Source organism: Ambystoma mexicanum, chromosome 1q, assembly GCF_040938575.1.
Source record: "Ambystoma mexicanum isolate Mex_15411 chromosome 1q, UKY_AmexF1_1, whole genome shotgun sequence".
NCBI classification, from domain to species: domain Eukaryota; kingdom Metazoa; phylum Chordata; class Amphibia; order Caudata; family Ambystomatidae; genus Ambystoma; species Ambystoma mexicanum.
Genome location: NC_090922.1, coordinates 1196315845 through 1196580298, shown reverse-complemented (window position 1 = coordinate 1196580298; position 264454 = coordinate 1196315845). Strand labels below are relative to the sequence as shown.

Genomic DNA, 264454 nt, shown 5'->3' with positions numbered 1-264454 from the left:
GTGGGGATGGTTACGAGGAGTGTGGAAAAGGGGTTGGATCTCTGAAAGGGCAGAAGTAGGTTTTCAGTGGCGCAATCCCCGATTGGTGAGGTGTTCTTTGAAGAGTAGGTTCTTCTAGTCGTTCCTTAAAGTATAGAATGAAATGGAGCTAGTCGTATGTAGTATAATTAATCTCTTTACTTCTGTAAAGTCACCTGTACAAAGGATACCAAGTGGACATGCAGGTGGGTCTAGAAATGGATGACCATGCCTCCTCTGCTGTATGCTTGCTCAACTTCTTGGTGCTAGTTGGTTGCAATGTTGACAAGTTCAGTTCCATCAGATGAAAATGGATTTCCAGTTTTGTTTGTTACAATATCCTCCCTATTTACTGCTCTGTTAGGATTCTAATGATGTTTATGTGATACTGCTTCCCCTGGTATCCCCGCCCAAAGTCTGTTCAGATATTTGACTAAGTACTGCTGCTGTTAAAAAAAGAATAGCATGCAAGTTCCCTAAGGGGTAGTGTGACACCTACTAAGCTTACAGAAACCTTTAAAGCTTTTGCTTAATGTGCACGCCCTTCATCAGCTCCAAGAGCGCAGAATTGAATATTAGGTTTCTTCACAACCCAGTTTTCTTTTTCAAACATGGGGATCTTACTCTTTTAAAAAAAAAAAAACTAATTTCTGCAACACATTATGCGCACACTCCAGAGTAATTACAAAAGTCTAATGCCAAGAAATATCCATTGATTGCTTCAACTATGGAATAGTGCATTCCAGTTACCACATTTAACGGTCCGTATTACTTGCAACAAAGATTCAACCATTACCATTTGGTCCTGCATTATTTAAAATGTAGATCAGAGGCAGTGTCCTTCAACAATGCCAAACTCCTTCATTTCTCAGACATATTACTTTGTTACTTTGTTGCTTGTAAGTCTTGAATATTGCAGCAAATTTTGTTAGTAATTCTTCCACCTTTTTAAGATTTTCAGCACATGGATGCTTCTTGGATAACGCTTTCAGGCAGCAGGCACACAGTGCAACAGTGTGCATTAGTGTGCTTTTTCGGTACCAGGAAATTGACTGTAATGATTTATTGGACAGTAGTGTCGCTGTACCAGACTTCCACTGGATCCACCAATAAAAGAATCAACAGCACAGAGTAATGCTATACATATGTACAGTTCACTGAAGTAAAAGGCAAATTGAACACAGTGACCCTGGTGAAACATTAATAGTTGCTGTCCGTGATGGTAGGGACTCAAATCTTATGTCACAACAAATATGTTTTGTTAAATTCTCCAAATATGTCGGTCAAATACATTTACCAATCTGTTAGGGTGGCTGGCATGGTTGTCAGAACACTTATGCCAGTCATTTTCTTCGGGCACTTGTTACAATGTTGTATTGAAAACCTGTCCGATTCAGTTGAAGGAGATATCTGTTGAAAGAGTGACAACAGTAAACTCAAACATGTGTCTGCCTTGCAATGCTGTCCACCTAAAATGGGTATTTACCCAAGTTCCACTCCTTTTTTCATAATGTATACGTCACCATGTGCTTTCAAATGGTTTTGTTAGATAAGTGTGTGGTGCTCAGCGCTGGTGTGGGTAAGCAATAATCCCCTGATGATCTCTGATGGCGAAAGCGGTCTCGGAACTGCCCTTACATTATTCCAAGTTGGCTTCAATGGCCTAGTGGAAAAATGTAAGTTGAAATACGGAGAGACGAGAATATTATGATGCAATGTTTTGTAAACTGTGGAGAACAGGACATTATGAATTATTGTAGTACTTTCCGACTGGGCCTTATAATTGCACACTGGCGAGGTTTAGTTAGAGAATACACCTTGTAAATGCATATATGCTTGCTTGCAAGATGGGATTCTATTTTAGCACTCTGAAATGTGAATATGGTCTATTGCTTTGTTAGTCGCACAAAGGTTTGTTTAAGTAACCTTGCATACCGTTAATGTTCAGTCCAGTTTATGCTGATTCCACTTCAAAACGGATAGAAGTACATTTATGTATAATGAACACACACTGCAATGATAATGTTTGTGAGGGTAAGGGAGTATTCAGGGTGCACCTTGAGCTGGCCACGCGTTTGTGAAGACACTGTGGAGAAAATTTGGAAGCGAGAGGAACCTCCTTAAATGAAGTCATACATTTTGTACTGTACAGTGTATTAGGAAACCTATATACAGTGAAGCACGGGGGGTGGGGGGAATACACAGGGTCAAGATTTTGTCTGGCATTGTCTCCTTGGATGTAGGTTCATGCGTCACTCTCTGCCATTGCTGCTATTAAACATTTATTGAAGCTTTCTCATCAAAATCATAAGTGTGACAGGCCCTGTCAGGAGAGGGGGGCCTTTCAAAACCCTTTTCCAGGGTGCCTGGTGGTGGCCCCGTCCCAGCCGTTTCTTACATGCAATGACAACTAGGCAGCCACGGAGGACGCAGTGGAGTGCCAGCAACGGGAGAGCAAGTGAAGGAGCATATTTCTTACATGCAATGACAACTAGGCAGCCACGGAGGACGCAGTGGAGTGCAGGCCACGGGCGAGCCAGTGAAGGAGCATAGGCCGCAGGAGAAGCCTGTGCCGGGGTGGTCGTGATGGGTCACCGAACAAGGCATGGAAATGTTGGCAGCACAGACGGTGCCAGGCGGAGCATTTCCATTCAGGACAGTGCCTCTGAGCAGTGGTGAGAAGGAAGGGCAGAACTGCAGGGAACGCGGTAGAGAGCAGTGGGCCAGTGCCGCCTCAGTGACTGGTACACAGCACCAGCCGATGACTGTAGTTGGAGCCCGTGTATGAAGAAGTCGGGTCCCGCTGACCCACCAGTGATTGCCTTTTTAAGAAAAAGTTTACAGATGGGCCATAACAAAAGAATCACAATGCAGCAGGACCGTGTGGGAAAAGGGGTGTGGCTTCAATCCCTTCCAAATCCTCCCCATCCCTCCTCCTGTTGCATCCCCAGTAGTCGGGTAAGTGATTAGACGGGGAGAGGTGGCTAATCATGGGAGATAGAGGGTAATTTAATAAGTAGGAGGAAAGGATTTAGTTGTGGATTAGTAGGATGAGGTCAGAATGTGGAAGGGGGATGACCAAGAGACCAGAGGAGGAGGGAGCGAAAGGAGTGTGGCGCTGGTTAGAGAGAGGCGTCTGTGAAGTGGCTGTGAATAGGTACAAGGAGTGAGTGAAGTAGTGGTAGAGTAGAGGTAGAGGAGACGAGAGGTAGTGGTGGTTGTTGTAAGTGCAGGTGAGAGTAGTGGTAGTGGTGGCAGCAGAGAGGTAGTGGGAGTGAGAAGTGGTTGTAGGGAGCGGTAGTTGTAGTGGAATGTAGTCCATGACAGTAAGAAGAGAGAGGGAGAAGTAGACCTAGAAATAGAGAAGAAAGTGGTAGTAGAAACAGAGAGGAAGTGGTAGGAGTAGAAGAGTGGTAGTAGCAAGAAGTGGTAGTGTAGTATGATTAGCTATAGCAGAGACGAGGTAGTGGAGAAGAGATGAATCGGTAGAAGAGGAGAGAGGTAGTAGCGGGTGGAGTAGTAGTTTAGCAGGTGAAGGCAGTAGTTCTAAGTGGAGAAAGAGAAAAGTAGGAGGCGGAAAGAAGGTAACTAAATGTGCAGGTAGGAAGGCAGAGTGGAACATCGGAAGGACAGTATCTTGGAGGGAAGGAAATCAGTGTAGAGACACCAGCATAGAAGGGTAAGGTGAGACTGGGCATGTGTGGTGAGAGACTAAAACCGCATGAGTGAAGGCACCATTCGCAAACTTCCCTAGGATACTGAGGGAAGGGACAGCTAGAAGATCAATAGGGAGTCAGACAGCCTGCGCCTTAGGGAATCCACCTTGAGTCCAAGAGAGAATACAGACAATAAGCGTTACCGAGCCGTAGTACGGCCACTTTGGCTAGTGTGGCGGTAGCCCAAAGGCGAAGAGAGAGCAAGGGACGGCCCTAGAGACAAAAAGCCCCTTTTGTCCTACAGTTCAGCCATTCAATCTCAACCCACAATAATTGTAAACACCCTTGAAGGGGTTGGAGTGATTTTTAGTGATGCCCATGACATAAGCCATAACCCTAGTCATTTTGTTGTCAATTGGTGTTGTGCGTCTGTGGTGCAAATTGGAGGCGGGAAAATCTTTAGTTTTTTATTGTGTTCATGGTTTTACAAGAAACCTTACACATTTATATATAGAAAAGGACATACAAATATAGAAACATATAATATTTCCATATACAATTACCCATAGTCTTCATATACATAACCACATTCATTTATAATACATACATAAAAGTGATAAAAAAAATAAGTCTGATTCAAGTCCAAAATCAAAGTGACATGTTTTCCTAGTAAAATCGTATTCCAAAAATGATCTTCACTATATAATCTAAAGAATTTTAACAAATGTATTAAAATATTTATACCTAATTTTGAGAGTCTGTGGACACATTGTTAGGAAGTGTTTTAAAGTCTCGATCGAGCCCTTGACCTTAAAGTATATCAATATTTCTTTTAGGCTCGATCCAGTCCCATTCTAGCCCCCTCTACCTCAGTGGCTAAAAGATGTAAACAAAATCTTTAAAACCTTTTCCTCCATATTGGACAAGGGAACTTTTGAATGTATAATTCAGATTCAAACAGGGGTTTCACTATTGAAAGCATATCTTGATAAAATACATATTTCTCATTTGCCTCTCTGGCTATTAAGTAGTCCTGCTCCCAAATAGCTTTTTTTTAATTTTGTGTGGCGCCATATCCATGGTCTCACTGGACCTCTCCATGCCTTGTAACAAAGTCATAATTCTTAACAGAGGTCGAGAAGCAATAAGAAATATTTATTTTTTAGCCTATAGCACCTGGTATTCCCAGCCAGTGTCCCATCCAGGTACTAACTAGGCCCAACACTGCTTAGCTTCCAAGATCAGATGAGATCGGGCGCATTCAGTGTGGTGTGGCCGTACAAATATTATTATTCATTATTATACTTAATTCAGAAAATAGAGAGTTCTCGGGACGCAACCTGACCTTCCTTCAAAAGGATATGACTTTCCTCTTCAACCGTGCTATTATTGATATTGACGAATTATAGAAACGGGACACAATTTGGCAGAACTAAAACTCTGCAGCAAATCAGCCCCTCAAGAGATTGCCAATCACCTCCAAAGGTAGTAGAAAGCACATCTGTATCATGAAAGTAGGGCGGGAATGACCTTTGCTCTGTAATAATTAAATACTAGTAAAAAGGAACATTTGCCATATTTATTATTCACCCGCTTCATTTGTGCTATATAAATTAAGCATTTCCTTTTAATATAATCAAAATGCTCATTTTTTGCCTATTGTAAATGGAGAAATCTAAATATACATATTGTTCAACCAAATCCAGTTCCAGCCCTTTGATTTTCCACATAAAAGGATTTTCCTCCTTCCATTCTCACATATAATCTTAGTTTTTTGAACATTTATAGCTGGTTCCTCTGCCTCCATAAATGGACTCAGGGAATCTAGTGAATGCTGTAGACCAATCAATGTTTAATCGAGTGTTAACAGGTCATCTGCGTATGCAAGTCATTGTTATGTTACTGTTTCCTTGTAGTGTGCACTGCCACACAAATATCCTGGCATTAAGGACAGGGCAACTGTCGAAAGCAATTGCGTAAAAGCACATCTATCCTATTTCAGAAAAAGGAAAGTCTTCAGCAGTTTACGGAATTTGATATCTTCTGTCATCCTTAGGGATGATGGAAGAGTATTCCATAAAGAGGGGTCTGATGAAAACGCCCTGCCCCTACTGTTTTTTTATAAATTTGTGTAACAAAGAGGAGGCCTGAATTTGCTGAGCGAAGGGTTCTAGCTGAAGTGTAGGGAATAATCTCTTTCTGAAGAAACAGCACACCCTGATTATGCAAGCCTCGATAGGTCAGGCGAAGTGCCTTGAATTTAATCTTGTTTTCAACAGGGAGTCAATGAAGCTGAAGTGAAATAGGAGTAACATGTTTAGGAGTAACATGTTTAGGAAGACCAGCAACTACACGGGCTGCAGAATTTTGAAGAATTTGGAGCCTCTTCATGTATTTGGGCTTAGCCTGTAAAGTGGCAATACAATAGACCAGAATTCCTGGGACTGCAGAAGCAACTTCCGGACCTCTCAAGGAGTATGGTAGAAAAGGCATCACCTTTTTTAGCACTTTAAGTTTAAAGTAGCCAGCGCTGCATCTTGCATTGACTTGCAAATCAGGTGAGAACGTACCTGAGATTTTGACACCAAGGATTTTTACTGAATATATAGGAATAGGGAAAGTACCCAAATTGGGGGGGGCCAAAATTACAGGGTCCATAGAAAGTGTGCTCTTGGTGGGCCAATAACCAGGACTTTGGTTTTTTTGCCATTGAGCTTTAGCCTTTTGTGATTCATCCATTCGCCTATGGCCGCAAGACAGGCCTTCAGACAGGCTGCCAATTCCTGCAAGTTCTGATCCACTCTAAGGATCAGTTGGGTATCATATGCATAGGAATAGAATCTGCTGCCATGCGAATGGATTAGGCTAGCAAGAGGCCGGGGATGTTTGTTTGTTTATTTATTTAGTATGGCGCACAAAACCCAGGGGTAACAGGGCGCAACAGAAAACAGGAAGGTAAGATTACATGAAAACTTAGTTACAGGATAAGGCACACATGGATAAGAAGCATAGCATTACATTGCGTGGAATGTACATATATACATATAGTTAATAAATTGCTAACATATTTACATATTTAATGCTTTGCATAGAAGCAGTCAGGTTGAACAATGGCATGGGCGTGTGAGAGGGCAAGGTTAGTCATGGGGAGCATTGGACCGTAGCCAGGTGAGGGTGTTTCGCCTGAAGTTGTAGTAGGATTGGTCTGTCCTGATGTTGAGAGGGAGGGCGTTCCAGTGTTGGGCTGCCAAGACAGGGAAGCTACTGCTGCCGGTTTTCTTTTGTCTGAATTTGGTACCTGCAGGCAGTAAGAGTTAATCAATCTGGTGGGGCGGGTGGAGGTTTTTTTTGCTATTCTGGCTGCGAGATAGGAGGCGGCTGCATTGTTTAAGCATTTAGTGAGTGATGCCGTTTTGAGAGAGATGCGGTCGCAGATTTTGAGCCATTTGTGTTCTCTCCTTTTGTTGGAGATGTGTTCCTTGGAAGGTAGGTTAAGGGCTGTTCTGAGTACGTTATTTTGTAGTGTCTGTAGTTTGTCGGTTATGTATTTGTTGGCTCCTAGGTACATGGCATTACAATAGTCAAGTCTGGAGAGTATTGGGGCATTGGCGATGATGATGATGCAGCTAGCTTGGGTGAGGAAAGCTCTGCTTGCCCCGATTAGCTTGCATGTGTAGGGGGTAGAGGATACTAGTGAGTTAACTTGTTTTTTTAGTCACATGGCTGCATCTAGGTGAAAGCCTAACGTTTTCACAGTTTTGGCCACTGTGATGGTGTTGCCATCAATGTTGAAAGCCTTATAGTTGGAGCTGAGTTTTTTTAGATTGGTGTTGGATCCGAGGAGCAGGATTCCGGTTTTCTCATCATTCAGGCATAAGCCGTGTGTGGCCATCCATGCCTGAAAGATAAGATCTATTTTGTTTACCAAGGCCGTATCTGAATCGAAGTTGCCCGAAAGGGGTATGAGGATCTGGGTGTCATCTGCATAGTTAGTATATGAGACACCCAGTCTGTCCAACTTGTCAAATAGGGGCTTGGTAAAGATGTTGTAGAGGGTGGGGGAGATGCAGGAGCCCTGGGGTACCCCGCAGATTATTTTGATGGGGTCTGCTGAGGCTAGAGTGGAGAAGACCCTCATAGTTCGATTGTCCAAAAATGATTGGATCCAGGCTATGGCCTCTTTCGAGAAGTGGGCAGCCCAGGCCAGGTGTTCGCACAGGACTGGGTGATCCACCAGGTCGAAAGCTGCCGACAGGTCGAGGAGGAGTAGCATGGCGGTGTTACCTTTGTCGTTAATCTAGTTTTAAGATCGATTAGGGCTGTCTCAGTACCGTGCTGTGGTCTGAAACCTGATTGGCGGGCACCTAGTAGGTATGCTACTCTGTCTATTATCTTTAACAGGAACGGCACTGTGGTGATGGGCCTGTAATTGGTGGGAATAGCAGGGTCTAGGGTTTGCTTCTTGAGGAGAGGCAGGACCCAGGATTCTTTGAGGTTGCTTGGTATGGTGTTGGAAGAGAAGGATGCGTTGATTAGTTTGGTTATAAAGGGAGCTAGGTCCCTGGCAGCATCCTTGATTATCTGGGGAGGGCAGTTGTCGACTTTGCAGTTGGATGGTTTAAGTGCGGCTATAACTCTTTGTTTCTGGGATAGATATTTTGGTGAACCTGAAGAGATTCAGGCCTGGTGGGTTGGTTATTTTAGCATGGTTACTGGGAGATGATTCATTAGTGGTGAGGGAGTCTTTTTCTTTTTGTGCGATTTTAGTTTGGAGAGTTTTGATTTTATTAGTTAGGGCGTTTTGGACGCTGGTGCACCATACTTTGTCCTTAATTATGTTTTCTGGTGGGGGCATGGGGGATTCTAGTTCCCTAAGTATTTCAAATAGTTCCCTGATGATGTAGCTAGATTTTTCGATTCTTTCATTGAAGAGGTTCTTTTTTGTGAGTAGGATTTCTTTTTTGTAGTTATTCACAAAATGTTTAAGTTGTGATTTGTTCTCTTCTGTAGGGGAATTGAGCCATTGAGATTCTAGTTTCCTTCTACGCATTCTAAGTTATTTCAGATGGGGGGTGAACCAGGCGTTCAGGTGGGCTTGTTGTTTGCTCTTTTGCAGTTTAAGAGGGGCAATGATGTCTAGTCCTTTCTTTATGGCATTGTTGTAGCTTTCTACTATACACTCTGGATTTAGGTTGTCGGGAAGAACATTGAGGGTTGGCAGTAGTAGTGGTAGGAGGTTGTCAGGGTTATATTTATTTTGCTCTAGTGGGCAGTGTTGGTGCCATGATTTTTTTTTTTTTGTTGACATGTGAAGTCAATGAGGTGATGGTCTGTCCAGTGTTGGGGAGAGGTTTTGGTGATGAAGGTGTCGCAGTTCAGGGTGGCGATCCAGTCCAAGGTCCTACCTTTATTGTGGGTAAGGGTAAGCACTCTTTGGATTAGGCTGTTTTCATCTAGCATGTTGGCTATAGCTTGTGCTGGTTTGTCATCGGGGTCATTTAACCCAAGGTTCAAGTCGCCTAGCAATAATATTTGGGAGGTGTCTTTTATGTTGGCTAGGAGGCTGGATAGGTCTGCCTCGAATGAGCAAATGGGGCCAGGTGGCCTATATATCAGATAAATGGTTAAGGTGCGGCAGTTGGAGATAGGCAATTTGGCTGTGAGGAGCTTGCAAGATTTGAGAGGTGCTTGAGGCAGTGATCTTAGCTCGAGGTTTGTTTTAGCTATGATGGCCAGGCCACCACCTCTGTTGTTGGGCCTGTCCATTCTGATTATTTGGTAGTTTTCTGGGATGGCTATTGAAAGTGCTGGGCCTGCTGCTTCGTGCAGCCATGATTCGGATATTGCTAGGAGGTCGAGGTTGTTTGTGGATAAGGTGTCTGCTATTTCTGTGGCATGGGCCACTAGCGATCTAGCGTTGATCAAGGCTCTGGATATGGTGGTAGTGTTGGGTGTGTCCTGGATTGTTATAGGGATAAGTTTGGGTTGGATGGAGTTATAGCAGGGTGTAGTTTGGTTAGGGCAGGTTTTAGGGTGTTGTGAGGTGGGTCTCTTGTTATGGCAGATGGGCTCACAGAGGCAGGGTAGTCTGGCTCGAAGCCTGATGTTTCTTTCTGTGGTCGGACAAGGTGCATTTTCTGCAGGGTACTTAGTTATGGTGGCAGTATAAATGGCAAGGTGTAATAAAGGTATGAGGAGGTACAGTAGGGTGGCTGTTAAGCTCTTACTGAGGCACATTGTACGATTTTGATCTGGGATCAGCAACAGTAGTGTGGTGCGACTATTGTATAGCAGGGCTATTCTGGCTGCAGCGATAGTAGAAGAGTGCAGCGACTAGCATCAGGTAAGGTCTAGAGGCTAGTATAGGCAGGGCTAGTGTAGCAGCAGCAATAGTAGTCTGGTGCAACTAGAGTAAGGCAGCATCGGGTAAGACACAGCAATTGCTATAATGCAGGGCTAAAGTAGCAGCAGCAATAATAGTTTGGTGCAAACTAGAGTAAGGCAACATCAGGTAAGACACAGCAATTGGTATAATGCAGGGCTAAAGTAGCAGCAGCAATAATAGTTTGGTACAAACTAGAGTAAGGCAACATCAGGTAAAACACAGCAATTGGTATAATGCAGGGCTAAAGTAGCAGCAGCAATAATAGTTTGGTGCAAACTAGAGTAAGGCAACATCAGGTAAAACACAGCAATTGGTATAATGCAGGGCTAAAGCAGCAGCAGCAATAATAGTCTGGTGCAGCTAGTGTAGTGCAGGGCTGTTATGGCAGCAGTGGTAGAATGTTGCAGTGGCTAGCATCTAGTGTAGGCATGATATGCATAGCAGCTAGTGTTAGCATCATGCGAGGTGCATCAATTATCAAGGGACATGGCTGCATGTCAGCAGCCTTATCAATTTTGGCCATAGAGGTTTGCATACCCTCTGTGAGTTCTCTATTGCCTCTTGGCAGGCTCCAATGACCATCCAAGCTCAGCAATTACCACTCCTTCTTCCCATCCATTTGGGGAAACCACTGTTCCCCAGATCTGCATTTGGCCTCTGTTCTTCCAAGTTTGAGCCTCTTCTGCAGTCTTTCCTTGGATGTTCAGTCTCAGGTTTATTTCCCATCTTGTTCCTGATCCTTTCACTTCAGGTTTTTCGTACCTGATCACGTGATTCTTGGTATGCGCTCTGTTTCTTGTCTTGATATCCTGGACGTAACCATCTTCATCGGGGTAATCCTTTTCAGTTGCCCATATCAATGAGGCATCTCTCCCCATAAACTGTCCTCTGGTGTTGCACATTGCTACGTGTGACATACAGTGTGCTGTAGTGACATCAATCTCTACAGCCACAAAGATCTTGGACTTTCCCATGCTGTATGGTAGAAGTGCCCAGACGAAGCATTCTCCTTCAGCTTTTCTTCTTCCCACCTCCTTCATGTGTTGGTACCAAATGTTGTTTCCTAGGTGTGCTGTGCTATCCAGGTAGTCATTTAGTTCGTTGTTATCTTCGTCTGGGCTTCTCTTTATTCTTAGTGTCTTTTTGTAGTTAGCTATAACTATATCTCTAAATGTGTCTGTGCTACTTTTTCTTTCCGGAGGGTTCTCAGGCATGCTTGTCCATAGAGCCGGCTTCATTATCTGTATCGCTGTGGTGGGAGAAAGATTTGTGTTTCTCTTCCTCTCCTCTTGTATACTCTCCTAGAGCTCCTTTAACCACCACCTGTGTACCGTCTGTCCAATGTATGGCCGCGTTGTGGGCCTGGTGCTTGTTCCTTGTGTTGGAACTGGTGTGCTTGTCGTTACAGTCTCTGTGGTTCCATTTTTCAGTTCCTCATGCAGTTTCTTCGCTCTAGCTATAAATGGGAACAAATGGTCTATCCGCATTTGTGTCTTTGGAGTGAATTCTCTTGTAGCTGTCTCTGTCTTCTTGAGGGCTTTTGTTATATCTTCCTTAGTTGGTCTTTCACTTGATTCCTCTTGGTCACTTCGACTATTTTCTGGAACTGGTTGTTCGGTAGGCAGTCTCTTGATTTCTGTTGCCATCGTTCGAGGTTCTGTAGCCATTGACACTTGCCCTTGTTTGTGTGCATTCAGTGTGTGTGCGCGCATGTAGTGAGTGGTCAGTGCTATATTTTTATTCATTCCGCGCTGACCCTTTCTCCAGCTTTTCTCTTCATTCGTTACCTCAAGTGTGTATGAATCACTGCTAATTACATTCAATTTTAGTTTGGTGACTTTACCAACAGGTTTTCTTCAGACTGGAATGACTATATAGGGTCTAGATGCATTCGTGGGATTCATGTATACCTTATCCAGTGGGTGCACTGAAATTGGGATGCTTCGTCCACCAATGAAAAATGCAGTTCTGATTGTTAACGACAGAAAGACAATTATAATTACTATGCATATACACATGATTGATCTGTAAGACAGCTGGCAGCATTTCCTTCCAGGGAAGCGGGGGCGCCCCTCTGCTTGCGGGAGGACCAAGTTACTGTTCTGGGCCCCCATTTCAAACATGAGTCAATTGTCAGTGTTTATTTCTTTTCACTTACTCCGATCTTCAAAAGTTCTGTGTTGTAAAGTGTCAGGTGCTTTGAAGAGTCCCCCCTCTTGTGGGTGACGATTGTCTCTGGTTAGGTGAAATAGTTCTCCTACTAGACTATGGAAAAAGATTAGACTAACGCCGTTGGTGAATCACATTCATTATACATATTCACAATAGGTAAGTTCCCAATGCATTCCCCGAATCTGCTTCAGTCCTAAGGACATGCTGGAATCTGTTTAAAAATAAAAAATGCCAACAAATAAAAAATAAAACAAAACGGTGAAGTTCTCTTCTCTGCTCTTCTCGATCTTCACCACGGCGGAAAGATGAAGAACTGTGTCTCTGTCTCCTGGGTCTGTCCCTCAGCGGACGGTTTCACTGGAATCTCCTTAGGTACTCCCATTGAACATTGGACAGCTCCACCTGGATCATGATGCCATGGAGGAGTGTTCCCATGTGTGCAGTGTTAGCTGGATCTCTGAGGAAGGTGATGACGTCAACCTCTGCAGGCCTTCCCACCATTTCTGGATAGTCCGTGACTAGCCAGAACAGGACATTGTGTGCCAGCCGGCTGACCTCGGGTGACAGGGACATTTGTCCTGCTTTGCTGGGTTCTGGATCACAGGCCCTTCTTTTGACGTGAACAGTCTCTGCACTTTCCTGCCGCGTGGATTGCGACACGTAGTTTAGCTTGATCCACAGTTGGTTCAAGTGTTCAGTGTTTCTTGAATCTCTGATGTACGTAAGTGTATCCGTTGTTCTCCCGACTAGTCCAGGGCATTCCTCTATGATGCGAAAGAAGAGCGTTTACGTGAGTTCATCAGTCATCACTTGTGGTGGAAGCATTTGTGTCCTTTTCACTGTGTTCGGGCAACTCGGCGAAGGCTTCCGCGATGACAGTCAGCAGTTGCCAGATTACTTCCTTGTTAGCAGGATCTTGTATAAAGTCTGTGACACTGGTTACTCTCCCTACAAGTGATGGATGTGATATTACCACTAACTGGTAGTAAGTGAGTACATCCCATGTGAGATTTCTGCTGGGAGATGCCATAAATTCTGTAAAACAAAGTCTTAGTATTGGCGGTTCCAGGATACTGTGTTAAGCGCTCAGAGAAAAGTCTTGTCTCTAGTCTACCAGAGTCTTGGTTTTTCAACAATGCTTAAGTGTGGCTTGATTCAGAAGTTTGTTTTGGCTTAGAGGCGCATTTCTCTTCTTCACCCTGCAGCTGTGATGCACAGAGTGTCCATATTATTGTTCTTTATCACCTTTTTGCTTAGAGGAAATGTCTAGTTTAAAGCCACAATCTTCAAACAGAGTTCATTTATCTTGGCTTTGCTGCTCATGCGTCCTTTTTCTTCGTCATGGATCTCGTCTGCACGTGCTGAGGTTCTTCCCCGTTTTCTGTGGTTTCTTCGCAGTGAGGTGCAGTTTGAGGGGTCTCACCAATATAGGGTTTGTCATTTAGGAAAATCCATGCTCTCCTGCCCTGCAGTTTTACAGCTGACGGAGTGCAGTCCTCCACGATGAAAGGGGCAGTGAATCTTGGCTCGTCCCACCTTCTTCTTGTGTGATTTTTTTTTTTACCAACACAACGTCACCAGGGAAGATGAGAGGTGCACATAGACCTTGAACTGTGTCTTTTTCAGCACCTCCTGTTGTGTTTTGTGCTGTGCTGCACCCTTTTCGCCTTCGCTGCAGTTGGTCTGAAACAACAGAAAGACTTGATATCATGCAGTTCAGGTAGTCCTGCATTTCGGTTCCCAAGACCTCTCTGGTTGGCTGGGCATCACATCTAGCTCTATCTCATGGGGTAAGGGCGGTCCTCATTCTCCTTCCCGTAACAATCTTGTGCGGCGTAAGATGATGGTCGGAGCCTGGTTGGTTCCGAAGAGTATACAATGCCAGTGGAAGGCAGTGCAACCATCCCCTCTTTAGAGTAAGCTTCAACTTGGCTATCCTTTCCTTTAACAAGCCGTTAAGCCTCTCACAGATACCATTACCTTCTGGATGATACGCTGACGAGAACTTGTGCTTTATACCAAGCAGCAAGCTGATCTGTTCAAATACTGTTTATATTTGTTTTGAGGAACTGGTTAAGGCGGGGTTGTCCTGTCGCTGGTCCTCAGCGCCCTTGGTTGTGTTTCTGGATTGGCTTTTCAGGGTCGCACGAGAAAGTAACAGCGGAGTACTTGGTTCCTCAACTCCGCTTTGTTAAATGAAAGTTTTGTGTTGTTACATTGACTTGTTCCGAAGCGCCCACATTTTACCAAAAAGGATGACAAATGACTCCCTTCTTGGTGTTCAGAAACTCCACATCTTGTGGTTTTATTCTTTCAGTTTTAGAATAATCTGGTGCCCTATGTGATTACACGTGTTTCGATGACTTGCTCATCTTTTTCAAATCAGGGCTATTAGTATTCCAAATAAATTGCAAATACCAAACAAACAATATGATATTCCCATTTGACATTGCATGAGAACCATTAGTACATCATGTAAGAACATTCAAATAAAGGAATTTTTAAATAAAAGATGAAAATGGCCATTTTTGAGGGGGGGGGTAAAGGTTAGGAGTGTTCCGGGTTGAAGAGAAACAATTTAGAGAGAGAAAGTAAAAATAATAAAATAAAACACAAAAATAACAATGTTAGATCTTGTTGATTTTCTCAAAATAAACAAACAATAGTCATGAAATAGTTCATAGAAATCCTGTTTTTTTGTGGTATCAGGTTCGAGGTAAATCACCTTACCTAATTGTACTGCGTCGCACTAATACTCTTTGTGTCTTTTTCGGATAATATCATGGGTTGAATCCCAGATTCATCTAAAAAACCAAAGGAATTAATATCGGAATGAATTGTTCATCATCTTCTAAATCCGCCAAGTTTAACAAACATAAATGTCACACCCAGTGTTATCTTTTATAAGTACCGTGGATTTACATAAACCGTGCTTTGCTAACTCGTGCTCCTTTTTAACCATCGCTTACATAACAGAGAGATAGAAAAGAAATGTACGTGCTCTCCTGTATGTTCTCTCAATGGCTGTAGTAGCAAAAAATCGGGAAAGTTACATTTATACGCTCATGATTCATTCGTGGTTTCTTTGCACATTATTTTCGTGTTTGACTATCTTTTAAAGATTCACTTATTTGCTTTGGTAAAGGAAAACTCCACGTGGCACCGCGTGGGCGAGATGTGACCGACCCCTTAGTTTAAAGCCCCCCTTGCAAGCTTACCTTGACTGATAAGTCTCGTACCAAAATGTCCTCCTTCTCTCAGCGTCTCCGCCGGACTACTTCTAAACAACAAAGGTGTTGCCTAGCAACTGGCTCCTGCTCAGATGCTTGTTACGGCAGCCATGTTTGGTTGGGATAAACTTATTTTGCCCACATTGCACCTATGGTTCCAATGTGGTACGATCCTTGGAATAGATTCTATTCTTGTCATGATCACTGCTTCCAAGGAGCCAGGACCAGCCCAACGTCCTTGGAAGCAGGCCCCTAACCCTAATCCTAGGCACCAGCCGGTCCCCACAGGGACCTTTTGGACCTTGTCCTGGCGCCGGTGGCACCAGGCTCATCAGAATCATCGGTCCCGGCACTGGAAGCGCCGGGCTCATCATTGGTGTGAAAGTGCTTGGGTGGACTTACCTGCGGCAGACCATGCTGCTTACTTACCAGCCTCTTAGAAGCCCTCGGTGAACAGGGACTACTTTCTTACCTGGGTGGGGCAGCTCCACTCCCTGGATACAGCACTGGAACTCTTCTGGAAGCAGGAACTCTTTTCTTACCTAGGCGGGGCCGTGGAAGAAGACGCCTCATCACTCCAAGGCTATTTAAACCACACCCGATTGATGAAACATGCTTCGTTATTCTGCATCTGCAGCAGAACGCTCACCGAGTCTGTTCCAGCCTTTCTTCTTTTGATCCTGAACCTGCAAGAATTATACTTACCATTCCTGTACCCGAACAACATCAGCACCTGCAAAAGACCAGAAACAACAGGTTAGCAAGACGAACTTTACACGCAGTGCTTACTCACCTGATCCATCGGCAGCGGCCGTGTCTCACGCTGCACCTTCGCCTGCAAAGATCAACAGCATTGTTATACTTACCGGCACGCTGTGCATTCCGGATTCTTCACGCTGCATCTTCACCTGCAAAGACAACAGCATTGTTACACTTACCGGCACGCAGCGAATTCCGGATTTCTTCATTCTGCATCGTCGCCTGTAAAGACAAAGAAAGAGATATTAAGCAGGTACTTACTCACGCCCATCACGCTCGTCGCAATCAAACGCCTGCGAATACTCCGGCGTCTCTTCAACACGAACTAATCTGCAAGGAAAGAGACAGTTAGAGCGCTTGCCATACTTACGAATTTCCAGGCGCTTCACTGCCACGCATTAAAAGACTATAAAGACAAAAGGTGTCCAGAAACTTACCGGTCGTGCAGACAACGACGGTAACCATCCTCTGAAGTCAAGAGGCCAATGTTTCACCAGTGAAGGAACTGGCAACGGCACCCTGCACTAGACGCAGATGGAGAGCCCAGCATTCACCTATCTAAGGTGAGCACGTTGACCTGGGAGGGGGGCTCTACAGACAAGCTGGGAAGAGAGAGAGAGATAGGGACATTCAACAGCCCAGACCTTTAATCCCCATATTCTTTCACCTGCAGAAACCTCACCCTTTGAGTTCGACACACAGTGCGAAGAGGTTCGACCCCAGAAGCCAATCGAGTCCTGCACATCACTTTTCGAGTCACAGACACCTTCCTGCCAAGACCCGCGCCTCCGTGGGAATCAGGTGAGCGTTACAGAACGCAAAGCCCACCACAAAACTCCTACCCAGGCGCAATGGAAACCTCAGACACTGATCAACTAGCCCAGTTGCTTGGGGAATTAAGAGCAGAAGTACATGCAGCTCGTCAGGAAACGAACTCTCTAAAAAGAGAACTGATCATTTCCAAGGAGCGAACAGAGGACCTTGCTAGGCAGTTGTTACAAACGCAGGCAGGACAGACACCTTTGCCCGTTCCAGGAGGGAGTTATCCTTCTGCATCAGCTTCAAATCCAGTGCAAATCAATCTGCCCGGTAATGTGCCCTTGGCTCCGCCCGAACGCTTTTCTGGTGATCCAAAGAAATTCGCAGTGTTCATCAACCAGTGCCGCCTGCACTTCTTATGTCGACCAGCTGCATTCCCAACAGACCAGGCCAAGGTGGCTTTCGTGCTTTCTTATCTCAGTGGCAGCGCTGCAGATTGGTCGATCCCTTTAGTCACCCAGGATGATCCGGTTTTACATGATTTTCAGGCCTTCCAGTCCAGCATGGAGAAACTGTTCGCAAGACATGCACAAGGGCAGGCCTTGGACAATGAACTTCTCTCATTACGACAGGGTAATCAAGACCTCTTGACTTATATAGCCTCTTTCAATAGACTCATAGTGGAAACACAATGGCCCGAGGACAAGAGAATAACGCTTTTCTACAGAGGCCTGCGTGGAGAGCTCAAGGATGTGCTAGCGCAAGTTGTGAATCCTCCACAAGAATGTTCTGACTATATTGACTTAGTTGTCCAATTGGACCATAGACTACAGAACAGGAAGGCAGATCGTTCCAGATTTGATACCCGAGTGTTTTCTAAACCACAGACCTCGAATAAGGGAGCTGACACTGTGGAACCCATGCAAATAGGGGGCATGAAAGGACCTTTAACCCAGAAAGAGCGAGAAAGAAGAAGGCAGCTGCAATTATGCCTCTATTGCGGAAACTCAGGACACTTTCTTCGGGACTGTCCAGTGAAACCAGCTAAGAAGACTGTAGGAGCCGCGGATACCTGTACCACAAATTCTGAGCAGGGAAACGACCTCGCCCGACAAGAGTAGAGGTCCTCTTGCCGAGCGTTAAGATCTGTCCCGTGACCTCGCATTTCGTGATACCCATGGTCCTCATTAGTCCTGAACGTCCGGATCGTTTGCATGCAATTGAAGCTTACATTGACAGCGGAGCAATCGGTAACTATGTGGACCGTGAAATGGTATCAAGGATGAATCTACCCCTTGTCCCTAAGGCAGTAAAAGACGTCATCACTACTGTGGATGGCACGTAGATAGCCTCCGGACCAGTAACGCATGCCACCCAAGAAGTGACGCTAGTGAGTCAAGATGGACACCGGGAGAGAATCGTGTTCGATGTAATCAAGGCCCCTCAGTTCCAGATCATTCTGGGAATCCCTTGGTTAGAGAAGCACAATCCTCAGATCGATTGGCGAGCAAAGACGGTTCAGTTTCCAGAGTGTTTTACCACTTGTTATCCTCGGCCTGATGTTTCACTGGCGGCGGTCTCTTCTGAGGAGGTTCCCAAATTACCTCCCGAATACCAAGAATTCCAAGACGTCTTCCGGAACGATCAAGCTAACACCCTGCCTCCTCATAGGTCTTACGACTGTCAAATAGATCTGATACCCGGAACAACTCCTCCTTGCAGCAGGATCTATGCCCTCACCGAGCCAGAGAACCTTCACCTCAGACAGTACCTGGACCAATACCTAGCTAACGGGTTTATCCGTCCTTCAAAATCTCCAGCTTCATCGGCTTTGTTCTGCGTTCCGAAAAAGGAAGGAGACCTTAGGACTTGCATAGATTACCGCGCCCTGAATCAGATCACTGTTAAAAACAGATACCCGTTACCTTTGATCCCTGAACTCCTGGACCAAGTGAAAGATGCATGTATATACACAAAGCTGGATCTCAGAGGAGCCTACCACTTGGTACGGATAAAAGAGGGCGATGAATGGAAAACGGCCTTCCGCACCAAGTACGGGCTATTCGAATATCAAGTGATGCCCTTTGGACTGTGTAATGCTCCTGCTGCTTTCCAATATTTTATGAACGATGTCCTTAGAGAACTCATAGACGTGTGTGGTGTTGTCTACATTGACGACATCCTCGTCTATTCATCATCTGAAGAAGAACATCAGAGACACGTTAAAAAGGTTCTCGAGAGATTGCGTCAACATAATCTTTTTGCTAAGCTTGAGAAATGCGTTTTCAACGTAACAGAAGTCGAGTTCCTGGGATTCATATTGTCACCTAACGGAGTCCATATGGATTCAAAGAAAGTTGATGCAATTATCAAGTGGCCATCACCAACCTCTGTAAAAGGAGTTCAAAGCATGTTAGGATTCGCTAACTTTTACAGCAGATTAATTCCTGAATTTTCTCGGATAGTCCAGCCCATCACCGCTCTGTTGAAAAAGAACAAACGTTTTGAGTGGTCTTCTGAAGCAGAACAAGCTTTTCAAGACTTAAAAGCTAAATTCATTTCTGCACCTGTTTTAAAACATCCTCGCCCAGAACTTCCTTACATCATGGAAACGGATGCTTCTAGTCTTGCTATGGGGGCAGTGTTATCACAAAGAGATCCGGTCACACACCAACTACATCCTGTTGCCTTTTGGTCCCGCAAGTTTTCGCCTCCCGAGATCAACTATTCAATTACAGACAAGGAACTTTTGGCCATCAGATCGGCCTTTAAAGCCTGGTGGCATTATCTTCTAGGAGCCAGACACACAGTCACCGTAATGACTGACCACCGCAATTTACAATATCTAAAGACAGCCAAAGCTCAGTCTTCCAGACAGCTTCGCTGGGTTCTGTTTCTAGCAGAATTTGACTTTATAATTACTTATCGACCAGGCAGTAAGAACGGAAAAGCGGATGCCCTCTCCCGGATGGGAGTAGATGAATATTTGATCAATCCAGATCCAATACCCATAATCCCAGAACAAAGGATTTTGGGTTGGTCAGCACTCAATCTTTTGAAGACATCAAGACCACGGTTAAATCACTCCTAACTCCGGCCGATTTGCAGGACTGGCAATTAAAGGGAAAAGAATTCTCAGTAGATCAAGACCTACCATATTTCCGAGGACGATTGCACTTGCCCTGTGAGAAACTACAAAAACAAGTAATCTCCTGTTATCACGATTCTCTAATGGAGGGGCACCCTGGCATTACCAAAACCATGGAAAAGATTAAAAGACATTTCTGGTGGCCATCGTGGAAAAAGGATATTAGAGACTTTGTAATCTCCTGCGGTGTGTGTGCCCAGAATAAAAGTCAAAAGCTGAAACCAGCCGGCCTATTACAGCCACTTGACATCCCTCCCTGTCCATGGCATACCCTGTCCATGGATTTTATCACGGATTTACCTCCATGCTTGGGGTATACTACCATCTTAGTAGTCGTGGATCTATTCTCCAAGATGGCTCACTTCATACCCCTGAAGGGTCTACCTTCAGCCTCAGTATTGGCCCGAGAATTCTTGGCAAACATCGTTCGCTTACACGGTTTTCCTTCGGTTTTAGTCTCCGATAGGAGAAGTCAATTCATCTCCCACTTCTGGCGCAGCTGCTGTTGTCTAGCCCAAGTTGATGTAAGACTTTCGACCAGTCACCATCCCCAAACTGACGGACAAACCGAAAGGACAAATCAGACACTAGAACAATATCTACGTTGCATGCTCCAACAAACAGAAAACCCCTCGAAGGACATTCTTTGGATCGCTGAATACGCTTACAACAATTCGACTCATTCTGGAACCGGGAAGACTCCTTTTTTCCTATTATACGGACACCATCCTAGAACCTCCAACCTGGATCCTCCCCAAGAAATTGAAGCACCTGCTGTGGATCACTTGCATTCGGAGATCACCTGTGCTTTTAAGGAAGCCACTGCCCATCTGCAAAGAGCTAAAGCTCAATTCAAAAAGGCAGCCGATCGGCACCGTAAAGAGGCCCCTCACTACGCTGTAGGAGATCAGGTCTGGTTATCCACTAAGCACCTGCCTTTAAGAGGACCCCGCACCTTCATCCCGAGATACCTTGGACCCTACCTCATATCTGCCATAATTAACCCAGTGGCTGTCAAATTGGAATTACCTACGCATATGAAAATACATCCAGTATTCCATGTCTCCTTATTAAAACCAGTACAACCAGAAACCCGATTGACTGAACTCCCAGAACCCGTTTTGGTAGACGGAGAACTCGAATTCGAAGTAAAGAACATCCTAGACTCCAAAATCTCCACATCTAAATTATACTATCTGGTTGATTGGAAAGGATACGGTCCCCTGGAAAGGTCTTGGGAACCCTCAGAACATGTCCACGCACCTTGTCTGGTCAAGAGATTCCATCTGAATCACCCCGACAAGCCAAAGCCCCCGGAGAAGACACGCTTATGAGGGGCCTTAAGGGGGGGTACTGTCATGATCACTGCTTCCAAGGAGCCAGGACCAGCCCAACGTCCTTGGAAGCAGGCCCCTAATCCTAGGCACCAGCCGGTCCCCACAGGGACCTTTTGGACCTTGTCCTGGCGCCGGTGGCACCAGGCTCATCAGAATCATCGGTCCCGGCACTGGAAGCGCCGGGCTCATCATTGGTGTCAAAGTGCTTGGGTGGACTTACCTGCGGCAGACCATGCTGCTTACTTACCAGCCTCTTAGAAGCCCTCGGTGAACAGGGACTACGTTCTTACCTGGGTGGGGCAGCTCCACTCCCTGGATACAGCACTGGAACTCTTCTGGAAGCAGGAACTCTTTTCTTACCTAGGCGGGGCCGTGGAAGAAGATGCCTCATCACTCCAAGGCTATTTAAACCACACCCGATTGATAAAACATGCTTCGCGTTATTCTGCATCTGCAGCAGAACGCTCACCGAGTCTGTTCCAGCCTTTCTTCTTTTGATCCTGAACCTGCAAGAATTATACTTACCATTCCTGTACCCGAGCAACATCAGCACCTGCAAAAGACCAGAAACAACAGGTTAGCAAGACGAACTTTACACGCAGTGCTTACTCACCTGATCCATCGGCAGCGGCCGTGTCTCACGCTGCACCTTCGCCTGCAAAGATCAACAGCATTGTTATACTTACTGGCACGCTGTGCATTCCGGATTCTTCACGCTGCATCTTCACCTGCAAAGACAACAGCATTGTTACACTTACCGGCACGCGGCGAATTCCGGATTTCTTCATTCTGCATCGTCGCCTGTAAAGACAAAGAAAGAGACATTAAGCAGGTACTTACTCACGCCCATCACGCTCGTCGCAATCAAACGCCTGTGAATACTCCGGCGTCTCTTCAACACGAACTAATCTGCAAGGAAAGAGACAGTTAGAGCGCTTGCCATACTTACGAATTTCCAGGCGCTTCACTGCCACGCATTATAAGACTATAAAGACAAAAGGTGTCCAGAAACTTACCAGTCGTGCAGACAACGACGGTAACCATCCTCTGAAGTCAAGAGGCCAATGTTTCACCAGTGAAGGAACTGGCAACGGCACCCTGCACTAGACGCAGATGGAGAGCCCAGCATTCACCTATCTAAGGTGAGCACGTTGACCTGGGAGGGGGGCTCTACAGACAAGCTGGGAAGAGAGAGAGAGAGAGAGAGAGAGAGAGAGAGATAGGGACATTCAACAACCCAGACCTTTAATCCCCATATTCTTTCACCTGCAGAAACCTCACCCTTCGAGTTCGACACACAGTGCGAAGAGGTTCGACCCCAGAAGCCAATCGAGTCCTGCACATCACTTTTCAAGTCACAGACACCTTCCTGCCAAGACCCGCGCCTCCGTGGGAATCAGGTGAGCATTACAATTCTTGACAGTAAATATTACGATGCGTTATATTAGATCTCTGATATTTAAACTGGATGACTCCCTTATAATTTAAATTTAAATTCTATGTCGATTTTGCATTCTTAAAATATCGTAAATTATTGACAACGTGTTCCCTAACATATTGGATTAGTAATATCTTGGGATATCTGCTTTAAAAGATTCCTGGTGCTAAATACGTACGTCGCGTTACCTGTGGTCCTTCCTCAATTACTAATTTGGCGGCCATGTGATGGGCAACTAAGGCGTATGGTCTTAAATAATGTGTTGTCGTTCCTAGTGCCTATTAAGTCTGATTCCGATGTCCAATTGCTGTGTTGGTTGTCAGACCTTCTGTATCAATGTGTAAGCACTTCTCTTACTACTTGTGAATCTCACCTGATACCATACATCCCTTTTCATGTCAAATCTGGATTTTGGCAATTATGTACTGTTAAATTACAAGCAAAATATACACTGAATCTATTTACATATAAACATTCCCTTTATGCTTACTTTTCATTCTAATTACTTAAATGATGGCATTTTACATTTGCACAATTTCACATTATTATTTCGTACTCATTTTAAGGCCCAAAAAATTGAGGCCTTTCCATTTTTTCCACAAATGAAAAATTTGTTGGTTGTTTTCATAACTCATTGTGAGAAAAGAGACCCTTAGTTCACAAAAAAGAGGCCATCTCATTATCTGAGTTAAGGCTTTTCTCCACAGCTCGGAATTTACAAATGCGTTTCGCTTCTTGTTGCCTAAGTTTTAATTCTTGGTCTCCGTCTCTTGGGCCTAAGGTCACTTTTATGAGACCAACAAATCTGAGCGATTTCTTATCATCCATCTGGTGCCTGTTCTGCCAATGCTGGGCTAATGGTACGTTCGTTTCTTGGCTTCCAATGGTTAAGTGTTCCCGTATTCTTATCCTGAGTTCCCTAATAGTGCTACCAATATATATATCTCCACAATGGCAAATGATAGCATATACCACATATTTCGTCTTGCAGTTAATGTAGTCTTCAATTTTTTGCGTGATTCCATGTTTGTCTTTAAAGGTTGTTGAGTTGTCCAATGCATACTTGCACATTGTGCAGGTCCCACACTTACGAAACCCTTTAGGGAGTGCTGGAAGCCATGTTGCTGTATTGTCATTTTTCACCTCTGGAAGGAGGGATGGACTCAAAAAGTTTTTAATTGTTCTCGCACGTTTGTAAATCATGGTTGGATTATCATCAATGTATTTCTTCACACTAGGGTCCAATTGGAGTAAATGCCAATTCTTCTTTAGAATTTTCCTGAGGACTGTATTATCAGCACAATAAGTAGTAATAAAGCTTATTTTCTCTTCTTTGGCCGGTTTTTTGTTGATGGTTACACTACTTTCTCTGTCTAGTTTAATCGCTTTCTCCTGTGCTTTCGCTATCGTTTTCTTGCCATATCCTCTCGCTTTGAATCTCTGTGTAAGCAATTTGCATTCGTCTTTGAAGGTTGATTGTTCAGTACAGTTTCTACGGTCTCTGATAAATTCTCCTTTTGGTATGTTTCTAATCACAGAATTGTAATGGCAGCTGGTAGCATATAATGTTGTTAGCCTCTGTGCTCTTCCTAAAGGTTTTTGTTTTAACTGAGTTATCTGAGACATAGATGTTCAAGTCTAAGAAATTGATTTCTTTTCCACTTATGTTGCCAGTAAATTCAATCTCCATTTCGTTATTGTTCGCTCTCTTCCTGAAATTTTCAAGTCCTTCTTCCTCCCCTTTCCAAATGAGTAAAACATTGTCTATGTAGCTTGTCCATAGTACCACATTCGATTCATAAGACTCATCTGTATAAATGTGTTTATCTTCGTACATTGCCATTGTCAGGTTAGCAAGTGCCGGGGCATACTTGATCCCATCGCCACACCTCTGGTTTGCCTATAGAAATTTCCATTGAATATAAAGACATTATTTTGTAATGTTAGTAGTAACATTTCTTTTAGCATGCTCACCGATTGATAATTCGATGCTGTTTCCTTCGCAAAAATATAGTCTACAGTTTCTATGGCAGTATCGTGTCTAATGGATGTGTACAGGGATCTCACATCCCACGTGGCTAATAAGTAGTCCTCCTGCCATTTTATTGTAGCTAGTTTAATTGCCGACATTGTGTCTCTTAGATAAGATTTGGTTTTGATTGAAAGGGGTCTCAAAATATCAATGTATTGTGCCATGTTCATAGTGGCCCAACCTATTCCGCTTATTATTGGTCTCCCCTCCGGGATCCTATCATATTCCTTGTGGATCTTAGGTAAAAAGTATATTGTTGGTAAGGTTGGTTGCTTAATATCCAAAAAATGGCTGTCCGTGTCTATGCCAGGTCATAATTGCATCCTTTAAATCCGATTGTATCTCCAATTTGGGATTGGATTTCAGTTTAGAATAACAAAATGGTGTTTTTAAGTGGTTCATGGCCATCTCTATGTAATCTTCCCGTTGCATTACTACTATCTTTCCACCTTTATCTGCTCCTTTGATAACCAGGTTGTTGTCTTTTTTTAAAATCATAAAGAGCTTTTCTTTCCATAGTTGTCAAATTGTCATATGTCTGTTTGTGTTCCTTATTGGTTTTGAACTTGGTATCAGTGTGATCATTGAGGTCTTTAGCAACAGCTGTATACAAAGTGTCCACTAGGGTGTCCGGCATTAGTTGTGGAGTAAATTTAGATTTGAGTTTCATTTCTTTGGCTGTGAGACCAGTTTGTCTTATTTGGAGTTTTTGAAGAGTCTCGTGAATCTGTCTCTCACCTGTTTCTTGTAGAGATCTTAATAAATGTATGTTTGTTAGGTCTTCAATTGTGAGGGTACTTATTTCTACTGGTGGTTCCTTGGTACGATGTGCTGAGATTTGTGTGTCAAAGTATTTTTTCAATTTGAGCTTCTTTACAAATTTCAATAAATCTATGTGAGCTTCAGTATCTTCAAAGTTTGTGGATGGTGCAAATATAAATCCTTTATTTAGTAGTGAGATCTCCTCCGATTTCAATTGGTTATTTGATATGTTTAATACTAAGTCATTTATATTTTCCGTTTTGCGGCTTCCCTCGCCCCTGCTCTCGTGAGGTGCCTGGAGTCCTCTAGGGTATCTGGATTTCCTGTGTCTACCACTCCCACGTTTCCCCTTCCTCCTGTAGGCGGTGGTTGTTGCGTTGTCTGTTGTGGTAGTAAAAAACGTACCTGCTTTTGATAATTGTCTGTTGCCTTTCTTATACCTTTTAATTTGGTTCAAAAAGCCTTGCCCTCCAGTTGTTTTGGTTGTGTCCTCGGATTCTTTATCTTGGTCCCCTTCTGAGTCGCCAGGTGAGGTATTTGGGGTACTTTCTTGTGATGTTGGTTTTGTGAGTTGTCTGTACTTGTCTTGAAAGGTGTATACTTTATCGTCCTCATAATCTCTGTTATCTCTGAAGAATGTTCTCATTTTCCTTAATTTTATCTCATCTTGATATTCCTTTAAGATCTCAAACATTTTTTGATAATTTTTCTCTTTCGTTACTTCCAACACTTTTGCTTCCTTAATCTCCTTCTTAATCATTTCTATTTGTTCTGTTATCCTTTTATGTTCCCTTGAGGCATGTTCTATTAAGAGTTCTAGCATGGTGTTCGAAGTTTGGTTCAGGTTTTGCTCCCATGTTTCTCTTCAACCTGGAACACTACTACCCTTTACCCCCCCCCCCTCAAAAATGGCCTTTTTCATCTTAATTTAAAAATTCCTTTATTTGAATGTTCTTACATGATGTACTAATGGTTCTCATGCAATGTCAAATGGGAATATCATATTGTTTGTTTGGTATTTGCAATTTATTTGGAATACTAATAGCCCTGATTTGAAAAAGATGAGCAAGTCACCGAAACACGTGTAATCACATAGGGCACCAGATTATTCTAAAACTGAAAGAATAAAATCACAAGATGTGGAGTTTCTTAACACCAAGAAGGGAGTCATTTGTCATCCTTTTTGGTAAAATGTGGGCGCTTGGAAACAAGTCAATGTAACACAAAACTTTTTGTTCAAATACTGTTTTAACAAGGTGAGCCCCGTTATCTGACCTCCATCTAGGGAACACTTCCCTCACCAGGAAATTAGCAGCACAGGTTGAGTCTGGGTATGTACAGGGACCTGCTTCTATCCATCTGGAGAATGGACACACCACTACAATTAAGTACCTGTACCCGTTTCACACTTGAATCATGTCGACATAATCGATATGTAAGTGCTGAAAAGGCCCATTTGGCCGGGGGATGACTCCTCTCACTACTTTTAATCTGTGCCCAGCGGAGAATTGCTGGCAGATTATGCAGTTCACCATAAAGAATGCAACATGCTCCGCTAAATTCGGTGTAAACCAGTCTTCTGCAAGCGTTGCAGCGAGATTTTCTTTTGACATGCGAAAAGGGTAATGTAATTGCTCCAATGCTATCTTTAGTAGGGCTACAGGTATTACTGGTTTACTCGTGCTGTCTTGCCGCCACAAACCGTCAGAGGGGTTTAAAGAACACCCGCGACGCCTCCACAGATTCTTCTCATCCTGAGGTGCCTGCCCTTGTAGCTCCATTTGTTGGGTCTGCCCCATATTTCTATAGGCTTCTGGTGTGGCTCTCGCTACCATCATACGCTCATGGGTGTGTGCCACTTCTACTTCCATGATCGTTTCACTCTTGGATGCCATGTGGTTGGCTTCCGTGTCTGCTGCATGGTTTCCACGTGACACGAAATCTGTTCCTTTGGTGTGGGCGGCGTATTTCACGACCGCTACGCCCACTGGGAGCTGTAGTGCCTTCATCAGCCTGTCCAATAAGGCTGCATGTTGCATTGGTGTGCCGTCTGCTCGGAGCTAGTCCCTCCTTTTCCAGCGTGCTAGTCCTGCGGGCACTGTTGACATCACATAGGCGGAGTCACTGTACACCGTTACTTCCTGGTCTGCATGATTCCCAATGGCAAGTACCAACGCCAATAGTTCTGCAGCTTGTGCTGAATAGTGAGATGGTATTCGTGCACTGACGAGTACTTGGAACTCCCCATTCGCTATGTGTTTTACCACGGCCATGCCTGTGTATCTTTGTCAGTCTTCTTGGTCGATTCTTGAACCGTCAATGAACACAATCCCTCCACTTGCCAGGGCATTTTCCTTTACCCGGGGGATTTCATCATAGAATTCCTCATAGTTTGCACAGATGTGTATAGGTTCTCCCTCAGTGACTGGCTCAGCTATGAACGTAGCGGGGTTTACTGTTTTACATCGAACTACTTTGATCGATGGGTTAGAGATAATCAACTCATAGGCAGATGCTCTCTGAGATGTCAGTGTGCTCTTTGGTTTCTCTAGAATGGCGAATAATGAGTGCTCGACGTATAACGTCATGGAGCATCCCATTACAATGGATGACACCTTCTCAAGGGCAAACGCTGCGGCAGCTAGACTTTGTTCGCATGGGAGTGGCCTCTCATAAGGGTCCAGACTCCCACTGTAGTACGCCAGGGGCTTATACCCCAACGAGGTTCTCTGAGCGAGCACTGCTGTAATTAACGCTGCCATCTGTGTGTGAAAACAGGTAGGATTCCTCTGCATAATTAGGGATCCCAAGAACTGGGGCCTTACAAATCACCCCCTTGAGTTCTGTAAACCCCCTTTCCATTGCCTCAGTCCATTCAATCTTATCCTTTGTCGCCTGGGCATTCTTTAGGGCCTGAAACAAGAGCTTGGTATAAGAGCTGTAATCGAAGACCCATGCTCTGACATAATTGCACATGCCTAGGAAGCTCTGCATTTGCTTTATCGTAATCAGCTTAGCAGTGTTCATGTTGGCTTCAGCCCTTTCTGGGTTTACCTCTTTCCCTTCATGTGAGATTAGCTGGCCTATCTACAGCACCTCTTGTTGACAGTATTGTAACTTTTCCTTGTCAACTTTATATCCTTTCTCAGCCAATATAGTCAGTAGCTGGACAGAGTCGCGCCTGCATTGCTCTTCAGTGGTGCTGCAGATCAGAATGTCGTCCACATACCGAATAACAACACCATCCACTGCAATGTTGCTTAGGTCCATTTGCAGGACTCTGTTGAAAATGGACGGGGATTCACAATACCCCTGTGGCAATCTCGTGCTCTTCAGACACATTTGTCTGAAGGTGAATGACGTCAGATCTTGTGAGTCACGGTGCAACAGCATTTTTCAAGTCAATCAACGTAAAATAATTTGCCTCAGTGGGTATGTGGCATAGGATTGTAGATGGATTAGGGACTTGAGGGAACTCGGCTTCAACAATATCGTTTAATGATCTTAAATCTTGGATTAAATGCCAAGACCCTCCTTTTGATTTATTGACGGGGTAAATCACTGTATTACAAGGTGATTCTGACGTCACTAAGGTGGCCTGCTCCATCATGGCAGAAATTGTCTTTGCGATCCCTTCATCCGCTTCTCTGGACATGGGATATTGTCGCGCTCTTGGTAAAATTGCTCCTGGTTTCAGTTTAATTTTCACTTCTCCTGCCCCCTTCAGGCAGCCTACGTCATAAGGTCCCGTAGTCCACACAAAGACAGGCACTTGGGCCATGTCACCTTCAAAGTGTTCTGGACGTACCAGTGCCAACATCATTCTCTGTGGCACTTCTCGGTTGATCATTTTGACCCAGAATATGAGACCTACTTCCACTCTCGTCTCTTCTAAGTCAGGGTGTTCTTCGAACAGATCGTCATCAGTGACGTCAGTCACTCGATACCCTTCTTCAATGGCGATAATCGCTCTCCATTGTCTGTCTTCATCATCGTATCCTTCGACTAACGCTATCTTCCCTTGAACTGCTGCGGTTAGTTTCGTCAAGGGAAATACTTGTCCCTCCTCTTCATACATAGGTATTCTTGGTCTGAATAGAATCTCATCAGGGGTTCTCATAGTTTTATCTGTTAGGTCTGGCAATCCTGCCATAAGCACACGCATGCCAAATGCGAAGACTTCTGGCTCTAACGGTACAGCTCTCATGGCAATGCGTCCGGAGTATGCTCTGATCATTTCGCACACGTTTGAATAATGCATACATGGAGTGGAGAATACTATGCCCTCCTATGTGAACGGGATAGTCATATTCAACTTTGTCATTAAGTCTCGACCCAAGATGTTTACTGGGGTCTGGCGTGAATATAATAAGGGTACATTCATCTCACAATCCCCTACAGAGACTGTGAGATTGTCCGTAAAGGGAACTCTGCTGTGAGATCCTGTAAAACTCTGAGTATCTATGGCCTGGCTGGACAAGGAAAACTTGCCTTCTCGTAGGCACGAGCGTGTTGCACCCGTGTCAACTAAGAAGGAATAGTCTTTCCCCCCTATGGCGACATTTACCCTAGGTTCCCTGTTAGGGTCTGGTGTCACTGATAGGATAGAACACATCAGGGTTCCCATCGATCTGTCCTATTTCATGTATAAGTTCAGTCCACTGTATACTTGTGGATTTCCTTCATTTCCAGGGTTGACTCCCCCTCTGGGGATTATTCCCTGAGATATTAGCGGCAGTGCCTGTTGGGATTGCCCCTGTGGCAAGTTCCCCATATTCAAGGGTTGAACCCCTTGCTGCTCACCTTGCTGCATGCCAGGTGCTTGCTGCTGCACTGTGTGATTCTGTGCACCGCCCTGTTGCGGGACGGCAGGCTGGTTCACCATGCCTGTTCCCATTCCTTGTCCATTATGCCATGCGCCTTGGCTTCTGCATGCGCATGCCACATGTCCTGTCATTCCACACAGCCAACACACTGGCGGTGGTCGGGCCATCTGTCCATTTGGCATATCTGGACTGCCCATCTGCGCATTTTGAAAGCCCCCTTGATTATTCTGAAAACCTCCTGGATTACTTTGAAACCCTCCCTGATTACTCTGCCATCCTCTTCCTCTAAATCCCCTTCTCCTCGGGTAAAATCCTGCGTTACCCTGGTTATTCTGTGATGGGTTAGTCACCTGTTGTGCACTCGGTTCAGCCAGGCTTGTCAACATGGCTCCTTCGAGAGCATACTTTGAGAGTTTCTTTTGCACCAGCTTCGCTTCCTCACCCTTACAAGTTGCCTCCTTTTTTCAATTCTTTTCTTGCAACAATCTACAGTAATGTGCAATTGTCAACTGTATTTCGGCCCATGGTTTAGCTTCTACTCCTACCAATTTCTTGAGCTGTTTTTGCACCGGTTCAGGCAACCCTTGGCACAATATATGGTAGAATACAGGGATAGATTTGGTCCAAGATTCATGCATTTCGAGCACCCATGTGTCTTGAAAATTCTGGATATAAATCAACAGATCCTCTGACTTTGATTTTTCGAGTCATTATAGCTCACATATCAGAAGTGTCTGGGTACAGCACTCGTAGCGCTTTCCACACTACTACTCTACAATTATTAAATGGCGCTCAGTCATGGGTAGTGTTAATTATGGTTATCCCAGGGTACCCTGCTCGTTTCCATACATCGTCTGCCCTTTCACCAAGTATGGCGATCAGGAGGCCCTTAATGTCCCCTATAGCTAAAGTAACACCCTCTGTCATTTTTCCTAACTCATGTATCCACTTCCCGGCTCCCGAAGTCAGCACTGGAAGCTTGTTTTTCAGGTTCTCTCGATCCATGTTTGGCCATGGAATATATTTTGGTCTTGCTCCCCCCTTTTCTAGCAGCGGGAATTGGAATGGCAGTCTTCCTTCTTTTTCCCCATAGCTCTCCTGTCTATCACTGGGGTAGCATTCCTGCATCGCTGTCTACCTGGCAATGTCCTCAATCTGTCTACATAGGCAGGTGCTGGCACCCCCCTCTGACCGCGGGGTGTTCCCTCTTGTCGGCCAGGCTGCGCAGCGGACTCCGATGCCCTAGGTGCGGACTCGTCTGACCATCGTACCCCTTGGTACCTTGGGAGCCGCATTTCGCGCCGTCTCCCTTCTTCGTGCCTCTCGTACTCCGTCTCCCCACCGGAGTCAGATGCTGATTGTTTCCAGTTCACGCAACTCCTTGCATCTTCTTCATGCTTACTAATTTCTAGCCTGTCCAGGGACAGACAGTCCCCTACTCCCACTACTTCGGATGACATCCTCGGTGTCATATAGTTGAGTGCTTTCCAAGCGCTTGTCTTCCCTTCCCCCTTGGGGAATTTGTTCCAGCCCCATTTCATCGTATATTTTATCAATCGTTTCCACGATGTTTCTGGTGTCGAAGTCATCTTCAATATTTGCCTCACTCGTGCCTGGTACTGAGTCATACGCAGGAAAGAATTCTTCGATGTCTTCCCATTCTACAACAGGATTGGGTTTTTTAACTTCCCGTTCCAAATATTCAAGATCCCGTGCCCTCTGTCTATGTTTGCGTTCTATATCATCATCAACTTCCTTGCGCTTCCTCGCTTCTTCTCTAGTCTTATCTTCTTCCCTTCTTCTTTCATTTCTACATTCCTTTGCCCTTCTAACTTCCTCATCTTCCCGTCTCTTTATTCTCTTTTCACGTACTCTTTGCTTTTATGCCAACCTTTGCTGATCTGCCTGTACTGGTCATAGGCCGCCTTCTGTTTGCGATCAAGCTGTTTCTCTTGCTCTTCACGATATAGTTGTTCTCGCCTCAGCCTATCCTTCCTTTTTATCTTTTCGTCCCTCATTTCCTTCTCCTTTTCTCTCTCCCTTCTTTGCATCTCATCAAACTTCTCTCTCGGTCTCACATCACTTCCTTTACCATCGAGTTTTTAACAATATCTGTCCTCTCATCCATTCGTCTTTTGCAAATGCTATCTCATCAGTTCTGCCTTCGCTTCCTTTCCATTTCTTTCCCTCGCTCTCCTTAACAAGAGGTGCACAACTCTGTGCTTGGTCCTTCCTTTCATCATTGCGTCTCTCCTCGCCCCTCGGGACTGCAGAAGGAAGATTAATTTCCTGCTCCTTCTCCTTGATTTCGTCATTACTGGACGTAGGCGACTCATACGCGGGGTTGCTATATCCCGTGGCTGCCTTAAGTTCTCTTAGCGGGTAGGGTCCCTCTGACTGACTTCCCTCTACTTCTGGCTCAGGCGGGGCTGGTGGCGCGGTAGGCGTCTCACCCCCCTCCGTGCACACATTCAATATCCAGTCTGCCGGTGGTTCTTCCTCCTTCGTCTGTTCGAACATCTTCCACAGTTCTAGAACAGCGAGGCGTTTCTCTAATTTTTTTACCTGTGTATGTAGCATGCAGGTAAGTCTTCATATGTTGTAAGACGGCTTTGGATAGGGACACATTCTGTGGCCACGGCATAAACATATTGTGGGTGGTACCCTTAACACACACTGTGCTATACTTTTTAAGCTTGGGTGCATGTTTGGACAACTGCTTGCATAAGTGGGCAAGTGGGGTAATCTCCTCCATTCTCAAATTTTGTTACCAACAATATGTTATGCAATTTCAACACGTCCACCAGTATGAGCGAGCACCAAATACGCAAGCTCCAATCCAATCTTTTCCGCCAAAATTCTAGATCATCAATTTACTCAAGAACATCAATCCATTGGTGATTCCCTCTTAGTTATAGAATCACGTAAAACCCAAACTTCATTTCAAACAATCAATGATACAGTTCTTTACATTTGACATATAACAGGACACGCATGACAGACATTTAACAGAGTAGACGGACAACAGCTGGAAACACATATACCTACCTTCTAATCAATACCCCGACATGGAGTTTAATCATCCCCGTAGTCTAATGTCCCCCATTATGTGGGCTCTTGAGTTCACGTTTCTTCTGACCGCTATATTAAAGCGCAGAAACAAGGCAAATCCTCTTACTTTTTTTTATCTCAGGTGTCCTTCCTGGTATCCTCGTTTTCTCTCGGATGTCCCCCCGGTAACTACTTGTTTTTCTCTCGGGTGCCCTCCTGGTAACCACTATTTTTCTCTCGGGTGTCTATCCCGGTAACCACTATTTTTCTCTATTATACTCTAGTCATTAACCCTATATATATATATATATATATTATACAGTCTTCTCTACTTCTGACTATTTTATTTTTTCTCCGCCACCCTCCGTTACCTTTCCCTTACTTGTTCTAACGCCTACAAGACATTTGCCAAAGTAATGAGTTTATTGTTTCACTCACCGCTCGCATCTTTTCCTCTCTGGAACCTCGGGATCACCGCCCCTCCTTTCCCGCCTCTTGCGGTCTTTTCGTCCGATCAGCTGCCCGTGGGAATGAGAAGGGTTATGCTTTGAAAGGCAGGTTCCTTCAGACCCACTGCAGATTTTTGAGTTAGACTATCATTGTCCACGGGAAGCTTGTCAATCTACTCAGCCGAATGGCGAAGGACTCGTGATATTGCCGAAGGCCTAGAGTTACTTCGTGCCGTCGGTCTATGGGTGTCTTAGTATTAATTCATCAATAGTTGATGGTCAGCAACTATCCTCTGCTACCAAGTGTACGGGAGGGCGGAGCGTCCTCTGACGTGCCCATAGGTCAGAGCTCACCCTCGAGTACCTGGAAGACGAGATAGCTGCACCTTGAGGAGGTTGGGGTGCAGGATTCTCTTACTCCGACACAATTCAATAAGGACAACTCAATAGTTTGGCAATAGGAAGTCCGTTTAATGACGAGTACAAAAAACGGGGAAACAAATGGTAATCACCAGTGTTGCGATCGCCTGTCTCGCTTCAACTCCCAAATTCTTCATTCAAACAGCAATTTATATGGGCAAAATTCATCCTCACTTGACGTGTAAAACTCAAACTTCGTCATGCAATTCTATTGGTTAGAAAAGGTAACTTAAGTATAGGTGCTATATCTGTATATGGTAACAGAGCATGCGGATTGGATAACTCTTATCGGGTGGGTGTCTACGCCCATCCCACTACATCACTCGTGATAGACGTCACTACAACTACGACATCTTATTGGGTCTACAAGCTATAGGACCCCAGATTATTTGGTCCTTTATGATTGGGTGGGTTACACCCCTAGGCATATATCTCCACTTTAATTAGCAGCATGCAGAATGCACACCCAGATGCGGAGTGCCCCAAGATTCACCCTGCCTCCCTTCCATCAATCAGTACCTTTAGGGCTATGTGTCAATTAGTTGGCTGAGGATGACCTCGAAACTGTAGCCTCTTATCTGGAAAAGTTGGTGTCCGGACATTTCGTCGAAAGACATTTCGTCGAAAGACATTTGGTCGACGGAATTTGGTCGAAAACCAAATGGTCGAATTTCTTTTTTATTTATATATATATATTTTGTAGGTTTTAGTTTAGGGAAAAAAGGTTTTTTTAGAAAAAAAAGGGGGTTGAAAAAAAAAAAAGTGAAAATAAAAAAGTCGACCATTTGGTTTTCGACCAAACGGTTTCGACCAAATGTCCTGTCCATCATTTTTTTTCGACCAAATGTCTGGTTACCGGAAAAGTTATGGCATGCTGGGTTCTGGGTGACATCAGACGTTGGTACCGCTTTGCCCTTGGCTGGTCACGTGTCTGTTCACCGTGAATCTGCTTAATTTTCCTTCTTTTCGTGTATTTAATTCTCCTTCGGCCTCGCCACCTGCCTGAGGCCTCTTTATCACGACCTTCACTGCTGGCTGGTATGCTCTGAAGTTTAGATTCACCGAGGTTGCTGCTCTCCTCCCTTCCTTAGGTTGACCTCGAATTCCCAGACATGAGCTGCTTCTTTGCTGAGTTTAGATTCCGCGCTTTCCTTTGGCTTTGGCTGGAATATGAATCTTGGCCTTGTTAGTCCTTTGCAACATGGGCTTAGTTCTGCTTTACAAAATGGAGTCCCACTTGTATAGTGTGCGTCATTGAGGTAGATATGTGGTTGGCGCTTGCCGCTCTATTATTCTACTAAGCATTGCAAGCAGTATTGTTTTTTTAGGTTCTTGCGTTCCAAGCCTATTTACACAAGTTAGCTGGTTGGATATTTACATTTTGTTTCACAGCAATGTTTCCTTATGTTTAAACATAGTCTCCTCCTCTGTGTCCATTACATCTATTTTCATAGCTACTCGCACTGGTGTGTTATCTTTGGTTGTTGTTTTCGTTCATCTGTGAGTCTGTCCGGGCCCTCGTGTCATTACCACGGGCCGTTCATTAAGGCTCTTTGGGTCTCTTCGTGGACAGTCTGTAGGTATTCTTCATTTTGTGTCAGCTGCTGGTACGGTTGTCTAAGAGGGTACCGTGCAGCCCATGGTTGTCTGGTTATTGGTTCTCCAACAGGTATTGCTCTTCTGATGTGCACTGGGCAGAGTCCAAGTGCAGCTCTCTTTTAGTTCATCTGCTCCTCATATGTCACATACGAGTATGTTCCTGGTAACTTGAAATGGGGGGCAGGGGTGCAGGCCATGTCTGGGACCTCCTCTACATGTGTAAGGGGCTTGGGTCCAAGGAGGAATAGGATTTAAGTTGTGAAATCACCCCAAAGAAAGCTGCTGCTCTGTGATTTCAGAAAATGACAAAAGGGGGCTTGCACATGGCTAGGGGGCCGACATTTAATGGTGAGAGAAAGTCAATGTCTCGTGCTAGAACTGGAATGTTTACCTTAATATTGGTGATCTTCTACATAAAAAAATTCCGACAATAACAAAGGCCTTGAGAGGAAGAGATCGAAGTGTACAAAATGTCAGGAGATGACAAATCCCTTACCACAGTGGACAATTCTTTAGGCTGGTTAGAGCCTTTGAGATGCGATTAGCAAAATAAACAGATTTAGCCTCTTTTATGGTTTTATGGTATTTCAGGCGATGGGCTTTAAGAGCCTCTTTGTCTACTGGAAGGTAGGCAGAACGCCAATTGCGTTGAGCTTCTGTATATGAAAGCTTCAAAGCCCGAAGGGCGGGTGTGTACCAAGGCGCTGAGCGCTTGAGGTTTCGTTCCTATATTTATAAGCGTGACCTCATCAACCACCTTCATCAGTGCCTCCTGAGGTGCAGTTAAAGGATCAAGAGTGGTGTCCAAAAAAGGGCATTCACGATGTTCTAAAACTAGATTGCAGTGCAGTCGATGAGAGATTATTCTATTGATTTTCTTAAATCACTGTGAGCCAAAAAGTAAAAGGCACTAGGAAGTGATCTGACCACACCAAAGGAAGACGGTGTGATCCGTGACAGTGTCTGCCGTGGCAAAAATGAAGTCGATGGTATGACCCTTAATATGGGTTGGACTTTGGAAACATTTAAGAAATTGTACGGCTGCTAATAATGACAACTTTTTTGCCTGAGAGTTTGTGGAGACATCTGCCTAAATATTAAAATCACCAACAATAAAGAGACGGGCATATTATAGCAGGAGGTCTGCTACTAGATCAGGAAAAGCCTTAGAGAAAAGAACATCAAGAACTGGAGGACGGTAAACTATAAGAAAATGGTAAGAAGTAGGTGAGAGGGGCATCCGCACGAATAGATGTGCCCTTTTTATACTATAAGAAATAGTAATGAGCGAGCACTGAAAGTGCTGCTAAAAATAATAGCTACCCTGCCACCCAGGTGGGCTGCAGCATGATATAGGCTGAAAGGAGAGCGTACATAAGGGCAGGCATCCATGTTTCAGTAATGCAAACGAGGTCAGGTTTGTGCGTAGAAAGTAAATCAAATAGGTCAAGTTGGTGTTTCACTAAGGAGCGAGCATTACATAACAAGCCAAATAAAACCGGTGCCAAACATGAAGGGGACTAAGAAGAAGAAGAAGAAAGGGAGACCCAGGAGGAAGGCCACACAGTACCAGCAGGTGCTAATGCACAGAGTGCAGTTTCTCTTTACATCAGCCTACAGATTTTACCAGATGGTGAAGATCCACAAAGGTTACTGCTACAAATAGCCCAGAGCCTGGCCAGGGCCTGGACAGGTACAGACGGGTTGACTTTGGCGAGACTTTGCGTAAAACCGCCGCTTGTGACTGCTGTGCTATCGTTTAGCCCTCCTGCTTGTACAGGTCATACTATTTTGCTAGTCCAGTCAGGGCTCACTGGGAAGCCGAGAAAGAAAGCGGACTGCAGAGTAGCCGTGTATGAATAAATGTAAATGAAACGAAAGTTCCCGACTCTAGCCAAGTTAAGCCACAGGGGTTGTGTTTGTGAGGCTATACACCTTCACCCGTGAATAGCGCGAACAATAAGATACAGTTCAGGGAGCCAGCAGAACTAAAATGAGCTATTAGAGATTTAAAATAGAGATAAACATGTAATTATTCAAACATATAAAATGCAGCAGCCAATCTAAAACTACTATGTTAATTTAGGTAATCACACGAAAATAAACAGATCAAATAATTTAGCAGCAGTCGATTAAAAGGGACGCCGTTATAACAGCCCTTCACTATATTGCAGTCACAGAGACCCTAAGTGAGCAGGAAAAGATTTTGCTTGTCTCAACCAAATGTATGAGTCAGAAAGGTAGAGGTTAAAGAGGGCAGGCGCTAAAAACGCATCCCTGGCATACACCTCTGTCAGTGGAAACAGGTTTAGACAGTTTACCCTTTCCATCCAGTGGAACATTCATTTTGGTGTTTATATGGACAGCTATCGAGATCTCTAGAAGGCTTAGTAGTATTTTACATTGAACACGTTTTCCCCAAAGAGTTTCCCTGCTTACCCGATCAAAAGCAGAAGAGAGGTCAACACAAGACATATACAGTGTTCTCTTCTTCCGACTCATAGATTTAATCAGTAGGGCAAGCAGGAAACCATTCAGCAGCTACAAAGACAGATACTGTCTTTGGACTCCAGTGTCATCATTCATGGCTTTCTAAAAACCCCTTCCATCACATCCATTTAAAATGTGTAACGTGTTTTCCCCTTCTAACAGGTACATTCGTGCTTTAAATCCTTTCAACGAATTTTTAATTGCAAGCTTTATTTCTCTTTTTGTGCCAATAATCCGTAGTATTCCTACCCCTGCTAAGTGCTTCAAGAGCCTCTCTCACTTGTCTTTTCCTTGCCTGAAACTCACCATCAAACATTCGGTTTTTTGTCATTTTGCCCAGTGAACCCATGAATTTGGAACCTCCCTATTTCCCTAATATTTGATTTCATAAAGAACGAGAAATGTGGTACTGATACTTACACTCCAAACTCATACAATCCCCCAGGTGACCAATCAATTAATCGATCAACCTTGGCTTCCAGATCAAACGTTTAGCTGAGTTAACAAATAGGACAATCTCAGAAGCTACCTCTAAGAATAAAACAAGTGAAAAACTCCACCCAAAACAGAACCATCACTATTTTTGGTTTTATACATTTGAAATCCAAAACAGGAATCTAACATGAATTGAGAGGTGAAAATCTAGTCTATAGTGAAGGTTGCCACATTTGAATGGCAGGTTTTTCCTAATTCGTTTCCATCAGCATACAACTAATTCACACACTAACCTCTCCGATTCATTTATGAGGTTCCTCCATTTCAGAGCATTAGAGCTCACATTTCTATTACCACTAGTTAATTTGTGCTCCTCATAACTTAGATTATTTGCACAATAACAATTCAAACCCCCACTATGACCACATTATCTCCACCACCCCCAGCAAACTATTCTTGCAATAGGTAATTAACATTTTCTATTATATCATTGTCATATGTTGCTGTGTGATTCCAAGAGATGTTGATTAGCAGGAGCTCTGTGTCAATATCACCCCTCTGCCCCTTGATTTAAGATTAGCACTACTGCCAACATTCTAGAATTGCAAGAATGGCGCAGTCTGCTACACCAACCCAGATCACTCTTAATGGCCGTAATTAGACCACCAGACGCCTCCCCCTTGGACCCTGAAAATGTATCTCATACCCATCTAAAAAGGGAGCCTCCATCAGCCAAATCTCCAGGAGATTACCCATTTGGAATTTCATCAATAAATCTGAATCTACACTTTCTTTTAGAAGGTGACTGAATTGTATTCCAAGAGGCAAAATTAACAAGTGAATCCTATGCCTGTGACCGAATTCCCGTTTCCTACGATCTCCCGCCAGACAATCTGGAAACCACATCCAGTCCGTCTCCTGGTTTCCCTTTTTTCTCACATCTCCCTCCATATAAACTGTTCTTATAATCTTTGGTCCCGAACCCATCTCCGAACAAGGCACCCTTTGCCGATTAACAATCTCCAGGGGTCAGACCCTTCTAAACAGGTCATAGCTCATTGTAAGCAAAGCTTCCACCTCAGAGAAGAACAATTCCAAAACACATTTTGATTCAATGTGGATGAAAACAATATTATTCCTACAAAGGTAAGTAAAGTCCAAGAGAACGATATCACTTGAATAAATGCTTCTCAGTGAATGATTATTAGCAAAGAAATCAAACATATGCACTCTTTTCAGGAGGATTTCTTGATTAACTCTTAGTATTAATTCCAGTCCCAAAATACCATAGACTCCTTCTTGTTTCATAGGTATATACTCTTGCGGACATCCAAATGGAGGCATTGATTTACATTCACGGGGCAAGGTTTTTCGTATAGATCTAAAGTCAGACTCCTGCTGTGAGGAGAATACTTTATGAATCACTAGGGGTTTTGATAGAATTGCTGCAATATCCAAGCCTTCTGACAAAAGGAGAGATGCATCTAAATCATCTGAGGCCAGATCCACCACCGCCGCTCGTGATACATCCCCCTCTTGATTCATCGAGAGGTTAATGATTTCCTCTTCTAGAACGTAATTTTTTGTAGGAAGGGGTCTATAGTACCCACCCCAGATTTCGATCTAGCCATTCTACCAGATGTTAGAGAATTCATCGTATTACTTTTGCCTTTGTTATTTTTATTATTTTTCTTTACTACAGCTTCTTAAGACAAAACACCTTCTTACTCTTACGTCCCGTCCCCTTTCCTCCATACTGCATGGGCGTCCCTTCCTAGGGATAGGAGACAGAACCTTTTTCACCAGAAAAACGCTTTTCCCCCTTTAAATTTAGAGGAGTGCGGGGGTGCGGTCCTGGGAGCATGCGCTACCCTGACTCTGCTCACCGGCGCCAAACCTCAGTCCGCATTGATGCGTCGACAATATTTAACATTGCCTAATAACACCAGTATTATTATTGGGGAGGATGCAGGGACGTATGGAGGAAAGGGGACTAAAGACAGAGTACGTTGGTCACTACGGTGAGTAACTTATAATTACTCTTATGTCCCGTCCCCTTTCCTCCATACTCAATTACAACTGAATGTGGCTCCAGGGTGAAGAGGAGACCCCCCTTAAGCAAATAAGTGGCATTCGGCCCATGACGAGAGTGTCAGTGGACGCCTCTGCCTCTACTTTCTCTGATCCTCCTACTCCTGTGGCTGACTCACACTCTGACACAGCCCTCTGTAGCCTGCATCTCTCTATCTGCAACATTCTGGGCATCCTTCTCCCTGTTATGAGAATCTGTCTGAAGCCTACTTCCAAGTGCAGCTCTTGGTAGAACTTCAACCTCGCTGCCCTGAAACGCAAGTGCAGTGTGGCTGAGAGGAAGTGGAGGGTTTTGGGCGACAAACTGGCCTGATGCCTGCTCCCAAGGCAATACAGACTCTGTCTTCTCCAAGAAGAGAGTCCACATACAAGCCTGCATCAATGCAGCCTCTAACAACTCGGCCAAACTCTGTAAAATCTGCAATGAGCTGGCCAGTCCTATTGCAGTCTCCACCTCTCTTGTCCCCTCCAATGCCCTCTGCATGGTGCTGGCTTCTCATTTCACTACTAAAACTCATGACATCCTGTCCTCACTTGCCTCCTCCTATCCCTCTACCTCTCTCAGGCCCCCTTTGGCCACCTCTTCCACTCGTCTTTCTTTTTCCTCCTTCTCTCCCTCAGCACCTGACAATGTTTTGAGATAAGTCCAATCTATGAAAGTTTTATCTAAACAGGTGCTCCCCTGCTCTTCCAGAACCATCATGGACCACATTGATACCCTCGCTCCAGCCTTGACCAATTTCTGCAAACACTCTTTCGCCACTAGATCTTTCCCTTCTCTCCTCAAGTACTCCCTTGTGCACCCCCTTCTGCTGATCATACCTGTCTGGCAAACTATTGCCCGATCTCTATCACTCCTTTTCTGGGCAAACTCCTGGAAAAGTTGTCCATCTTCCAGCTTACTCTTCACACTGAATCTGTTGGTTTCCTCCACGACCATCGGTTTGGCTTCACAGCAGCCAGAGACACGGAAACTGCTTTCCTGGGCACCTGTGAAGATCTGCTCTCTAATCTTGATTCTAGTTCTCCTTCTGTCCTCAACCTCCTTGACTTTTCTTCTGCTTTCGACACTGTCAATCTCTCCACCCTGATCAATGGACTTTGTGAGAACCCGGTCATTGCGGATCAGGCTCTGACGTGGCTGACCTTCCTCTTGGACTGACAGTCCCAAGTCTAACTTGGGTCCTTCCTCTCCTCCACCACTCTCTCTACATGTGATGCCCCCAGGGCTCTATCATCTCACCCTGGCTCTTCAATGTCTATCTGGCCCCTTTGGACCACCTGATCTCCACCTTCTCCAATTTTCAGTGTTATGCTAATCACACTCTCCGCTTCTTCAGGCTTCCCTCAGCCGCCTCTCCTTCCTCGCTCATTCCTGACGGTCTATTGTAAGGAACTCATCTCATACCCATCTAAAAAGGGAGCCTCCATCAGCCAAATCTCCAGGAGATTACCCATTTGGAATTTCATCAATAAATCTAAATCAACACTTTCTTTTAGAATGTGACTGGATTGTATTCCAAGAGGCAAAATTAACAAGTGAATCCTATGCCTGTTACCGAATTCCCATTTTGTACGATCTCCCGCCACGCCACCCTGATCAATGGACTTTGTGAGAACCCGGTCATCACGGATCAGGCTCTGATGTGGCTGACCTTCCTCTTGGACTGACAGTCCCACGTCTAACTTGGGTCCTTCCTCTCCTCCTCCACTCTCTCTACATGTGATGCCCCCAGGGCTCTATCCTCTCACCCTGGCTCTTCAATGTCTATCTGGCCCCTTTGGACCACCTGATCTCCACCTTCTCCAATTTTCAGTGTTATGCTAATCACACTCTCCGCTTCTTCAGGCTTCCCTCAGCCGCCTCTCCTTCCTCGCTCATTCCTGACGGTCTATTGTGGTGGCAACACTAAAGACAGACACGTGATCACAGTTCAAGGGTGTTTATTGAACAATTAATGCAGGGTGGAAAAACACCTAACCTAAATTTAAGATGGGAGCAAGCGTCGACCATAAAATGAAAAATAAGGCAGTTCTAGTGGCATCATGTCAAATGAAAGGGCCTATCCTAAAAAAAACGATTGCCGTATCCTTACATCTAATTACAGAAAGAGTGTGGGATAGGGTTTCAATAAAGAAAGAAGTATTCACAAATAATAAGCGGAGTAGCGGCAGAGTAGCAGTGTCAGGCAGTGACTGCAGGCTACTCTTTTCTTCAGTCTGTTTACTGTGTTTGTTCCTGACCACCTGACCACCATTCAAAAGCTCCCTGACACCATGGAGCGGCCGCGGAGTAGCGGCAGAGTAGCAGTCTCAGGCAGTCTATGGCAGCCATGGACGCTACTCTGCCTTCTTCGCTAACCACGACTTTATGTGATAAAGACTCTCAGCAAAGGAGTTCACGGTCCCGTACACGAGCCGAAGTGGGCCGAAAACTGCCTTCAAGCTCAGAGAAAAGTCTGTTATATCCAAAGCAGACCAAACCGACTGCTACAGCAACAACAGAGTCCTGTTCTGAGTCAAGTATCCACAATATCGACGCCTGGGAGTAGCAGAAGCTTCTGTCCGAAAACAACTTGGTCAAAAGAGGAGGCGACGGCAAAAAATACACTCCCAGTACTGGGAACCCAGCACACTGATCTGTGCACCAACGACGAAGAGTTGTGGGGAGCTGACATCTTCTCCGTATGCCAAAATCGGGACCAAACAACCTCAAACTCACCTGGGCGATCCGCGGCTCTGCTGGAGACCCCGGGCGGCGTCTCCTACGGACTAGGCCTTGTCCTGTCAGCTGCGAACGCCCCGCCGCCTGTCGGAAGACAGACAGCGTTGAGCTGGGAGGAGCCAGTCCGGGGGAGTAAGCCGCTGATCGGGAGAAGCCGCGGGTTAAGGTGCCGGCGGACCTAGTGGAGCTCCCGCGGGTGGGGCTCCCGGAACAGGAACCCATGGAGAAGGTCACAGATCAGTGTAGTTTCGCCTGTAGCGGCCGTCCGGGAGGGCCCCCTGGTGGATGATCGGTGCGAGACAACGACGGAAAGTGCACAGGGCGATCTTTTGCAGAAAGCTCCCTGCTTACACGACCAACTGGCAGGCAAACCGGCAAGGGTGGCGGTGGAAATCCATCCGCTCCCACCTAGTATGCCCACCACAGCAGGGTCAGCAGACGCAGTTACATCAAAAGCCAACGAGACCATGGGCAACACGAGCCACCCAAACTGCTGTCAGTCAACAAATTCACCGGACATACAACCTGATGAAGGACCGTGCTATAAAAAACCAAAAACCACGCTGAAAACGAAAAAACAAACTTTGACAAATACATCATCGACAAGTGCACTAACATTCCCAGGCAAGTCGTCTGGGTCTAAAGGACTTGATTCCAACAATGAGGGAAACAAAGACCAAAAAGGACAATAGGGCGAACTATAGACAGTATAAAAACAAAAAGTCAACAAGCAACTAACATCTTTTCGCTTCAAAGTGTGGCAGACTTTTTTGTGAATCACAGAAAAAGAAAGTTCGAAAACATATGTGAAATAAGTGACAGTGAGATGCTGGAAGTGATGCACAGCTCAGAAGGTTTACAACCTGGGACTCCAGCTTCGGTACCAGACCTGGGCGGACCCAGTATAGAAAATCACACAAATCTACCTTCCAGTGCTATGGAAGAGAAAGAAGAAGTTGAACCCAGTGTTTCGCCCACAGACGAACGGCAGAGGGTGGAGACTCCATCAATTACAGTGGAGATTGAGACTGGTATGGCTAGCCTGGAAACTGCAAATCCTGACAGTGAGAAGCTGGAAGTGGTGCACAGCTCAGAAGACTCACAATCTGTGACTCCAGCTTCGGTACCAGACCTGGGCGGTCTCAGTATAGAAAATCATAAAAATCTACCTCCCAGTGTTATGGAAGAGAAAGAAGAAGCTGAACCTATTGCTTCGCCCACAGACGAACGGCAGAGGGTGGAGACGCCATCAACTACAGTGGAGATTAAGTCTGGTATGGCCAGCCTGGAAACCGCAAAACCTGTCACTGATAAAATACAAAACATTGATTATAATGATGAAGCAAGACCCACACATCTTATGGAGAGTGGGGAACCAGAGGACTGGTTCCCTTCAGTCGAAGATGCAAACCAAATGGCAAATGACTTAAACTTATCTGCAACAACTACGCCAAGCAGGGACAAAGGAAGAATTTTCAGACATGACCATTCGCCCGAGAAATCACCAGAAAAAAGACCGGATATGGTGACGCTTATGTCAGCGGTGGCGGTCGCAATGGCCCCCTTTACCAAGCTTTATGAGGCCATAAATGACTCATTAAAGGACAATAGCTCTCTACTGGCAATAATGCATGCAAAGCTTGCATATTTGGAAGGGTATGTCACTGCGGTGGACCATGAAAAAAATAAGGCTTGTACACTGCGACCTTGGCCGATAGCGCCAGAAGGAACGAAAAAGACCTCTATATCGGCAAGCATCGAAAAGGGGTCTCAAACCGTGCTTAACGTCCAAAAAAAAATTCAATCCCCCCCAAAGTTGACGGCGGAGGCGGATTTGCTCATAATCGAGCAAACTTCGCCAGTCCAACTGCCAACCAAAAGGTCAAAGCCTACAAGTATACACCTGCGACACAATCTATTAAAGAAAGATGATGCCGCCAGTGGACACGGACCAAAGAAGGCTCAAAACATCGCATCCGAAAAAAAAGTCCCCAAATTAGTGAATAATTCAAAGAACTCACAAACGAAGACTACGGAAGCAGTTACCAATAAAGACTTCTCCATTTTTGCAGAACGCAAGCTGCCAATGACACCAGTTGAAACTAAGGGAAAGCAACTGGTATTCTGCCTACCAGTTCAGGAAAAGAGCTTCAAAGATAGGAGGAAGAATTATGGTGATGGAGTGTGCCCAAATGCAAATTCAAATTGCTCAACTCCAACAATCCCAGAGGCTGCTTTGACCCCAACTGGCATGAATCAAATGGAGACTTCCAAAGTCTCAAATACCTCAAAATCTACAGAAGATCTTCTGATGGAAGAAGTCCTCGAAAACTTGAATCAATCTTGTGAACCTCCTTCCCTAGAACTTATTGAGACATCAATGGAAAAAGGGATAAAAGGTGACCACAAAGCGGAATCCCGACCGGAGCAAGGATCAAAAGAAGTAGGAGGTAAACACCCATCTCTACCATTGAAGGATCGCTGTAAGAAGATTACTCACTCTGTTAACCGGAGTCCTGCTAAACAGGACGAGAATGGGTGTAAGACCCCGAGCCAAGGACCGCAAAAACCACACTCTACAAAGGCTAGTGATCTAGAAAATCGGCGGGGAGAGAAATATCCCCCATCTACATCCGGAAATGAGGCTCAGTACCAAGACAGATACAAGAACCACCTATGTCGAGAAGATCGCGCAGCGAATAGAAATGAAAAAAGACAAGAAAGAGAAGATAAAGGACTATGGGTACCACTTAAAAAGCGATCTAGAAATCCGCCTGCTTTCAAAATTGAACAAATCGGCATCTGCCATGACTATGTAATCCTGAATAGAAGAACTGTGATGGAGTTGCTACACAGCATACCGAAACTAAGACCAGTGGAATCGAGAGATGTGTAAATAGTGGAGCCGATTCATGAAGGCCGCCGAGCAACTGCCTATCTATTTATTTCCTCAAAATCTGTCAAACAGAGGCTGTGCGACTCCTTGAAACACTTCCTAAAAATGGGCTACGACATAAGTGAATTTGGTGACGAGAGAAGAGCTAAATGGGAAGACCCAACTAACCCCAGTCCAAATAACCGCTCAACGAGGAAAGGGTATAACTCCTCAAACGACAGATCCCCTGTTGCTAGGAGACAAAAACATTTCCAAGAGAACCGTAATACGGAATATCGAGAAGCATGGGCGAACGAATCGACGAGAAACTCGCCAAAGCGAAGACTTCATAAAGAAAATACCAGAAAACTAGACCCACGGGGCAAACCTTCAATGAGTAACAAAGAAAGTGATGAGGTGGAAGTGACAAAATAGAACAGAAAACCAGCTGGGCCATTACTGCCGACCAAACGAACGTGTACACAGAAGGTGCAATCGGCACAAAAAGGCAACGAAGACAAGGAAAAATCAAATCCTTTGCAAAAGATGTGGGCATGGCTCCCGAAAGCTCTAGGCCCCCAAGAAAAATAGCAATCCAATGCCATTAAGAATTCTAGCGACGACGACTTGAAAAGAGGCCCAACTACAAATCTAGCTAAACTCTGCTCATGGAATACTCGGGGGTTTATGCACCTAACAGTACGGGGTGACGTGAACTTTGCCTCTTTTGACATCATATGTTTTCAAGAGACATGGCTTACCACAAAATAGCTTTGCAACAGCCAAAAAGGGACCGAAAGGCCGACCCTCCTCGGGCTTGATAACTGCAGTTAGAATGGGCAAGGGAATGAAAATGATTAGAATCCTGACACTTTCCTTCCTGATGATTTCAGTACAAGTAAAATGGAAGTACTGGGACGCATTACATAACAGATCTGTCTCGACAACAGCAATAATCATAAACTTGTACTGGAACCCAGAAGCCATCTCAAACAAGGATTTTCTAGATATGGTCGAACAAGAAATCGATAAAGCATACATTGTACACTCCGAAGTCCATTTATATGTTTGCGGTGACTTGAATGCTGTATGTGAAAAGAAACCGGTGAGAACCAAAGCTGTAGCAAGGGGTGCAGCTTGGTCATTACTGATGAAATCTAAAGACCTGTTCAATGTGGCCGCCACATTCGGGAACTCAGTTCAGTATCCAACATGGGAAGGTTGTGGTTCTGAGGCAACAATAGATTACATCTACGCCTCATCAGCCTTACTGTCTATCATTTCATCCTTCGACATGGTTAAAAACAAGGCGAGCGACCATAATCTTCTATGTCTGTCCTTGCCAACCATTTCAACTGAAAAAATAGCCTCGGCCCCAAAGCTTGTAACAAATGCAAATGGAACTCGACTTGCATTGAGCCTAAACAATGTCATCTCTCTGACAAATAACTACTCCAAGTTAGAGCTTCAAGAGCATGTCTCTATCCTTCCCGACTACAGTGATCTCCTGAACGTCTTCAAGAAACCGAGTTTGAAGAATAGAACAACTACGAACAAATCAATCCACACTTACGACCAAATCTTGGTCGAGAAAAGACGTCAACTCAGGAAGGCCAAGAGAAGATTTGTGAAAATCAGATCTGACTCTAACAAACAACTTTGGATCAGTGAGCTAAAAGCTTACAAGTCATGGCTGCAAGACCATCGTCTCGCCATGTATCAAAAAGATTCGGAAGACATGTTGCGAAGTGTGTCAAAAACCAGAGAGCATTCTGGGCCCTGATAAACGCAACGGAACGGATCAATTCAGATGCCTTAATCAACGGCATTGCAGAGGCTAAATGGACAGAGTTTTTCGCAAACCTTTTCTTCGATCCAAAGGTTGGTACTGAAACTACACAGGTCCAAAGTACAGAACCCTGGGTGGAGCTTCACGACCTTGAAGACATAACGTACATTTTGAAAAAATTGAAAAACTCCAGGGCCCCTGGGCCCGACGGCCTGACAAATAGGCACCTAAAAGAACATCCTGAGGCATGGGCTAAATTCATATGTGCGGTCTTCCGAAGATTGACAGCGGCGAGGGTTCTACCTGAATCTTGGACCACCGCAGTTGTTGTACCTATTTACAAGAGAGGGGCGAGAGACGATCCTAAAAATTTCCAGCCTATTGCCCTGTTGAATGTGATTGGCAAGGTGTACGGTTCCTTACTTTTACAACACTTCCAAAGGTGGGCCAAAGATGCACCCTGCGAAGATCCCCTTCAATTTGGCTTCAAAAAGAATGTGGCAACAACAATTAACATTCTAACGGTTAACATCTTAAAATACAAAAGCCTTGCGGGCGGCACCCGTACCTACATGGCTTTTATCGACCTAAGACAAGCCTTTGACCAAGTTAACAGAGCGAGGCTCTGGGCAAAGTTAAGGTCCTGGAAGTGCCTGGCGTCTATTCTACATCCAATCATAGCACTACATACGGCCACAAGGATACAAGTGAGGCTTGATAACCAAGGCTTACTTTCGGAGGAGATCCCAACCAATCAGGGAGTCAAGCAAGGCTGCCCGTTGGCCCCGGCATTATTTCTGAGATTCATCGGCGACTACAAAGAATCAGAAGCAAAGGTCAGATCATTCCCTCCGCATATTGGCCAAATGAAAATCCCGAGAATTATGTATGCGGACGACATCATCATCACAGATCAAACTGCAATAGGGCTGCAGAGACAGCTTAACAACTTTGCTGATTACATCAAGGCAAATGGTCTTGAAATAAACAAGCCCAAGACCAAAATCATGTTCTTTGGGAAAGGCAGAAGTAAAAGCGACTCATATGCATGGTCTTTGGAAGGTGAACACATCGACAGTCACAGAATTCAAATATCTGGGCATTGTGGTGGATAACTCGCCAAGGGAGATTGCAATGCAAAAAGATCTGCTGCTAAAAATAAAGAACTTAATATCGCAGGCTAAAGCGATAGATAGAAAATATGGTCGCTTCTCCCTTATACCAATTGTGGACTTCTACAAGGCCAAGGTAGTTTCTACACTGGTCTACGGAGCTGAAGCAATGCCAGGGTTACCATACAACATCTGGACGAAACTTGAAAGCCAATACTGGAGAGAGGTCCTGAATCTACCAAATTCTACTCCATTGGTTTTGATCAGACGCGAAATGAGCCAACTCTCACTTGCCTCGATAGTGGAAAGGAACAGTTTGATGTTGTTTAGAAAATTACTGCTGGAAAATCGCCCTGAGCTTTTGGAAGCAATAAACATAGAGGCAGCAGGAGGGCGCCTGGCTGTCCTGAACAAATGGTACAGAGACCAAGAAGAAAAATTAGACTCTATTCAATGTTCCAAAAAGGAGTTGATGGACAACCCGATGAAAATCCAAAATAAACTAAACAAGCTTGATTGGATACTTACTTTGGAACAGGCCGCTTCGTACAAGTTAACCTCGCACCTGCCACAGACGTTCCATAAACTACACAAATTACAAGCGTATGTGAAAAGATATCCAAACCGCAAGCTGAGGAATATCTTTATAAGAGCCCGCCTCAACTTACTCCATACGAATGAAATTTTGATGATACGAGGCCTGGCTAGCACAAACGTTTGCAGATTTTGCAATGATCCGGCTATGGTGGAAACGACCAAACATCTATTGTTAAGGTGCCCAGAAGTAGAAGCTATAAGATGTCCTTACTTGAAGGAGATATTATCTGCAGCTCACACCTTCGATGTAGAGACTTGGTGGGCGAGGTTAATTGGAGGCGGACGAACTACTTGGGTCACTGCCACAGCAAGAATTTTGGACAATTCTGTCAACTATAGAAAAACGAACATAGGTAAACAATATTCAAACGGAAAGGAATGAAACGCAAAAACAAAAACTTTTAAAAACCCTCCTGGGTTAAATAAAGTATAAAAAAAAAAAAAAAAAGTCAGGATGTGATTGCCAGTGGTCTCCCTTGCCCATGTTTTGAGCACAGGACAAAGTGGATCCTCCTGAGCACAGCAAATGCTCGAGCTTTGCCAGCACGAGCCGACAGTATCAGCTATCAGGTTCTTCGATGGCAAAGTCTCTCTTCAATAAAAAGTCTCTCTCCTTCTAGGCCTGATGTATCCAACGAGCACAAAGTTCTGCTTCACGTATACCTTAGGTGATAGCTTCACCCCTGGGTCACCCTTTTCAGGGCGTATACCCCTCACAAAACCATATTCAACAAATCGATTAACAGTTCCTTTTTCAATGCATTTTGAGTGACAACTTTCCACCCCGGATCTCCCTCTTTCGGGCTTATACGCCTTTCAGACGTTCACCTCCCTCCTTCGGGCTCACTGTGGTTTCTTGTAACGCTCACCTGGTTCCCACGGGGGCGCTGGTCTAGTCTGGATTGCTGTGGCCTCTTCTAGCGTGATGCGCAGGACCCGGAACACTGATTGGACAGGACCTCCAAATCGTGCTTGCCTGGCCCGTAGGAATATCCTTCTGCAGATGAGAAAGGGGATTAACAGTCTGCAGAATAGTGTGCTAGCTCCCCCCTTTCCCCGTTCGTTCCTCTCTAACTTCCTCCAAACCCCGGTTTAAGCTCACCTTATGGTTTGGAAGGATGAACTCTCCATCCTGCTTCTGGTGCGGGGGCGCGCGTTCGTCCAGTTACTTCACAGGTTTTCAGAATGGCGCTGGCAAAATCCACTTGACTTTCCTGAGCGATGCACCGTAAGTATGAAAGTTCAAAGTTCAAGTGAGGCCCCCTTTAAGTTGTCTTTCTAACCTGTGATCTGTCCTTTATTTCAGGTGCAGAATGAAGGCGATGCGTCGAGGGGTTAAACTGCCGAGGTGAGTAGGGATGAGGGCGATCCCTCTAAATGTCCTTATCATTCCCCAGAAATGTCTCTTGTCCTTTCCCCATAGGGGCCGGGGTACGGTACCTGCCAACGGGGCGGCGCCGACCCGAAATGTGGAAGAAAAGCCGGTAAGTATTATGGCTGTTAATCAGGCTTTCCTTCTGTGTTCCTTCTGCTCACCTTTTGTTTCTTCCTCTCTCCCCTAGGTGCAGAGATGTGGCGTCCGATGCTGACAGCCGCGATGGAGCCGGGAGATGTCTCGAGGACAGGTGAGTGAAGCGTGGCGCTGCAGGGGGCAACGCAATGCTTTTAAATGGATGTCTTTCTTCAGGGATGCTGGCGAGAAGATTCCGGATGCAGGTAAGAAGTTTGAAATAGTCCTTGGTTTTCACCTTTCTCTTCTCTACCTTCCTTGCAGGTCTTCCAGGTTCGAGGCGGGCGTGGCTGGAGTCCAGGAGCAGGAGCAGACACGGTGAGCGTTAAGCTGCAGGAAGCAGAACAACGCGAAGCATGAGCTGCTGTCTGGGCGTGGCTTAAATAGCCTCCAAAGAAGTCCCAGGTATGTATCCTTCCCCAACTAGGTATGTATCCTTCCCTGGCCACGCCCAAGTGAAAAAATAGTCCCTATGAAAAAATAGTCCCTTTCAGGTCTCAGGGAGGCCTGAAGCGTGCAGCATGGTCTGCATCAGGTAAGTGCACAAAACACCTCCCTTTATGAGCCTGGCGCCTATGGCGTCAGGACTGATGTCCAACATGAGCCTGGCGCCAAAGGCGCCAGGACTGAGTCCAAAGAGCCCCTATAAGGGGCCGCTGGGCTTTTACCCGAGGGCATGATGCCTGCTTCCGGGGGTGCTGGGCCTGGCCTGGTGCTCCGGGGGTAGGCATCATGACATTTCTCTTACTTTCACTAATCTTAATGTCTTTTTAAGCAGTTCTTTGGGCTTCGCCCTTTTGTCAGCTTCCCTCAGCCAGGTTCATTCTTGCCAACTTCTACAACACATTGTTCATAGGGACTTCAGCAAACAGGACTCATTTCCCTTAGCTTCTCAATCATCTGTCGGTCAAAGACTTTCGATGGTACATAGGATTTTACAAGACCCCTGTATGACCACTTTGACCTCTTCTCGCTTCTTCCCAAGGGCTTCTGGCTATGGTAGTTTCTACCTTCGAGTAATAGCCCTGAGTTTCCTGCCTGAGCACCCACGTGGTGCCGGACTCCTCTGTTGTTGGTTGGGCAAAAATCAAGGGGATAATCCCAAAACAGCAGGCAGGATTTAGGAGAGTATACATACACAAAAACAAAATATGGACCAATAGAAAAGATGACAGGATTGTGATTCAGTTTACCAAAATCCTACCAAAATATATTATTTATTTCACATAACATAAGCAACAGATTCTTGCAGATAATTCCTTAACATACTAAAAAAGGCTCAACCTATATACAACTCTTCCCATCGTTCATCATTCATACCTAACTCGTACATAACATCTTCATACTAACACCTATTTCAAATATGGGTAGTTATTATCCCCAAACATAAACATACATTTTTGAAAATGAAAGTCCAACACTCTTGTGTGTTTTAGATGTGGTCCTCTGTTGTTAGAGGGGGTTTCTTGTCTACACGTGTTTCGGTTGTAGTTCACTAGGCAGAGACTACCTCGCCTCAATATTCTAGCCAACCTTCATCAGGACGGAAAAGCAACTGTCCAATATGTGTTGCCTCTTGATAGGATGGGTGAGCCTCTCAATCTCCACTGTATGTAAGCGGACGGTGACTTGACGGAGGGAAAAATCCCCGTTTTCGATTGCTCTGTGTGGTGATATACCCATCATCTGCGTACAAGGATATACTGATGGTTTTTTCTCATGACTCTGGCATCATCCAGATGATTTGCATCGTCTATGTTAAGGTGCCCTTATTCGCACCAATATCCACAACTGAGTTTGTCTTGCACGTTCTGTAAATCACACTCTTGACGCCAAGACGAATGCAGCAGTCCTAGTGCTCGGTATCTATGCCAAGACGAATGCGGCATCTACTCGAGACCCAAGATTGAGACAGAGAATACTGCATTCATTTTGACACCGACTTACGCTTGAGCGTGATTCACATGAAACGCAAGCATGCGCGCAAGCATACGTCAAGCATACGCTATGAACCTCACTCCTGGTTTAGTTTGAATGGAAATGGATTTGCTTATATAGACTAATCCTTGAACCTCCCTTGTTGTCCTTTACGAGGACATGGTAATATTATTGAAGCGGGCAGATAACATATTTTTTAATAAACTAAGGGGAAAATGTAACAAGATATTGATGCAATCGGATAGCATGATTGAAACTCTGATCCAAAACCCCCTCAAAACTAAAGATTCCATGAAGACAATGGATTGGATAAGGACAATCGAGACGATGAGATTAGCAAAAATATCATCTTCTTTTACTCCAACTGACAAACCCAGATCCTTCCTGCCTTCCTATCTAAGGAAATAACCTGACCCAAGAATCGGAGCAGATTTCCTAAGATTCAGATTTAAATCCTGCCAATTAGAGATAAAGTAGCATTCCCCACAGACGTCTGACAAAAATGTGATAAAGCGGAAAAACAGTCTATCCAACACCTGCTATTGACATGCTCATGAACTTGGGAATTGAGATTGCTAAGATTTCAAAGATGTGTTCATAATGTTGGGTCACTAGATACTAATATCTTCTGGGAGAGACTGGCTTCGGGAAATGAATTATTTATTACGGCTGAAGTGGTGAAGGTTTTGAAAGAACTAAGCCTCACTGGAAAGTAAGAAATGTAAAATAGGAAATCAGAAACCATTATGAGATACTCTTATCTAAACTTTACTAGTTAAGACAAAAGAAGGTTTCCAGCTTTTTTATTTTTCTGTTTGGTGGAAACATTGGAACACATTACTCTAATAATTAGATTGCTAATCTCTGCTTGTTGCTTTCATTTCTCTTTTTTTTTGTCTCTTTGAGGATGTAACGAGATATTAATTATTATTTGCATTTGTGTTATGTACAATTATAGGATGTTAGTAATGACGATTTCTCCCTTCCGGATTGTATTTGATTTTGCGGTTCTTTTTGATTTTTAATCTTTTTTTCTTCTTCCTTTGGAATTTTATTGTTCTAAGATAGTATGTGATTTGCTCTCTGTATGATTCTAATTTAAATTACCTTTTGAAAGACTTGATATTTTGTAAAAAAATGTATGTGTTAAAAGTCAAGATTTAGTTTTTTTGGCTAAGACACAATAAATAACAATAAAATAAAAAGTTACTGGTTTTCCCCCTCTTTCGTCAATTGTATCTTTAAGCTTCTCAAAAGTTCAAATTAGCCGTTGGTTATTTATCGTTTAACACAGTTCTGTTTCTTATCAGCTCTTCCCTCAACTCATCGGTTATGTTGAACTGCTTGTCTTTCTTCTCCTTTCGAGTCAAGGTTGGTACCACAGAGACCCTCGTCTCTCCTCTTCTTGTATTTCAGTGGATGAGGGCCTTGTGTACCAGAGACATCTGCTGCAACACACACTGGCTATTGTTTGCAGACTTTTTCTGTGGAGGTTTCACAGGCTTTGGTCGGAAAGGGCAAGGTTGCTTCTCTCCTTGTTTCCCTCTCGGTCGGCGCCATCTTTCTCCTCTTCTTGAACTGTCGTGCTGAGTTAGCTCTCACTTTGTGCAGTTTGCCTTGCTCATCCTGTGCTCTTGTGCTCCACGTTTAGTCCTTGTGGGGAAGGGAAAGGGCTGTCAAGTGTGTGTGATTCTGGCCAATTGCCTGACTTTGCATGACCCCTTGTATTGGGACATGTCAGGTAAACGGCTCTGGTGTTAGTCTGTTGTCTTTCGTATTCTGCAAAAGTGTTTGTGTGGGAAAAGGGGGGACAGTGTTTTGGAATATCCTACGTGGTAGAATGGAAAAAGGTGTTGAAAGAAGGGGAATACCACGTCTCACCCGTCAGTGTCCCACTCTCCAAGCACCCCCAATCCAGGTGATCCTCCCTCACTGGTCCAACCCCAGGAACTGGATCCAATAGCGATGGCCGCGTCCTGGCCACCTGGATGACAGATCCCTGGGGACTAGTTAGGGAGACACCTTCAGGTTTCTCACACTATCCACGATTCAGGATTGTTATTCCTCGAACAATCTCAGCCTCAATGCAAGTAAGACGGAGATCCAGCCCTGCTCCCACTTTCCCTCTCTCTCTGGCCGCCGTCCTTGGGCCCTCTACCCTCGCCTTCCTGTGAGGCAAAAAACCTTGGTGTCAGATTCGACTCCTCCCTCCCCTTCTCTCCTCACATCATGGACCTTGCCAAGAAGGCCCACTTCCAGCTGCACTTCCTCAGAGGTATTCTACCTTTTCCCACGTTCTTCCAGAAGCTCACTGTCTCCAGAGCTCTGGTTCTCTCCAGGCTGGTCTACTGCAACAGCCTATTTCTCAATCTGCCTGCCTCTACTCTGTGCCATCTGCAGCTAATCCAGAACAGGACTGCAAGACTTATCCTTGGCCTCAAGGACATGGACCTTATCTCTCCAGCCCTGATATATCTCCACTGGCTCCCGGTGGCTGCAAGGACCATCTGCATCGTCCACAAGCCTTTCTAGGGCATGCACTACATCAACTCTCTCTGCCTAAGTAGCTTGCTTCTCAAGTCCTAGGCCACAACTCTCTAAGGGTTCGATGCTTTCCAGACACAGAGTGGGGGGGGTATATCTCCCTCCTCTGCAGGTGCCTCTCTCTGGAATGGCCTCCCTGCCCCTCTCAAACTTGAGCCATACCACCTGAAGTTCCAGAAGCAGCTCAAGACCCTCGTTTTCTCCTCTGCCTTCTTTCTCTCGCTCCCCTGCTTAACTTCCTGTCTGCTGCACCGACGGGTGCTTGGCACCCTCGGAGTCTCACTGGGTACTGTGAGGAACCAGAGGGTGTCTCACCTGCTAGTCCCTGGGGATCTCTCTTAACTGGCCAGGGCACGGCCATCACCTTTGGATCCAGACCCTGGGGGTGGACCAGTGCGGGAGGATCACCTGAGTGAGGGTCTTCAAGGACTTTGTCTGGCCGGACTCCCCATCCCATTGGTTGCATTGGCCTAGATAGGCCAATCACAGCAACCGGGAGGCAGGAGCCATCCCTGATGACTAAGGCCCATGACAAATGCCCCAGTCTGCTCCCTGTCCGCTACCAAAACGCTACCCCTTTCCCTTGACCCCCCCCCCCAATGGTTGCCTCTGGTGTTGTCTGACGTTCCCCTGCCCCTGCCCCATGGTTGCCTGTGGTGTGGTCTGCCATTCCCCTGCCCCTGCCCCATGGTTGCCTGTGGTGTTGTCTGCCGTTCCCCTGCCCCCCATGGTTGCCTTTGGTGTTGTCAGCCGTTCCCTTGCCCCCATGGTTGCCTTTGGTGTTGTCTGCCGTTCCCTTGCCCCCATGGTTGCATGTGGTGTTGTCTGCCGTTCCCTTGCCCCCCCATGGTTGCCTGTGGTGTTGTCTGCCGTTCCCTTGCCCCCCCCATGGTTGCCTGTGGTGTTGTATGTACTTCCCTTGCCACCATTTTCTTGTATGCATGCGTTTCCTGCCTTGCTTATTCCTGTCTATCATACCGCCCATTGCCCTTCACCCTCTCCCTTTGCCCCACTTCATCATTCCACTCCAGGAGTTGTTTTGAAACACTATTGCTCTACCTTGACTGTGTTGTTGCAAATGCTTGACCTGGACTTTATGGACTTGTTTGACCCTTAATGCTTCTCCCGTCTCTACTATTCTCATGCCGGACTGCCTCTGCATAACATACTCATGGTGATCCTGTATCATGCTGTGCCCATCTTCTTCCTGAATCCTGTCTTTCATCTGCTGTTTGCCTGCAACACTATTTGTATTACAGACTCCTGCAACTGTATTGTCTTGCCCCTCTTGCTTCTCCACTTGTTTCATTGCTTAGTCTTATTCTCTCCTTTCTCCCTTCTCCCTCCTCCCCCCCTCCCTTTCTTACTCTATCAGAATTGTCCTCTGACATAGTATGATAGCTACATTGTCTCCTCCCCCTCCCTCTCGTTTCTCTTCCTCTCCCTCCCTATCCAGCACTGTCTGAAATGTCGCCAAGCCTAGTACGATAGTCGCTTGTTTTGTCCCTCTCCTTCCTTCTCCTCCCCCTCTCCTCTTGTAATCTTCCGGCTCCATCAGAAATGTCGTCAGGCCTAGTACGTTAGTTGCCTGTCTGTTCCCATTCCCTTCCCGGCCACCTCCTCCCTTCCTTTCTGTGTCTTGGCTCTTGCACTATCTGAAATGTCGGCAGGCAGAGTACGATAGTTAATTTCACATTCTTATTGTTCAAGGCCATGTAAGAATGTTCACTGTTTGTATTTTTCCCTCGTTTTCTCCCTTGCCTTGAAGCGCTTTGAAACACATTGTGTATAGGCGCTATACAAATAAACTCTCATATCATAGCCAGTGTTCCCCCTTATTTTGTTTATCCAACCCATCATATGTTTTAGGATTCTCCGAGGTCCCAACTCCCCCCCCCACCCTTTTTTTTACACAAACACTGGGCCGAGGAAAAGGGTGACTGAGAGTAACAAGATTAATTTTCACAGATCATACTGGATATGTCCCGCTCATCGGGTCAGGCAAAGTCAGGCACTTGATTCTAAGTGCACACACCTGATACCAATTAGCTCTCCTCACACAAATAAAAAATAAAAGGCAGATCCCAAAGATACACTCAGAGCAAGGTGAAACACGAGTACGAGCAGGGCTTCTGGGACGAAGGCAAAACTACTGGAGCAGAGCGACAGACCCAGGGACCAGAGCAGCAGGTCAAATACCCCAAGAGTTCCCTACTGGAGGTTGTTGCCTCCGGCAGGCCGTGAAGGACACGTGTAGCAGGCTAGATCCCACAACTGAATACTGCATTGTGTTTCAAGGATGTCAGCGACCCCCCCCGGGTGAACGGCAAAGTTGGGGAGGTGAGGCCAAGCCTGTGGCACTAACCTTGACTTGTGAATTTGGAATCGCACTCCAAGAAAAAGATGCACACAGCCGGTGAGTTGGCAAGCAACCTGAAAGACCGGTGTGTGTTAAAGTTTGAAAGAGCAACATTTTCTCACAAGTGAAGGCAGCACGCGTGTGAATGAGACGCGAGGGAAGGCAGAACTGTGAATGAACTTTGAAGTAAAATACAGCTGTAAAATCAGCGATACTAAGTAACGGAGTGTTCTGGCGAAAGGAAGTAGTCCACTCGAAAGTCTCAGTGCTTAGACCCAACTCTTTCCAAAAATCTTCCAAGCAAAAAATGTTAAACTTTGATTTGAATATGTTGTTTTGATATAAATAGAGCTTTTCGTTTATGTAACTTAATTTTGATCAACACTGATTGTAAGACCTTTTCTAAGTAAGTTCATTCTCAAACATATTTGTAATGATATGTCATTCTGTTTTTCACTCATTCAAGTTCAAAGTCAAATCATTTTATTCTCAGAAGCTGACTATCTGGTTGTCTTTTAATCATAGTTTTAGGATGAGAACCCTTAGTGTGCAAAACATTACTCCTATCAATTGTCTTTGTTGAAACAGTCAGTTCTTTTTTTTTTTCTTCAACTCATATTTGTACATCCAGAAAATAAAGGCTATCAGTACTTTTTCCAAGTTTCATTTTATTCTTTCATCATGGGATATAATTTTAGTGGTCAAAGTTCAACCACTGTTCCTGTCCAAACACCAGATATGTTATCAATATATCGCTTATATATTTTAAGATGGCAATTCCATATTGGCTCATTGAGAATATGTATTGTTTCAAAGTAGAACATAAAGGTATATACATACACTGAACAGGTGGGGAGCAGGTAGCCTAAGCCCCGCCCACCTAGTGCCTTTTTGGTTGCCGCTCTTTTTCACCACTTAGCAAGCCCCGCCCACCTGGTGCCTTGCTGGTTGCTGCTCTTTTCCCTACTTAAGGAGCCCTCCTGCCTCTTTTCCTTTGCAGCTGGGGAGCAGGTGCAAGTGGATCTAGGTCACCTGGCCTAAGCCATGCCCACCTTCTTAGCCCTGCCTCTTCCTTCGTGCTCTTAACTCTTATATCAAGGGCGTCTCACGCCCGGGTCACCAAGCGAAGGGCAGACAAAGAAAAGGGAAATTCCTGTTTGGACCAGGAGGAGCCAGGGCCCGACACCCTGCTCAGATAGCAGGTAAGCATGCACCAACATGTGTTTACACCCTCTGTCCCAACAGGCCATCCCGACCCTCTGTGGCCCTCCCGTGATGTTCCCTTGTGCCTCCCCCTTCTCGCACACAGGTGTTGCCTGTTTTGCTTGATTCTCCTACCCTGCTTCCCCTACCCCCCTCCAGCCTACTTCTGCAGGAGTCTGTCCTGATATCTGATTTCACCATCACCGTCTTGGGGCCAATGCTGGATTGGACTTTTATGGGCTTCTTTGATTCACGGTGCGCCACCCTTTCTCAACTCTCATGCTGGACTTCCTTTGCATCTTGTACTCATGGTGGCCCTGAATCATTCATCTTGTATCCTGGCTTGCAACATTGTGTTACTATTGCCTTCTGCAATTGTATTTGCTCTCCCCTCTTGCTTCTCCACTCTTTTTGACTGCTTACTCTCTGTTCTGTTCTCCTATCCCTTCTCCCTTTTCCTATCTCCTCCCCTTACTTTCTTCTATGTGCTTACTCTGTCAGAATTGTCCCTGGACCTAGTATGATAACAACCTCGTTTGCCTCCTCCCCTTACTGACCCCCCTCCCCACTCCAGAACTATCTGAAATGTTGTCAGGCCTATTACGATAGTCGCTTGTTTTGTTCCTCCCTTCACTTTCTGCACCCCTCTCCCCCACCTTTTGTTTTTCTCCGGCTCTACCAGAAAAGGTGCATCATATCATACACCAGTGCCTTACTGGGACCCCTGGAGGGGCAAGACGTTTGTAAATAATGTTGAATATGAGAACGTAGAATATGAACCTAAAAGGTTATTTTGAAGAATCAATTTTAGTGAAGTCAGTATAACAATGTTGTTCGGCAGTATTAATATATATAGACAGTTAACATCCATAGGAAAACAAATGTCAGTTTGAGGATTAAATTAATAAGTATCCAGCATTCTAGGAAAATGACTTAACCTTCAAATGAATTTGCGTCTTATGGATTCATGGTATAACTATGCAAACATTAAGGTAAAGACTCCAGTAAACCATTGGTGACTGTTATAATTGGTAGAGATGGAGGGTTCACCAGAGCCATGTACTATTGGCAAAGTATATAAATAGACATCAAAGGACAATGACATGTTTGGTAGAAGTTGATATTGATTCTTTAGAAATAGCGTCATCCAAGACTTGTTTTATTAATTGACTTATACTACGGTCGAAATCTATATATCTGATTGGTAGAAGTGTCTTAAAAAACTATTTCATAAGCATTTGAATTGATATTTGCCAGTCCCCAGCCTTTATCAGTAGGCTTGATTGTAATTTCATCATTTTGATATTGTGTTTGTAGTTGGTTCCTTTCATTTATTGTTAAATTAGAGGGTATTTTTTCATGGGCTTATTTTTTCACTTTATCATTCAATGTCGTTTTGGATTTGTGGATTGAAAACACTTGTAGTTTTACGTTTGGGGATAAAATACTTTGAAGAAGCAAATCTAATGTTGCATAAAATATCTTGAATTTCATTGTTCCAATTGGTCAAAATAGTTTAGTTTGTTCTTTGAATAAATGTGTATTATATAATGGAAGAAAGGATAAACTCTTCAAGAGTAGATGTTTGGAAGGTCATAGGTCTAATGTCTGACAGATTCATGAGTAATGTTTGTTTATCAGGGCATTATTTCCTATGGGAGGTCTTCTTTTGATTTCTTCAAGTCAGTTATTGTCGACTAATAAACCAACTTGATGTTGACCGACCTCTGATGTAACTGTATTTTCATCAAAGCTCTCTTTTTGCTGAGTATCTACTTTTTCATTTACTTTTTGAAAGATGTGAAAAGCTCTTTATTGAGCTTCGAATTCCCGACTCGACATAGCCAACAATGTGTGTTACTAGTCTGATATGTTCTAGTAATTGGTTGTGACTATTTTAGTGGGTATGCTTCTTTGAAGAATGTACCACATCAAAATGTCTTGAGAAATTGTTTTCATTTTACTGGATTTTATATTTTTTTTACAGGAATCAGATTTTTGATTAAGACTTTGCAATATGAGTTAATTGCACCGTAGTAAATATTTGAGCTTGGTTGCTTTTCAATATTTTTATCCAATTTTATGTAGTTTATTAGCCAATTTTTCTATGGTCAAAATTATTAAATATTCTGAATTATAAATTTAATGCAATGCTTTAACGAATTGTAGTTTATCCTTACACAATGTAGGTCATATGGGTATTCAAAAATATTGCTCAGAATTAGGATGAATAATGAAGCAATGTTATGTTAAATTGCTGTTCATTTACATTCAAACAAATTATGATATCATAGATATTCAAGAGGAATTGTTCTATTGAGAGTTCTATTCGGATTGCACATGGGATCTGATGGACATTATTTTTACTTGTCAATTTATTTCAAAATCTTCATCAGGGCTAAACTTGTGGAATTTGTGTAATAATTTCTTTACAACACTGATTTTGAGACAAAATGCAGCGTCTACTGCAAAAAGCAGGATGCTAAATGTATCTCCTCCTAGACTAGCGGCACCTGCAGGATGAAGTGGAATTTGGTCAGCAAGGCTATTAATCTAAAGATAAACTAATGATGGGGCCAATACACACCCCTGCCTGACCTCAATGCTCATAGAGAGCCTGAGCTGTTAGTATGCAGCTCCCAAATAGTACTCAGCTGCAGAGCCCCTATGCTCAGTATCATTAACAGTCTCCATATTTGGGGGTTCAGTGAACTGCCATCGAATGCTGTTCGAGGGCTACAAAATTAACAGAGAAGTTATTTCCTTTGTTCCCCCAATGCAAAAATGTGTTACTAACATTAAAGCCTGGTACACCATACATATTCCTTTCTGAAAGCCTGCCAGTTCATGGCTAACAAGGTCATTATCCTACATCCATGCCTCCAGCCAGGCCGCTAGCACCCATCTTTAGATCTTCCTCCTCCTAACAGTGAGATGGGCCTAGAGTGATTCTCCCTGTAAAAATGGTGACAATCTCAGCTTTTGTCTGGCAAAGGCACCTTACCCAAGGTTACCACTATATTAAATAATGTTGACCAATGTGCTTGTTTCTTGCTTAAACAGATCAGCTGTGAAAGTGTCTAGCTTGGGGGTATTTCCTGCTTTCTGGTGTTTGATCACGATTTTCACTTTTCCCAGTTTAAAGTCACCAGTACTGCCAAAAGCTAGAAAAGTAAGGCAATGAGCCAAAACTTTCTGTACTTAAATCAGAATTAAATTGTATGGGATATTCAGAAACCCACAAACAAGGCCGAGTTAATCTATGGCATCTAACAATTCTATTTTATGGGACATTTACTGCAGGACAATTGTCCGTTATAAACAGTACCTACCCATGGTTGTCGAAAAGAAGGTGGCAGCAAATTTAGGTGATGTGTATACTTTAATACACATTTGATGAATTTAGTAGGTTTATTCTAGGTCTTCAGGTTTGATGTATCTGAATCTGGTCCTATGTTCATTCATCAACCTTTTTTGTTTTGCAGCACTATTTGCTGAATTTCTTTTGCCGAAAAAGATAATTGAATTTTTTAAAAATAAAATGTAGGTGGGGTCCCCCCAATCCCCTCTCTCTACCTATTATTTATTCTCTATACAGCACACCACCCCACCCCTTATATGCCCCCCCCTCCAAAACAAAATTCAATGATCTTTTTTGGCGAAACACTTTCGTCAAAAAGTGCAGCGAAAAATAAACGAGCGATGAATGAACGTTAACTTTAATGAATTTAACTTTAAATAATTAACTTTAGAGCCATTTTCGTAGGAAGAGGACGGTTCAGGTAGATGGAGCTTGGGGGAGTGGTGGGGATTTAAGACTTGCAAACCTTTTTTCATCTATCATGGTGGCATGCAGGGAAGTCAGGGTGGCACAAGGGAGAGCTTGCTCCATAAATTGCAGGAGGTGAGTTCACCCTAACATGCTGTAAGTCTGTGTGCAAAAACTCGGATGAAGACAGTCTGAGCTGAATGGTTCATATTGTTAGGCGTGCAAATGAAATTTCTGGCTGTGAAATCTGTTTGAATTTGTCATGGCGCATGTCAGGGAGGTGCGTAACGGCAGGTGCTGGGTCCTTATTTATGGGATTCCATAAGTCATTGCAACAGAGGTATTGGCAGTAGAGAAAACAAATATTCAACATGCTAATGTCATAGACCCTTGCAAGCAGGAAGTCACAGGAACACAACAAATATTAATGGAAAAATAATGGCACATTCAAAAAGGGAAAGGGCACAACACGCAGTACTGTACACTCAAATCAAATCCTTCCAGGGTCCATATTTTAGAAAAGGCATGTGAAATGTACTCGCTAATAGCATAATTTAACATAGAAAGAGAGAGAAACCGATCAGCTGAGCAGTTACCAGAAGGGAAACCATTGCTATTTGAATACCTGTAATGAACAATTCTGGGGTAAGCAGTGAGACGCAGGAGTTTAAAGGTCTTGCCTTTCAATTACTTCATTAAGAATGTTCATTTGCTTTTGATAACCTTTAATGAAGATTCCCCCTGCTAATAGCGCAGGGAGATCTTGATTCTATTAAAGACAAGGAGGCGAGCATTAAGCTTCATCTTCTTTTATTTTCTCTCTCCAGCAGTTTCAACAAATAACCTTTGTAAACCTTTCCTTTTTTAAAATAACTTTTTTTTAAAATAAAACTTCAAGTCCCATCATTCCTGTAGTCCCTTAGTCTCTGGCCATGTGACCTAGTCCTTCCTTTTCCTCAGTCCTTCCTCTTATTTGACTTCTTCGAACTGCAATCTCTCCCAAGCTGCGTAACCAAATGGTCAACTTGTTTTGAACTTCCTGCTTTATGCCGGATCGGCCTCTCACATTTGAACTTGCAGGCTCACTCCGGACAATTGTTCTCTTTAAGGCTGTCAGCTGTTCATTTGCTCATCCCCCAGTGTCGGAAAAACAAATTGTATAAGTTAGGGCGGGGAATACACACCCTATTCTGGAAGGAATAATCATGTTACTTCTAAGCCGTGCATCACTTAATTTACTTTATCATTGCATCATTTTTGTGTATTTGGGCCGGGAATTTAATGCTCGCCTCCTTGTCTTTAATAGAATCAAGAGCTCCCTGCGCTATTAGCAGGGGGAATCTTCATTCTATGTCAAGACGGAGGCGAACATTAAGCTTGTTCAAAGCTTCTTACTACTGTTTCCGCTATCGTGTTGATTTGGTCTAAAATAAAACGTCCTAAATGTTGTATCGCTTGCCCAATCTGCTGCTTTCATGATGTCCTGCAAAGCTGCGCCTTGTTCTAATGCTTTAGAGCCCATTGCCCCTCTAACTGAATGCGCTCCAAACTTAGACATGTCAATGCCTGCCAGGCTCATGATGTCTCTGACCCATCGCGCTATAGTGGCTGTTGCTACTTCTTAGTGCGGTTTCCTGCGCGCTTTTAGTAGTTGTGTTGTCCCTACTGGTCTCAGTTCTGCTGTTCTACTCTCGTACTCCTTTATACATGTAGCTACGCACCATTTTGGGTGGTCTTGCATGTATAGGTATGTGATTGTAGACAAATCTGTTTTTGTCCTTCTGGCCAGGTTAAATGTCAGTCATTCTGGCCCGTATGTCTTTCTATTTACTTCCAATGCTTTTACGTCCGCTACTCTCCTGCATGAGACCATGCACAGGAGCATAGCTAGTTTTCCGGACAGCTGTCCTAGAGACAGCTATCTTTTATTGGGCCAATCTGCTAGTAGCTTCAATACTACGGATACGTCCCATAGTACTTTGTATCTTGGCTGTGGTGGTTTCCTAAATCTAATCCCTTTTAGAAGTCTTATCACAGCTACGTTCCCTCCTATTGGCATTCCTTCTACAGGCAGGTGTCCGGCTGAAATTGTGGACCTATATACTCCTATAGTCCTGTAAGCTTTGCCATCTTGTAGAAGTTCTGCTAGGAAGTTTAGTATTTCGACTAGAGGGTCAGAAACGATATGAATACTTCTCCTTCTGCACCATGTCGACCACCTACTCCAAGCTGCGTCGTAGCTCCTTCTAGTTGAGGGTGCCCATGACTCGGCAATGAGGCTTGCAGCTTGCGCCGAAAAATTCCCGGGAGATTCCAGCGTCTCCTGCTATCCTGCACGCCATCAGCGGCAGTGTCCCATTCACTCTCAGAGAGTGATATGACCCAACTGGGTCCATGAGCAGGCTCACTCCTTGGGGTAGTAGTCCCGGGTAGTCTGTTAGCAGCTCCATGAGTGTTGAAAACCATACTTGAGATTTCCATATCAGGGCTACTACTATCAGGCTCACCGCTTCTCTGCGCACTTTGCCAGTACCCTGCTCATCATTATGAATGGTGGAAAAGCGTAGAGAGTCTGCTCTCTCCAGTCTTGCAGGAAGGCATCCGCCCCGGCTGCTGCTGGATCTAATCTCCAGCTGAAGAATCAACGTTCTTCCAGCCGTCGCAATACTTCCCGATCCAGCATCCAATCGCAGGAGTCTGAGAGGTATCTGGAGTTCCAGTCCGCTATTACATTCAGCGACCTTGGAAGGTATTCGGCTACTACTGAAATCCCCGATTCCAGGCAGGGGTGCCAAAAATCCTTGGCTATTTCCACCAGTAATTTGGATCTCGTCCCTCCTAAATGATTGATGTACTTGACTGCCGAAATGTTGTCCATTTTCAACAGAATACAAGAGTTCACTTTTCCTTTCGTAAACGCCTTGATCGCAAAGGATCCCGCTAACAGTTCCAGACAGTTGATGTGGAGCTGGAGCTCTTCTGAGCTCCACCTCCCTCCTGTCTGGAGATCTCCGCATCGGGCTCCCCAGCCTGCTCTGCTGGCATCCGATTCTATTAGCAGGTCTGGACGGTCGCCGAATATGGCTCTCCCTTTCCATGCTTCCATGTTCGCCAGCCACCACTGCAGCTCTGTACTAGCTTCTTGGTCGATGTGTACTAACTGGTGATAATGCAGACCCTGTTGTAGGTGTAGGTGTCTTATCTTCAGCCTTTGCAGAGCTCGATAATGTAGTGGACCTGGTAATATCGCGTGTATCAAGGCTTCCAATAAGCCTACTACTCGTGCTATTGTGTGGAGTGATAGGACTGTTTTGCTGAGACATGTTCTTAATTCTCTCTTTATGTCTCTTATTTTCCTGTTTGGAAGTTCTAGGGTTGCCGTCCTGGTATCTACGATAAACCCTAGGAATTCTAACCACCTGGTTGGTTTCATCTCTGATTTCTCCTGGTTCACTAGGAATCCCAGGGATGTCAGGAGCTTCACTACCCAATCGGTCTGATAGAGGAGTGTCTCTCTGCAGCTGGCCATCAGAAGGATGTCGTCTAGATATAAAATCATACGTATCCCCTTCTCTCTGATTGCTGCTGCTACTGGTTTCATGATCTTCGTGAATGCCCATGGTGCTGATGCCAGCCCAAACGGTATCGTAGCAAATTGCCATAATTGCCCGTCCCAGTCGAATGCCAGGAAGGGGTGAAAAAATCTGTGTACTGGTATCGTCAGGTAGGCATCTTTCAAATCTATCTTCACTAGCCAGTCGTCTTGTCTGAGTGTATCTCTGAGCTGATGGGTCCCTTACATCTTGAAATGGTTGTAGACTACCCATCTGTTCATGCTCTTTATATTTATTACTGGCCTTACTTTGTCTTTTCGGTGGACCAAAAACATGTTGCTTACAAATTTTGGGCATGCTTCGAAATGGATCGCCTGCTTCTCTGCTAGCTTCTGTAGTTCTGTGTGTAATAGCCCTTTCTCTATTTGTGTCGCGGCTAGAGGACGGGGTGCTTGACATTGAACGGGAGTCTCTATAAATTCTATGTGCAAGCCTCTCGCTGTCTGCAAGACCAGGCGTCGCTGGAAAGCGTACGCCAATTCTCCCAGAATATCGCTGTCCTCCCCCCAACTGGTAGGTACATGAAAACTCTCTCCTGTGGGGAAGTTGTGTCCTCTTCCCTGTCCTCTGCCTCGTCTTCCTCTAGGGAAACGACCTCTTGGCGGGAAGAATCAGTCTGGCTGTCTGTTCTCTCAGTAGTTATTTCTATTTCCCTGTGGCCTTCTGAACGCTTGATAGCAACCGGTCGCTCGGCCTCTGGACCGACGGGTCCCGCCAAAACTCTCCCGGGGAAGATTTTCTTCATTGACTCCTGGACCTTCTCTAGGGAGGTATAGGTTCCCACGCATCTCCCCATTTCTTTGCCAAAAGTTTTGCCGTACAAGAGTCCTTGCACTGCCTCGCCTGCCTCATATGACGACAAATCTCCTAGTTTGTTGTCAATCTTGAGCAGGAGCCCTCTCCTACGTTCAGATGAAATTGCGCAATTAGCATTGCCTAAAAGACATGCGGCCCTTTGCGCCCAGTTTGCTAGGGCTCCTGGGTCCACTTCCTCTCCAGTGTCCTTCGCCTGCTTTTCTAGGTCCATAATTTTCGCTAGTGGGCCAGCTATGTGAGGACTTTTTCTTGGCAGCTTTTCCAAGAACGGTCTATACCTTTCCTGGGGTCTCTGTTAGACTTCGAGACGAAAGATAGCATCTTTGGGTCAAGTTCCAGGGCTTCTGCCACCTTGCCCGGTAAATCTGGTCTCGGACACTTTGCTCTCATCCTTTGTCTGACTTCCTTCTCTAGCACTTTTCACAACCTCTGCGTCATGTATTTCGCGACCCTCGGCAAAGTGCACCCGTTCGGGTGATCTAGGATTCCTGATGTCTTCAGGCTGGAACATATCGGAGGTTTTCTTCTCTTCTAAGTTATTAAGCTTTCTCAGCCTTTTCTTCGGTGGAGGTTGACTTTCCTCGTCCTCTTCATTATCTGCTTCCTCTTGTGAGCAGGTTGGGGATTCTGGTGGTTCCTCTTCGAGGAAACATTCCTCTATGTTGCCCATATTATCATCCCCTGGGTAGGGTGTCTCGAGGCTTGGCACCCGAGATTTTTTTTTTTTTTTTCATGAACGCTTCCCTTAGTTTACTGAAAGCATCAGTAGCCTCCAGGGCTGTTGTACCTGCCCCTTCCATCTGGCCTGCGGGGTCAGAAGAGTCTTTGCTCTTCCGGGCCTTGTTACACCCCTTTGGGCCCTTTGTTGTGACCCTAGTGGACCTGCTTTCTTCTGTGCTCTTTTCTTTCTGGCTCAAAAATAGCTCGATGGTATGGAGTCTCTCCTGTAGGGGTCTAACTCCTTGAGCCACTGCCTCTGTGAGTGAATCACCCAGCACTTTAAAACTATAGGCTAAGTCTTCATGATAGACTGCCTCCTGTTCTTCCTCACTCCACTCAAAATTGGACATGTTAGTGCTGTCAGGTGCCTTGATAATACCTTGCAGGTGTAGTGGCACGTCCACTGATCCACTCTTGTGAGGCTGCACCTTGTCTGCACCAAGTAGGAGGATGTGCAGTGTCTTTCCAGGGATTCCTCTAATATCCCTTGTGTATCATACACTTTATAATGATTTTATCTTCAAGTGTATTCACAAGAGAAACCGCGATCAGAGCTTATTCCCGCTCCGTAGCGTTGCGTTGTGTATTTGCTTCCTGATCGAAAGCTTCACACGGAGCCTTTCGTGTTAAGCTCCGACCCCCTACGGGTGGGGGCTCCTCGCGTGAGTGTTTCGCTCTTAACCTGCGCGATATGAGGGATCTCCCTCTTGACGCGTGCCGCGCTCGCTCGCTGTGTGTCCTCCCCCCACAAGGGTGGGGGCCACTGCTCCCTGCGTACGCGGCTGGGAACAGAGGTTCCCGCTCGCGTTGCGCTCCTCCTCCCCGACGGTGGGGGTTTCCTCCTGTGTAACGCGAGCCGGAAAGGGATTTCCCTCTCACGTCTGACTCCGCCCCCACACAGGTGGGGGCTTACCCGCTCCTAGGCGCGAGCGAAGCGCAGCGGGTTCCTATGAATGCTGAGGAAATCTGCGGGCCCCTGATGTGCCGGGTTTTTTTCAGTCCTCCATTTCTGCCATCTCTGAACGCATTACTCACAGCAATTCGGTACTGGATGTATTTACAATGCCGAATGCTTAAATCCTCAAAGAGGGAAATTATCTTCCATTCCTACAATCATAACCCCATGCTCCTCTCTATCTCCTTTCCCCCTGACCATCTTACTCCATCACCCAAGGCTTGCCATCTTTGGGTCCTTTTTGATAGTGAACTAGTACGCCAATAATTCATCGACTACCAACACTGCAGCCAGGATTAACCTATTTAATACAGGGAAACCCCCCACCCCATGTATTAATTGGCCAAAATCCCTGGTGGTCAGCAAATTAGACTACTGTTTGAGTCTGCTCTTTCGTCTGCCCCTCTACACTTTCTTTCCTCTTAATATAGCCCTGAACTCTGCCAACCTTTGGAGCAATGTTTTCGAAAGTGCCCTGCTCACAGCACAAACTATATTGTCACTTTATTAATCATTTTACATGCACTCATCTACTTGACCTTGGAATGAGTCAGCATTGCCAGTACCTCCATTTTTGACACAATCTACTGAGCTATCTGTTATAATGTGGACACCTTTGCTAATAATTATTAGACCCCCATGTGACACATTCTATGTAGCGATTGGACAATCTAAAGTCTATAGCCCACAGATTGTGTCTAGCATCAAACAACATGGGCACTCTGAAATCTCCAGTACCATTTATTGAGAGTGCACTGGCTTCGCTCTTCAGCATCCGTTTCACTCCCCTGGCTCAACAGTTGGCACGCTGCTTACCTCCTTCACTCGCGGCATTTGGCTGGTGAGTGCATATACCTACTGCAGCTCTTAAGCCGCAAGCACCCCCCAACAACTCCAGAACCTATTTAATGTGCTGCAAGTTTCTTTTCCTCTAAAATAAATCTCAATGACGCAGATCTTGATTAATCTGCTGGAAAATTGCCGAGTGCAAGAAGGGTTGAATGCAGAAACTAATGAGTGGGTAAACTGCCAGTCACAGGCTTCCCCTTTCTATCAAAACTTGGGAATAAAATAGGCTACCCCCTGAGAAAAAAAGACTTAAACGTGCTTGAAATAAACAGATGCTGCAAAAATACAGACACAGTCACCAAATGGGCCATATACATTTTTTTAAAGTTTGGCTGAAAAGAAATTACTGCAAACTCCTGTCTACCTCTTTCAGTATTAAATAACTATTTGTGAAAATGTTATGCAGAGGTAAGAAATACTTCTGGATCACACTATCGACCAGCACACCTCATATCAAGCCGTGCTAGCCTAAAGTGCTACGTTCGCAGTCCTTGCTATTCCTGTAATGTCGGTCTAAACCATGGCTTAGCCTTCCACAGTGCAAACAATATATTTGTCTCTGGTATTAAAAAGTCAAGTCACGAAGGAAAGGGTCACACCACTCACAAGCACAGCAGTAGTGGAAAGGGATACTTTTCATCAAACTCAAAAGGGTGTGTGGTTTGCGTAATGTAACAGATGGCCACGCCTTCTTGAGCCTGGATGTCCCGCCCTGGAAATTGTCATCTAGGGCCTAATGAGTAGCTTGAGTGGTGACCACGCCCCTCTGAACCCTTAAGGCCACTCCCCCTTTCACCTCTAATCCAAGAAGTGCCACCAAACTCGTTTTGATGTCTGATCACAGAAATCCCTGCCCTGGGTACTTTTGACCTCAGACATAGGAAGTTCCTCCCTGCCCTCTAAGGCCTCTCACTCCAGAAGCTTTCCTCACAACCTCTGACCCTGGAAGCCCCCAGCTTCCGCCCTTGTGACCTCCAACCCTGGAAGTTGTCACCCTCTATGAACCCTGACCAGAAATATTGCCCCAGATAAGTTTACCTTCTGCCATTCAAAAACTAATTTTAAAGCCTGTTGTCATTAAGTCAGGAAAGGTCACAATGCCCCATATACAATCCAACTGGGGGGTGGGGATCACCAATTTTAGAAGCAGCAAAGTTCCTCCCAAAATTGAAGATATTGTCTTTGATATGGAATGCATGCAAGAAAGCCCAATTACATTTTTGCATAACATTTAACCTGTGAAACAAAAGGGGAGTCTGAAAGTCGAGAACCAAAAGGTGGGTTGAAGGTCGTGCAGGTGTGCATGAGTTCGGTCAGACCTTTGTGGAAAAAATCCTTCAAAGGGTACACTGTCATATTTCACAATTGTAAGAGATTTGCTGGTTATTTCATTTTGAAGCAACTAATCAAAGAGTTTACAGTGGTCAAAGTCGTAACCCAAGGATCTAAACTCATGCTCCTTATGGCAGTGTCTCTGAAAATAAAATGTATTGATTCACAAAAATATTTACCCATGAAGCTGAGTAAACTGCAGAGAGCATTTGGCTTTCCTGGTTCGAAAGGATATTTCCCCCACTTTCTGAAAATCAGCATTGTATTTGATCTATACCTTCTGTTGATCAACACATACAGGGTAAATTGAATGATGACTGATGAGAAAGAATCATTTTTAAAGTGGTATGCTCTAAATAAAAACAAAGCCTTTGCGATCCATAGAGAGCTGTGCATGTATTGCTAAGAAGTTGTTCATATTTTAAGAAGGACCTGCTGTCAATCTGCATTTTTTTATGTTTAGCATGAACTCATCCATTCATTCATTAATGTAAAATCTGTTTAACAATATAGTATGTTCTGAGCTATCATGGATCAACATTTGCTGAGAGCCATGTCTATGTTTGAAGCGCTATATTTGTTTGTGCAGACTGTCGGCTATCCTTTAGCCGAGAAAACAGCCTTAACTGCGGGAGGAAGAGATAGCATGACAAATATTTTTGTTTCTACAGAGTTAGGATGTCTTGTACGAGAAGAATGTTGGCACGATATGCCTTGTTTTCTTAGTATATGTCCAGTACAGTGCATGGCTATGTTGAAATGTATGCACGTAGGTAGAAGCATACTGTTTCCCTGGAATGCTTCTACTCATGTAATGTACATCAATGCCACTATGTATAAACAGTGGAGTTTTTATTAGTTGTTTAGTGTAAATACACCTTTACAAACCTACATCATAATATCATACCAACATAATCATAACACAATTTAACAATTGAAAGAATTTAACAAACATTTTACGACTAAAAACAAAACAAGGAACCAATCTGCGTATACAATTGACCAACACATATACAATCTAAAAACAGTATGTAGTGCAGAACATGTATAACATGTTACAAGTTTGTACAACACTATGCCGACACTAAAAGAATAGCAAAATTCAAAACACAAAAATGCTTGACAACTTGGTATGTAACCAGACACAGCCTAGAATAAATTAACCAATAACGATATGAAACAATGCACAAATCACATTCACAATTTACAAAAGAAGCCAAGAAATGTGAGCACAATGGGAGTGATGACTACAATTAGTGACCGGACGTTTAGACAAGTTTGCCTATATACAACAAGTGGTCACAAATTTTGACCGCTGGAGCAGTATACAAAAATTACCATCTTAATCATTGTTGAAACTCATTTAATTTAGCTTCAATAACACGTAGGAGACACACAAGAGAAAAAATGACTGACTTGTTAGCCCCTCCACGTGAAAAGATGGATTCATCACATAAAGGTTTACCCAGCGTTTGCTTTCTTTGGGTGTGGAAATATTTGCAAACCAAAACAAGATGTTAGAGTCTCCGGTTCGTCACTCAACGTGCAACAACGGCAGAAACCATCTGAGGGTTGCATCTTTTTAGATCTCCAATTTTTTATTCGAACATTGGTGTGAAAGATATCTAATCTGAATCTCATATAGAGACTTCTAGTCTTGTTGCAGGGGAAACAAACTAAATAGGGTAAGCGTTGATGCTGACTGTGCTGAAATTGAGCGTATTCTGTATAGTATTTGTATCCAGCAATACAGTCTGCTGTGATAGCCCAGTCGTATTGAAAATACTTTTTTTTACCAATGCTGGCTGTACCAAATGATCGTTTGAGTCCATGGCTACCAAGGCTAGAAGGGACTTCATTTGAGAATCAAAGCGAGCAATCGATGCTGGATGGGATTTAGAAAGCATAACAGCAAAATCTTCATGAAGTGAATTGGATGGGGGTATAGCATTTTACCATAATTAATTAACCTTCTCCAATAAAGTTTGGAAGCTAGGGAAGAGAGACCGAGCTCATGCATTAGAATAGAATTGGACAATTTAATCGGAAGCCCTAGTACTGTTTTCCATATTTTGCCTTGTAGTTTATTTAGAATTGAACCAATGTCCAATAAGCAAGAGTCTAGGCCATATAAGACAATAGCTTCCACTTTCATAACACAAAAGTCAAATACTGGCATAAGAGAAAATGTACAATGCCTCTGTAGTATGAGTTTCAATTGATGAATGAGTTTGTAACTTTACTTGTGAGTGCATTTTGCCACATCTTAAGAGAATTAGCATCAGACAAGTTATAACCCAAATAGGTCATACCTAGAGTACGCTCAGTTACATTCTGATCAATGTACCACTTAAACCTTTGAATTTTTTCCTATTGGAGAAAACAAGGATGTGAGATTTGGAAGGATTGCTAAATAGGTTATGTTGTTTAGAAAATGCGGAGAAGAGATTGAGTTTGTTCTGCAACCCAAAAGGTGTACGATCAAACAAAATAACATCATCCGCAAATGCAAGCCAGTTCAAACGCAAATCTCCCAATTTTGCTGGTAAAATGTTAGAAGAGTTCCAGATTAAATCTACATCAGACAAATACAAATTAAATAGTATTGATGCAAGGTTACAACCTTGTTTAACTCCAATTTTGATGGGTATTGCATCAGTTAACAGCCCAGAACGATTGATTGATACAGACTCTGTAGTTTGTGTGCTCATGTAGAAGAGCAATGATGCCTACCATATGAGATGGAATACCATGGGCTATAATTTTGTTCCATAGAATGCCTCTTATGACACTGTCAAGGGCAGACAACATATCCAGCGAAGCCATATAGATGGGGCCGCTGTGAGAATGGTGAGAGGATGCTAAAAGATGGGCTAATACAGTGGCATTGAGTGTGGTTCCCATTTAATTCTGGAAACTAACCTGGTAACGCGAAAGGATGTGCTGGGTAACAATGAAGTGCTCTAGCTCATCGAGTATAAGAATAGCAAAAACCTTTGCGGAAACATCAATGAGTGCAATGGGGCGATAGTTGGAAACATCTGTGATGGGCCCTTTTTTGTGTAGAGGTATAATGATAGATGTTAGCCAGGATGCAGGAATGGCTTTAGTTAAAAAGATGTCAAATCTGTTCTTCGGGATCTTTGCCCAAAAGAGCGGAACCTCTTTTAAAACACAGGGTGGTAGTCCATCAGGCCTCGCAGCTTTAGAATATTTGAGCTTGTGAATCGCCCATTGTACTTCCTTCACTGACCAAGGGCCTATGGAAGGAATGGTTGTAACAAAAGTGTGAATGTCGAAGTGAGAGTAACCCTGTTGTATTGTATATTTGGCTTTAAAGAACTCAGTCCATGTCTCGCCCGTTATGGCAGAATAAAAACTTGACCTATATTCACCAGTGGGATTTCTCATAATGGCCCATATGTCTTTAATGTTGCATTTGCATAACAGAGAAATCATTGTTCGATTATCTGCCAGATGGCGTTCAAATTGTAACCATTGCAATTCCATTTTATATGCCGAGAGAATTTGTTTTTTGGCCAGAGCATACGGGATTGGCACTGCAGATGTGGACTTGAGACTTCTGAGGTCTCTGTTTTTGGATCGTTTGAGATATACAATTGCTTTATGATATTTATTTGGATGCAGAGACATACTGGAGGTTTGCTCAGTAATTGCTAAGGATCGCAAATGTGCTTATATCATTTGCATGTTCCATTCAACTGCCTTCTCCTGCAGCAATCCCATAGACCAAGCATCTTTCACAACCCAGAGGTCACGAATGACCATGGCAGAAAGTTGCCTGCATAAACCTGGTTTCCAACGTATAGATAACGCATATCTATGCGTCTCCACCAGTGATAGGGAGGCTTGAGAATTGTAACAATTGAAAGGAATGTCAATGTTGCAACGTAGGATCATATGATCTCCCAGTGCAGGGTTGGAAATAGTGACTGGTTCACACCTGCTTATCAACATGCGTGAAACGCCTATATAATCTATAGCTGAGCTACGTGAGCCTCTCAGCCAAGTAAAGGCCAGTTGGTTGAGGACTGTGGGCACAATATATATGTCCCAGTCCATTAAAAATTGTGCCCAGCGTGCCCCTATTTCAAGAGAAAGATCAGAATGTGTATTCTTGAGCACCGTTGACAATATTACCTTATTTGAGATGATCATCGAATTAAAATCCCCCCCCCAATGATTATCTCATAAGTGTGGAAGCCTGCTGTGCTACACTAGGATTCTAATGCAATGATACAATGACCAGACAGAATGAAAAAGTGTCCTTTTTTTTTTTTTTAAACAATTTTTATTCATTTTAACAACAATACAAACCAAACTTGCAGTACATTTTACATCATTCCGGATTTGCTTCACTCCAAGAATATATACTGCTCCCTCAACCCCTCCCCACCCACCCAAGCCTATTCTTCTACACATTCTGTTCCTTCACCTTGCAGTTGGGGTCCTTCCCCCATATTCTCTACAAAGTCCCGGTCACTCGAGCAATCGTGCGTGGGCCCAAATAGCATAGCCACTAAGTGTTTCCAAGCTGTCAAGGTTCCTGCTTCCTCCTCCCCACCAGAGTTGCTTGCTTCTTGCCCTACTGCAGTTTCAGCTTCTGCCCATTTCTGTAAGTCTTTCCACCACACTTCTACTCTCGGGCCGTGGCATGCCTTCCAGCTCATAGCAACTCTGCGCTTCGCAAGTATGTATGCCAGGTCTTTTAGTTTGCTGACATGCTTAAGTTTACTCGGTCTGGGAAACTCTCCTATCAAGCACTCCCATGCCGATTCTACCATTAACTTAACCCCCTTTATCTTCAGCCTATGTGCTACTTCCCCCCAGAATCTCTAAATTACTGGGCACGCCCAAAACATGTGCACCATCCTAGCATCCGCCTCGTCACATTTAGGGCATGATTGTCGTCTTGCATTTGCAAATTTGGCTACTCTCAGGGGCGTCATATATGCTCTGTGGGTGACATATAGCTGTATCTGCTGCAACCTTGCGTTTCTTGACACCTTCTTATGGTACCTTTGGGCTCTCTCCCACATCCCATCAGTCATAGGGGTACCCACCTCTTCTTCCCACTCCTGTCTTAATTGTGCTAGTTCTTTCCCCACTTTGGACATCACCATCTCATATGTTCTGGATATTTCATGCCCTCCTTCTGCTATGTCATATATTACATCTAAGGTGGCGTCCGGTTGACCTTCCAATATTATCTCTGACCATGTTTCTTTGATCCGCCGCACCACCCCATGGTACGTGATGTATTGTCCCATATGTAGCCCTGTTTCCTCCACCAGCGTCTCAAACGCTTTAATCCTACCCTCTTGCCATACGTCACCCATAGTTGCTATCCCAACTGGTTCCCAATGCTTCCTGATCATCTTCATTAGTTGGCTGTCTTTTCCCACGAGCGCTACAAGTGACACTTGTGGGGAACACAGGGATGAGTTCTCCATTACCTGACGACCCTTTGTCATATTTCCCATCCCAGTAACATCATTTTCGGGCGCTCTTTCATATCTGTTCTGGGCAGCCACATCATTTCTTGTAAGAAGAATGGTGCACATTCTTGTCTAAACAGCCTAGATTCCGAGGTCGAGTCTTCTGATAGCCATTTCGCTACGTATTGTAATTGACTCGCCAAGTAATAGACTTCGTAGTTTGGCAATTTTATCCCCCCTTTCTCATGTGTATTTTGTAGGTTTCAGAGGGTTATTCTATTTCTCGTCCTACTCCATAGGAAATCTCTACATATACTATGTAATCGGGCAAAGCATTGTTTTGGGATCAAGTGCAGTGTATTACTAAAGTAGTGCAATAGTCTCGGCAGGACCACTATTTTCAACATTGCCCCTCTCCCCATCATCGCCAAGGCAAGCGCCCTCTCAGAATTATGCAGGTGCTTTGCCTCCACCGTATGGTAAATATCTATCCCAAGGTACCTAAACGTGTCAATCTCCCATGGTATTTGTGATACAGGCAATTGCTCTAGCGGGATCCCCCTGTATCTGCCTAACGGAAATATGCATGATTTTTTGGGATTCACTGCTATACCGGACAATAACGCAAATTGCTCCATCACCTCTAGCACGTATTGGAGGTTTTCCTCAGGGTATCGTAAGTACAACAGTATATCATCTGCATACAGGGGGATTAAATATGGCTCTGCTTTTATGGTGATACCTATCACACTGTACTGTTGCCTTAGGTATATCGCCAGGAGCTCTAGGACTAAGATATATAGCATTGGGGACCACGGGCAACCCTGCCTAGTGCCCCTGCTAAATTGCCATCTCTCTGATATTATCGCTCCTGTTTTCACCCTGGCTAGAGGCGCGCTATATAATAATTGAACCCATCTAAGATACCCAGGCCCTATCCCATAATTGGTCAGGGCAGCAATCAACCAAGGCCATTTGACGGAGTCAAAGGCTTTTATTGCGTCCAGTGATACAATTGCCATCTCTTCCTCTTCCCCATTTGCATATTCAATGACTCGATGGAGCCGTCTATGATTATTGGTGATGTTCCTGTTTGGGACATCTGGTCAAGATGTATTAGTTTAGTGATAACTTTTCTCATCCTGTTTGCGAAAACCGCTGTGATTATTTTGCTATCCTGATTAAGCATTGACAATGGTCTGTATGATTCACATTCCTTGGCAAGCTTATTGGGTTTCGGGAGTGGTATAATTATTGCCTCTCGTAGGGTCTCCGGGAGCCTTCCCTTGTCATATGCCTCATTTGGAAATGCTAAAAGCGGGGGAGCACCTCATTTTTGTATCTTTTGAAAAATTCACTCGGGAGTCCATCAGCTCCCGGGGTCTTGCTTGTGGGTAATTGAAAAACTACCATTACTAGTTCTTCTAGGGTAATCGGGGCATCTAGCTCTTCTCGTTCTTCTGCGCTAATTTGTGGCAAGCCTATATCTTCTAACGTTTAGTTTATTTTCCTACGATTGCTTCCTTCTTTATCGCCATATAGGGTTCGATAATATTCTACGAATTCTCGATTAACGCCTTCTTGGGTGTCCACCGTACACCCGTCATCCCTTGTGATTGTTCGGATTGTGGGTCTGGGGGTTTCATTTTTATAAAGCCATGCCAGCGTTCTTCCTGGTTTATCCCCTCCAGCATGCTGTCTCTCTACATACTTCTTATAGTTCAGATTACACAATCTCTCCCAACATCCCACGCATTTTTGCTGCAATCTGAGTATCGTTTCGTTCTCTTCCTCGGTGGTGCCACCCCTTCCCAGCACTTTTTCCAGTTCATTTTCAGCTTCTTGTAGTACAATCACTATCCCTCCTTGCAATCCTTTGGACTTATCTATGGCTATCCCCCATACTACCACTTTAAAGGCTTCACATAACATTCCAGCTGTCTCAACACTGCCAGTGTTGATCTCAAAATAGCTTACTATTTCATCTCTCAGACCTTCCTAGGCAGATGGGGAGCAGGTGCAAGTGGATCTTGGTCACCTGGCCTAAGCCCGCCCACCTGGTGACTTCCTGCATGCCGCTCTTTTTCTCCACTTAGCAAGCTCCGCCCACCTGGTGCCTTCTTGCTTCCCGCTCTTTTTCACCACTTAGCAAGCCCCGCCCACCTGGTGCCTTCCTGCCTGCTTCTCTTTTTCACCACTTAGTAAGCCCCACCCACCTGGTGCCTTCCTGCTTGCCGCTCTGTTTCCCTACTTAAGGAGCCCTCCAGCTTATTTTCCTTTGCAGATGGGGAGTAGGTGCAAGTGGATCTAGGTCACCTGGCGTAAGCCCCGCCCACCTGGTGCCTTCCTGCCTGCCTCTTTTTCACCACTTAGCAAGCCCCACCCACCTGGTGCCTTCCTGCTTGCCGCTCTGTTTCCCTACTTAAGGGGCCCTCCAGCTTCTTTTCCTTTGCAGATGGGGAGTAGGTGCAAGTGGATCTAGGTCACCTGGCGTAAGCCCCGCCCACCTGGTGCCTTCCTGCCTGCCTCTCTTTTTCACCACTTAGCAAGCCCCACCCACCTGGTGCCTTCCTGCTTGCCGCTCTGTTTCCCTACTTAAGGAGCCCTCCAGCTTCTTTTCCTTTGCAGATGGGGAGTAGGTGCAAGTGGATCTAGGTCACCTGGCGTAAGCCCCGCCCAACTGGTGCCTTCCTTCACCATCATGGTCTTGTGGCCAATGCTGGATTTGACTTTTATGGACTTCATTCATTCACTGTACGTAACTCTTTCTCAACTCTCATGCTGGACTTCCTTTGCATCTTGTACTCACGGTGGCCCTGAATCATGCTGTTCCCATCTTCATCTTGTATCCTGGCTTGCAACATTATGTGTTACTACTGACTTCTGCAATTGTATTCACTCTCCACTCTTGCTTCTCCACTCTTTTTGACTGCTTACTCTCTTTTCTCTCCTCCTTTCCCTTCTCCCTTTTCCTATCTCCTCCCCTTACGTTCTTCTATGCACTTTATCAGAATTGTCCCTGGACCTAATATGATAGCAACCTCGTCTGTTTCCTCCACCCTCCCATTACTGTTTTTTTCCTCCCCACCACCCCTCCTGCACTATCTGAAATGTCGTCAGGCCTAGTATGATAGTCGCTTGTTTTGTTCCTCCCCTCCCTTTCTGCACCCCTCTTCCTCACCTTTTGTTTTTCTCCGGCTCTACCAAAAATAATGTCAGGCCTAGTACGGTAGTCGCCTGTCTGTTTCCATTTCCTTCCCACTCTCCCCCTCCCTTCCTTATCTATGTCTTAGCTCTTGCACTATCTGAAATTTCGTCAGGCCGAGTACGATAGTTAATTTCACATCCTTACTGTACATGGCCTGTAAGAATGTGGTTGTATTTTCCCTTATTCCCTCCCTTGCCTTGAAGCGCTTTGAAACACATTATGTATAGGCGCTATATACATAAACGATCATATCATATCAAACGATCATATCACAGTGTCTTTCAACGCCTCAGCACGGAGGCGCCAAGTCGGTATCCTTGCTCTTGGGGGTCGGTATTGCCATTCCAGTACTAACGGTGAGTGGTCCGATAGGACCCTCGCTTTATATTCCGTTTGTGCCATCTCTGACATCAGCTCTTGTGTGACAAACATATAATCCAGCCTAGTATGCAAATTTTGTAGGGCTGAGAAATGGGAATATTGGCTCTCTTGCATATGTCGCACTCTTCACGCATCCTCAAACCCAAGGTCCGTCAACAGTGACTGCAACGCTCTGGCCGCTGGAGTGGGTCTATCTATTTTGTTGTCTGATCTATCGATTCTTGGGTTTAGCGCGCTATTGAAGTCTCCTCCCCAGATCACCCCCCCCCCACGCACCTGCCCATTTTACTATACAGGGACCTAAAGTATGCCTCTGTGTCCTGGTTCGGGGCATATGTATTAACACTTATTTATTTGTTTTCTACCAGCCCTCTTATCATTACCATCCTCCCGTCCGCTTCCACCGTGGATTGTGGCAGCTGGAAAGGGACATGCGGTGCGACCCATGTAATCACTCCTCTAGCATACGCCGAATATGTGGTGCCTACGACAGTCCCCTTCCATTTTTTCTGTATCACTTCTAACTTTTCTCGCGTGAGGTGAGTCTCCTGTATCAAAGCTACGTCTATTTTCTGTCTACGCAAATACATCTTATTCCTCTTCAGGTAGCTATTGAGCCCTCTAAAATTCCACGTGATAATTCTGAGGTCTCCCATTATTTATTAATATGTCGCTCCCCCTCATACCGGTAAAGTCTCTGTCCAAAATATTTATTTCCGCGTGTAGACTCATATAGGCTCGGTCCCCAACTGTTAATATCACACTCAACTCCCCAACACCCTCCCCACCCCGCCCCCTCCTCCGCCCCCCTTCCCAACTTGCCTCAACTCAGTGTCTACCCCACTACTGCTCCCCAACCCTCCCAACTGTTGGCCAGCTCCATCCATGGATCTCAGGCACCCTCGCATCTAGCCCTTAACACGGCAATTCACGCGCTCAGGGCTCAGAATGGTGATTCCGCCCTAGTGGCTTTTCTCCTCACTCTATCTACTGGGGGTAGGTCATGTCCCTCTTGTGCCTCCGGCATTAGCCATCACATTAGGTGCACCTTTGGCAACTTTTAACTATGCCGTCTATATTCCAGTCCAGTGTTACTCATCATGAGGAATCAATGCAATGCTGTAAGGCTGCACCCGTTATTTTATTTTCGAGTGTCTCTCCACCAGTACTCCCCTACCCGACTACCCATAGCATTCCTTCATGTCACTTATCTTGTACATCTCGCCTCTGTTCCTCATCGCCATCCGGGCAACCCTGGGGGTCCAGCCAATTCGTCGCTTCTTGCGGGGTGTCGAATAAATGTATTTTGCCCTTATGTATTATCTTGAGTTTTGCAGGATACAGAAGCATATATTTGAATCCGGCTGTGCGTAGTCTCATTTTTATCGCTACATATCCGTAGCGTTGTCTCTGCACCTGCATGGTGTAGTCGGGGTATGCTGTTATGGTCACTGACGCTCTTTTTATCGTTCCTTCTTTCCTAAAAAACTCCAGGATCTTCTCCCGGTCCCTGTAATTCAGGATTTTCGCTATGATCGCTCTGGGCGGGGCCCCGGCCTGCGGCCTTCGCATCAGGGCTCTATGTGCGTATTCAGTTGCGATCTCTTGGGAGAGCTTGCCGGCTCCTATTTCCTGTATGATCATGTTCTCCACGTAGTCCTTTGGGTCTTGGCCTTCTTCTCCCTCCGGGAGGCCGACCACATGTATGTTATTACGTCTCGCTCTCCCTTCGGCTTCCTCTGCTCGAATCTCCAAGTTGGATACTTGCTGTTTTAGTATATGAACCTCCTTAGCATTGCTGGCGCCGGTGTCTGTACTAGTTTTCACAGCACTTTTGAGACAAGTTGTCCTCTCTTCGAGCGCTCTCATGTCCTGCCTCAATAAGTTGACCTCTATTCCCACTGCGTCTATTTTGGTCTCCAGTGCCACTTTCTGGTCCACCATCGCTGATCCCCACAAGGTTTTTAGTTCCGTGATAGCCACAAGGATCGCTTGGTCATCCCTCAGGGGGGTAACTTCTGCTGGTGCGCTCGTTAGGGCCTGTGCCGGGGTGGTCGGGGTCTGCTGTGTCTTGGCAAAAATATCCATAATTGGCTGTTTAGCCTTTGCTTTACCCCCTCTCACCGACATTATTCTGCTCGCTCTTCTTCTCTGAGTTGCTTGTACTTGGTAATGCTGAGGTTCTCACTCTCCCCACCAGCCTTTCTTGCTTGGCCTCGGGCTCTTTGGCGCACTCTCGCACCCGACAGCACAATTCACCAGGCGGGGAGTTCCTTCTCGTGAGGTGTCATCCCTATGTGCTTCGCCCAATTTTCACCAGGATATCAGGGCGTCTTATATTGGCTGGTCTGTAGTCTCACTTGCAACAGGGCCTCACCCTCAGCACGCTCTTGCTCCACAGGCCCTCCTTCCTAGCAGCGCTCGTGGCAGCGGCTCTGCCCTCTGTTGTCACTGGCCTCCCGTGCGCCGCATTGTGCTTATTTCCTCTAGGTTCTGGGTGCTCACAGTTCGTAGTCCCCCTCTGTTGGACATCTGTTTCGCTGGCCCGTTGTCTCATGTTTATATTCCTGTTTCGGCCACTTATATGCACTGTACCCTATATGTATACATAGGCTATTTCCACCTGCAGGCTCTGTGCTGGGCGATATGCTGAAATGTTTTGGCTGTGCTGCCGGTGCTCTTTCATTTGTGCGGACCCTTATTTCGTTGGGTTCCAGTACAGTGCCATGCAGCACACTACGTTTTTCGTTCTGCCAGGCTGGGTGTGCCTCATTATAGGGCTCTCCCTTTTTGCTATCATCCGTGCGTCTATTGCTGCGTTCTTGGACCGTGCCTTGCTTTTTTTATCTGGCGAGTGCCCGTGCCCGTGCCCTATGGCTCTACCCAATCTGTGATTTCAGCAGTTTCTTTTCTGAACGAGGCACCAGCAGCGTCTTCGTACACGTATACTGTGGCCGCCTGTTGGACTTTGTGTCTGCTTCTTCCGATCACTATCTGCAGCTACATCAACATCCCCTCTGGTGGGGTACGGGCTTCCCTTGCATGTTTGGAGCCCAAATGTAGTCTAAGGAGTCAATTGGGATCCTCCAATTCTTTTAACCTGCTCCGCGTTATTCCAAGACTTCTTCTGTCAGCATCCCTCCCGTTGCCTTCACGCTGCTGTTCTCGTCACTTCGTTCCTGCAACCTTCCCCCACTGTCCCGTATCATACGGACTGGTTGTATAACGCTGTGTTCTATCTTGGCTATGCTTGTGCTGGAGCCAATCCATGTCAACCACAGGGCTTCCTTGTCTCTAGGCAGCGGGTCGCCAGCAACTGGTCCTCACTCGGAACACAATGTCAATTCTGCATAATGTGCGCTTTGCCGTTGAGATATTGGCCTCTGTGCCTCCGAAGTCTTCCAGCGCTAATATATTCGTCAGAGCTATGAGAGATGCGCTCCCGTTTATTTCTTGACTGCATCCAGCGCTCTCCACCAGCTATGGTTATTCCAGTGGCATACACGTTGCGATCTTCGTAGTGCTTATTTGCGGTCCTTCGCACTGTCCTTTGTTTGGGAGCAGCCGCCATCTTGGTCAAATCTCTGCCGCCCTTTGTAGCTTTCTGTACCTTATAGCTGCCGTTCCGCACCTCGGTTCATCTCCAGGACTTGCTTACAACGTACCGCTCATGTTCCCAAAGCTGCAGGTTTATTATTTTATTTTGTACACCAATTCTGTCATATGTGCACACACGGATCTTACAGGATCAGCAGGAGTCTGGAGGAGACATGACTTATCCCATTGTTCTATATGTACTTGCTGTTGTATGTCACATACTTTTAAGGCCTCTGTGCATCCGTCTGCGTGTATGGGGATCCGCTGCCTGGCTATACAGGTATCATGTGCTTCATCGATGTAAGGCTGTCCATTTCACATTATCGCTTCCCAGCTTCTCGCGTGCAGGCGTTCTCGATATCTGATAGTCGCCTGTTGACTGCTGCTGCTCTGTCTCCGCGCTGCTCTGCTTCATGCGCTCGTGGCTGAATCCACCAGCTATTCCTTTTCGTGGCGATACTTTGTGGCACTCGTCCACCGCGTCTCTGCCAGACTTCTGGAGCGCATCAGCTGTAAACACAGCTGCTGCTGCTTACTTGCATTCCGGTCCCCATTTAATGATTGGAGTCCACCTTTGCTGGCAAGCGGCGCAGCTCCACAATATCTCGGTGCGGCTGTTCAGAGTCTCAACTCTTTGTTCTCATCTGGGCGCCATTTTGTATCCTTCACCGTATAGAGCTCGTTGACTTCTCCAGCTCATAACTCAACGCTCCGTGCTCAGTTCTCACCGGCTCTACGACCTCTGCATGCCTCTCAGTCACAGGACTGCAGCTTCAAAACAGCAGCACTCTGCAGGCTCTGAGTGTGTTTTTTCTTATCTGGATCGATGCAGGATCAGCAGGAGCATGTAGAGATCATGTCCTAGTCTGTGGCCATGTAGCCACGCCCCCTCCAATGAAAAACTGTCCTTAACTGTAACTTCTATAATCAAAGATTATCAGCAGAATTAATACACTTCAAGGTAAGTCTCAGACTATTGTGTAAAAGTATAGCTAAGCCACCAGAAGGTCGTCCAGCGAAGCCTTGTTTGGCAGAACGAGTGAATGAAGTGAAACCCTCTACGACGATATGTGACATACACTTAGTTTCATGTAATACAATGAAGGAAGGTCTGTCTGTAAAGGCCAGTGAACGATACCAAGAATACAGATTGTTAAACCCGCAGCAGTTCCTTGATAATATTGAAAAACATGAGTGTTAAGAGTTTGTTTTCATTGGAAACTGATTTAATGTAAGGTTCTAGCCAGGCCAAGCCTTTTATTGCATTGGCAAATGATGTCAGTTGAGCAAGCAATTCCACATTGAGATCTTTAAGATGCGAGCCATTTGCCCCTAGGGAAGCCGGGAGCTCTTTTGGAGTTGGTTGGAACTCAGGAAAAGCCCCAGAGTCCTCCATGGACAAAAAGGCATATAATTCCAAGCCCAGTGACGCTAATTCCGTCTGGTGATCCCATAACAATTTAGCAATAATTTGTGAATGAAGTTTGCACAACATTCGATTATAGTTGTGAGTTGCTAGCTTTACCCACTCTACATCAGCTGTAATCGGATTACGTAGAGAGGGAATTTGGTGAAAGTTTTTCATTAAATAGGAACGATTGATTTGTGCCTGTCCATTCAGAGTAGCATCACTGCTCCAACCAAGAATACGTTTCATTTCGACCGGCACATCCATTAATGTAAGAAAAATTGGTTGTGTGCCAGGAGTTGAATTCTTAGGGATTGCAGGCTGCACATCCACACAGGTATCATTGTGCAGGATGGAGCTGGGTGCTCTCTTAGGGGAAGTATTTAACAATTCAGATGGAGACGTTTCCCCTGTTCCATGAGTACCAACTGCTTGTAAAACTGACGTTGAAGATGGCAGAGTATCTTTGTTCTCGATGCTGTTGTCATAATCTGGGCAAGACTGAATGGCCGTTGAAATAGCAGGCACAAATAACTGAGGGATATTAGGTGTAAGAGCGGCCTCAGACGTCACAACATTAGAAGACCTTTTGTTTTGAGTTAGGTGAAAATAGTTGGACAGTTGCGTTTGGATAAGGGGTACATTTAAGCCCACAACCCCGTCCAACTGAACTGACAATGTCACATGATGAGCCGGAACATTTGGTAAAGATGACATTTGCAAGATTGTGGAATTGCAGTGCCTTCAGGAGGATTTTGCTCCTGTAGATCCATGCCTTTGATTTGCAGAAGGATTTCAGTTCAAGGGCAACATCGCCGAGTGAGATGTTACATAATTTCTTGATATTCGAGTTATGACCCTTGATCTTACTTATGGGCATGTTTTTAGATTTTACATGAGAGGATTCGAATTGTTATTAGAGTTCGAAATTTTGGGCCCTCAGAAGTAATCTTTTGGCTTTTCGTGAAAGGAAATGTCTGGAATCGTGGGAGTCTTCTTGCTGCAAAGGCAACTCTATAGTTTCATCTATGTCTCTAGCTGCTCCCAACTGTTGATCAAGAAGATCAGTTATTGCTGAGGGGCTGTCAGGAGACACCTGAGAGGATGACATGACTTCACCAGACGGAATTTTACAGGAATTTGCAAATGGCAAAAATTGCTGCACTATGTTCGCCTTGATCAACAATTGCTCAATTTGCATAATCCTGTTGTGCTGAAGCTTGGCAACCTAGACGAGATCAATTTGGTGGCGCTCATCAGAGCATCCCAAATGGTTGGCCCTACCTTGAACTACAGATGCATACGATCTTATGAGTCCATTTGATGTAGATATGTAATCATTAGTTTGCATGGACTGCTTTGTAGTGGTGGTAACAGGGCTCTGCATATCTTATGAAACAATGCTAGGTACAGCAACCCCTTTTGTACAAGCCGTGTGGAATAAGTGAAATGACTCCTGTGCTAACATAATACCTTCAACTTTATTGAGTTTAGCAAGAATATCTGAGATGGATACTTCTTACAGCAGTGGATTTCTGTTCAGTAGAGGAGGGAGAGAGCGAGTGAGCTCTCAGTGCTATGATGTGCTTGGTGGGTGTGTTAGAGGGCTCATTGCTAGTGTGACAGCTGAGTGGGGGGAGGGCTTAGCTTGTTAGTGAGCAGCTGACTTCCCCTGCCATGCATAATAACCTGTGTTCCGTTTAAATATCTATCTCTGTGTCTTGTGATCTTATTTTGTTTCCATAGTAGATTATTTTGTGACTTACACTGCAACACGTTTAGGGTTGGTATCGTACAAATATTTAGCAAACAAATGATTTAACATTTAGATATACCAGAAATGTTAACATATGCAGAATGTATAGTTTCTTTTTGCCATGTAACACTAGCTTCCCTATGTTTGGCCATATACAAACATATGTTGTTAAAACCTGAAACCTTAGCTTTAGCCGCACCTGATTTGTATAATGGCAACCAGAAATGCTTATCATCATCATCATCTATTCAATGGCTAATGTATCCGAAAAGAAAACACATTTTGTGAAAAATGCCTTACAAGGTGGAGATCAAAAAGTAGTAAAATATTTTTTAGATGATTATGCACAGGTAAAGGGCATTTACACAGCTTTTGAATGTAATGGCTATTTTTACCATGGCTGTCCCCAATGTTACCAACCCAATGGTTTCAACAGGATAACGGGTTCTAGCTGTTAACATTTGTGGAGATGGACCCTGTTAAAAAACATTTTCTTGAAAGTCAAGTCAATGTGCTGTACGCACATTGTGGGAACACGAGTGGCTAGGTACATTGAAAAAAGATTAACTAGATGGGTTTATTAAAGACAGAGACTTGCCAAAACCTTAACAGCCACGCAATGCTTTATACAGCAGTCTCAGAAATACCATAACGTCTGTGAGGTGGACATATACTGTAGTTTTACAAGTTTGTACCCATTTGTGAATGGCGGCATTAAGCAGTATTTTGGTTTGATAAAATGTCAGGTATACAAACCTGGAAATCTTTTTTTTCCCAGTGCTTCCCTGCAGAGTTTCTGGAAAGCAAACCTTCCCTCTGTGTAGACCCTACTCTGAAACTAAACAGGTTACACATTGTACGCATGACGATGAAGAAGGGGCAATTATGGATACCAGATGCAAGCAGCCTTACAAAAGTTGCTACCTCTCTTTTGTGATTACAAACAAATATTATCACATATCAAGCAGGTCGTCTCTGGGTACCCCGATTCATTCAGAGAGGACAATGTAAATCGTCAACATATTGATGAGTATCTTCACAAGGGTATTCACTTAAGGGGGCACCAAATTGAACATAACATGGCAAGACGGCAGCTTGTATAACGATGTTTCTATTACCTATGGGGTATGTTTGTACAGTGAACACACCTGCCAAACACAAATAATAAATGAACTTGATGGCACTATTCAAATATCTTTTGGAGACCTGTTCTGATGTATGCAGGTGTGAGTTCATTGATGATGACACTGCCTGTTTGTGCTGGAAATACACAAAAGATTACCCAACAACATTGAGCAATGTAAATATTTGTTTAGCATGTTTTTCAAGCGCTCATGAATGATTAGAAATGAAGACTTGTATTTTTTGTGTAGCCCGGAGGATCTGAATTCTTCATTGGGGGATCATTATGGGGATTTGATCAATGAGCTAGCACCCAGGCAGCACATTGTAGAATATAAATCCGCAGGGCCCAAAACATATTCCTTCAAACAACTGGAGGCAAAGTCTGCATGAAGGTAAAAGGCATTACTTCCAATGTAAATGACAGTATAACAGTTTTTTTTTAAAGTTTAAAAGGTCTGTTAAATGACTAGGCTGCAGGAATGTACAACCGCACATCAGAACTAATGTGACCGGAAAAGCCAAGCATAGTGGGTGCACGGACGTGTGGCACGTTCTTTAGGAGGAGAAAGCTGAAAGGAGCCCAATTGGTTTTTGAAAAAATAGTAAGGCAGAATCACTATTCTCACCTGGGGAAGTGCCATTAGCCAAGCAGGTGGCTGGAACAACGGGCGAGACTATACATTCTCTGCCTGCTGTTTCAGTCACCCGATCCCCTTCCCCGGGTGGAGCAATCTTTTTTTCCAAATGTGGGGAGGCAACAGGTAGCCTCTTCCTGTTGCCCCCCAAGCCAAAATCGCTTTGCCACCCCTTCCGTCCCCACCTGCAGGACCGGAGCTTTATGTTCTGGTCAGACGCACCTCACACTCCAGCTGCCGCCATAGAAATAGAAAAGGGGGGCTTTGCTTGGTCCTACCTGGGCTCGGGTTGGTGGGCCATTACCAACCATGGCCAGACCCCACAACAGGGGTTAAATCCACATTCTTATATTCACAATATCCTTACAATGACACTTAAAGTACATTCGGAGCTAGCACCCATAATTCACACGTCCACCCTGGGATGTATGAATTATGGGCGCTATGGAAATAGTAGTTGTGTAATATAGCAATTAACACACCCTAATCTTCAAAGAATATCTAGCAATGACTTCTTCAACCCTAAACCTCCCCCCTTGCTGGAGTTCCCACCTTTCCCCTGCTCCCCTACCCATCTCAGCAACTTTGCTACCCCTGAAACCATAGTGGTAATCTCATGGGTGTGTACAGCCTCTGTTGTTCGCAGCTAGGTTTGTTCTTGATGAATGCCATTCTTACATTCATACATACTACAGTCACACAGCATGTGTCTAAGCAGTTTCTGCAATATGATTGAAATCACATTTATTTCAACAGTAAAATAAATTCACAGAGTGTTAAATAGAAATGTAACTATATTCATAGTATAACTAAACCACATGCTGTGCTGTTTTAGATCCTGAAATCATTCTATCAGATGTTTCATCATTTCTCTCTTGCAATGCCATGGAATATATTTTATTAAATCACGATGATAAATAAGAGCTTCTGTATAATATAATCTCACATATTGTAAAGTCGACCACTTCAGTTATATACATTTCAGCAGAATCCCATGTGTGTGTTCAGAATTAGGGGTTCACTTTTGAAGACATTACATATATTGAAGTAAAAACGCAAAACAGACTATGGTATCATCAAGCTTTTTTGAACATTCCATGAAAGGTAACTGGAATGTTTGAATCCACTTCTGCTCTAGCAATTTCACTCATGTCTTTAGCATTCAATATTAGGAGGAATGCAGGCTTCTGTCCTTCTCCGGGGCTAATGACCACACTCAGCACCACACCTTGGGAACAAAATGAAAGCCATGTTTGCATTCATAATCACAAAATACATCGTTTTCAACTAGAACAGTTGTAAAATAGTTTGAGCATTTAAGGGAAACACTGAAAAGAGTTAATTTCTAATTTCCTAGGATCATGGATATCTAGTCAAAGAATTTCGTTCAATTGTTAAGATAATATACTTGCATTTGAATAGTGTACTTGCAACAGCCATGGGTGAGGGTGTAGAAAAGCTTGGTGTTTGGGGACGAGTTTAGGTTTGTAACCCTGATGAATACTCCTTTTACTTAATAGTCCATAGTGTTTTTAAATACAGTTATGTCCTTGCCTACTGTAGGTTTTATGCCACTGAATGTTGAGGATTTAGGAAACCAACTGGTTTTACATCACTATACCTTAAACCTAGATGCTAAGTGCCATGCAGGTATTTCGTGTGGCACCAAAAAAACAACTACTGCATCTCCCAAATGGTCAATGTGCAGCGTGAACCATCGACAGTAACGTTTGCTTCTTGGTTGGTTATCACGTCATCCCTCTATAAGGTCCTCTTCTCAAGACTTAAAACATGCCATGATTACACCATTGCTGAAGAAACCGAGAGCAGACACAGCATGACTATCCAACTAGACTCCATCATTAGAGTCCAGCTCCCACCAAAAACCATGAAAGGCAAAAACCCTTGCTAACCCCGTGATTAGGTAGGAATGAACAACATTGGAATACCAAAATCATACTCTTTCTGCAGCCAGCATGGTCTGAGAACAACACCAGTGCCACCATGGGAATGGAAGGTCCCAGCGATTTTGGTTGAACCAACTTACTCATCTCTGAACAAATCACATCTTTTATCGACAAATACCCACTTGCAACTTATGATGTGAAAAGTCAACCTCATTCAATAGGTACGCCACTACATTGAACCCTATCAGAGCACGGCCTTTGCCTGGCTGGCGTATTGCAACATCTTCAGTGGGGCCTCTCTGAAATCGATCTAGAGACACCAAGGAATATAAAATCCTACAGCTGGGCTTTAAGTTCCTACAGATGGAACTTAAAGGCGTTGGATCACCGCACCCTAACTTTGATTCCTTGCTCCAGTGGGGCTTTGCCAATATAATTATTATATGCTCTGACTACAAAGCCTTTTGTTGCAAACCTCCAAATTCCTTGTGTTGCAAAGCTTCCATCCCTGGACAGAGCCTACATTACGATCTGCAATGCAATGAAGTGCAAGATCAACAGAGGAAAAACTAAATCATGCAGGAACAAGCTGATGTATTCAGTACAAGTTCACCTGCACCTTCACAACCAACCTAGAGGTAATAGACACTGACTGGCATACGGGGAAACGCCATATAACTCTGGCTTGACACCATTCCAACCTGTTCCAGAGAACCAAACATAATAACTCAATGTACTCCTTGAAGTTAAAACCAATTTACAAAAGCAATCCTAATCATGTTATAACTCTCCCAGGGCCCCCATGTGAATGTTACTCATACATCCTTGAACCAAACCGGTTCCCTGGAAGCTTTTGTGCTTGGAACCAGATTTGTGGGTGATGTGTGCACCTCTTCTTCGTTACCACCCTTGTAACCTGCCTGTGCGTGTACTTGAGAATCCATTTTCTACGGGGCCTACCTTGGATATAGCTCTAAATCCACTTTTTACTGCTTTCAGAATAGCACTCATGCAGAAACCTTGGTAACCTCTTTGGGAGGCAAGATCACTAGAAACCACTTATCTAGGAGTTGGGATTCTTTACTCTGACAATGTCCCCACCATAAAAGATTCTTGTATTTACACCATGGTCATCTCTCTACATGCTCCTGGCCTGTATTCAGCTTATCCCCTAAGTTGTGGTGCCACATTTGGAAAGGAACAGTGCCACCACTGTCAAACTATAGTCAGTCAGTTCTACAACTATGATTTGCCACCAAGCAATCTGAATCCAAAGGCTAATTCAATATGCCCCTTTAGGAACTGTTTTTACTTCTCCACCAGCCTACTGGATAATGGATGTTATACGATTATGTCAAATCATTTATGAATCACTACGTCTCTTCTGAACAGAATTGCACTCCATTGTCTAAGACCTATTTATTAGATATCCTTCCCTACTGAGCACTCGAGAGGAACTTGGTGAGACTGTTATTTTTCACAGTTGTGTGCCTTTCTAACACAACTCGCTTTGAGTTACAGTCAACTAAGATAAATGTATAAATGGCACTATCCCAGAGTTTAAAACAATCCCAGGATATCCATGACAATCTTTGAGTACACTGTCAGGATTGGCTGGGTCATTACCATTTTAGTTGTCACTCAATTGCATTGTATACAGTTCTTACCCCCCTGTTCAACCAGCACAACCATCTCCAACTACCAGTAGCCTTCCCTGAGTCTGCTCTAATCAAACTGTGATGCATGTGTTTTACATGGGGCAAGTTAACAATCCTGACTCGACTCCTTTAGGAGCACCAGCCCGCTTCTGATCACGTGGCAACATTCACAGTGTGGCAACTCTTGCACTACCTGTTCAAATCCTGGCAAGAATATCAACACTTCTTTCCATCCCAAGGCCAGTCCCTTGCGAAAGATATTACCTTTCATGTCATTTTTGCTGGACATTGCGCATTCAACTTTCCCAATAATTGGATTAAACATGGCAATGAGATTCTCATCTCCCCATACTTCAGTTTCATTTATCTAATCAAACATCACTGGCATCCTTTTATAGACAGTCCAGACCCACCACATACACCACTTTGAGATTATGTTCCTCCAGTGCCACCATCCATGTACTGATCCTTAGAGGAACCATACTCAAGCCGTTGGTAGGAAATGGTCTATTAATCATTTATGATCAGTTCTTATCAAAACTAGGAGTCTGCAGAAAAACGTCCATAAGTGCCGGACCTCTCTCTCTCTGTAATGAGACATTTTTTCTAGATATAACAGGAAGTGACCCAATAACCTCTTTTACATACACCAATTTGCGTCTTACTCTTTTAACCATTAATGTCCACTTTCTTCTAAATAGTCTTAGCTACCTTCATATTGATAATGACTTTTTAACACTTTCGGAATGGGTCTATTCATCACCCAATATTTTCGACCTTTTTCACACGACCCCAGATAAGCTCCGAGAGCTGCAGCCCCTCAGTGGAAGGAACGGGTTACACTTTTACATGTAGTCGGCAAGGATGCCATAACATTAACTGAACATTGGAACAATCGTCTCAGAGCCCCTGGATGAGGATTGTAACACTAACATCCAGATAAAGGAACCAGCACATGAATTGCACAAGAGAGGAAAATTGGGGGTGGGGGGTGGAGAAGAGAGAGAGAGAGAGAGAGAGAGAGAGAGAAAAAAAACAACCACCACCACCTCCTGAGCCCCTGGATTAAGACTGCCAAATTATCATCCAGATAGAGGACCCTGTACTTAAGTGTTACAGGCAACAAACATGTTCTCTCAGAGCTCCACTTCCGGGGACTTTCTACAATACAGAGTGCAGTAGCACATTCTGCCTGTTCCCCTGCCTGACCCTTAGGGGAAAGGTTGGTTTTATACAAAGTGTACCATAATCAAGGCCCAGAAGAAGGCAGATCCATTTAAAAACTTGTGTAAAAGTCAGAAGAAAGGAATGGACCTAGATTATTGAGTCCATGCCCACACTAACAGTTAATCATTAGCAACGTCAAAGTCTATACCCACTAAAACACACGGGTCACACATACACTTAGTCGAAATAGGCAGCAATAGAAATCCGGAACACTGCCCATATGTGAATGGTTGCAATGTGTTCATGCTTTGTTTACTCTGTCAAAAAAGGTAGCAGGCGCTCCTCTCCAGAAAGAACATGGCATGATAACCTGTTCTGAGATGAGTTTGCAGCACACGCTTTTTGCTCACTGTACCTTTCACAGATGGGAAATATCCATTCGCATATCAGTCTTTGTCCCGCCCACATGGGCAGTCCAGCACCAAAATGCTATGGCAATTCCTCTCTGAACAAGAGTACCAACAGCAACCCCATACACGTGTTTCAGCCTTGTTGGGCCTCATCAGTGAGGTGAAGCTGCGCCTCTCTGACATATTTGTTTACTCTGTATGTGTTTTGTATTTCAGCCTAGGACGAAAGAGGTACATTTTGCCCAGTAGAATTTCCTTGACTGGATTTGCTTACTGTTCACACACAGTTGATTATGTACCAATCTATATGTTATTCTAACAATTGAATGTATAGGATAAGCTCTAAATGTTTGATGCTTCACATTTCGTCACTTTATATGTGTGTATACTTTGGAGATTTTAAGTGAGTCTTGCACAACAAAGGCAGAACAGTATAATGTGTAGAGGAAAATGACCATGATTAGAAATTGGTTGTACGTCATGGTCAACACAGAGTGAAATGAAAACTCTTGAAAAAAACGTTATGAATAAACGTTAAAATATAGGATGAAGAATTAGACACATTCCAAAAGGGTTAAAAAGTCATAATTATCACTATGAATGTTGCTAAGACAATTAAGAAGAAAGTGGAAATGAATCGCCACACATGGTTAAAAGAGCAAGACGCAAATTGGTGTATGTAAATCAGATAAGGACACTTCCTGTTATATAAGTATCTTTGTCCCAAGTCCTAATCGAAAAGGATCTCCCTTCTGTTAAATATATACATTCTTTCTAGACCAACGGACTTTGCAACCCAACAAACCCCGAACGAGCCGCACTCACCACCCACCCCTCCACCGGTCAATAACTACAGACAACAGAAACCACGATAAAAAAGGATGCCTAAAGTAAACAAACCAAAAACAAAATATTGAATAATCAACAGCCCCAACAAAAACTCCAAAAAAGGGCCCCTACCACCTAAAACACACCACAAGCTTCAAAAACTACAAAACTTTAAGAGAACAGAATATGTCATGCCACAGAACAGAGCAACGCGAGAGAAAACGCAAAGAAATGATAAAATGGAATCACACCAGGCCACAACGCCATGAAATACTATGACAGCGATGGAGCAAACACCGATGAGCACAACAGAAAAAAGAACACACTCAAAAACAAGACAAAAATCATTATACCGAACACCATATCTCGCTACAGACTACTCTACAGGACCGCAAATGACCACCGAAAATGTTAGACACACCAATAGGATAACAGAACCGCACAGGAAAAAGGCAGAAACATATGGAAGGAGAAAGATGGGAAACACTATCACCCCATACATCAACAGAACTCAAGGGGATCTACAGCACAGCAACTAGGAATAGAAGAGGATCCAGAAGAAGTCATGGACCCAATTCGAAACCTAGCCGATCTACCCAATGATGAATCAGACCCAACAGAACAAATCCCACATCCTGAGAATAGGAAACTCCTCAACAATGCCACACAGACGAATGCAAGTACAAAGCAGGACACTATTAACCGAGCAGCTTGAGACAGTGAGACTGCAACAGATGGTGAAAGCAGTGACACACTAGACAGGACACGCGCTTGATGCATTCTTCGCCAACAACAAACTGTTCTCAACTGTGCCACCAGTACGAATACTATGAAGTGACAAAACCATCCATACATCCCCTAAAGTACCCCCATTCTGGGTAAGAAATTGGAACACTGTCAAAAACATCAACTTGGAAGAACTAGAATCCTCAATCGATCACAACCTTGCAAGCAAATGAACTAGATGAAAAATCAGACCCAATTCAGAAATGGATCGCAGAAACAATTGACAGCATTACCCCAGGAAAACCACTCACCCCATCACAAAACAAAAGCAGTGCAGAGATGATTCACCCCCACCTCAACACAATGAAAAAAACAGACCAGAAACTAGAACAAGAATGGAGGAAAAACTACGACTGAGCCAAAAGAATAATTTATCAACAAAAACAAATCCGAGCATACCAAAAGGAAATCCTTAAAGCGAAAAAGAAATACTAGGATGACCGGATCACAAAAGCCACAAACGCTCAGAAAACTATCCAACATCATAAACGAGACAAGAAATCCTCCTGGATGCAATAACACACCAGTGCCTACACACAAACTATGCAATGATCTCGCAAATCCCTTTAAGAATCAAACAAACAACATAGACCAGATCATACAGAGTAGACCAATCAACCAGACCATGCACCCTCCGCATGGTATCACAGGACCACAAAACAGGATTAACCGTTTTGCACAAAGGCCAAGAGAAAAACTCCTCAAACTGGTGAAAAAAAGCAGCAAGGCAGGCGCCCCAATGAACCCCAGCTCGCCAGACATCTATAAATCAATCATTTCACAGGGTACACAGTCGGAATGATACCTAAACCTCTTCAACCTATCACTCTCAATGGGGAGAGTACCGCAGGCATTAAAATCTGCCTACATCAAACCACTAGGACACAATGGACGATGTGGAAGACCTCTCAAACTACAGACAGATATCTAACATCCCTATCCAGCAAAACTACTAGATACCTATGTCTAAGAACAAACAGCGGAATGCATAGAAAACAACCAACTACTGGACCAAGAACAAGTCGGCTTCAGACCAATGAGAATGACAGAGACAGCACTTCTCTCTATATGTGACGATCTAAAAACCAACGCAGACTCCAGCACGAACTCTGCACTGATACTACTCGACCTCTCTGCAGCATTTGGCACAGTCGACCATAAAATGCTCATAAAGAGACTAGAAGAAATAGGGATAACCGACCTGGTGTTGCTCTGGATTCAGGGCCTGATTCATGGAAGTGTTTTATAATGGAACAATCCCATAGGAAAACGTTCCATGAATCAGGCCCTTAATCTTTTTTGTCTGAAAGAACAAACAATATGGATAAAACCATTCAAATCTGCACTCGGGGACACCACCTGTTATGTTATATTAGTATTACTGCTAGAGCGCACGGTCACCCTGGGATATCTTGGCGCTAGGGGAAGGAGGCTGCAGCCGAAGCACCACTCTGCCTAGAATAAGTACGTTTTAACAGCCTTTCTAAAAGCTAGATAATTAGATGTTTTCTTAATGACTAGTGGAAGTCCATTCCATAGATCTGCAGCGGCTACAGAGAACGCCTGACCTCCAACCCGTACCCGTTTGTAGATCGGTATCACCAGCCGGTCAGCCGAGGCGGACCACAGGTTGTGGCTAGGGTGGTAACGGGCAAACTGAGCTTGGAGGCATTCCGTGCCCTGATCATGGAGGGCACAGTGAACTTGCATTGCTTTGAAGTTGACCTGCTGGGCCACCGGGAGCCAATGGAGGGTGCGAAGCACATGAGAGATATGCGCCCCATAAGGCATGCCAGTTGCCACATGTGCAGCTAGATTCTGCAATCGTTACAGCCGCTGAATCAGGCCCTTCGGTTGTGCCAGATGCGAGGAGTTGCAGTAGTCTAGCCGAGATATCACCATGGTTGCCACCACTGGAGGGTGCAGTGGGGCGGGAATTCTTTAAGATTTTTAGCTGGAAGTGGCCAACTTGACATACCACAGTGACTTGCTTATCCATAGATAGTGATTCAGAAAGGATAACCACCAGATTTTTCACCTTGCCAACCGGCACAGGGAGAGGACCCTAAGATGAAGGCCAAAATGAAGACACCCAAAGTGTAGGATCAGGAGAGCAACCCATCACTTCAGTTTTGTCTCCATTGAATTTAAGCCAATGGCAGTTCTTCCACTTTCCCACAGCTGCCAGACACTCTCATAGGCATGACGACACCTCAGCCTGATCGAGATCTAATTGGATCAGGATCTGAGTATCGTCGGCATACGAGTAGCATCTGACACCGAAGGAGCGATTCACACATACAAGGGGCCAAATATAGATGTTAAATAAAATTGGAGACAGGGAGGAGCCTTGTTGCACTCTACAACTGATGTGACAATGGACAGATAGAAAGGGGGGTGTAGAGAGGGTCTGTGGACGATCTGCCAGGAATTAAGTGAACGAGGCCAACTGGGCATGGCGGGACAGAATGGCGTGTCGACCATGCGGAAAGCCGCTGATGGATCTAACAGGATCACGGCCCCCACTCTATCTGCATCCACCAGCCTGGCCATGACATCGTGGACAGCAACCAGTGCACTCTCAGTGCCCCTATCCGGTTGAAAACCAGACTGAGCAGGATCCAAAAGATGGGAAGATTTAAGAAATGCAGAGAGTAGAGGTGACACCAGTGGCTCGAGGAGTTCAGATAAGAGAGGAAGAAGTAAAATGGGACAGAAATTAGAAAGAACAGTAGGGTCCAGAGATGGTTTCTTCAGGAGGGGGATAACCCTGGCCCCCTTAAATTCCTAAGGAACCAGCCCAGACTGGCATGAGTCATTAGTTGCCACCGTAATCTCAGAAGGAGGGCTGTGGAGATCTCCTTCATAACCCGTAGCGGGATGGCATCAGAAGGGGAGCAAGATTTAAAGATCTAATTTTTAGAATAGCCGCCAGTACTGTCTCTTCGGAGAACCTAGGAAAGGTTGACCAGCTCTTCATTACAAGGTGAACAGAATTCACAGAGTAAGTAAAATTGTTTACGGCAGGTGGGGCCGCAGTGACAGTCTTAGAGAGGTTTTGTCGAATAGTATTGATCTTCATATTATTTTATTATATTGCGACAGAGCATCACATAGCTCCTGGGTAGGATTCACGTTAGGAGTCAATTTCTCAGTAGAGGAGAGAGCCTTAACTGCTTTAAAGAGATCCCTGGGCTGACATAGTCAGGGCTCAATTTTAGTAGTATGGTATAATGTTTTAGCCGCTTTAATGGCAGCCGAGTAGGCTACTGAGCAGGCTTTATATTGTATTTTTTAGCAGGGTCGTACCACATGGATCCTAGTTATCCCTGCTCTTCTTCAACATCTATATGATGCCACTAATCAACCTCATCAAAAGACATGGCTTCACCTGCTATAACTAGGCAGACGATTCCCAAATCATTTACAAACTCAGCAATGAACAAGAGGAGAACACAATGCTAAAAGACTGTCCCAAAGAACACTGCCAGTGGATGAACACTAACAACCTCAAACTCAACCCGGACAAGGCGAAAATCATGATTGTATCCAACAACAAAGGATGCAACCAGTACATCCCATGGCCCACAGAACTGGGCACAACATCTGCACCATTCATAATTGTCAAAAACCTGGGAATTCTAATGGACGAGCTAACTTTAGAACCGCAAGTAAACGCGTTAATTAAGAAATGTTCTTCCATCTACACACAATCAGAAAGATTCTACTATTCCTCTTCTTCACGCAAATAACACTCCATCAACTCCCTCATCATGTCCACAGGACACACTACGCAAACAGTTTATACCTAGGAATGCCAGACTATTAACTGAAGAAAATGCAACGTATACAGAACTCAGCTGCCAGATATCTCCTAAAACTCTAAGTAAGGGACCACATCACTTTAGCCCTAAGGATGCTACATTGGCTCCCAGTCAAAAAACGAATCACCTTCAAAACTATATTGTTAACACACAGAGCAACCCAAAGCCTAGGAGCAGAATTCATGCAAAAGTAAATCACTATTTACAAGCCAACTAGAACACTCAGATCCAGTGATAACATCCATTTAGAACCTAAACCGTACACAAGAATAAAACTTGGTGGATCAGCATTCTCCTGCTTAGTTGTAAAACTTTGAAACTCCTTCCCCAAAAGAATAACAATTATGAAGGACGATCTAAAATTCAGAAAATCTTCTAAAAACCTGACTCATTAACTCTAAATGGGATGAAAACGATTGAACAGCATCGTCTCACCATGAAACAAACACGACGGAATAAGACTGGAGGGTATGCACGAGTTTTGTGCAGGGAGGAGAGCTGTAGGTGTACCCTTCCTAATAGAGGGTCAAACTGGAGGTGCGTGACAGAGATGGGTCCAACCTGGCTGGACCACTGTTGGAAAGCCCGAGTTAGGAGGGGGCGGGGGAGAGAAGTGGGCAGATCTGATGGACCGCAGGACATGGGTAACACATCCCAACCTCGAGGAATCTGTGAGGGTGGTAATTGCGGCACACTGAAAATATACCAGAGGGCAAGATACAGCCCTTTGAGAACCCACTTTTCTGCACACATCATGGGGCGGCAAGTGTATCTCACCGCAATACACAACAGGGAAAGGGATACTTGCAACAGTCAATCAAGACAGATATTGTAGAATAAGGCACCGCCACTAACCATCGCACTAAAAAAAATGTTAAACTCTTCCTTCTGCATACCCCTCTCAAACTCTTAACTAAACACAACTATACCTCTACAGCACAACAAACCGCACACACTTCACTACGCCACAACAAACCACACATAGCCTCACACAACAGCACATGATGGCTACCAACTGAAACACACACCTATGCTCAGTGAACGGTGTCAACCGAACTGAAGCTGTCAACAACACGTCACTGTTCTCTTGCTCCATTTTCCTAATGAGTCCTACTAGCTTACCCCATCTACCCTCTTGCTTTACAGAGCTGCTAGGACACCAAGGAACCACACAGTGCACGGTATAAGAACCTTTAACATAGCATAACTTAAGGCCTTGACAGCGATGGTGATGGGATCTTCTATATCATCTTATTGCTCTGAGTGGGATGCTGGAGGCCTCATACACTGGTATTTATGTATTGCAAGTCTTTGCTGTAATATCAAACATCTGCATCGAGGCTGCCACATTTCTTCAAACTCGCTTTGGCAACTACCATTATATTCGAGCTTTTATGTTCTGGAGAATATTAGGGAAAGGGTGGGACAGATTTGGGCATTAAGATAGCACAGATCTGCACAAATAAAAAACCAGCCTGATCTTTCAATGAATTTGATCACCCGCTCTGGCAAGTTAATGTGTTTAATGTCAGGGATAAATATATATATATATTTATTTTGTATTTATTAAATGTCTGTTTTATTACAAACCTTTTACATTTTTCTCATTCGATCACAATATCTCAGACCCACTAAACATCAACACTTACGCAATTTACAATTCTATCGCAGTCATTAAAAATATTATAAATCAACAGTTGACCCATACAGCACACTCCATTAAAACATTTCCCCTATCACAGTTCAAATTCCCACTAATCATTAAAAACGTGTATGAAATGTCATAACTGCAAGGGATAATTTATCTCCAATTAAAAACATGTCCCGCCCCTCTTGTGCAGATAAGGTTGTGACCTGCTTCGTATAAGGTTCTAAATAGCGGGGTCTTACCTCAGTTAAAGATCTAAAGGCTACCACCAAATGGTTTAATGATTCGGCAGCACCCTTTTTTCCACAATATCTACACATGGACTTTGGCTCCAAGCGCTGACCCCGATAGGATTGAACCTCTTTGGTTGGGAGGATGTTTAACCGAAATCTCAGAAACAGGTCACAGTAATGGGCCAACGGGAATTTAGATAAATAGGAGGCCAATTGATTAATCGACCACTTTTCCTGAACAAAATTTAGCAACAGCTTATGCTTTCTTCTAACATCCTGCGTGGTTATCCAGTCAAGGACCTGCAATTTGAACTTAACCCTCACCGGGTTTACTATTAACACATCACTAGTAATCTCGCAGGACTCCAAGTAAACAACACATTTCCTTTTCCAGGTGTCCAGCAACCAGTCAGATTTGTTTTTGTGGCTAGACCTCAAAAGAACGAACGATGGCAAATTGTGGGACACAATACACTTTCCTAAAAAAGAGATCGTTTTCCACACAGCAACTGACTCCATAAATGCACATATATGCATTACAATTTTTGATGTGGAATGTAATTGTGAGTGAATCGAAAGCAATTGCATAATGTATGCTGATTTAAGGAGGACTAGGCCTCAAAATTCGCTGTAGACCTATTTCAGGTCAGGAAAATAATCCATTCTGGAAATGTTGGCCTGAAGGCAGAAAGAAGAAAGGTAGCCCAGCAATTACTATGCATGCCTTCAGTGCCACTGTTAAGGGTGTTTCATATGAATGAATATCATTAGAACATTACTACAGTTTAATTGTATTCAATGTACACAGCTAAGTGGGCTATCTAATGTAGAATCAAAACTGATTTTGAGTAGCTAAGCTTTCCTGGCTTTGCAGAGCCAGCCATTGTGATAATTGAGGAAGACTGAAAATATCCCTGGTGAGGCCCGCAATATTCCACTCATTGCATTGAGACCTATTTACTAGAAAACACGTAGAGAGGTGAATTTAAGGTGTGTGGTAAACACAGTCTGGGGTTGCATGGGGACCTGTACATTCTTCTTGTTTGTGTCCATCCTGCAGTGCTACTATTAAAGATTTGACGATCTAAACTCACCGTAGCTCAAGTTCCAGACCTCTTTTCTACTACAATTCTTTAGCCTCTCCTTGACTAACAGAATTGGCCTGTACATGTACCTCTCCAACCTTAAAGATTCTATGATAGAACAACAACTGATTTGAAAAGATTCTATGATAGAACAACTGATTTGATCGTGGTTAAAAAACTGACACCGCCCCCTATCAACCACCTTCGCCCCAGTGTTTTTATTCACAAGCAAGTAGGCGAGTAAGTACTATTTAAAATCCTTCAACAGGCTAATCTCTTCTTTGAAGAATTCTGGGTAGTCATTCGCTAAGGATTCTGTCTGGGGGCTCTGACATGCCAAGAATGTATACCTCCTCACCTGGTATAAGTTAAATTTTTAGTGCACCCTAATCCCCCATCCAAACTTCTTCTACAACGGAAAGCGTGCACACATCTGCTCTGCTGTTCATGTTGGGCCAAACATGTCTGAATGCTATCACACAACTCTATTCAAATGCTCTTGGATTGATATATGGCTGCACAAGAGTCTATAGACACCCTCAAAATCCCCCTGGAGCATAAACAATGGTGTAAGGTGAGACGAAGAGAATGTCCATAGTTTTCCCACCTACAACAATTCTGCACCAGAGCTCCTCATACTATTTCCCCATTGTTGCAAAGCATTTCTTCTTCTTTCTTGGGTTGAGGTTCAACCATGCACAGCATTCCCTAACTTCCCATCCTGCACCTTTTGAGTCACACTCACCTTCCATTATGGGACATTCTTTGCTATTACCATAATGACTAATCATCCTTTGATAAAGGTGAATTCGCTGCTTCTGGGATTCTGTTTGGGATGGAACATTGATGCTGCAGTTGTGCTCTTTTGCTTGGCAGGTTTTACGTGGGGAGCCTTATTTTTGCTGGAGTGGTCTGGATGCTTTTTGGGTTGATTCTATGGGGAAGGGTACTCTTAAAGCCAGTTACGTTTGTCTTCAACCCATTGCTGTAGGTATGGGCCAGTGTTAGGAGGGGGATTATACATGAGGCATGTCGAACTAAGGGAAGAACATTTGCCCACATGGGGTTGAACCACAGTGCCACTTCAGTTTAAAGGACATGGTGAAAGGGGTGATAATGGGAACCAGTGGCATGGGGTCTTGGGTGATGGACTTGAGTGTAGCGATCGAATTAGGTTTGTATGGAATGCACCATTTCATGGCAGAGCCCGTAACTTGTTGGGTTCCTCCATGCCCTTTCGCGTGGGCCGGGAGGATAGCTCAGGGGCAACACGCTCTCCTTGGAAGCAAGACGATGCAGAACCAACCAGGTTCGATCTCATGGTCCGTGCTTAGGAACCTCTGGGTATTAAGCGTGTTATAAATGACTAATTACAATTTCCAGGCCATTCTGGTTTTCTTTCCCAGACACTTTCAACCCCAACCCTCCTGGGTTTCAGTACGATTTCTCCACGTCTTCAATACTTAAAGCCATTCGAAGAGTTTGTTTAATTACCAATCCTGGCACCTAAGCCTGAGTGGAATGCCTCCAAAACGACATCTCACATTTCCCACGCTAACCATGGAATTCCTACGCTGCAGCTCTCTGTAAGCTGTGTGAGAGGTGTTCTGATATCCCTCTCTTTGCCCTGCTTTCAAGGGTGTACGTTCTCTTTTGTTCTCTCCCACCTGCTAAGGATATGGCTCTGTTACTTCGTACAAAGCGATTGAAGAATTTAAAATAGAGAGACCATATGAATGTGTTATCGAATTTACATTGATTCATTGGAAAATTAGAGTGTTTGCATTCAAGATTCTTATTCTCATGATGTAATTGATTGCATGCATCATATGTTCCATACTCCAGAAGCACACCAGCCTGAATAATGCTAGGGCTGATTTTAGAGATGATTTAAAGAGACAAAAGCATAGGGCAAGTGTTACCATCTGCATTGAATTTAGAATTAAGTGACATATGGACCCGAAAGTCGTTAATGGACCTGGAGTACAGGTATTGGCTGGAGAAAAGCCTGCAGACAGCTTGCCCAAGTGTTTGCTGTGAATGAAAGCCTCCAGTGTGTGCGGACACATGGGACATTTGCTGTAGATTGCTCTCTGGGTTCTGTGGCATGGTCTGGTGAGGGGGCCCTCAAGTTTTGGGGTTGTCATTGCGCACATTTCGTGGCCATCACTGAGCCGTGCTCTGGCTGCCTCGGGTGCCTCACCTGTGGTTTGCTGGACAAGAGATTAATGAAATCTCAGGTACAATAATTTGCTCAGAGAGGATGATCTGCTCAGTTTATTTGGACTGAGTACTTAGTCTGATATATTTGTTTCACTATCCAGACCATTTATATGATCCTGGAAATTAAAAGCAGGAAATGAATGGCACCGTCAATCAATCACCCTCGATGCATCACAGTGGAGTGACCCAAGGGAGCGCCGTGGAGACCAATTGGACTGAGGCTGGCAGACATCGATAAACACTTCTGCACAAATAACCAAACCTAAAACAGGGACATCTTCAACCTGCCCTGACCTCATGAGGTAAATGCATGTCACTCCTAGGGCCCCATCCGTGTGGCATCTGTCTGCGGACTGACTTTTGATGGTTGGAGATGTATGCTCATGTAGTCCTGCTCTTACTTTATAAATCTTGGTCTAGTACTTTAGGACCAGGAGTAGAGACTACATTCCAACACCCGCTCCACCACAGTTGGCTAGGGCAGAAGTCATCCCTGCATTTATATTCCTGACTCATGATGCCATCCATTGCCTCTGGTGTCAGGATGCCTAAACCCTAGTTGGGTCCTCTTTATTTCATGGCCCTCAGGATAGTGACTAGTGCCCCATCCATGGAGAAAGGCCAAGGGGCAGCCATAGAGTGCATCTACTTGCGGTCAACCTTCCACAATCAAGCAGTGAAGGGAGCCTCATGTAGCCTCTACCAGACTCGCAATGCTGCGCTTTCCCATACTCTCTTTCAGGGCACTAGAGATGGCATTGGGTGGTGCATCTCACTCGTGGAATTTGTGCGAGCACCATAGGACCTCTTTTCCCTACCCCCTTCCTGGCAATTTTCTGTCAGCGCCCCGGGGGATACGGGCTGGAATGCCCAGGCTGCACATGGAACCGCTGCACGGGTCACCACCTACCCTTCAGTCAGCTGCTTTTCTGTGGTGTACCTTTCTTCATGAGTGGGGTGCCAGGGAACCCCGATTCCTTCTGCTTCTGTTCTGCACTCCAGCTGCACATGGTACATGCGATGCTCCCACCCGACAGAAGTGCCTTGGGTTGTGTGCCCGCTAGGCCAGAGACGCTTTCAGTCACAACCTTCTGCAGGCCCACAATCCCGCAAGCCTACTAAGGCAATGGGCTTCTTCACTTCTCCCACTAAAGTCGTTTTTCCAACCCTCCTAATTAGAGCCCAGCTTGGGTGAGTCCGTTATACCTGGAGACCTGGGGGTTCTCTAGGCCATTGTTCCCTCAGACGACCCCTGCCTCTATGAGGAGCTATAGCCTTCCTTCCTATGATTCCACACAGTGTGCAAACTTCACAATAAAGTACAGATTCCCTTTGGCTATTCAAATTATTTAAAATAATAATTTGTTGGGGCTTAAATGCCTTTTTATTTCCTATGTTTTTTCATTTGAAGAATGATTTCTTGGAACTCTTGTGTAACTGTCATTATCCATTCAAAACATTGACCAATGATTGCACCGATCATAGGCCCACACGGAGAACATCATGGGAGAAGTTGCACTTTAGTAACCTAATTTCTTCTCATTAGTTGCACCTTAGTCACCTCTGACTTTCACCCTAAAAACCATTTATGGGTTTTAAATTTTGCAAGTATCCTTCTCAGGGTAAAAGTCTGAAATGAAGTTGTTGATGATCACAGTGGAATGGCACGGGGGTGCTGCTTACAGGGGCACAGCGCAGCTTTGCTTTTTTGTTTCGTCTTTTAGGTGGCACTGTAAGTGCTGGTTACAACCCACAACTATTGGCATAGGAAGTGAAGATCCTGGGTGATGGGATGTGAGGAGGGACACACGGCCAGTGGTGGTTCTTTGGCTTTTTGCATACCAATTGGCTGTTCATGGCATTTTAGCCCCTGCGGCCGTTCCCACACACGACATGCCCCTCTCTGCACAAAACACACACACGTCTGCAATCTCTTTGTCCTAGCTTTCTGCTTTTAAGTTGTTGTGGAAAAATGTAGGTTGAAATGAGGAGTCAACGTGTATGTTAAGATACAATGATTACATAAATATTAATCAATACAGAAGGGAAAAGAAAATAGTGAAATGACTGTACTACTCCCAAAGTAGGCTGTACATTCTTGGACAGGCCTTGTTCAGTGACAGGAATCCATCTTGAAAATATATATGCTTGCTATCAAGATGAACATCCGTTCTGACGCGCACAAGCGAGAAAATGTTCACTTGTTTATTATCCATCGCACTAAGCTTTCTTCATATCACCTTGCAAATGCTGCTTAAGTAACAGTCTAGCATTGACCTGACTCCACGTCGAACAGAGCCTTGGTAAACGTTGTAAATTAAATTACAATGGTCACGTAGTAGCTTGTGTTTGGAAGGGTTGGAAATTACCCAGAGGAACTTGAATTGGTAGCTGGTATGTGGAGGCGCAATGAAGATAATTGAGGACACCAGAGGAACTGCTTTAAATAAAGTCGTAAATGTATAAATTCTTTGCTATGAATTTTGGAAACCTATATATGCTAAGACCCATAGGGAGAGAGGGCACTCGTTATTGTTATATTTAACTGAAGGCACTGTGTTATGTGTACGTTCCTGCGTCATCTTTTTCTATTCTGCTATTAAGGTATTAAAGTTGTACTGGTTAAACTTCACCTAAACAATGAAGTCGAGTCTGAGTTTTTCCTCGTCAAAGAGGGTGACAATAGTATTGCTAAGCAGTCTTTTCAAAGGTAAGGGTTAAGCTGCAGCTGTAAACTAGCTTGTTGCATAACATTTTTTGTTTAACCAAATGTGCTTTCAGCCATTTGATTTCTAAGCAGTATGTTTGTCCTTGGATCTGTTCCTTGCACTGAATTCCTGACATTGTCAGAGTGTCACGCGGCGCGCGCCACTCGCCTGTTCTGGGGGTCGGGATTAGGCGTGGGGTGCTCCAGTATTTGGTCAGTTGGAAAGGCTATCCGGCTTGTGACCGCACTTGGGAGCCTTGCTCCTTCGTGCATGCCCCGCGCTTAGTTCGGGACTTCTTCCGTCGCTATCCCTGGAAACCTGGTGCCCCGGGGTTGTCCGGGAGGGGGTATGGTGTCACGCGGCACGCGCCACTCGCCTGTTCTGGGGGTCGGGGTCCTCAGCTACGGCGGTCTCCTTCCTGGAGATTGTATCCGCGTTGGCGCCTTTCTCTTCGGCGTACCGCGGTCCGGGCTCCCGGCTCCCTGGGCGCGGCCATCTTGAATGTCCTGCGCATGCGCAGAACGTCAGTATCCGACGTTTCGCGCATGCGCAGTGACAGCGGCTTGCGTTCCAAGCCTCACTTTGGTCCCAGGCTATAAATAGCCATTGCAGACCCGGAAACAACGCGTCTCAACGCGGTTTGTTCCGTGTCTACGCTCCAGGAGCCCTACTTGCCTGAATTTCCGTTCTGCTCCTGTCCTGTTCCCGTTTCCACCTCGTGCTAGCCCAGTGCTCCTTATCCTTGCCTTGTTCCTTTAGCCCTGCCCTGCCTAGTTATTCGCCCCTTTTGGGTTCCAGTCTGGTACTTGGTCTTTGGGGTAAGGTAGGTCCCTGCCTGGGTTCCTCTCTAGCCCCGCACCATTCCTTGGTTAGGAAGGGGTCCGGTCCTGGGGTGTTCGTTCTCTTCCCCTACTCTTCCTTTCCTCCTTGAATGGTCTGCCTCCCCATTTCCTTTCTGCTGGTCTTGTGCCCTGACGGTATCTGTGCCATTATTACCACCGAGGAATTACCGAAGATCTGTCCCTCGAACTGCTGGTACCGAAGTGGACTTCACCTGGCCTTCTCTGTCAGTGTTTACACTGTCCTGACGTCACGCAAATACAGAGAAGTGCTACCCGTGACGTTGGGAGCTGGTTCAGCTCAATCCTGTCATTTATTGTAGGAGGGTGTTGGGTCGGTTCCCCGCGTTGCTCTTTCATCTTTGCGAAGATCCATCGACAGACTGGCAGCCTCATCTCCTCGCTCCCCAGGAAGAAAAGGTAACCAGCGATCTCGTGACGCCTTTTATAACAGATTGAGACGCCTTTCCTCCAGCTCCGACATGGCAGACATGCAAGACCTACGTGAGGAAGTACGAGCCCTGCGTCTCGAGATGACCACCCTTCGCCAGGAGAATGACACTCTTCGGCAAGCAATGGGTTGAGGATTGAATATTGCTCCACTACCTGAGAATTCTATGGCCCACACAACTCCTATGAAGTTCGATGGTGATCCACGTCGAGTGGCGGAGTTTTGTACCCATTGCCGGATTCATTTTCAGTTTCGATCTAGCCATTTCAATCAAGACAAAGCCAAGATAGGGTACATCCTTGGTAACTTGACCGGCAACGCTCTAGCTTGGGCTGCTCCCCTGGTTTCCGCCGATAGTCCCTTGTTGAGTGATTTTGCTGCTTTTGAAAAGGCCTTTCTGGATATCTTCAAACCACCCAACCTTGCTGCCGTGGCCCAGAACCAGCTGATGGAAATCAAACAGGGATCTGGTGACATCATTAACTACATTAGTCGGTTTCGGCAGCTTGCAACTGATTCCCAATGGCCCGAAATCACTCAGAAGACTTTATTCCGTCGTGGGTTACGAGACGAATACAAGGATGAATTGCTGCATATTCCTGAACCAGAAACCCTACCCGCATTGTTGGATCAGGTCCTCCGTATCGACCACCGACTGGCTGAAAGGAGAAGTGAACGTCGTCGAACGGAAAGATACCATCCGGGACTCTCAGTACACCCTTCGGGATCTACAACCCCAACTGACGCGGGTCCTGAGCCCATGCAACTGGGAGCTATTCGCGGACCATTATCTGAGGCTGAGAAGAAGAGAAGACGTCAACAAAACCTATGTCTGTATTGTGGAGGGACGGGACATTATCTAGGTACCTGTCCTCTACGTCCCTTGAAGAAATCGGAAAACTAACGGGCCCGCTGTGTGGTGAGAAGGCAGCGGTGGGCCGTTTTTCTGATTCAGACCTTCCTCCCATGCACTCGGTGCCCTTATTGGTCTTGGAAGTCGGTATTGCATGGCAAGGGAAATGCATTACGACCAGGGCTCTTCTGGACTGTGGAGCATCGGGCAATTACATTGATGCCTCGTTTGCGGTTTCCAATGGGATCCACCTGTATCGCAAGGAACATTCAGCAGTGGTTGAGGTAATCGATGGTACACCTTTGTCTTCGGGTCCTGTGTGCCAACATTCCGGTCAGTTATGGCTCTCAGTGGAAGAACATCTTGAACGGATTTCGTTGGATGTGATCAAGTCTCCCTCCTTCCCGGTAGTGCTCGGCTTGCCTTGGCTGCTTTACCACAATCCACAGGTCAATTGGACTTCCCGAACCATGGTCTTTTCTTCTGCACGTTGTTCTCAGGAATGTCGTCTTCGTGATACCCTTCCGGCAAAATCTGGTTTGGGGCTACCCACTCCTGGAAACACCTCTGTCCGCCTATGTGTTACTCAGTCCATACCTCAGGAATATGCTGAATTTCTCAAGGTATTTTCCAAACCAGAAGACATTCCATTGCCTCCTCACAGACAGTTCGACTGCTCCATTGATATTCTGCCTGATGCAGTCATTCCTCATGGCAAGGTCTATTCTTTGAGGCAATTGGAAAAGGGTGTCCTGCAGGAGTACATCGAGGATTGCCTTGATAAGGGCTACATTGTACCATCTAAATCCCCCGCGGGATTTCCGCTTTTCTTCGTCAAAAAGAAAGAGGGTACTTTGCGCCCGTGTATTGATTATCGCCGGTTGAATGAAATCACGTGCAAGGACCGATACCCCCTGCCACTCATCCGGGACATCATTGAATCCTTGAAATCTGCTCGGATCTTCACCAAGTTGGATTTAAGAGGAGCCTACCACTTAGTGCGGATTAAGGATGGTGATGAGTGGAAGACGGCCTTCAAAACACCTTTTGGGCATTACGAGTATAGGGTAATGCCGTTTGGACTTTGCAATGCCCCGGCCGTCTTCCAACGGTTCATGGATGTTGTCTTTTCAGATCTTGTAGGAGTGTCAGTATGGGTATATCTGGACGACATCTTGATTTTTTCTTCTACTCGCAGGGCTCATGTTGAACATGTTCAGGAAGTCCTCCGTAGATTATCTGCCAATCATTTGTATGCCAAAGCTGAGAAATGCCAATTTCATCTGGAAAGTGTGGAATTCCTAGGCTATGTAATCAGCAGCACAGGAGTTCGGATGGACCCCACGAAACTGCAAGCCATACGGGAATGGAAACAGCCCCATGATGTTAAGTCACTGCAACGGTTCTTGGGCTTCGCTAATTTCTACCGACGTTTCATTCCACAATTTTCTCACTTAACTGTCATGTTGACTCGTCTGACCAGCAACAAGATTCTTTTCTTTTGGGATTCTCAGGCCGAAGTGGCATTTCAGGAATTAAAAAAAGCCTTTATGTCAGCTCCTATTTTGAATCATCCGGATGACAAAGAACCATTCTTAGTAGAAACGGATGCCTCGGACTATGCAGTTGGTGCAGTCCTGTTGCAGCGTGATCCAGTTACAGAAATAGAACATCCTGTGGCCTACTATTCGCGGAAGCTGTCACCCAGCGAAAGAAACTACGCTGTGATCGAGAAGGAGCTTTTGGCCATAAAAGCAGCCTTCGAAGAGTGGCGACATCACTTGCTGGGTGGTAAATATCCAGTGGAAGTGCGCACAGACCACCGTAACCTTCAATTTTTACGTTCCTTGCAATGTAGAACCTCACGGCATGCACGTTGGGCCTTTTTCTTTTCTCAGTTCGATTTCGTGGTGACTTACATACCTTGCTCTCAGAACATAAAGGCCGATGCCCTGTCCCGATCTTTGGAGGACGACATAGACAGAGCCAAGACCAAGGAACCCTTGATTGCTTCGAAGCATTTCCTATCGATGTTGACTCCTCAGCTTCAGCAACTCTTAGATGCGACTCGGGCGGATCCCTCCAGATCCCTGGTGTTGCGACATTACGACATCTGTGAACGCGACGGATTGCTTTTCTTCAAGGATCGCCTGTACGTCCCCACTCTGAATCTTCAAAGGACTGTCCTACAGAATTGTCATGATTCCGTTGTCTGTGGTCATCGTGGGGTCAATACCACCCAAGAATTGGTTGCACGACAATTCTGGTGGCCAGGATGGGCCAAACAAGTTAAGCAATATGTGGATTCTTGCCCCGTTTGTGCTCAAGTGAAGGTTCCACGCAAGAAACCCCTTGGTCTACTGCGACCTACGTCTACGCCACCGTACCCATGGCATACTATTGCCACGGATTTCATTGTTGAATTACCACCCTCTGGTGGGAATACGTGTATCATGGTGGTGGTGGATTGTTTTTCCAAGTTGGCTCACTTCATACCTTTTCCGAAGCTGCCCACTGGCTCCCAGATGGCTCGACATTTCTTACATGAGGTGTATCGTCTTCACGGCCTTCCTGAGAAGATTCTGTCGGATCGTGGTTCGCAGTTTGTTTCTTCTTTCTGGGATCAACTGTGTCGTCATTTGGACATTCAGCGCGCTCTGAGTTCCGGTTACCATCCCCAAACCAATGGGCAAACCGAGCGTACTAACCAATCCCTAGAACAGTACCTGCGATGTTACGCCAATGCCACTCAGGACAACTGGTCAGATTGGTTAGACACCGCGGAGGTGGCTTACAACAATGCTGTTCATTCTGCTACCGGACTCAGTCCCTTCGTTTGTTCTGTTGGTCTGCACCCCAAGCTGCTGCCTCTTCGTCCGATGCCTCCTAGTGCCGTTCCGTCGGCTGATGCCATGGTGGCTCTCATCCGCGATCAACATCGCCTGGCAGCCAGTACCTTGGCAGTGGCACAAGCACGTATGAAGGTTCAGGCCGATAAACGGCGGAGTCCTGAGCCCGACCTTCAGGTTGGCAATATGGTTTGGCTATCTTCCAAGAATCTGCCTGCTCGCAATTTGCCCGTGAAGTTGGCTCCCCGCTTTTTTGGGCCCTTTCGCGTCCTTCAACGCATTTCCCCTGTTGCCTTTCGTTTGTCTTTGCCTCACTCTTGGCGGATTCATCCTGTTTTTCATGTCTCCCTTTTGAAACCCTGTGTGCCCGATGTTCTTGGCCGTCCATGTTCCCGTCCTGCCCCGGTGTTGGTCCAGGGGGTCCCTGAGTTTGAGGTAGAGGAGATTTGTGATTCGCGGATTAGGCGTGGGGTGCTCCAGTATTTGGTCAGTTGGAAAGGCTATCCGGCTTGTGACCGCACTTGGGAGCCTTGCTCCTTCGTGCATGCCCCGCGCTTAGTTCGGGACTTCTTCCGTCGCTATCCCTGGAAACCTGGTGCCCCGGGGTTGTCCGGGAGGGGGTATGGTGTCACGCGGCGCGCGCCACTCGCCTGTTCTGGGGGTCGGGGTCCTCAGCTACGGCGGTCTCCTTCCTGGAGATTGTATCCGCGTTGGCGCCTTTCTCTTCGGCGTACCGCGGTCCGGGCTCCCGGCTCCCTGGGCGCGGCCATCTTGAATGTCCTGCGCATGCGCGGAACGTCAGTATCCGACGTTTCGCGCATGCGCAGTGACAGCGGCTTGCGTTCCAAGCCTCACTTTGGTCCCAGGCTATAAATAGCCATTGCAGACCCGGAAACAACGCGTCTCAACGCGGTTTGTTCCGTGTCTACGCTCCAGGAGCCCTACTTGCCTGAATTTCCGTTCTGCTCCTGTCCTGTTCCCGTTTCCACCTCGTGCTAGCCCAGTGCTCCTTATCCTTGCCTTGTTCCTTTAGCCCTGCCCTGCCTAGTTATTCGCCCCTTTTGGGTTCCAGTCTGGTACTTGGTCTTTGGGGTAAGGTAGGTCCCTGCCTGGGTTCCTCTCTAGCCCCGCACCATTCCTTGGTTAGGAAGGGGTCCGGTCCTGGGGTGTTCGTTCTCTTCCCCTACTCTTCCTTTCCTCCTTGAATGGTCTGCCTCCCCATTTCCTTTCTGCTGGTCTTGTGCCCTGCCGGTATCTGTGCCATTATTACCACCGAGGAATTACCGAAGATCTGTCCCTCGAACTGCTGGTACCGAAGTGGACTTCACCTGGCCTTCTCTGTCAGTGTTTACACTGTCCTGACGTCACGCAAATACAGAGAAGTGCTACCCGTGACGTTGGGAGCTGGTTCAGCTCAATCCTGTCATTTATTGTAGGAGGGTGTTGGGTCGGTTCCCCGCGTTGCTCTTTCATCTTTGCGAAGATCCATCGACAGACTGGCAGCCTCATCTCCTCGCTCCCCAGGAAGAAAAGGTAACCAGCGATCTCGTGACGCCTTTTATAACACAGAGTCAACAGTTTTGACTCCTGGATAGGCATTAGGCATTTGCCAGTCACTGCCATAATAAGCCGAGGTACTAACACCATTTGTTGTCACCTTATTGCCAGATAATACCATTATGGCAGTGCCTGGAAAATTTCTCGTGGTTACACAAAAGCTAAAACTATTGGCTTTGCCAATGCTTGTTAATCTTTGTGAAGTGTTTTCTAGGTTCCTGCTACTGTAAGGCGTAATGTGGTGGTGTGAATTCTTGGAGATAACTGCTTGTGGGAAGACCTAGCATTGCAGGTAAGTAAACCACTGGTTTCGCACAAGAAAAAGTGAAAATATCCGTATGATTGGATTGTATAAGAAAAAAGGGAACTACAGAAAGACTTACGTCAAACTGGGAACATTTAAGAGAAAAATTAAACCTATGGGCTCAAAGAATATGAACGTGTCGTTTTAGAGAGAAACGGTGAACTGCTGTTATCCATCATCTCCCAAAAAATACTAAATCATTTTGCTCTGTTAATTGGGAATTAGTAGAGCCAAACAGTATGCAGCTGAATCCTATATCGGATGGTGTATGGAAACAACATTGTGTGGACTCTCGACTTCTCTGAGAGATCATACTTCTGATTTTATACTGCGCAATTTGATATTTGGAATTATGAGTTTGCCTTTGAGGATCTGCAAATGTATTAAAGAAAGCCGAATTCACTGGCGCTTTGGGTCCGGATGGGATTCCAGTCCTTCTCTTAAAGGAAAACCCTGAAATGTCACATTCCATTGTTGAATTGGAATAATACTGCCAGATTTCCTGCTGCGGGAGTATTTTCCTGCAGTTTATTGCTTTTCACCTCGCATTGGAAAAATCCAATTGCACTGGCTGGTTTATGCTGTCGATATTATATTATCGATCACGCACCCATTGGTCTCCAGCACTCCCTTAATGCTTTGTATCTTTACGTGCCCAACCATGATCTAACTGTGAATATTAATAAAACCGCACCGATATGTTTCACATCTGGACGTATACTTGCTCCTCATTGCTAGTGCCTTAATGGGACTAAATTAGACGTTTCCAACAACTTGGTGTACTTAGGATTTTCCTACATTAAAGAGGCCACATGTGGCCATACTTCTACAGAGATGGAGGATAAAATGATCTGCTCTTGCTGAGTAAATGCTAATGATTAACAAGAAATGGGACTCTTTTTCATTAGTTCTGTTAGTGAATTTCTGCAACCAGAAGGTGATGCCATGTTTGGTTTGGGGATTATCCCAAATTCTGATTGGATTGTTCTAACTAAATTAGAGGGAATCGTGTAGTGAAAAGTACTGCTTCCATGTGTTCCCTCTGTTCTAAGTAGATGGTAATTTGGGGGTGCTTCATTGCGGGTCTGTGTAAAATGGCAAGCCCTTAATGTGGTCTCCAAGATGTTACCACCAGTTCCGGATTCACTCTGAGGATTTGAACACAGCCAGATTGAATATAAGCTCTGCTTCACTCTCACTTTTCGTGGATTGATTCTTCAAGAGATTGACCAAGAGGAAGCTCTTTTCATAAATGATCTGGCCAGCCTTAAGCAGCGGCTCTGGGAGTTTGACTAGTTGAATGCACGTTTTCTGACACAAACTCACACATCGTTCCAATGTACTGCTGGGATGGGAAAAAAAAAGGGTGAACTTCCCCACTATCTCATTAAATTCCCTGGCCAGAATTTAAGGAAAACCTATTTACGATTTAATCTTTGCCCTCACTTTCAAGGTTGTTGGGCACAGAATGGGCCTTGCCTGTGCTCTTTGCGTTTGTCGGTTAGGTTCTGTGGAGACCAGGAATCACCTATTGCTGGATTCATTGACAAAGAAGAACTCATTTAAGGGAATGTGTGGGCACTGTTGTGTTTCTTTCCTCCAGCAATTGTTTGTCGTGATGAAATGTCTTTTAATGTAGCTATAGTTAGATTTATATCTGAATGATTTCCATCAGAAAAGACATCCTTATGTAGGTTTTTTAATTAGACTATTTTCAAGTAAAGAGAGTGGCCTTTTTATTGTGGCTTAGTTTTATGCTTTTTGAAAATGTCAGACTGATTTGATGAATGTACTGTCTGGTCTTAAACATCTTGTGCTGTCTCCTTTAATGTACATGTTCCAGGTTATTATCGAACCATAGCACAATAATGAAAAAATAAAAATCTCTTGTTTGTCTTCAGTGCTGTATCTCATTCGTAACGAGCATAGTTCGGGCTGACATCCACCACCCTCCCATTTTGTGTTTGACAAGGGAATGCTTAAAATAAAATATGATATATTACCATCGTCCTCTTCGATGGCATCTGGTTGCGACACAAAGATGGGTTCTGATGGGTATGTGTCTGGTTCCTGCCACACCCAGGTCTCCTTTGTTTTCACATTCAGCTTGGAAAGCTGCAAAATGCACATGTGGCAAACACGTTACTTCTAGAGAGCAGATGTGGACACTGAATCTTCAATATTAATAATTAAGTCTGCCTTTTTACCCGGTCTGGGACAAAGTGATTCAATCCAACGCCGTATGCATAGGTGTAGTCCTTGCCTCCGTGCTTCTTGTAGTTGATCTGCGGGAACTCGAAGGCTGGAAAGTAAAGGATGTGCACAGGGTTTAGGGGATTAATGGTCACCTTATTGTCGAGATAAGTTCTGTTTCGTGCTCGCAGCGAATACCTTGGCGAGGGCCTGAAAAGAGAACCTCGGGTTCCAGCCAGATCGTCTCATCGCTGCGGAGCACTGCTGTGGCTGTTGTGTATGGCAAGTTGACTAAGTTTTTACCTGTGTCCACCTGCGGGAAAAGGGATCATAAAACAAAATTATTAAGCAAAGGGCCCTGCAAAGTGGATCCCCACAGTTGGGCACATAAAAAAAATTACTAAACAAAATGCACTAAAATAGAAATTACCTTGTGTATGTCTAATGGAAGAACATATCTCCTGACTTCTGGCTGTGGGGCTTTCTCTGCATTCCGCTTCACTTCTTCCCAGTTTTCCCGTAAATTGGCTAAATACAAGTAGTTGTAAACAAATTCAAACCTGCAAGCAGAAAAAGAGCGTATTTGCAAGGGGTAAATTCCAGATCTTAGCCGCGCTAACACCAGGATGAGCTAGAGATCACTGCTTCTGCTTAACTTTAAGGCATCATTTGAAAAATATTTTGAGATTTTACAATCCATTGAGTGTTTTGGTTCTCTGCGCTATAGCACAAATATAAAATCTGGTTTAATGTACAGAAACTCTTTTTGCTGGCGAGATAGCTCACTGAGTTAAGTGCTTACACCAAATACCCATTTTTGGCCTGCGGGAGTCAAGTTTGAATCCTAGCGTTGGTGCCGACCGTGCTCCTGTAATCCTATCCCCCTCGCCTGCTCTCCCACGGCCTCGCTCTTGGACGCTGTTGTTGAACCCTATGGCACGTTCCAGCTTAGGGTCAAGGGAGTGGAAGTATACGTTAATGCAACTGAGCCGGTGGATGAGGCCAACAACCGCATGTGCCCACATTTATCTCTACTCCCCCGGAACACGTTACTTCCATAATGTCGTTGCATGCTGGTGACCTCCTGCCCAGTGAGGTAGCTTTCAAGGCCCACGGGTGCCCCCGGCCCCAGGTACAGGACACTACTGTTTGTCCTAACAAGGACATGGAAGTAATAAACTCGCATAAAACCGATGGGAAACTTAAATGCTGCCTACTAAACACCTGCTCCATCATAAAGCATTCAGTTGAAATTACAGACATGATTCTGGAGCAAGATCTGGATATGCTATTTATTACTGAAACTTGGATGACTATAACTACTCACCATGCCATGTTATTGGGTACCCCTGATGGATTTTCAGCCCTCCAAGTGGACAGGGAGGAATGCAGAGGGGGTGTGGGGATGGCTATCATTTTCAAACACCATTTGAAATTGCACACAACTAACACTCCAGACATGGAAAACTGTGAGCCAATAATGGTCAGACTTAATATAAATCCAGTTTCTTCTATTAGCCTGCTACTAATGTATCGTCCCCCAAGATCAACCCCCCTGTTTGAAGAACAGCTATTAGCCACCATAGGTAACACCGCTAAAGACTACACGGCTTTTGTTGTCCTTGGCGACTTCATTCTCTGGGATAATAACCCATCAGATGAAGGGACCAGGTATTTGAAAATATCTATGTATTCCATTGGTTTTAAACAATTGGTCCAAGCTGTTACACATAATGGTGGCCACACTCTGGACTGGATTATGGCAAAAAATCAAGATGTAACAATCTCCTCTATTTTAGAATGCGCCTGTCTCATCATTAGTTTATAAACTTCGTTTGTTCTATACAGTCACCTCAGGCATCGTTGCCCGTCAGGAACACGCCCCTTAATACATGGCGAAATCACAAAAATTTGACTAGTGAGGCATTTAAGGAGCTAGTTAGTCCACTCCTGCCATCCTTACAGGACTATATTTCTCTTGATGAATTTACTTACCTGTTTAGAAAGGCCACCAACTCTGCTTTTGACACTCTAGCTCCCCTCAAACCAGCTAAGAGGAATACATCTACGGACCAAAACAAATGGTTATTGGAGGAAATTCTAGAAGCTAGACGTGTCAAGCGTAGAGCATAGCGGACTTGGAGGAAAACTCCATTACTAGACAAAATGTCAAGCTATAAACAGGCTGTAAAAACCTACAAACTTACGATTTTTGATGCCAAAGCTAAAAAAATATGATAGAATCCATCAAGCGAAATCCCAGTCTAGAGAGATTTTCTCTATTTTACAAGAATTAAGAAACGCCCCAGTAAGTTGCCAAGAACAAGAGAACAATGCTTGGTGTCAAGCGATTCACAATGGTTTCATTCACAAAACCGAAAAACATCAGCAGGCTATTAGAGCACAGCTGAATATAGTTACCAATGATAAAATAACACCTGAGCCCATATCACACCCTGCTAAAATCATCCCAAAGCTTTCTCTTTTGAAAAGGTATCGGAATTGGCGGATCCTAGAAGTTATTCACAACTTGAAACCCGCTTCATGCAAAGGGGATATGTTCTCTGCTACGCTTTTAAGGACTTATACACTAGCACCATGGTTTGCCGTTTTGTGAACCAGTCCTTTGAGGAAGCCTATGTCCCAGGTAACATTAAAGAAGCATGGATCACCCTGCCTATTAAAAAAGATAACCTTGATCCATCAGTCCCCGGGAATTTTAGGCCCATTACAAACGTACTGTTTTTGTTAAGAATAACCGAAAAGATTGCATACCTACAGTATCAGAAATTCATAGAAAAAAACAATATAATTGCAGATGAACAATCAGGTTTTCGTGCCAATTATGGCTTGGAGACGGCTCTTCTAGATCTTCAGGCAAACATCGCCTCCATTATGGAGAAAGGAAATCCAGCCCTTCTTATGTTGCTAGATCTCTCCTCTGCATTCGATCTGATTGATCATGATCTCTTAGCTGAAAGATTAATAACAGTAGGTAGATGCTCTCCTTCTGCAGCAAATTGGTTTACGTCCTTTCTGGGAAGGGCAGCAGTAGTCTAGGGAAATTTCACCTCCCTTAAAACCTTTCTACTCTCTGGTGTCCCTCAGGGGTCGTGTTTGTCACCCCTACTTTTGAATATTTTCTCCAAATTATTGTGCGACATGCTACTAACCATGGGTTTCAGGTTTACGAACTATGCTGATGACACCCAGTTGGTTTTTATACTAGTAGGAAACTATGAAAAGGACACCCACAGAGTCAGGGAGGTGTTCTATGCCATACAAAAATGGATGGCAACAAATTCATTGGCTCCTTAATGAGGCTAAAACGGAACTGCTGATAGTTGGTACATCGTAGAAACTAAAAAAACTAGATGATCAATACCAAAGCCTTAAAATCTAGAACAGCATTTTGGTATCTGATCACGTAAAAACACTTGGAATCTTCATAGATTCACATATCTCCTTTAGAAGGCATGCATCTTACCTAAAATCTACATGTGCCTTTTATTCTAACTTATTGTGGCAAATCCATCCATACCAGACTGAGCACAATCTTGCTGGGATCGCCGGTGCCATAATAAATTCTAAATTAGACTATTGCAATAGTCTACTAATCGGCACGTCGAAAATATGATATAACAAAATAGCAAACAATTCAAAATGGAACTGTCAGGGCTGTCAATGGGCTCAGCCGACGCTCTAAGATCTCAACAGCAGGGGGGAAGCTTCACTGGTTCCCGGTTGAACAAAGAATAAAATTCAATGGGGCAGTTTTGGTTTTTGGAATGCCTAGCGGGTACCGCGCCAAACTATCTTATTGATAAAATAAAGAAAGCTCCTATTAGAAGAAATCTGTGATCAAATAACAACCATGATTTGCATCAACTCAAAAGAATTGGTTGTACCAATTTTAATTTTTGGGCACCCATGGGTTGGAATTCCCTTCTGTGTTCCCTAAAATAATTGTGGAACCATCAACACATTTAAGAAAGAGATTAAGACCTGGATGTTTGGTGGAACAGTGTAACCAACTTTTTCAATTCCCTCTGTGCTCCTGGAAAATAACTCTTTGACCGTTTCTTGACCGCTTGTCTGTTTGGTGTCTGTCTGTCTTCGTGAGCGCTCTGAGGCCTGTGGGCGAACAACGCTATATAAAAATAAATATAGATAGCGGGGGCAACTCAGCCCTCCACACTTCCGAGTTAAGCAGATGGATTCTGACATGAATCACTATCTGAACCAGTGATTGCATCAGCCCTCTTGCGTACATTGGTGTCAGGTCCACAATAATGGCCTAAAATCTTCCCCAGTAATGGTGCCAGCTTTATGGTTGGGAAAATGAAGAAATATTTCCCTGCTGCCCCCTATGCTCCACCTAGGTGCAACACTTCAGTACCACCCAGGCCCTTGTTAAAAATAGTAGAACAGGGGGACAGGATTCAGTGCGCAAAACCCCGCTATCTGTAATAGTTTCACTCTGGATCGATCGGTGTTGAGTGGAAAATGATACTGTGGTAGCGTGGCCACCCTTACACAGATGGCACAGCACCAGGTAAGTGTAGTTGTAGTGTAGCCTTATTGCCACTAGGTCCACCAGAATGTGTGGCAATGGGTACACAGAAGACTCACACTTAGATGGTAGGTAACAGAAACACTGGTTCCCCAAAAACTTTCAGTCAGCTCTTCGTTCAACTGCCAGACCAACGGTTCCCCTTAGAACTCCAACATCTGCACACTCCACATTAGTAGTAGAGTGTGACTCAACATGCTTTAATCTTGACAGGTGGCTACACCCCTTTTGTGTCCTTAGCCCGCCCCCTTTTGATACCAGTTTGATATCCATTTGATATACGTTTTATGTCAACATTGTATCAAAATTATATCATTTGATAAGCCCCCCAAAATGTTTGATATGAATTTTAAATTAGTTTGATAAGCACCACAATATTTTTGATAAGCCCTCTGATATTTTTTATATCAATTTTATAAAAATGTAGATATCAATTTTATAAAAATGTAGATTTTAGATCAAATGTTAATTAAAATTATATAAAAACAGCTATCGACAGATACACATTTCTGGAGCAGTCCCCGGTCATCGTGTTAAACCGTAATCATATAACATATAATACCTCCTTATTATGAATATTGGCCTCAGCCCATTTGCGTTACATAGAAAACTGCATTTGTAATGATCCGATTTTGGTTAACTTCGCCGCCATTTTAAGAATCATCTTTAATTTGATTTAATTTGTGGTACTAAGCCTCGATATTTCTTTGGTCTTTCAATAGAGCCCGGGTGCTCAGCCGCGAGAGAAGTTAGCTCCGAAGACAAGGACTATGAGACTAGTGTCGTGCTGAGTGACACAGTTATGACATCAGCAAGTGACTCCGTCCTGTTGGTGGGGGCTATCTTTCTTTTTGCATCTGTGGGTGTGTGATGTTGCTGGTGCCAAAACTGAATGTGTGTTTTGCTGCGCTTTAATTGAAATTGAAGTACTTTTGTAATTACTTGTGAGATACCATCATGTGGATTGTATGCCTGGCTGCATGTGAGGTTATCCTACTCATTTTAAAAGCAGCATTTGGCTTTGTACATTCTGCTTGAGCTACTTGGCCAGGGAAACTACATTACCCAGCAGCCCCAGGCACCTGCGACGATGCACGTGAGACAAGCCCAGTCTTCTCCAGCTACTTAATCTGCTGTGATGCACGCTTTCAGGTTCTTTCTTTTTTGCCTCTGTGTCTGTGCTCTCTTGCTGCAGCCAAAGCTGAATGTGTGTTTGGTGCGCTTTAATTGAAATGAAGTACTTTTTAGTATTCTTAGGGTTAGCTCCTATATGCTTGTCCCTATCTGTGCTTAAAACTGCATATTGTATAACTGTTTTAATTGCTGAGTTGACCGTCATTTTAAATCTGTTTGACTTTATTTGTGCTATCCACCTAGATTTGAAACTGTTGCTAGTGTATGTTTGGGCACTTCTCTCACACTGATTTAGTTTTAGTCCTTGCGTTGCTCAGACAACATAGCAAGCACTTGGAACTACAAGTCCCATCAGGACTGTAGTCTGTGATCACATTTAGTGAACTTTCAGGCACGTCAGTGTCAAGTAAGTCTGCGCGAGGATGCGCCGGTGCTGGCCCCTGTTGCATTTTTTTTTTTATATTTCAAATGTACCTCCTTTTCGGCTGCTACTGTGACACAAACTCAAGATGTGCTACCATCGTCAGACAGTAAGTCAAGGCTCGAAGGAGCTCTTATTAGGAAGCATACCGCCCATATCTCCATGACACTTTTGAACCCCAGATCTGTAGACAAACATGCTATAGATGTCAGAGACTACCTGGAAACACAGCAAGTTGATATTTTGGAGCTCACTGAAACCTGGTGTCAGGACTCTAGTGGCCCTAATGGCGACTTGGCCACTCCACCAGAGAGGGTGGTCAAGAAGGGGGGATAGCTATTCTGGCACACACCTCCCTACATGTTTTCCAAACCCCTATTTCGTGCAGAGGTTGTGAAATTATTCATATTAAGACAACGTCTACCCCCAATAATTGTTTGAATATCATCCTGCTATATTTGCCCCCCCACGATACCGCTTCATTTATGGAGGACTTGGTGGCTATTCTATCCTCACGCCATGAACCCAATTTGTGATCTTTTATCTTGGGGGACTTTAATAGGTGGTTTGGAAACAAACTGGATTGAGGCTTCTCTCTTAGTCCAATTGTTTGAATCTAATGGATTCACCATAGACAACAGTACGGACCCTACACAAACTAGTTAATGTGTTAGATTGGGTTACTAGTAGGAATATGGTACTGAGCATGCTGTCGGTTCAACCTTGAATCTGGTCTGACCATTGTTTCGTTGTGTTTCAGTTTACCTTGTCGACTCCCATAGTTCATGAAAAGAACTCCTCTCTCACCGTCCTAAGCAGGAATTTTAACAAAATTCGACAAGAAGATCAACAATCCTGTTTAGCAATCCTTATGCAAGGTACCTCGGATTCAGACTCCCCTGACAATTTAGTCCTGCAGTACAATAGACGCTTTATGGATTTATTGAATCGTATAGCCCCTCTGACCTCTAAGAAAGTCAGGGAAAGATCTAACCACCAGAAATGGTTTTCGGATGCTCTTCAGGACCGTAAAAGAGAAAAAAGGAAAGCAGAACGTGACTGGGTGAAGGACCAATCCCGGCCAATAGAGCCAAATGGAAAATATTACAAAAAGTGTATCGCACTGGGATCTTACTTGCTAAAAAAACGTATTTTGATAATCAAATAACGCAGGCTGAAAGCAATTCTAAGAAACCTTTTCAAATTCTAGGGGAATGCTAACCTAAGGTTATGTTGCAAGAGATCTCCCCCAGCACTCTAGACTGCGGGGCAGTTTAACAAGCATTTGCGCGGAAAATAATTACTGCACAGGTTCAGATTGTGGATAAGTTGTGCAGTTCAGAGCCGTTTAGTAGCCATCTTAACGATACTGAACACACTTTGGGCAATAAACCTCTTTTCTACTTTTCTGACACGTCCAGTGAATCCCTGATTGACATTTTGCCAGAAATTAGGCCTACTACCTTCATGGGGGACACGCTTCCTTCTAGAGTTATTCTGGCCAATGGGGACCTATTTTTGCCTTTCCTTGTGCACCTGACCAACGCCAGATCAAGAGACTGTCAGGTCCCGAATGCCCTGAAGATGATTTCGGTCACCCTGTTATTAAAAAAATCAGGGCTGGACCGTAAGATACATTCGAACTTTACACCTATTTAGAATGCTCCTTTCTTACTTAAGGTGCTGGATAAAGTGTCTACATCACAATTGCAGGTCTTCTTGTAGACATCTGGAGCCCTTCATTTTCCTTAAGAGCCTCTTTTGGCACTGAAAGTACCCTGTTGAATATGCAATCTGAGATGCTCCGGATTATGAATGAGGGCAAGGTGGGGCCGCTGATGTTGTTGGACTTGTCAGCAGCCTATGACCTTGTCGACCACGACAAGCTCCTGATGTGAGAGGGGCTGGTATTTACTCATCCGAAGCAATTACATGGATTAACTCATTCTTATCTAACCAAGCCTCTCAAATCATTTGGGGAAATGTTTCCTCATCTGACGAAGTGCTAAAATGTGGCATTTCACAGGGCGCATGCTAGTCTCCGTCTCTTTTTAACGTGTTCTGCCGCCCTCTTTGTGATCTCCTAGAAGGATTAGGAGTACACTTTACCAATTATGCTGATGACACTCAGATCGTGTTCCAGCTGAGGGCTCTCACACAATAGACTGTGAGAGGATAAACATGGTATATACCACAATCCAGAATTGGATGACTAATAATGGCATGTGCCTAAATGCTAGTAAAATCGAGCTTATGCTCTTTGGCTCACCTCAAGCCAGAGCTAAACTGGATTGTCAGTAAAAAGGTTTTATGATTGAGCAACATCTCATGAAAGTGGTGGACACGGTTAAAACTCTTGGTGTCACGTTTGAATCATCTTTAAACCTGGACGCTCACATTATTAATGTGTCCAATAAAACCCAATATGTTCTCAAACTTCTGAGATTAATTAGGCCCTATGTCTCTGAGGCTAACTCTGCTACTCTGGTGCGCGCACACTCATAGCACCTAGATTAGATTCTTCTAATGCGCTCATGGTTGGAATCAGCACCAACGTACTGAGATGCCTGCAGGTGCTACAAAATGACGCTGTGTGGATCGTCAACAACGTCCCTAGGCATGAGCCTATTTCGGCACACAGAAGGAGTCTACAGTGGCTGCCTCTGAAAGCACGCATTCAGTTTATAGCGCTGACCCTGACCCATAAATGTCTTTATGGTAGTGCACCTGAGTACCTGAAAGCGGGGGTAAAGTTGCATACTCTTTGGGGCAAGATCGAGTGATGTGGGGTACTTGATGGCGCCACAGTGTAAAAGAGCAAGAGGCCTGGGCAGAGCTTTTGCTGTGCAAGCTACTAAGAGGTGGAATGAACTCCCTAAACAACTGCGGTTGGATGAAAATTTTATTGAGTTTTAGAAAGAAATTGAAAACTTTTCTTTTTGAATAATGTGCCATTCTTGTCCTCTTCTGTGGTGGCTTTCTTGCCCCCTCTCTCTTCAACTTTTTCTTTCTTCTTGTGCCCTCATGCCTGCGGGCTCCGGCGCATTACTAGTGTATAAATAAATACATTTACAGCTATCATTTGGATATAGATTTATTATAAATTAATATAAACATCAATATAAAAAGAATATGGAAATTAATGTTTTGTATAAAACATCCATATAAAATTAATATAAAAATTAATGTTTTATTATGATAATTTATAGCAAACAATCATCTTTTTTAATCTAAAAATTCATATACACATTCTTATTTTTTAATATAAAATATATAAAAATGTGTATTTTTCAATTTAAGAATTAATATAAAAATTCGTTTTATATAAAAATAAAACAATTATGTAAAGTTGGCAATAAAAATGTTCATCCAAAAATGTTTTGATATTTTGATATAAAATGTATATCAATGTTATATGAACTGGATATGAAGTTTATATATAGTATAGATGATGGCAAGTTCAACAAGGTCTAAAAAATAACCCTTGGGCGCTTGTGTTATCTTGCATGAAAACTCCTAACTCCATTCCACACTTATGCATGATCCTGAGCAAATTCCCACGGTACTTTCTCTGTTTACTGAGACAGAGAGACTGTGGCTTTTTCCAAAAAATGCAAGCCTAGAAATTGCTGTCAAGCTAGTTACTTTTCAAAGAAAAGCCTAGAGCTGAGACTGTTCAAATGTCACACTGAGTATTCAGGCAGCGTGTGTCTTTCAACAGCAGAGACGGTGACTATGAAATTCATGGCCCCCCTCCTTACCCTCAAAACACACCTCAGCGCTATTTTTGAGCCGCATGCTGTTAAAATGTCAATATATATGCAGCATGGCCTGGAACCACACTGACGGGCCGGCCCAAGATGGGGTGCACAAATGCAGAGGGGGTGCGGGAGCGTACTTTGTGTGAAAAAATGTTGGGGTATAAATCCTTCCGCGCATGGATGTTGGGTGTTTGAGTGGATGTTATATTTATGTATAATTGCACTTTTTTGAATATAACACCAATGTTGGTAAAGACAGCGGGCAAAACAAAAGGGTGGAATGTTTTTGTTTTTTGTGAAGAACAGCTGTGTTGCATTCTGTTTGTGAAAAGCGCATCTTGTATTTCCACGAACAAGACAGGTTGTTTTGACGGCCCATCTTAAAGCCCCGGCGCTGATCCTTTCTGGGGGCTATCAATGTCCTTAAAAGCCCCATGCTCCGTAGGTGCGTCTGGAAGGCCAGGGATTGCGACCTGCGTGGTCTGAAGGCCGGACAGGGGACTAGCGAGGTGAATCCTTCAAACCCCCACGGACAAAAGGACTCTGCAGACTAAGGAGGGGGACATACATTTCACAATCGCTGTATCTGCTGTTGAAAGACACACGCTGCTTGAATACTCGGTACGAGATTTGTACAGTCTCAGCGTTGCTTTGAAAAGTAACTAGCTTGACAGCAATTTCTGGGCTTGCATTTTTTGGACAAAGCCAAGGTCTCTCTGTCTCAGTTAACACAGAGACTGACTGGTATCATAGGAATTTGCTCAGGATCATGCATGAGCACGGAATGGAGTTAGGGTTTTGCACAAGATCACACAAGTGCCCAAGGGTTATTTTTAGACCTTGTTGAAATTCTGGAATGCCATGCCATCATCTATTCTATATATAGACTTTAAATCCAGTTCATATAACATTGATAAACATTTTATATCAAAATGATATCAACATTGTTTGATATCAAATTATTATTTTTGCCAACTTTATAAGTGTTTTATTTTGATAAAATACAAAATGGTATATTCATTTTAATATTGAAAAATGATTTATTAAAAAATATGAATTTGTATATTACATCTTAATTTGTATATTCATTATTATATTGTTTATATTAAAACATTCACTGTTATATTCTTTTTAAATAGATTTTTAAATTAATTTATATTAAATCTATATCAAAATTATAGTCGTAAAAATATTGGGCGGCTTATCAAAAATGTTGGGCCGCTTATCAAATTGATATAAAATTCATATCAAACATTTTGGGAGGCTTATCAAATGATATTTTGATATAAAGGTGATAAAATGTATATCAAACTGATATCGAACTGGTATCAAAACGGGGCGGGGCTAAGGACAAAAAGAGGCATGGCCACCTGTCAAAATTAAAGCGCGATGAGGCGTTATCCAATTTACTATTCACATGCTAGCTGTGATGTGAGCTGCCTCTGTTGTCTGGCACCTTGAGACTGCTAGTTCCATAGAGGTACACCATATGATTCCATTCATTTCTTTGATGCTAAGTGTTGGTGCCGGCAACAAATATTGCTCAAATCTATTGATCAAAAGATATATTGCTTTACCCTTTCCAGCAGCAGAGATCCACAATGAGGAATCCATGGTCTTCGTATGTGTTGATGTGATGAAAGAGGTTGAACGCAGATGTCCTGTATTTGATGTTGAGATATTCACCCGTGTGCTTCTCTGCTACGTGCATCCAGACCTTAAACACAGACGCAGTTTCACATAGTTTAGATGATGCACCCATTTTTAAAGGACATGTATGCATTGCTGAACTAAACATATGCGAATGCAGTAACACAACCCTTTGATCTTACACCCATCGTTTCATGAGACTCGAAGCAGTCCATGTAGTTGGCTCCCCAAATACTCCATGAAGAAAGGAATTTAAAGAGATTGATTTTCACAGGTTGTTCCACAAACACGATGTAGTTTGGAGTTAGACCAAAACTGTAAAGTAAAAGAAAGCAATTGTGTGAATTGGGGCATTAATCTTTACTTAATGTACAGCCAAATCTATATTTTATAAAGAGCGCAAACATCATTATGAATAGGCCACCTTCAATAAGAAGAAACTAAAGGGGCTAATTCACAAAGGTCCAGTACTTCTAGTGTGACTTGCATTGTGCAGTCGTGTTTCCATCCATGCTAATTCCTGGTTCCCAACAGGGATTTGTGTTCAAGGGAGTGAGAGGATGTGGGAAGAAGACACCCAGATATGCATGGGGCCACTAAACATTGGATAGGATGAGGGGGGTGGGTTCTACACACTTGGATTAATGCAACCAGGTTACTGGCCATGAATCAAAGGGTTTGTCAATGCAAATTTGCACATTTCTAGCCCTGTTGAGAAGCAAATAAATGAATCTTTTACTCTTTACTTGTGATCTTTCATCTCAGGCTTCAAAATGCTGCTGGGAGTCTAAGAAGACCATTGCCACCACTGCTGTTCCCCTGCATATGGCTTGCAAAATTGTAGACCAGGATTTAAAGACAAACCCACAACACCTTACACATGTCAGACCGCATCTCTTTGTGACTCAGGCTTTGATATATGGCAGCCTACCCCAGAAGACCGCCCTGTCCACACACAGTAAGGGTGGGGTGAATCTGCCCGCATAAAGAAATGTGCATGGGCAAATTCACTTTTGTGAATCAACACAACCCGGGATTGCAGTGTGTTTTTTACTTGCATGTGCAGATGTGTGTATCACCCAGCCTACATTTCGACAATGCCAGGCCTCACAACCATCTTGTCCAGGTGACATTGTGCCATGGCCTGTACTGTGGATCTGAAGTCAGTTTATGGTAGGAAGGGCTTATTTTTTTTTTTTTGCAGGATTAATAGTTGGTACCAAGCTGTCTGAGTAAAGTAGGGGTGGGGTTCTATGTGCAACCCCATAGACTTGGCACAGGGAGTTGGCTGTGGGTGGAAGCACTCAATATTAAGGGCGGATGGCCTGGAGTAGGTGTAGCGATGTTCAATATTGTTGTGGAGCAGGAATTTCAGTCTCAGGTAGATAATGAACATCCAGGTCTGGATCCAGACAAGGCAGGTTTTGAGTTGGTCGAATGTCTTCGATAGATGATATTTTCTGGGAGAGTTGTGTATTGTCCGTGTATTTGTGAGTGTGATGTTGTGGTGGGTGAGCAGGATTCCATGGGTCTCCATGTAGAGGTTGACGATGAAAGGTGAGAGCATGTATACCTGTGGATGGTTACATGTGATTTCATTGAATCCCAAAATAACTAATGCAATTACAACGAATACAAAACAACTAATACCAAAATAACAAATTCCTTTTTTGTTGTTTTTGGGGGGCGGGTCCTCCCAAAACCCCCCCTTTTTCTAATACTTTTCCCCACCCCCAAAACCAATATTCCCACTTCCAACCCCAGTTTTTGTTTTTCCCCAAATTCATTATTTTCATTTTCATTGTTTTGTATTCATTGTAATTGCATTAGTTATTTTGGGATTCCATATAATCACTGCATACCCAGTGGTTGGGTACTAGTGGATATCTGGAGGTGTCTCTCTAGTAGCTGGCAAGGTAATCACGTTTCAGTTTGAGTTTTTGAGCCGAGGGAAGATTTGTCTGGCTTTAAGGGTGGAGAAGCTTCTCTGCATGAGCGATGCATTGAGAATGGGGTGGAGGGCTTCAGTGGGGACCTCTACCTGCCATTAGGTATCTATTGAAAAGTGGATCCATAATAAGATGACAGTCGCCACCAACTATAAGTGGTCTGCCCCCCAATTGCATTCGTCCCACCATAATGTTTATACATGATAGGAGGTCACCAACAGTGCCAATATATATATATATATATATATATATATATATATATATATATATTAGTATAGATATAGGTACCATTATTGTCATTACGCTAATCAGCCATTTGAATTTAGGGGGATTTTGAAAAAGGTTAGGATGGCAAGGTAATACATGGTACCAATCCTCTATGTTATATATCATTAGGATCATGTAAATAAAGTGAAAAGGATATTCTAAAAGAGCACTGTTGGTATGATTTAATAATGTAACATATGATCCAAACGAGGGCATGAATCAGTATTACTATCAAGTACCTTGCATGGCATGCAGCATGTACAATTGCAATTACACGCTGCCCGATTTAATTTTATTGGTGAACGCTGCTTGCCATGCGTTTCTGTGTACAATGGATCCCTATGGTGACCTCCGGATGGCGGCATGATAATCCATACAGTGCAAATGCTGGAGCATCATTTTGATGGTGTAGAGGAGGGAAGGTGGTGGAAACGCAAGTTGTACCCCTCCTCTCAGCAATACAAATGATTGCAAACGTGGCATGAAGTGAATGAAAGGCGCAAAAGCCTTACTCAAGGCATGTACGCCTTTCTTTCATTTTAGGCCACATTTAAAAAGGAGCACCATAGTAAAAGCAAAAGTATTTGTTACTATGACTCTTATTTATGTTAAGGGTCTGCAAACACTAGCTTGCAGACATTGTGCTTGTTTTCAAGTAATTACTGAGTATGAAGGACCCAAGTATGGCATATTTATAGTGCATATTGATTGGGATCACATGACCTCCTGGAAAAACAGTAACAGCTCCATGATTACTTAAATATGCCCTACATATGCAGTATTTACTTGAAAGCTATCAAAACCTTCAGCAAGTTAGTTTTTGCAGATCTAAAACATTAGCAAGCATAGACATAGTAAAAACGTTCGTCTTTTTCCTATGTTTATTATAGCTATGCAAAACACAGGACAGCTACAAGAGGTAGCCATACAAAAGCCAAAGTATAGGATTTGACAGTGCTGTTATGTATTGGAAGTATTGGCTCCCAGGGAGTAAAGGTGGCTGGAACGGTTTTTATTTGTAGTGTGGCCTGTATGTCCGGTGCCCTTGTTTTAATCGCTGCAATTTTCCCTGTGGTGTTTTCAACCGTGCCATTTTGGCATTCTAAAAATATATGTATATGTAGTGTGTTTGTGTATGGGTTTTGAGGGTGGGTTATAGTTCGGGGGTGGTTGGGTACACCACATTAAAAAAAGAAAAGAAATAGCAGTGAAAATTGCTGTGGTGAAAATGTCTGTGATGAAAACACGTGAAACCCTATATGTCCAAAAGATTTTACACACAATACAGCTTGTTCGTCCTGTGCCCGCTGTCTATAGAGGCAATTTACTCTACCCTAACATCGTCCACTTCAGTAGGATCCTCAAATCATGGCTTGGGGTCAGAACTCTGGTACCAACGTTTGGTCCGAGTACTCTTGCCCGTGCTCCCTTTTTCTAGCAGGTCTGTCCGATTCTGAAGATTTGGGTATAGATTTGCTCTTCTCTGAGGCACAGAAATGCGACAAAGAACGTGTTCACACAGCAGAGCTGTGACTCAGATTCTCTGTGGTCCTGCCTGCAAGTGGATTTGACCGTGAGACCGCCAGAACAATGGTGGGCCTGTTGGGTGGCGGAAACGCTGAGACTGCGGTGTTGGAGTGTGGCTAGTGGACCTGCACAGGGAAAAGGCTATATCTCACAGTATACACTGTAGATTTGGGTAGATGCTAGCATATAACAAACAGGATACAAAGCAAGCTGATCTGAGTTGAGACAGGTATTCACAGGAACTGCAGGGGCAGGAGCAGGAACTGACTGTAGATGGAGACGGAGAGAAAGAAAAGACAAGCAATTATACTGGGCAACATGGATTGATCAGAATAAAAGGTGTACTGGAATATGATAAGGGGTCTCCATGGATCATGGAAAACCCTTGGAATCGGTACAAGCAGAGTTGTACTCTTAACAGCTGTCATACAGCAGCGTCATGAGTTAGGCGTGCTGAAGAGACTGTTGAACTCAGTGTAAGAGTAAAACTGGAGACCGTATACTGAGCCAGTTAAGACTCCAATGGACTAGGCAAAGGCAACAGAAGTATTTATTTATTTTAATTCTCAATAACGCACCAGATCGCCCGAGGACCTCAAGACGCACAAATATGACAAACAGGAAACAACAGAACAGTAGAACAGAATCTGAAAAAGTGGAAACTAGATCTAGGGAGCGCGGAAAAGAAAAGTTTTCAACTTCTTTTTGAGGTCAGCAAGAGGCGTGGTCATTTTCAGATCCAAGGGGATGTATGGAGTTCCAAGTGGCAGGTGCCAGGACATAAACATTGTCTTCCCAAATTTAGCTAAGCGAAATCTGGGTTGGGTAAGGTTAGCCTGGTCAAGTGACCTAAGAGATTGTGATGGCACATAACGCCCAATGCGCTCAGAAAGATAGATGGACGCTGTGAGGGTCAGGCACTTAAAAGTTTGTGTCAAGATCTTAAAGGAAACATAGTGCTTAACAGGCAGCCAGTGCAAGTTTCATCTGCATTCGGTGATAGATTGCCAGCTGAGGATGCCTAGCACTGCTCTAACCACACCATTTTGTGTGACCTGAAAGGCGGCGAGATTGGACTGTGCAGTGCCTGCCAAAAGACTATTACAATAGTCAAGCCTCAAGTTGATTAGGGCAGAGGCTAGAACGGACATGTTATTCACAGAACATAATGGGCACAAATAACCTAGATGTTTATTAATCCACCCACAAGAGGCACAGATCTTGGCTGAGTCGTCCCCTTATCTGATCTGAAAGGAGACCAACCCAGCGGTCACACTGTAAATGGATACAGAACAGAGGCACAACCATGGACCAAGATGTAATACAGGCAGAAAGCAGTGTTGAGAGAAGTAACCAGGTAGAGGGTAGGATAGTGTCATGGGCACAGGCCCCAGAACACAAAAGCCACACCATCTAGTGATGGGGTCAATGGGTCACTTGACTCATTTATGTCCCTTTGGGACCTATAAACACAGGGGCCCTGGCTGGACTCAGTCATATAGAGATGTGAGCAGGAACACTTTATTTCAGTGCAGGAGTGCTTTTACTTTATTTCAGTGCAGGAGTACTTTTATTTTACAAGAACTTTCCAGGAGCTGAAAGCCTTTATTCCAGAGAACATCCTCATGTGCTGACTCAATCGGTGTGGCTCCCTAGGCCTGGTCTTCATGTGCTGACTCATCGGGTGTGGCAGGCAGGCTGAACCTGGTGGGCGTGGCTTCAGAAGCTCAGCTATATAAGCTGCTCCATCCTTAAGGCCGGTGGTTTGTGTTACTGTGCACTCACGTGCAACGTGATGCTCACCGCCGCTTGGACCAGTTTACTTACCTTTGAAACCAGGCATTCCCCTGGATACTCACCTCCAGGAAACCGGTGCTTCATCTGCAGACTCATCTCCTGACATCCAGTGATCTTGGTCCCGGCACCGCAGCACCGCACTCCGTACTCCGCATCCACAAACTCAGACCCTGTGAAGAAGAAGAAAGAGAAGGTTAGAACATCCGTCCTGGGGCTGCGCTGCTTTTGAACCCCACACGCCCCCTAGTTAACAACTTACCAGCACTGTACCGCTGCAGCTTCCTACCTCATTCCCTCCGGCTGTCGCCTCGAGCTCTGCAGCTTCTGCTGGGCTGGCAACATCACCTGCAAGGGAAGAGCAAAAGGGCAAACATCAAAAGTGGAAGGGACAGCAATATAAGACAACAAACTTTACAATACAACAAAAACAGACGAGGAAAAACAAAGGCAAACAGGAACACTTAACTGAAGTATAGTGGCTTAGTTGCAGCAGGACTGGACTACCACGTGCAAGGGACTAGTGAAGGAACTCGGTCCAGATCATACAAGCGCCCCTGCCAGAAGCAGCAGGACGGAGTGCTCGCCAAAACTAATCAACAGGTGAGCTTTCCAGAGACAGCGCATCACATGGGTACCACGGTTTGGGAGAAGGGGTCTGGCAGTGGATCAGGTGCACAAGCTGGCATACTCACGCCCCCTATTCTCCATGCAGGAGCAGTCCCGAGCAGCATCACCTATTACCACCAGTCACCACATAAGCGCAGAGGGCGAAGTTGGACCTGAGTGACCTCACCCCCGCGAGGGCTGCAACCATGCCCCAATGCCTCCGCAGAGACCAAGTGATCGTAACAGAACGTGAAACCTCTTCAAATCTCTGCCTGGGCATTATGGAAACTTTTGAAACGGACCAGTGGGCCCAATTACTGGGAGAGTTACGGGCTGAAGTTCATGCCACAAGACAGGAAACCAATGCCCTAAGGAGGGATCTAATTGTGAACTGGGAGCGGACAGATGAACTAGGAAAGCAAATGCTCCGGGCACAAGCAGGCCAGGTCCCACTGCAGGGTATGCCCCTCCTGCCATGCCTCCACAGCCCACGCCAGTACTGGTGGTTCTTCCAGGGGATGTTCCCTGGCCCCACCAGAAATCTTCACAGTAGATCCGAATAAGTACGCCATCTTTATGAATCAATGTCGCCTACATTTCTTGTGCAGACCTGGGGCATTCCCCAACGATCAAGCGAGAGAGGTATTTGTACTCTCATATTTGGGAGGTAGTGCAGCGGACTGGTCAATACCCTTGGTAAACCAGGATGATGCTATGCTTCGAGACTTTGGAGGTTTCCAGCGTGAAATGGAGAAACTATTTGCACGGCATACTCAAGGACGGGCTCTGGATGATGAACTGTTATCACTACGGCAGGGTAATCAAGACCTACTAACATATATCACTTCCTTCAATCGTCTGATAGCACAAACTAACTGGCCAGAGTAGAAAAGAACTATGCTCTTTTGCAGAGGTTTGCGAGGGGAACTTAAGAACTTATTAGCCCAAGTAGTAAATCCTTTGGAAAGATGTGCTGAATACATTGACCCGACAGTGCAGCTCGATCACAGATTGCAGGATCGGAAGATGGATCGGGCCAAGGCCGAGGGGTGGTAGGTCTAAATGCGACCCCATGAGAATCAAACCAAATCACAAGATCAGTCCGAGCCAATGCAAATCGGAGGCTTGTGGAGCCCACTCACCAAGGCAGAAAGGGAGAAAAGGAGACAGCAGCAGCTTTGTTTGTACTGTGGTGAGTCAGGTCACTATCTCCTAGAATGCCCGGTGAAACCACCCAGGAAAGCAGTTGGAGCAACTGACATGGGTGAAGAAGAAGAACAGGACTCGAGAAACTCCAACGCCGGCAAGCATAGGGGTCCACTTGTGGAGCAAACGTCGAAAATACATGCCTTGACGCCATACATTGAGAGTGGGGCTGTGGGAAATTACATGGACCAAGATCTGGCTACCTTGATAGGCCTTCCTTTCCGACAGAAGCAGGTTTTGGAAAACGTCACAGCAGTTGATGGATCTCAGCTATCATCTGGCCCAGTGACGCATTACACCGAGAATGTCACGCTTCTGTGTCAGGACAGTCACCAAGAGGACATCACCTTCATCTCATCGGCGCTCCTCAATTCCAGATGATATTGGGTTCACTACCACCTGAATACCTGGATTACTAACATGTCTTTCAAAGAGAGCAAGCAAACACCCTACCTCCGTGCAGGCCGTATGACTGCCAAATTGATCTGGTAACTGGAGCTCATGTTCCCTGCAGCTGGATTTACGGCCTAACAGAACAGGAAAACCAGCATCTAAAAACCTACCTCGATCAGTATCTGGCAAATGGCATCATTCGTCCGTCCAAGTCCCCTGCATCCTCGCCCCTCTTTTTTGGGCCTCAAAAGGAGGGAGACCTGAGAACTTGCATCGACCACAGAGCACTTAACCAGATTACGGTAAAAAAACGGTACCCGTTACCTCTTATTCCCGAGCTCTTGGATCAAGTCAAAAATGCTCAGATATATACAAAACTAGACTTAAGAGGGGCCTACCATCTAGTAAGAGTCAAAAAAGGAGACGAGTGGAAGACAGCCTTTTGCACAAAATATGGCCTTTATGAATATCACATTATGCCCTTTGGACTATGTAATGCCCCGGCGGTGTTCCAATTTCTCACGAATGACATGCTCTGTGAACTGTTGTACGTCTGCACTGCTGTCTGTATTGATGACATTCTTATCTATTCGACCACCAAGGAGGACCACGTCAACCATGTCCGGGCAGTTGGAGAAACTGGGGCAAAACCGGCTAAATGCCAAATTGGAGAAATGCTTCTTTCATGTGACAGAGGTAGAATTCCTCGGGTTTATTCTCACACCACAGGGCGTACGCATGGACACGTGCAAGGTAGACGCTATCCTTAACTGGCTCACACCGACATCCATAAAGGGAGTACAGAGTGTACTCAGGTTCGCCAACTTTTATCGCTGATTCATTCCTGGGTTCTCCCAGATCGTCCACCCAATCACCTCTTTACTACGGAAAAATAAACAATTTAATTGGTCCGCAGAGGCAGAGAAAGCCTTCCAGGAGCTAAAACAAGCATTTACCACAGCACCAATTCTACGGCATCCTCGACCAGAACTACCATACGTGGTCGAAACTGATGCTTCCAACATAGCAATGGGAGCAGTCCTGTCACAACGAGCACCCCGAAACAGGTCAGTTGCATCCCGTGGCATTCTGGTCTCGCAAGTTTTCAGCCCCTGAATTGAATTATGCAATCACTGATAAAGAACTGCTTGCAATTAAGGCAGCGTTCAAAGCCTGGAGACATTATCTTCTTGGAGCTAGACATACAGTCACTGTTGTCACGGATCATCGTAGTCTACAGTATCAGAAGACCGCTAAAGCGCAATCATCACACCAACTCCGCTGGGCTCTCTTCTTTGCAGAATACGACTTCGTCATCTCCTATAGACCCGGAGTATACAATGGAAAAGCGGACGCCCTGTCTCACATGAGTGAGGGAGAAGAGGCATTCACTACACCAGACCCCGTGGCCATCATCCCTGAAGGACGAATCCAAGGCATGATTGCCGCAACCACCGCTCTAGACAACTTAAAATCTGACCTGCAACACTTGATGAGTCCACCAGCGCAACAGGAATGGCTAGGGAAGGGAGACCGGTATACGCTTGTGGACAACCTACCATACTAACCAGGACAATTGTACATCCCGGATAAGAAATTACAGAATCAAATCATCGCAAACTATCACGATTCGTTAGTAGAAGGGCATCCGGGAATAGCCAAAACCCAAGCTAAAATTAAAAATAAATTCTTGGTGGCCAACTCAGCGAAAGGACATTGTCCAGTTCATCGCAACCTGTGGCACCTGTGCACAACACAAGTCCAAAAAACAAAGTCCTGCAGGTCTGCTACGTCCTTTAGAGGTACCCCCAGCACCTTGGCATACGCTATCAATTAATTTTATTACAGACCTTGCCTCCTGTTATGGATACAATACCATCTTAGTCGTCGTAGATCTGTTTTCCAAAATGGCCCACTTTATTCCCCTGAATGGTCTCCAAACTGCTTCTACTCTGGCTACTGTGTCTTTGGAACAGATTGTCCGGCTACACTGGTTCCCATCAATATTGATATCAGACCAAGGAACTCCGTTTGTCTCTGCATTCTGGAAAAGGTTTTGTAAAATTGCCAAAATCGACCTCCGGCTATCTACAAGCCATTACCCCCAAACTGACGGCCAGACTAACCAGACCCTCGAGAAATGCATTAGGTGTATGCTGCAACAAACCGAGGATACCTGGAAGGACATACTTTGGTTAGCAGAATACACATATAACTCCTCCATTGACACCAGTACGGGACAAAGCCCATTCTACATAGTGTATGGTCGACATCCACAGACTTCCTTTTTTGACCCACTCGAATCATTAGAAATTCCCACTGTAACGACCTGACACAAGACCATCACCCAGGTTTTTAAGGAAGCAGCAGAGCATCTTGCCAGAGCCAAAGAGAAACAGAAGCAGTTTGCGGATCGACACCGAAGGGAAGCTCCCAACTACCAAGTCAGAGACATGGTTTGGTTAGCATCCCATACATCCCCCTGAAAGGACCACAGGTGTTCTGTCCCAGATATCTGGGACCCTACACTATCAAGGCTGTGATCAACCTGTTCGGCCATGAAATTAGAATTACCGGCCCACATTCGGTTCCACCTGATGTTCCATGTCTCCCTCCTAAAACCATTGAGACCAGGCATGCAAATCGATACTCCACCGGATCCCGAAATAGTTGAAGGAGAAAGAGAATACGAAGCTAAAAGGATCCTAGACTCTAAGATGGTCCGGTCCAAGTTATACTACCTTATAGACTGGAAAGGTTATGGACCCCAAGATCGGACCTGGGAACCCAGTGAGCATGTCCACGCCCCATGGTTAATTAGGCAGTTCCACTGCAATAACCCCAATAAACCAGGGGGGAAACCACCCATGAGAGGGGCATGAGGGGGCGTGCTGTCATGGCCACAGGCCCCAGAACACAAAAACCACACCATCTAGTGATGGGGGCAATGGGTCACTGGTCTCACTCATGTCACTTTTGGGACCTATAAACACAGGGGCCCTGGCTGGACTCAGTCCTGGTGCCTTTGGCGCCAGGCTCATATAGAGATGTGAGCAGGAACACTTTATTTCAGTGCAGGAGTGCTTTTATTTTATTTCATTGCAGGAGTGCTTTTATTTTACAAGAACTTTCCAGGAGCTGAAAGCCTTTATTCCTGAGAACATCCTCATGTGCTGACTCATCGGGTGAGACCTCCTGGGCCTGGTCTTCATGTGCTGACTCATCGTGTGTGGAGGGTGTGGCAGGCAGGCTGAACCTGGTGGGCGTTGCTTCAGAAGCTCAGCTATATAAGATGATCCATGCTTAAGGCCGGTGCTTCGCGTTACTGTGCACTCACATGCACCGTGACGCTCACCGCCGCTTGGACCAGTTTACTTACCTTTGAAACCAGGCGTTCCCCTGCATACTCACCTCCAGGAAACCGGTGCTTCATCTGCAGACTCATCTCCTGACATCCAGTGATCTTGGTCCCGACGCCATAGCACGGCACTCGGCATCCACAAACTCGGATCATGTGAAGAAGAAGGTTAGAACATCCGTCCTAGGGCCGCACCGCATTTGAACCCTGCACGCCCACTAGTTAACAACTTACCAGCACTGTACCACTGCAGCTTCGTTCCTCATTCCCTCCAGCTGTCGCCTCGGGTTGCACAGCTTTTGCCGGGCCGGCTACATCCCCTGCTAGGGGGAAAACAAAAGATCAAACATCAAAAGTGGAACGGACAGCAATACAAGACAACAAACATTCCACTACAACAAAAACAGACAAGGAAAGACAAAGGCAAAGGAAAACAGGAACACCTACCTGCAGTATAGTGGCTTAGTCGCAGCAGGACTGGACTACCACGTGCAAGGGGCCAGTGAAGGAACTCGGTCCAGATCATACAAGCGCCCCTTCCAGAAGCAGCAAGAAGGAGTGCTCGCCAAAACTAATCAACAGGTGAGCTTTCCAGGGACAGTGCATCCCACAGGTACCACGGTTTGGGAGAAGGGGTCTGGAAGGGAATCAGGAGCACAAGTTGGCATACTCATGTCCCCCCATTCTCCACACAGGAGCAGTCCCGAGGAGCCTCACCTATTACCACCAGTCACCACATAAGCGCAGAGGGCGAAGTCGGACCCGAGCGACCTCACCCCCGGGACGGCTGCAACCGTCCCCCAACGCCTCCGCAGAGACCAGGTGAGCCTAAAAGATAGAGAAACAAAGTACAAAGCAGAGACTGGAATATCAGAATATGCAAGGCAAAGAGCTCAGAAAAGATGGGTTGCTGCAACACAGAGAATATGACGGGTTCAGGAAACACAGAGTACTTAAGAACTGGCACTAGAACTATGGACTGAAGTCTGGTAATATCGCAGTTAAGGAAGAAACAGAAAAACTTCAAGAGACTGGGATTGCAGAGAGGAACAGAGAAAAGCTAGGCAGAAACAGGACAAGCCTGTGATGCAGAAATGCTTACAGAAAACAGGGTGTTTACAGAAAGACAGAAAAGATATCAGCAAAGAACTGAATGTCATTAACAGCAAAACAGGACAAGGCTTCAGAAGTCAAAAGCTGGAAATCAAGGAAAAGGTTCAAAAACAGGCAGACTGCAAAAGCAGACTGGAAATGTGATACGAATAGCAACAAGAAACAGGATTCAAAAGTCAAAATCAGGATATTCAGAAAAGGTTCAAAAGCATAAACTCCCAGTGGAAGCAGTTGATTGAACAACTGATTCTGTTCAAAGTGAGCTTGTAAAGGCCCTCTTAGCAAACAGCCCAACAGGGTGGAGCTGATTCAGTCTCGGGCAGCTGTGCTCATTTAAGCCCAACCCCTGTTTCAGTAGGCTGCAGCAGTGGATAGTAATTAAAGTCTCTCTAGTTCTCTGTAGGCTAGCCTGCAGTGGTTTGGAAGAGGTGAATGCAAGCAGGGCCTCTCCAGCTCTTAGTAGCTTGCTGCAAACAAATGTACTCAGTAGGCTTCATCCAGACCTCTTTCCTTGGGAACAACATGCATGTACCAAATTACATCTGCTGATTTAACCCAAAACCCGAAATGGAACATAAAATTAGATTGGTCCAAAAGTCCTTAAATGTTCACACATAGTGGTGCTGGGTGGTAAATCGGTAGGATCCTGACAGGCATAACGCCGGTACAGTACAGTGTTGCGACCCAAGCTTGGTGTGAGGACAGAGTCTGCTGGGGTCACAGACAGCAGGAAAAACTAGCCACGAGAGTGGAGGCAAGAGAGACTGTGGGCGGCCATGGCAGGAGCTGCACTGCCGCTTTAAATAACGAAGATATTCACCCACTTACATGAGTGGATGAGTACCTGGACTCTTCGTGGGAGTAAACTCTGCTGACCATGACCCATTGTGAGGTGGAGGGTCCCAGGACCTTGGCAGGAGGTCTCCAACTGAATCATTGGTGCAGAAGTGGAGTTCGGGCCTCCGGGAGTCCCTCTGGGGTCCAGTGTGATGCAGCAAGATGGCACTAGGTTGCTGGTAGAAAGTGCATCAAGAGGTCCGGAGTTCCGGGACACCACCCTCTACACTCCTTGGGGCAAACAGGAGCAGAAGATCCTTGCAAAGAGCACCGAGCATTTCTGCCCTTGTAGCTGGGTCATCAGGAGCAGAAAATGACACACCAATGAGAAACACCAGTGAGCCGATGATCACTAGTAATCCCCGGGGTGTGCCGAGTACATGGACCACAACGAAACGTGCCCCAGAGGTGGAGCGGTTCTGTGCATTAGACAGAGATGCAGTGAGGGGCCCTGCTGGGAGGCAGAGAGGGCCGAATCTGCTGTTCTCACTGGCTATTCCCAGGGGAGCCTGTTGAGCTCTGGAGGGCACTGTGAGCTGCAGCGTGGCCACTGCTGGGAGATAACATCTTGTTGCTATGCTGCCAATTCCTGGTTGGCATTGGTGCTCCCCTTCTGGTGTGAGATCACCATTGGAATCCATGTGGGTGCCTTGGCGGTTGGATGGCATCGTCCTGCTGGTGTCTCGGCTGCAGTGGGTGGGGGGCACCGAAGTTGGAGGAAGTCGGGCGTGAGCCTCGATGTTATTGTAAGCTCTCTACTTCATTTTATGCTTCTACCAGCAATCAAGGTCATGGCAGAATCCCCCCCATTGATTGAGAGTCTCAGAAAGCATTCATTTCAAGGGGTCCTGAAAGCATTCAACATTGTTTCTTGGAGCATTGTTTTGATCCTCCTGAGGATCAGGCAGACATTTCCTGTGGGGAGGATTCAGGAGAATTTTTGGTAATTGGAGTAACCCTGACTAAACAGAGACTGAACTGTCCTTTCACTCATCTGTTCTGACAGCTTCAGTGATGAATGTCTTGGGATTGTTTCTTGTAGCCTTCCACATCAATAAGGAGGAGGAGGCATTGCACTAAGCCCATAGAGACAATGATGGCGAGTTAAATTGACTTTTTTCTTTGTGTATTTGGCAAGCTGGTGAATTGAAGGCTGACAATAGATTTAGTCTCTTACCCTCTTTGCCATGCTTGCCCTCTGCCTGCCAAGGAATCTCTTCACTGTCCTGGTCTACCTTCTGTGCACCTGATTCATCAATGCCTCTCTTTCTACTAGGCGCCTCGCCGCCTGGAACAGCGGGAGGTCACTGCTGCCTCTGACTCCTGGCACTCTGTGTTTTCGTTGCAATCAAGAGGTGCTGCAGATCACTCCACTCTCGTGCTTGGCAATTGGGAAATTCCCCCTCTCACTGCAACACCCCATTCAGCGAATTGGAGTGGCCCCGATCTTCCCATAATGGGTCCATGATACTATCCTTGCCACTCAGACCCTCTCTTCTTTCGAATGCCTCATCTGCAGGCTTGGTGTCTCTCCAATCCTCTCGTTTACTCTTGCCTCCATCTTCAGTACCCCTGGTCCGATCTCCTTCTCCCTCTTCCTCTCAGAGTGGTCTCATCTCACCTCTTCTTTTTTGGCCTCCACCTCCAAGCTTCTCCTCCTTGGAGACTTCAATATTCACCTTGACTCTCCTGACTGATGCAGCCACTGGACTCTTCTGCAGCCTCTGTGACTCTGTTTCCCTCACCATTCTTCCCTCCATTCCGACGCACCCAGCTGGACACAAGTTGGATTTTCTCATCTCATCAGACATCCCCATCTCCAACCCTCTCACTACACTTCTCTCCTGGTGTGACCATGCTCTCCTGTCCTCTCACCTGGATTTCTTGGGTCCCCCGGCTAAGCCTCTGCCTGCACTACCAGTCTCCTTTTCCGTCATTCGACCGATCAAGTGAATGTCAGTTGCTGCTTTTATCCAAGCCTGCATCTCTGGGGCCACTAACAACACAAAATCTGCAAGAAACTCACCAATCCTACAGCAGTCTCCACCTCTCCCCTTCCATCCCTGACCCTTTGCACTTTTCTGGCCTCCCACTTCTTAACCAAAACTCTGGACATCCTGTCCTCACTCTCCTCTAAGTCCATCCCTCCTCCCTCACCTGCTCTCAGGCCTCCCTCCTACGGTCCTCTTTCTTACTCATAGCACCGAATGAGGTCCCTAGACAAGTGTTCTCTATGAAAGTCTCCTCCAAACAGGCGCTCCCCTGCTCCTCCAGAACTATCAAGGACAACATTGCCTCCCTTTCTCCAGCCTTGGCGGATTTCTGTAATCACTCCTTTGCCACTGGATCCTTCCCTCTACCCCTCAAGCACTCCCCTGTGCATCCTCACCTCAAAAAGCTTCTGCCGCCCCCTCCTGTCCAGCTAACTACTGCCATTACCCCATTCCTGGGCAAACTCTTGAGAAGCTGGTCATCTCACAACTGATCCACCACACTGAATATGTTGGTTGTCTCCACGACCACCAGTCTAGATTCAGAGCAGCCAGAGGCACAGAAACTGCTCTCCTTAACACCCGTAAAGATTTGCTCTCTAATCTCAACTCTCCATCCGTTTTCATCCTTCTGGATCTTTCCTCTACCTTCGATACAGTCAATCATGCCACCCTTATAAATCGGATTTGACACACCCTTGGCTTCACAGGCCTGGCACTGGACTGGTGGCCCACCTTCCTCTCTGACTGACCTTCCCAGGTTCAACTTGCTCCTTTTCTCTCCTCTAACACACTTTCCACCTGCGGCGTCCCTCAAGCCTCTATCCTCTCGCAGTGGCTCTTCAACATTTACCTTGTCCTTCTGGCCTACCTGGTCTCTGCCTTCTCTCTTGACTTCCAGTTTTATGCAGACGAAATGCAGCTCTTCTTCAAGCTTCCCTCCATTGCCTCCTCTTCTCTCATCCCTGACTGTCTGACTGCTATTCACTATGAGAGCAGACACTCCTGCCTTGCACTATGAGAGCAGACACTCCTGCCTTGCACTATGAGAGCAGGCACTCCTGCCTTGCACTATTAGAGCAGGCACTCCTGTCTTGCACTTTGAGAGCAGGCCATCCTGCACTTTGAGAGCAGGCCATCCTGCACTATTATAGCAGGCCATCCTGTCCTGCACTATGAGAGCAGGCCATCAATCCTGGCCTGTACTGTTGGAGGATGCCATCCTGCACTTTGAGAGCAGGCCCTCCTGTCCTGCACTATGAGAGCAGGGCACCCTGCACTGTGAGAGGATGCCACCCTGCACTGTGAGAGTTGCCCATCCTGTCCTGCACCGTCAGAGCAGGCCACCCAGCACTGTGAGAGTATGCCATCCTGCACTGTGAGAGCAGGCCATCTTGCACTGTGAGAGCTGGCCACCCTGCACTGTGAGAGCTGGCCATCCTGCACTGTGAGAGCTGGCCATCCTATCCTGTACTGTGAGGGGATGCCATCCTGCACTGTGAGAGCAGGCCATCCTCTCCTGTGCTATGTGAGCAGGCCACCCAGCACTGTGAGATAATGCCATCCTGCACTATGAGAGCAGGCCACCCAGCACTGTGAGAGGAGGCCACCCAGCACTGTGAGAGGATGCCACCCTGCACTGTGAGAGCAGGCCACCCAGCACTGTGAGAGGATGCCATCCTGCACTGTGAGAGCAGGCCTTCCTGCACTATGAGAGCAGGCCACCCAACACTGTGAGGGGATGCCATCCAGCACTGTGAGAGCAGGCCATCCTGCGCTGTGAGAGCAAGCCATCCTGCACTTTGAGAGAAGGCCATCCTGTACTGCACTATGAGAGCTGGCCATCCTGGACTGTGAGAGCTGGCCATCCTGTCCTGTACTGTGAGAGCTGGCCAACCTGTCCTGTACTGTGAGAGGATGCCATCCTGCACTGTGAGAGCAGGCCATCCTGTCCTGCACTATGATTTGATATGATATGGCATTTATAACGCGCCTATACACAAGTGTTTCAAGGTGCGACGAGGCAAGGGAGGGGAAACAGAGGGGAGACAGAGACAGCGATCCTACTAGGCCAGGAGACATTGAGATTGCGCAAGTGCAGGGGAGGTGGGAAGGGGGAAAGTGCAGGGGGAATGGGTTGGGGGGCAGTGCAGTACATAGGATAACAGTAAATAAATAAAGAAGATAAATAAAAGTGCAGCCAGCTGGTGGCAAGTGCAAGGGTAAGTGCAGAACATTTGGTGTCAAGTGCTAGTAGGGGCTGTAGGGATACAGAAACAGTCCCCGAGTGCAAGGGTTGCCAGAGGGGCAGTGCAGGTGTGCAACTGGCAGGGTCAGGGGTTCTGGGCCCAAGATCAGAGGGTAGCCAGGTAACCAGTGCAGTTTCAGATTGGTATCAAGTGATTCCCTCGAATACATAGCATCGAATGCAAAAGCCTCAGAAAAAATGCATCGAAAAATGCATTTTTTTTTTAGGTAAACTTTTTTTTTAAAAATTAAAATAGGTTTTAAGGGGTAAAAAAAAGGGTTGGGGGCCCCCCATTAAAAAAAATTAGAAAAAAATTCATTTTTTCGATGCATTTTTTTCGAGGCTTTTGCATTTGATGCTTTGAATGTCGAGGCTATCACTAGGAACCTTTCAGATTCAGCCAGGAGATCAGCAGGGGAAAGGAGAGAAAGAAGAAGCAAAGAGGAAGGACTTGAGGTGCTTCCAGAACCGGAGATAGTTCTCCTCAAGTTTCAGAGAAGCAGGGAGGCTGTTCCAGAGGGGGTCCCGGCAGAAGAGAGGTCTACCAGCAACTCGCTGCTTGGAAAAGCGACTAACCCTGATGGAGTTGGAGGTGGATGAGCGAAAAGCTCGAGAAGGAAGATATTTAGGAAGAGAGAGTTGAAGGTATTGAGGTCCCAAACCCCCGAAAGTCTTGTGGAAAATGCAGAGGGTTTTAAACTTTATCCTCGCCACCACTGGGAGGCAGTGCAGGGATTTCAGTACTGGAGAGATACGATCCCTAGGCTTGAGGCCAAAGACAAGTCTTCCATTCCCATTTTGGATCAGTTGCACACGGTGGAGAGTAGAGGCAGGAAGATTTAGAAAGAGGCTGTTGCAGTAGTCTAGTCTAGAGAGAACCAGAGCTCTGGAGACAGTGAGCTTCTGGGGGAAGGAGAGGAAAGGAAGAATACCTCTGAGTAGGTGCAGCTGGTAGTGTGACTTCTTAGAGACGTCAGAGATGTGAGGAGAGAAGGAAAGTGTGCTGTCTAAGATGACCCTGAGGTTTCTAGCCTCACAGGTAGGAGCAGGAAGAGGGCCAAGAGAGGCTGGCCAGAGAGTGACAGGAAATGAGGGAGCAGGCGTGCCAATAAGGAGAATCTCGGTCTTACTGGCATTAAGGCAGAGATCATTGGTGGCACACCACTCCTGGATTGCGGACAGTCAGTCAGTGATGAGAGAAGAAGAAGAGGTGGCTGAAGAGAGCCTGAATTGAGTTGAGTGTCATCCGCATAGCACTGAACGTTGGGGCAGAGAGCGGCAATGTGGTGGGCAAGAAGTAACAGGTACTGGTTGAACAGCCAGGGAGAGAGGTTAGACCCCTAGGGAACACCACGGGTAGAGATAGAGATAGAGGAGAGGAAGGACCCAAGGTGGACATGGGAGGGTCGATCAGAGAGTAAGGAGGTCAGCCAAACCAGGGCCTGGTCAGTGATGCCCAGGTTATCACAGAGACGGTTAAGCAGGATGGCATGGTTGACCGTGTCAAAGGCAGAAGAGAGGTCAAGTAAGATGAAGACACAGGGTGTTGGAATAGAGGTTTGAAAGCATGTCTTCACTGATGTTTAGGAGAGCAGTTTCTATGCTTCTGGCAGCTCTGAAGCCAGACTGATGTTCATGCAGACAGCCAACAGATTCATAGTGAAGATTAAGCTGGGAGATGGCCAACTTTTCAAGGAGTTTGCCCAGGAAAGGAGTGATGGAGATTGGACCAAGGAAGGGTCGGCAGATGGTTTCTTAAGTAGAGGGTGGAAGGGAGGACTCCAGTTACAAAGGAGTGGTTGAAGAAATCAGCCAGAGCAGGGGCCAGGGTCTCAATGTGGTCCTTGATGGTTTTGGAGGAACAGGAGTGAACCTGTTTTGACGCGACTTTCATAGATCAGACTTGTCTAGAAATCTTGTCAGAGGAGAACATGGGAAAGAGAGAAAGAGGTGGCCGAAGAAGGGCTAGAGGAAGAGCAGGGAAGAGGGGGAAGAGGAGGAGAGGCAGATAGAGACGACAGGATGTCCTGAGTTTTAGAGATGAAATGAGAAGCCAGGGCCGTGCAGAGGGCTTGGGAGGGGACAGGAGAGGTAGAGACTGCAGCAGGATTGGCCAGCTCTTTGCAGATTTTAAAGAGTTTGGCTGAGTTGTTAGATGCCGCAGAGATGCAGGCTTGCATGTGGGCTCTCTTCTTGGTGCAGACAGAGATCCGGTATTGCCTTTGGAGCAGGTGGCAGGCCAGTTTACCAGAGAATGTACCAGAAGCACGCCATTTTCTTTCAGCCACCCTGCACTTGAGTTTAAGGGTGAAGAGGTCTGAGTCGTACCAAGAGTTGCACTGGCTTTGTGCTTCAAGTGGATCCTCATGACCGGGGCAAGAACATCAAGAGTATCAGAGATAGCAGAGTGGAGCATGGAAAGGGCTGTGTCAGGGTGTGATTCTGGCAAGGAGTTTGTGTGGGGGGAAGTGGTGGTGAAAGCCCCAACTGACACACGCTTCATTGGTTGGATAACCGAGAAGGTAGGTGGCAGTGCTATGAGAGCGGGCCACCCAGCACTGTGAGAGGATGCCAACCTGCACTATAAGAGCAGGCCACCCAGCACTGAGAGAGGATGCCATTGTGCACTGTGAAAGAAGGCCATCCAGTCCTGCACTGTGAGAGCAGGTCATCCTGTCCTGTACTGTGAGAGCAGGCCAGCCAGTACTGTGAGAGGATGCCATCCTGCACTATGAGAGCAGGCCACCCAGCACTGTGAGAGTATGCCATTCTGTACTAGGGGAGCACGCCACCCAGCACTGTGAGAGGATGCCATCCTGCACAGTGAGAGCAGGCCACCCAGCACTGTGAGAGGATGCCATCCTGCACTATGAGGGCAGACCACCAAGCACTGTGAGAGGATTCCATCCAGCACTATGAGAGCAGACCACCCAGCACTGTGAGAGGATGCCATCCTGCACCATGAGAGCAGACCACCCAGCACTGTGAGAGGATGCCATCCTGCACTGTGAGATGATGCCATCCTGCACTATGAGAGCAGGCCACCCAGCACTGTGAGAGGATTCCATACTGCTCTATGAGAGCAGGCCACCCAGCACTGTGAGAGGATGCCATACTTCACTGAGAGAGAAGACCATCATGCATTATGAGAGCAGGCCCCCCAGCACTGTGAGAGGAGGCCATCTTGCACTATGAGAGCAGACCACCCAGCACTGAGAGGATGCCATCCTGCATTGTGCGGGCAGGCCCCCCAGCACTGTGAGAGGATGCCATCCTGCACTGTGAGAGCGGGCCATCTTGCACTATGAGAGCAGGCCACCCAGCACTGTGAGAGGATGTCATCCTGCACTGTTCGAGGATGCCATCCTGTCCTGCACTAGAAGAGCAGGCCACCCAGCACTATGAAAGGATGCTATCCTGCACTGAGAGGATGCCATTCTGCACTATGAGAGCAAGCCACCCAGCACTGTGAGAGGATACCATCCTGCACTATAAGACCAGGCCACCCAGCACTGTGAAAGGATGCCAGCCTGCACTGAGAGGATGCCATTCTGCACTATGAGAGCAGGCCATCAATAACTCAGAGGATGCCATACTGCACTATGAGAGCAGGCAAACTAGCAATGTGAGGATGCCACCCAACACTGTGAGAGGATGCCACCCTGCACTGTGAGAGCATGCCATCCTGCACTGTGAGAGCAGGCCTTCCTGCACTATGAGAGCAGGCCACCCAGCACAGTGAGGGGATGCCATCCTGCACTACGAGAGGATGCCATCCTGCGCTGTGAGAGCAAGCCATCCTGCGCTTTGAGAGAAGGCCATCCTGTACTGCACTATGAGAGATGGCCACCCTGCACTGTGGGAGCTGGCCATTCTGTCCTGTACTATGAGAGGATGCCATCCTGCACTGAGAGGATGCCATCCTGCACTGTGAAAGCAGGCCATCCTACCCTATGAGAGCAGGCCACCCAGCACTGAGAGAGGATGCCATTGTGCACTGTGAAAGCAGGCCATCCAGTCCTGCACTGTGAGAGCAGGCCATCCTGTCCTGTACTGTACTGTGAGAGGATGCCATCCTGCACTGTGAGAGCAGGCCATCCTGTCCTTCACTATGAGAGCAGGCCACCCAGCACTGTGAAAGGATGCCATCCTACACAGTGGGAGCAGACCACCAAGCACTGTGAGAGGATTCTATCCTGCACTATGAGAGCAGACCACCCAGCACTGTGAGAGGATGCCATCCTGCACTATGAGAGCAGACCACCCAGCACTGTGAGATGATGCCATCCTGCACTATGAGAGCAGGCCACCCAGCACTGTGAGAGGATGCCATCCTGCACTGTGAGAGGATGCCATCCTGTCCTGCAATATAAGAGCAGGCCACCCAGCACTATGAAAGGATGCCATCCTGCACTGAGAGGATGCCATTCTGCACTATGAGAGCAAGCCACTCAGCACTGTGAGAGGATACCATCCTGCACTATATGACCAGGCCACCCATCACTGTGAGAGCAGGCCTTCCTGCACTATGAGAGCAGGCCACCCAACACTGTGAGGGGATGCCATCCTGCACTATGAGAGGATGCCATCCAGCACTGTGAGAGCAGGCCATCCTGCGCTGTGAGAGCAAGCCATCCTGCACTTTGAGAGGAGGCCATCCTGTACTGCACTATGAGAGCTGGCCACCCTGCACTGTGAGAGCTGGCCACCCTGCACTGAGAGAGCTGGCCATCCTGTCCTGTACTGTGAGAGCTGGCCATCCTGTCCTGTACTGTGAGAGGATGCCATCCTGCACTGTGAGAGCAGGCCATCCTGCCCTATGAGAGCAGGCCACCCAGCACTGAGAGAGGATGCCATCCTGCACTGTGAGAGCAGTCCATCCTGCACTATGAGGGCAGGCCACCCAGCACAGAGAGGATGCCATTGTGCACTGTGAGAGCAGGCCATCCTGTACTGCACTGGGAGAGAAGGCCATCCTGTCCTGTACTGTGAGAGCAGACCATCCTGCACTATGAGAGCAGGCCACACAACACTGAGAGGATGCCATACTGCACTATGAGAGCAGGCAAACTAGCAATGTGAGGATGCCACCCAACACTGTGAGAGGATGCCACCCTGCACTGTGAGAGCATGCCATCCTGCACTGTGAGAGCAGGCCTGCCTGCACTATGAGAGCAGGCCACCCAGCACAGTGAGGGGATGCCATCCTGCACTACGAGAGGATGCCATCCTGCGCTGTGAGAGCAAGCCATCCTGCGCTTTGAGAGAAGGCCATCCTGTACTGCACTATGAGAGATGGCCACCCTGCACTGTGGGAGCTGGCCATTCTGTCCTGTACTATGAGAGGATGCCATCCTGCACTGAGAGGATGCCATCCTGCACTGTGAAAGCAGGCCATCCTACCCTATGAGAGCAGGCCACCCAGCACTGAGAGAGGATGCCATTGTGCACTGTGAAAGCAGGCCATCCAGTCCTGCACTGTGAGAGCAGGCCATCCTGTCCTGTACTGTACTGTGACAGGATGCCATCCTGCACTGTGAGAGCAGGCCATCCTGTCCTGCACTATGAGAGCAGGCCACCCAGCACTGTGAAAGGATGCCATCCTACACAGTGGGAGCAGACCACCAAGCACTGTGAGAGGATTCTATCCTGCACTATGAGAGCAGACCACCCAGCACTGTGAGAGGATGCCATCCTGCACTATGAGAGCAGACCACCCAGCACTGTGAGATGATGCCATCCTGCACTATGAGAGCAGGCCACCCAGCACTGTGAGAGGATGCCATCCTGCACTGTGAGAGGATGCCATCCTGTCCTGCAATATAAGAGCAGGCCACCCAGCACTATGAAAGGATGCCATCCTGCACTGAGAGGATGCCATTCTGCACTATGAGAGCAAGCCACTCAGCACTGTGAGAGGATACCATCCTGCACTATATGACCAGGCCACCCATCACTGTGAGAGCAGGCCTTCCTGCACTATGAGAGCAGGCCACCCAACACTGTGAGGGGATGCCATCCTGCGCTGTGAGAGCAAGCCATCCTGCACTTTGAGAGGAGGCCATCCTGTACTGCACTATGAGAGCTGGCCACCCTGCACTGTGAGAGCTGGCCACCCTGCACTGAGAGAGCTGGCCATCCTGTCCTGTACTGTGAGAGCTGGCCATCCTGTCCTGTACTGTGAGAGGATGCCATCCTGCACTGTGAGAGCAGGCCATCCTGCCCTATGAGAGCAGGCCACCCAGCACTGAGAGAGGATGCCATCCTGCACTGTGAGAGCAGTCCATCCTGCACTATGAGGGCAGGCCACCCAGCACAGAGAGGATGCCATTGTGCACTGTGAGAGCAGGCCATCCTGTACTGCACTGGGAGAGAAGGCCATCCTGTCCTGTACTGTGAGAGCAGACCATCCTGCACTATGAGAGCAGGCCACACAACACTGAGAGGATGCCATCCTGCACTGTGAGAGCAGGCCACCCAGCACAGAGAGGATGCCATTGCGCACTGTGAGAGCAGGCCATCCTGTCCTGTACTGTGAGAGCAGGCCATCCAGTACTGTGAGAGGATGCCATCCTGCACTAGGAGAGCAGGCCACCCAGCACTGTGAGAGGATGCCATCTTGCACTATGAGAGCAGGCCACCCAGCACAGAGAGGATGCCATCCTGCACTGTGAGAGCAGGCCATCCAGCACTGTGAGAGGATGCCATTGTGCACTGTGAGAGCAGACCATCCTGCACTATGAGAGCAGGCCATCCAGCATTGTGAGAGGATGCCATCCTGCACTGTGAGAGCAGGCCATCCTGTCCTGCACTATGAGAGCAGGCCACCCAGCACTGTGAGAGGATGCCACCCTGCACTATGAGAGCAGGCCACCCAGCACTGTGTGAGCAGGCCATCCTGTCCTGTGTGAGCAGGCCATCCTGTCCTGCACTGTGAGAGCAGGCCACCCAGCACTGTGATTGCATGCAACCATGCACTATGAGAGCAGGCCATCCTGCACTATTAGAGCAGACCACTCAGCAATGTGAGAGGATGCCACCCTGTACTATGAGAGGAGGCCATCTTGCACTATGAGAGCAGGCCACCCAGCACTGAGGAGATGCCGTCCTGCACTGTGAGAGCAAGCCATCCTGCACTGTGTGAGCAGGCCATCCAGCACTATGAGAGCAGGCCATCCTGTGCTGTGAGAGGATGCCATCCTGCGCTGTGAGAGCAGACCTTCTTGCACTATTAGAGCAGGCCACCCAGCACTGTGAGAGCAGACCATCCTGTACTGCACTGTGAGAGCAGGCCATCCTGTCCTACACTATGAGAGCCAGCCACCCAGCACTGTGAGAGCCAGCCACCCAGCACTGTGAGAGTTAGAATCTATGGTTCACTCAGCACTTCTTTTGATGACGACACATTCAGTACCACTAAATGGAGTAACAGCTTTAATCACAGTGCTTGGAAGTGGGAGAAATCTCACGGGAAGCGCCATATAAGAACACGGTTATTATAGGTTCTGCATCCTGTTTCTCGCTGTAAATCTGTTTTAACACAATGGGCAATCCAGAAAGTTAAAAAATATATTGCATTTTTCTTTTAGGTAATAATTCTCGGAATACGCTTTTATGACGTCTTTGCATGTTTCTGAATGTTATGTTATGTTAGGTTATTGAGTTTTATAAAGTGCACGCTCAACCGAAGGTATCATGGCGCTGGGAGAGAAGAGGAGCAGAAAAGCCGGCTGAAGGCCAGGAGCGTAATTTAAAACATTAGCGTTTTCAGGTTTCGCCGAAATGTGAGATGGTTGAAGGTCTCGCGCAGGGAAAGAGGCAGATTATTCCATTCCTTGGCCGCGACTACCGGAAATGCACGGCCACCTTTGCGAACTGATCTAAAACGAGGTACCGACAGTCGGCAAGACCCTTGAGAACAAAGGGCGCGAGTAGGTAAATAGCGAGTGAACTTGGCCTGCAAGTATTCGGCTCCAACGCCATAGAAGGCCCTGTGCACCATGCACATAGAATAGATTGAAAAAGGATTGGCTGAGCGACTGGCAACCAGTGCATCTGGCACAACAGAGGGGTCATGTGAGCCCCAAAGGGTGGATGGAGAGCGGAACGAGCCGCAGCATTCTGCAGAAGCTGAAGCCATCCTATCAGGTGGGCAGGTTGCGCTAAATAAAGCGAGTTGCAATAATCCAGCACACTCATTGAATACATTGTTTTTTTTTATATTGGACTAGTGACTTTAGCATAATGTTAGGTATGTAGTGACATTTATTTAACTTTATTTCTTTGCGTTTGTTTCGATGTACTTTTTGCAGTATGACTTTTTTGTTATCATGATATGATATGTCATTCATAATGCGCCTGTACACAAGCATGGACGTCATTTAGGGCTCACCAGGGGTCGCAACTGCGACCCCTGAGGTCTTCCTTGCTACCCCTGTGGTCTCCCTTGCTACCCCTAAAAATAAATCGCCAAAAAAACGTTTTAACTTTTGTTTTCTTTTACATTGAGGCTCATGGGCTTTGGCCAGCCCCATGTGGCTCATTGTTTCTGGAGTGGCTGGTTTTCTGATAGCTATGTACGGTGTTAAGACGGATTTCTGAACTCTGTCCTGGTGGCGCAGAAGTTCAGAAGGCCAACCTAATTACTTGGAACAGGGTAACCTCTGGACAAGCCAGACCAATCAAGGTAGCGATCGCGGCGGTCAAGACTAGGTCTCAAGAGGGGTGAGGGTGACTGAAAGCCCGCAATGAGCACACAAAGCAAGAGCGCTTACAAACTACTCCAAACAGTTGTTATATCAAAAATAGATACACATTTATTTTAAGGCCTTTAAAACAATGACCGTAGCGAGAAAATCACAATATCACAATATTAAACCAACACATACCATATCAACACAATATATATACAAATGCACAGTCGCAAGCGTTTAAAGCACGAAATATGTAGTCCACCTGAAAGGAAAGGAAAACAGGCAGTGCGATAACGCTTTAGACTCAGTTCGCCTTCAGAGGCACCTAACTAGATGGAAGTCCGAGCCCTGCGAAGAGTGGAGCCTTGTGCTCAAAGTACCTGCCACGCCGGTGCCAACGGGCAAAAGGGGAAGCTCTTCGGAGGAAGTCAGGCAGTTTGGGTTAGTGCACAGCAGAAGGAGAACAGGTTCCGCAACTCAAGCGCAGCCTCCACAGCGGGCAGAAGCAGAGCGCGAGTACGGCCAAAAGGGTGCTGTTTTTACACAGCAGGGAAAAGCAATGGGATACTGCAGGAGGGCGACCAGATCCTAGCTAAACTACTCACCGGTCCCTGAAGCAAGCAGACCCAGGCTTCTCCACGTTAGTTTCAGCAGCTGGCAGGTTCAGAAGAGCAGGGAACGCCTCGTAGTCGTGTAGAGCAAAAAGACGTCCCAATCGACGAAACCAGCACAGTTTGTTGCCGCAGCAGGACAACGGAGCGGCCGTGTGTATCCGAGCCAAATGTACACTCCTCCCTTCAGACTTGGGAACGCCAAGTGTACGAAGCCTGGGAGAGTGATAAGGACTCGAAATACAACACAACCTGGCGGCGGTTACAGAGCAGGACTCCCTTGTAAGCTGGTCAGTCAACTGGATGGCCCAGAGACACTTCCGAAGGCTTACTTGGCAGGAGTTGATGAAGTCGCCGGGAATAGCTGTTCCTGCTATTCCAAAGGTCGAAGCACCAGTACAGGCCTTCTGGTTCGATTAAAGGAGGAAAGGGTTTCACAGGACGACAGCAGTGCAAAGGAGGATTCCTTCAGCGGGTCACCAGCGATTCCTCGGTCCAGCCTCTTGGTTGCAGGATACTTGGCTCCTGTATTCCTTCGTTCGTGAGAACTCAGGAGATCGACATGGTAGTGGTGTTTCCAGCCCCCTCTTATCCACGGTTCCCTTCGCGCCAAAACGGAGGGGAGCCAATGGGAGATCCGCTCATCAACACACATACCATACGTGGACCAATCACGGACCACGGTGGTCCCAGGCATTCACACCACCCTAGATTCTCTGGCACCCAGGATGTGTATTGGGACCAGACATCCCAGCCCACACCCTGGAGGCACACAAACGACATGTAGAAGCCCGCGAAAGCAACCACGTTTCGCGGGAAAGTACATGCCCAAATAAGGAAGGCCCCGGGTCGCTCGACCTGGGGAAGGTGAAGGGAGCAAGACGGTCAGTGGACAAGACAAAGGAGCCTCGTGGTCTGGCCATTTTGGGAGCCAGGCCACCATTTTGGGTTCAGTGCGAAAAACGTGCTCAGAACGCCAAAAGGAGCTCAAAATAAACAAAACGATCGCTGCCACCATTCGAGTCCCTGAATGACTTGCACCGATCAAATACCATCCTAAAAGAGTATCTAGGGCCTGTAGAAGGCTAGAGACCCAAGAGAGCTGTAACTTCGCTTACAGTGCCCTCTTGTGTCATGTTGCACTAAAGCCGCAACACGATAAAAGAAACTACGGGAAACAGCGTTCCCCGGTACTGACTGTCTTAAGGGCATGTCAGTTTCCCCGTAAGAAGGAGCGAAAGCCCAGAGGAGTGCAGCAGAAGGCTGCACTTCTCTGGCAAAGTCAAGAACAAGGTGAAAAACAACAGCAAAAAGTTTAGGGGTTGCCACATGGAAGGAAAATTACCTACAATTACGAAATCTTTCCTAACACTCGCCCCTCCCAGACTATGGACAGGGGGAACTAATCCACCCCTGGATGAGTCTCTTGTTCAGGTCGGTTAAACATTCTGGACAACCCATCAGCATTGCTATGTTGGACACCTGGCCTATGCTCAATAGTGAAGTCGAAGCCTTGTAGACTTATGGACCACCTAAGCAACTTTGGATTCTCCCCCTTCATGTTCATTAGCCACTTTAACGGCTTATGGTCAGTCTGCACAGTGAAGTGGGTCCCATAGAGGTAGGGCCTCAGCTTCCTTAGGGCCCACACAACAGAGAAACATTCTTTCTCTACCGTGGACCACCTGAGCTCTCTGTCCTTAAGCAGGCGACTAATAAAACCGATAGGGTGTTCCTTACCCTTCTCATCTACTTGTGATAGTACAGCTCCTATCCCAGTGTCAGAGGCATCCGTCTGCACGATAAAAGGTCTTTGATAGTCAGGGGCCCTGAGGACAGGGGCCTGGCACAAGGAGTCTTTTAAGCCATTGAAGGCCTTCTCACACTCGTCGGTCCAAGTTACCTTCTTGGGTTTCTTCGGAGTTGTGAGGGCAGTCAGAGGAGCAGCTATGGTGCCATAGTCTGCCACAAAACTGCGGTAATACCCCGTGAGTCCTAAGAAGGCTCTCACTTGGGTTTGCGTAGTGGGGGTAGGCCAGTCTTGTACTGCTTGTACCTGACTGAGTAGAGGCTGTCTCCTCCCTCCACCTACTTCATGTCCAAGGTAAACCACTGAGCCTTGTCCATTTTGGTGAGGGGCCACTCGGACACCCTCAAAAGAGCTATCTGAAGGACTGCTTGGGAACAGGTCGGGAAGAGGTTCAGACTCCTCTTCCTCAACGTCTGAAGCCAATAGCAGTGCTGCGATTTCGCCGCTTGGGACGAAAGCCTTCAGCCTATTCACGTCAAACACTTTTGGAGCCCGTCCAGGCCTTCCACTGAATAGTTAACCTCACCCAGGGGCTCCACCACTGGGCAAGGGCCTGACCATTTGTCCTGTAAAGCTCGAGGCCTTATGAGATTCATGATCAGGACTTGCTGACCAAGTGTAAAGTTGATGAGGGAAGCTTTCTGGTCGTACCAATGTTTCACCAGCGCTTGCCCTGCCTTCAATTTATCACTAGCCAAGCCCATCAGAAGTACCATCCGTTTTCTGAGCCCTAGCACATAATCAACTACGTTGGTAGTAACAGGGGGAGTGGGCATCTCCCATCCCTCTTTGACGATGGCTAAGGGTCCCCGTACGGGATGACCGAACAGAAGTTCGAAGGGGCTGAAGCCAACACCCTCCTCTCGGTAGGCAAACAGTAAGCATGAAACAAGAAGATCCCATTTTCTTCTCTGAGGCTCCTCCAGAGCCCCAATCATGCTCTTTAACGTTCTGTTGAAACGCCCCCCCAGACCATTGGTCTGGGGGTGGTATGCAGAAGAGAACCTGTAGGTGACCCCACATTCTTTCCACATAGCCTGCCTATACTTCGACATAAAGTTGCTGCCATGATCCGACACAACTTCTTTAGGGAAGCCAACCCTAGTAAATATGCCGAGTAAAGCTTCTGCAACTGACTTGGCAGTTACAGTTGTCAATGGGATGGCCTCAGGATACCTGGTTGCATGGTCGACCAGCACCAGGATAAACCTATTGCCCGAGGATGTTTGCGGGTCAAGGGGACCAACCATGTCGATCCCTACCCTTTCAAATGGTACCCCCACAACTGGGAGCGGTACCAACGGAGCTTGGATTGTCGCGCCAACCTTACCAGACAACTGGCAGGCGGCACAACTCCTGCAGTGACTTTCTACTTGCTCCCCCATCTTGGGCCAGTAGAAGTGCATGGATAACCTTTGCTTGGTCCTCCTCATACCAAGGTGACCAGCAAGGGGAACTTCATGCGCCAACTGCAGGAGGAAGGGCCTAACAGCAAGGGGAACCACCAACCTCCTATGGTCTCCTTCTGTAGACTCTGTGGGCTCACTATACAGGAGTCCACCTTCCCAATAAATCCTATGCTTCCCAGGAGGTTCACCCTCAAGCTGGGAGCAGGCCTGTCTCCTTAGGCCTTCCAGAGATGGGCACTCACGTTGGCCTTTACTGAATTCGTCCCTATCAGGACCTCCTTCAACTAACAAGTCTTTTAGTTCAGGATGATCGTTGGGGTCGAATACTTCAGGCATCGCCACCTCCTCGTCAGGCCCGGGCGATTGACCAACTTCCTCCACCGCAGTGGTAGGCGAGCTCGGGGGAATATTCTCTTTCCCTCGTTTTGACTTGTAGACTCCTTTCGCCTTGGGTTTCCCCTTCGGCTGGGGCGGCGTATTGGACTTGGCCAATGCTGCCCGTGCTTGAGACCGTGTGTAGGGTCTTTCGGCAGTGTCTCCTACGAGCCCTAAAGCTCTGAGATCATTACCCAACAAGACCTTTCCCGGGACGTTTCTCTGAATGCTCACTGGAATCCTGACTGCTGTACCATTTAAAGTAAGATTTACAGGTATTACGGGAAACATACGGAGGGGGCCGTCAGCCAACTTAATGGGCATCAGAGTAGCTCTGGCAACTTCCTCCGAGTCTACCAAGGTAGAATCCACTACAGTGCGACTGCACCCACTATCCCTAAGAGCTGGAGTATCCACTCCATTGATCAGCACACTGTCTTTAAAGTAGTGCTTGGTATTATCCGGAATCCTAGCATAAGCCTCTGCGACTTTAGGCTCCCAGGAACCCAGGGACACTAAAACTACCTCAGCCTCTATTCCGCTGGGAAATGAGTCTGAGGAGAAGGATGCTCCTGTAATCTCTTCTTCCTCGTAGGAGGAGAAGGACAGATTAGCGGAGTGGACCCCCAAAGGTCTAACCTTACAACGGGGATCCCCCTTCACGTGGTCAGTTGCTCCACAAGAAAAACAAGCCCCAGTGGGTCTGTTTACGTAGGGAGGCTTATTGTAACCAGAGTTCTGTTTCGGAGGCGGACCTCCACTGCCCTGTGAGTTCTCTTGTGTCTTACCCTTGTTTTTCTTTTTGTGGCCCTTATGGGAAGAAGATTTAGCAGATTCCCCACCCTCCATATCTTTGGACTTTTTCCCTTCCTCCTGCTTACCAGGATGAGTGTTGTCCTTATGGGACACTCGATGTGACACCCATAAGTCTGCTGCAATGGCCAGCTTCTTAGGATCTATCTCCTTCGAATCGGCCAAATGCTGCTTAAGCTCCGGGGAAGAAGAAGCAAAAATGTGTTCCAGCATGACAAGATTTATCATGCCTTCGAAGGTAGAAACCTTATAACCTTCAACCCAGCCAGTTAAGTTTTTCAAAGATTCAGCGACATAAGATACCCAAGTACCACCTTCCTTTTTCTTATACTCTCGAAAACGCTTTAAATAGTGGGCCGGAGTCTTCCCAAACTTTAAAATGAGAGTTTGCTTTAACATTGCGAAATCAGCTCGCTCAGCCTTTGACATTTCCATAATGGCACTACAGCCAGAATGGGGCAGTCTACTGAGCAACCACGCAATCTTATCAGCATTGTCAACTTCTTGAACCTCGCATGCATACTCAAACGCATTCAGCCAGTCCATAATGTCATTCCTTTCTTCATACACACTGAGCAGATCTTTCGGAAACCGTGGATGAGAGGAAGCCCCAGACCCATGTCCAGGACCCTTGGACCCATTTGCAACCTGAAGCTTGGCCAGTTCCAACTGGTGATCCCTGTCTTTCTGTTTTTCTGCCTGTTCGATTTTTAGTTTGGCTATGCTGAATTCAAGCTCCTGCTGCCTAAACCGCAGCTCTTGCTTCTTGAATTCAAGCATAGCATCCCCATCAGCACTGGCAGAGGAAACATTAGACATCACATCCTCCCTGTCCTCGTGGTCGCGATGGATCAGTGCAGCGGCAGAACCGTCGGTTCTACCAGTGAGAGCAGCCCCACCACCTTCTGCACTGTCCTCAGAAGTTATAGCGTCAAGCTGCGCTTCTTGCCACGCCACGATTCTCTGGATCATTTCCAATTTTGTGCCTTGAGAGGAAACACCTCTCTCCGCACACATCTTTTTCAGCGTTTCTGATTTGGAAGCATTTAAAGTTAACAAGGTATTTGTTTCCATACTGTTTGATAGGACTATGGCCTTTTTAAAGTTATACTACAACAATTCACTACGTGTACTGTTTGGAATAACCTGAAATGCCTTAGTTCGTGCGCAACACTGGATACCTTCAGTCGTATCCCACCGCTGTACACCAATTTGTTAAGACGGATTTCTGAACTCTGTCCTGGTGGTGCAGAAGTTCAGAAGGCCAACCTAATTACTTGGAACAGGGTAACCTCTGGACAAGCCAGACCAATCAAGGTAGCGATCGCGGCGGTCAAGACTAGGTCTCAAGAGGGGTGAGGGTGACTGAAAGCCCGCAATGAGCACACAAAGCAAGAGCGCTTACAAACTACTCCAAACAGTTGTTATATCAAAAATAGATACACATTTATTTTAAGGCCTTTAAAACAATGACCGTAGCGAGAAAATCACAATATCACAATATTAAACCAACACATACCATATCAACACAATATATATACAAATGCACAGTCGCAAGCGTTTAAAGCACGAAATATGTAGTCCACCTGAAAGGAAAGGAAAACAGGCAGTGCGATAACGCTTTAGACTCAGTTCGCCTTCAGAGGCACCTAACTAGATGGAAGTCCGAGCCCTGCGAAGAGTGGAGCCTTGTGCTCAAAGTACCTGCCACGCCGGTGCCAACGGGCAAAAGGGGAAGCTCTTCGGAGGAAGTCAGGCAGTTTGGGTTAGTGCACAGCAGAAGGAGAACAGGTTCCGCAACTCAAGCGCAGCCTCCACAGCGGGCAGAAGCAGAGCGCGAGTACGGCCAAAAGGGTGCTGTTTTTACACAGCAGGGAAAAGCAATGGGATACTGCAGGAGGGCGACCAGATCCTAGCTAAACTACTCACCGGTCCCCGAAGCAAGCAGACCCAGGCTTCTCCACGTTAGTTTCAGCAGCTGGCAGGTTCAGAAGAGCAGGGAACGCCTCGTAGTCGTGTAGAGCAAAAAGACGTCCCAATCGACGAAACCAGCACAGTTTGTTGCCGCAGCAGGACAACGGAGCGGCCGTGTGTATCCGAGCCAAATGTACACTCCTCCCTTCAGACTTGGGAACGCCAAGTGTACGAAGCGTGGGAGAGTGATAAGGACTCGAAATACAACACAACCTGGCAGCGGTTACAGAGCAGGACTCCCTTGTAAGCTGGTCAGTCAACTGGATGGCCCAGAGACACTTCCGAAGGCTTACTTGGCAGGAGTTGATGAAGTCGCCGGGAATAGCTGTTCCTGCTATTCCAAAGGTCGAAGCACCAGTACAGGCCTTCTGGTTCGATCAAAGGAGGAAAGGGTTTCACAGGACGACAGCAGTGCAAAGGAGGATTCCTTCAGCGGGTCACCAGCGATTCCTCGGTCCAGCCTCTTGGTTGCAGAATACTTGGCTCCTGTATTCCTTCGTTCGTGAGAACTCAGGAGATCGACATGGTAGTGGTGTTTCCAGCCCCCTCTTATCCACGGTTCCCTTCGCGCCAAAACGGAGGGGAGCCAATGGGAGATCCGCTCATCAACACACATACCATACGTGGACCAATCACGGACCACGGTGGTCCCAGGCATTCACACCACCCTAGACTCTCTGGCACCCAGGATGTGTATTGGGACCAGACATCCCAGCCCACACCCTGGAGGCACACAAACGACATGTAGAAGCCCGCGAAAGCAACCACGTTTCGCGGGAAAGTACATGCCCAAATAAGGAAGGCCCCGGGTCGCTCGACCTGGGGAAGGTGAAGGGAGCAAGACGGTCAGTGGACAAGACAAAGGAGCCTCGTGGTCTGGCCATTTTGGGAGCCAGGCCACCATTTTGGGTTCAGTGCGAAAAACGTGCTCAGAACGCCAAAAGGAGCTCAAAATAAACAAAACGATCGCTGCCACCATTCGAGTCCCTGAATGACTTGCACCGATCAAATCCCATCCTAAAAGAGTATCTAGGGCCTGTAGAAGGCTAGAGACCCAAGAGAGCTGTAACTTAGCTTACAGTGCCCTCTTGTGTCATGTTGCACTAAAGCCGCAACACGATAAAAGAAACTACGGGAAACAGCGTTCCCCGGTACTGACTGTCTTAAGGGCATGTCAGTTTCCCCGTAAGAAGGAGCGAAAGCCCAGAGGAGTGCAGCAGAAGGCTGCACTTCTCTGGCAAAGTCAAGAACAAGGTGAAAAACAACAGCAAAAAGTTTAGGGGTTGCCACATGGAAGGAAAATTACCTACAATTACGAAATCTTTCCTAACATACGGTAAGATAGCTCAGTGGGTTGAGCACTGGCTGCTGCAATGTGTGTGTGATCTGCAGGTTGCAGGTTCGACTCCCAGCAAGGTCAGTTCAGCCTTTCATCCTGCTGAGGTTGATAAATGGATACCAACACCACAGGTTAGGTGATATTGTATGTATATTTGTTATATGTGAAGCGCTTAAGAATAAGTACTATATAATAATGCATCATTATCGTTTGGCCTTGGATGTATGCTTGCATTCAGTAATTTGGTAATATGGTCCTATACGCACTGATTTTACCGATACATACGGTGATCCATTCTTGTATGAAATGTATATCACTTTACTGTGATATCGTAACCATATATTTCATAGTGTACTCAAAAACAATGTTACGTGGTGCCACTTCCTGTTTTGTCAAGGGGTGAAAGGTTGTGTACCATCGTTTCCCGTGATGTCACTTCGAGGCGGGGTCAAATGACATAACTTCCTGTGGTGTCAACAGAGGTAAAGGGTCGTGTGATGTCACTTCCGCCACCCCTGGCATTTTGGTGAAATGATGTCCTGTACACAAGTTTTTTTAATTTTTTGTATGTTATGCCTTTAAGTCTTTTATGCCTTTATTGTAATACACTTCAGTTCATCTGTGTCTTTTATTGAAAAAGTAAAAGAAAGCTTGAAGAAAGATGTATTGCTCTTCAAAAATAAAGTATGCAATGTGTAATTGGCCATCGATATGTATTTATATGTGAACGGCTGGCCTTCCCAAAGAGTTGTGAGTTTTAGGAGTGTGACAATGCCCATCTGATGATTGTGCTTCTCACGCGGTGGAAGATTGTATCACACAGGCGGAGCATAGAGTGAGAGCTGGGGCGGGCGCGGTGGAACACTGCATAGGTTATATCACACAGGCCAAGCAGAGAGTGAGAGCTGGCGCGGGGAACACTGCATAGGTTATATCACACAGGCCAAGCAGAGAGTGAGAGCTGGCGCGGGGAACACTGCATAGGTTATATCACACAGGCCAAGCAGAGAGCGAGAGCTGGCGCGGGGAACACTGCATACGCTGTTCCCTGGCGCCTGATCTTAATCAGGCGTTAGGCCTTATTTTGGTTCAGGTTTTATAAACTGCTTTATTTTACTCATCCTTGGCGGAGTGAGCGGCTTAATCGGATTTGCAATCCCAGCGCGGCCTTGCTCACATACTCTCCACCACCAACAGGCATAACTGGCACAAAGATAAGGCAGGGGTCTGCCACCTCCAGCTCGCCAGATGTTTTGCACTGCTGCTCCTATTTCGCATTGTTTTTGGTTTGCGGTCCAGTGGTGCAAATGGAAAAAATGTGGTGGGGGATCCCACAAGGGCTGGGGGAGGAGTTGGGGAGGGGGGCGTTCCCAGTGTGGGCATGGTCTAAAGGGGGTGGGGTTTGTAGTGGAGATACGATCAAATGAATACTTAAAAAAAGAAAAAAGCGCATGCCATGGCAGCATTGCCTTTTACCGCGGCGTTGGCACTGGTGTGTAATGCACAATGCTCGCTACACTTTGGCACTGGTGTGTAATGCACAATACTCGCTACACTTTGGCACTGGTGTGTAATGCACAATGCTTGCTACAAGTACAACTGATTCCTTTCAGTTGTACATGTAGTGAGCATTGTGCATTACACACCAGTGCCAAAGCCAGCGGTAAACGGCAATGCTGCCATCGCATGCGCTTTTTTTCTCCTTTTTTTGTTTGTTTGTATTCCAGCGTGGTTCATGGGCTTGGGCGGCTGACTCTGGCCGGATCCCGAGAGCCGGCTACACATCTGGTGCCGGATCTCGGATCCGCCTAGAGCCGGCCCAATGACCACCACTGGTGGTACCAATGTGTTTTCACGCCTTTACTTTTTAATTCACTATTATGTTGCCATGGAGCCCGTCGTAGGCGTTCACGCAAAATCACGCACCTTAACAACACGTGGCTCATCAGTTTGGAGATTTTCAATTTAGGCTGTGCTACAAACCGGAGGAAATAACTCGCCTTCTGGCACTTCCTGTGTCTGCGCCTCCTTTTTGGATCCACGTGGGAAAGTGACATTGATAATGTTTGCTAAATGTCACCCTTTTCCTATACCATGCGTCAGTGAGGTTGGTTCCCAAGTAAAGCCATTACCCTGTTAACATAAGTCTACAGCTGCGTATGTACTATGAGAAAGAAGGTGGTGGGAGAACGCCTTGCTAGTGGGGTTTAATGCCCAATCCCCGATACCTAACGAAGCACAATTAGAACAAGCATTGGCAATGTCAATAGTTTTGGCGTTTACTGTTGTTCTTTGCACTTTGCATTTATAGGCACCAGGGTGCAAGGAGGAGAGTGCAAAGTTTCAAAGGAGGATGTGACAAGGGGTGCAGGTGTGCAATAGAATGAGAAGGGGAATAGAGCCAGGGAGGGAGCCATTGATAGAGGGAGCCATCGATGATGAGCAAGAGGAAACATGAGCGGGAAAGGGTGAGAGTGAGAGGGTAAGAAATAAAGCGAGAGTGTGAGAGGAAGGATGAGAGGGTGTAGAGAGAGGGGGTAGGGTGGGTGGGCCAGAGAGAGAGGGGCACAGGTGCATGAGTGGGGGTAAAGAGAGAGAGGGGGAAGGGTTGAGTATAGAGGGGGGTAAGGAGGATTGGGGTAGAGAGAGGGGTTGGGTGGCTGGGGTTAGAGAGAATGGGGAAGAGAGAGGCTACAGGTGTGGATAAGGGTAGAGGGAGTGGGGGTTTGGTGGGGTAGAGTGTTTGGGGTCGGTGTGGTTAGGGAGGGATGGGTGGGGATAATGAAAGTGTGGGGTAGGGCTTGAGAGGGTTGGGTAGGGTGGGTTTAGAGAGAGTGAGTGTAGGGTGGGTGGGGCTAGAGAGAGTGTGGCTTGCAGGTGGCTCGGGTAGAGAGTGGGGCAGGGTGAGTGGAGGTAGAGTGCGAGTCAAAGTAGGGTGGGTGGGGGAATAGAGAGTTTGGGTTGGGGTAGAGAAAGTTGGGGGTAGGTTGGGTTGGGGTAGTGAGAATAGAAGTAGGGTGGGTGGGCATCTAGAGTGAGTGGGTGGAGGTTTAGATAGTGGGGGTAGAGTAGGTCAGTGGGGGTAGAGAGAATGGGGTACGGTGGGTGTAAAGTGCTCAGGGGTCGTTTGGGTGGGAAGGGGTAGAGAGAGTGGAGGCTGTGGGTGGATGTAGAGAGCGTGGAGGGTGTAGAGAGAGTGGGGGTCAGGGGGTGGTGGTAGTTGATTGGAGATATAAAACACGAAGAACAAAGCAGACATAGAAGCCAAAACTGTTGGCATTGCCAATGCTTGTTTAAACCAGTGTTAACTCATATCAATATACCCAGATGTGTAATCTCCTCATATTTCTCTTTAGTCATATACATGAATGATGTATTATATCAATACCCTTTGCGTGTCTATCATTTCCCAGAAATGTTGCATTGCTTTGGGGAATCATCTCTTAGCTTCTTACAAAGCTACTTACTATGCCGACAGCACAGAGTTCAAACAACCTCTGTGGCAGGCAGTCAACTTTCCTCACAGGCCTCAGAACACAGTCAAATTGTATCTCAAATGCGTCACTTTGGGCCTCATTACGAGTTTGGAGGCTGCCTCCAAACCGGGCTCCTGCAATGGGGACTTACCGGGTCATTCCGACATAGGAGGACCCGGTAAATCCTCCTTGCAGGGACCATTCCCCATTCCCATTTGAGCCCCCATAGGGCTCAATGGGAATGGAGAGGGAGGTAACAATGGGCACATTACAAGTGTCCCGTTGTTACCTCCCTCTTCCCCTCGCGAGACCAGGAAAAGACGTCTGGTTTTACCAGACGCCTGATCCAGGTCCCGCAAAGGGAACCTTGTAATCAGCCCTGACGGAATGAAGGGGGCCGGTCCCGTACCGGCCCCCTTCTTTCCATCAGCACCAGGGTCGTAATGAGGCCCTTTGTATTGACACAAAGTATGTACTACTACCTCCCTACAAGCCTCAACGGAGCTTCAAAGCGCTATAATGGCTCCAATTACAATATTTATGGTGTTTAGATAAGGGTGGAGTTCGATGGGAAGCGCCATAGAAAAACGTGATTTTCATATTATTGCTGTTTTTAATGATGTAGCTTATTTAGCTAATGTCACAAACGCACTTAACTTCGAGATATGCTTTTTTTCTATTTCTGAAGACATTTAAACAGTTAAGTGAAATATTTGGAGGCTTATCTATTCAATTAATCGCATTTAAAAAAAAAGCCAGAGAAATGTCAAATCGCGTGCATTTAATTTTCTGACTAAAACCAACAATTAAAACATGTTTTATGTTAAATACGAAGATGTTAAAAACGCTCGGAGTACAGCACGTGTTATGGGCAACCCCGCGGCTGTGCAGGGCTTGCTCACACATCAGAATTTAGTGGAACTCTGAGGAGAAGATAAGCTTCAGAGCAATTCACTGAACACCTAATTGCACTTTCCCAACATAAATCCGGGACTGAAGAACAAATCTTAAATTATGTGACGTTACTAAAGTACATATTGTATTTCGAAATATAACGCACACTTATTTTTTTGCAAACAGAAATCATTTCACTGTAGCTTTTATTCCTTCTTCAGCGGATGGCAACGCCTAGCCTGCACGCAAGAAGCGGAGCTGCTATTCCGGAAGAGCACGCAGAAGCTAAAGGCAGGCTGCTTCTTGTTGGACCAAGTGTGCTTAAGCTTTGAAAGGAAGGGCATACTGGAGCCTGTCCAGTCAATTACGAGAAATGACCAAGTATTTTATTGACTGATGTATTACGGTGCAAGAACAACTCGGCTCGTGTCTTTGTAGTTTATTTTTAAGAAAGATTATAATTGGTTATTTATAACACGCTTAATACCCAGAGGTTTCTAAGCGTGGAACTGGGGTTCGAACCTGTGTTGGTCAGTGTCCTCTTGTTTCCAAGGGGAGCACGTTGCCCCTGAGCTATCCTCCCGAGACTAGATATGACACTAATGTCACTAAGGCCTGGAAATCGACCCAGACATTTTCATGCGTTATCAGAGAGTCGAGATTTTCGGTATTACCGGCCAGCCTCCATGTACACTCGATTTTGCCTCTAAAGAGATTGTGGCGTGGACTTTGTACTCGTTCTTGGCTGCAGGCTGGGGTCTCAGAAAAGGATTTAGCCGCCGCCTAATCAGCAACATGCTGCGATTTTGCATTCTAATAGATCCTTAAAGGAAATGCCATGTTGTGATTAGGTTGTGTATATGCTATGCACCCACTCTTTAGCACTTAACCATACCTGCCTTTATTTGAAAATCAAAATTCCTGAGATTTATGCCCTGCTCAAAGCCACATAAGACTCTGCCCATTTACACATGGCTCCGCCCACACGCCCTGCCCACCTGTCAAAAAGGTAAACTCGGTTGTTGTAGCCTTCAGTTTGCTTAGCAAAATGAAGGCGGTGCCGCAAAAGAAATAATACTGCTTCCCATCCAATGACATGGATTGAAAGCACTATTATTATAGTGTTTGCAGGCAGTGGGCACGAACATTTCGCGCCCTTTCCGGGTCCCGTCATATTCTCCACCTGAATGGCTACCGGCGGCAGCTAATCAGGTGGAGAATATGACAGGACCGTAAAGAATCTCAAAATTCCTGAGATTCAAGGGATTTTTCCAGAGACCCGGAGAAATGCTTAAAATTCCGGAGTCTCCGGAAAAATTCTGGAGGTTAGGCAGGTATGCACTTCACATGGATACAGATGTCTGCCACAACAAAGTGGTAGGATCTCATATCCACTAGTCTTTATCGCAAGCTCACAGACAGGGATACTCGTCTGGCCTATTCTAGCCAGCACCCGACGGCGTTAACAGATGGTTTGCCCCACGTGCAGTTCCTCCGCCGTAAATGTAATTTTACCTTCCCACTGGACTTTGAACATTATGCCTAAGACCTCGCCAACAGATGGACACAACAGGGTTATCCACGTAAAACTGTGCAACGGACTGCTAAGAGAGACAGATTGACCAATAGGGACGCTCACTTGTCACCTCGGGAACATAATAGGTCTTTTAATCGGCTCATATGCGTCATGACATTTTCCAAGTCCACTAACAATATTAGGAAATTGGTTAGACAGTACTGGCGTTTAGTGACGTCTATGGGTTGTGGGACCCAACTGCCTTTGTTTGCCCTCAAGAGGGGGAAAAACATCAGGCACATGTTGGTCCACTCAAGGCTCAATGTCCCAAGCTTGAGACAGATACAAAACACGCTGGAAGGAGCATGAAATTCGGGAAGAATTGGGGTTATGGGGCACTAGCCCAGCAGAAATCGCATACACGGAGCAACCTGAATGGGGTACAATGTCATAATGGCGTTCTGCCATCTGCAATCCTAAGGGTTATACATACAGAGAGTGTGTTACCCGAATGATATGGAAACCACGTATAGTATGGAATTACAAGCTCGCAGCAGTATGCAATAGTTCCCAGAAGAGGAGAACACACTGTTAGGCCTATTTTGATCTCATAGGCTTTTCAGGCCTATATGTTGTATGCTTCATGGACACCATCTTAATTACCATATCTTCATTAAATAATGACAGGAGATAGCCTATATGTCTGAACTGCTTTATTCCTATTTTATAACTGCCTTCTCTCCATTCCATTCCTTCCCAAGTTCTATTCACCGAACATTCCACATTCTATTCAGCCACAACACCTCCCCCTTGCTTATCATATAAGTTCATTCTCTCCATCAGCCTAGACGGGCCACCTCTACATTTGTTCAATAAGACGTAAGGGCTTGCGTTTAGCCCTTTGAGGGCGACCACTGCCGAGCAAACAAGGTGGGGAATGTCCAGAGTCTTTAAGTGACAGGAGACCAACAGGTTCTTCACTCCTCCTTTGCCCATACAGTTCTCTATTTGAGTCATTCTGTGACATGAGACCAACAGGTTCCTCATTTCACCCTTCCTCAGATGTTTCTCCTTCCAACTCATCCTGGAACATTGCATGGAAGAGCGAAACATCTCCTGTTATTATGCCATCATCTTTCACAACAGTCGCTATGGGCCTTTTCACAGCCATGACTATTAATGACTCTGGATCATGGCTGGATCCCATCTTCCTTTGTTGTTTCTGCCTGCTTAGTACAGGTTCGCTTTCACTCACTGGCATCTGATTTCCTTCAATTCTCCTCTTGTGAGCTATCCAATCTACATTGGCCTGCAGCTTTCTTCCTTCCATGTCCATGTACCCCCCCCAATTTCAACATGCTTTGTGGCTAGATCTTTTCTTTGGTTTGGTTTTATTGCTTTAACACGTCCCAGCTGGGACTGACGCATTTCCACATAGCTACTAGCACCAGGTTGTCTGTTCCCTCTCCCCCAGTACGATCTCGCATCAGGAAATCTCACTATGCTACACCTCCTCTTTGGTAGCAATTGTTTGCTGGGTCTCCATGTTGTTATTGTTGAGAACCCCTCCTTGCACATGATCCAGAGGTGTCCACATCTCATACACATCCGACCAAAAACTGGACATCTACCTGTGTGCGGGAAATCCAATCCACATCTATAACACTTCTTTCCCAGTCGACTGCTGCCTTTGCCATCCCATGCAATTTGTCGGGTAAACAGGTTCGAGCATCTGGATTGCCAATGTAGCTTTTAAGACACGCCCCTGGTTAATGTGTATCTGCCCAGACGGGATTGCTTCACCTAAAAAAGGGATTTTCATAGCTCTCAACCATTTGTGCCACAAAGGCGGCTGAAAACACCCAATTTTGTTTTTGGCTGATGAGCGCCCACTGAAATGAATGGGCGTGCAGGAAGCTTGGCGGGCGAGTCAGTTCTTTACAAGGCGGGTGACACCCGCTAAAAGCGTGTGAGTTGAGAGCTATGGATTTTTTGACTTGCAGGTCATGGAGGCCAGCATGTATGGTAGCATACCCGGAATGCACCACATGGAACGAGGAGTGCTCAGTGTTAAACCATAGAAGGTTCAATTGTTCTAGTGAGACTTTGCAATTTTTTGAGGTACTGTTTTGTCATCAACACGGATAGGTTTATCTTGCTCAACCATTTACTTTGGTTTTGATACTGATAGCAGACCTATATACTCTGCTTTTTTTCACCACAAAAAATAACAATTTTGTCTTGTGGTTCCACCAGTATACTGTGAGGGGTAGTGTGCTATATTGGTCCACCTGTGACCCATAGCCTGTGGTTACTTGGATGGGCCTTTGTGTTCTTTCTCGTTCAGTGTCATCTTGTGGTTTGGCCGAGAGGGGGAAGGCCCCCAAAAATAAGCACTCAAATTGAAAATTATGTTTTTAATAACAAATGTTTGTGCAGCAAAATGCAATGCCTTTGCCACAGTCAACCATGCCATCCTGCTCAACTGTCTCCGTGATAACCTAGGTATCACCGATCAGCCCCTGGCTTGGCTGACTTCTTTCCTCACTGATCGACCCTCCCAGGTCCAACTTGGGTCCTTCCTCTATCTCTATCTGTAGTGTTCCCGAGGGATCTAACCTCTCTCCCTGGCAGTTCAACCAATACCTGGCACTTCTTGCCCACCACATTTGCGCTCTGCCCCAACTTTCAGTGCTATGCGGATGACACTCAGCTCATTTTTTAGGCTCCCTTCAACCACCTCTTCTCCTTCTCTCATCTCTAACTGTCAGTCTGCTATACAGGAGTGGTGTGCCACCAATGATCTCTGCCTTAATGCCAGTAAGACTGAGATTCTCCTCATCGGCACACCCGCTCCCTCCTTTCCTGTCAATCTCTGGCCAGTCTCTTTTGGCCCTCTTCCTGCTCCCACCTGTGAGGCTAGAAACCTTGGGGTCATCTTCGACTCCACACTCTCCTTCTCTGCTCACATCTCTGACGTCTCTAAGAAGTCACACTACCAGCTGCACCTCCTCAGAGGTATTCTTCCTTTCCTCTCCTTGCCCCAGTAGCTCACTGTCTCCAGAGCTCTGGTTCTCTCTAGGCTGGACTACTGCAACAGCCCCTTTCTAAATCTTCCTGCCTCTACTCTCCGCCCTCTGCAACTCATCCAAAACAGCACTGTGAGTCTTGTCCTTGGCTTCGAGGGCTGGCCCCTGCTGGTTTAGGGTGTCCTTGCAGCATGGAAGCTTGTAGGGCTGGCCCCTACTGGTTTAGGGCGTCCTTGCAGCATGGAAGCTTCTAGGGCTGAACCCTGCTGGTTTAGGGCGTCCTTGCAGCATGGAAGCTTCTAGGGCTGGTCCCTGCTGGTTTAGGGCGTCCTTGCAGCATGGAAGCTTCTAGGGCTGGTCCCTGCTGGTTTAGGGCGTCCTTGCAGCATGGAAGCTTCTAGGGCTGTCCCCTGCTGGTTTAGGGCGTCCTTGCAGCATGGAAGCTTCTAGGGCTGACCCCTGCTGGTTTAGGGCGTCCTTGCAGCATGGAAGCTTCTAGGGCTGCTCCTGCTGGTTTAGGGCGTCCTGGCAGCATGGAAGCTTCTAGGGCTTGCCCCTGCTGATATAGGGCGTCCTTGCAGCATGGAAGCTTCTAGGGCTGGCCCCTGCTGGTCTAGGGCGTTGTTGCAGCATGGAAGCTTCTAGGGCTGGCCCCTGCTAGTTTAGGGCATCCTTGCAGCATGGAAGCTTCTAGAGCTGACCCCTGTGCTTTAGGGCGTCCTTGCAGCATGGAAGCTCCTAGGGCTGGCCGCTGCTGGTTTAGGGAGTCCTTGCAGCATGGAAGCATCTAGGGCTAGTCCCTGCTGGTTTAGGGCGTCCTTGCAGCATGGAAGCTTCTAGGGCTGGAAGCTTCTAGGGCTGGCCCCTGCTGGTTTAGGGCGTCCTTGCAGCATGGAAGCTTCTAGGGCTGGAAGCTTCTAGGGCTGGCCGCTGCTGGTTTAGAGCGTCCTTGCAGCATGGACGCATCTAGGGCTGGAAGCTTCTAGGGCTGGCCCCTGCTGGTTTAGGGCGTCCTTGCAGCATGGAAGCTTCTAGGGCTGACCCCTGCTGGTTTAGGGCGTCCTTGCAGCATGGAAGCTTCTAGAGCTGACCCCTGCTGGTTTAGGGCATCCTTGCAGCATGGAAGCTCCTAGGGCTAGCCCCTGCTGGTTTAGGGCGTCCTTGCAGCATGGAAGTATCTAGGGCTAGCCCCTGCTGGTTTAGAGCGTCCTTGCAGCATGGAAGCTTCTAGGGCTGGCCGCTGCTGGTTTAGGGCGTCCTTGCAGCATGGACGCATCTAGGGCTGGAAGCTTCTAGGGCTGGCCCTTGCTGGTTTAGGGCGTCCTTGCAGCATGGAAGCTTCTGGGGCTGACCCCTGCTGGTTTAGGGCATCCTTGCAGCATGGAAGCTTCTAGAGCTGACCCCTGCTGGTTGAGGGCGTCCTTGCAGCATGGAAGCTCCTAGGGCTAGCCCCTGCTGGTTTAGGGCATCCTTGCAGCATGGAAGTATCTAGGGCTAGCCCCTGCTGGTTTAGGGCGTCCTTGCAGCATGGAAGCTTCTAGGGCTGGCCCTGCTGGTTTAGGGCGTCCTTGCAGCATGGAAGCTTCTAGGGCTGGAAGCTTCTAGAGCTGACCCCTGCTGGTTTAGGGCGTCCTTGCAGCATGGAAGCTCCTAGGGCTAGCCCCTGCTGGTTTAGGGCGTCCTTGCAGCATGGAAGTATCTAGGGCTAGCCCCTGCTGGTTTAGGGCATCCTTGCAGCATGGAAGCTTCTAGGGTTGGCCCTGCTGGTTTAAGGCGTCCTTGCAGCATGGAAGCTTCTAGGGCTGGAAGCTTCTAGGGCTGGCCCCTGCTGGTTTAGGGCGTCCTTGCAGCATGGACGCTTCTAGGGCTGGCTCCTGCTGGTTTAGGGCGTCCTTGCAGCATGGAAGCTTCTAGGGCTGGCCCCTGCTGGTTTAGGGTGTCCTTGCAGCATGGAAGCTTCTAGGGCTGGCCCCTGCTGGTTTAGGGCGTCCTTGCAGCATGGAAGCTTCCAGGGCTAGCCCCTGCTGGTTTAGGGCGTCCTTGCAGCATGGAAGCTTCTACAGCTGACCCCTGCTGGTTTAGGGCGTCCTTGCAGCATGGAAGCTTCTAGGGCTAGCCGCTGCTGGTTTAGGGCGTCCTTGCAGCATGGACGTATCTAGGGCTGGAAGCTTCTAGGGCTGGCCCCTGCTGGTTTAGGGTGTCCTTGCAGCATGGAAGCTTCTAAGGCTGACCTCTGTTGATTTAGGGCGTCCTTGGTGCATGGAATCACTAATCCATTTACTCGTGGCACAGTCCTTTGGGCTGGGTGTGGACGCTTGCAGTTTCAAGGTTAGTGCTTCTCAGTGGGGCATTCACAGTGGTGCGCGTGGAAGGGAGTATATTTATTCATAAATCAATGCACTGAATAAAGCTGGAACGTGTTCTTTTTAACATAGTGGGAATAAGGCTTTGTGTAGCCTTAGTTGCTTTTGCTTTCAGAGTATAGTGCATGTTTTCACATTCTTCCACGCCTTCAGCCCGAGTGTTTGCATTGCATCCTGGGACTCGTACTGTTTTATGTGTAACTGTCCCTGGATGCAAGCAGGGGGGCAGAAATAGCTGGGCTCACTGCAGCTAACGCGGGGCACCTTGAAAGCTCTGCGCATGTCATTCCCACGCCATCGCTTTAGGAATTACATGGAAGATTTATTTCTAAAATAAGTATAATGCATATTTACTTTGGCACCAGGGAAAAGCCTTCACGAGCTCTATCCATTAAATGTCATGTGTAACCGTGTGCAGGCGTGCAGCGTGTGTCCAGTAACACTTGTTTTATATCCAGGGTAAGATGCTTTACCCATAACAGTGATGCGGATTTGTGGACACGCTGCTAGGGTAGAATTTGGCTAATTTTGGACAACATTGGGCTATAAACGGGGTTCCATTTCTGGCAACCATATAAGTAATGTATGTATTTTGAAGATCTGTTAAATACTTCCCCCCAATAAATACACATACAAGGAGAAGGTGTGTAACAATTCTTCTTTGTGGGTGTGTGTTCTCCTGTGCCCATCTCTTTCTTCGTGCACCTGAGCAGTTCCTGTTTTCCCATGCCCTCTTTCTCCATGCCCACATAACGATATGGGCACAACGGAAGAACCAGCAGGAAGATGGGCTGGCCTGCCCCGTCAGACCTCTCCTTCGCGTCCCAGTTCACCCCATATGCCCTGCTTCGGTGCCTAATTAAAAAAAATACAACACAAAGTCATCGGTGGTGGGGGCTCTTCTGTGTGATGAGCAGTGCCATGCATGCCAACATTATCGAGCACCTGGAGGGACATTTTGCCCCACAAAGCGGGAGAAAGGAATTTCCCTGCAGGATTCTGTTGTGGATTTAATCATTTTAGACAGGAGGAAGTAAAAAAATCGCTTTTTAAAAAAAATCAAAAACCCGGAGTCTCCAGCCTAAATCGGGGGGTTGGGGGTTTGGCATGTATGCTGCAGCTCACTGGCCGGGCCCACGTGTTGGTCATTACTTCCCCTGCCAGCCCACCTGTGCCAGCCTTCTTGCACCCCTCTGCCCCCGACAAGAGAGAAGACTGATCACTGCATTAAATAGGGTTTGAATGGGCTTCCACATTGTATGCCGCGTGTGTTTATGTGAGCAATCGTTTGAATGAAGACTGAGTCTGCGTGTGTGAGTTTTATATTGGGAATGCTGGCTCCGCCATCATGGAGATATTGTAGAATGTTCTTGTGCACTATTGTGACCTGGCACCTATTTGATTTGCCACGTGTTACCCTTCTCAACCAATTGTAAATTGTATGGCTTTTGATCCCATTTTTCTTATTTTTAGGCCATTTTGCTCAGTTCTCTATCATTAGGCTGGTTCATGCTCAGTAATTCAAGAGAAATATTCATGCCCCCTATACCAAAATGTTCACCCGCTGCCACTAATGTTGAATCATTCAGAATGCTGGTGTCTTATCAAGAGCCCCACCACATTCTCGGCACCACACCAAAAGCCGCCTCTAACTGTTTGGTTAGGACACAACAGCCTGAACTGCTTACATTCTAGGACAGGGCTGCTGGTAGAATGAGCCGCTGAAGCACACCCATCACTCTCCCCACGGATTCAAACTGTGGAGACAGGGACGACGGGCTGTGGCTGAAAGACCTTCAAGCACCCTCTAGTGTCCTTGTTTCCAATAAGTTAGTGCATGAGCCATCACTCTTGTACCTTTGCATGCCGCGGCACGCATACTCAAACTTCCTACACCGTAAACAGTGGGGTCATGCCACACCACCTTGCTGTGGTCTTCACACAGCTGACCCCTCACGCTCAATCAACTATCCTCACGTTCTCACTGATTCGCCCCTCCTTAGACTCATATATCCACCCCTACGTGCTTATTCAATAATGCATTCATCCACAGGACACTCGTGCCATTTTATTTTCATTCATTCCTCGATCTTTAAATCTTGTATTCCTCCATCCATCACCATCACCTTCCACATTAATCCATCCTGATAATCATTCATCCACACATCCTCCCTCACCCTCTTTCATTGATCCCTTCTCGCATTGATTCCTATTCATTCATCCACCCCTCCCGCACTCTCTCCCTCCTTGCCTTGCTCTTAACATAAGGAATTAACTCAGAAAATGATTTCACCACAAAACAGCCAAAGCCATTGACTTGGTTTATGCTTGTTTGAGTGTCCAGAGATTAACACACACCAGTATTTTTCACCATACTCTGAAAACAAGCCATTCTTGGAAAGTGTTGCGGCACCACTCCATGCAGGTGCTGTTGCTATGATAACGTAAGCTAGAGCAATGCTTTTGTTCTATACATTTTAATTCCTTGGAGGGTGGATATCTTTGAAACTGAGGGTGCACTGATGGGTACCACATGACTGAAGAGAAGCATTGGTTCCTGGCATGGGATGCTGTGAGTCACGCAGCGCTCTGACAGCGAGCTGTTTTCCTGTTCTATACTGCTGTGTTGGTGGATACTCAAACCTTAAAGCTGATGAGGTACAAGAGCTGAGGCACACTTCCCTCCATAAAGCAGGATTGTCAGAGTAGAATCGATTGACACAGCACTGATTAACTCAACGTTCCACCTGGCGGAATAGAAAAAGTGGGCGTGCATTTGAGACGGACAAGGAAACGGATCCAACAGGCTCTCCACCATCCATGCGGAACATTCTGCGCCACCTAAAATACTTCCTCCTGCGGCCTAACAGAGATGGGCTCTGAGGGAGAGGTACGGACTGCATTTGTTACAGAATGCTGCCATTCTCACTTGAGAAACATACAATAATAGTACTAGACAATGCTGTAACCATCCCCAGCACACTGTGTATCACCTGATTAATTGGAGACATCCACTCCTGGTAAAAACAGTGCATCTTGCCCCTCTGAAAGAGCTCGTGGCCTCATCCGCAGTGGTCTCAGATCATCTAGTTGTCCTGGGCAGCCTTCATGTGTCCACCACCTCTTGGATGTCCAGCTCATGTCCCAGTCTCAGCCTTTCTTTCCACACTGTGAGACAGGCCATACCCTTTATGAGGAGATTTTTATTGATCTCCTCTCAGCCAATCAGATTGCTTAGAGAGCAGTCAATAACAAACTGTATTGACTTCATTCTGAACATTCTCTCTTCAGAAGCAGACAAGGAAACAACAATGCAATTTCTAGGCAAGATCTTTTCACCAAGAGACTTCCTCTCTGAGAATCTTTTATTTTTCTTTTGCAGAATGGGAACACAAGAAAGGGAAAGCTAAAACATTTGAAAATTTCTCTTATAGAAAAACCACATACTTTTACATGACGCCTAATGCATGCTCATGTTAAACCTGTTCCAGTTCAACCAAGTTGCAATGAGAATGCTTAGCTCATGAAGACAACCATTTTATTTAAATAGTACAACATAAAACCACAGTTTATTTACTAACTCAGTTTACCCATTTACTTTGCTCACTCTTAAAGTAAAATGTTTTACTTCACCACCAAAGCTCCAAAACTTTTATTTCTACTGCCACCGTGTGCAAATAGCCTTACAGACCAAGGGAGGAGTCATTATCGCTTGGTAATGACATCATCAGACCTATCTGAAGCCGGTATCAACTGTGGAAACCGACTGCCCCTCCCTCTGTCCTTTTTTTCTCCCTCACTGGAACCCTGCAACACGTCTCTGTCCAAAATGAACATCTTGCAAATGGAAAAAACAATTCTGCATGACAAAGCAGACCACACATAGACCTCATAGGTTTAAAGATACAAGTAGGGGGTCAATAGCCACAAAAAGAATAAAAGCAAACAATGATGGCAGGAGGGCCTCAGTTTCTCATGGCAACGAGTAAGGTCAGCAGGCAGTGTTCTCTGTAGTTGGTCCTGGAGGTCTTCCAGGTAGGGGCGCCCCCCAAGCCACCAGCCAAAGGGATCCACCATACTGCAGGTACCATCAACATCCAACCGCAATCACTAGCCGCACTAGATGTCATGTTGCACCATCATTAGGACTAGATTACATGTCAGCACGCCAAGTGCCAAAGTGCAAACCAGACCGACCAAGAAGCCTGGGGCGCTGCTTAACGGGGACGACCCCACGCTACATGTCACAGTGCGGCACAGGAACAAAACAAAACCTGGATGAAATGGAGGCAGCGGAAGGGAGATCCCATCACTCAGGTGGCCAACCCTGTCATCCACCTCCGCAAAACAAAAGTATGTGCCATTTTTAAAATATTTTTAAATGACATATCATTGCAACAGTTGTAATTATTGTGACGTCAGATATAACACACTTCATTGTTCCTGCGAAGAAAGAATAAAACCAGGACTGGATTGGCCTCACACATGCCATGATACGGCCTCCGAGCTCTCCTCCTACCTTACCACAAATCTATCTCTCCAGGAAAGAGACCAACGGGCGCAGTAAACGAATAGAAAATATTGAATTCAATCAATCAGTGTGCTTAGTTTAAGACACCGCTATTTGTTCCAAATACAACTGATTAATCGTGACCAACTATTCTCTGGCAAAAATGGCTAAAAGGATATCTTTTAAATGTAATGTAATCAAATCAAGGGTGTTCCTAGAAGTACAGAATAGGTGGGAATTTAGCACAGCTGGAACAGTGGTTTGGAAATAATGAGTCACGTGTAAATTCCTCTCTGCCAGTTTAGTTTATAAATATTAGGGTTTACACCTGTGTTGGATTTTGCAAGGAATAATTAAAACCAGAGCTAGTGAATGCTGCTGTTCATATGACTACAGTGGGCCTCATTCCGAGGTTGGTACTAGTCATGGCGCTATTAGCGCCATGACTAGCACCAATACCGGTACCGCCACCGACTTGGTGGTATGGGGACTTACCGGTCTATTCCGACCATTGCGGGACCGGTAAGTCCCCATTTGAAAAGCCATTCCCCATCCCATTCCAGCCCCCATAGGGCTCAAGGGGAAGGCGGCAATAACGGTACCGTTATTGACCCCAGTATCCCTTTGCGGGTTGCGTCCTTAACGCCTGCTAAAACCAGGCGGTAAGGAAGGACCCGCAAAGGGACCTCGGAATAGGGTGCAAAGGGATTACCGGCACCAGTGTCATTACCGGTGCCCAGTATCCCTTTGGGCCCAGCTTGTAATGAGGGCCAGTTTCTCATTTATACTAAAGCGCTCTTGGAAGCTTCATATGAAAAGCCTTGACGGTATAATCAATGATTTGTATCTGTGTTGTGTTTTAGTTTTGAATGCGTGCTCTGGCGTGTACAGGAGCGTGCCAGCAAGGTGCAGCTCAGCGTCTTGGTGCACAAGACCAGAGCATACTCCAGGGCAACAGGCTGTCAATGGCCACAGTACAATGGCTCAATGGTCCTCACACGATGATCAGTTTGCCCAAAACAGAACACCCATTTTCCTTCCTATTGAACACACTGGGTCCTTTTTACCTTTTCGCTCCTGCTTTCCACATTCTCTTCAGTTGCTCTTTCTATCCCTACATCCATCTCCTATGTCCTCTCCTCCCCCCAGAAGCTCACCGTCTCCAGAGCCCTGGTTCTCTCTAAGATGGACTATTGCAACAGCCTCTATCTAAATCTGCCTGCCTCTACTCTTCGACCTCTGCAATTTATCCAAAACAGGATAGCGAGACTTGTCCTTGGCCTCAAGCCCAGGGATCGTATCTCTCCAGGACTGAAATCTTTGCAATGGCTCCCAGTGGCTGCAAGGATTAAGTTCAAAACCCTCTGCATTATCCACAAGGCCTTCGGGGACCGCATTACCTACAACTCTCTCTTCCTAAATACCTTCCTTCTCGAGCTCTTCGCTCATCTGCCTCCAACCTCCTCAGGGTCAGTCGCTTCTCCAAGCAACGAGTTGTGGTCGATCTCTCTCCTCGGCTGGGGCCTCTCTCTGGAACAGCCTTCCTGCCTCCCTGAAACTTGAGAAGAACCATCTCCGGTTCTGGAAACTCCTCAAAACCTTCCTCTTTGCTTCGGCTTTCTCTGCCTCTCTCCCCTGCTGAAATTCCCTGCCGATTCTGCAACGGTTTCCTGGCCACCCTTTCTGAACTTGGGGCCAGGTCCCGCCTTTTGTTCACCTGCCCTGCCTCCCTGGCAACCCCCTGCACTTGGGGACTGGTTCTGTATCCCTTCAGTCCCCTTACCTGCACTTATGTCTGCTCTTACCTTGCACTTACCACCATCAGGTCGTTTTATTTATCGTATTTATTCTTCTTTCCCATGTACTGCACTTTCCCCTTTCCCTTTCCCTGGCACTCTTCCCTTTCTCCCTACCCTCGCACTTGCGCAATCTGAATGACACCTGGCCTAGTAGGATCGTTGTCTATCTTCTACTGTTTTCCCCTCCCTTGCCTTGTCGCGCCTTGAAAGACTTGTGTATAGGCGCGTTATAAATGCCATATCATATCACATACCACGTGGGGGGGGGTGAGAGGGGCTGAGGGGCCTATAGCCCCAGGTCTTTTGGTTGTTGCCCTGGGTAGAAGCTCAGGGGCTACAACCAAAAGGCTAGCTAGCCCAGAGTCCCAACAGTGCTGATATTAACAAAGCCTGGGAAGCGATGTAAAACACCTTAAAGAGGTCAACCTCCTATTGATTAGTTTTGGCTTTGAATACAGTTAGGAAGAAATGACATATGAGGAGGGACACAACGTTTGTAGGTGTTGTTTGGATATTCACACACCCATTGCCTGCCCATGGCCATGCTAATCCCTTTGGCCATCCACACCCATGTCCTGCCCCATCCTGCCGAAGACACATCCTCCTGGGATCTCTTTGGGCTAGCTTTATCACGCCTTATCATAAAATGTTGTGCTCGAAGTGCCCGTCAGTCGTCTGAGAGTTACTGACTTAATTGGAGCTGTAAACGCCACTGTTGTAATAAAATGTCTTAACCGGGGCTGCCTTCAACCACTCGATTTATAAGCACTATGCATGTCCTTCACTGAAGTCCTGCTAAAAACAAGCATTGGCAAAGCCAATGGGCTTGTATACAAGTAGTAGGCCTTTGCCAGCTCGTTTCCCTGCTTCTTGCACCATTTTGCAGCTGCTACCAGCAGTTCCTGGCAAATGCGTTTCCTGTGACTACACAAAAGCCCAAACAGTTGGCATTGCCAATGCTTGCTACAATGGTGATCACGGGCACTCCTGCTAGCAAGAGTTCTATCGCTTGCACGGTTGGACTGCATGACATATTCTAATACATCAGATGCCAGGCCTGCAACAGGACACACGAGTATTTCCACACGACAAATCATTAGGACCCTCTAAGAAACACTAGCTGTACGGTAGATACATATTTCTGCCACAGCAGTGATGCAGTAACAGATACTTTGTGCGAATATCACACTGCGAAAGATCCTAATCATGAATAAAATGCCCGTAGATATGACCGTGCCAGGAGGAGTCATTACAGTGGTTCTAAATACGGTTAAACGAGAAACAAGGCAATGCATAGTTTCTGAAATCTGAATTGCTAGAATATAATATACAATCTGAATTGCTATTAAATGCGAGGTTGGTGCAACCACATACTGTATGTTAGGCTGTCAATGTCAAAGGCTTCATATCAAAGAATCTTTAATGCAAACTGTGAACGGATAGTGACGAGCAGCTATAGGAACGAGGATACAACTATTCAATTCAACCATATAGAACAATCATTGATTGTAGAAGTTTTCCTGTAAAACAATGCAGGATCATTTTGAATTTGGGGATGTGATAATTGAAAAATGCTTGTATTTCTATTACCACCATTCTTTTTTGGCAGCACGGAATTACTGCCACTTTTACTGCACTGATACATTCCAATTCTAACCTTGAAGTGTAGGATTTATCTGCCACAGGAAGCTGGAGATAAACCCTCTCTTTTAACGCTGAACTCAGTAGAATTACCACACACAGTAATTCCACCAGTATCCCCAAGGAGTGCAATTGTCCCAAAAATAGGGATTAACACCACTTTAGCACCACCCTGAATCTGGAAGTCAATCTGCCAGTCCGAATGGACTATAAACAACCTGCATACCTTCCAATAAGGGGTCCTGAGTGACACCTTAACTTGACTGCGAGGTCGCTTGGAAACTCAATGGTGAAATGTACTACGTTACTGATAGGTGCCCAGTGCCCATCTACAATTATATGTTGTGTTTGGCTCCCTCTGCATCCCCTTTTCCACCCCTTGCCATTCCTCATGAACCAGCAGTGCCGGGGGTGGTTCATGGCAGCAAGAAAGCTCAATAGACAATTAGAGCCAACACATTTGTGATGTCATCTTTGATGTCTTGGGTGTTAGTCTTAACAGTAAACGGTGGTTATGGTTGCTTAGCTTACTATAGCTGGCACATTTCTGGGGGGTTTCGGTTTTACTTGCAACCATAATGTCCCTATAACAAAGATATTTCAGTGAATTTCATAGGTTTTTATTAGTGCAATTTAATCATAATCTCCCTTTGCACAACGTTGTTTCTGTGAATCCTATTTTATATATAAAACTATTGTTCATCATGGCTATTAGAACATAGATAATCATCTAGCTATCACATTATACAATTCAAACACATAAAAAATGTGATTGATAAAAGTGAAAAGTGAACCTCCTACATACCCTATGCCCTGTTTTTCATAACTCTACCACCATGGGCTCTATGCCCTCCAACGACTGGCCCCTAGATATACTCTCTCACCTCTGCACATGCCAGTGATCCCAGACATATTAAAACAAACACATCTTTCCCACATTATAAGTACTATGGTCATGCACCCATGCTGTCACAAAACATTCTCCCCCACTTCATCTCTCCATCGTTTTGCCCGTGGCCCTCAACCTCTTTCCTTCACCCTGCTGCTTTGCTTTCCCTCCCACAGTCTGAGGTCTGGACAGACTGGGCAGGAGGACAATATGCCGACCCGCTGCACGCGTTCTGAGCATTTTCATTGGTGTCAGGCTAATCCTTTCCCTACCCCGCTGCCCCTTCACCTTAGCACCCTTGTAGCACTCTACAGAGGTGCTAATCGTGCTTTTTTTTACACCAAAAAAATAAACGTAGTCATAAACATGGAAAACGTACTTCACGAACAGCTGCACTTCCGGTGCCGGGATAAGCAAGGAAGGTACGTTTAATTTCTTTTTAAAATGAACAAAAAAAGACACCATTTTCACCCGTGTGGGGAACTTTCGGTAACGCCACCGCTACCCTCGTTAAGCAATCCTTGCTTCGCTCGGGCCCTTAACCTGGGTGGCGGGCTGTTACCTACCAGGTCGGGCCGCCACGTCGCGGCATATCGCCTCAGTATAAAAAACTATTAACAGAACATATGTACTCTGAACTGTAACGGGAACAAATGGGAATAGGCGGCGTGTGAGCTAAAGGCTTTCGTACAAAATAAGCAAAGACATTTCCATTTACTGATCATCTGAACTGTATGTGCATGCTTTGAAAAGTAAATTAAAATATCCACCCGCATTATTAAATTACATGTTGAGATACCTGTGAACGTAAGATGGCTTGAACCTCTCACTGCAAGGGAACTGCACCACAACTTTTGCTTTGTTAATTGGGTCTTCTTTGTCTGTAACACAAAATAATTGGCAAATATTATAAGCCACCCATTCTCAAGCCAGTGAGCTCGCAATGTGTAGGATCTAGTTACACAGGCCCCCGTTGTTTTTTCCCTAGAAGGGGATGGCATTAGCAGTTAATACCCACACAGGAACACTGAATGGGGAACAGACACAAGGGCAGCACGGTAGGCGCTGGACAAGTGTTCCTTATTCTTCCACGGGAGAGCTGGATTATAAAAAAAGAGCAGCTTTGTGGATTAGGCAGCATAGTCAGATTAACTCCAGCCATTACTTGACCAAGAATTCCATGTATGAATCCAGTTCCGAATCGTGTGAACACTTGAACAAAGAGGTCTGTTCTTCAGTGAAACCTTTCGCAGTGTCCATTAAAAGTACTTTTGCATCCGAATTGTAGACTTTGGTTGGTGTGTGTATGTATATATATATATATATATAATAGGTGGTGATGCCATGGGTAGGGCTGAGCCAGGGCCAAGCCTGGGGCTCAGGACTGGCTCTAGGAGCCCGCCATGGCCGTGCCCGGTTAATGGCTGCACAAACCGCTATCTTCAAAGCACTGTGCAAACAGCATATTTGCATGCCGATTAATGTGTACGGAAGTTGGTACCCATTTTCCTACCGCGGAAGGATGAAAGGCGGAGTTAGTCTTGCCGGGATGAGTACGTGCATATCACAAACAGATCACAACAGTGAGCGCTCAACCTGCTGAGCTATCTCACCAGCTACGGTATAGAATTAGGACACTGCCTGTTATTCTTTAGTATGGAGTTCATAAATAAAGTGATGGTGACCTTAACTGTTAACGAAGCCCGTTTGCAGGACATGTATTGTGGGCCCGCCACTGCATTTTCATGGACAGTGTTAATGAAGCCTTAGTGACTGCAAAAGCGGGGGGGGGGCAGCGATTCACCGCCATTCAGAGATGGAAGTGTAGCATAAATCAATGGTAAGCTGTACCACTAATTCTTTTAATTGTTACAGAGTGTACCTTTAGTTCAAAGGCTCAAGAAACGTGTTTGGGCGATTTTCTTTCTCCCGAGCCAGTTATAGAATTGACTCAACCCCAGGCCAAACATTCAAGCACTGCCAGTTTCGTAAGAGATCTCTCTCTCTCTCTCTCTCCCTCTCTCTCTCTCTTCTTTCTCTCTCTTCTCCCTCTCTTTGCTCTCTCTTTCTTCTCTCGCTCTCTCTTTCTTCTCTCTCTCTCTTCTCTCTCTCTTCTCTCTCTCTTTCTTCTCTCTCTTTCTTCTTCTCTCTTCTTATTTCCTCTGTGAGTTAAAGTGAGCAACACAAAGAGCCTGTCTACGATCTTGTTATGCAAAACAAAGTTGCTTTAAGTCACTAATGAAATGTTGTCAACATGCTGAATCACCTAAGAAAAAAGGACAGAATGTGGTCCGCGGCATCACTGCAGCACAGTGCGGGCATGGTAAAATAGCTGCGCTGCGAGATGTCGCGGCAGAAGAGGTGAACGTGTGCTGTTGGGTGCAGGAAGCCAGGAGAGTGGTGGAGAAGGACGTGCTCTCCCGGGCAGTGTAAATTTGGGTCAGCCGGTCGGAATACAGGCCGACACAAGCGTGTTTTTAGTTTTTTATTTATTTATTTTTATAAATAGAAGGAGTAGGTGAGCACTCGTTGGGGCTTCTGGACGGCCCCTGCTTTGTGCAGGCACTGGCCCAAAAGGAGGCTCAGGGCTTGCACAGCTCTAATAGAGCCACACATTCACTGCAAGTTAGTAACTCAGTTCAAATCTTAAGCGATATCCGAGTGTTGATGGGTGCGATACATGCCACACAGGGAATATTTTAAATACTGATGCTCATGTCCCACTTGATTAACATGTGCTAAATATCTGTCCCACTTCTGAGGGCATAGGGGATTGAGAATGTGGGGGGCGGTCTTTAGTAAATCCAAAGCTTCTGAATGCAGGCATAGAACATACAAGGACATACATTATAAGCAGTGGGTTAAGCAAGGGTATGGTTCCCTATAACATGCCTAGGATTTCTGTGAAGATCACTAAATGCCCTGTAGATCGTTTCTCCAGCTTCTGGTAATGGTCAAATGAGTTACAGAACTCTACGGATATCCCATGATTAATGATCGAGTTCCTCCGCTTGACAACATTCTAGGGATTATTCAGAAGCGATATATAAAATACCATGTGTCGTGCAGCTCTAAACCTCAGATTAGTTTATTTTAAAAGTCAGCTGGGATTATAGGTTGTCGTGCAGCTCTAAACCGCAGATTAGTTTATTTTAAAAGTCAGCTGGGATTATAGGTACAAACTGTTACAGAAGGCAGAAAATCCTGTACTGAATAAAAAGGCGTCTGGTGAAGTATTCACCAGACCTGTGGTCGCCAAATTATGTAGTGAAAACTACTGAGTACCTTGTCCTAGGTAGTATCTTCATCATAAAGCACAGAAATGAACCTGTTTTAGTCTGTGCAAAATCTCTTCTTTATTTAGAGTAAATTTCTTCATGTAAATAAGCAGAAGCCTCTAGCGCTGATGCATTTCGGGCCAATGTCCTTCTTCAGGACAAATTCTTCAATCTTGCGAAGTCAAGAAGATATGAGCATACATAGGGTAATTTCATAATCCGTTCCCCTGTGTTGCAGTACACGCCATATTCTACAGGCAGTCAAGCCATGTCTAGATGTCACGAAATGAAAATCTAATGCAGCATTCACAGTGTAAATGTAAGCGTGTCCCTCATGGCTGCGAACGAGCGTGTGCCGTGGTCGCGGACGAACGCATCTCGTTCACTATTGGACCAGCCGCCTGGTGTCTCGGAAAATCCGGTACTGCCATTGGCGAACTCGATGTGAATAATGCAAATTACCTGCCAGTAATGAGGGCATTGCAAATGCATGCACTCTTCATCATGACAGTGTTTACTTAGTGAGACTAAGGGAAGCAGCGTTAGTAGACGTGGTTATTCCGAGTAGGCCGGTAAGGGTTAACGGTCACCGTTAACGAGACCGGTGCCGTTAAACCCTTACCGCCCTATTCCGAGTTCCCTTTGCGGGTTGGTACTTAACGCCTGCTTTTTGCAGGCGTTAAAAAACCAACCCGCAAAGGGACCTAGGAGCTAATTACGGCACCGTGATTTACGGTGCCGTAATTAGCGGTGCCGTAATTTACAGTGCCGTAATTAGCGCCTTCCCCATTCCCATTGAGCCCTATGGGGCAAAAATGGGAATGGGGACGGGCCCTGGGTGAATGGGGAATTACCGACCCCGCCAACCTTGGAATGGGGCGGTAATTCCGCCATTCACCATGGCGGAGTTGGAAAAATAACGGCGTCAACCAAGGCACGCCAGGGTCGGAATGAGGCCCATAGACTTTACGATAAATATATATTTTAAGATAGGGTAAACTCACACCAATTTCAAAATGATCCCTACATTATTTCTTGGCAGGTATTACATTTCCTGTTCTACGTGAATTACTGTCAACTAAAATCCCAACGACCTAGGTTATCCGGAAATGCCTATGTCTGCTAGAGTTTGGCTGCAACGTTGCCCCAGGATACAAACGTCAATCGTAACATTTCTTTTCTTTCTATTTAAAAAACTGCTCGGAAATTCTGGGCAGCTTTACTGCATGATCTGTGTTTTAATGAAATACATATTTGAGGACCTGTTAGAAAGACACTGAACATTGTCCATGAGCATCAGCACTTCAGGGCATAGGAAAGCGCGTTGTGCAGTTGTGTTGTGGGATGTGTGTAATAAAATGTGTGGTGATGCCGGGCCTAAACCCGCACGCAGCGCAGAATCTACTGAGGTGTGGGACTGCCTGCCCAAGTACAGGGCACACTTTTAGAGCAGTGTCATCACCACTACTCTAACAATCTGCACTTGCAGCTCTAGTTCTTCCAATCTCTTCAAGCGGGTGAGGGGCAACAAAACACAGGAGAGGGGAAACTACATTCTGCTGGTGACTTTTGTGTAAAACGTCGGCAAATGTAGCCATGAGTGCAGACCACCGCCTCTGGCAAAAATACACCAATATACTTTTTGCTCCATCATATCGTGTATTTTTCCAGCTGCAACAGTACTAGGGCCTGGACCGTCATGTACACAATGGAAGCCAGCCTTTCCTGGATTACACATGATACGTACTGTTGCAAATGCATGCCTCAGTGGCTAACGCCTTTGTGTCTCCAAGACCTGATTACGCAAATACTATTTACCTTGGTCTGTCAATGACGATTATGACATGACCAGCGGTGGAAATGAAAAAGATCTAACAGGGATCTACAAGGGCGGGGGTGGAGTTTGGAGGTGGGGGTGGAGTTTCGAGGTGGGGCGGAGTTCCGAGGTGGGATGGAGTTCTGAGGAGGTGGAGTTCCTAGGGGGTGGGGCTGGCAGTTGAACTCCGCTCAAAGGAAATGTTCAAAATAATAGTTTTAAAATGGCGCAATTTCTTTCATGCTGCTTCTTTCCAAACTCTACACTGTACACCAATTGCACTTTAAATCACTTCCATGGCAGTGGTGCACCCAAAATATGTTATCATGCCACTTTAAAATCGCTTTGGGGTGCCATCACCAGACAAATAACTTGAGAGATGAGATATTCCCATAACTATGCCAGTGAAGTAGAAAAGGTGCTCACCTTTTAAACGCAGCAATCTATAGTGCAATTTTCCACTAGGAAATTAAATCCAAATATGAGACATGTGCTTTGATGACAATATTATGTACTCTTGTGGGTAAGCATCAACACTGGCAACATGACACATTGGGTGAAATCCTGGTAGCCAAACATTTGTGCAAGCTTGCCAGCCTCAAAAACACACAAAGGGTGTTGCATCTGCCCTCTGAAAAAAAGTGACACTGTCCACCCACATGCAACCTTTCCTTGTGCTCTGAAAAGCAGCACATGGCCACAAACAGGGAAAAATAACTGCTCCAGTCTCCAGGATTATGATAGGATATGGTAAGTCATTTATAGCACGCCTGTACACACGTGTTTCTAGGTGCGGTATTAAAAACTCTCTTTCCACTTCTTGGGCTCTTCCCCTCCTCACCCCCTGTTTAGTTTTCAACAATATGCTGCTTTATAAAAATGGCTTGAAAAGTACACAAACCACAGTAAGGTACTCATATAAATATATACATCCTTATAGAAATATGTTAGGCAAAACATGTACAATTGTGACATTATTCTCCCCATCTTGACTGGGAGACTACAAATACCAGAATCCAATTCAGCAAAAGGCAATAAAATGCCCTTTTGGATTTGAAAATGTACTTCCAAGACTTATAACAAAATGTAATGTGTGAAAAGATTACCTGTTTATGTTTCAGTTTTTGACAAATGCAGGGTTTCATATATGATGAAAATATTACATTATACCAAAAATAAACACTTTTTGGTGTGTTAAATATGAACATCTGAAAATAATGTAGTTAGTTTAAAAACAGTTTTGTGTGATATAATTGAATTGGCCTGGAGAAGGGTATATATGTAGGCAGCTAACTGGCACAATGTGTGCTTTCGGAATGAAAATGCCCATTAGTATTTCTTAACGCAGAACCATTACAAACGTCTTGTCCAAAACAATAGTTCCTTAAATGAGCCATGATTCATGAATCACGTGTACTTTAAAAGCTCTGCTAGGACATATCAAGTGATAAGCCGCAATTATGCTGCCTGCACCCTCTGATGGGCCGCTGGGAGGACAGTCACAGGAGGGGACATGGGGGCCTCACTCGACCAAAAAAAAACGAGCTGCGCACATGGAAGCCACAGAGCCTGCCCATGCCTCGGCCAGGGATGGCCTCTGGGGCCTCAGTGATGTAATCTGCTTTGCGTGCTAGAGCCTAGAGAGCAGATTAGATCACCAAGCCCTCAGCTCCACCAAGGGACAAAGAGCCCTTGCTCCGTGTGTTAACGAGGGAGTCTCTTTCCCTCAGCAAAGCTGGGGGCTCGGTAAAGCCTTGTGAGGGCTGAGGCAGGCCGGGTCTGAGATCCAGTGAAACATCTGATGCCGGATCACAGAGGCTGCACAATCCAGCCCATTGACCAGCACTGGACATTACTGCAGGACATTCTAAACTTAGCCACTCGAGACCTGCTGTAGTTGGGGAGATTTAATCATCTGACTGGGACTTGGATCATTGCACTGGCTTCCTGTAATGAAGAGAGTTGGTTTTCAAAGGAATGCCTCTAATCCCAAACTCCACCCATGGCCTCAGCCCTTCTCTTAATGTTGGATTCATTGGTTTCATCCACGTTAACATCTCCATTCCAACTTGATCACTCCAAAATGTAAGAAGGTTAACATCTCCGTTCCAACTTGATCACTCCAAAATTTAAGAAGGTTAACATCTCCGTTCCAACTTGATCACTCCAAAATTTAAGAAGGTTAATATCTCCGTTCCAACTTGATCACTCCAAAATTTAAGAAGGTTAACATCTCCGTTCCAACTTGACCACTCCAAAATTTAAGAAGGAAAAATGTTGACACAGTTACATTGCTGTTTAAGGAACTGTAGTCGCCTCTCCGATGGTCTCCTATCCATAGGCACCCCGATGCCTCTGGGTGAATGTCAGTGCTCTATATCCCCACCCAACCACAAATAACATGGCACTGCTAGTTTTGCTCTCTGAGTCCATCACACATCTGAAGTAATTTGTTTAAGATATGTTAGCACAAAGCTATATTAATGTGATTGCAGGTAGTGTGTTTAACCTACAGCAGCGTTTATTCAATGTTTACATATATGTCACTTTATTTCTGATCTTTTCAATTAAAGTGCAACCTTTCTTTCAAAACAATGGTTTTCACGAAATGTATTCTGTGTGGCACAGACACACACTTTTAACTGTTATGAAAGATTCTGGATTATGTGAAACCCAAATTATGATAGAAAGATGAAACACTACTTGAAGAGTGACTTGTAAATAAAGTTACAGAATGTTATTTAACCTTATTTACTAACGATGTACATCTTGCACCCAGATGCATATCCATTTAAAAACATGAGTAATCACCTGTAAAGTTTTACATATATCACAACATTGTGAAGTTTATAATTTGTAGCCTCTGCATCACCTCTTGTGTTCAAATGTCAAATGTTGTGCAGCAGTCTGTAATGCAACAAATGTGATGGGTCACACAACACTTTATTCTCAACATTGCAGGCCTCGTCAGTACCACATGTTTGAATCCACGGAATTGCTATTTAAGTGCCAATCTCTGTAATGTTTTATCTGAGTTTATAATGTATTCATCCCAGAATGCATCTCTGATAGATGCCCACTATTGTTATCTGCCATATACATTAACTTCTGTATCCAAATATGTTTCAGTGAAGAATTGTTTAGGAGTTGAATGTGTTGTTAGTATAGTACATAGCGAATTTTGTTGGCTAAGGCTAAGGTTACTGGGCCTGACCCTGACAGTAAAGGTGAAGCAATGCTGGTACCTATTGCCATATCTCAAAATTACAATTGAACTCAATCTGAAATTGGTTGAACAAGAGTTGATTCTTCATTCTGTACATTCTAGTTGCATTCTTAATACATACTTCCAACATTAGCATTTTCTTGTTTTGATCATTTAAAAAATATATTTAGTTCAAAGTATCTATGTAGTTAGCTGAACGCACCTGCTTGGAGTGGAGGTATTTTCACAATATTGTAGGCAAATGCAAAATGTTTTCCAAAACAGTTTCCAATGTTATAGACAGTGCCGTCATGTTCAATATGGGGGTGAGCAGTTACCCCATTGATGGAAACGTAGTTACACAGATCCACCTGGAAAATGAAAAAAGTATTAATGACCAAAAGTATGTCACGACCAGTCAATGTTCGTTCGATGTGTATGCAGACTGTTCTAGTTTATGAATGTAACATTCCTATATGAAGAATCCATGCATTTATTTATTACAGAATGTATATAGAAATGTTGTTAGAATGTCATAAGCAACATAATGAATATCATAATAGGTTAAACCTGGTGCCTTATTAGAAAATAATGAAACTTGAAAATCAGAAGGCTGAATATGTGGGAAGTAAGATAACAAGCAACATGTACTCAGAAGTTTGGACCTGTTCTAATCAGAAAGACCCAGGATAATAACCCCTGCTCCTCTAACATCAGGTAAGCGCCCTTTAGTATGTGTTTCACCCCTCACTCCCAAAAGTCCCTCCCTACCATCACCACTCATCACCAACCATGCTGCTCACCAGCAACATCATAGACACCACAACGCAGCAATAAAACCCAGGTCGCCATACACCCCATCAGCACTCCACCCATCCACCACTACACGAAAACTGATGCTCACCAATAATCGGTCAGCAATCAACCATGCAGCAGACATCTCCAACCTCATCACCACACATGACTTGGAGGCAATCTTCATTACTAAGACCTGTATGACATCCACCTCCACCTTCATCCTAGATGCCCTCATTCCCAACAGCACAGTATTCTAAAACGACACCCTTCAAACAAGATGGGCAGAGGCCTCACCATCATTCATATGGCATCATGGCCATGCACCCAACATAGGCATTGCCACAATTGCACCTTTTGAAAACCTATCCTGCCACCGGCCGCTCTCACCAACCAACACAGTAACCTTTCACCTCACCCAAGCCCAACACCTCCTTCAACGAAGACTTCACAGATCTGGTCTCCATATGTCTCTCACACATTGCAAAAACATCTTTCTCAGTGATTTCAACATCTCTGGCAACCCAGCAACCAAGTCAATGGAGGAAGATCTCCACTGCCTACTCCACACTTTGAACCTAACACAGCACATGAAAGAACCAACTCACATGAAAGGTAATATCCATGACCTCATCATCGCCGCCCCACCCACCATCCATCCGAGCTCTCCGATCCCGCTCAACTGGTCAGACCATCTGGCAATCCACCAATGCGATTAGTCACACATACGCCTCAAGCCAAACCACTGGAACCCCAACAAACCAGCCTTAAAATCATTCAAGAATTTCCCAGTGCAGGCTCTCACGAAAGACCTCACAAGAACTCAACACCACCATTACAAGCAACATCAAGTGCCATTCCCCAGTGAAAAAATGCCCCCTCAAATTTAAACCGTCCGTGCCCTGCGACACTCAAGAACACAACAAACAAACCATCAGAAAACAAGAAAATAATTGATGATACCATATTGCCCAAGCCAAGGTCAACAATGAATGTAGCTCCCTTCATTAAAACCACCAAGCACTGCATCAAACTTCTGCTGACACAGCCGTACCACAATCCATCGAAAAATCCACAGCCATCAACTCTTTCTTTATCAACCAGAACAGTACGATACACCAACATATAGACACCAACCATACAACAGACAGCACAATACACATCCCATCTCACAAAACCACAACTACCTGGACAACCTTCAAGACACTAATAATGGAAAACCTTAATGCCACCATAGCATCACTCAATGCCACATCGTATGCGGACGACATCCTCCCTGCCTACGTACCCAAGATCCTTCTGACTGAAGCACTCCTCCCTTACCGGACAATCATCAACCGCTCCCTAAATCAAGGGGTCTTCCCCTTAACCCTCTCGAGCAGATGAATCCTCTTGCTTCTCAAGAAACCAGCACTGGACCCGGACGCCCTCAGCAACTATTACCCCATCACCCATCTTCCCTGCCTAGGTAAGATCCTTGAGAAAGCAGTAACCATGCAACTCCCCCAACACATCAAAGCCATTAACCTCCTTCAATCCTACCAATCAGGCTTCAAACCCAGATGCAGCACAGAAGCAGCTGCCATTATGGTGATTGACAATGCCCTTAAAATCCTTGATGATGGCCATCCCTACCTCCTGCTTCTCCTTGATCTCTCATCAGCATTTGACACAGCAGACCACCAGACACTCACCAACAGTGTACATCAAGCATGGGGATCAGCGAGACTGCCCCTCCTTGCTTGAAATCCTACTGTGCTAATTGACAACAGTTCGTACAAATGGATTCCTTCAGGTCACCAACTCTACCCATCATCTGTGGAGTCCTGCAAGTATCCATCCTATCCCCTGTTATCTTCAATCTTCACATGGAACTGCTTAGAACCCTCCTCACACCACAGGACATCCACATCTGCCAATATGCAGATGACATGCAGATCTACCTCAAGATATTCTCCATCGAAGACCTCTACAGGCTTAAGGCCTGCTTCACATTGATCCAGTCCTGGATGTCAAATGCTTACCTGAAGAGCTACCCGTCCAAGACTGAATTCTTACTGCTAACCAACAACACCCAACACCCTAACATCCACACCTGGATCTCTGCTATGAACCCCAAGGGCTTCACACCCCAGCTGTTCACCTGCACCAAGTCCCTTGCATGAGAAATAAACTGACACCTCACCTTCAAACAGCACATAGCAAGGAAGACAAAAACGGCTTTGTGCCTACTCTCTTTTATGTGAAAAATCAAGCCCTTCATCCCAGAAAACAACTTCAGCTCTGCTGTTCAAGTCTTGGACCCCTGAGATGTGTCATGTATGCTCGAACATGACTCATCAAAGGACTCTGCAAATTCTACCACATCACCCTAACCCTCGTTGAACTGCACTGGCTCCTGCTACAAGCCCGTATCATCTTCAAATCCTGTTGCATCATCTATAAGGCTGTCACCCTGAAGTCCCCAAGATACCTCACTGAGAAACTCAGCATCTACGGAGGCCTGCAATACACCAGAACTAAGGACATAGGAAGACTTGAACTTCGCCAGTGCAGGAAGTAAAGAACCAGAAGACGGGCCTTCTCTGCCTACGCCACAAGACTCTGGAATCTCCTCCCCGTCAACATCAGACCCACCCCATCAGTTCTACAGGTCAAGAAAGAGCTCAAGACTATCCTCTTCAGGGAATGGCTCGTCCCTAACACCTAGGTCGACACATCCACCCTACCTGAGAGTCAGCGATCTGCTACGCACTGTTTCCTCCCTTGGTTGCTTTTAGATCCCTTGCTGCCAATTGCCCATCCTTCCCCATTAGCTCCCCACTCCCTTTATCTCTGCTTCCCTCAATGTGTTCTTTCCCCTATGATTATAAAGTTCTCAGTTACTTCCCGAAGCTAGGTCCACACCCAATAAGTACCCCAATAATAACCGTTCATGGGACATCGGCAGCTGTTATAAGGACACAGAACAAAAGAGTTGGAGTGAACAAAGTGAGGAGAGACGTGGCAATCCTGAAGCAACTGATTGTAGTTGTTGGCTCAGGGATTAACAGAAAAACATTTTCATGCAGTATGAGTAATTGAAATAGATTATGGATAACATACTCTTTAAGGACAGACTATCTGTTATAGATTAAGGTGATAGAAGTACTTTGCCATGCAACATGTAGAGTCATAGACCTAAGGTAACAGAGGCCCATTTACTTGCATTGTTAAACATCTGCATAGGTTGATGTACATGTATATAGCACTTAATGAGTCATTTATCTCATTAAACCTATTACATTATGAAGTACTCAGGGTAATCAGTGAAACATTGAATTCCAGTAAGAAGGCAAAATAGTATTTTTTGAAAATCTGTCAAGCACATCAGTGGGACTTCCTGTGGTGGGGGAGCCACCTCTTCAAGCTAGCAAGCAAATCACATAGGGTGCTCACTTGAGCTGCATGCTCTTGACTTATTGCTCTCCTTCAGTTGCTCTCTAATTGATCGGGGGAGGGAAGCAGGTTGCTTGGTGGGGGGGGGGTCAGGAAATGGGGAAGAAGAGACAAAGGGACAATTGGGCAGCATTGAGTGGTTCCCACAGCATCCACAATAATAATTGGAGAAAGAAACCAAAGAAGGAGAGGTAGGGTTCCATAACCCACTGGTCAGGCACCACACAACCACTGGTCTTGGAAGGTCGAACCGCTTGGTCGCAGGTGCAAATGAAGAATATGCCCAGTGTACGGATTCCATGCTGGAACCAGAAGGTAGCTCGTGGCAAATGATGTCAGGATAGGCACAAGCTGCTAATGCTAGCACAGCAGGTGAGGTGTTGCTCAATGCCTAGATACATAGGTAGAAAGCTATAGTAAAGTATCTGCAACTGGGATGACCCATGGTTGAAGCATGGGGGCGCAACATGACATTCATCTTGCCAAACCCACACCTCCCTCTCTGCCAGTATACCCCCATTGCAAGATGTGTTTGCCCTGGAAAAGCATCCCTTCCCAGACCCATGAAAAACTATTGAACTGCCACATGCCCTGCTACAAATCTACTCTCATCAGACCTCATCAGTTTCAGGATCTCTGTCATCCTTACAGGGGAGCAGTGGGGGAAACTCACAAGGGCTCATATTGGGTTAGCCTGGATCTTTATTAGCTAGTATTGGACAAATAAATTTCCATTGGACAGAGAGTCTAAGAGTGGTGTTGCTATCTGTGGTTTTGAGGATATATATGTAAGGTTATATCATGAGATGGAGTTTCAAAGAGTATGGAATTTAGGGTGATTAGGTAGGAACCCAGACATGTTAATGGTGGTGTAAGGCTACAAACTCCAAAGAGCACAAATGTAACTGGAAAGGAAAAGCTTCTCTACAACTCGTTTGAATTATAGGGGCGTCTCACCTGTAAGTGCAATGCAGAGGTTGTTCTCAAGGGTCGAGGAGGATAACCAGTCTGCCAGCCCCCACCCTACTGCAGAAAGACAGCCCCTTCCCCTTATCAAGTTCAAAATATCTGTTAATGGGTGAGGGGGTCCCTTCTTAGCTCCAGGAGACCACTGCTGTGCATTTGCTAATCCCTGACAGCCCCTCCATTTTCCTGGAAGAACAGCCCTTAAAAACATTTTGATGACTACTGCATGCACCATTTCCCCCTGGTTTCAATATTTAGCTGTTGCACAAAGCGTTGCAAGCAATTTGGGAAGAGATCCTTACCTAGCGAAGGGCCAGATCGACTTCAAATTCAAAATTGCATTACAATGTGAAATAATTAAAAGGAATCTTCTTCAAGACCCAAGTGGAAGAAGTGCAGGGTTGCAGATTGTTTTCACTTCAAAGGCCTACTCTTGTCTTCTTCCAACTAACAGACTCCCCTTTAAGATCCCCTACCACCTACCTTACACTGCACACACACAAATCCTCCACAGACGGCCACCACAGGCCTAGCTATTAACAAATCTACACTAACCAAACCATGACTAAGTTATCCTCTTTAGCCCTGTCACACTCTCCCACATAGGAGGCTAACCAGACCTGCAGTAATGTAGCTCTTGCCATCTTTCCTATGGAGTACATACTCCCAAGTCTCTCCACTAAACCCATGGAAGCCAGCTAGGTACACAGGAATTGGGTACTCCCAACCTGCACCCATCAAAGTATTCGCATCTGCTTCTCCCACAGTCCCACTAACAGCCCCCCCCTTTCCTACAGATCCATGCACAGAGAGACAACCAAAAGTGGTAGAAGGGCGGTATACAAGACCACTTACATTGCATTATCAAACAAAGTGCCTTTGCAAGATAAGGCAGGATGGGGTCATCATCAGGTGGGTGGGATGAAAAGGGCTTCTGTTGTTGCAGTGAGTTTGTTGCTGAGATGTTTCAATTGCTCTGTTTGGTTTAGATGGAGAGGTGTGGTTTGGTACACACTGCTGTTTAGAGAGCTGGTCACACGCTGGTTGGGTTTACTTCATTTGGTTGTTATAGCTGAGTGTTGCATTGGGTATTCCTCCTGTTGGTTTGGATCAATGTGGGTGAAAGTTAGGCAGTTTAGGGACTGAAAGAGTCTAATCTTTATCGCTTTCCCGAAGAGGTCTTCCTTAAAGGAGCAGATGTCGATGTGAAGGGGTTTTTGGTGCTTGCTCTCTGAACACAGAACCTCACAAATGAGTTGCTCTAGTACCCTGGTTTTCCTGGAAGTGGATCTAAGGTTGTGCTTTGGGTTATGGTGTGGGAGTTTTCACTGGTGGAACCTTGGCAACATTTTGATGTTGGGTGACACACGTAGCATTGAAGGTGGTGTGGTGTCATTGGGTAGCCAGTGGGAAATATGTATATCTAAGACTATATATTCTCTGGGTTCAAAGCCTAGTAGGAATCCATCTTCTGTACTTTGTACATGTTGCAGTTTCACAACGAGATATGCTTGGGCGCCCAGTTATGATATATGATATGATATATTTTATTTGTATTGCGCTCATACACAAGTGTTACAGAGCGCGACAAGGCAAGGGAGGGGAAACAGGGGAGAACAACCACAACGATCTTACTAGGCCCAGTGACATTGAGAACGTGCAAGTGCATGGGAAAGGGAAAAGGGGGAAAGCGCATGGAAAGGGGGAGAGTGGAAAGTGCGTAGCAGAGGAGAACAGAAAATAATTAATAGGTAGAGAGCGTTTGCATGGTCCGAGCATGAGAGAACAGTCGCTACGATTGCAGTCACTCTATGAGGAGACGCTAGGAATGGGAAGATGTGGCTGAGCTGATGAAGATGGAAAAAGAGGTTTTAACAATTGAGTTGAAAAGCCAAAACATGGGGCCTCATTCCGAGTAGGGCGGTAAGGGTTAACGGTCACCCGTAACAAGACCGGTGGCGTTAAACCCTTATCGCCCTACTGCAAGTTCCCTTTGCGGGTCCCATCCTTAACGCCTGCTCTTAGGGACTCCGGGGTCAATAACGGTACCGTAATTTACGGTACCGTTATTGCCGCCTTCCCCTTTCCCATTGAGCCCTACGGGGGCTCAAATGGGAATGGGGAATGGCCCTGGTGAATGGGGAATTACCGGTGCCTCCGACCTCGGAATGGACCGGTAATTACTCCATTCACCAGGCCGGAGTTTGGACGAGTTCGGAGGCAGCCATGCAGCAAATAGCAGCGGCCAACTGACGGACAGGAACGGCACGCACCACCTTCCCTGCTGCCGAACCAGCGATCTCCGCCAACAGCTCAAGAGGGCTCCTGCTGGGCCCCCTCATGCCCAACACAGCGGCCCCCTGGGGGCCCCTCACCTTGGACAGCCTGAGGGGTTCCTCCCCCATCTTTGCTCATCGCCGGGGCAGCAGAGACACAGCTACAGCTCACCGGCACCGCACCACCTAGCCTGCTGCCGACCAACGTTCCCCCCCAACAGCCTGAGGGGCTTGAACCGCCGCCCCCTCCTGCTAGGCCCCAGCCTGCCCAACACAGCGGCCCCCTGGGGTCCCTTCACCTTGATCTGCCTGAGGGGCCCCTCTCCAACCTCTGCTCAGCACTGGGGTGGCAGGGACATAGCTGCAGCTCACCCTCAACGCACGCGGCCACCAGGCTGGGAAGCCCCATCTACACACCTGACACGGGTGTCCCTGCACCGACGCAGACTACACACAGAGCCCGGTCTGGACTCCAAAATCAGTGCAACAACGAGATTATCAGGCACCCAACAACCAAACAACGTACAAAGCAGCTGGTCCTTCTAGGCACTGCAACAAGCTACGACCTGCAGGATCCTCACCCCCGTTACCGTCATGGGGGTCCTCCACTTTCCTGGCCCCTGAGGGGTGGAGGAGGACCGCACCCCAGCGCACACCTTACGGCCTGAAAGAGGGCACTCCGGCATAGACTACAGTCAGCTCCGAAAGCCCCTCGAGCCCGCCAACAGTGTCCCATCAGCCGAGGCTCTCGGGGTGGGTCTGCCCCTGGACCCCCCCAATCGGAGACACAAGTGCCCAGCGGAGCCAGTGAGGGGACTGCACTCAGAATCGCCCTCCCCCTCACGCCAGCCTTCGGATAACACGCACCTCAGCAACTGGTGCTCCGGATACCAAGATGACTAAGCAGAAGGGTCCCAAATCAGCGGACATAGCTAACTTGCTCCACCTGAAGGAGAAGCCTAAGCAGCCGGATCCCCCCCCTGGCCCAGCTTGTCTCGCCCGCAAGGTCCCAAGGTCAGTGGGCCACAAAAGATGATATACAAGGCCTCCTAGCTGACATCAAAACGGAATTCCGTAATTGCATGGCTGAGGTCACAACCAGGATAGATAGCTTGGACAACCGCGTGGAGGAGGTGGAGCATAGGGTCAGGGACACGGAAGACCAGGTCCTGGAGCACTCAGCACAGATTGCGGAGCTGTGACAGAAAATCCAGTCCCTAGAGGAGAGCGCTGAATCTGTGCACCGCAAACAAGAGGACCTGGAAAACAGGAGCCGCATAAATAACATTCGTATTCAAGGGGTTCCCGCTTCGATCCCAAACCAGGCCCTCCTGCACTACATCGGAGTCCTCTTCCAGACTCTTCTCCCGGACTGCGAAAAGTCGCTGCTCTTACTTGATCGCACTCAAAGACTGCGAGGCCGCAGGAACACCCTATCGACGACCAGCCCGGAAGTAATCACCAGAGTGCATTTTTTCTCGACGAAACAGCAGATCATGGCAGCAAGCCGTTCGCAAGGTGGCTTGACATACCAGGGAACCCCAATACAGCTGTTTCAGGACCTGGCCGCTCCTACGGTCCAACGGTGGAGAGCTCTTCGCCCCCCTAACGACCTTCAGGCAGGATAGGGGAATCAAATACCGGTGGCTGTACCCGGCCTCGCTTCAGTTTACGCTTGAGGGCCAAACAAGGATAATCCACGCCCTTGAGGAGGCAAGCAGCATCATGGGGTGCGAGCCCTCGCCACCCGAGGAGGACTCATCTACCTCCCCGACAGACAAACCACGCAGCTCAATGCCGAAACCCCAGCATAGCTGCTGGAGGAGGGTTCCAAAAGGAGGGAGAACCTCTGCCGCACACAATAAGTAATTAACCTTCAGCACTCCATGCCGGAACCTGCACTCTTGGCACCCGGACGTCCCACGCAATGCCCCAGCCCAGTGGATGGACAGTCACTCTGGCCCGAGACCCGTTGGGGTCAGTTTGGTTGACTTTTATTCTTTTGGTTTCTTTAGTTGGGCAGGGCCTCTCCCCAGCCCCCATGGTTGCCGGGGCCCGATTGGCCCAGAGTTAGACACAGTTATAATTCGGTTGCAGCGGAACCGTGCAGACACCGGTCCCTCCTGGGACCCACCGGGGCACAGGACTATCCACCACCGATTTGGACCATAGCGGCGGCCCACTGACCTCCCCCCCCAGGAGCACACCAAACTCAGCTACATCTCACTAAACGTCGGAGGCCTGAATTCTCCTACAAAACGCAAGTCCATCCTCCGACGTTTACGGGACCTCCAGGCCACGGTGAGGTTTCTTCAGGAGACCCGTCTTCTAGCAGAAGACTTCATCAGGCTGTGCTCCCGTGCATACCCAACACAATTTCTGGCCTCTGGCCCCAACAAGAAAGGCAGTACAGCGATTCTGTTAGCAAAAGGCACCCCGTTTAAGGAGAAGGAGACCCTACGCAGCCCTGATGGCAGATTTGTAGCGGTCAAAGGGGAACTATACGGACTGCTCCACACGCTGATTGCGGTCTATGCACCAAACGAGGGCCAGGCGGCCTTCTATGCTATCCTGGAATCCTCTCTCCTCCCCTTCCTCGAGGGCCAGGTGGTCATGGGCGGAGATTTCAATGGGGCACCCAACCCCTCACTGGACAGGTCGGGCCTCACGTCCGCTAAGGACTTTAAGCTAGCCTTGGGCCTCTGCCGCCTGTTCAGGTCATTGGACGTGGTGGACACCTGGAGGGTCCTGCACCCGGACACCGTGGACTATTCCTTCTTCTCACATGTCCACCGTTCCTCATCCAGAATTGACCTCATTTTGGCCAGCTCCCAGCCCCTGCAGTATACGGACGATGTGGAGGTCGGCGCAAGGGTGCTGTCAGACCATGCTCGAATTCTCCTCACCGCAAGGGTCTTCGACCCAGATCCCCCTGAGCGGCGTAGATGGTCCCTATATGAGCCTATGCTACTTGATTTGGCGGTACGTGACTCCATAGGCAAGGCGATTAGCAACTACTTCAGGGAGAACCCCCCGATCTTACCTCCACAGCGACAAGATGGAAGCCATGAAGGCCGTAATCAGAGGGGAACTGATAGCTCAAGCGGCCCCATATACTAGGAGGCGCACCATGAATAGAAGCCAACTGGACGAGGACATGAGGGAGGCTGATACGGCCCTGAAGCGGAAATGGTCACCTAAAGCGGCTAAAATGGTCAGACTAGCATGCACAAAGCTGGAAGCGCACTACACAGAGGATACAGCCCAGACCCTGCTCCGGACCAAGCAGAGCTACTACGCGCATGGCAACAAAGCCAATAAATATCTGGTGAGCAAACTAGCCAAAACCCGCTGGCGGAAGCACATTATTCCACTGAGGGACCCGACAGGCAGAACCCTGTACGGAGAAGGAGCGAAATTGCGGGTGGCGATAGCCCATCTCACCGACACCCTAACCTCAGCCCCACGCCCGCAGATGCTCCAGGAACAATATATAGCTGACACCCGGCTCCCACACATCTCAGAGGCGCATAGAGTTGCCCTGGAAGCTCCGATCGCACCCGAAGAGGTAGAGGAAGTGCTCAAAAACCTGAAGCCCAGAGCCCCTGGCCCTGACGGCTTCCCGCCAAGATTTTACAAACTTCCGCCCCATGCTGCTACAGCCAATGACAGAACTATTTAACTCCTTTCGGGACTCTGGCACTATTATGCCATCTATGCAAGAATCTACCACGATCCTGTTGTTGAAACCCGGCAAAGACCCAAAGGAGTGTTCGTCGTACAGACCGATATCGCTGCTTAATGTGGACGCTAATGCATACTCTAAGGTACTGGCGAACAGGCTGGTACAAATCCTCCCAACTATCATAGACCAGGACCAAGTGGGGTTCATCAGGGGGAGAAGCACCATTGACAATATCCGTCGAGCGCTCAACCTCATTGAGGTCGCGACCCAGGAGCAACGGGGGCTGGCGGTCCTGACTCTGGATGCCCCCAAAGCATTTGACAGGGTGGACTGGAACTTCATGGGCCTTACCATGGAGGCATTCCGGTTTGGCCCGATATTCCAGAAAATGGTGCTAGCAAACTACAAGGCCCCGAGAACTTTACTCCGCCTGAACCAGAAGACCTCAACCCCGATCTGGCTCTCTTGTGGGACGAGACAGGGCTGCCCGCTCTCTCCGCTGATCTTTGCTTTGGTTATGGAACCATTCACCCAAAGGACACGTGCCAACGAGAGCATCACTGGGCTAGAAATAAACAGTGAACAATTCAAAATCTCCCTCTACGCCGACGATGTGATGTTCTCCCTCACCAACTGCCAGTCCGCTCTGCCCGCTACCTTGGAGGAGCTGAATGCCTTCGAAGGAGTAGCCGGATTCCAAGTGAAGTACTCCAAATCAGAGGCCCTGGGCGTCAATCTGAGTGCTCCCCTCGTGGCCAGCCTCCAAACGCTCTGTCCACTTGCATGGAGCTCCTTCTCAACAACCTACCTGGGTATTCGCCTCACAGCCGATCCAAAACAGCTATACACTGCCAACTTCCTCCCGCTTTTCAAGGAACTGGAGGAAGACCTCCAACGTTGGGACAGCCAAGAGATCTCTCTATTGGGTCGGGTCACAGCGTGCAAAATGAATCTCCTCCCTAGGCTGTTGTACCTGTGCTCCGCTCTCCCGATCCCCGCCAAAACAGGCCTTGGAACGCCTACAGAAGGAACTAGGGAAATTCATATGGAGGGGACGCAGAGCCAGGATACCCATGAGGGTCATGACCGGAGCCGCCAAATGGGGTGGCTTTGGGCTCCCCAACCTAATGAAGTATTTCCTGGCGGCCCAACTGGCAAGCGCTGGGGCCTGGGCGAATCTGGAGGCCTCCCCGAAATGGTCCCGTCTTGAACAAGCCAGATGCCAGCCACAGTTACACTCTCTGCTGCATATCCCCGGGTCCCCCTGGAGCCGAGAACCCCGGATGCTATCGTCAACCAAGGCGACCCTGGAAGCATGAGCATGGGCCCGACGGAGGAGGAATGTCCGCAGGGGCTTGAGCCCTCTATCCCCGGTCATATGGAATCCCGACTTCAGACCGGGAATGGAGGCAGCCCGCTTCAATCGTTGGACTAAAGGAGGCCTCCGAACCCTCTCCCAACTCTACGCGGCTAACACCTCACTCGGGCTTGAGGAATGCAAAGCTCGCTTTCAGCTGACAGAAGGAGAGCGGTTTACATACATCCAACTCTGCCACTGGATATCACAGCCAGCGGTTCGCCGGGGAGCTGCCCGGGACCTCCACCCCCTTGAACAGGCGTCAGTGGAAAACACAGGTCGAGGCCAGATCACCAAACTGTACCGCCTCCTCCAGCAGGACATGCTGCAGACCAGACCACGGTACATGTCCAGATGGGAAGCGGACTTGGGGCATCCCGTGGAAGACCAAACATGGGTGGAGATATGGTCCAGGATCAACTCGACATCCAGATGCATCACAAACAAGGAGTGCGCCTTGAAGCTCCTCCACCGCTGGTATTACTCCCCGGTCCGCCTGCACCACTGCAATGCTGATGTCGACCCGGGTTGCTGGAGACGCTGCGGCGAGCAGGGATCCTTCTTCCACATGTGGTGGGGATGCCAGACAGTTCAAGCCTTCTGGAAGGAGGTCCTGCAGATCGCGGAAGACATCACTCAGCGTAAACTGCCGATGGATCCGTAGGTGGTCCTCCTTGGGGTGGCGAGCCCGGACTGCTATCCGAAAAGAGGCCGATCCGCCAAACTGTTGACACATCTACTGCTGGCGGCAAAGATTACAGTGGCACGGAAGTGGAAGACACAGGAGGGCCCGCTGCTAGCCCTCTGGTGGATAAAGGTCTGGGAGATCCTGGTGGCGGAGAAGGTCACAGCGGCAAAGGAGGGGGCAATCCACAGTTTCACTGACTGCTGGGCCCCAGTACTGGACTACCACTCCAAATTCCCGGCGCTAACATTCCAACCCCGCCTGGTGGCGAACTATCTGGGACCCCTAAGCCCTGATGGGTCGCCAACCCACCAGAGCGCCACAGACTAAAGGTATGGGGGAGGAGGGATTGCGGGAGGTGGTGGAGAATTCGCGGCAGACATACTAATGGTAAAGGGACTTACCATAACCTTGTAATGCATAAATAACACTGTAACCCTGAAAAATAAAGTTGTTAAAAAAAAATAAAACTACCATGATTTTTCCCGACCATGAACACCAGTAGCTAAAAATCGGGAAAGCCATGTTTTCCAATATGGTGCCCCAGACCTATCTGTAAAAACAGACTTCGGTCAACCATTTTCGCCATTTCTTTTTGGGAATGTCCCTCTTGTTTTTGTCTCTGTGCGCCAAACCAGGTTTGGTCCATTTGTTTGTTAGCCTTTGGCGGGCTTCAGTGCTGAAGCCTTCCTCTGGCGCCTGACTGTCTAGTGTGGACAGGATGTGCGGGAGGTGCCCGAAACTCCCTGTGCTTAGTCTCCTAGGAGACCTGAATGCACTATGGCGTGATTGGCCGGTTGGCTGTCCGGCAAGGACAGCCACCCTGCTGTGTGAGTGACAGCCAGGCTGGAATGAATGGGGGGAAAACTGTTTAAAAGCAGGTCTCTGGGACTTGGAAAGCAGAGTCGACCACTGGAACAAAAGAAACGAAGACGAGCTGTAGAAAGATGACTGCTGCAACTCCTGGTCCACCGGTGAAGCCCTGCTGCAGGTCCGAATGGCCTGAAAATCCGACAGAGAAGCCCTTCAAGGTTAACTTCTTCCCTTGAGTTTGGTGGGAACAACCAACTCATAAGCCGTCGAATTTTCTGCAGAGTGCTGTGGAAAACCCGGATAGCCAGTGTGGAGGATACAAGTTTGTGGTCTTTAAGGCACTCACACCTTAAACCGATGTTTTGCCAAGCTTGTGGCCTCTCCCCTTGGCACTGCAGGAACCTCCCGACTTCCTCCTTCTTGTCTTCATGACTGAAGCTCAGGAACAGCAAGATCTGCAGGAACTGCCAGGAACAACTGCCTAACCTACAGCTTTTCTTCACTTACAAGGTACTGTGCAAGTGCGGTGCAGAACTCCGTTTAGCCGCAGTGAAAGTTTGTGAAACTTTCCCGACTTTGAAGGCTTGTCCTTCCCTAAACCAACATCTAACTTTTCGTCTGACCAAATTCTTCTAAGATCCTTGGCAAAGACTTAACCATTTACTACCAGAACTGTGCTATCCTATACAAGACTCTGAACCATTGCCTTTGGCCCAGGCCTATTGAATTGAATTGCTGGTTGTAGTGAACTGAAACCCTTTGCCCTGCCCATGAAAGTATTTGTGCTGTTGATTCTTATAACTTGTTTTTTGACCCCTTTTAAAAAATATCTGAAGTGCCATTTTGCTCCCACTTCAGAGGAGCTGAACTTGTTCAGAAACTGATTGTTTGTGTATTGTAGTGTATTAGATTGTGATATTGAGCTACTTTTCCTAGTGGAATGTTTTCCAAATGATTGTGAAAATAAATGTATATTCTTTTACCAAGAAACCTTGAGTAAGTGTTTGTGTGAATCACTGTAATTGCTAGTCCTTTGTGTAACCTGTTGTACTGCTCACTTTACTCTTGAGATAAGTCTGGCTGCTCAGCCACTGCTACCACACTACTGTGTAGTACAGGTGTGCACCAAAGGTGAAATTGTACTGACACTTGTAGTCTTAATTGTGTGTAGTGTTCCCAAAGGGTACTGCCTATGATTCTGCCTAACACTGGTGTATAGTGGAGAGGATAAAAGTATAGTTGTGAGACTGTTCCAGAGGGAGGTCCCAACCGAAGATAGAGATCTACCCCTAGCTTGTTTCTTTGAAAAACAATTAACCCGGATGGAGTTAGAGGTAGAGCTCGAGAGGGGAGGTATTTGCGGAGGGATAGCTGAAGATATTTTGGACCCAGGCCCAAGAAAGCCTTGTGGACAATGCAGAGGGTTTTGAATTTAATTCTTGCGTCCACTGGGAGCCAATGGAGAGATTTCAGAGCTGGAGAGATATGATCCCATGGCTTGAGGCCAAGGACAAGTCTCGCAGTCCTGTTCTGGATAAGTTGCAGAGGGCGGAGAGTAGAGGCAGGTAGATTTAGAAAGAGGCTGTTACAAAAGTCCAACCTAGAGAGAACCAGAGCTTGAGAGACAGCTTCTGAGGGAAGGAGAGGAAAGGCAAGATACCTCTGAGGTGCAGTAGGAAGTTTGACTTTTTAGAAACCTCAGAGATATGGGCGGAGAAGGAAAGTGTGGAGTCAAACCCTACAAGGCAGAGGGCCTTACAGGACAAGTGGATAGGACCCTTCAAGGTTGTGTGACAACTTGGAGGTCAACTATCTCGTGGACCTAGACAATCCTAAGGAGGCTCCCAGAGTCTTTCACACCAACCGTCTAAAAGCTTATGTCTCAAGACCAGAAGTGGGAGCTTTGTTTCTAGCTTCAGCTCAAGAGGAGGAGGAGAGTGAACCTCTACCTGACCTTCTCAAAGACCAGCCTTTAGATGAGAAAATAGGAGTCAATCACCCTTCTAATTTGACACCTGAACAACAGGAGGAGTGCAAGTTTCTGTTAAATCAGTTTGCCTCCCTGTTTTCACTATACCAGGCTTGATCCCTTGGGGCCAGCATGATATTCTCATTGGTGACTGTTTACCTGTTACAAGCAGAGGTTACAGGATGTCAGACCATGTAAGAACCCACATAAAGGAGGAGGTCAACAGGATGCTTGATTTTGTGGTAATAGAGCCATCTACAAGTCCATGGTCTAGTCCAGTTGTACTAGTGCCAACGGCAGGATCCAAGAAGTTGAGATTCTCTGTGGACTATAGAGCTCTTAATGCATTCAAGACTGATACCCACCCTTTACCAAGGACAGATGAACTGGTGGACAAACTTGGTTCAGCCAAGTACCTCATTACATTTGATCTCACTTCCGGCTATTGGCAAATATCACTGACAGACCATTCCAAGGAGAAAACTGCATTCTCAACCCCAGCAGGCCTCTACCACTTTAAGGTAATGCCTTTTTGACTAAAGAATGCACCTGCTACATTCCAAAGGATGATTAATCAAGTTCTGAATGGGATGGAGGACTTCTGCATGGCATACTTGGATGACATTGCAGTGTTCAGCCCTACTTGGAAAGAACATCTTGACCACTTAGGATATATTTTGCAGGCTCTTGAGCAGGCCCATCTGACCAGAAAGGCCAAATTGGTCAGAGCAAAGTGGTCTACCTTGGACATGAGGTAGGAGGAGGTGCAATCAGGCCATTGCCTAGCAAAGTACAAGCTGTACAAAACTGGGCCACCATTACTACTAAAACCCAGGTGAGAGCCTTCTTAGGCTGCATTGGTTACTACAGGAACCTCATAGAGAACTATGTGACCATAGCTTCTCCCTTGAATGTAGTCTCCTCACCCACATTTCCTAAGAAGGTCAGGTGGAATGAGGAGTGCACACAAGCATTTGAAGATCTAAAGAAAGCCCTTTGTCAAGCTCCAGTCCTAAGAGCTCCTGACTATAACCAAACCTTCATTGTGCAAATAGATGCTTCAAATACAGGTATAGGTGCATTTCTGAGTCAGCTGGATGAGAAAGGTAGGGAGCACCCAATTTGCTTCATCAGCAGGAAGCTGATGGAACCAGAAACAAGGTGGGCAACTATTGAGCGTGAGTGCTTTGCTATTGTGTGGTCACTGAAGAAGTTTAGACCATACATCTAAAGATCTACTTTTGTGATTCAGACTGACCACCAACCCTTGAGATGGTTGATGCAAATGAAAGGGGAAAACCGTAATCTACTGAGATGGTCAATCAGCCTCCAAGGGTTTGATTTCACCATTGAAAACAGGTCTGGGTGTCACCACCAAAATGCTGACTGTCTCTCCAGGATGTTTGACTGACTGGAGTAAGGCGATTCATCCAGGAGTGGATTAAATCCTCCTGTCTCTTAGTCTGGGGGAAGGGCACCAGTGTTAGGGAGAATTCTCCAGAATGTGCTAATTTCCCTTACCTTTTGAGACCGCCCCAGCAACTTTGCTGGATTTCTAGGATTTGATTGTTTTACCTGGGAAGAGTGTGAGCCTTTTTATCCCACTCTTCCATGTATTTTGATGTGTGTTTCACTTTTGTGTTCTTTGGTTATGGAGTTTTAAAACAACTCCATATGCATCATTTTTTTCTGTGTGTCACACAGCACCCTCAGTGCTGTGGCACAGGGGTGTCTTTCAGAATACTCAAGGTTTAAATACCTTCTCTGGGAGTGACTACTGTCTCCCAGAGCATGTAAAGTTAAATTGACTTCACTAGTCTTTTTAAATTTACAGACCCAGCACACACTTTCTTACTATAGAGTGCTGGAGGGGTCTCCTAGCTTCCCCTGAGTCTAAACACACATGTAACAGTGAAATGTTACCCTTTCCCACTTGAAATGGCTGGTGGCAGTGGTTTTAAACAAACTACCATGATTTTTCACGACCGTGAACACGGTAGCGAAATATTGTGTCAGCCATGTTTTCCAATATGACGCCCCAGACCTATCTGTAAAAACAGACTCCGGTCAACTTTTTTTGGCATTTCTTTTTGGAAAGGTCCTTTTTGTGTTTATCTCTGCGCGCCGAACCAGGTTTGGTCCCTTTGTTCGCTGGCCTTTGGCGGGCTTCAGTACTGAAGCCCTCCTCTGGCGCCTAAGTGTCTGGGGTGGACAGGATGTGAGGGAGGTGCCCGAAACTCCCTGTGCTTAGTCTCCTAGGAGACCTGAATGCACTATGGCGTGATTGGCCGGCTGGCTGCCCGGCATGGACAGCCACCCTGCTGTGTGAGTGACAGCCAGGCTGGAATGAATGAGGGAAAACTGTTTAAAAGCAGGTCTCTGGTGCTCGGAATGCAGAGTCGACCACTGGAACGAAGGAACCGAAGACGAGCTGAAGGAAGATGACTGCTGCAACTCCTGGTCCACTGTTAAAGCCTTGCTGCAGGTCTGAATTGCTTGAAACTCCATCGACAGAGAAGCCCTTCAAGGTTAACTTCTTCCCTTGAGTTTGGTGGGAACAACCAACTCGTAAGCTGCCTGGACACCGTCCCCATAGAGGTCGAATTTCCTGCAGAGTGATGTGGAAAACTGGATAGCCAGTGGGAAGAATACCAGTTCGCGGTCTTTAAGGCACTCACACCTTAAACTGACATTTTCCCAAGCTTGTGGCCTCTTCCTTGGCCAGTGCAGGAACCTCTTGACGTCCTCCTTCTTGTCCCCATGACTGAAGCTCAGGAACAGCGAGATCTGCAGGAACTTCCAGGAACAACTGCCTCAGCTACAGCTTTTCTTCACTTACAAGGTACTGTGCAAGTGCGGTGCAGAACTCCGTTCGGCCGTAGTGAAAGTTTGTGAAACTTTCCCGACTTTGAAGGCTTGTCCTTCCCTAAACCAACATCTAACTTTTCGTCTGACCAAATTCTTCTAAGATCCGTGGGAAATCTTAACCATTTACTACCAGAACTGTGCTATCCTATACAAGACTCTGAACCATTGACTTTGGCCCAGGCCTATTGAATTGAATTGCTGGTTGTGGTGAACTGAAACCCTTTGCCCTGCCTATGAAAGAATTTGTGATGTTAATTCTTATAACCTTGCCTTTTTACCCCTTTTTAAAGTATCTGAAGTGCCAATTTGCTCCCACTTCAGGGGAGCTGAACTTGTTCAGAAACTGATTGGTTGTGTATTTTAGTGTATTAGATTGTGATATTGAGCTGCCTTTGCTAGTGGAATGTTTTCCAAATGACTGTGTAAATAAATGTATATTCTTTTACCAAGAAACCTTGAGTAAGTGTTTGTGTGAATCACTGTAATTGCTAGTCCTTTGTATAACCTGTTGTACTACACACTTTACTCTTGAGATAAGTCTGGCTGCTCAGCCACTGCTACCACATTACTGTGTAGTACAGGCGTGTACCAAAGGTGAAATTGTACTGCCACTTGTAGTCTTAATTGTATGTAGTGTTCCCAAAGGGTACTGCATATGATTCTGCCTAAAAGGCTGTGCCTCCTCCTGAGTTTTCTTTCTTTAACCCTGCGCTCTGTCTTGCCATTTCTTTCCTCCTTCTCAATGCCTCTTCCTAAATCAGAGCACATACTCCTTACAGTGACACTGAGACCAGGAGGCCTCTGCACGGTTTACTTTCTGCTCAAGACTTTGAATGCGGGTGGGGAGACCCTCAGTGAAAAAACTTTGTTAAAGGGATGTTATGGTTAAATTGCACTAATACAAACCTATGAAACTCAGTGAAAAAAATGTGTGAAGTCATCAATGACATTTGGGATGTCATTTTTAATGTCCTGGGTGTTAGTCTTAGCAGTGCCCACTGGTGGCATGAGTCATGGTTGCTTAGTTTACCATAACGAATATCTGAGTTTTTTCGATTTTACTTGTAATGAGAACATCCCTTTAACAAAGTTGTTTCACTGAATTTCATAGGTTTTTACCAGCACACTTTAAAAAGCTTCTATCTTATGTTAAAAATCATGATATTAGAAATGTTGATTATGACTGTCTTACTTGTATCTGTGCACCTTCCCCCAACAACCACCCCAATCAAATTAACAAAACATAAATTAAAGACAGTTTGATGAAACTTCTCTTTCTCCCTCCCCCAATTATTACTTTATAGAAATTCCACAGTCTCCCATTTATGTTTCCAATTCTGATACCCCATCCCTTTCATTGATAAATACATTTTCCATACTATAAATATCTTGTAAATTATTCTGCCATCATTTATTTTAGCAAAAAAAAAACAATTGATAGTCGGCAACTATATGAATGTCAGGGGTCTGGTCTTGCAAAGGTTGACATTCGCGGACGTCACGCCATGTCTGGGGGTGTCCGGTGCCGGGTGATGCACAAAAAGGCTGCAGCCATTAACTCTGATACTGGACATCTCTGCATATGTGCCCGGTTCTCCAGCCGACGAGGTCCACAGACGTTATCAAGCCATCGCAGACATCATGACATAACTTCACCTCTGCAGTGTGATGACATGTCCGCGATTGTAGTCAGTGCTTCGCGGACATTTAGAAACTGCATTTTTGGCTGATATAGGACATTTGAAGTAAAAACTGTGCCATTCTCCACCTCCTAACAACTTTCTTATCACGTCTATCAACATTCTACAACTTTTTACACTGTTTTTTGTTAGCAGACGTTCACAAACTTTTTACGACATTGCGTATGCCCCCGGACAGCATTACACGACTGTGCCTGTGCTGCGTGATGACGTGTCCACAAACTGTTCTGTGCTTTGCATACATTTTGAAAGTGCATTTTTGGCCAATCTAGGAAGTTTCAAGTTGAACGTTTACCCTTCCACAGCTCCTTGACCCATTCTTAGTCATTTTCTATCTGCAGTCCAGCGGAGAGCACCTGCATGGAAGAGTTTTGGAACACCTACTATTTAACTTAAAAAATGGCATCAGCCATGGCCATCCATCTTCCCCAGGCGCCACCACCACTAGCTGGAGGGCCTGGACTGGGGTACCAGCGCAATGATGCAGAGGAGGATCAAGAGGACCAGGAAGATGAAATAGAAGAAATTCCTACCTCCAGCACCCTGAGAGAATCATGGATGTGATGGTTCTTTAAGACTGTACGAGGGGTACCAAAGGCTTGGGCTGCCAATGTTGAATGCATTGAGTGTGAATTCATACTTGCGGACAGCACGGCAGTGCTCTTTTGGTACCACTTCAATGCGCCGTCACGCCCGCTCAAACCACCAAGGTGCTCTGAAAAAGGATGTCCTTTCTCAGGGAGTAGTAGGCTGTCTTCCTCTACCTCATGTTCTTCAACCGTTCCTGCCACCACACACGCTACTCCTGTGGGGCAGAAGATCCCACCATCTGCCTCGCAAGCCATAAAAGAGGCTGTTGATCCATATCTTTTCAAGACAACAGTACTCTGTATACACTATGACACACCACTCTGCAGAGGGGAGCAGTTTTGAAGTACTTTCGAGGCTGCAGTCAAGAAGCATGAGAAACACTACCCCGTAGCTTAGATTCAAGGCATGCCCAACATCTTGCCCTGTCCACCTGCCCCTACGTACCTGTGGTTGTTGCCCCTTCCCTCATTTCCCTATCCTGCCTTACCTTTCTTGCATCTCCTGGAAAAAGAAAAAAAAACACCAAGAAAAAGGTTCCTTTTGGAGCCATCTTTCACAGTTCAAAAATAGAACTAAAAAGAAATATCTTATGGACTCCATCTGCTTTACATTTGTTAATAAAGTAGTTGGACTCAATAAGATTCTCCAACATTTCCATTCGCATTTTGTACTTTGCTAATGGAAATAATGGACAATTGTAGACTAGAGAAAAAGAAAAAAAAAACAAAAACAATTTTCTGTCACAAATACTTTTCTCTAGCATACAATAAGGTCCATAATCTGCAGACCTTTGTGACTTTCCACAGCCTCTACAGTCCCCTTTCCTTGCCAGGCATCATTAAAAGACCCAGATTGCAAATGCACACCATCGCACAGGACAGCCCTTCTACCCTTTTTACTTTTATGTTTGTAACACTCTCATTGCCTGCTTTCGAAGAGTCACACATGCATCCACCAATCACATCCAAAAACTCTACATGTAACCCTGTCAACATATTAAACTTCAACACACCAACTGCCACTTAACGTTCTACAAATCGTTTGCACCTGCATTTCCCTTACTTATACAAACAAAGTGTACACAGTGCTGCTGTAAATGCACATATGCATTTTTCAACTTTCAACAAAATGCTCCTAAAAAGATTTTTTGTAAAAATGCACAGCATTTTCCTTTTTCCTTCCATATAAATGTCATACTCTCCAACCTTTCTCATTACATCCCCTATGGTCCTCCTATAGTCCCACCATAGTCCCACCATTCTCCACCTGCCATCCCATATGTGTATACTGCCAAGGTACCTGTAAGCAACACTTCTCCTCACATATAAAACATATAAAGTACTGTTCTTTTCCAACCACTACTATAACACAGCATACACGGCTCCAACTTCAAACTACCATTGCATTACCACTAGGCCACAGTTTCCCTATTCTTTAAAAACACTGCAACAAATTACAAATGCATCATTCACACTCTTTCTACAATTTCAGTTCATTACTCTTCCATACCCTTATCACTAGCACACATACACACACTTCCTCACCCCTTTTCAATTACACCCACACAACCCTCATACCTATACACTAAATCACACTGTTATAACAACCACTGTTTTCCTCAAAAGATCATAATGTTCCTACTTATTCCATCACACCACCACTCCCTTACTCACCAACATCTGTAGTGCTCAACACATTCTACTATCAATACTTTATTCCCCTTCCCCATCACATAAATGTCGGTTTTTTTATACATCACAGTTATTGTTACTGCAATACTTCTTGTAAAATCCGATGTTGTTAGAATACACCAATGGGTATCTAACTACTTTAAGCATACCCTTAATTACAGCACACTCTAAACAAACATCCTATCACACTACACTCACATAATATATCCATGCTACCACACACATATATTCTGTAACATATATATTGTTTAACACTATGTAAATTCCAAAAACTGTATATAAATACAGTAGTTCTTTTTAATCCACTATGGATTTTTTTCCCAATCACCCAATAATTATTTCATGTTAATACAACAACAGTGTACCACACAGTGATGTTTTGCCAAACATAGTACATAGAATGTACTATTCATGAAGGTTAAAGTAAAACTATATGTACAAATGTATGCAATTAAAGGCTTTAAACTATCTTATTTAACAAATTATACTGTTGTTTTCCCCAGAAAAAGAACCAAACATTGCAGCTTTATCATCATATACAACTAACTAATAATACCAAGTATTATCCAATTTATTCTCACAAAGAAACTACAGATTTCAGAAACACTATCCGCAATTGTACTACGATCATAAATATCATATATACTTCAATTATATAATTCCATCATACTACAAATACTGTATGCTGCCCCTATAATACCTATAATTACTATTTGCAAAAGACCGCTTTCGAGACTAATGTGCTGCTCCTCGTGCACGTTTGGTGAAAATCCGTACAACGGTTTGCGCTGTAGGCACGAGCACATTTTTTTCCATTATGTATGTTTGGATTTCTGCATTTTTGGGATCCCCCTCTATAACTTTGCCCCTCTCCCCCCAAAAGAACCTGCACCAAACTTCACAATCGTTCACAGGTGGCCATATACTGTATTTGCAATGTTTGGTAAGGATTCGTCAAACAGCACCAAAGTTATAAGCCACCCAAAAAGTGCTCTTTCTATGAGCTGAACAACTTAACCATAACTACAAAGCCGCTACCGCAGGCCGTGTAATAAACATATTACTATAGTATGTGTAGCCAGTGGCCACAACCACCACAATAGAATTCAACCATAGAAAGAGCCCGTTTTGCAGCCATAACTCTCGCCACTACTGTGCACTGCTAAGACTAAAACCCAGGACATCAAAGATTACATCACAAATATCATTGATGACATCACTGATGATATTACATATCTAGGCCACTTGTTTTTGCTCACTGACATATCTAGGCCACTGTTATTGTACACTAATAGTGAGAGTTTGCAAATTCATAAGGTGTTATATATCTAGATGTTAACCTTGTTGTATGTTCTTAAAGTACTTTCCTTACGGTTTTGTTTCAGCTCATGGTGCACATACACAGGACAATAAGCAGGCCTCAAACAAACAATTAATTTGTATACATGATGATGAACTTTAATGTTATTGTCATTTTCTGGTTATGTTGTTTCTTTCTTCCTTACTGTAGTTTACTGTATTTGCCTGTGCTTTGTATGCATTGTGGATCTTCATATGTATTGCTTGTACTAACACAAGTGTGTAGTAAGCCTTGCATTGTTAGCTATTCATTCCATGTTTAACATTAGTCAAAGTTCTGATAGGGTTGAATTTATTATTTTACCAGTTTAAAAAGGCTGTACTTCTATGGTGCATGCTGCAGCCATTGTCTATGTCTATGTATTATTAGGTTCCAGTATTAACAACACTCCAATATAATATTTTCTTTAGATGAGTACATTTTTTAATACATCAAGAAGATCATGAGAGGCCTCCCGATCACCCATGACATCTTGTTACCAACATTGTAAACACAGCCCCTTGTGGGGACTTTTCACCAGAATTAATTTCAGATGTGTGGTCATCAGGCATTTCATCAATGACATTTGTGAAGCCATCTTTGATATCCTGGATGTTAGTCTTAGCAGTGTGCGGTGGTGGCGTGAGTTATGGTTGCTTAGCTTACCATAACTGGCAAATTTATGGGGTTTTTCAATTTTTATAACCATAAAGTCCCTTTAACTAAGTTATTTCATTGAATTTCATAGGTTTCTATTAGTACGACTTAACCATGATGTCACTTTAACAAAGTTTTTTCACTAAATTGCATACGTTTTTACCAGACTCCCCCTTAATTTGCTACAAGTTCATTATATTATACTCACACCAAATGTACCAACCATAGAGTCCGCTAACAGTATGAAAGTCTGTGGACATCAGGTAGCATCAACAAAACTCAGAAGCACAGGGGACAACAGAAAATGGTGTACCCTTCAACCAACAAAAACATATACATAAAACAACAATTATATTTACTACACCCAAATATACTTTTTTGTGCAATTGAAAATTTCAAAATGTAACCATTATTTTTTCATTTATCACACAAACTAATGGAATGCACCAAGGACAAACCATAACTTTACACCTCATATTATCGGTTTAGTACAACTCTTCATACAGAGTGAGATACACCAGGAGCTAATTGAAAAACAACCTCTTACCAAATAGTAAGTACACTGTATTTTTTCTTTATTATTAACATTCATCAGATAAACATTTCTCATAAGCAAATATCACATTTTTTTATTTTGACATAAATGGCAAACACACTTGAGTGGCTACAAGAAAACTTTCCCAAAGAATAAATAAGAGATGATGAAATCTCTAATGGTAAACAATACATTTTCAATATAAACAAATAATGTAATTTATTCAGATCTCATTGAAATAATGTCTTCTTTTCTTATATTACATAGTTTTCATGAAAAAAGACACCACAGATTAATTATGGAGAATCCCAACAATCAGAAAGACAATCCCATTAACCAACTGTGAAAAATGACATTGTGATCTTGTCTTCAAAATTGGATGGACTTATCAATGACTTTAAGGAACTTCTAAATTATGTTCTAAATCATGTTATTAGAAAAGTTGATTATCACTGTCATACTTGTACCTGTCACCCTTACCCCCAGCAATCACTCCAATCAAATTCACAAAATATAAATGAAAGACGATTGGATGAATCTTCTCTCGCTCCCTCCCCCGATGACGATTCTGTAGGAATTCCAAATCCTCCTATTTATGTTTCCCATTCTGATACCCCATCCCTTTCATGAATAAATGTATTTTTTATACTATAAATATCTTGTATATTATTCTATCATAAATCTATTATTTTTTAAAACCCCATTGTTAGGGGTCTGTTTACGTGATTGATGATGTCCGCGGACATCTCACTGTTTATGGACATGTCCGTTCTAGCATGATGCACTTTTAATTGGTAAGTGGACAGTGCACCCGATTTCAGACATCCCGGCACATGCGCCCGGCTTCTCCTGTTCACTGAGGTCCACGGAGACAACAGCCTACGGAGACTACAGCCGTGGTTGGTTGGACCAACATGGCGACCGTTTTAAAAATGTTGACACACCTCATGTTTTTGAACATGCAATCAGCTTGCGTCTTTGGTATCGTTGGACACCGAGCCTCCCCGCTGATTGGGCCAGAGGTGTCAGCGGACTCCGAATAAGGAAATGAGTTCACGGACCTAACACAGATATCACCATTGCAAAAGTACGTTCCTTGTGCAAGTTTGGTGAAAATTTGTCCAGTGGTTTGGGCGGTAGGCACGAGCAAATTTTAATTTTTTCCATTGTGCTATGATGATTTCAAAAGTTTTGGTACCCCCCTATAACTTTGCCTCCCCTTGACGACACCACATCAAACTTCACAAAATCATTCTGAGGTGGCCACATACTTATTTTGCAAAGTTTGAAAGTTGGTGGGATTCGTCCAGGGGGGGAAAAGTTAAAAGCCGCCCAAAAAGTGTTCTTTCAATGAGTGTCAACTTAACCCTTAACCATAACTACACGGCCGCTACGGCAGGCCGTGTAATATATATATATACACATATTTATATACATATATATGAAAAAACTGCATACCGTGGTACGCTTGTGGACAGCACTCCACAGAGCAGCAGAGCGAGAGATAATCCTTCAGTCTGTGTGGAATAATGGGCCACGGGTTCCAAGACAAAAAATATTTTATTGAGTAAAGCGTGGACAGGGAAAAACAAGCAATTACATATTTCGCAGTTAGTAAACTGCTTGATCACATACAAGGGAAACAACACAAAAGTAGGACTTTAGTATAGTGTTACAACTCTATGGTCCCAATGGAGTAGATTGGGCACTCTCAAAATGGGATTCTACAAATAGTGATTCGACAGCATAAACAATGTTAATGATGTCACACCTAGATAGATACAATGCCCCTATAGCACGGGTTCCTGCAATACATCCAATGTACAGCAGGAAACACAAATTAGGGCATTAATGTATGCCTATAACATTGCACATTATGTGGATTTCACAAAATACTTATGTGGGCAACCAGCCAAAACATTATCTCATAGCCATCAACAAACATTACTACAGAAGCATGTGACTCAAATATTAGCACTAGTAAATATATGAGTGATTCCGTTTGATGTGAATTGGGGAACGTGTCATCAAGCGAAATTAGATCCCTAGAGCTGATTAAGTAAATAAGAATTTGATGTAGGGTTAGGTCATGTCTTTCCAATAGCAAGGCTCCAACATGCCTCCAAAGTCTAATAGTGAAACACTACGCCAATTCCTCAGCTCACTGTAGACTCTGGCACTGGACTACTGAGTCCATCAGCTGCTTGCCTACAGAAAACTGGAATTCTTATGACAATTTTGTAGGAAAACATTTCGGCATACATTTCAGTAACTCGCTTAACTTCTCAGGTTTACAGGTCTGGAATGGACTTGTACATGGACCGAGGGCACTTAAGGAGGGCTGAGGGCATGTAAGAGGCGATTTTCCCACTGGTGCATGAAACACTGCTAATATAACCCAACTATGGGGACTGGATGCTAGCTGGAGGGGCCTAGAATGCCCAAGAGGTTGAAAATTGAGTCTGCAATTCCCTTTTCACTTCTCGCATTCGGGTCATGACATGAAATTGGAGGGAGGGACTTGGCATCTCAACTAGGGGCAGGAAGCGTCCCGTGGGGACAGAAGAGGACAGTGCAAAGGCCACAGCCAGAAAGGAGCCCAAGAAGAGAATGCAGGGCAGATGAAAGCCCATGGAGAGGTGAGGTGAGGTGAGGTTAGGGTTAGGGAAGGACGAGGCGCAGCCCTGGATCATGACTGGCTGTCAGGATTCAGCATTCAACCCAGGGTGCTAATTCCTGTTTGCACCCCGGAAAGTGCACTGAGTTAATAAGGTGGCTGGAAATGCAGGCCAAAACTGCCAGTGTCTGCCCGCGTTCTAACAGCCACCTGCTCCTCTTTCCCAGGAGCCACCATGCCTATTTAGGTGCCACTGCACCGTGGCCACTGCGCCTGCCTCCCTCTAAAAACCAGCCCCCGTGTCATTCCCCTTCTTCCCTGCCCCTCTGACTTATCTACTGGCCTACCGTGCTCCTTCCTGTTAATGCCACGCCTGCCATAGAAATAGAAAAGGGGGTTGGCCCGTTTCCTACTTATTGTGGCAGTGGCCATCTTGTTTTTTTGTACAGGAGATTGGACACACGGCCTCCTATCAAAAACGAAACTGTTTAAACTATTTGCAACTTGGACAAAGCACCAGGGTGTGAATAGCTAACACCAACATGTCTCGGGATGTACAGAGCCTGTAACTTCTATGAGCGTTTACAGAGGACCTCGGGGGGCCGTTACCAGCTCTGTAATATCACCGGATTTAGTCTGTCTCACTTATAAGAACCTCAAGCTCACCGTGCCAAACAGCAATTCAATTGTCTTTAGTTGTACAAAAATACAATACATTCTTTTGAAAATATATTAACCACCTTAATGCTGCAATAAATCGTTGCAGTGCGATGGCTACTATCTCAGTGAAGGCTGCAAGGCCAGGCCCATCTACATCATCTTCAATACAGGGGTTCTTGCTTAGGAAGTGGACAGCGAGGTCAGCAGCATTTGAGCGCCAGTATAAATAAACACATCAGGGTAGGATGGTGAAGTGGGAAAATTGAATAGTTTCGTCAAATCAATTCATGAGACGCTTGGATTCTAGCGCCAGGATTTTATGGTACATAATAGACTTTTAGACAGCTTTCAATCTGGCTTTCACCCAAAACATGGATTAGAGATAGTTTCAGACAATATCCTCATCCATTCTTACATCTTTCTATCCTTATTCTTTTATACCCCTCCAAACCATTCAAAACTGTGCTACACAAGTTACTCATGGACCGATTACCAAGCGCATCCTTGGTTCACGGAGCCTCACTAGATTGGTTTTTGTCTGAGCATGAACAACAAGTCCAATTAGTGCCTTATTGTTCAACTCTTCTGTGTTAGACTGGGGGGTACCTCCGGCAACCCCACTCCTTTACATCTTAACAGTTACTTGGTCCCTTTCTGAATTTCTTTGCATGTTGGCATCTGGGATTATGATTTTTCTGGTCTCACTTCCAGATGTCGAATGTGGGAGCATTGGCTTACATTGAACTCATCAATAACAGAGGTCCTCCTGTTAGGAACTGGGTATTTGCTTTGTAATCCTGCATGTTGCCCCCACTCTTCTTCTGCCATTTTCCCAGGTTTGCTTATAGGGCTGGAAATTTGGCAGTGATCTGGAGTCTAATCTCAGTATGAATATATGGATTAGCTCTGTGTTAAAGAGCCCTTTTTTAAACTCTGTCAAATTAAATACAACCTTGCATTCTTCCATTCTGAGCTGCATATTGTCCCAATCAACTCTAGACTTGATTATGCAAATTCTATTTATATTGCTATTCCCAGATACCCGATTCAACATCTTATGTGCCTACAAAATGCTGCAGTCAGATGGATTTTGGCCTTGAGGAAAATGTACACATCACTCCTCCTTGTCACCCAGTTCTATTGGTTGAATATTTTTTAAATCTGTTCACTTTAAATGTTTGCAAGACTTGGCTCCTCCAACTCTTGCAGCAAAACTCTGCACTCTCTCCCCTCACATGACTTGGGGGTCAGCAAATTCCCATCTTCTCATGGTTCCCACTTTTTTAATTTAAAACCAGAGGTGACCTAATTTAGAGAATCTGGAAGTCTTCCATCTTAATGTCTGACTACTTTATGGAATGCCTTCTCTTTCAATAAGGCTCCGGTGAATTGGGGCCTTCCTAAGGATTTGACTCCATTCTGTTTAACTGCGCCTCGAAGAAATTAAGTTTGCTTTGTTTCCCCATCTGAGCATTTCAAATACCAAATCAAATTGATTAATTTAAATTAACTTAGCATGAATTCTTCTTATGTTCCTTTTATTAATATATAATATGAACTTGCCAATAGGAGATGGTCAGCTGAAAGGTATGCCAATATATGTTCTACATGCAAGCACTTCTTCAGGACTCTGTACAATGGTATATTTATGTAGCTCTCATGAAGGCAATCCATGGTGTTCACATAGAAATATGGCTTGAGGAAGTTTTTACAATCTGAAGGCAGGTCTATTGAGTCTTTGTGACTGCCTGCCAAATGAGATTGAGTGGAAGCTGGCACGGTTGGGGGTACATTGCTTAAATGATTTTTTTCAAAAGCAAAATCTTTCTGAAAAAAACACAGATGCACCCAGATTTTTTTAATGTACTCATGCAAGCAAAGGTTTACCTTCTTAACAGTTTCCAGTGTCTCTGGGTTGATCTTGGTTATGTAATTGGTTTCAGTGCAGGCGTAGTAATCCTCTCCCACTGGGTAAACATTAACCAGGGCATTATCCGTAACCTCCAAGCCTTGAAAATAGGAAAGAAATCTGCAGAAAAGTAGTAAGGGCACAATTAGCGTCAGCCTCTTCAAATGCTGACCAGGCCTTCATGCGCAATACAGCCCGGATGCTTGCGTTACCTGGAGAAGATGTTCTTGCATGGATCGGGAAAAGCAAAAGTGCCAAATTCTGTGATCACAATTCTTTTTTCCGTCATAGCCCTTACATAGGTATCAGTTCGAATAAACCTAAAATGAGGTGTGAAAAAGTAAAATTGATAAATCTACAGTACATCAATCAATGAAACCTCTGTTAACATTATTCGCTAAACTGCAGAATGGTATTGTAATTCACACGTCTTGTTGTTGTTTGGATTGTATAATTTTATGAGCACACTGGAGGTAATTAAGGCTCGCCTCAGAGTCAACCAGGGTGCTCAGAATGTAGGCTTTACACCTATTGGTAGAGCCCTCACTCAGAGCCCCCACCTCCTGTTGTGCTTTAGGTGCCCTCTTCACTTCTGCGCTCTAGCACCCTTTAGCCCTGGGCCCCCCCCCCTGACAATTCCCCTTCAGCTCTTGCCACACTTTCCCCTTACCTGCCCCCCAACTCCCCTTCATTTACTGCTCCCACACTTGTTTTCCCCATTCCTTCACCGCCTCCTTCCTCTGTCCACAATGGCTGCCATGGAAAGGGAGAAAGGCCTGAGTTGTTCCTTGCTCCTGGTTTCCATGGCAGTTATTTGCTTTTGTAGTTTTTGAAAACTTGTGAGAGCCACAGCACTGTGAAAAAAAAAGATTCGACCCCAGTACAAACAGCCAGGGAGCTAATAGCACCCATATCCGCATTAAGGTCTGGTGAACCTGTGCCATTACCAAGTGGTAATGATCTCCACCTGCGTCCCTCATTGATTAATTACATACTGCAGATTACATTATCAAAACAAAATCACCTTCACTATACTAAATAAAATACTTGTGCTGCGTCAACTCACCATTACCTTCTAGTGCAAACTGGTGCAGACCACCATTAACTCGTGTTCAAAAATCCTCTATATTTGCTGTTAAATTCTCCCTTCAATTGACTTCCCAGTGAGATTAGGTGGGTAACAGAGTCTGCTCCTCAAATTGGTTCTTCTCAACAACCCACCCTCGGTAGGATCTCCAATCATACAGCGCATGTTTCAATGCCTACCACCTTGACAAGCACCAGTCCCATCACCCATTAACTCCGGTATAAGAAGCTATCCTGAGCCGGCAACCAACAGTAAAGATTTTATCTGGCAAAAAAACATGGATAACAAAAACATTGCTGCAAAACATCATTGTTTCTTGTACCAATGCTTATCTGCTGCAAAACCCGCCAGATCATGGCACCTAAGGTGAAACATTGTGTTTTTGACCCTCATATCCACTGTGAGAAAATGGGGTCAGGTTGGATGGGAAAGGAGGGTAGACTCAAAATGTCAGAAACCCAATGAAAAGTAGCACATCAAATGTGTAGAAAGCGGACAACTGGGTGGCATAATCGGTAAGGGATGGCATCCGAATCCGAATATAAGAAAAAAAACATAAGAAAGAAAATACAATTAAGTAAATTTGAAGGTGTTATTCAGACATTACTCGGAAGGGGGTTCCATAGACACGTGATGCCAACAGAAGCCCACCTTCCGACCAGTTGGGGCGGGTGCTCACACTCGCATATCCATTTCCGCGCAGTTCACCTCTGGAACCCTACCTGCACCCCATATTTGTTTTTAAAACAATTACTGCTCTTCTGTTGTCTCCCCTTTCTCCCGGCTGTGCCGCCCCTCAACCTCCAAAAAGTGTGAAGAAGCCCTTTAAATTTCATCATGGTCGCCCTCTTATAACATCAGTGTTGAGGTTCACTTCGTGCACTGAGCACTTTCTGACACAACCCTTCACCATTAGCAAACCAGACGTTCTGGCACAATGCAAGTGGTAATAAACAACGGGTCGGTGGGCAATACCGGCTGCTAATGCACCGCTGCCCGCACTAAATACCCTTTAGCCGATATGCCATTTCAATATAGTGTATTCACGACATCATACAGCTTTATTAAATCAATTTGAAATAATTTTCCAAGGTTTCCATTTGTTTATTTTTCAACTCATTGCTTGCTGCCCTTTGTTTCGACCAATAAAGAAATGTGTTCACCGGATAAGAAAGAAAATTCACAAGGCGTAGCACGGTTTCCAAACTTACCTCCTGTGATATATGACATGCCCTCCTTTAAATTCAAATTTGTGTAGCAGGGCCTGCCCATCGAATAAGTGATAGAATTGCTCTGATCCAACTTCAAACAGGCCGGGGCCGCATCGCAAAAGACTTCCAGATAGCCAGACTGGGATTCTCCCTGAGAAAGGGGAAGGCCCACCAGGTCAAGCAATTTCTTTGGTTTAGGAAAAAACATTGAGATATAATATACATCAAAGCAAAGCAAGAGATGATTAAGTTTGTGATGTTGTGCAATCATTAACATCAAAAGAACCAAGTTGGACATCAAATAACAGAAGACCATGGCCTCGGTCCCTCTCTCTTGATGAGATGCCATATGCTGGAGACACGTTTTTAGACTTGGGTAACAGATATGGACGCACCACAGTCAAATGCTCTAATGTTTAAGTTTTGCAATGATTTGAGGCTCCATTCAGGAGCCTCAAAGTTCACAAGATGTCATGCAGCCAACCAAATCCTCGATATCTCGAAAAAATGAGATGTGAGGCTCTATAAGAGTAAATTTCCTGTACCCGTTTGAGTGGCTCTAGTCTATTTCATTGGAGGGTCGTTGAACATGGCAGGCTAACTGTATCCTGTGGTTTTACCGACGGAAATCACTTTGAAGTAATTTACTTCGATGGGAAATTATTTCGAAATATATACAGTGTTGTGGGTTAATGGCTGTTGGCAGGGGTTTGGGGTAGGGTTAGTAGTGAAGGGGGAAGGGGGTATGCATTGAAAAGATTTTGTAGTCGGATGTAACCATATTGGCTTTTGTGCTAAGGCCAGCATACATCCATGTCAGTCTCTTTGATTTTCTATTACCAGTTGAAAGAATTATGTGCCACTCTGATTTTGTGCTGCCATGTTCAAAAGTATGTGTTACCTCAGAAAATCTGATCTCAGTTGCTGTCATTTTGTGTTGCTGTCTAAGAAACTCGCATTTCAGTTTGTCATTTTCTGTTCTCCCCTGCCTAGAAATCAAGTATTGCTCTGTGATTTTGTTTCCCTCACTTCCAAAAATCATAAGCTACTCTATGTTGTGTTGCCAAGTGCAAAAACCAACATAACGCTGTGATTTTGTGTTCTCTCCTACAAACATGATCCATCTCTATGATTTTGTGTTCATTCCCACCAAAAATGACGCATCTCTGGAATTTCTTTTTTTCTCCTGTAAATATCACATCACTCTGGTTTTGTGTTTACACCTGCAGGAAACATGCGAGACTGTGATTTTCTGTTGCCTCCTGCGTGGAAACACCTAGTATCATTCTCAGTGATTTTGAATTGACACCTGCAAAAAAGCATGTGTCAATCTATTATTTTGTATTCTGTCCTACAGACATCATATGCCAATCTCTGTAAATAACGTCACTGTCTTCTTTTTTTATTCTATCCAGCAGAAATCACTGGCACTCTGTAATGTTGTGTTCCCAACTGCAAAAATCCTATGGCACTGTGAGTTTCTGCTCTCTTCCTCAAAAATCATGTGTCGCTCCTGTGATTTTTGTGGAAGGGAAGGCACAATTATGGTCACTTTCACTGTATCTTGCCAGCTGCAATAATATCATGTCACTGTGATTTAATGTTCTCCCCTACAAAACTCCTGGGTCATTCTGTAATTTTGTGTTCTCTCGCACAAACATGATGCGTCACACTCAAAAGGCCAGGGCACCTCCTCATGCCTTCTTCTTCAATTAAGTTTAAGATTACAGCTATGGCCAGATACAACAGGAAAATGCATTTGAACACATGGGGATGTGTGCAACACTACTGCACAATGTGTAGGTCTAATAAAATACATTGAGCATCCTGCTGCATGTCTTACAGAAATAAATACATCCTGTGTAGCACGTGAACAGTTCAATGTTATGTGTAGAGTTATATGGATATGTACATAGACTTTCTGTGAGATGGCAAACTACAATAGATTCAGCAGAACAATGACAATCTAACCCACAACAGCCCTCCATAGAGACTTATATCAAAGGAGGCTGGCACTTTATCTACCGAAAAATAGTGACATGTATTGTCCAGCATGCAAGTGACAAACACATTTCTGAAAGTAAAATACCTGTCACTTGAGCAGTTACTGGAGCTACTAATTCTTCTGTACTTTCAAAAAGCTTCTTATAACCCCCAGCAGGATGGTCCACTCTGAAACAATACAAAATACAAATAGATCACGTTTTCATTCAGGAGGTGCATAGTAGTTCATAGAGAGGCATGGTGCAAAAAACACAATTTCACTATTGACACAAACACAAATCCAAAATTAGATTAACTCAGGCCTATTGTACATGTTAAATGCACTAATCATCCAAACCCTTGAAGTGTGTGGAGACGAATGAATTATTTCTATGATGTGGAGTCTAAACTGAATGTACTCCTCTTCTAAGTCATACAGTGGAAACGATTCCTCTGTAACGAGAATGCCAGTTTAGGTTACTATTGGCTTTACGATTGGTACATAGATGTGTGCACCCTATGTGAAGAGAGGTTTTACAACTCCTACACACAAATAAGGGCAACCTTTGATAAATTCACACACAATTTGGCCCATACAAACTGATGGCCCTTTTGATGGATGCCTAGTTTGTGACCTACCCTTAGACCAGGCACTGAATGGTTTGTCTTCCACCATGTCTGATGCTAAGCCACAGTGCAGTGGTGTTCTTTTTTTTATGTGTGCCCATATGCAGAGGCCGCAAGTGTAGCCCATCACAGGGGAATATACATTTGAAACACAACAACCAGTTGGACACATCAACATATCCTCTCTTCAATTGTTGCCATGCTCAGCTAAGCACCAGCGTTCCAATCTCTCCCCATTGTGCTATTGCTGGGCTTGGTTCCCTTTTCCTTGAAATCTGACTGTTCCTCTCTTACCACCTCCTTGTGCATTCACCATTTTTTCGTTAGGTCATCTTGTTTTTCCTGCCCTACTTTGTTGGTGTTACCCTTGTGCCATTTTCCTTACCCTTGTCCTCCTTCCCGCCTTTCATTTCTGGCTGCCTGGTTTAGAGCCCTCAGAGGATCTTGGGGAGGCTTGGTTTTTGGAAACCCACTTACCCCCAATCTGGCTTTTCCATTCCCTCCTGTGCCATTCCTCTTTCCCCCAACTTTATGCTGTGGTTCCAGTCCCCCGTGTCTGTTCAATTGTAGCCTTTTGTGGAATGTACCACTATTAGGTGCTGCGGTTCCAGCAGGGAGTGGGGACGGGCCCCTCTTCTGCTGTTCTTAAGATTAGTGCTCAGAGGGGCACATTATGAGTTCAGCGGTAAGTGGTAAAATTAGCGGGAACACTGGCAACTTTACCACTACGCCAAATTATGAGTGAACCAAAAATCAGTTGTAATTCCACTGGTAAATCTGCCAAATATCAGTGAATACAGCGCCGGGCTAATTCTGCTGACGGAATCACTGCCAGATTACAAAAACACATTACCGTAAGATTACAAGTACAAAAACTGTGGAAAAACATAGCACAACTACCTCCACAAAAAAGGTGGAGGTAAATGCATACAGGTGTCACAAATCAAGGCCCAGCCGTACCTGATCCACTGAGGTGGAGTATAGAAGGGTCACTCTAACCCCAACACACATCCTAGCAATATGCAGCCACACGCAGACAAAGAACCTGCTACTCTACATCGAGCTACATCAGCATGCTGGACCACAGCAAGGAAGGAGACAGGCGCAGCCAAGGAGTAGGAGACACATGCTGTGGAGTGCACCCATACCACTTGTCCGGCCATCCCCATGGAATCTGACAGACAGCCAATTAGTCACCTTATACAGACTGCACCGTCCAACCATCGCCGACCTGCTGGCCCTGACACAGGTACAACTGCAGAGGGCCATTTTCATCAGAGCAGCTACCCCCCTCCCCGTTGCTGAAGTTGGTGACAGTCCTACATTTGTGTGGCAAGGTTGACACTGTAGAGACACTGCATGGCATGTCCTAGCCCACATTCTCCAGGGTACTGGACTAAGTCCTGGATGCCCTAATGACACATGCACATCTCCATGCCCATCAACCAAGCACAGGTGCATGCAGCCAAGACAAGGTTCTACAGCATTTCCATTTCCCCAACACCATTGTGGCCTTGGATTGCACCCATGTGGCATTGGTACTACCCCAGGCAACAGAACAGGCATACCACAACTGGAAACAATATCACTCAATGAATGTGCAGATGACATGCAATGCGATGGTCTGGAGGGTTGCCCAGAGCAATGCCAGTGGTTAAGATTCATTCTAAACCTTCCAGCTATCACCTCTTTGTTTTTGCTTTGTCACCCCGAGTGGGACGGGTATGCCCAGACGTGGGTCCCGTGCCTGCTGGGCCTAGAGACCCAAGCTACTCCTCACTGATGAGCCCCAACAAGGGCGAAACATGTTTGGGGATGCTTGTGGTCTCGTGCAGAAGGAATGTGACCTAGCAGTTCGGGCTGGACTGCCCCTTTTAGGGTGGGGCCAAGCCTGATTTGCATATGGTCTTTCTCCTTCTGTAATGGCTTGGCAGGTGAAGAACGGTGGTCTGGAGGGTTGGCCAGAGCAATGCCAGTGGTTAAGATTCATTCTAAACCTTCCAGCCATCACCTCTTTGTTTTTGCTTTGTCACCCCGAGTGGGATGGGTATGCCCAGACGTGGGTCCCATGCCTGCTGGGCCTAGAGACCCAAGCTACTCCTCACTGATGAGCCCCAACAAGGGCGAAACATGTTTGGGGATGCTTGTGGTCTCGTGCAGAAGGAATGTGACCTAGCAGTTCGGGCTGGACTGACCCTTTTAGGGTGGGGCCAAGCCTGATTTGCATATGGTCTTTCTCCTTCTGTAATGGCTTGGCAGGCGAAGAACAGTGGTCTGGAGGGTTGCCCAGAGCAATGCCAGTGGTTAAGATTCATTCTAAACCTTCCAGCCATCACCTCTTTGTTTTTGCTTTGTCACCCCGAGTGGGACGGGTATGCCCAGACGTGGGTCCCGTGCCTGCTGGGCCTAGAGAACCAAGCTACTGCTCACTGATGAGCCCCAACAAGGGCGAAACATGTTTGGGGATGCTTGTGGTCTTGTGCAGAAGGAATGTGACCTAGCAGTTCGGGGTGGACTGCCCCTTTTAGGGTGGGGCGAAGCCTGATTTGCATATGGTCTTTCTCCTTCTGTAATGGCTTGGCAGGCGAAGAACGGTGGTCTGGAGGGTTGCCCAGAGCAATGCCAGTGGTTAAGATTCATTCTAAACCTTCCAGCCATCACCTCTTTTTTGCTTTGTCACCCCGAGTGGGACGGGTATGCCCAGACGTGGGTCCCGTGCCTGCTGGGCCTAGAGAACCAAGCTACTCCTCACTGATGAGCCCCAACAAGGGCGAAACATGTTTGGGGATGCTTGTGGTCTCGTGCAGAAGGAATGTGACCTAGCAGTTCAGGCTAGACTGCCGGACTGCCCCTTTTAGGGTGGGGTAAAGCCTGATTTGCATATGGTCTTTCTCCTTCTGTAATGGCTTGGCAGGCGAAGAACGGTGGCCTGGAGGGTTGCCAAGAGCAATGCCAGTGGTTAAGATTCATTCTAAACCTTCCAGCCATCACCTCTTTGTTTTTGCTTTGTCACCTCGAGTCGGACGGGTATGCCCAGACGTGGGTCCCATGCCTGCTGGGCCTAGAGACCCAAGCTACTCCTCACTCATGATCCCCAACAAGGGCGAAACATGTTTGGGGATGCTTGTGGTCTTGTGCAGAAGGAATGTGACCTAGCAGTTCGGGCTGGACTGCCCCTTTTAGGGTGGGGCGAAGCCTGATTTGCATATGGTCTTTCTCCTTCTGTAATGGCTTGGCAGGCGAAGAACGGTGGTCTGGAGGGTTGCCCAGAGCAATGCCAGTGGTTAAGATTCATTCTAAACCTTCCAGCCATCACCTCTTTTTTGCTTTGTCACCCCGAGTGGGACGGGTATGCCCAGACGTGGGTCCCGTGCCTGCTGGGCCTAGAGAACCAAGCTACTCCTCACTGATGAGCCTCAACAAGGGCGAAACATGTTTGGGGATGCTTGTGGTCTCGTGCAGAAGGAATGTGACCTAGCAGTTCGGGCTGGACTGCCGGACTGCCCCTTTTAGGGTGGGGTAAAGCCTGATTTGCATATGGTCTTTCTCCTTCTGTAATGGCTTGGCAGGCGAAGAACGGTGGCCTGGAGGGTTGCCAAGAGCAATGCCAGTGGTTAAGATTCATTCTAAACCTTCCAGCCATCACCTCTTTGTTTTTGCTTTGTCACCCCGAGTGGGACGGGTATGCCCAGACGTGGGTCCCATGCCTGCTGGGCCTAGAGACCCAAGCTACTCCTCACTGATGAGCCCCAACAAGGGCGAAACATGTTTGTGGATGCTTGTGGTCTTGTGCAGAAGGAATGTGACCTAGCAGTTCGGACTGGACTGCCCCTTTTAGGGTGGGGCCAAGCCTGATTTGCATATGGTCTTTCTCCTTCTGTAATGGCTTGGCAGGCGAAGAACGGTGGTCTGGAGGGTTGCCCAGAGCAATGCCAGTGGTTAAGATTCATTCTAAACCTTCCAGCCATCACCTCTTTGTTTTTGCTCTGACCTCACCATCAGTCACTGCTGTGCCCGATATCCTGGGGCCACACACGATTCACTGCTTCTGCACAACAGCAACCTGCCTGCATACACAGGGAGGCACAGAGGACAGCAAACCTGGCTCATGGGTAAGTAGCACTCAGACCTGATTGGCAAAAACACTGACACACACCTGGAGCAGGTAAACAGTAGTAAACTGAATGAACCACAAGTTCCATGATGCAACAACAATAATACGCAGAATAGGCAAGGCACCCTGACTGACCCACCCCAGGACACAGGCATGAAACATGTGAATGCCCTGCAGGTGCTAACCTGCAGGGCATCCAGCCATGCAGGTTAGCACCACACAATCAGAGCAACGTGCAACCCATGTACGCATTGTCACCTACCCTACATGGCGTACTGCCACACCATAGTTGACCAGTGCATTGCCAATGTCACAGCAGTGACAGACATAACATGACTGCCGACTCCCACGTGTATGACTGCAAAGGAGCTATGTAGCCCATGTCCCATCAACCCCGATGCACACAAGGTGCACCGTGCCCATCCACATAGTCATGCACATAGGGGTATACACGTCAGGGCCATTAACTTGTTCCCCGGCCCTCACACTGCCATGTCTCACACAGTCCATTCATGTTTTGCAGGTGACGCTGGATACCCGCAGTTGGCATGGCTAATGAACCCCGTGAGAAACCATGCTACACTATGATGAGGCACAGAGGAGAACAAGATCATGTATTGAGCGGACATTTGGCCTTCTGAAATCCAGGTTCAGGTACCTACATCACACAGGCGGTGCACTGATGTACAGCCCTGAAACAAAATGGGGAAAATCGTAGTGGTCTGTGCCATGCTGCACAACATGTGCATGCGCAGGAATGTTGAAAAGCCCGCAGATGACAATGACCCCCCTAGATCTGATGAGGAAGAAGCTGAAGATGGGAACAGGGCACCACAGCCCATAAATGGGGGATTAAGGGAGGGTCATATGGTCCGCCAGGAGCGTATGGACAATTATGTCTTACTCTAGAGACATGATACCCATATATGCAATGAATGCATATGTCAAATCGCATCTAATGAAAACCGTCAAACTGATGAAGATTCAAGTGTGCTTATTATGGGCAAAAAGGTGACCTCATCCCCAACACCAACTCCCACTGTCCCACCCCTACCCCAACACCAACTCCCACTGCCCCACCCCTACCCCCAACACCAGCTCCCACCCCTACCCCAACCCCCAACCCATCCCAAGAACTACTCCCATTAGTGCTTGCGCTTATCCCCCTTGTCCGCAGGCCTAGCAGCGTTTGAGGCACACCGTTGTGAGCGCCTGGGCTCAGTAGAGGTAGCAGACTTTGAGCTCCCCTGCACACTCCCCTGTAGATTGTCCATGCTGAGATGCATGGCTCTGGCCATGGACTCATGGGATGAGGACATTTGTTCAGCCAGATCCCGCACCCTCTGACTTGTGAGGATCAGGCTGGCATTGCATGTCACTGTGCTCCTGCAGAGAGGGTCAATTGACCTAGACAACTGTTTCAATGCCCCCTGGATGCAGTCATGCATGGCCTCAGCATGCTCCAAGTGTTCCTGAGCAATGGCGCACTTTTCCGCCTGCCTCTGTTCCATCTGGTCCAGATGGTCCCAGGTGGCCTGCAGTGTGGGGGCAGGTACTGGCCGTGGTGATTGACCTTGGTCAGGTTCCTCATGCTGCCCTTGACAGCGAGCATTCCTGGCCTGCTCGTCAGATGAGTCCTCTGCATAGTGCAGGGCACGGTGAGAATCACGGTGGGATGGTGGTGTGTGCAGTGGGGAGAGGCTGCGCAGGGGGGAGGACTAAGAGGAAAATTGGCAGATGGGGAAATGTAGGTGGCTGGATGCAAGGGAGGCACCCTCATACTCCTCGACACCCATGCCTGCAGTGGCCTGCTCTGTCTGCAGGCTGTCATCCGCACTCTGACCCACCCATGCATCCTCAGTCTGAAGCCATCTGGGTGTGTCCTAGCTTGTCTCAGGTGGCACAGATTGCACATTTGGGGTCTGTGGTTGCCCGTGGGCATGTCCATCTGGACGGCCAGAGTGACTGTCGGTGGCTTCATTACCTGGTGCCTCTTCTTTGGTGGCACACTCCCACTCCCCGAACTGCCTTGGCCTGGCTGCTTGCTGGCAGTGGTTGGTGCTGGTGTTGTGTTGGGGCCAGCCTCCTCGGTCCCTTCGTGGGTGTCTTGCGTTTTTGTTGGGACAAATTGAGATGTGCTTTAACACATTGCTGATGATAGTGAACATTCACTATCACTTGTACTTTGTCATCACTGTGTGGTGTGCCTCCTGGGGGGGCTGGCATCATCCGTTGGCTGCTGTGCACATGGCATACATTACGTCTGGATGGCCAGGTGTGGGTTGGCCAACTTGATTGTTGGTGCATCCCTAGCATGTGTTTGGCTACAGGCTGTCCTGTCTAGTGGTGCGTCAGGTCTGTTGGTGGCAGTTATCCAGTGGTGCAGTCAGGTGGGTGCAGTGCAGTTTGTTGTGTGTGGGTCAGGTGGCCACGTTGTCAGATGTGTACTCTTCAATGTGTGTGTACATGGGCAAGACACCCACGTAGTTGAGGGGCTAGTGGCTGCAACGCAACTATCCAGGGCTGCATGGTGGCTATGTTGACTGTGTATCGGTGTCATGTCAGGGGGGGTTCTGTGGCCACTGGTTAGTGTTATTGTGGCCTGGTGCTTCACATGAATGGTGATAGCTTGCTGGGGTTCACGTCGCTTGCGTGCATGGCAGTGTGGCTGTTTATGGATGCCTGCATGGTTGTCCGTTTATAGGTACATGTGTCACTGTGCTACTCACCAGGTTCAGCTTGGCTGCTGGCTCCTAGCTCTGCTGTGCCCACGCCCTCGATTCCGACCATGTGAGTATCCCATTGACCATCTCCTTCCATGGTGTCAGTTGCAAGGGTTCCACTGAGCCACCTCCAGTGGCAGCAGTCTCCCGGCGGTGGATGGAGATGAGGCTCCTTACCCTGGCCTTGAGTTAATTCCACCTCTTCTTCATGGCCTCAACCTCACGTTGGACGTGCCCTACGGCCACCACCTCATCCCCGATTGCTGCCCATATATTGTTTTTGCGCTGTTGGCCGGTCTTCCGGTGAGATGCCCCATATAGTTCCTCAGAGTGGGCAACCACTTGCTCTGCCAACACTGCGAGCTCCTGCTCAGTGAATTTGGGCTTTTCATGCCTCATATCGGGCACCCTGCCTTTGCCCTTCCCCAAGGACATGTTTGGCCTTAGCTGGGTGTCTGGATGACACTCCTATCTTGAGATATTTGATGGATTGTGATTTCCAAAATAGCCGCTGTGGTGCTTCCTTATATAACAATGACAAATTTCCGCCGGCGGTAATTCCACTGATCTACATGGTGGTAACAGTAATTCCGCCACTGGTGTGTGCGCACGCCCACAAGGTTGTAATTCGGCGGTAATTCCGCAGCAACACACCACAGCAATGCTAATTTCGCCATGGTGGAGTTACCGCTGGAATACCGCTGAACTCGTAATGTGGCCCAGTGTGTGATAGTGCAAGACACTCCTACACGTAGCACTGTGCTGCCTAGAGTGCGGGGTCAGGTGCAAAGCATGTGTTCACCATTAGGTGGCACATTTGCTGGGGCTCACCTTATTTCCTGATGGATGTCTTTCGGGGTCTTGCTATTATCTCTTGAACAGTTATTTTATAATAGTTAATATTTACATGAGTTTGTTAACTCAGGCAATCAGTGATATTTTAATAATTTTCTTCCGATAATGAATATCATCTGCTTTTTACTGATAATGGACATCAGGTATTCAATTCAACGTTCAATCATACTTATTTTTGCTGACGTTGTCAAATTAGATTAAAAACCAATACAAACACAAACAAACTAACAAATTACATCAGTAGACACCATGTCAACATATCTGCGCTGTGGCATGATTACGTCACTGTCAACGAAAACATGGCACAACACAAGTGTAATTCAAAAAAACGAATTATTTGAAAATGAATGTATTTGCCATGTTTACTCTACATTGAAAAAGATTAATGAAAACATTCTTGGATATTCATGATACCACTTTTCCTATTTTTTTAATCTTTATGTTGAGTGAATATTATTTAGTGAGGGAGATAGCTCAGGGGCAACGGGTGCGCGTTGGTTCTGGAAGCAAAACAATACTGTGAAACACAGGTTTCGAATCCCGATCCCGTGCTTAAAAACCAATCTCTGGTATTAAGCGCCTTATAAAAGAACAATTATTTTAATTATATGTTGATGTTTGTTTCTACTACTGTTGTGTCATGTGTTACCATATTTGTGTTTGTAATATTTAAAGGTTGTAACATCAGCAAAAATAAGTATGATTGCACTTTGAATTAAATGGCTGGTATTCATTATCGAAAGAACAATATTTGATTATCACTGACTGCCTGAATTAACGCATTCATGTGAATATTAATAATTATAAAATAACAGTTGAAACAATTCCCAGTCGGAACAACTTTCTGTATGATAATTTCTTCCCCAGTTCCAATGTGAGTAGGGGTTCCACCCTTCTGTAACACATTCTCTCGAGACTACCTGCTGACATTTTGATAGTAGGTTGCTCACGTTCGCTGGGACTGGAGGGTGATTGTGTCAGCTGCGACCTGTCGATCAGTCAAGTTATGCAGATGGCGCCCTCAGCAGTTTACACACTGCCTGCCACAATTTTTGATTTAATGCAATTCTGTAGTAGACACAGTAGTTCTCTATGTCCTGGGGACAGTGCAGTAGTTTTTCATTTTTAGTTTGGACTATTAGGTGGCGCTGAAAACACTACTTTAAAAGCCAAAACTATTGTCATTAACATAAGATCTTCAAATATGGGCTTTGAATTAGGGTCTGTAATAGTTTTCCAATGAAGATGATTTTTGAGTAGGGATACACAGTTGTAATCCCTCCCATTCCCTGCCCCTACGCAATGTAATTGCTATGGCTAATCCCACCCATTCCTGCACATCTCTGAACTCTTTGATTTTGTGTGAGCTCCTCTATGGAGGCAGCCATGCTAGATGACTGTCTCTAAGGAAGCTCTCAGGAAACAAGCCGGCCATCTTTGAATGGTAAATATATCATGCATCTGCTAAATAAAATGATACATTGTTTCAAATAGCCAAAGTAATTTGCATTTTGGGAGCTTGTTTTGATTCACAGATGAAATGAAGGCTAGTTTTGGTGAGCTGCCATTATGGTGACTTGTTTTGTTGTGAGGGCGAAACAGGGAGCAACATTGAGGCAGGTGATCCAAACCTGCTGTTACAGTTTTTGGACATTACTCCTTGTAAATGCACGTTATTTCTGCCCTTTTAGAAGCTGTTTTTAACTACTTCCCCCTGCCGCGTCTTGTCTTTTTGCCACCACCGGCCTGTCTGATGGAGGAGCCGGAGTGTCAGTGGAGGAGTAGTGAGCTTCGCTGGATCCGATAGAGGCAGAGCTTCTGTACAGCTCATGCGCACCAAGTATCCTTCAGCGCCCAGTGACACGCAATGGCAGCAGTGTTGCAGTGGCTAGCGCCTTATTTGTCTAGGAGACCTGACGAATCTGTTTCTTTGCTTCACGCATTTCACTCTACATGATCCCCCCCTAGTCCGTGGGTAACCTATGCACTGGCGTGCACATTGCCTCATACCTAAGTAGGCAGAGGCCCGACTCCTCTTGATGGGAGACAAGCTTTATGTTAGTTTTACAGCTTACAATGTTCTGCCCTGAGCATTTGCCAGTACTCCCAGCGTTCTGTTAATTTCCCTCACTTACTAAATATCGTATTATTTTTTGTCGTCTCTTCAATTACCTTTCCTCTCAAAGAGTGTGCTCCTACGTATTAAACACCATATAACGGTTTTATGAACAGTATTTGACTGGCCCATTTGTATGTCGCTACTTGCAGCCGATTGTCTGCCATTTAGATTTTCATGCGCCAGGCTAGTTTGGTCATTCCCGCATTACATATTCATTTATTCGACCTTCTGAAGGCTGCGATCCCTAGATCCGACAGATTGCTGTCACTTGTCTGTCCAGGCTGTGTGCTCTTACACGAGCCGCTTTAATGCCGAGTGTTTTTTTCGTACAACACTCGTGTTGCCAGTATATGCATCTTTCTATAACTTGCTAATGCCATCGTATTTACTCTGTTTCTCTTGCAGTTAACTACTTTCTGTGGCATTTGCCCTCTTTCTTGAACATCCATACCTAGAGGGTCTTCTTTTCCTTCCCTTTGCTTGATTCTCGCTGGGAACACCCGTGAATTTATTTGGTAAATATATTACCCCTGAGCGGCTTTGATTTTCGAATTTTTTCTCTCATGTTACAACACTACATGCGCATGCACTGTGTGAATTGTTTGTGACAGTTCACCGTCGTATTGTCGCTTTAAGACAGTCATCCATGCTTTCGAACATCTTTTTGCTAAGTCTATCTCGCTGCTACGTTTAGAATGTTGCTTTCTTACAACTTCATTGGTGCTACATTATCAGCGTTCCAATTCAGCACTATCGTTGGTGTCATTACTCTTTGGCCTTCCAGGTGCTTATGCTGCTGGTTGCGGGTGTTTGTTTCCTTTTCTTATTCACACCTTTGGGGACTGTTCGGTAGGAATTGTAGTAGTAACACTGTGTGAGACTACACAACACCTATCTGCTTGGTATTAGGTAAACCCATCTTTTGGTATACGACTGTACTACACAAGTTGGTAGTGTGAATGAGCAGCCAGCCTTACCTCATGAGGGGTAAATGTGAGCTGTAGAACTGTAGAGCTGGTGCAATGAAATTTGCAAATACAAGTAACACTTACACTCCAGGTTTCAGTTAGAAATAGTTATTTATTTATTTAGCATACATTTTTTAAATAAGCATTCTTTAATAAGGGCAAGATATGCAACAATCAAATATACTTTAAACTACTTTTCCAGAATCAGCATATGTTTAGTGGATACTCTTTACAGATGCTTTTTACATACTTTTTACACCTGCTGGTGCCTTCATTCACAAGGACAATAATGGCATTTAAATATCACTAGTTATACTTGGGAGATTCTGATGTTGCATAAAGGAAAGGTTAAAGGAAGAAAAGAAGTTAAACAGGTTCTCAGGGCATGGCAGTATACTTAAATCTTCCATTGAAGTCTAGACAAGCCTTTCCCAGAAATAACATTCTAAAAGTTACCACCTATGAGGAACAGAAATATCAATCAATGGACTAGAAGGGTCTGCAGGGAGCCAGGAGAGCCGAAGTCAATTGGAGCACACGCTATGTAGCAGAGTCACTTCTTAGATAATAAAAGTCTTGCACAAAGTTAGGGAGTGTTCTAGAAATCGCTTGTAGCGTCACAAGCTGTTACACTTGTGAAAAGCAGAGTTGGAATCAACTCCAACAAAAGTAGCCAATGCAAGTCTCGACTGAGAAGAGCACAACTAAAGACACTGAGGTAAGTACCCCTAGTCTAAACAGTACCTCTGGTTTGAAGAAGAGTGGTCCAGCTGGATTCTGTCCTGTTGCAGCAATGCAGATCCTGGGTTCCTGAGCCTCAGTCCTTAGGAAAAGAGGGAGGACGTCTGGAGGACTCCTGCAGCAGCAATTTGGAGGTCATCGGCAGCTGCAGGCTCTTTTCAGATCAGCAGCAGTTCACGGTTTCAGTGCGCGGTAAGCAGCACCACTGTGGATCCCCAATACCGGTTGGGCTTCCTTCACTCCATGAGTCCTGCACTCTGGTGAGGGTACTTGAGCTCTGGTTGTCCTGCTTCTGGATGGTCCTTAGTAGAATCCTGGAGCTTCTGGCCGTATTGCAGACATTGCACTCGACTCTGGATTTCTCGACCCCTGGCACTCAGTTCTTGAAGCAGCGAAGAAGTACAGCCAATCAGGGAAAGTCATCCAGTGGAGTTCGTCTGAGGGTTAGTTGGTCCCACTAACCTAGGGGAAGAAGTCGTCCCTTCCGGAAGTCGTCCCTTCCGGAGCTTCTGCTGTCGATCAGAAAAAGGAGTTTCAGCACAGCAGCAGGGCTTCACCGGGCAATTCAAAGGTCCAGGAGGATGCAGCAAGCTTCATTCACAGTTTCTTCATCGGGTGTTTTTCCCAGTGGTCAACTCTGACTCTAGTCCCAAAACCCTCGTCTTTTAAGCAGGTTCCTCCCATTCATGCGCAGCCTAAGCTGTCACTCAAACGGAAGGTGCTGTGTGTCACCATACAAAAAGTAGATGCCTATGGAGTTTGTCAGACTCCAAAAACAGAGGAAACACATGATCCAAATCAGGTCAAAACACATGAGAGTGAGTAAAAGGTCTCGCTCACTCCAGGGTTAAAATTAAAAAGTCCTAAGTCCAGTAAAAGAGCTGGGGGTCTCTAAGGCGGGAGGATTTTAGCACAAACATGAACATTCTCCCTAACATATCCACGTTTCTTTCTTCAATTGAATTTTGGTGTCTCCTGTACGTTCATGATTTTATGATGTTTGATTTTTGATTACTCAACCAATTTGGAATAATAGTTTGTTTATATTGATGTATTCCCTTTTTCTCTCTTTGTTCTTGTCCTTTAATTTGTCTGTGGGTTATATGTGCACCATTGTTGGCCATGTTCAAAACAACATTTATTTATACTGCTTTATTAAAATCTTGAACATTGTTTTGTTTTATGTTGGTTTATACACATGTGGAATTTTATTTGCTCAACATTTTATATATATTTGTATTTGACAAATTCGTACAGCCCTAAGGACGACCCATATAGGTCAAAACACATGTTGGCTGGCTAAACTCAAATTTGAAAACATTCATTGTGCTACATATTGTGTGTTCATGATTCAATTGGGCATTCATTAGGATTGTTATTATTTTTGTGTGCATGTGTTAGGAACATACCCTTTTCCAGGATTCAGGTATGTCCACTGTCCAACAGGTTTAGGACGGCCTGTAGGTGGTGTTTTGTTATGGGTCCACCCAATGCCTGCCCATGGCCATGCTAATCCCTATGGCCATTCCTGACTCTGCCCGCCAAAATACCTCTTAATGGGAACTCCCTGAGCTTGCTTTAATCAAGCCTTACAATCAGGCTTTGCATTCAAAGTGTGTGACAGTGTTTGTTCAAAGAAGTCTTCTGAGAGTTAATAGGAGTTGTAAACACGCTACTAGTGTAATAGAAATGTCTTACCAGGCCTAGTATCAGCCACTCGATTTATAAGCACTCTGTCTGTGTGTCCTTCACTAAAGTCTTGTTTAAAACAAACATTGGCAAAGCCAACATTTTTGGCTTGTGCATAGGTTTTAAGGTTTTGCCAGGCACTGCTATTAGATGCACAGGTACTTGAATCATGTTGTACCTGCTGCCAAAAATGGGTAGTTAATAACACTACAGCTGTGCCTTTCCCATGCCTACACAAAAGTCCAAACCGTTGGCATTGCCAATGCTTGTTGTTGTTGGAGTAGAAAAATATAGGGTATATATTCTACACTATTGTAAAATGACCTAGGGGGTCATGCTTTTGATGCTTTGGTTTGCTTTTTTCTGCCACTGGTGGTTTTTCACATGTTTCCAGCTCATGGTTCGCATGCCAATTGTAAAAATAGTTAAAGCTGAGGAGACAGCCAGGAGATGAAAATGCCCACTGCAAACAGGCTACAAATGATAGGTTTATTGGGCCACGTGGCAAAACCTTGGCCCAGCCAATCATGGTGGGGACAAGGGGGAACACGAGGGAGCAATAGAAGCTCATGTTGGCTTCACCCACCAGCAAACACTATGGAAACCCTGGAGTAGTCCGCAATTGAGCTGTGGGAAGCAAGCTCCCAGAATACCAAGGTGGCAGCCATCTTGCCGGGGATGTTGTGAAAGCTGCAACCAACCTAAGCCTGGGATTAGATCGCTCTGGAATTAGTGTCAGCACAGGTCCCAAGCTATCAACATCAGGGGACATTATAATGGCCTATAAAACCAGTGGGGGGGCACTGTGGAGTGCAGCAGCTCTGTTTTCCTAGATGGCTTTGAACCAGGGATACCCTCAGACTTGGTACTTCATTTGATTGCCACTGGGACTACCTCCCTGAGTCAAAGGACCCAATAGCAAAATCTTAGATTGAGCGCACTCTTCTAGTTACCAGTAGTATACCCTGATCTCATGTATTACACAGTGATAGGAAATGACGTTTTACAGCCAAGTGACGTAAGTCACTTGGCTTTCTCCAGGGATCTTCAGACATCGACAGAGAATCAACAGCATTAACAAGGCTTGAATCCACAACTACTTGCGAGTGTGAAAGACTGCGCTACTTAACCTGTCAAGAATCCAAAACCAAATATTGGATATGCACAAATGTCAATCTGGCAACTGGCAAAGAGGCACATTTTAAGGAAATGGAAAAGTAGTGATAAGCCCAGGTACAAAGATTTGTGTCTGGGGCTCATACTTTTATCAGCAAGAGAAAAAGTCCCTTTTTGTGAACAGGTAATACTTGGAAGATAATGCATCTATTTTGGGCTCCTGTAACACACTATACATTAGATGTTTGTATTATGTAATTGTTGCTCTATTGCTAAACATGGTTCATTTTGGCTACTGTGTTATCCCTTCCCCAGCACCTGGCCATCTCTACTCATTGGCGAACGGATATCACTTGTAGGGCCTGGTAGCGTACATTCTGCATATACTATGGTACACAGGACTTGTTACTATTAGTTTATGGAAAGTGTTATATCCACATACTCGAAGTACCTTTTGGAGAAAAAATATATAAAGATAATCTAATGCTCAGTGTTATTATTTGATTGTGGTTTATGGATATTTGTGCGAGTAAACGTGTGTAGTAACCGATCAAGCCATAGTGGTTGTATATGCATGAATGTATTAATGAACACTAACAACACAACTAAACCCAAGTGTATTTGATTCGCATGTTTCTCAAAATATCCTTCTACATATATCCACTGAGTTTATCCTAACCCTCTTTCTGGTTTCCCTAAACCCATCACCATCCTATCCACAAACTCTACCTAACCCACTGCCCCCCACCCACTTTGTCTGTCTTGGGGTGTCCTGTGACTATTATCAGTAAACTGAGAAGGAACGGTCGTGTTCAAGCGGCTCCTGTGGTTTAGTTGAGGATGTGGCAAGCACTTACATTACACCAAAGCTCATTATAAGTGAGAAACGCGTCACACTTATAAAGCCACTCACGTGTGTCTCTGAGAAACTCAAGTAAACTGTCCAGGCCAAATATTCAAGGTCAGGCTACCAAGACCTTGGACCTTGTACCCGCCTCCATCCCGCAGGCGGGTCATATAGCAATCCAGCAGCACAATGTCCATGCTCAGAAGAGGAGTCCATTCCCCATACGTCACCAGAGGACCACAACAAAGCTTCAATTAAGAGTGCTCGCATCTCACTCCAGCACTAAATCTGACTGCCTAATTAATACTGCACGCCATTCCCGGTTTCCATATAAGCCAGCCTCCGCAGGAGCTCCTCCACTACATACATCGATGCAGATGCCACATTACCATATAAAGGTCTACTGTAAATGCAAAAGCCTTTGTACTTCACTTTAGTGTAGTGTCCTGGAATATGTGCCTGGATGGATACATAGGACCCTGTCAAGACAACTTAAGATTGGAGAGGGCAGACTGGCACGCCAATGAATTTCCCTCAGAATCCGTTTCAGCTTCTTCACTGAGTGCCTGAGAAAAGCTTTCACCAAATCATTCCCTCCTGATAAATGGAACACCTACAGACCTACAACTGACGTGCGAATCTTGGCCAAACTCTTTAAAAAAACAGGATATATGCACATACAGGAACTTGTGGAAGCCAGTGGCCTGCTCAATTAAGCAGGATTTCTCCGCTGCAAGGCCACAAATCAGCACTCATTGCCAGGTGGCATGACCTCAAACACCAGGCAGACACTGAGGCAACACCTACTCTCATACTTCTCAATCTACATGCCACCGTTCACACCCTAACACCGCTCAACTCTGTTCAACAGACTCTCCCCGATGATGATCAAAGGACAGAGCCTTATATTGGATTTCCACCTTCGCTGACCACTTAAAATGATCTTTCACCCCCCTTGCCCTACACCTTACGTTATCCGCTGGGACTCCATACTCTCTCGCCTGCTGTTTTAGCATTATCACAGATAGCCACTCGGACACCCAGGACGGTACTTTCAACAATTCGGTAAGGCGGACTCACATTTAGCAGCTGCACACAGCCACTAATAGGTCTCTAGTATTCAAATAATTCAATAGAGGCTATTCTTCTCTCACTTCCTTACCATGCATGTACAGGAAGCTATTCTCCACGCACGGTTATCTTGATTCCATAGAGGACCCATTGCAACTTTGGGGTGATCTGTCCCCCACTTGAGATACGAATGCAGCAACGCTTGAGGTATGTCTAAGACCTCATCCATGCTTTGCTCATGCTTTGCTATGTTGAAAGCCACACAAAACTAGGCTATATCTTTGATTATCAATCCCTTCATTAATAATCCCACTCTGCAGGAATCTAGACAGGTGATCCGCACACCCACCAGTTGTGCCTCAACAGGGCACACAGAAATTAGAAGAGAGACTCCTGTTTCCCTCTTTGAAATTGCTCTGGAAGAACATTCTCTGAAACATAAGGGTAAGTCACCTGGCGCAGGGTGGCACCTCACCTCCTTGATAGCGAAATCCCTCACAAAATGTTGTTTTTACTTTGGTAATGGTGTCCTTTATTTTTATTGGTCAAGGTGTCACACAGGGTGCTCCCTTGGTGTTTTGTTCAGGTTTTATAAACAAACAACCACGTCAGTGTTTCTATTTAGCTATTTTTAGCATAGTGATTTTAATATGTTATTGTATTTTGGTTCTCAGGGGTTCATTTCCAGTCTTGATGAAGACGGAGTCCTAGTACATTTGCCGCCGAAACGTATAGCCCCTTGGGAAGGAGCCGTGGACATAGGTGCAAGGCTGCACAGTCATAATGATTGGAACTGTGCCTTACGTAGACCCCTGAGATCGTGATTAGGTGAATGTGGCTTCGCTCAGTTGTTAAGTCGTATGTGTAGTCAGATAGGTTGGTGCACAGTGAAAATAACACATACTGTACTCTTTTGACAAATTGTTCCTTTTTTCTGCTGCCTGACTGACGCATCTATTCTGTGAACAAGTCATTTGTTTATATGTATGTTAATTTCATGTTCAGCACGTTCACTTTGTTACACTTGACACTTTCGTGCTTATGTCTGCTCGGTCTGATTGAAGATAACAGATATTAATTGAACACTTTTTGAAATAAATAAATTGCAATATGCAGGGCAAACAATGAATTGCCTTCTCGAATTCTGCGAGGTTGCCATTTTTCCTGTTCTTGATTTGGACTGCCAGGAAAGAGTGCAATTTACCAAACACTCTGCAACCATAAACACCAAAGATTCATTAAGAATCTATTTCCCACACTTTAGTGTCCTTAGAATGAACACAGATGTCTTTCTCTGCTGGTCTAGGCCATTGGCTTACTTTTTATAACCACACCAACAACATGCAGATTATCTACAGAAATCACAACTACCACAATTTCACCACCAGCAATCTGAGCCACGGCCCACGTGGGATTCCCAGATGGATGACCTTAAACTCAACACCCAAGGAACTGCAAGAGGGACAGATTGCTACATGTCTGGATGGGAATCATTTATTCCATTGGCTTGTGGACTAGCTCAAGCCATCAAAAACTGTTAAATATCTTGGCGCCATTGTTGGTGGTAATTTGTCTCTTTAGTACCACAGATGAACTATGTGATCAAACCGGACTTTCATTTGACGGTGATCTAAAATGCATTTTCCCTTTCACGGGTTTCTCTCACTGAGTCCAAGCCACCAGTGCTCTAGTCCTCTCCCACCTTAACTACACCAATGATTGCTGCTATTGCTGTTGGAAACACCTAATTCACAAGCTCAGTCCAGAAGGCTGCACCCAAACTACTTCTGCACCAGAGTGCATGTGACCACACATGCCTGGCACTCAATGGTCTCCCGTGCCAACTATGACCCGCTACATCTCCATCAAGGCCCTTTTACATCACCCACAGGGCCCAAATCGGGATTGGAATTAATTTGTTCTTGGCAACTAATGCTACATCAATTGTCTCTAAACCAGATTATAGTAAATCTTTGTATATGGGCCTACCCAAATTTCTATGTCAAAAGCTACAGATGGAGCAGAAAAGAAAATACTAGGTCAATTAGAAATATGCCCCGTTATTCCCATGCTACACCGTGCTTGCGCCAACTTCATTGTTTACAGTCATTGCTTGAATACAATTCAAAGTAGCCACTCTACTTCACCAATGTAGTCATGGTAACGGTCATTTTCATCTAGCCAGTAGGTTGAACATGTATTCTCCTAATCAGTGCCTCCACTGTGACTCATCAATTACTTTAACCTGTACCAGATCATACACAAACTATGCTGGAGGCAGGACCTTTTCAGTTCAGGAGGCCATGCACGCCCTTGGGCTCAATCCAAATACTTTCAGGAAAAAGGTTAAACCCGTTTTTATTTTATCTGCATTTTCTCCATTAGCCATGTAAATCATATTATTCTATTCATGTAATGTCGTTATAACGCTTTTATGAGGTGTGATCGCTATCTAAAGGATTTCAACATAGCATAACATAACTATCCTTGCAAACAAAGCTGGCAATCTAAATGCAGCCTGTAATCCAATATTAGTTCCACATCATAACTCCTTGTTTTGCATTTCAAAAATACTACAAGAGGGGCAATCCATGTAAACCAACTGGTGTATCACTAAATAGAAGCGATGACACAAGGAGTCATGTTTGACTAAAGAATTCAAAACGGATTGCTTTGAAGAACCTGCTGTCTCCCAGCAGGTCAGTGGCGTGGTCCATCAGTTATTGAACACCAAAGAAATCAGGACAGGTGACCTGACATCCATGAACTATTGTTTGAAGAACTACAACATTTTTTTGGGCAACCTGCAAACATTATAAGGATAATAATAGGGGGAACAAACAGAAGGTAGGGAAAACCATGTGGCAGGAAGGAGGAGAAAAGAAACACATGTATGTAACATTAATTTTAAAGTTATCAGTACATAAAACAATAGGAGCACACACACTCAAGGACTGAAAAACAGAATTATATTGTCCTTGAACTGATTGCAATACTCATCAGATCACAATGCTAAGTGTTCAGGCATACGCTCACACCTGGATGATTTAATGGAGGCCGCTGACAGGGGGGGATCCACAGTGCTATTAATGTTGGATCTCTCCGCGGCCTTCGATACTGTAAATCACCAGATAATGGCAGAACGGATCGAGCAGGTGGGGAAAGCCTCTGAATGGTTGTGAAATGGTTTGAGTCATTTCTCAAAGATAGAACCTAAAGGGTCATACTTGATGGCTTCACCTCACAAATGGTGGAACTTGACTGCGGGGTTCCACAGGGCTCCTCTCTGTCCCCACTCATTTTTAATCTCTATTTTTGCCCTCTTTTTAGGATATTCAGGAAATATGGTTTGCTATTTCACTCATATGCAGATGATACGCAACTGTATATTGAGTTACAAAATAGTGAAGAGGACTTTGAGAGAATCACCCAATGTATGAAAGAACTTAATGAATGAATGAACAACAACCATTTACAATTAAATGCAGCAAAAACGTAAATCATACTGTTCAGCCGAAAGAATAAAAAAGCATCGGAAATTCAAAGTTCTCCCCCTTTGATCCTAGGGGACCAATTGCAATATGCAAAAAAAGGGAAACACCTAGGCTGCTGGTGGCAGGAAAATTTGAACAGTGAGACGCAGGAGCGAAAGTGAAAATAGTTCATTTTGCACTTCGATCACTATGGAAAATGTTACCCTACATTCCGATGGAAGAGAGCAGTTGTGGTGGGGGCAATGACTAATTACTGTAATAGTTTGCTGGCAGGAATTCCTCCGAAGCAAATGATGAGACTTCAAAAAGCACAAAATGCAGCAGTGAGAGCAATTGGAAACCTGAAGAAAAGAGACCATGTGTCATCAATGCGGAGATCACTCCACTGGTTGATGGTGGAAGATAGGATTAAATTTAAGATGGCATGCCTAGTGTTCAAATGCATTAAAGGGCTTTCCCCCGCATATTTAGCTGATAAAATAGTTTTATTTCAGCTGAAAAGGAGTTTACGTTCAGAGGATAAACTCTTACTCTGCATTCCACGAACAAAATGTATTTCAAGAGGAGATAGAAGCTTTGGTGCCTATGGCCCTAAAGTTTGGAATCAACTTCCACGTGAAATCAGAAAGTGTGAAAGCCTGGATCTTTTTAGAAAGAGACTGAAAACATTTTTATTTAGATAAATATAAACAGTTAACCAAGTCAGAATACCAGCTATCCCCTTCTCTTCTATTATGAAATCCTCTATTCCTTAGTTACCATCTACGCCCGAATATGGTTTACTCTGTCTGGTGCGCATAATACATTATTCAAAATCAAATGAAAATGATTACATTCAAGGGATAAACAGATTTTTGTAAGCCAAGTTCTAAGGTTGAATAGTCTTCCTTGTAACCAACAGAAATCGAAGGGATCAAGTTAAATTGAGGTTACTGAGAGGGAATTCAACACAAAGCAACAAGACAGGCTTTTCAACAATACTGGGGTCCGCTGTCCTTTCCTCTCTGTTTTATGCACTGCCTTCCTGGTCGGTAAAATGTCTCCCACAGTCTTTGAGGCTTCAAGTGCCCTGCGCTTATTATTTGGCTATGGTGTTCCCTTGCTTGGCTCTCACAGAATTTAGCAAGATGTCGTATTTCTAGAGCAAAACTAACCACCAATACCATTGGTGCCTTGGGTTATCCAAACATGGGTCAGGCTCTTCACGATCTTTGTGTTGGCGGTAGGGTTATCAGGCATGATCCCCTTGCTGACAATCACCTAGGATACTGCCCCTCCACCAAGAAGAGAGTCTCTCCACATGCTTGTGTCCCAACCATCCCACTCTCTTATTGCTCATCTCCTTGGGAACCACCTACTCCTTACCTCTTTCCCCTTCTTTCTCTCTGGTTTTCACCCGCTCGCTCTCCCTCATTCTCTTTCCTCCTCGATGCTTCACCATGCCCTAATAGACTCCTCCTTCCATAGACGTCTTTAGGGGAGGGCAAAGGAGTCACTTGCCCCGGGCCCCCAGCTTGGAGGGGGCCCCATAAGGCTGCATTATCTTTAGAAACCAGTTACCATTGTGGAACAAACATAAATGACACACGTTAGGATATTTTCGGGGCTGCTGCTGAGGCTAAACCTATTGCCTGTCTGTTGTTGACATGAACATTCTGTTCCGATTAATTCACCATGTAAGGCTTTCTTTGTTCACTGTGTATACTTAGTTTGTGCGTCCACAGCAGCACAGCTCCTGTAGCATTTTTACTTTTCTGTGGGGACCCGATTGATCATGTGCAACAGCCAAAGTTGAAATGCATATTGATACATTTGAGTGCTACGATGGTGAAGAAGATAGCTCAGTGTGTTAAGCACTCATTGCTGAGATCTGTGTTCATATGCAAGATTACAAAACCAAATTCCATAAAGGCCGACTCAGCCTTTCCTAAAGATGGGCACAATCACAGCCTCTTGCTGGGTGGTTGGGACTTACCCTGTCTCTATTACTGAATTAAAAACTCTTGCCAAGACTGGACCCTATATTGTAGGCTCATGCTTAAAAAAGTGTACAGTTATGCTGTCAGGCCCCAGTGCCTTTCCACCTCCCTGGGCTGAAATGGCCTGGACTACCTCATTGATACTCACTACAGATCTGATATGTGCATTGACAGATCTTTCTGGTCACCCAAAGAATCACTAGGGACCTCCAAAACTTTATACAGATTCGAAAAGTGGGCCACCAAATGCCCAGAGCAATACAACATTGTAAAGCCTTATGCTCATCAAGGGACATACCCACCACAAGCCTCCAAAAAGCCTGTGGGTCTGATGCCTTACTCTCCTCCTGCAGGGACTCGCATCTTTCTTGGTAGAATGATTTTTTTTTTGGACAAAATCATGAGGTTATACTTTGATCTGAGAGCCCTTGCTTTAATTACACCTGCAGTTGGTCTCTCTTTAATACAGGTCAGAATATCCATCTTGCATGAACGACATTCCTCGTCATACCACCCCTGCCTGCCCGTGCATGTTTCTTGACCTTGGCACCTGCTTTGGTACACGCGGAGTGCAGTATTGTGGCCCTTTCAGAAAAATGATCCAGAACGTCATGCATTACTCCGTCCTCCTTATTATATCACACATTGGTGCTAGATGCCCGATGATACCAGAGTATGTACCCGATGCGTGTTCCCCATTTGTCACCTCTGCCCACCTAATAACCCTTCTCTGATATCACAGAAAACACAAATCCCTTTGAAATGCCAGACCTCCTAAATCAAGAAAACATTTCATTATTTCTATGTTGACTGGCCTACAAATAAAGAGAACACTACGAGAAAGTTGCACTGTGTTTCAGAAAGCAATCCAAACTCATGCTGCACTGGTTAACTGATCTGATCCTTTGAAATGCAAAATTCATTGCCATGTGTCACAAAACGACTGGTATCAACAGCAGGCAGATACAGAGCGACATACTGCAAGTAGTGTTTATTAAGGATATTTGCTGGGTTGGACCAATAAGTAATACAAGGTCACTTGAAACAATGCTCAACAGCAGGATGGCTCCTATAGTTCTACTTAATAAGGTGCCATCAAACCCTCAGGATGACTTCACCTTGAGCTCAGGTGTAGAAGTTTAGTAACACCCACAGGTTCATTTCTCCCTTTTCTTGCACTTGCAAAAATACAATCGTATTTCATGCGTCGGGGTTTGGTGCAGTCATCTGGTTCTCATCTGGGTACAGTAGAAGATCCTTCCCTCCCACGGATTTTTAGGACCACGTTAGGCCTGCAGAGGACCGATGATGGGTTTGGGGCATGCCTCACAGTCCCCAAAGTATTCACCAGAGAACTGTCAATCTAGCCGTCCCTCATTTAGCGTGTTCACCAACTTTCTGTTTCAGGGCACTGTTCCCCGAACCCACAAACCAGTCTACCTTCTCTGCATGCTCCCAAACCGGACTCGGGCATTCCCACAGCCACAGTGAGCGTTCATCTCTTGCACACACAATTGGTCAGTGCACATAGTGTTGCTGCACTGGGCACCAGCAAAGTGCTGCACAATATACACAGTGGCAGCCTAGGCAGATTTATGTGACAGTCCTCTGCCACAGAGCTGAGGCATGGTGGGGCCTGAGGGCCACCCACATACCACGTCTGAGCCCTGCATCATGCAGCAGGTGGTGACAACAGGCCCCTGCAACCACCCCATCCAGAATCCCCAGAGACAGGTAGGGGACTGCATCATAGATGTCAATGGATTATCATAACAGGAAAGGCACCTTCTACCATGCTAGATACCCCCTCCTCTGAAGGCTGCAGCTGTTTTATTTACAGCCCATCTGCAGGTTCCAATACCAACTCGCTTCAGGAAGCTGCCATTTCTGACTGAAGCTGGCGAGGGACACTAACACCATATGGGCATCAAAGGATGAGAGCTAGGTAGAAAGCAGGATGGAGGAGAATGACAGGGGGGTGATGAGAAGAGAAAGTATGGTGTTTCATTTGTAGGGATTTGCATTGCGAGACGGAGGTGGGACCAAAGGTGGGGGTAAAAGTGGAGTGAGAGTGTTCTAATTGTTTATATGTAAAGCGCTTAAACACAACTGAAGTGCTTCAAAGCGCTTCAGGTGAGAAGGGAATACAGTCGTTATTCTTAGGCCTTGAATATTCCGAACGATCTAACAAAAATAACCAGCATACTAGGCCAGAGGCATTTCTATTAGTGCAAGTGCATGATAGGAGGGAATGAGACAAGGGGTTGGGGGGGAGAAGGAAAGAGCACACAATCAATAAACTACCGTGCTATGCCTAACGACTTGTCAGATAGTGCAAGTGCGACAAAGAGTGGGTGGGGGACATACAGAACAATAAACTACTGTTCTAGGCCTGGCGACATTTCAGATTGATTGGTGGTTGGTCATCACTAATGCACCTATGCGCACAAGTGTTTCAGGCACAACCAAGCTATGGAGGCGAGACAGAGGGAGGACAGACAAACTTGCTAGGCCTAGTAAATTCAAGGTCATGCAAGTGCGCAGAAAGAAGGAAGTGAGAGGGATGGGGACAAGTGTGCCCAGTCCAGCAGGGGCCTGGGTTAAGTACAGAGTGGTTGCCCTTCTCATTGAATGTATTCCAAGTGCAGAAGTGCCAAGCAGAGTGCAGAGACCCGGAGGCAAGTGCTGGACTGGCGGGAGAGCCTGGTACCTGTGAGGCTCTGTAGGTTCACCAGGCAATCAGTCAGCAAACTGAGCAAGTTGGGGAAGAGAAAGAAGGAAGAAAGCAGGAGAGAAGAGAAAGGAGGTTAGCAGGGGAGAGGGAGAGAGGAAGAGAAGGGGAAGGTCTTGAGGAGTTTCTGGTACTTAAGGAGGTCCGGCTCAAGACGGAGAGAGGCAGGGAGGCTGTTCCAAAGGGAGGCACCTGCAGAAGATAAGGATCTACACCCCAAATATCTGTTTGGAAAAACAGCTCACCCTCAGAGAGTTGGAGGAGGCCGAGTGGAGGGATCTAGAGGGAGAGTATTTAGGAGGAGAGCGTTGTAGATAGTACTGGCCCCAACCCCAGAAAGCCTTGTGGACTATGCAGAGGGACTTGAACTTGATTGTTGCAGCCACTGGGAGCCAGTGGAGGGATTTCAGTGCCAGAGAGATGCGGTCCCTGGGCTTGATAAGTCTTGGAGTTCTGTTCTGAATAAGTTGAAGAGGTCAGAGAGTAGAAGTAGGAAGATAGTCCGGTCTGGAGAGAACCAGGGCTATTTATAACTAGTGTTATTTATTCAATGAGGATACGCCTGAGCAGAGGTGTTGCAGGGGGGCTAAATTGGCTATAGCCCTGGGTCTTTTGGTTATACCCCCGGATAGAAGCTTAGGGGCTACAACCAAAAGGCTAGCTAGCCTCGAGTCCCGACAGTACAGACATTAGCGTAGCCCCAGATCTTTTCCAGACCTAGCAACACCTCTGCGCCTGAGGCTGCCATGTTAATGTCAGGCACATCCTGATAGGATGAGTGTTGCACAGGAAAGAAACAGCCAGCCAAAGTACCTTTGCATCCTTGCATGAATCTGAAACCTGGGTGGTCCACTACTTCTCAGCTAAGTGTACACTTTATCATTTCTATACATACAGATATACATACATAGGCTTTATGTAATTATTTCTGGACAGTCATTTTCTGACAAAGTGTAAATTGATAAATAAGTGATTCCCCCTGATGCATGAAATTATTGCTTGCCCTAGAAGGACACCACATTGATTGGAAAGTATCTGCATCACCATGGTATGGCCTCAGCAGGGTAACAATCAATAGCAAACACAAAGGAGTTGAAGGAGGGCACTACGTGTCGTTTCTGTGCGTTAATTAAACAATCGTATTGCACTTGAAGTTTTAGCCTGGGGCTACCAGTCTATATAGGTCCTATGGCATAAGGACCCAAAAATATGACCACAGCAATATAGAGTGAATTCACTATTATGGACTGGTGCTCTCAGTTTGCCCTAAAAATAGGAATGTCCACTTTTGCAATGTATGTTTCACCAGCCCAGCCTGATTAAGAATCTCCCTTATAGCCAAATGCTAAGGGTAAAAAGAATAGTCAGTGACCCTATGGACTGCCAAGAATCATTGAAGGAGATGGGAACACATTTTTGGAAAGAGGGTATTCTCAAGAAGAAATAGATATAGCTACTGCTCGCACAGCCACACAAAACAGAGAAGAACTCTTGAAACCCAAAACAAAAACAGAACAATTGCCCCCACTGGTCTTTGTATCAAAATATTCAAGGCAAAGCAGTCGGATAAAATCCATAATAAAGAAAAATTGGAATACCATAACCTGTGATCAGAGAATAGAACATCTCTTCAAAGAACTCCCTACTTTCGCGTATCAACGGAGCCAGAACCTGAAAGATAAGTTGGTTTACACAAAACCAATGCGCAAGAAAAGGGCAACAGAGCAGATAGGCACATTTCCATGCCTTAACTGCAGTAACTGCAATTACATCATCAAAGGATCGAGCATTAACCACCCACACTCTGGAAATAAGATTAAGTTGAAAGACTATGCCACGTGTGACACACAGAATATTGTGTATGGAATCAAATGCCCCTGTGGGCTATTCTACGTTGGCCAGATACAACGGACCACTAAAATTTGAAGGAATGAACATCGTTCATGCATAAGGAATCACACAGTAACTTCGGCGGTGGCCAGGCATTGGCAAGAAAAACACCATAATCTGGCACAGATCAGATTTGTAATGTTAGAAGTGGTCCGCAAATACAACAAATATGAGAATCTTCAAAAAAGACTCGACCAACGAGAAACATTTTGGATTGATCGACTGAGCTCTCTGACACCCAAGGGACTAAATGAAGAAATAAACTATATGTGCTACCTATGAATATCTACTTAGTGGATTAGCATAGTTGTCTTCTTCCAATCCAGTATCACTATCCCGTCATAATTTGACTTTGGCCTAACTGTATCTATAGCTGCTTTTTTGAGTTGACCCTCATATGTGCCTTTGCAACTTTCCTCTCTTGCTTACTGATCATTTACTGCCTCCCACCCTTCCAGACAAGGTATTCAAGCCATTACTTTCCCATTTTGTTGGTAGAGTATTGACGCCCTCCCACCCCCCTAGACATTGAACTGGCCCCCTAATTGGTTTCGACCTCTGCCCGCAGTAATACCTTTGACAACTTGTCCTAACATCGGGTCCTCCACTAGGACCATTTTTTTGACACCCCGCTTTTAAGATGTGTACCACTTTAACTACTAAGGACCTGTTTTCACTGCATTCTCGTATCGCGCTATCAAGAGGTGTACCTCTTTAACTATCCAGTACTGCTTTCACTGAATTTATGCAATGCACAATGAGATTTTTCAACACACACAGGCGTTAGACCGCCGATAAACAACAAGCAGTGCTACTTCAATAAGGACAGCATAGTCATGATGACAGTTCCGCCTTCTGTGCATGAACAGAGGTGGGACCCAAGGCGTACGTGTTGCCACGCGACACTTTTGGATCCCCATGACAACGCATACATTCTGCTCCCGTCACCACATCCAGTTCTACTCTAATTAGCACAGCGTGGTCATGGCGACAGTCTCGCCTACTGTGCTTGCACAGGGGTGGGACCTAAGGCATACGTGTTCCCACGCGACACATTTGGATCCCCATGGCAACGCGTAAATTCTGCTCCCGTCATTCGCCCTTGCACCCCTGCAGACGTGTTTGACCAGAACGGAGCGATTTTGCTGAGTAACGGTAAGAGTGTGTCTCGCGCTCGAGATTAGAATGTGCTGAGTGATATACCTCAGTCTGATAACTTTTCACATAACATTAACAGGTATACTCAGATTGGACACTTCTTCTACGGGACCCAGAGCCCTTTGAGCCACAAGGTACTTTTAACTATTTAACTAATTGCCACACGGTTTAAGTGAATATCGCAAGGCGAGTAACATAACCGATCTCTAATAAAGATTTCTCTTTTCTGTTTTTCTTATTCACCACTTCACTGTTGGAACATTTAAAAACACATCTTGGAACGGGTATGTGTGATTGCATGCGTTTGTTTTTGGAATTACTGTCAAATGATTATTTTATTTTTCATTGTTTTGAAATAGAGAACGATTAGGCATAATGAAATAATTGTACGGCCCTGACGAAGGTTTCAATAACCGAAATGGATTGGCAAACGTACATAGAATTCGAGCCAATATCCTTATGCCAGGCCTCATTGAATATGAAGTAGAATATTCAAGAAAGACGTCACAGCAATTAGATGTTAAATAAAAATATTTTTTAAGAAAATGATGCACAGTTTCGAATTTGAATCTTCACGAAAATACGGACATACATTGCAAAAGTGGACATTCCCTATTTTTAGGGCAAACTGAGAGCACCAGTCCTAATAGAGTCAATTCACTCTATTTTTCTGTGGTAACAATCAATAGCAGCCATCTTACTGGGGCAATCAGGTTCTGGTGCTAGACCTCTACATGGGCGTAGCCTATAACACTGATTCCCCACACTTCACGGCCTATGCCGAGAGGTACTCATCTGAGGGCATGTGCTCACTGTTGTTGAAGGAGTTGAAACCATGCAGACGAAGGTGAAGATGGCCACAGCTTGCCCTGAAGCTTCAGGTTGAGCTCTACCATCGTCCTTTCCTTTCAATGCGTAGGTAAACTAGCTGTCAGGTGACCCGCCTTTTCACAACTAGATTAGAGCACAGTGCTCAAGTAATTCGATAATAGGGATCAGGCATGAGTGTTTTATCCCGCCCTAGTTATTTTGTGAAATCTGGTATCTGTAGGTGTGCCTTTTTGTTAAAGAAAATGTGCCAGTTGGGGACTGAAAGTCCTTGCAATCAGGGTTAAAGCTTGAACCTTTCCGGATTGGCCACTCACATTTGCCAAGGGACAGCTAACTTCTTAGTAGTTCTGAATAGAAGCAGACCACTATCACCTATTGACAGAATGACAGATTTAACTCCACAATGTGCGGCATCCCAAAAGTGGTACCGAGCCTTTCAATCAGTTTTGTAGGTAGTTGTAAATGTTGTGAGGATTTTGTAGCCATCGAAGGGAGCCGTGGGACATTTGATCAGTATGCTGTTGTCTAATAAACCTCTGTTTGGTCAATGTAATATTAGACACTACTTTTTTTATCGTGGCAACCTGATTCATAGATCGATACATTTGAGTATGCATCTTTGGTGTAGGGGGTGGAAAAAGGGAGAAGTGGGTGGAGGGTTTACGGTCACAGGGGGCAGAGGAGTCTTTATGGGAGGGCAAACGGGGCCTGTGCTAACCACTACTCTCCCGCATTTCCATTCCCCAAACAAGGACAGAAATGTTTTATTTAACTACATTTTACAGTGATAGGCGTTTAAGGGTACTGGGAGCCTGTAATACATTAATGTTTAGAGCGCGCTCCGCAACATAATCTGGGAACACGCTCCAAACAACAATGTATTTAAGGGGCTTGGCAGCCCATCTTTGTGCAACAGTTCAGCCACCCCTGAAATGTGCAGGTCACCTTTCAGAATAAGGTGACGTTGCAAAACGCCTGATGTTCTACAAAACAACGTGCCTGCTCCGGATAGTGCTACCGCTAAAAAGTAATAGCGCGTCAGCATGGTGCAGGTCTAGAGCTTGGCTCCTCCAAACGAGGGCTGCAAAACCTGGCCGCCACAGTAAAAAAGCATACAGTGTTAGTCGCTGGAGGTGATCAGGCAGTCAAATTCACGACTGTGAAAGCAAAGGGTCATGGCTCATGTCCTGGCTTTGCACACACCCACACGGGCCTCTGCCGAGAATATCGTCAGGCGTGCTGATTTGGTACAAGAAATGGTTTGTTTTAATTAAATATAATTTCAAAGGTGCTTCTGGATATATTAATACCAGTCCACACGTCTGTGCGTTGGGTGTTTTTAAATCTTGAAACACAATAGAAAAAGCCAGATGAACTCTTTGGAGCGCACATCAATAAATATTCTGTTACTTTCCTTGATGATGGAGAACATGAAGCCAGAATCATTCTCGTTTTGCATAACATACTCTATAAAGGTTTGTTTTAGAATATTGTCCAATTGGGTTATTGTATGATGTGTGTACTTTCCAAGTTGGTTCTACAAAACGGGGTATTATTTTACTTCATGAAAGTCAAACATCCAAGAATAATTGGACCTCGCTCTATGACAAGAACTGGGAAACAATGTGTCCAGTGCAGAAGTTAGCGCTCCCCCTGTGTATCCCTGTCGTGGGTTGCTAATGTTGCCCTTGAAATGTCCGTTGTTTAATATCCTGATTCAGAAAGTGTGCATGGGGTATATGATATATTTTATTTATATCGCGCCTATAAACAAGTGTTTCAAGGTGCGACGAGGCGAGGGAGGGGATCAAGAGGGAACAAGACAACGATCTTACTAGGCCCAGTGACATTGAGATCGTGCAAGTGCAGGGGAGAGGGAAGGGGGAAGTGCCTGGGGAAGGGGAGGAGGAGCACGTGCAAGACATAGGATCAAACATTGAAAAAGAGGAAGTGCGGCCAGCAGGTGGCAGTACAAGTGCTAAGTGCAGAAAACAGGGAATAGCTAAGTGCACGTATGTGGGGGTTGTAAGGTTGCAGATACAGCCCCATGTGCAAGATTGCCAGAGGGCAGTGCAGGTGTGCAACTGGGAGGGCAGGTTCCTGGGACCGTGGTACAGAGGGTAGCCAGGTAACCAGTGCAGCACCAAACAGGAGATCAGCAGGGTGGCAGAAGCAAAGAGGAAAGTCTTGAGCTGCTTCCGGAACCAGAGGTGGTTCTGCTCAAGTTTCAGAGAGGCAGGGAGGATGTTTGAGAGGGAGGCATCAGCCGAAGAGAGAGATCTGCCCCCAACTCATTGCTTGGAAAAGCGACTGACCCTCAAGTAGTTGGAGGAGCGAAGTGCTCGAGTAGGAAGATACTTCAGAAGAGAAAACTGGAGATATGTTGGTCCCAGACCCCAGAAGGCCTTGTGGACAATGCAAAGGGTCTTGAACTTGATCCTTGCAGCCACAGGGAGCCAATGGAGACATTTCAGTGCTGGAGAGATATAATCCCTGGGCTCGAGTCTTGCAGTCCTGTTCTGGATGAGTTGCAGAGGATGGAGAGTAGAGGCAGGATGATTTAAAAGGAGGCTGTTACAGTAGTCAAGTCTAGAGAGAACCAGAGCTCTAGATACAGTGAGCTTCTGGGGGAAAGAGAGGAAAGGAAGAATACCTCTGAGGAGGTACATTTGATAGTTCGACTTCTTAGAGACGTCAGAAATGTGAGGAGAGAAGGAAAGAGAGGAGTCAAAGATAGCCCTGAGACTCTTAGCCTCAGAGGTGGGAGCAGGAGGAGGGCCAAGGGAGGCAGGCCAGAGAGTGGCGGGACAGAGGGGTGCGGGGTGCCAATGAGGAGGATCTCCATCTTGTTTGCATTCAGACAGAGATCATTGGCGGGGCACCACTCCGGGATTTCAGTCAGATAATCCAGGCTGAGAGAGGGAGAAGAGGTGGCAGAGGGGAGCCTGAAGGCTAGCTGGGTGTCATCCGCATAGCACTGGAAATTATAGCAGAGAGCAGCAATGCGGTGGGCGAGGGGTGACAAGTATTGGTTGAACAACCAGGGAGAAAAGTTAAAACCCTGGGGAACACCACAGGTGGATAGAGGAAAGGAAGGACCCAAGTTGGACCTGGGAGGGTCGGTCAGAGAGTAAAGAAGTCAGCCAGGCCAGAGCCTTATCAGTGATACCCAGGTTATTACGTAGCAGGTTGAGCAGGATGGCATGGTTGACCGTATCAAAGGCAGAAGAGAGATCAAGTAGGATGAGGACAGAAGGGGAGATTAAAATCAAGGTTAGAGAGCAGGTCTTCATGGATGATCAGATCATCAGTTTCCGTGTTTCTGGCTGCTCTGAAGCCAGACTTATGGTCATGGAGACAACCAACAGATTAAGTGTGCAGATTTAGCTGGCCGATGGCCAGCTTTTCCAGGAGTTTGCCCAGGAAGGGAGTGATGGAGATCGGGCAGTAGTTACATGGGAGTGAGGGGTCGGCTGAGGGTTTTTTGAGAAGATGGTGCACAAGAGAATTCTTCAGGGGGAGGGGAAGAACCCGGAGGCAAAAGAGTGGTTGCAGAAGTCAGCGAGGGTGTCAATGTGGTCCTTGATGGTTTTGGAAGAACAGGGGAGAACCTGTTTAGAAGAGGTTTTCATGGAGTGGACTTGTCTTGAAACCTCGTCAGGGGAGAATAGAGGACAGGCAGAGAAGGGAGGCGGGGTGGCTGCAGGGGGGGCAGAGGAAGGGGAGAGAGTAGAGGGAGAGTCAGGAGAGGGTGGACAGGATGACCTGGGTTTTGGAAATGAAGCAAGAAGCCAGGGCCGTACATAGGGCCTGGGAAGGGAGAGGAGAGGTAGAGACTGTAGCAGGATCGGTCAGCTCCTTGCAGATTTTAAAGAGTTCGGCCGAGTTATTAGATGCCACAGAGACGCAAGCTTGGATGTGAGCTCTCTTCTTAGTGAGGACCAAGAGTCGGTATTGCCTTTGGAGCATGCGACAGGCTAATTTGTCAGAGGATGTACAATATGCCAACCATTTCCTCTCAGCCACCCTACACTTGATAAGGGGACTGGAAGGAAGTACACAAGAATATTGTGATTGCCGAGAGCAGCATATCAAACTACTGCTTGTGAACACATTGGGTGGGGTTGATCATAGATTCTGGGTCCGTTTATTGCTTTGGTTTTGAGGTAGGGCTAAAAGCATTTGTGCCCCAATCCCCAAAATTCCTTAAAACCGATATACCCAGGGGAGTTGCTAGGTCTGGAAAAGACCCGGGGCTAAGCTGATGTCAGAACTGTTGGCACTCGGGGCTAGCTAGTCTTTTGGCTGTAGCTCCTGAGATTCTATCCGGGGCTACAACCAAAAGATCAGGGGCTATAGCCCCCTTAGCCCCCCCCCTAGCAACGCCCCTGTGGACCCGACCACATAAAAGAGAAAAGATTAGGGTGGGTGGTTGTCCATGGTCACCAGAATAGAGGCAGCCAAAATTACACTGACCAAACAGGGGCCAATGTAGCAACGTGGAACACATGTAGCCACCTCAGAGAATTGTGAAGATGGTATCCATTCCTGGGAGATGGTGGTAATGTAGGACTGGGAGCAGTAGGCATTCCTGATGCACGACAATGTGCATCCTATATCACACCTTCCTACACTTCATCTGTGAAAACCCTGCTGTGTCTCTACGGCCCCAAACGCAGACTCTATATTGCCCAGCAACCCTCAAACACTTTCCCTTCTCTGGGCTGCAGTCATTTGCCTGTGCTGGTACACTTTTCCACACTCATTTGGCAAACAGCCAGTAGTGCATGCACAACCCGCTCCGTACAGTACTGGGTTTGCAAAACACATCATCCTCTGCACACGCCTGTGCGTAACCTGCATGCCCCAGGTCCGGATCCACTGTGCGCTGAATCAGCGTTCTGCGCTTCATTCATTGATGGCCTTCTTCAGTTTCCACGAACCCACTCTTTCCTTGCCCGACAGACTGGATGGGTGCACATGTCAATCCATGCAGAATATGAACCACAGAGGCCGGCCTTAGAGTTTCACTGGACACCTTGGCTCATGAAGAGGTGTGCCGAACAACGGTTACAAGCAAACAATCCTTCCTGGCGGACTGAAAGAAATTACTACGAGTAACTCTGACTTACTAGTAGTACCTCATAGGGAGTCATTCTGCTGAAAATATTGTTTGCGTGCTGGGCACTGCAGCGGCATGCACCTCCATCCAATGTGGGTCCCCGCTGTGCACCATTTGTCATGTTCAACACCAAATGCAAGCAAGCATTGGTAATGCCAAAAGTTTGGGCTTTTGTGTGGGCATGGGAAAAGGCACATTAACTGGCCATTGATGGTGCAAGTATCTGGGCAGCTAATAGTAGTGCCTGGCACATACCTCGTACTTATACAAAATCCAAAGCTGTTGGCTTTGCCAATGCTTGGGTTATAAGCACTCTGTGTGTCCTTCACTATTAAAAACAAGTGGCTGAAGGGAGACATGGTAAGACATGTATAAACCAGTAGTGGGTTTACAACTCCAATCAAGCCATTAACGCTCAAAAGACTGCTTTGAAAAAATACTGGCAGACACTTTGAGTGAAAAGTTTGATGGTTAGGCTTGATTAAAGCGAGCTAAAATAGTTTCCATGAGGAGATAGTTTGAGCGGGGAGGGGTATGTACTGGGTGGCAAAGGCCATATGGATTAGCAAGGACATGGCAAGTCAATGGTGGGCAAATAACCAAACACCACTTACAGGCTGCTTGTCCCTCCTCATATGCAATTCCTATCTGTACTATAATGCGACACCCAATAGCCCAAACTTGGCCAAAACAGCTCTTTTGCACGTTGTAGTGCAAGGAAGTGTACATTTATATCTCAATTTACAATGTGTATGTGCCAAAAGCATGAATAGATTCCTAAGGTGTCCATCTGCTTTTTGCAAATTCTAAAACTACTATAAGAGTCTTATGCATTATCGGCAGCATGAAGATGTGGCGTAAATCCATTTTGTTTTTGGGCTCGGGGAGCATATGGAGCAAGCAGAAACCGTAAAATATGTCTATGCCCCATGCACGGTCTGCCAAAACACGAAAATGCCACAGAGTGTAAAAACAGCTGTAAAACCAGGATTAAACCTTTCACACCCGATTTAAGCATCTGTTTATACACTAAAGGGATTTGCGAAAGAAGCCCTGTAGTCAGGGGCGTTGCTAGGGGGGGCTAAGGGGGCTATAGCCCCTGATCTTTTGGTTGTAGCCCCGGATAGAATCTCAGGAGCTACAGCCAAAAGACTAGCTAGCCCCCAGTCCCAACAGTTCCGACATCAGCTTAGCCCCGGGTCTTTTCCAGACCTACCAACTCCCCTGCCTGTAGTTCTCATTCTAAAGACCCAAGTTATGACTTCATGATAATTTAGTGCACGAGATTCACATGCAGCCAAGTCGCGCTAATCAGCCATTTACAGCCTCCATCCTTATTCTTTTAGAGGAGGGCTTGGGGGAAACCAGAGGAAGACAGTGTTTGAGTTTTTTATTGTAGAATCCCCCCCCACCCCCCCCCACATTTTGAAAGAATTCCTACACGGGGAGCTCTCTGTAGGGAATCCAGGACCTCTCCACGAGGATCAGCACGCTTGGTATGCACATACGCATTCTAAACTCCTCTGAAGAATGTTCTCATATATGGACTCATGTCCCCGTGGGCGGGGGACCATACCAGTGGTGAAAGACACTATACAAATGACGATGAAAGGCGTGTTTTAGGAGCACCTAGAAATAGCGGCTACCATCCACATAAATCACTAGCAACTGCGGCCGCCATGTTTGTTCGTGGAGGTCGCCATTACTGATCTCGCCTGAGTGCACATGCACACAGGGCAGCTGTCAAAGCAGCTGATTCACTGCATGAAGTGGTAAATAAGCGTGCAAATCGGGGGTTCATCCGGTCTCCCCTCCCCAACACTGCATCATGTGGGTATCACAAGACCGTGGAAGAGGTAGCAGTCATGTATGACCAGCAATAAAGAACATGACTCACGTGTCCCATTTTTTTTTTTTACCAAAGTCCAACCTAATTTCTGTCCTCATGTTCTATGTATATATATTGCTGAGTAAAATGTTGACAGTCAGTATTTTGTAGAGTTAGTGAAAGAGCAGATTGACGCTGTGAGTGTGTCTGTTTTAAGTGCTCTCCTACAGTATGGAGGAGCACAGTAAGGTGAGGGCTATGTGAGAGGTGGGCCTGCATTGTCAGACGAGTTGGATGTCTTCCCTCTGTGGGAAGGCACAGTGCGATACAGCGTGATCATAGACCCCCCTGAGCTGGTGCCTTCGGAGAGTAGAGGTTATTTCGCCTACTTCCTTCTCACTAGAGAGAATCTCACATGTGTGTCACTTGTCCAAAGGGCTGGTCACCTAGGTGGGGTGGCATAGCAACGGTTACTGAGGGAGAGCTTGCTTTATTAAAATGAGAATTGCAAGGACTGATTTGATGGAATTGGTTTCATGAGGTTGAGAGGCATAAGCCATGAGGAGGTTCCGAGACTGGCGCAAATGAGTTCTGGCGGGTTAATAACACATACATTGGAAGCAGGCATGTATTTGAGGGATTTTGGCAGTCACACAATATAAGAAGGCACCTTGCATATAAGAAAGAAAGTAAGGCTGCTATAACTTTTGCCAAGGTCGGAGTGTCTGTGGTCTACGGGTTCCAGTCCCAGTAAGAGAACACAGTGGGCAGACGGTCCTCTGGCTGATACGCATTCATGACTTTTCGGTCACATCCTCCTAGGAGTGCACGAGGACACATTGGTCACTGCATTCATAGGTCACACGTTAAGCAGAATAGGAAACAAGGTAAATACATCTGCTGCAGTGCCAATCTGTAGCTGGCAGGGTGCATGTGCCAATCCCAGCACCAAAGCTCAGCATACTGTTGTGCCAGCTTCTGGGGTGCTTGTAAGAAAAGGTCGGAGCTGTGTTGCACCTGCTGCAGGTCGCTGTGCATGACTTGCAGCTCCGGGGGACCATTTTCAGCACGATATCCCCGCGAGCTGATGCACGTGATGCACAGATCTGGGTGCGACGCGGGTCTCAAGATACATAGGTTATCATAGTCATATAAAAGAACTGTGTGTGGAACTATAGGTCACATTCCAGTTATATCAAGATACATCACTTTAGGATCCACCCAACATTGGCCATCTATTGCCCCCAAAGTCTCTAATCCTTGGCAAATCGCCATCTCCCGGCTTGCCCACTTGAACAAAAAGTGTGATATTGAGCAAATCACGATGTGCCAATGCCTCTGTTCGAGGAGCCCCTCGAAATAGGTTTTATGTTGACATAAAGTGCTAACACAAACCCAAAACACATCCTCTACATACAATGTGCATTACACTGTTTTGGGCAGATGCAAACGAACTTCCCCACCCCAGAATCTGATCTAGTGGCTATCAGCTTCCCCACTTAATCAAATTATGCGATCTTGATCAAAACACTATTTTCCATCTTTTCCACCGAAACAAGTTGTGTGATCCTGGCCAAATCAGTTTCCCTGGGTTTCTGTTCCATTGTATGAGGAAGTTGAAAGGACTTCAAAAAAATACCTAAATGCCCTTGAATACGATGAAGCTCAACCCCCTTTGTTGTACAAATCTAGGGCAATAGCCCTGCTCGCTTAACAAGTCACATTCATAACAGGTGCACTGCATCTCTTTTCAGAAAAAATCTTCCTGCTGGACAAACACAGTTTTTGTTATATAGAAGTAGGCCTAATGGCCTGGTCAGTGTTTTTTGTAAAGGCAAGCATTCCACTGTAGGGTGACTTTCTGGCACTTACCAGTTAAATTTAATGTTGCCCCTTACACTTCACCTAGGAGATGTATGGTGGGGCATGCTGCCCATCACCGATGTGCCACCATATCTGGCCAGTCTGCAAGCGATCACGATCATAGGAAATAGATCTCACACAACAGTGCCCATCTTAATGTTTTTGTCTACTGAACTGGACACCTTCCACTCAGGGGGCAAACAGCACCTATGGAGAAGTTGACATGCAGGAGCTGGCCATTTTTTGTCCTAACCAGTCACAATGAATGGATTGGAAACAGTCGCCTATGAACTTACACTGCAGACAGACATGCATATTGCAGTACGTCTTACTTAAAGAGCTGGTCGGGGCGGTATGGCTTCCCACACAGGCAGTAATGGTGCAGTACTCACCTATTCGTCATTCTCGCTTGCAGGGAATCAGGGCCTCTGAACAATGTCCTTCTGGGTTTGGGGGCTGGTACTCCGAGCCCGGTATTTATAAGGGTTCGGGTTCCAGCGGGCTGAATAGCATTCTTAACAAATGAAACTAGCCAATTAGGCTGGGCCGATCAGAACAGAACTGGCATTCAGCGCTGGAATCCTCTTGCTGCTCAAGCAGACTGACCCCCCCCCCCCCCGCCCTCCCCGGCCAGTTTGTTTTAGTGCCTCTTTTTCTGCTTCACAAGGAAGGCTTTTGAAAGGCTGAGATTTAAACCTCTTGCGTACCCAAGGGGATCACAGAAGCTCG

General features: G+C 45.8%; 1 protein-coding gene and 1 pseudogene across 1 annotated transcript; both read right to left on the bottom strand.

The window, feature by feature from the left end:
- Positions 1-4838: 4838 nt before the first annotated feature.
- On the bottom strand, positions 4839-4957 carry LOC138564657 (5S ribosomal RNA; annotated as a pseudogene).
- An 85085-nt stretch (positions 4958-90042) lies between these two features.
- RPE65 (retinoid isomerohydrolase RPE65) lies at positions 90043-264232 on the bottom strand. The gene is made up of 14 exons (XM_069641930.1): positions 264118-264232; positions 226066-226148; positions 223977-224127; positions 221891-221998; positions 221657-221798; positions 191351-191498; positions 183628-183709; positions 128578-128710; positions 128323-128462; positions 117287-117416; positions 117055-117169; positions 116871-116965; positions 116667-116778; positions 90043-90561 (listed from the first exon to the last, which is right to left on the bottom strand). Exons 1-14 carry the CDS (start codon positions 264126-264128, stop codon positions 90410-90412), a joined length of 1602 nt encoding a protein of 533 aa, XP_069498031.1. The 5' UTR covers positions 264129-264232; the 3' UTR covers positions 90043-90409.
- Between the last annotated feature and the right edge of the window lie 222 nt (positions 264233-264454).

Coding starts and splice junctions, on each gene's coding strand:
- RPE65 (XM_069641930.1), bottom strand. Junction 128,463..128,577: donor AGTCTCATGAAACGATGGGT/GTAAGATCAAAG, acceptor TCTGTGTTTAAG/GTCTGGATGCACGTAGCAGA. Junction 117,170..117,286: donor TTCCATTAGACATACACAAG/GTAATTTCTATT, acceptor CTTTTCCCGCAG/GTGGACACAGGTAAAAACTT.